Source organism: Lithobates pipiens, unplaced genomic scaffold (genome assembly GCF_037356315.1).
Source record: "Lithobates pipiens isolate NorthernLeopardFrog02 unplaced genomic scaffold, aLitPip1_a1.2 Scaffold_18, whole genome shotgun sequence".
Taxonomy (NCBI): Eukaryota; Metazoa; Chordata; class Amphibia; order Anura; family Ranidae; genus Lithobates; species Lithobates pipiens.
In genome coordinates this window covers 344,705,475-344,993,832 of record NW_027507758.1, presented here as the reverse complement: position 1 = coordinate 344,993,832, position 288,358 = coordinate 344,705,475, and the positions used below count along the sequence as shown (strand labels likewise).

Sequence of the window (288,358 nt, the reverse complement as noted above, 5' to 3'; positions counted from 1 at the left end):
GATGAGGGTCTGGTATGGATTTTTGGGCGTACCCCACGCCATTTTTTTTACATTTTGGCATGGATTTCCCCTTAAAATCCATACCAGACCTGAAGGGTCTGGTATGGATTTTGAGGTGGACTCCCACACCTTTTTTTTTTCATTTTGGAGCAGGCAGGCAGTCCCATCCCCCCACAAATAGAATCACTCCCTAGGTAACACATTTAACCCTTTGATCGCCCCCTAGTGTTAACCCCTTCCCTGCCAGTGACATTTACACAATAATCAGTGCATTTTTATAGCACTGATCGCTATATAAATGCCAATGGTCCCAAAAATGTGTCAGAAGTGCCTCATCTGTCTGCCGCAATGTCACAGTCCTGCTAAAAAATTGCAGATCATCTCCATTAATAGTAAAAAAATAATAATATTAAAAATGCAATAAATCTTTCCCCTATTTTGTAGAGGCTATAACTTTTGAACAAACCAATCAATATATGCTTATTGTGATTTTTATTGCCAAAAATATATAGAAGAATACATATCGACCTAAACTGAGGGAAAAAAATGCTTTTTTAAAAAAAAATGGGGATATTTATTAATTTTTTTCAAAATTGTCGCTTTTGTTTTGTTTATAGCACAAAAAATTAAAAACACAGAGATGATCAAATATCACCAAAAGAAATCTCTATTTGTGGGGAAAAAAAGAACGTAAATTCTGTTTGGGTATAACGTCGCACGACCGCACAATTTTCAGTTAAAGCGACGCAGTGCCGTATCGCAAAAAATGGTCTGGTCATTAAGCAGCCAAATCTTCTGGGGTTGAAGTGGTTAAAGACCAGTGTCCTGTACTGTATGATAAAGAAAACGATTTTTTATTTATCTGTAAAATTATTTCCTTGGAGTACAGTACAGGAAACAAGAGACTTCCTTCTTTGAACTTGGTCCTAACAGTGTTTGCTACAAAACTGAGGCTTGCATGGTGGGGGAGGAGGGGGCTAAATGAGGAAGCATTAAATCTTTGAGTAGCTTTCCTAGAGTCCAATCACCTAAAGGTGCAGCATATAACTATCTGTTATGATTTGAAGACCTGTATCCTGTACTACTTTCCAATAAAGGCATTTTACAGTTATATAAAAAAATCCAATGTTGTAACTAAGAAAAAAATATGGATCACAACTTGTAAAACTACAGTTTGCCACATTGATAGCAAATAACTTTGTCAAAATGAGTTCATATTTTTGTTAACCAAAGTCACTTTTATTGACCCTTCCTCTATTCCTAAAGACAGGCCATATTCCACATAATTTCTAAGCTTACGTAAAAGAGCAAATTGTTTCAGAGATGGGACAAGGATGAAGATGCCAAGCTGTGCCCCCCTCCCTTCCCAATTTTATTCTGCAGCTGGGATCCCACTCCTAGCTGCCACTACTCACAGCGTATCAAAGTGACACTGCACAGCTCAGGATCTACCAGTCAACTTTCACATGGACCTAGAAGTGTGCAATGACATTGTGGGACCTTTCTGCTGTGTGTTCTCTGCCACTGCCAGTCTGCTTGAGCTTATTGTGCATAGTGTTGGGATAGCCAGGCAAAATGAAAGGTAAGCATCAGGGGCATTGTTAGGATTGCAAAAGACCTGGGGCAGTCCTAGGCATTGCAACTAGCAGCAAAATGTGGTAATCATAGCATGTCATGACCAGCAAAGGGTATGACCACACTCTGCTAACAGCGGGAAGGGCTTAAAGGGTTATAGTTGAAGAGGACCTGAGCTTCCATACTATATTCACAGCACACATGTTAGAGGCCTATGTCATTATCAGTGTGCAACTTTGCAGGGAGTCTACCAAGAGCTGTAGGTACCCCAGGAAGAAGTCGTTTTTGACGAAACGACGTAGGGTGAGCGGCGTGCTGACGTCACCGCCATTCCCCGTTGACCATGAAGGGCGTTCAGTGTAAACAGGAGAGAGCCGGCTGGCTCGTGATTATACACACGCTTATACTCAGCTGTTAATTTGTGAGTTTGTTACTTTTTTTTTTACGTTTGGATTAAAATTTTATACGGAATTATGCTATGGGAGCCTTTCTCTTTTTTCTTACCAAACAATTATGGTGAAATGTGAGACGCTCTAAGAAGGAGATATAGGAGTTGGAGACGCCAGCAGAACCTAGTGGAGAGACCAGGAGCGATCGTTTTGTTTTCAAGCTTGTATGATCTCCCTAAAAAGAGATCTTGTCAGCTGGTAAGCCTTACTGAATTTGGTGGTGGATGAACCTCTCTCTCTGGGCGCACCTGCTATACATCTGAAGGGTGTTTTAAAGAGTCACTTCAATGGACTGAATTTATTTCGTTGCGTTTCTCTTCCTCTTGGGACTTTTTATGTGTTTTAATTTTTGAGTATTTTTTTGCACATTTTTATGGTTATATACACTGTTTAGTATTTGATATTAGAATTGAATATGTCACAATATCATTTTGGCACTTTATGAGTTTTAGTGCAGCTTTATTTTTTGATTAGGTGAATAGAGAGCCCCAGGAGCTGAATCATACCTGTTGCGTTGACTGCAGATCCCTAAAAAGCACTGAAAGTGTAGATGTGGAAAGTGGGAGCCACTTGCATGTGGCATGAGCAAGGATCTGATATCTTTCATCTTGCAGAGCCTAAAAATAAAGAAAAATGCACAGGTGAATTGGTTATGTGTGTTTTAATAAAAGCATCTAGATAAAATATCCTGATCTGGTGACAAAGTCTCTTCATTTCTGTTCTAACACCAAGAGCTTTACAAACACACCAAACCTCAGAATATTAATTTTTTCAAAAAGTAGAACTCTTTAATTATCTGAGCAATTCAGTCCAGGAGTATACAATTACAATTGGCATATACAGTAAAGTGCAGGCATTATGGGTATATACTATACAGAGTATAGTCCAATGTACAGAGTTCAATGGCTATACCTATGTAACATACAACAGTAATATGTGTGTATCGTACATCACAGAGTGCAAAGCATGGTGGTCAAGAGAATGTAATGTACACATTATGTTACATAATTCTGACTGTTGTACTTCCAGCATACAAAGGCCAGGAGTCTTGAACACACAGGACAGAGTGTTCTCTCAACACTCAAAAAAACCCCAGAAAACCCTCTCAAATAACCCCCCCCCCCCCCCAGCAAAATTCTCCCTCCAGTAGAAACGTGTCCTAATAACACAATCTACCACTCACTTTTCTCCCCTGCATCTCCCCCACCATTTTCTTATTCATTTCTGCACTACCTTCTCGTGATTCACCATGCACCCCTCTTCCACTTCTGCTTACCTCTGCACCCCCCTCTCCACCGCTTCAAACCCCTCTTTAAATGCTGCTCCCTAGAGAGAGATGAGTTTTCATTTCGTTATGGAATTAGTTTAGTTTGGTATCAAAATTAATTTAGTTTTGTTTTCGTTAAATGTTGGGGTTTTTTTGGTTAAAATTTGTTTTGTTTATAAATTTTCTAACAAATTCCAGCATTTCAGAACAATTAGAATTTGGATCAGTCGAAAAACGATCTACTGATTCCAATTCTGTGTGAAAAAATAGCTGTTTGTTAAGCAGGAGACCGGGAAGCTAGCAGCCCATGTCCTTAACAACCATGAGTCATCATCTGTCAGCTGGCTTCCCCACTGACAGATGAATGTAAAGAAAAGAATGCCGAAATTGCCAGGCAATAGAAAAATGTTTAAAATAAATTAAATAATGGCCTGGGTCCCCCCGAAATTCCATAACAGACCCTTATCCGAGCATGCAGCATGGCAAGTCAGGAAAGGGGGGGGAACGAGTGAGGGTTTTTTAACCCATTGGAATTTTAATCTTCTATTCCGAATGTTGAAACTCTTTAAAAAACAAATAAACTAAATTAAATTTAATGGATTTCAAGGAAATCCATTACTATTTGATTTGAAGATTTGGATACATCCGAATCTCTGAATAACCAAAAATGTGTCCGAATGTTTACTCAAATGTTTACTCACTGTTCAGATGTAAGCAAAGGGGAGGAAAGGGGGTGACATCATTGTTTAAATATACAGTAGGTGCCCGCGATATTGTGTCAATCTTGTCGCTCTTACCGAGATTGACACCCTGCGAGCCCCATCGCGGGAGCCAGCGCCAAGCTGGCTCGCATCAGGAAAGGAAAAATGTTTCTGTTCCTTTCCCAATAAGCGACAAGCATCGCTGACATTGAGGCCGGGTTCACACTGGTGCGGGGATCCAAATTGGATTCCCGCCAATACCAGGCACTGTACTTGGTATGAATCTTAAGGGAGAACTCCACACCAAATTTTAAATAAAAAACCAGCATGGGTTCTCCCTCCAGAGGCATGCCAGGCCCTTAGGTCTGGTAGGGATTAAAAAAAAGGCGTGGGGATCCCCCCAAAATCCATACCAGACCCCTATCCAAGCACGCAGCCCAACCAGTCTGGAAAGGGGGTGGGGACGAGCGAGCGCCCCCATCCTGAGCTGTACAAGGCCGCGTGCCCTCAACATGGGGGGGTGGGTGCTTTGGGGAAGGGGGGCACTCTGCAGCTGCCCCACCCTTGTCCCCATGTTGATGAGGACAAGGGCATCTTTTCGACAACCCTAGCCCTTGGTTGTCGGGGTCGGCGGGTAGAAAAAGAGAAGAGAAGAACAGAAGGCGGCGGTGACAGAAGACTGGGCCACCACTTGTAAAAGAGCTAGAAGAAGGCGCAGTGGCCCGGTAAGAAGAACCGAAGAGGGGGACAAGACCCCCGAAGAGGGGGACAAGACCCCCGAAGTCGGGAAAAGAGGGCCGCGGCAAAGAAGAAAGCCGGGCTCCTCCGCTAGTAAAAGAGCTAGCAGAAGATAGTCCGACGAGAAGACCCCCAAAGACAGAAGACCCCCGGAACTGTGCAATAAACTATTTTAACCCTTGTGTGTTGTGTTTTTTTTTTTTTTTTTTTCACAGGTGAATCGGTAGGGGTACATTGTACGCCATACTCATTCACATAGGGTGGGGTGCCGGGATCCGGGGGCTCCCTTATTAAAGGGGGCTCACGGATTCCGATAAGCCTCCCGCCCGCAGACCCCGACAACCAACGGCCAGGGTTGTCGGGAAGAGGCCCTTGTCCTCATCAACATGGGGACAAGGTGCTTTGGGGTGGGGGGCCGCATGGCCCCCCCTCCCCAAAGCTCCCCCCCATGTTGAGGGCACGCGGCCTGGTACGGCTCAGGAGCTAGTCCGCCACAAAAGTACCGTGTGTGAGCGGGTAGCTCGTTCGGAAAGTCCGGCGGACAGTCCGGCGGTTTGTCCGCCAGACTAAGTCCGCCGGATAGTCTGATACGTGTGTACGCGGCATAAGAGATGCTTCTCTTCTCTTTTATACTCTGTAGTTCCTGCTAGATTTTGCTTCTAATCCCCTTGTGGAGGCTTCCATTTGTGGATGGACATTTTATGGTTACATAACCTATCACATTGCTATAATCTTTTTATATGGACTATAAACTGAAGGACCTATGAAAAAATAGTAATAAATAAATAAAAATTGCTTTGGATTTCTGGAATGGATTATTCTCCCAATCCAAGGTTTTACTGTACATTGATTTCCTATTTTGATAAAGGACCATGGAAATAGCATACAAGTGTGCATCACAAATAGAAAGTCTTTTTGAACAGGCTGCGATTTCTAAGAGACTGAGCAGGCATTTATCATCATAAATAAAGAAAACTGCTTTTTTGGACACTGCTGATGGAAATAGCATACAGGTTTGTATTACAGATATAACGCCTGTTTGAATAGGCTGCAATTTTTGAGAGATTGAGTGAGCATTTAGTGTCTGTCTAAAAAAATATGTGTGTGCATCTTTTTTTGGATACTAACAGTGGAAATACCATAAATAAGACACATTTTACGGTTTTGAGATTTTAAACCTTCCCAGAGTGTCCAGTTTGTGAGAGGGAAATAGCAAGCAGCTACAATTAATTCATGTATTTTTCCCACACAGATGAAGAGGTTAAAGTACTTGCCAGCGCAGCTTTTAGAATTTTTTTTTGAGGCCACTATTATTGAAGGATAGAGAAATCAGACTTTAAATAATTAAACGTGTGGATTTGTGGATATATGATCTAAATATTGTACAAATTTCAGACAGGGAATCTACGGATTTCCACTAAATTCAAAAAAGTGTGATGATGGGCTTTAGTGCCACACACTTCAATATGTCACCAATCCAGCACTACGTGCAATGCTTGCTCACCTCAATTTATAGACATATACATTTTAGAGTTTAATAAACCTTGCGGATCCACCTTCCGGCTGTTTGTACTAGGTCGGTCCCTTTAAGGGACCTTGCTGTCTACAACCACAGATGGAACAGTCTCCAACCTTGTATTTAAAATGATTGCATTCACAATCAGATAAAAGTAATGAGTAGTGTGAATCTTGAAACAAAAATAGAAGTCTCTCACCATACTTCCGGCTTACCATCCAAACTGCAAGTGACTTCATTAACTCTCTCTGATGCATTGCATCACTGGTTATATGACTTCCTCAGGGTAGAGTGCATGGTGACACTTGGTAGAGTAGAGTAGAGTGCATGGAGACACTAGAGTGCATGGTGACGCTGGATTTATGATTGTTTACACAAAGCAGCCCGGTCCTTCTCTTCTAGGCTCCCCAGCCAGCACCCCTGGCTCCTCCAGTCTTCCGAGTATGCAAGTGGCTTGCTAGGGGGGTGCTCATGCAGGCTCAATCCCAAACTGCACTGTGTGCATCTGTTGGTGTACACAGTGCAGCTCAGCTCCCTTCCCATTGCTGGACTTGATTAACAGCAGCAGGAGCCAATAGCGCCTGCTACTCTGAGTCCAGTGAGGAGAGAGAGAGATAGAGCAGCACCATGGCAGGTGATTAATGTCAGGTCTCCTGCTCTGCAGGGAAGTGCTGTGTGGCAAAATTGTGAAAATCCCAGGACTGAATAGATAGAAATACAAATCGTTTGGAAACAGCAACTATATATGCATTACATCTGTGTATTTAGCTGTTTGAGATTCAATGTTAAAATTTGCTGTACAAGTTCTCAAGGTAGGTAATTAAGCATGTATTGATTAAAATAAAATTGTCCCAATATTTATAATAACCTTACTAGTGTAAAAATAAAAAATAAAAGACTCCTTCTCTGGACATTCCCCTTGTAACTGATGCGGCCTATGAATGAATTCCTCTGCCTAACCTCAAAGGGTGCAAAGATGATGCAGTCAGCTAACAGACATGTATTAGGCATTTTTCCTTTGGGACAACTTTTTTTATGTTCCACTTTCTGCAAATGATTTATTATTTATGTTGCAGTTTGAACATTCTGCTTAAAATATCTTGTACAGTGTGATTTATTGTTCTCTTGGGCAGGCTACCAGGCTCCTGGCATACGCATATTATTAGATGTAGCTATAAACATGAGAACTTGCATAAGGAAGAACACAACTGTATCATATTTTGTGATATTCTTATCCCATTATAGTTGGGTTGAGAATATTGAAAATAGTGACAAATACATGTTAAATTAACACTACACTAGTCTTCTAATGAGTCACATAAATACTTCAATTGTAAAACCAGCAGCAGACATCAGATTGACAGTTATCAGTGCTGACATCTATGAGTATATGGATAAAAAGGGTTTTGAAATCATGTTAGGTTGGTTCTGGGTTTAGAGATTATGAAGCTTTGGTTAGGTTTTAAGGTTAGGGTTAGTCTTAGGCATGATTGTTAAAGGATAAGTTCACTTTTTAGGAAAAAATAATAAATGCATACATTTTTTTGCAGGTAAAAAAAGTGCATTTATTTATTTACTTATTTGAAGCCTGTAAAGCATTGCACCAGCAATCATTAGATCGCTTGTGCCATGCAGGTCTCCAGTAGATCTGCCAGTGTATCTGATTCCCTGTACATCCCGTATGGGCAAGCACATACAATCTGACAGGAAGAGAGAATGAACTACCATGGCGCTCCACAGTGCCATGGTAGTTCATTGAAATCTTGAAGCCGTCAGCCATGAAGGCTGTCGGACCTTAACGTTTTTCCATTTACAGAACACTGAGAATAGATGACATTGACACATTTGTTGCAGAGTGTAATGCCGCGTACACACGATCGGAATTTCGGCCAGCAAAAGACCATCGGAGAGCTTTTCATTGGAAAATCGAGACCATGTGTATGCTCCATCGGAATGTTGCTGGCCGAATTCCCACCAGCAAAAATTTGAGAGCACGTTCTCAATTTTTCCGACGGAAAAACTTTCTATCGGAAATTCCGGTCGTGTGTATGCAATTCCGACGCGCAAAAATTCACGCATGCTCAAATTCAACTATGAGATGGAAGCTACTGGGTATTGAACTTCCCTTTCCTAGTCCCATCGTACAGGTTGTAAGTCACCGCGTTCTTGACGGTCGGAATTTGGTGTGACCGTGTGTATGCAAGACAGCTTGAGTGAAATCCCATCAGAATTCCGTCGGGAAAACCATCAGAGCTTTTTCCGACCAAAATTCCAATCGTGTGTACACGACAGCTTGGGGGGGGGGGGGGCCCACTCTAGCTGTCAGAGCGGGAGGGGACTGGTGCAACTGTGACATGTTACAAATTACACCCTGAATATGGGGTTAACAAAAGGTGAACTTCACCTTTAAAATAGAACTAAACCCTCCTATACAATTGAACATGCATTCTTAGTCTCTATTTAGACGTGGTGCTGTGCATAGTCTCTACTCATAGTCTCTCAGTCTCTATTTAGACCTACAGCCTTGGTGCTGTGCATGTTACTAGCTATGAAATCAGTTATTTGAGGGATGGAAAGTTTGGTTGAGAGTGTAGATAAATGCACTGGCAACAGTTTTTACTAGTGAATAAGTGAGAGTCCGGCACCAAAGCATCTTGGATTTAAATAATACAATGATATCCAGATGAAGTCATGTGACAGTGACGAACAGGTGCGGGAACACGAGGCGCCGGAAGTGATGTGACTGAGCTCGCAGCTCATTTCTTATAAGCCTGTTTGATACTTCTTATCGTAAGTACCTTGATTTTACTTTTACTTTTGTCAATAAACATTTGGAAATACTACACTGTTGTGCATCCCTCTTTACATCCCTCCATGCCCCAGGGACAATAAGGGGACTCTGATTCTAGACTAGAGACACACACCAGTGGAGCCGGATACGCCATACTGGGAGGCTGCCAAGAAACACATTGAGATATACCCACATGCTGTTACCTTACAGCGGTAAGGTAAGGGTACATCTATACATTACTCAGCACAGGAACCAGGAAGTCACCTATCATCAGCACTTTATGCCAGATGATTGTCATCAGCACCAGTCATTTTATGTTGACACTGCTAATATACAGCCACTTATCTACCTCGCACCTTATATGGACACTACTTATCTTTTTTGCTTTCAACTATAAGAACATTTGAAGCATATACCTATATGGAGGAAACTTTTTTGTATGCTTTTATATGCCTTTTAGGATTTTACCTATTCCTTCAGGATTTATTGCAATAGTAGTGCACCTTCTTTTTGAGCACCATTTTTTAACTTCATGTGCACACCATATGGATATATTTCCTATCACTGTTCTATGAAGAATTATTTGAGTGTTTGATACACTTTTATTGTTTTATCTGAAGAAATTACAGGGCATGTGACACGTTTTTATACTGCCTAGGACTGGATATATATTGACCTTTGAACATTGCCTCTTTCAACCATATCTTTCATTGAGCACCTTTGCACTTTATTACACACAGTATTTAGGTTCATAGCGCAGCACTACCTTCACTTTATATCTTGGATTTAAAGGAATCATTTTATTTCTCTAACACAACATAAAAAGGAATACATTCCTTGTAAAATATTGACAGGTTTCTGCCTCTTGTGGAGGCCATAGTCATATCATTAGAGCAGGGGTTCCTAATCTTGTGTCCATGGACCCCTAGGTGTCCCATGGATGGGTTTCAGAGAGTATGTGAGAGTCAGATAAAAAATAATATTTACATTCACTATACAGTCCTCCTCATTGTCCCAATCATTTTTGTCCCATTGAAAAACATAGTTATATAGTTAGTCTGGTTAAAAAAAGTTGCAAGTCCATCCAGTTATAAAAAAAAAAATCAAAAAAAAATCACACATACAAATCAAAAACCTCCATGTACACAACACTTTATCCACAGTTGATCCAAAGGAAGGCAAAAAAACAAAAAACAAAAACAAAGCATGATCCAATTTGCTACAGTGGGGAAAAAAAAAACCTTCCTAATCCCCCGAGAGGCAATTGGATATTACTGAGATCAACTTTACCTATAAACATTAGTATCCAGTTATATGTTGTGCATTTAGGAAAGAATCCAGGCCTTTTTAAAGCAATCTATTGCGCTGGGAAGAACCAGCTCTTCTGGGAGTCTATTCAACATTTTCACAGCTTTTTCGGTGAAGAAGCTTTTCTGTATTTGGAGGATAAATCTCTTTTTCTTCAGATGTAAAGAATTCCCCTTGTGCTCTGTGATGACCTTAAAGTGAAAGCTTGATACCAAATTCACTATATGGACCACTTATGTATTTATATATGTTAATCATATCCCCTGTTAATCTCTGTTAATCTCTTCTGAAGAGAGAATAATTTAAGTTCCTCCAATCTTTCCACATAGCTGAGCTCCTCCATGCCTCTTATCGGTTTGGTTGCCCTTCTATGGATTTTCTTCAGTTTCCCAATATCCTTTTTGTGAACTGGTGCCCAAAACTGAACTGCATATTCTAGATCATGTGTACAGGGGCAAATTGATGTAACAAATAGTTACCCCGGCCCATATAGGATTATATCTGTTTATATTATAGAGTGAAATAATAATATTAGTATATACTTTACCTTTACTCTATAATATAAACGGATATAATACTATCTGTACTTATGGAATGCACTGATAGTGCTATTACTACTTGATGCCTAAATTGCAGGTGCTGCTTGCTTGCCCTCCCGCCCCTCATTCTGGCTTTGGGGGACTTTTCCATACATGTGACTACTTGCAAGTTTAACAGTGGTGCTTCTGCCTTCATTCGTGGCATGTCGGCGGGCCGGGGACCCATACTGGGACCGTTGTGGTGGAAGATCTGAGAGGTTTCAGGAGAAACCGCTTAACATATGTGATTGGTAACTATATGTAAAACAGTAAGATGTTATACCTCTACCTTCTAGGTGATATATTCTAACAATTGTAAATATTTCTATATCACTTAATCCTCTGAAGACAACTCATTGGGGTTGAAATGCATCAGTTTCATTCCAACCATTTCATCATAGCGCTTCAAAACCACCAATACTGTGTTTAGTTATATATATGTTGTTGTGCTGTTACCTCCTGGATCATAGCTCATATTTTATTGCTATTGTCATTTTTGAAATGTATATGTCTTATTAAAGTTTTGCCTATTTTTAAATATTGTTATCATTTCCTAATTTGTTGCTGCCAAGAAAACCCCCACCTTGCGGGACAATTCCCTTTTTCCAACTAACAGGTCGGTAGCTACTTGGTAAAGACTTTGATCCCTTTTTAAATATTGTACCACATTGCCTTTACGCCAATCAAGGGGTACTATACCAGTCAACAAAGAGTCACGAAAAATGAGAAATAATGACTTTGAAATGACAGAGCTCAGTTAATTTAGGACATATGGATGTATGCTTTCTGGTCCAGGTTCTTTATTTACCTTTATTCTGTCTAAATATTTCTGGATCATTTTGTAAAACATTGTGAATCATTTGGGGCTGTGTCAATATCATCTCGATTAACGTCTTGAACTTCTCCATGCTCCTTTATATGCACAGATCTGAAGAAGGTGCTTAATTCATTTATGCACAAAAATACAATTGCCCATGGGACTTTAACGTGGCACAGCCAGAAATATAAAGTATACAAGAAATTCTATTGCAAAAAGCAAATATTGAAAACATTTAAAACCATATTGTCATTCATAGTTACCAAATCTAAGTGTACATGCATAACCATCATTGAGTAAATCACGTGCTGAATTAAACTTCCAATGAAGTAAGCAATCTGTACTGAATCTCTCTACGCATTTTCGCAAGATATGGACTCGCTTCCTCAGGAGAGGTACAGATGAATATCTAAAGATAAATATAAAGATAAATGAGATTGGTAGATCTTCTAAGTATAGATCAGTACATCAGCCGAGTGGAATCACCCACTGGTTCACATGGTTCAAACCGGGAGTTGTGAAGGGAAACCACATACTGCAGTGCAAACCCCTATGATGACGCCAGAGGAGAGTCTGCACAGGCACTGGGAACTAAAAAATCCATAATTACTACCATAAAAGAAGCCAACATAAGGAACCATCATATCAATCCACCAGCATCATAGAAATGATTCCGAGACATGGTGGTGAAACAAAGTGCAAAGGAGAAGGGGGGGGGGGGGGTGCATGGGCCAACAATATGTGTCAGTGAACAATGAGTGATATGAGAATAAAAATAAATAAATATAAGAAATATAAAATATATTAGTGTAAGAGGGTGTATACATGAACCCAAGGAATAAGCACAGTGTGAATGCGTGCTACTATAGCTCAGCTTAAAGTCTATTTCAGTTGAGAGATACATTTAAAGTGATGAACAGGAATAAAGGAAATGGCTGTCTCTTAAACCATATGTGATGGAATATACAAGCCACCAATTAGTCAATAAGTGAAAAAAAACAGATACCCAAAGCCTTCAGGACCAGCAGGACCCATCAGATCAAGTAAAGAAAAGTGAAAACGGTTACATGCTAATCCGGAGAAAAGTGCAACAATATTCTGAAAAGTATTCAATCAAAAGTTCATCATGAGTGAATAAAAGACAAAAGATATGGACATAGAAAGTTAACCTGAACATATGTAGACCAATAGCGATCCAGAGCAACACAGCCAGATCAAACCTCAAAAGAACGGTGACTGGGTATGGAGTGCACCTGGCTATATAGCCCAAGTAAGGGTCAAAACCCGCTCCTCCAACATCACATTGGAGGAAACCGCCAAGGTGCTCATGCTGAGGCAATGGTGGTGGACAAAGGGGTGGCGCGCATTAGATGTGTCATCATGCTGTGATGGTTAGCCGGAAGTGGATTCCAGACATGGAGTACATATGCCCAGTTTGCACCACTCAGTGAAGACAGGATGTGACACCATGACCTCCCACCCCCTGGATGCAAAAGTAGGAGGGGGTGTAAAGCTAGAAGATCACTTGGGGACACATTATCAAGGGAGGATGTGGATGGCATAACCGATCCCAACGGTACCAAAGTCAGTGGTCATGTAGAAAAGGGGGCTTGCAACTCCCAGGGATGAAATCACAAATAACTGTAGGGGGGAGAGAAAGGGGAAAAATGAACATTGTCTCTGTATATACAAATGCCACATCTTGTAATCATATCAAACTATAAATAAATATTAACAGACAGTATAGCAAACAACAGTCAAAATAAATAAACACATTATACAGGTAAAAAGAAAAAGGGCTTAAACGAGGTGGTGTCATTCAAACCCGATACACTGACTTTAGACATGATAAAACACAGTGGACCAACACCAGCAGATGACATGGCTCCCCAACTCATCACTCACTGGAAACTTCACCCTGGACCTCATGCAACTTGGATTGTGTGCCTCTCCACTCTTCCTGCAGACTCTGGGACCTTGATTTCCAAGTGAAATTCTAAATTTTCCACAGTCTGTGATGATTTGGGGGGACATGTTATCTGTTGGTGTTGGTCCACTGTGTTTTATCAAATCCAAAGTCAGTCAGCCTCTGCTGTCCGGCTTTATGGAGATGCTGATTTCATTTTCCAGCAGGACTTGGCACCTGCTCACACTGACAAAAGTACCAATACCTGTTTAAATGATCATGGTATGACTGTGCTTGATTGGCCAGCAAACTTGCCTGACCTACTCAGCAATGCCACAGGCTGATCGCCTCCATGCTACGCACCATTAATGCAGAAATTCATGCAAAAGAAACCCTGACCAAATATTGAGTGCATACTATACTGTACACAGACATACTTTTCAGTCACTTCTTAAAAACAGTTACGTATCATCACAGTGTGGTACTGTGGATCTGACATACAAGTAACATTTGCCACGTCCCGATATTTTAGAATGTTTGAGAAAGGGAATTTTTTGGAATGATGAACTTTATAGGCATAAACCAACAACTTTTGTTGAACAAATAAACTAAATGTATTACAAATTTAAAAACAGACACATATAAAAGCTTGCATAATTTAACAGAAAATGGCTATGAGCACAATGATCATACTATCAAATAGTTTTAAATTGGATAATTAAAATCAGATAACCAAATAATATACTTGTAGAATAATTATCCAATATGTAGACAGTATATCATATGATTCAGCTTGACTTGCTCTTGCTCTACATGTTATGCATTGATTAATGCTTCTTCAGGAGCTTTGGTAAATTCTATAAATTAAAAAAATGTATGCATAAAAATTTGGGCACCCCCCATTCCCTTCCCTCCCCATCCTTTTTTTTTTTCTTTTCTCAATAGCATTTCCACCTGTGCCTCTCCTGAGGAAGCGAGTCCATATCTTTTTTTTTTTTCCTTTTTTTTTTTTGTTTCAAACAAATTTTATTTGAAAATGTAATAGTGCAAAATTACAAATATTCGTTTCCATCATACAAACATTCAAAAAGTCATGGAACATTCAGTGCATAATAGCGGAGACATCAGTATAACATAGGTAAGGGATTAGAAAAACGTTGCACGTAAAAACGGAACAGTACTGACAGGGTATCGCGCTTCTCCAACAGGTGGAGAAGGGAGTAAAACTTAACCTTTAAAGTGTCTGTTTATGAGTCCCAAAGTAGAAAAGTATGCACCAGGTCTGGCTCTTGGAGCTACTGTCGGAAGGGGAGTTCCAGGTGGCATAAAGTGTTGTGGTGTGTTCGCATGGGAAGTCCATAATGACAGGGTCAGATGCTACTGACTGCGCCCTTATATGCGAGGGCTCCAGCAATAGCCGGTTTACAGGCGGGTCCTTAACAGGTACTGAGAAAGAGAGGAGGGGGGTGAGGAGGAGTTAGGTTAAGCGGGGGTGGAAGAAGGGGGGGATTGTGGGGGTGAATCGGGGAAGATGTTTATCTCCTCAGTCTCCGCTGAGAGTCAAGAAAGTGTGGCATGGAAATGCGTTATTGTGGATCGGACTAGGTGCGGGTGGAGTTGAATGTCCGGGAGATACGCAGCCAGAGCAATGACATGTGGACTCCCGAGCACTGCCCCTAGTCGGGGCGGGAGACCCATGTCCTTATAGGTGGGGGAGGGGAAAGGAAAGCAGGGGGGGGGGATGTTGGTGCTGAGAATGTGGCGTCGATCTCTTGAGATCGGCGTAAATGTCAAAGTCAGGGAGGGGTCATCAGTGAGTGATACCTATCGGTTGTACGGAAGTGCGTCCAACAAGCCCATGTTTTCGAGAATTTGGCAGGAGAGTCCCGGGAAATGTGGATGAGCTCCTCGGCCAAACCACGAGAATTGTGGTTTGTTCCAGTTTTTAAGGTCCGCAGATATGGTCTTAAGGATGGGGAGGTAGTTTTTGGCAAAGAGATCGGAAAGGTTTGTCGTGAGGTAGATCCCTAGATATTTTATGGCATCGTGCCTCCATAGGAAAGGAAAGTTTTCCTCGCATTGTGTGACCGTTTCCCGTGGGATGGTGACATTGAGGGCATGGGATTTGGTAAAATTGATTTTAAAATTTGAGAGGTGTTGGAAGTGTTTGACTTCAGTTAACAAATTAGGTATGGAGATGTGTGGCTCGCTGAGGGAAAGTAAGATATCATCAGCAAAGGCTGCTAATTTATAAGTGTGACCTCCTATCTGAATGCCTTTAATGCTGTCATTGGATCTCAGGGAGTTTAAAAACGGCTCCAGATTTAGTACAAAGAGAATGGGGGAGAGAGGACAACCTTGCCTCGTTCCATTGGCTATGGAGAAGGCGTCCGGCGAGTCCATATCTTGCAAAATGTGTAGAGAGAATCAGTTCCGATTACTTACTTGATTGGAAGTTTAATTCCACATGTGATTTACTCATTGATAGTTATGCATCTACACTTATATTTGGTAACTATGTATGACAATATGGTTTGAAATGTTTGCAATATTTGCTTTTTGTAATAACATTTCTTGTATATTTTATATTTCTGGCTGTGTCTCATTAAAGTCCCATGGGCAATTTTCTTTTTGTGCATGTTTTATTTGGTACTGAGACACGCCCATGCCCTACACATGCCAACTAACCTTTTTCATGTTTAATTAATTTGCCTTCTCTTTGTCCCCGGTCACCCTGCCACTGCTTACAGCGCAGACTACTGGACATCTCTTGAATTAAAATATGTGAACCCAAAATAAAGTATGTATATTGTATTATCATTGCATATAAAATTGTGTTTATGTGAATATTTTTTTTGGGGGGGAGATGTCATCAGATTCTCAAAGGAGTCTATGTCTCATAAACAAATTACTTCACCAGAAACATGCCTTACATTTAACTGTTTTGAGAAACAGTTATATCAGTTGGTTTTGGTTTTGCTCCACATTAAGTGTTTTGGGCATGGGAGAGTGAAATGTAATGGGCTTGCTATTAAGTTTTTCATTTTTTTAGATTTTGGCTAGATCAGGAAATTGTTGAAGCCCCATCAAAAATGTTTTGTTTTTCTTTGTTTTTTTTCCCCTGTGTTCCATTGGGAAAATTTTCTTTTACTTTACAGAATGTGCATGAAGATCACTGCACAGCACAGGGAAATCCCCTCTTAGACACTTATCAGTAGAAAAATAGACCCTATTTGAAGATGTGCCCTTAATTACCACTGTAGTTTGACGTTTCTTTCATTTCCTTTTTTGAGGACCATTGTAAATAGTAAGGCCAAATCTATCCAGCAAAGACAGAGACAACAATAAAAATCCTGACAGGTATTCTAACCTTCCCTCCAATCTATCTAAAAAGTTTTGGCTGGAGATATACTTCTAGGAACAACACTGAAAAGTTAAGTAAAACTATGTGTTATAATGTATATGTCCAGTTAAATACTCGATATACAACACGTCTCAGTGCAATATGAATAAATGAATTCCACCCTTTATATCTCATGTGAATGACTAGGAAAAGCCCTAAAGAAGTTTAGAAGATGAATTGGTTGCACAACTAATGAAATAAGCTTCTGCTGATTTTAGAATACATAAAACATAAATGCTATTACATGCACATTAAAAATCAATAAAATTCTCTGAAAACAATGAAAGGGAAAACAATGTGAGTTTTGGTATGATGGGGGCTTAGAGTTAATGAATTTTAATAAGTAATTGTAAAAGCATAGCTAGGATTGAGAATACTAAAGCTGAATTATTTGTACTATATGGAATAGAGCATGCAGCAAACCTCATCCCAATTAACTGTGTCACTTTCATTTCTTAAATGGAGTGTGCCCTTTGTTTTTAACCCTGTCATAATAAATTAATATTTCCTGACTGAATGGTACATATTGTTTTCAATTTTCCAGGCATATTTCCTTTACCAAAGTTCCCCACTAAAAAGTCTCATTCAAAGCAAAGAAAAAAAAATGTTTTACTGGGAAAGGCAAGACATTAAAGTCAATCTTTCTTAAAAATGTGGCATTTTAAGACAGGATGTAGAAATAATCCGTTTTGTAAATGTAGTGTCATTTCAGTCTTATTTGCATATGCTTGTGAAGGCTTTCATGTATACATTGTGCCAAGTAGGAAATACATAAATGTTGTTTCTTGGTGTGGGATAACAGTTCCATCATTGTCCACAAACTATAAGCAAGTTTGTAATGTTTAGGGGGTTTACTTACCCTCTCCACACTGTAGTATTGTCTGCACCTCTTGAACTCTTCAGGCAGAACAATGATGGTATCATTCTGTTTGTTTCCTGTGAGCCCTGAAACAAAAGCCCTTTTTTTTTAAAGTAGCTTTACAGAAAAAAAAGCAGTTTCACCTAATAAAAAAGGCATGATCAACGTACAATAAAAATCAATATACTACCAAAAAAAAACACCCCCGAAACAAAAGTTTTATTGTTTTTTAAAGGTAAAGGTAAAGGCTGGTATACACTTGCCAAATATCATCATTCGGCCAGTCAGTACAGCAGTTTTTTGTCAAATGGGCTTCTGTGCGGGAATGCTTGAAAAACAGCAGCCGATTGGCATCCGATCAGTGCTTGAAGCCAACGGCTGCTAGTGCTAAATGGTGTTCTGGCGGGGGGAGGGGTGATACCCCTGTCAGAACACAACAGCTCAAAGGGGAGATCGCTGTACTAAAATCAGATAGTACAGCAAGCTCCTCAGTTTTTTTTTTTCATTTAGCCCACCCTGTGTGTACATAGGCATAAGCCTTGTAGCAAAAAACAAGAAAAGTTACAAAAAAAGTCCCCAATAATAAAAAATAAAATTAGAAATAGAAAAAATGTTGATTCCCCAAAGAGCAAGTAAATACGGTTTCCTAAACGACCATAATCTCTCTGTCACCTTTACCTATCTTTTTCCTTGTAATGAAAATTTAGTTGGGGAAGACTACCTGTCCCACTTAAACCTATACCAAAAACAGTTTTTTTGCTTGCACACAGGTGGATGAAGAAGTCAGCAGAGCTTCAGCACATTCAAAAAACTAAGGGAAAATTCAAAGTGAACGGCCTATTTTCCTTTAGAAAATCAACCCCAAAGGTTGCTCTGTGTGCCCTCCTCTCATAGTGAACAGGCTGGTCTATTCAGAAGCCTGGCTATTGACCTTTCAAAGCCTGCTGGCCATAGTTGAAAGGTCATACAGTTCATAATGTTTTCAAATCATTTTTCTAATGAATTTGCACATAAATTCGCCAGTTTTATGAATCTAGAACTTGCATTATTTACTTCAAACCCATGGAGGAGAACCCAAACCTTATCCCTATTCCCAAACCTCTGGACAAGTTTGCATCATCTGCTGCTCTGTAATAAAGTCTGTTTGGAGTCCCATTCATTTATATGGGACTTCTGATTCTGCAATACTGAATTTTTAAGGTGCAGACTTAAAAATAAAATAAAAAAAAGTTCAACCAAACTACAACTTTCGGGATGTCCTGGAATGGCAGAGCTAATCTGAAGAAGACTCGCTGTATATTTTTAAATATGTAACTTATGCATTATTGCATTAGGTTGCATCCTCTGAACACTGTTGTGGTTGTCTTTGGTACGGGAGCATTATTGTAGACATTTTGGGCACAAGAAGCTTCAAAACCAATAACTGATATGTGTGTAAATGTTTGTGTTTATTTGGCACTGATGTATGATATTTCAGCACAATAATTATCATATGGTCAATAACACTGACCAAACACGTCCATATGGCCATATTTGGTCAATTATGTCACCAATACCCTAAACCTTTCCCTTATATAGGTGATGACAGCTTAGAATGCTGTAATTCAGCTAGTGTTACCATCGATCAGTCACATCTGCTGGGTCCTTGGGTTTTTCTTTTTGGCAAGGTAGCAGGCATCATGATTGATGATGGATTTACAAAAAGGGACATATTTTATGGATTTTTTAATAAAGGACTTGTGAAACGTTGGGGTGTCTTTAAGTTGCAACTTTTTTTGTAGATGAATAGGGGTATCCCATACTTAATTACATGTGGGGAACCAGTGTCTGGGAGTCCCCTCATCAACATGGGGAGAAGGCGCTTTGCCAGGGTCCCCCTGGCTTGGACTAATGGTATGGTATAGTATGTATTTTTTGGGGGACTCACCAATATCTACTTAAAATTCATACCAACTTAAAGGGTCTCGAATATATTTGGGACTGGTGGGTCACTGAGAGTACCTGTATGTCATTTTGCTTACAGTAAGTTTCTTAAAGTAAGATTCAAAAACAACAATCTTGGCATTTTGAATACGTTGAAGTGCAGAGGAGGGGTTTTGGGTCTTTTAGATCCCAGATCCCTTCATAAAGAGTGCCTATGAACTTGTTTCCATCCGCCCACTGTCGAATGACAGTGGGGTGGTACAGCTCTTGTTCTGGGACGCCATCATATGAGGGACACAGCATGGCGAGAGCGGCCACGCCCTCTTGCTAGGACACGGTGCGACCCCAATCACGTCCGTGGCTCTTTAACCCTGTGATCGGCTGTGTCCAATCCCAGACGGTCACATGTTTCTGTTATCATTATGATTTAAAAAGGATCCAAAAACTATGTGATAATAAATGACTTCATGTGATCACTTTCCTTAAATAAAAGAGTTGGCTGCATGATCAGTCATATTTTCAATATTAATGCCAAAATTTCACAATTTCTGCCAGGCTATTCAATTTTTTTTTAGCAGAGCTGTATCTATTTACTAAGCGTAACATCATCTATAACATTATACAAAAAATTTAGCTAACCTTACTGTTTTTTTTAATTCATTGAAATATATTTTTTCCCAAAAAATTGTGTTTGAAAAACCACTGCACAAATACAGTACAGTGTTTGAATATTGCATCATCCGCTATTTTATTCTCTAGGGTCTGTGCTAAAATATATATATAATGTTTGGGGGTTCTAAGTAATTTTTTTAGCAAAAAATATGCCTGGTCTTGATGTGGATAATGAGCACTTCACTGTTGGTAGGTATAAATGTAATGATATTAGTGTGGTGATTGCACTGTGGAGTGATTGCTGCTTTTTCAATGTTTTTTTTTTCTACGGTGGTGTATTGTACAATGAACTCAGATAATTCTGCAGAGTAAAGCCGAGAAGATGATAGAATATGACAAATGGTAGTAAGGCCCAGTTGGTGAGTTATCTGAGTTCATTGTACAAGCGTTAGAGTTTATACTTACACATAACTCTTTCTCATTTGGTTGTTCCCTCTACCTCTAGGTGCATGGTGTTGACATGGGCACTTGTTGTGCCCCGGCATACGCCAATCTGTACCTGGGGGAGTGGAAACACTTACTCTTCCTGGATCCCGAAGCAGCTTGTTTTTGTCGCCATGTGGTGAGTTGGTGTGTGATGTGGTTTTCCTGAAGAGATGAGTTTTCAGAGATCGCCTAAAGGTAGCAAGAGTAGGGGATAGCTGGACCGGTGTAGGTAGCGAGTTCCAGAGGATGGGAGAGGCTCTGGAGAAATCCTGGAGACAAGCATGGGAGGAGGGGACGAGAGAGCTTGAGAGTAGGAGGTCTTGAGAAGAGCGGAGAGGATGCTTTGGGTGATATTTGGAGACAAGCTTAGTGATGTAGCATGGAGCAGAGTTGTGAATGGCTTTGTATGTTGTGGTTAGTATTTTGAATTTAATTCGCTGGGTGATTGGGAGCCAGTGTAGGGATTGGAGGAGAGGGTTGGCAGACGCTGATCGGTTGGTAAGGTGGATAAGTCTGGCAGCAGAATTCATGATAGACTGAAGAGGGGATAGGCTATGGAGAGGAAGGCCAATGAGAAGGGAGTTGCAATAGTCAAGTCAAGAGATAATGAGGGAGGGAATAAGGAGCTTGGTGGTTTCATTTGTTAAAAAGGGGCAAATTTTAAAGATGTTACGGAGGTGAATTCTACAAACTTTTGACAACGATTGGACTTGGGGCTGAAACGAGTCAGAGTCTAGGATTACACCTAGTACCCTGGGGTGAGGAGAGGGACTGATAGTTGCATTGTTGATTTTGATGGAAAAATCAGGGAGGAGGGCACAGGCAGGGGAAATATTATTAGCTCAGTTTTAGAGAGATTTACCCCCTTCCTGTCCAGAGCACTTTTTGAGATTCGGCACTGTGTCGCTTTAACTGACAATTGCATGGTTGCGAGACTTGGCTCCCAAACAAAGTTGATGTCCTTCTTTTCCCACAAATAGAGCTTTCTTTTGGTGGAATTTGATCACCTCTGTGGTTTTTATTTTTTGCGCTATAAACAAAAAAAGAACGACAATTTTGAAAAAAACACATTATTTTTTACATTTTAATAAAAGTGGTCAGCCTTCGCGCCGCTAAGTGGTAATAAGTGACTAAAGTGGAACAAAATCCAAAATCAGATATAATGAAACACAGATGCTGTGAAAAAGAGCCTGAGTGATATAAAGTGCAAATGCTAACTAAAAAATGCAGCAGGACAAAATAGTGAGCACAAACTATCAAATAATGAATATACAGGGGTGGGTCCTGCGCAAATCGTGCCACTCAAATAAAATACACAAATTCAAAATAATATAAATATGTGCATACATACAATGCCGTGAAAAAAAAATAAAAAAAAATAAAAATATAGTCCAAAAAACAGCACGCATAAAAATATATAAAAAATATATAAAAAATGGAAAAAAGGTTTAATGATAGAACAATAATAAAATGTCCGCTACTCAAGGCTCCCAGAACTCTCACCTTTAAACGAAGTGAATAAGCAAATCAAACAAACTCCAGGATTCTCTTATTTAATTCATAAATAATAAATAATAGCCATCAGGAAATCCAAAGGAGGGATGTAATGATACAATTCCGCCACTAGAGGGCCAGTCCCAGCTTACAGAATAGGTGAAATGGATCTTCACTTCTATTTCACAGTGTATGGCTCAAAATAAGAGAGAGGAGGGGGAGAGAGAGAAACAGGAGACTTCCATAGTGTAGTAGTTTAAAAAACGGCAGGTAAATTTATTAAAAAGCAGTAAAGACTTTCACATTTTAACTGCAAAAACAAGCACAATCAGGAAGAGGGTATAATGACAACTTCCTCCCGCCTTACTCTACTTCCGGTTCGTCCTCTGGCCAATCCCTACGCGTTACGTCATGTGACTTCTTCATGGGGATGCTGATAGGACCTTGCTGGCCTCCATAAGTATAATGAGAACAGGAACCGGAAATGCCAGTTCGGCCATTTTGGAAAAGGGTAAGGATAGAGGTAAACAAGCGAAAACAGGAAGTGCTGTCTCCGCCATCTTGCTACTCCAACATTACTAGACGGAAGTGTAGAAAACCACCATCTTGGAGTAGAAGAAAAACACAGAATCGCCAATATAGACAATTTTTGTCTATATTGGCGATTCTGTGTTTTTCTTCTACTCCAAGATGGTGGTTTTCTACACTTCCGTCTAGTAATGTTGGAGTAGCAAGATGGCGGAGACAGCACTTCCTGTTTTCGCTTGTTTACCTCTATCCTTACCCTTTTCCAAAATGGCCGAACTGGCATTTCCGGTTCCTGTTCTCATTATACTTATGGAGGCCAGCAAGGTCCTATCAGCATCCCCATGAAGAAGTCACATGACGTAACGCGTAGGGATTGGCCAGAGGACGAACCGGAAGTAGAGTAAGGCGGGAGGAAGTTGTCATTATACCCTCTTCCTGATTGTGCTTGTTTTTGCAATTAAAATGTGAGAGTCTTTACTGCTTTTTAATAAATTTACCTGCCGTTTTTTAAACTACTACACTATGGAAGTCTCCTGTTTCTCTCTCTCCCCCTCCTCTCTCTTATTTTGAGCCATACACTGTGAAATAGAAGTGAAGATCCATTTCACCTATTCTGTAAGCTGGGACTGGCCCTCTAGTGGCGGAATTGTATCATTACATCCCTCCTTTGGATTCCCTGATGGCTATTATTTATTATTTATGAATGAAATAAGAGAATCCTGGAGTTTGTTTGATTTGCTTATTCACTTCGTTTAAAGGTGAGAGTTCTGGGAGCCTTGAGTAGCGGACATTTTATTATTGTTCTATCATTAAACCTTTTTTCCATTTTTTATATATTTTTTATATATTTTTATGCGTGCTGTTTTTTGGACTATATATTATTTTTTTTTTCACGGCATTGTATGTATGCACATATTTATATTATTTTGAATTTGTGTATTTTATTTGAGTGGCACGATTTGCGCAGGACCCACCCCTGTATATTCATTTTTTACATTTTGCTATAATAAATATCCCCCCCCCCCCAAAAAAAAAAAAAAATATATATATATATATATATATATATATATATATATATATATATATATATAAACATTTTTTGTTCATCAGTTTAGGTTGATATGTATTCTTCTACATATTTTTGGTTAAAAAAATTGCAATAAGCATTTATTGATTGGTTTGTGCAAACGTTATATATACAATAGGGGATAGTTTTATGGCATTTTTAATATTTTTTTTTACTAGTAATTAGGGATGAGCTCATTGTTCGACTCGAACACAGGCCGTTCGCCTGTTCAGCGAATTCAGAACTTTGTGGACCTTTGTCCGCACCATATTCGTGTGGCACGAATGGCCCACAATGCACTACGCCATTGCAGTGTATTGCTGGCTCATGATTGGCCAAGCATGCACTGTGACCAATCACAGTGCCGACAGCGAGCAGAGCCATAATTGGCCACAGGCAGGATGCCTGTGGCCAATTATAGCTCAGTGGGGTTTAGTACATGCCCAACACTGTATAAGGCCGCCAGCGCGGTGACCTTGTGTAGTGTGTTGGCATGCAGGGAAAGAGCAAGATAGGCAGGGACTGTGTCTTTTTGCTTGGGAACCTAGCGCTGTTACAGTGGGTGTTGTGTGCCTCCTGCACAGTATACACCTGAAGCTATCCTTTATTACTGGTGTTCTGTTTCTGTAATACAGACATCTGCAGAAGTTAGAGTTGGTGTTGTGTGCCTCCTGCACAGTATACACCTGAAGCTACCCTTTATTACTGTTGTTGTTCTGTTTCTGTAATACAGGCATTTTCAGCAGTTAAAGTGGGTGTTGTGTGCCTCCTGCACAGTATACACCTTTAATGGGGTTCTAAAGTTCGTACAAATTTCCGGTCCGTTCAAAGGTTCTGGTGCTCATCTCTACTAGTAATGGCGGCGATCAATGCTTTTTATCATAACTGTGACATTATGGCAGACACAACGGACATTTTTTACACATTTGTGGGACCATTGTCATTTATACAGCAAGCAGTGCTATACAAATGCATTGATTCCTATGTAAATGACACTGGCAGTGAAGGAGTTAACCACTAGGGGGCAGTGTAGGGGTTAAGTATGTCCTGGGGAGTGATTCTAACTGTGGGGGGGGGCATGGCTATGTGTGACACTTCACTGATCTCTGCTCCCGATCACGGGGAGCAGAGATCAGTGACACTGTCACTAGGCAGAATGAGGAGATGCTTGTTTACTTTAGTATCTCCCTGTCCTTCCTCTCCGTGAGATGATCGCAGGTATCCCCGCGGACATCAAGTCACGGAGCTTGGCACGTTAGTTTGCCTGTACGAGCCCGTCTACTGACGTATATCAGCGTGAGGCAGTCGGCCAGTGGTTAAAAGATGGTTTTCAGTCCCCAAAAACCTTGGGAGGAGGCAGTTCCAGATAAAGTAATCCTCAGTGACCCTGAGGACTCTGCTTCTCATGCCACCACAAACTTATGGTGCATGGACTCCCTTATTCTTCAAAGCCTGCGAAAGGACCCAAGAATTTGTGCATCAAGGATAAGGGTCATTATTGATTGACAACCCTCCTTGATCCCCGTTAAAAGGGGAAAGTCTCGGAACTCATTCTGCCCTTGCAGAGGGAGCACAGGATGAAATATATTTTGGACACCATAAAGAGGAGTTTATGTAACACCTTTCCAGACTCTGACAGGTTAAAGTCTCATGGAAAAGCTAGTTTTGGGTGACTCTGTTGGTCAAAGCAGGTAGCAGAGAGAACGGAGCTGCCTCAGTGATGCAGTTGAATTTTTTTTTAGTCCTCAGTGCCCATATGATGCAGCATCTGCATCATATGGTGGAAGATTATCTAGGGGCGAAAACAGACATGAATTTCCAGTAGACAATCCACTTGGTTTCAGGGTCATGAAAGACCACTGGCTATAATTTGCCCAGTATACAATTGAGCTTCCCTGTATCCAGCGTGCTTTCCGAATGAGCATTTAGTGCTGCTAGAGTTTTTGTGACAGATAAAAGAGTACGTCTGTACACCAACTTTGTTGACCAGCTGACATATGTCAAAATGAATCAGTCCTGGATTAGCAATGATCAAGCCCCTGATGCCAATGTCACAGATTAAGTGTTACTGAGATCTGGAATCTCTGAAATACTGTCTAGGCTGCCTAGATTTGTGAGTGTTGATTTTATCTTGAAGTATAGGTTTCATGGGCACAATTAACACACAAGAACCAATTTTTCCGCACCTGTTTTTTTTTTACAGCAAGGCCAATTCTTGCTTTTATCAAGAGTACCTCTAAAAAGTTACAGGGTGAAGGCACACCCAAATACCATTTTTTCCACAAATGTTTGACAGGGGCATCATATTTCAAGCTTTTACAGCAAGGCCAATTCTTGCTTTCATCAAGAGTTCCTCTATAGGATTAGTGTGAAGGCGCCACCAACACCCAAAGCCCAATTTTTCAGCACCTGTTACTTTTTTCCAAAATCTGCAAAAGAGACACCAGAGTTTATCTAAAAAAAATGTTAATCTTGGCCTGAGTGTACTATAATTTGGCTTCTTTACATAAGGCTTGCTCACTTTGGTGTAAAAATGTGTTATTTCTATCCAAAGTCTGCCAAAGAGATACCACAGTACATCCAAAAAATGTTTTAATCCTGTTCCAAGTGCACTAAATCGTGGCCTCAACATACAGACTGGCTTCCTAAACCGCTGTTGAAAAAATAAAGAAAGCTAGCAAGGAAAATCAATTATTAATATCATTTTTTTTCTTTATACACAGGTGCATCTCATTAAATTAGAATATCATTAAAAAGTAAATGTATTTCAGTAATTCAATTAAAAAAGCTAAACTTGTATATTTTATATAGATGTGTTATACACAGAGTGATATATTTAAAGCATTTCTTTCTTTTAATTTCAATTATTATGGCTTTACAGCAAGTGAAAACCCAACATTCAGTATCTCATAAAATTTGAATATTACATTAGACCAATGAAAAAAAGGATTTTTAATACAGAATTGTTGGCTAAAGCCCCATACACACTATCAGGTTTTCTGCTGATTTTTGTCTTCAGATTTACCAAAACCATGTAGTGCAAGGGCCTGCCTGATTGCATACACATTGAACCTCCTAAGGTTTGACCTCATATTATATGGTTTTGGTAAATCTGAAGGAAAAAATCAGCAGAAAATCTGATAGTGTGTATGGGGCTTTACTGTAACTGACTTTGGACTAGATAAAACACAGAGGACTAACACCAGCAGATGACATGCCCCCCCCCCCCACATCATCACTGACTGTGACAACTTCAAACTAGACCTTATGTATCATGGATTCTGTGCCTCTCCACTCTTCCTCCAGACTCTGGGACCTTGATTTACAATTGCAATGCAAAATTTTCCACAGTCCATGATGATTTGGGGAGCCATGACATCTGCTTGTGTTGGTCCACTGTGTTTTATCAAGTCCAAAGTCAGCCCAGCCCTCTATCAGGAAATTCTAGAGCACTTCAAGCTTCCCTCTGCGGACCAGCTTTATGGAGATGCTGATTTAATTTTCCAACAGGACTTGGCACCTGCCCAAACTGCCAAAAGTACCTGGTTTAATGCTCATGGTATCACTGTGCTTGATTGGCCAGTAAACTTGCCTGCCTAAATCCCATAGAGAATCTGGAGAGTATTGTCGAGAGGAAAAAGAGAGACACCAGACCCAACAATGCAGATTAGCTGAAAGCCACTATCAAATAAACCTGGGCTTCCATAACACCTCAGCAGTGCCACAGGCTGATCGCCTCCATGCCATGTCGCATTGATGCAGTATATCATGAAAAAGGAGCCCTGACCAAGTATTGAGTGCATATTATACTGTACATGAACATACTTTTCAGTAAGCCAACATTTCTGTATTAAAAATCTTTTTTATCTGGTCCTGCCCTAGGATAAAAAACTTCTGGAAAGAAGTTAGGAAAAGTGTTCAAAAATGGACTGGCTATGACATTCCTGATAACCCAGCCTTTTTGTTGTAGCATGCTTTGACAATTCCCACAAAGATTTATAAAAAATCAGTTACACGTCACTTACTGAATGACACTAAGTCCTGTATCCCTCTCAAATGGAATAACTCACAGCCTCCAACTACCAGCTGCTAGCTTCACAAGGTAGAAGAAATAAATAAGATGAAGGATCTAATATTTACAGCATAGCACAAACATGAAAAGTACTCCAAACTATGGAGGTTGTGGAATATATTTGTCCTCTCTGAAGAGGAAATAGCCCTTTTTGGATCATAATTCTCAGACAGATAAAATATGCTGACTACCTTAGTTGAAGTAAACCATCACCACCCCAAGCTTTCCTTTTCCTTCCCTACATTTTTTCTAGTCTCTTCTCATTTCTTTTCTTCTCTTTACTTCTTTGTTACTATGTAAATGGAAAACGGTCTGGGCAGTTCCTAACCTTTCTTTACATGATTTACCTCTTATGCCCCATACAAATGATCAGACTTTCCGATTGGGTGTCGGCACCAATTGTCTTACATACACACAGTCACACAAATGTTGGCCAACAATTACAAACGTAGTGACGTACAAGATGTACAACGAGCTGATAAAAAGGCTCCTTCTGCTAATCTTGTGTTTATCACATATTAGTAGAAGTTTGGTGATTGACCATTTGTGCTTTTCAGCCTCGTGGTTTTCAGTTTGTTTCTACTTTTCAGGTTGTGCTTGTCGGTTCATATCTGTTCTTCAGTGCGTGCTTGTCAGTTCACTTCTGTCTTTCAGTGTGTTCTATTTATAGTTTGTTTCTGATGTTCAGTGCGTGCTTGTCAAGTAATTTCAGATTTTTAGCCTGTTCTTGTCAGGTCGTTCTGAGCAGCCGTTCGTTTATTTGCCATGTAGTGGTTGCATACTTATCAGAGAGTTTGTGCTGTTGTTGGGCTTGGTATTGGAGTTATTGCTTTGACCCAAGTCCAGTCCATGAACAAGGGGAGGAGGAGTTCTTGGACTAAGTATTGGTTGCTTAATCGTGACCAATTCTGTCATATGCCTTTGTTGTGTGAGCTCCAGCAGAATAATCCTGATTATTCCAGGAATTATCTCTGGATGACGGACCCCGTCTTTCACCATCTGTTGGCTTTATTGTCCCCTTATATTATGAAGCAGGACACTTGCATGTGGCACGCCATCTCTACCGAGCAAAGGCTTGTCGCCACCTTGCGGTACTTGATGACGGAGAGAAGTCTCCAGGATATCACGTTCATGACTGGGATCTCCCCCAGGCTCTGGGAATTATTATTCCAGGGACCTGAAGGACTATATTAGGGTAACTGTCATCCCTTAACATCACATTCTATGTATTTAATGTTTGCTAATATATTTTATTAATTTCATCATTCCATAATTACCATGATTGTAATATGCTGTGAATGTCCACTTTGTCCTCATACATGTTGTAAGCTTTTAATGCTCCTTTTTTGTCCTTCATCTTCTGACTTTGCCAAACCCATACACACTATACTGTACCTCCCTCTTTTGTGTTCATATTAATGGATGAATTTACCAGGGCATGTAGTGCAAGTGCCTGCCTGAATACTTTCAAATTGTACTGTTTAAAGTTTTGTTCTCCTATTATCTTGATAGGCAATTGCAGAATGTAAAAATGTTCTTCAATTTGGACAGTGTGTATTCATATTTTTGTATTATGACACTTCTTACCTGTCCAGTGGGATGCCAATAGTGTAAGTAAGGAGGGGCTGGCCACAGTAACACACATTATTTATGCATTCATCTCTCAATGAAATGAAGAGGGTTACCTGTCCAAAACATCTACCCCCTCCCCCACCATAACATTTTTACAATGCGCCACCAGAGGGGGTGAGGAATGTGATAGGTTGACTACTTCAATTATAAGGGGTTCAGTAGTATTGTGATGTTGGCGGTGGTGACGGCTCATAATGAATTCCTATGCCTGGACGTAGGGAAGAACGGCCATATGTCTGATGGAGGGGTGATCACACAGACGGACTTTTACCAGCATTTCCAAAATGTCACCTTGGGGTTGCCACCTCCAGAGAATAATGTTGCAGGCCTCAAGTTCGTGTTTCTGGCGGATGAGGCCTTTGCTCTAGGGGAACATCTGATGAGGCCGTTCCCCATGAGGACCCTGACCCCAGAGCAGGGTTTTTTTAATTACTGGCTGGTCCATGCCAGAAGAGTGGTTGAGAATCCTTTGGCATAATGGCCAGCCGGTTACGACTTTTCCTTGCGGCCACCAACATGGCCGAATACAAACTGAATCACATTGTCTTGAGTTACTGCATTCTGCACAATTATCTTTGGAAGAATGCAGCCAACTATCTGGCTTCAGTTGCAGCTGAGGCCGACTTTTCACCTGAACAAACAACAATGACGGCACTTGAAAGTGTCCATCTTGGCTTGCTCCCTCAAAGATCCTGCAAAGTAAGACAAAACTATGTTGAGTACTTCGTGGGTAGGGGGGCAATTGATTTACAAGCCAATCTTGAAGCTAACTAATACTTTTTTTTGAAAAACTAAACTCATATTTCATTTGAATTACTGTTTTCGTTTCTTATCTGTCTCCTAGGTTCTCAAATGGCCTTTGGATTTTTGCCAATTTTTTCAATAGTGCAAACATAACTTATTTGATACATGAGGTGACAATCTCTTCTTCAGCTAACTATTATGTTGTGCTATGGGTTTGCTACAAACACACAATGTTATTGTTGGTAATGTATGTAATGCATTAATGATCAAAATAATCATCCTTTCCAACTCCATGAATTCATTGCTTGGAGTCCCTAAAATGACCTGATTTTTGAAAATTTTACAGCACAGTGGTGGTTATTCACTAAAGGCAAGTGCACTTGTAGTGCAAAGTGGATTTGCCTTTAGTAAATAACCACCATTGTCACTCTAACTACACCAACTTCAAAACTAAACTGGTATTGAGCATTAAAATAAGAAGCCACACATTATTGAGTATAAAACATTTTACTCCAAGCACATTCACATGTGCATTATAAATAGACATGTGCAGAGTAAAATATTTCGTTTCGGAATTTCGTTTTCGTCCAAAAAATTTATTAATTTAGTTACTCCTGAAATTCGTTTTTATTTATTTCGTTTTTCGTTCAAAAATTGCATTAGTCCAAAAATCCACATGAATTACGGTCGAATCTGTCTTTCAAGGCTTATGGTGTCTGTCGAATGTATAAAGAAGATTCGACGGAGCTAGTCTATAGCATACTTCATGTGAACTTTAGAACCCTATTAAAGTCTATGGGACTCTAACGTTCAAAATCTAAGGTGCTAATTTTAAAGGCTAATATGCAAGTTACTGTCCTAAAAAGTGTTTGGGGACCTGGGTCCTGCCCCAGGGGACATGTATCAATGCAAAAAAAAGTTTTAAAAATGTCTGTTTTTTCGGAAGCAGTGATTTTAATAATGATTAAAGTGAAACAATAAAAGTGTAATATTCCTTTAAATTTCATAGCTGGGGAGTGTCTATAGTATGCCTGTGAAGGGGCGCATGTTTCTGGTGCTTAGAACTGTCCCTGCACAAAGTGTCATTTATGAAGGAAAAAAAGTCCTTTAAAATCACTCGCAGCTATTATGAATTGTCGGCTCCGTAATACAGCGAACACTCATTGAAAGTCATTGATAAAAAATAAAAAAATAAATAAAAATAAAAGCGTGGGGGTCCCCCAAATTCAATTACCAGGCCCTTTAGGTCTGGTATGGATATTAAGGGGAACCCACGTCAAATTTTAAAAAAAAATTGACGTGGGGTTCCCCCTAAAAATCCATACCAGACCCTTTATCCAAGCACGCAGCCTGGCAGGCCGCAGGAAAAGAGGGGGGATGAGAGAGCAGCGCCCCCTCCCTCCTGAACCGTACCAGGCCACATGTCTGTGACCCCTCAAAGCACCTTGTCCCCATGTTGGCCTCATCTCCACAACCCTGGCCGGTGGTTGTGGGGGTCTGCGGGCGGGGGGCTTATCAGAATCTGGAACCCCTTTAACAAGGGGACCCCCAGATCCCCCCCATTTGAAATGCTAAGGGGGTACAAAAGTACCCCTACCATTTCACAAAGAAAGTGTAAAAAATTGTTAAATAAGACAAACACACTTTTGAAAAATTCCTTTATTAAAATTAAAGAAAAGATTCCAGCGGTGGTAATCCACTCTTGCTATCCAGCGACGGATGATATCTCTCCAGCGATGGTTGATCTGATCCAGCGTCAGGTCGCCGGGATCCCCGCAGTGTCTCCTCCACGGAGACAGAAGATGGATGGATTCGCTGCGCTGGATCAGATCAACCATCGCTGGAGAGATATCATCCGTCGCTGGATAGCAAGAGTGGATTACCACCGCTGGAATCTTTTTGTTATTTATTTTTAATTTTTAAAAAAGGAATTTTTCAAAAGTGTGTTTGTCTTATTTAACAATTTTTTTACACTTTCTTTGTGAAATGGTAAGGGTACTTTTGTACCCCCTTACCATTTCAAACAGGGGGGGGGGGGCGGGATCTGGGGATAAGCCCCCTGCCCGCAGACCCCCACAACCACCGGCCAGGGTTGTGGAGATGAGGCCCTTCTCCACATCAACATGGGGACAAGGTGCTTTGAGGGGTCACAGACCCCCAAAGCATCCTCCCAATGTTGAGGGCATGTGGCATGGTACGGTTCAGGAGGGAGGAGGGGCTGCTCTCTCATCCCCCCTCTTTTCCTGCGGCCTGCCAGGTTGCGTGCTCAGATAAAGGGTCTGGTATGGATTTTTAGGGGGACCCCCACGTCAATTTTTTTTATTATTTGATTTGGGGGACCCCCATGCTTTTTTTTTATGTATTTATTTATTTTATCAATGACTTTCAATGAGAGTTCCCTGTATTACGGAGCCGACAATTCATAATAGCTGCGAGTGATTTTAAAGTACTTTTTTTCCTGCATAAATGACACTTTGCACAGGGACAGTTCTAAGCACCAGAAACATGCGCCCCTTCACAGACACCCCCCAGCTACAAAATTTAAAGGAATATTACACTTTTATTGTTTCACTTTAATCATTATTAAAATCACTGCTCCCAAAAAACGGCCGTCTTTAAAACTTTTTTTTGCATTGATACATGTCCCCTGGGGCAGGACTTAGGTCCCCAAACTCTTTTTAGAATAGTAGCTTGCAGAATCTTTTCTCTCTGTCAAATCTTTTTTCTCTGTTGAATATTTTCTCTATATAATCTTGGACTAATAGAGGTAAGGTCAGGCACATTCGACCACAGGTTCTATAGACACAGATTGTTATTGTCAGAGTCACGTCGAATCTCCTATTCTATATCGAACTGTTGTAACAAGGAAAATGAAAATAAAGCATTTATTTATGTCGGATCTTTCGTTTTTCGGATTCTGTGCTTTCGTTATCGTTTGTCAAAACAAAAACGAAAATAACTGAAATTCGGACGAAAATGCACTCGGACGAAAAAGAATACACATGTCTAATTATAAATGGTTTTGGAACAAACCAACATCTTGCCGTATAACATGTATGTTTGACATACATTCACCTTTTTTGGGGGCTAAGCAGGCATGTTTAAAAACATAACATACGCATCCTCAATTCAGGAACTTACAAAGTTCAACTTTGCCAAAGTGAAGGCCATATGAGACATTAGTATGTCATAACTGTGTTGATTTTGCCTTCATCAGATGGGGTCATCTCACCCCTGTAAAAGCCGCATTTTAAAGATGAACACAAATTGGGACTCAAAATTAGAATTTCCCTCACGATTCAATGACTAAAATGTGTGTATTTTCCCTACATCTATTTTGCTAAAGCCACAAAACACACAGTGGGGGTTATTTACGAAAGGCAAATCCACTTTGCACTGCAAGTGCACTTGAAATTGCACTGAAAGTGCACTTGAAAGTGCAGACACTCTAAATCTAAGGGGTAGATCTGAAATGAGTGGAAGCTCAGCTGATTTTATCATCCAATCATATGCAAGCTAAAATGCTGTTTTTTATTTTCCTTGCATGTCCCCCTCAGATCTACAGTGACTTTACTTCCAAATGCACTTTCAGTGTACTTTTAAGTATACTTGCAGTGAAAAGTGGATTTGCATTTCGTAAATAACCCACCAGTGTGCCAGCATGTGCTATCTGCCATCATGGGATATCAATGTACGCGTTTTGTGGGTGCAACCCCTTCCTTCAAACTAAGGTAGGTGAGAGGAAGGGTTTGCACCCCTGAAACATGTCCTTTAATTCCCCCATGATGGGAGCTGGCACATGTTGACACACTGGGGCTTATTTCAGAAAGGACAATCCACTTTGCCCTAAAAGTGCACTTGCATTGCACTTTTGTAAAGTGGTTTTGATTTTTTTTAAATAAACCCTAGTGTGTCAACAAGCGCTAGCTCCCATCATGGGGGATCAATGGACGTGTTTTGTGGGTGCAACCGCTTCCTCTCACCTACTTTCATTTGGAGGAAGGGGTTGCACCCACAAAATGCATACATTGATATCCCATGATGGCAGATAGCACATGTTGACACACTGTAGCATCTTCAAAATTTGGCTTTGCAATTCATTTAAAACTGTAAAACACGTACAACAATGTTTTAGATTTTGCCTAAAATATCAATGATTTTGCTCAGTCTTTTTTGAACATCATGGATGTTTTGTTTCATCTTTGCCAAATCACGATTGCACACCATGTCTCACTGATGAGTATCTTTTGCACTTTTGCACTTGCACTGCACAAGTGAGTTTCTTTTTCCACAACATCCACATCACCTAAAAATCAAAAAACACACCACGTATTATAAATATGCAGGCATCCATCTATTACCTGAAGCTGTGGTCTCAGACACTGACCTGTTGTTGACACCATTTCGACCACTTCACCCAGTACTTCCTGACCCTCTGTATCCACATCCTCATGCTGTGTGGTGAGTTCCCTCTGTTCATTAGGTGTGGGGTTACTGGTGTCCTCAGATGTCCCTATTGTTTTCTCCCCTATGTGAATACTAGACATGTGCAGAGTAAAATATTTTGTTTCGGAATTTCGTTTTCGTCTGAAAACGTAATTTATTTAGTTACTCCCGAAATTCGTTTTTATTTATTTCGTTTTTCGTTCAAAAATTGCATTCGTCCGAAAATCCACATAAATTACGGTCGAATCTGTCTTGGAAGGCTTATGGTGTCTGTCGAATGTATAAAGAAGATTCGACGGAGCTAACTATATAGCATACTTTAGAACCCTATTAAAGTCTATGGGACTCCAACGTTCAAAATCTAAAGTGCTAATTTTAAAGGCTAATTTGCAAGTTACTGTCCTAAAAAGTGTTTGGGGACCCGGGTCCTGCCCCAGGGGACATGTATCAATGCAAAAATTTTTTTTAAAAACGGCCGTTTTTTCGGGAGCAGTGATTTTAATAATGATTAAAGTGAAACAATAAAAGTGTAATATTCCTTTAAATTTCGTAGGGGGGGGTTGTCTATAGTATGCCTGTGAAGGGGCGCATGTTTCCCGTGCTTAGAATTGTCCCTGCACAAAGTGTCATTTATGCAGGAAAAAAAGTCCTTTAAAATCACTCGCAGCTATAATGAATTGTCGGCTCCCGTAATACAGAGAACACTCATTGAAAGTCATTGATAAAAAAATAAAAAAATAAATAAATTAAAAAAAAAGCGTGGGGGTCCCCCAAATTCAATTACCAGGCCCTTCAGGTCTGGTATGGATATTAAGGAGAACCCTGCCTCAAATTTAAGAAAAAATTTGACGTGGGGTTCCCCCTAAATATCCATAACCAGACCCTTCAGGTCTGGTATGGATATTAAGGGGAACCCCGCGTCAAATTAAAAAAAAAATTGACGTGGGGTTCCCCCTAAAAATCCATACCAGACCCTTTATCCGAGCACGCAACCTGGCAGGCCGCAGGAAAAGAGGGGGGGACGAGAGAGCGGCCCCCCCTCCCTCCTGAACCGTACCAGGCCACATGCCCTCAACATTGGGAGGATGCTTTGGGGGTCTGTGACCCCTCAAAGCACCTTGTCCCCATGTTGATGAGGACAAGGGCCTCATCCCCACAACCCTGGCCGGTGGTTGTGGAGGTCTGCGGGCGGGGGGCTTATCAGAATCTGGAAGCCCCCTTTAACAAGGGGACCCCCAGATCCCGGCCCCCCCCCTGTTTGAAATGGTAAGGGGGTACAAAAGTACCCCTACCATTTCACAAAGAAAGTGTAAAAAATGTTTAAATAAAACAAACACACTTTTTAAAAATTCCTTTATTAAAAATAAAAAAAAGATTCCAGCGGCGGTAATCCACTCTTGCTATCCAGCGACGGACGGTCAGCTCTCCATCGATGTCTAATGTCATCCAGCGCAGCGCAGCATCCTTCTTCTGTCTCCTCCACGGAGACACTGGAGGCATTCCGGCGCTGACGTTTCTTATATACGGAGGGCGGGGCCACCCATCACCTGACCCCGCCCCCCTCTGACGCAAGGGGAAACCCGGGGTTCCCCGTGACGTATGGGTGACCCCGCCCCCCTCTGATGTAACGGAAACCTGCCTGTGTTACATCAGAGGGGTGCGGGTCACCCCTACGTCACAGGGAACCCCGGGTTTCCCCTTGCGTCAGAGGGGGGCGGGGTCAGGTGACGGGTGGCCCTGCCCACCCTATATAAGAAACGTCAAGCCGCCGGAATGTCTGTAGTGTCTCCTCCACGGAGACAGAAGAAGGATGCTGCGCTGCGCTGGATGACATTAGACATCGATGGAGAGCTGACCGTCCGTCGCTGGATAGCAAGAGTGGATTACCGCCGCTGGAATCTTTTTTTTATTTTTAATAAAGGAATTTTTCAAAAGTGTGTTTGTTTTATTTAACCATTTTTTACACTTTCTTTGTGAAATGGTAGGGGTACTTTTGTACCCCCTTACCATTTCAAACAGGGGGGGGGGGGCCGGGATCTGGGGGTCCCCTTGTTAAAGGGGGCTTCCAGATTCTGATAAGCCCCCTGCCCGCAGACCTCCACAACCACCGGCCAGGGTTGTGGGGATGAGGCCCTTGTCCTCATCAACATGGGGACAAGGTGCTTTGAGGGGTCACAGACCCCCAAAGCATCCTCCCAATGTTGAGGGCATGTGGCCTGGTACGGTTCAGGAGGGAGGGGGGGCCGCTCTCTCGTCCCCCCCTCTTTTCCTGCGGCCTGCCAGGTTGCGTGCTCGGATAAAGGGTCTGGTATGGATTTTTAGGGGGAACCCCATGTCAAATTTTTTTAAAATTTGATGCGGGGTTCCCCTTAATATCCATACCAGACCTGAAGGGTCTGGTTATGGATATTTAGGGGGAACCCCACGTCAAATTTTTTCTTAAATTTGAGGCAGGGTTCCCCTTAATATCCATACCAGACCTGAAGGGCCTGGAAATTGAATTTGGGGGACCCCCACGCTTTTTTTTTAATTTATTGATTTATTTTTTTATCAATGACTTTCAATGAGTGTTCTCTGTATTACGGGAGCCGACAATTCATAATAGCTGCGAGTGATTTTAAAGGACTTTTTTTCCTGCATAAATGACACTTTGTGCAGGGACAATTCTAAGCACGGGAAACATGAGCCCCTTCACAGGCATACTATAGACAACCCCCCCCCTACGAAATTTAAAGGAATATTACACTTTTATTGTTTCACTTTAATCATTATTAAAATCACTGCTCCCGAAAAAACGGCCGTTTTTAAAACTTTTTTTTGCATTGATACATGTCCCCTGGGGCAGGACCCGGGTCCCCAAACACTTTTTAGGACAGTAACTTGCAGAATCTTTTCTCTCTGTCAAATCTTTTTTCTCTGTCGAATATTTTCTCTATATAATCTTGGACTAATAGAGGTAAGGTTAAGCACATTCGACCACAGGTTCTATAGACAGATTGTTATCGTCAGAGTCATGTCGAATCTCCTATTCTATATCGAACTGTTGTAACAATGAAAACGAAAATAAAGCATTTATTTATGTCGGATCTTTCGTTTTTCGGATTTTGTGCTTTCGTTATCGTTTGTCAAAACGAAAACGAAAATAGCTGAAATTCGGACGAAAATGCATTCGGACGAAAACGAATGCACATGTCTAGTGAATACCAAAAAGTTATACTTAGTATACAGATATGTCAGGCTAGAAATAGTAATATGAAACATTGCTTGGAAGTGTCGTCCAATTGTCTGTTTTGGCAGAGTTCCAAGCTAATGTCATGATTTTTTCACTTTCAAAAGCTGGAATACTTACCTGTTTTGTGCAATTTTCACACATGCAGAGAACCCTAGTATCCACCAGAGCAGCTGCATGGGACACCATAACAAGATTGTTATGGTGTCCCACTCTAGTGCTCCTGTGTCCAGATGTGTAAACAGCTGCTGAGTGTCCTCTCCTTACACTGAATCAAATTGTCATTTCATTATAGTTTCAAACACATATAGACAACAATGTAATAAACTTATTTTAATCAAAATAGGCATGAACAAATGTAGTTAACCTACATCTGCCAAAAACGTTGTATTAGTGGTTGAACAAACAATGTTTAATGCAAACGATTCCTGTGCCCACGAACCTCAAACTTGGCATTTTAAACTGTACAATAGTCAAGAAAAGCACACGTACCAGCAAGAAAGTAATAATAATAATAGTAACGCATGACAAATACTTTTTTGCAGCACTTTCCTGATCTTTCTATACTGATCTTGCTCCTTCAATTTCAGGTCTGACCAGCATTTCCTCAATTGCTCCTTGGATCGTCGTACCATAAAAAGTCCTGTGCACACTTCTCACAACTTTAGCCATGATCTTGGCCTTTCTCACATTATGGTTTCTGTACGGCTCATGCTTCCCATCATAGTCTGTCCTCTTCAAAATGTCCACTATCTCCACCGTTTCTTCAAAGGATATATTTGAGGCCTCATATCTCCTTGCTACGGGCTTTCATCATCGTTGCTGCTCTCAGAACACACCTGCTGTGTCTCTGCCATGTGCTCTCCCACTGCCCCAAAAGAGAAGAAGTGGGGAATACACTAGAAAGAAGGACAGGGGCGGAGTTTCACGCATGCGCAGTGTATATAAAGCATAACATGTGGGGAGACGTACGTACGATATGTGAGTGGAGGATGGAGGATTGTTAGAGCCGATCATTCAAACAAAGGTACAATTGTAACATGGGGCATCAGTGGTTAGTGGCCTTTAATGCTTATAGATTGAGGCATATATTGGGACGAGATTGGGAGAGTTTAGCCTGACATTAGGGTTTGTCTTGCAGATAAGATGGTTGACAAATTCACAGCCCCTGATTTCCTGCCCAACTTTATTGACAAATACAGGGAGCTGTCATGTCTCTGGCAAGTCCAATGCAGGGACTATTCAAACAAGCTGAAGGGGAAGGCAGAGCTGGAGAAACTGTTGGAATTTGTGAAGTCTGTGTATCCCACGGCAGACATCACCTATTTTAAGGGCAAATTGGTAGCCTGAGGAGCACATATAATAGGGAGTGCACGAAAGACCAGGATTCCCAGCAGCAGATTACGTATTTGTTCCCAGGCTGTGGTACTACCACAGCCTGCATTTTTTGTCCGACCAGACGGAACACAGGCCATCGTTATCAACACTTCCTTCCACATCAGCTGAGGCTCCTGAGGTCCAAACTGTGCCTTCCACCCTGGAAGAAGATGTGGAGGAGCTCAGCTTTACCCAGGTATAGCATTGCTGAAGATATTTCTTGTCAAAAATTGAATGGTGTTAACTAGATGTTATTGATCACAAATTTCTGATTTAACAAAGCGGTTTACATAGCAATAGACAGTGGTGGCCAAAAATGATTGGGACAAGAATGAAAAATGCTGGGGTCAGAATAATAGTCTTTTCTATTTGTTAACATTCAATTTGCAACAGTCATGAGCTAAAAATTGTGTGTGATTGATGAACAAAAACCTAAAACTATGTACCATTTTCATACACAGGAAAGTCTCATCCAGGAGGAGGCTGTGGCAAGCAGCCTGACTAAATCCCTCCACCCGGAAAGGACCGGGAAGACAAGGAACCTGGGGTACAAAGGCTTCACCAATTTCAACTGTTTCTCCATCATTGCCTTCCTGTTTATTTTGTTAGGACCTTGTGCTCCCTAGTAAATTATAAGTTTTGGTTTTGACAAATACTTGGCTATGTTTTTGACTTCAAAAAGGACAGTTTGTGAGTAGGCAAGTACATTTCAAAAATACAATGTCAATTTAAGAAGGAACACCAACATAGTTATATCTTTGAGGTTAAAAAATACAAGATAATGATGGTGTTGTGGTAACTTGACACACAAAACAAAATAAAAAAAATTATTCTGGGGAAAAAAAACACAAAAAATAAAAAAATATTCTGGAGATCACTAGAAAAAAAAGAAAAGCATATTATTCTGGAGATCACTAGAAAAAAAACACAAAAAAATAAAACAAATATTCTGGAGATCACTAAAAAAATAAAATAAAATGTATCACTAGAAATATAAAAAATTGTGTTTTTCAGAACTCTGTGAATATCAGCAGCAAAGCTACTTCATTATTATACCATTGTAAAGAAGAAGAGAATGCGCTGCATTGAGAGATTTCCTAATTTGCCACATCACAAATGTGATATCACTTACGGCTCATAATTGATACCGAGCATGCATAGCGATGGACTTTTGTGTGACGGACTTGTGCACACACAGTCAGAATTTCCGACAACAAACTTTTGTTGGCAAAAGTTTGAGAACCTGCTAGCCAACATTTGTTGGCAGAAAGTCCGATAACAAATGTCCAATGGAGCATACACACGGTCGGACTTACCGCCAACAAGCTCACATCCAACATTTCCCGTCGGAAAATCCGTTCATGTGTATGCAGCATTAGAATCTATAATGGAACGATAATTCCTACCCAAACTGTTATCGGAAGTTGTTTTTTTGAGGAATATGTATATCCTGTATTTGTTTCATGGTTAGACATGTTATATGCTATGTAATTGGATATATTGTTGGTTATACACTATTGATGTAGTGACTTGTATCTGCCTTTCCTGGTATAAATAAAATATTTGAAAAAAAATCCTTTTTATTGGTCTTATGTAATATAAAAAAATTCTGAGATACTGAATTTTGGGTTGTCATTAGGTGTAAGCCATAATCATCAAAAATAAGAGAAAGAAATGCTTGAAATATATCACTCTGTGTGTAACGCATCTATATAAAATATAAGAGTTTCACTTTTTGGATTGAATTACTGAAATAAATTAACTTTTTGATGGTATTCTAATTTTATGAGATGCACCTGTATGTAAGTTTTGCTGCAGGTTCTATACATGGTGCACCACTTTACAAGCAGACTAAGGGGACCCCCCAGGCACTATATTTATATGAATATTTCATTTTTATTGTTTCACTTTAACCACTTAAGGGCAATGCCTCTTTCTGTGATTTGTTGTTTACAAGTTAAAAACTGTTTTTTTTTGCTAGAAAATTACTAAAAAACCCGCAAACATTGTACATTTTTTTCTAACACACTGTCACAACGTATTTGTGCAGCGGTCTTACAAGGGCACTTTTTGGGAAAAAATTCACTTTTTTGAATTAAAAAATAAGACAACAGTAAAGTTAACCCAATTTCTTTTTTATATTGTAAAAGATAATGTTATGCCAAGTAAAGTGATACCCAACATGTCACTCTTCAAAATTGCGCCCGCTCGTGGAATGGCGACAAAATTTTACCCTTAAAATTCTCCATAGGCGATGTTTAAAAAAATTCTACAGGTTGCATGTTTTGAGTTACAGAGGAGGTCTAGGGCTGGAATTATTGTTCTCGCTCTACTAATCATGGCAATACCTCATATATGTGGTTTGAATACAGTTTTTATATGTGGGCGCCAGTCATATATGCATTCCTTTCTGTACGCAAGCTCGTTGGGATGGGGCGCAGTCAAAAAATGTTTTTTCTTATTTATTTTACCTTTTATTTTTTTATTTTTACACTGTTTTAAAAAAAAAATGTTGCCACTTTTATTCCTATTACAAGGAATGTAATCATTCCTTTTAATAGAAAAAAAGCATGGCAGGACATCGCTTTCACCCTGCAATGTCATGGAGATGGGTGGGTATCCTCCCCTCACTTGTCTCCATGCACAGCCACAGAGGGGACCTCTGCTGCTGCTGACGGCTCCGGTAAGCACCGGAGTGATCTTGCAGTGAATCTTCCCCAGAGACCACTTTTATCTTGTAGCTGACCGCCCACCGAATACGAGGATACCAGGCGTATGGCAGCTAACTGCTGCCATAACAATATCCATCCTCAAAGTTAGGACGTATATCGGCATGTGCTGGTCGGTAAGTGGTTAAGCATCATTAAAATCAATGCTCTTTTTATGACAAATAACTTGCATATAAGCCTTCAAAATGGGGAGTTTTGATTTTTCATGTTTTCGTAGACTTTAATGGGGTTTGCCATTCGGGACACAAACTGAACCAGGGGGTGTTCGGCTCATCTCTATTTCTAAATACATTTCTTGTTTCCTGTCTGCAGTTAAGCAGCAGATAAACCCCATGTGGACTGTGCACTGTCTGTTCTGTAAGCCTACAGAATTTCTAACAATAATTCCACAGACAACAATGTGCCTTTGTTCAGTTCAGTGAAAATGTGACAGTTTTTAATCCCATGTGCCTTATACTTAAACTATACAGTGAGAAAAATAATCTTAGCAATTTAGTCATATGCCATTTCAATTAGTTCAATTGAATTATTTAAGGCTACATATGTGAACGAGCCATATAAATAAGTAGATGGCTGTTTCCCCTGATCGTTAAGGCAGAACCAATGCAAAACTAAACTCTAAAGCTGGCTATAGATGAATAAAATGTTGAACAAAAATTCTTAGGAAAATTTGCAAGAAATTTCTCAGAGCATTTTCAGGACTTTCCGTTTGAGTTTTTGTTTCATTTGTTTGCTTTTAATATTTGATTTTGAAATGAGTTGAATTTACTGAAAAAAAACTTTCCATCCTGCTCCTCTGAATTTTTTCATCACTGTGGTTGAAAACAAACTTCCGTTTAACCCACTAAAATTAGAAAAACAAATAAGTTTTCTTAGATCCTTCTTTTCCCAAGAATTTTTGTTAAAGATTTTGCTCATCTATGGCCAGCTTAACTTAAAGTGGCTATTTTTATTTTATTTTCATTATGCTGCTAGCATTAGTAAATAGATAGGAATGTATATTATATATTTTTTTTTGTTACATTTCTTCAGTTTCTTTCTACTTTCTACTTTCCTTGCCTAGGCAAATGATGTCATAAATGCCAGCAGTCTTTAGGAGGGGGAGGGGTTTTCTCAGCTAGGCACACCCTCCTGCCTGCATGCCTAAGGTAAGGGCAGATGGATTCCAGGAAGTAATTGCTACATGAGTCATCTGCCCTTACTTAAGATGACCACAATTAGAAATGCTAGGGGGTGTTTTTTTCAAAGTGATTTCTCAGCAAAATAAAGCATGGAGACATGAATAGACGGGCGAGGTTGCTTTGAATATGAAAAATGAATTAATTAGTGTTTTTGGTTTGTAGATGCAGTGTAGTTCTGCTTTAACTACAGGTCATTTCTCCCACTGCCATAACACTTCAGTTTCTGCAAAATCCAGGAGTAGTGATCTCCCTCCGCGGTGTTATTGTACTCTGAAAGCGGGAACTTTGACAGCCGACTGGATTCTGTCAGGCAGACTGCTGTACACATTGACTGAAAGTTGTCCAGTTCCTGCAGAACCAGACGATTTTCGTACAGTGTGTACCCAGCCTTATTTGTTAGCAGTTTTAGGCTCCCTTCAGCACTTTCCTCCCTCCCACCCCATGTTGGATATCACATGGGCTCAGTCATCTGTATGTGTGGGCAGAGGCACTGATTGGATGGCAACTAAGGGCAGTATTGTCAAGTTGCCGACCAATTGGTAATATTATTTAGGGAAGTCCTGTATAATGGTTGTTTCTGTACATAGGACATTTTTTCCTCTGCACTAAATAAGATGGTGGAGCATGGTCCAGACTTGAGAGACAGTCCTATCTAGACTGTGGCCATACTACATAGCAGCTAGGTGTCCTCTTCCAGGTCTCCCACCTGGCTGGCGCTGTCATTCTCACAGCAGGGCAGGGGGTGGAAGGTGCTGTAAATCTCTTCTGAGAGCGGGAGTCTTTTCTAAATAACTAGCAGGTAATCACCCACTTGTTAACATAATAAGTTGGGTAGCTCCCACCCTCGGCCCAGACCTGCCCCTCCTCCTGCCCTGCTGTGAGCATGCCAGCGATGGCTGGGCACAAGATCCAGGAGAGGACACCCAGGCTGATAAGTGCCTCCGCCCTGCTGTGTTAAAGTAGCACTGTGCAAGGGTGGCTGCAATTGAAAGTGGGGCTGTGATGAAAGGAAGGAAAGAGGGAGCTTTCACTGCAAGGGGGGTTGTGAAGGTGAAAGGCTGTGATTGCACTGTGTTTTAACGGGAGGCTGCAATTGCAAGGGGGATGTAATGTGAAAATTAAGTTAAGACACTGTGGGAATACTGTAAAGGGGGGACTTTGAAGTAAAGGGGTGGGACTGTGATGTGAAGGGGATCTATGATGTGAGGGCTCGTTCACATCAGAACCCACGTTCTGTGTGCATTTTCCACACCGCATTCAAAATTCACTGGGTGTGCATTCTGCTGTGGGTGTCAATGTATTCCTAACAACACCCCAAACACAGATCACAAACTCAGTGAATTTTTCTACACAGGATCACGTGGTACCGAGTACCACATGATTTGGTGCAGTGTGTTTTTGAAAAGTAGCAAATGCACTATATTTTGTGCAATCCAGCCTATGCAAATGAAAGGGCTGAAAATCCCACCATTATGAGTCCACATAAACTGTGCAATTCAGGTGTGACCCAACCCTCAAGATGAACTATGGACACTGATGTAGAGGGGGTACTGTGATGTTAAGGGGGAGCTCTGATGTGAAGGGAGGCTAAGGACACAGATGTAAAGAGGGGGCTATAATGTGAAGAGGGGGCTAGGGACACTGATGTAAAAGGGGGCTATGATGTGGAGCCTGGGGTTGAGGACAATGAAGTAAAGGGGGACTATAATGTGCAAGTGGAGCTGAGAACATTTATGCAAAGGGGAGGACTGTGATGTAAATGGGGCTTATGATAGGAAGGGGAGACTGATGCCGCGTACATACAGTCGGACTATCTGGCGAACTTAATCCGGCAGACAAACCGTCAGACTTTGTAGCGGAGGTCCGCCGGACTTTCTGAATGAGCGGACCTGCCCACACACGCCGGACTCTTCCAGCAAACTAGGTCCGGTAGACAATCCACCGGACTATGGCGGGAGTCTGCCGGACTTTTAAAATGAACAGACTGTCCCACACAAGCAGAAAAGTCTGTTCATTTTGAGCGTGACTCCAGGTAGCCGAGACTAGCGAAGGAAGTCAATGTCACCGCCTTCATCGGCGATATTGACACCTCGCTGGTCCCGTCACCTGGTATGGACTTAAAAGGAAAGCCCTACGCCAAAAAAATGGCGTGGGGGTCCCTCCAAAGTCCATATCAGACCCTAATCTGAGCACGTAGCCTGGCCGGTCAGGAAAGGGGTGGGGACCAGCGACCCCCCCGAGCCATATCAGGCCGCGTGCCCTCAACATGTTAATAAGGACAAGGGTCTCTTCCCAACAACCCTGGTCGTTGGTTGTCGGGGTATGCGGGCGGGGAGCTTATTGGAATCCGGGAGCCCCCTTTAATAATGAGTATTGGGGTACCATATACCCCTACCCATTCACCTTGTGAAAAAAGTGTAAATAAAAAAACACAACACATGTTTTTAAGATAATTTATTGGACAGCTCCGGTGGTCCTCCGTCTTGGGCGGTCTTCTCGCCGGACTCCTCCGCTATCTTCTGCTAGCTCTTTTACTAGTGGAGGAGCCCGGCTTTCTTCTTCGTCACCGCCGCCATCCGGGGGTCTTCTTCCGACGTCTGAGGTCTTGTCCCCCTTTTCGGGGATCTTGTCCCCCTCTTTGGTTCTTCTTGCCGGGCCTCCGCTATCTTCTTATAGCTCTTTTACTAGCGGTGGCCTGGCCTTGTGTCGCTGCCTTATCTTCTTCCAACTTCGGGGGTCTTGTCCCCCTCTTTGGTTCTTCTTGCCGGACCTCCACTTTCTTGTTCCAGCTCTTTTACTAGCGTTGACCCGGTCTTTTGTCGCCACCTTCTCTTCTTCTTCCTTGAGATGTTGACTCAACGCTCTCTCTGGCCGCAATGACAGGGACATGTTGTGCGGCGACTTATATAGGGACAAGGGGAGGGTTCCATTATTTTTATCTCAGAACATGAAGTGATTGGAAATTTCTTTCAAGGGGACGCAGACAAAAACACTTTTACTACAGTGGCAATGAGTAAGAGCTTTTAGTAATATTTTTATGACAGTATGTACGTTCTTGTCCATGAGACAACTTTCTTACTTTTACTGTCCCTGTTTTATACAGTGGAAAGAAGAAGTGAGAGAAAATCTTCCCAATGGTGTGAAGCAGACAGGAATACACAAAAAACAGAAACTCTCACCTACTATGTTTTTTGACTAAACATGTTGGAACCACTGATGGATTAAACCCTTCCCACCATGCGTACGCACATATGTGGCCTCACGGAAGTGGGTCTTTATCCATGATTCTGCTTATATATGTGAGCACAACAGGAGAGCTCCTTGTCCGAGACACACCATGCATGCATGCATGCAGAGGACAGATACGGAATTCTGTGGTTTGTTACTAGGTTTTGACTAGATAACTGTGGTTACTGTATGCCCTGTGTTACTAGGCGGGTCCCAGTAAGGTGTGCACGGGTGCCACAGGCACAAACAGGTTACCACCACCTACATGCACTCCCTGCACAGAACCTAAGCTCTCAGAAAGAAAGAAATAACTAGATCAAGGTTTGAACTAGGTCAGTGTCAGAGTTAAAGTTAGGGTCAAGGTTAGAGTCAAAGGTCATGGTCAGAGTCAACAGTTGGAGTCAAAGGTCATGATAAGTAGAATTAAAAAAAAAAGCATTTTAATGAGGTAAAGCATTTTTAGAGGTTTAATGAGCTAACCTGCACCATTGTTATCAGACCCTACCATTGGTACAACGTGCAAATACTATACACATATGTGGTATTTCTATGATCATCAGTAGCAGGAGAATTTATTTTGAGTTGTTCTTTGGTGGAGGTTATCATAACAGCAAGAAGTATACAGCTACATTTAAAAAATATATATATATTTCTCACTATTTCTGGCTAGTTTTTCTTTTGACAATAAATAATCAGTAGATATCCATTACTATTTACCACCAAATTTGTCCTAAAAAAAAGTATAATTGATCTGGATGCACTAAGTAGTTGCAAAATATGTACAGTTTTACTAAACACATGTCAATGTTGCACAATTGTGTTCAGGTGTTAAAATGTACTTTACCCTTTATCATGAAGAAGTTAAGAGAGACTTGTGAACCAGATAGAATGTTTGTATTTTACAGTCAGCTGACACTGATTAGGTAATATGACCTAACATCACCCACAAATACCCTCAAACAAACTAAACTTTCTGGCTGCCCATATTGCTAGATGGCTAGTCCAAGTTTGCCACTGACAATTGCAATTCAGTACAGTAATCACAATGCAGAAGCAGTTGTCTGGTTGATCCCATCATGCGAAGGACAGTTGAGTATGAAAAAACATGCAAGTGTATCAATAGCTAGAGTGCTGACAACTATCAGTGGTTGTACCAGTCTATTACACATTCCTTACTGTGGCACATTTAAAACACTGCTTGCTGAATTCATGCAGTTAACTCATGCAAAGACGTAAGCTCTTTTGGGGAAAGAAATGAATAACCAGTCTGTCATGGCTCATGATTTCACATTCACAATCTTGTTTTTGGTTGCAAATCCACTTTAAAGATCATAAAAACCCACAGTAAAAAACCCACAAGCATTCAGTAAATATATATTTTTTTTTCTAAGAGAATCCCAAATGAATTCATAGCAAGTAGGTTTTCTAGTAACAAATGGTCCGTGATAATTTTGTGTCCGGGTTCATCTAGCAAATAACACGTTTTCAGTTGTCATATAGTTTTCAGCATGGTGGTGGAAAGAAAAGGAAAACATGTTCTTCTTATTTATTAATGCCTGCAAATCAGCATTTTTTTAGCAGGCAGTTGTTTCAGTTTAATCAGCCCTTCATATTCTATGAGGACAAGAGCAAATGCCTTTGGTTGTATTACAGAATATAAAAGCATTTAGGGATTCTCAGGAGAACATTGCCATCTGGTGGATTTACTAGCTCATTTGGTAACTTGTGAAATGTATGCACTGTTTTGAAATTCAACCTTTTTTGAAGTTTAATTTGTAAAATCGTTTGCAAAGACCAAAGAAAATATTAGAGGACCTTTAAGATAATGACAATTTATTTCATTTTTTTTTTTTTTTTTATAATTCTCCCAATGTGGCAGCGGCATGAAATAAAGGGGTTAATGTACTCACAGGCATTACATGTCTATTGATCATATTCATTTGCAGAGGGTAGGAGTCATGGGCATAGTAAGCCCTTGTACACACGGTCGGAGATTCCATCGGAATGTGTCCGATCGGAGAGTTTTGTCGGATATTCCGACTGTGTGTGGTCTGCATCGGACTGTTTCCGTCGGAATATCCGTCGGACCAACTTTTCCAACTTGCCGGAAATATTTTCCGACAAAATGCTCCGATCGGACATACTCCAATCATGTGTAGAGAATTCCGATCGGACAAAGTGCCACGCATGCTCAGATCAAATTCCTACACCAAAGCTATTGGCTACTAGCGTGAACATAGTCCCGTCGTAACGAAATAATGTCAACACATCGGATTTTCCGACAACTTTGTCCGACCGTGTGTATACCACAGTTTTGGACAAAATCCGTCGGACAAAATCCGTCTGACAAAATCCGACGGATTTGGTTGTCAGAATCTCCGACCGTGTGTACAAGGGCTTACAGTGTGTTCATCCTGTTGGTCAGTAGGAAGTTGGTCATTTATCAAATGCCTAACTAGGACTTTCAGTGTAGACATTCTGTCTGAACTTTTTTCTGTGCTTGCTCTGTGATGTTCTCCTCCGGTGTAGTCCCAGTTTTCTTCTATGTTTCTACTGTTCTTTAGTTACCCGTGCCAGGTCTTCCTGCAGTCCATATTCTACTACTCTGTCCACACACAGTCACCAGTACTCTCTTTACTTCATCATGTTTTCCATGAAGGGCATAAGTAAGTGTGCCCACACCATGGTGAGCAACCTTTCCGTTGGGTTACCTTTGTGAGGCAACTCATCAATGAGATGACTATCATGTGAGTGTGACTTTTTTCAGACTGATTTTTGCTGCAGATCTCGTCTGTCCTGACCTTGGACTATGACCACTATAAATTTGTTGTGGATCTTTACAATGTGGCTGTTGTGAGCTTTGATACTCAGTTCTAGTTACCTGTTCACATCAACTCCTGTTTCATCCTGTGGCACTGCCTATGCCCTGCTGCTTTTGACCCACTGGCTGTGCATTGCTGCTAAGTCTTTGCTAACCTGGTAGCTTTATTTTTGTCTTGTGTGGATTTAGCCACACTTCCCAGACCGTGTGCTGTACAAGTTTATAGGTTCACCATAGTATCAGTAAAGTATATACAGTACAATCTTTGCAAGATGACTACCTAAAAGCAACTGCAGTACCTAAGCTAGTGTCATACACCTTGCAATAGGATGGAATTCCTGTTTGTGGGCACCCTGACTCTATTAGTGCTGTAAAGAAAACAGCCAAACTTGTGCTGAGTGCAGAGACCTGTAGGCTTGTAACATATAAACACACACCATTACTTTTAAAAATTTAAAAGTTTGGAATTACGGTACTCAGACGTTCCAATCAACTATATTGTCCAAGGTCGGCTTCAGATTTTCACATAAATATCAGTGTTTGCTTCTGAATGGTCCACATATATTTTCATAACTGTAATATTAGATTCCATGTGGGATTCCTGGAAAACTGTTAAATAAACAGTTTAAATACATGCTCGTTTACTATTTTACCTATCAAAGGAATTGTAATTCAATCTGTACAGTGATACTGATCCAAGTGTTCTAATTTTGCTGTACTGTACAACTAATGCAGCTGACATGCTTATTTTATGGCTCAGCAATGCAGCTTCCTTTGTCTCTTCTATGTCTCCAGTCTGCTCACTGAGCAAAGATATAGAGTCATCACCTCTATCCATTGGACAGGGAGGTTACCCAAGAAGCAGTAAAGCAGAGCAAAGAAATTGTAAATTGATCTTCTAGCTAAGAAGTATAGCAAAGGTGTCCTTGAATGTCATGGATCTAAAAAAAATGTTTTGATAATAATCAGCTCCATTGAACTTACAAGAATTTTTTTTTCTTTGGTAGAGAAAATTCCTACTGTTTACAGAACAGTCTTTATCCACAAAGTCTGGAAAGCACTGTCTACTGTCTGCTTGTAACTTTAAAGAACTGTTTCAGTTTAGAATTAAATCTTCCTGTTTCCCAGCATGCCTCCTAACCTATTCCAAATGAATCCCCTCCCAACCCAGTTGAGGTGGTATCCTCCTGCTGTGTATGTATTTGGTTTGGGTTTCTTCTTGGCACTGCCCACCACTATGTAGTAACTTCACATAGGTCTAAATAGTCTGTTCCCAACTATTGGAAAAAAAGCCTATACATGTTGATGGAAAATTACTACACAGGTGCAAGAAATTTCTGAACTGAAGATGTAAACATCACAGAGGTGTCTACCATTGGAAAGAGATAACTAGACATCATGATAGGGGTTTAGAATAGGTTAGGTGAGCTGAAGAAAATCCTAGTTTGTTATATGCATCCTTCCAAGATCTCTGGTAAATTGTGTAACTTCATTGTGTACATCCATTTTTACAGAATAAATAATTTTTATTTCAGTAAGTGAACCTGTCTTTTAAACAAATATTCTAGTCGGATTTTGCTGAGTGCTACATTTCATATATAGAATAGTGTATAATTGGGATTAGGGACTTTTTAGGCACTTACACACAACATATTATAAAAGTACAAATTTATTAATACAATCTCAGATAGCAAGCAATTGTGCTGCAAGTTTGAAAATGACTTGCTAAGCTATTGCTAGACTTGCCAGGCTTCACAAGTTTGTTGCACAATTACAGCAATTCCACATTGCATGGCTTCAGGTCAACTTTCTTTGCATCATTCTGCAATTCTGGTTCAGTTATGTTGTGCAATAGTCACCCCACCACAGGGGTCACTGTGGCTGAATTCTCTTGCTGTAGACTTGCAGACCCCTGCAACTTTGCTCTTGCTAGAGACTTGTCATGTAAATTTGCTACAAATTGTAAAAGTGTAAACTAGAATTTGTGCTTCAAGTGCTCTGCAAGTGTACAACTTGCCAGTGAAAATGTGCAGCAAGTTAACAGACTTACAATTCAACACTGCCACACATTTGTGGCAAGTTATCCTTGCTACTTGGGATTTCTTTAAAACCATCATATGAAATCAGCAGCTGATCAACCTTGAGTTTATATACTATATACAGAGACCATCCCCACATCTACAGGTAACAACCACATGTAGGTAGATGAAACCCCAATGCATTTCACACTTTCTTTATCAGTGGACATGATATCTGTCCATTATTGCTCTTTCATGGTTTGTATGAAGATGTTATTATGTCACCGTATTCATACTTTAGATTGGCCATCATACCCCCCCCGTTGAAGATTTTCGGAAAAATGTAAACATGTTGGGGTTTCATCTACATACATATGGTTTTTACCTGTAGATGTGAGGATGGTCTCTGTATATACCTTTGTGGTTGATCAGCTAGTTTTAATAAAACTGTATTAATAAACTTGTACTTTTATAATCTTTTGTATGATATAAACAAAATATATTGGTGTGTGAGATAAACACAGGACAGCAGGGCTAAAAGAACTTGCACTAAACTCCCCCCTCATATGCAAATGTACCTGTAGAAGGTCCCAGTGATTCTTAAAATTTTTGTTTAATAAATACGCTGTATTTATCCCTTTTCCTGTCATAATCTTGTTAAGAAATCTGCTCTATAGTTTATTTAGACATATCTATTTGTTTTTTAAGATAAATGAACACATGTTTTTTTCCATATTACATGAAAATATTTAAAATTTACAATATTTTTTTTACTGCAGTTTTGGTAAATGCTCCATATGTTTTATTTATTATTATGTTTGTAGTTTGTAGCCATTCTTTCTTGGCATATTGTGCTTGACAAGGTGAATGCATAGTTTATTCAATGTTTTCTTTCAAATAAATATGTAAAGGAGATCAGTGAATATTTACATTTTGTTTTAAAAGGCTTGTTTACATGTACAATTTGTAATCATTTTGGAGGGCCCCATGCCGTTTTTTCTGTGTGGGGGTTCCCCTTAAAATCCATACCAGAATGAAGGGCCTGGAGGAGGAACCCATGCCGTTTTTTTTTTTTTTTTTTTGGCATGGAGTTCCCTCTAAAGATTCATACTAAACTCAAACTGCCTGCATTGTCAGGATCAAAGTCGGATCCGCATTCATTGATGTCGGATGGATGTCGGACTTCACGTCACAGAGCAAAGTCAGATCCACAGTCATATAACTTTTATGTCGCACCAGTGTGAACCCAGCCTTACTCCTTCTTACAATGAAAGTTTATAAACCCTGTTTACTAAAGCTTATGCATGTTTTTAGGTGCATCAATCATGTACTGATAACCAAATGATATCCTCATGGTGTTTTCTATGGGTGTGTTTGTTAGGTAAATGTGTGCATGCCTAACATATGCATTTTTTTAATGGTTGCATGTTGAAACAACCAAAAGGCACAAAACCAGCATGGATGTTCAGCATGTACAGCATTTAGGAACCCACCCAATGCATGGAACACCCCTATAAAAATAGCTTTAATTTACATTTAGGAAAGGAAATGCATTCTCTGTATGTACATACATCTGCATAATCAGGCAGCCTACAATGTAAGCGCAGTATAGTGATTTATCCCTTCTCCTGGTAATTTCCTTTAGTAAATCAGGCCCTATATGTTGACTGACTCATTATAAGAGATGTATAAGGAATATCTTATATTAATAGTTGTTAAGTATGCCAGTGTAACTGCACTTGAACCAATGAGTGCTTAAACTACAAATCTCTATTTTTCTAATAAAGAACGAACCTATAAAACTATGAAAGCAATAATTACATGAACTATGCAAGGACTAAACATACTCCATGCTTCAATTTAATTTTTATATCTAAATAGTACACCTATAAGTACACAAACAGTCCATGAACTCAGTAAGTTACATGCTTTTCATTTTTTAAACAGTTATTTAAATAAAAATACTCCAAGTATGATATTTTCTGAAAAGGATACAGATGGTAAGCTGTATGTAATTAACATTAAGATATGCACACATGGATATGTACATTATTTTGCAGTTAATTTGCTATATATAGAATATTGAAATATTTATAAGTTGACATCAGAATATAAAAAAAATGTTCCAAGCAAAAAAAGAAACCATGCAAAATAATAACTATATGAAACATAGATCGTCTGTTCTTTTAAGCATCTGAAACTGCAAACCACTCAAAACATGAAATCCACAGGTGCAGGTAAAATGAAATAAATGCAGGCAGTACAATGTTATTTAGTTATCTGAGACATGATTTAGAACTTGGATTACAATAGAATTCATATAATTTCTTCCAGTTTTTGAAAGAATCCACAAGCGCCTGTGCAAGCAGGGTTTTATTAGCTTTGGGGTTTATTAAGTCTCACTGCCAGGGGGACAATCAGATCAAATATAGTCAACGGTCCAAGACATGAGGTCCTATAAGATGTTGTCCTTAAAGCAGTTTTCTACTCAAAATCAGTAAATACTGGCAGGAACTGTAGTGAGTAAATGTTGTATCAATGTGCATGTTTACCGAAAATTTACATCTTAAAGGGAACTTGGCAGCCAATTTACACTTTTACAGATAAAAATTATACAAATCACCTAGGATTTCTACCGTTACCTTTGCTATGCAGAGAACCCTTTTCTGTTTGTTTTCTTAAACTGATTCCCCTTTTGTTGCAGGGGCCTGGCTTTCATTATTTGGGGGCTTACTGGTCTTAGTGACTCAAGCTGAAATGTGCACACACAACTGTGTAAGCTGAAACAGCGTGTTAGCAGGGTAGGGATTAGCACCTCGCACATTACCCCCTGGGGCACCAGACATCATTACATGAACTTAAAGCGGTTCCCATCTTCACATAGCACACATGTGTGATCTCACTTTACCCTTGACTGACCAGTGGCCAATTAACTCTTTAAGCATTCTCCACTGCACCACCGCTCGTAGCCCTAGTCTTACTCACTACACATGTATTTAGCACAATAATTGATGAAGCTGTAGGTCAGTTGACATTAGCTACCACTTGGTTAGACATAAGGTGCAATTTAGCCAACAAAATGACCAGCGTCACCCAGCAAATGGACTCCAAGTATTTTGAGAAAGTAGCACAGAATGGTTACATTGCTCCACCAGTCCTCATGTCATATCTTCACTATGTGACACATGCACACATCCCACAAGACTGGCTGCTATCCCCTCTGTATTTGAATAGTATATCCCCCAGCCATAAAGGATGCACTATGACTACTCTTGAAACTTTCATAACCTCACAGGTTATTCTGGACACACTTCTTCCTGCGTGAGAATTCTGTCTTTCAACCCAAAGGATTAGTTAACCCCTCACTCCCAGTTCTTTATAATACTTTATGAATACACCCCTATGTATATACTTAGTCCTTTCAGTGACTTCAGACCAGGCATAAAGTTGGTTTTCAATAAATAAAAAGTTAGGGCACATCTTTGCATATTACATGAACTTCAATAATAAGTCCATCATGTACAGAACTCATATAACCCTTCTGCCTGTGCAAATATTAATTCAGCCTTGGTTGTGTTTCCCCTGATGCCCTTCCCCAAATTTCAGTCCATAGCCTAGTAAGTATAGCAATGTCCATTTAGCAATCCACACCCTGGAACCCCCTTCCCCCGCCTAGGTTCCTGCTGGAGGGTATTACAGAGCAAAATAAATTACATGTCTCAGATCTTCTCCTCTGACTTCCCATACATGGACTGACCATCAGGCAAAATGATTGTATGTATTTATATGTCTCCACCAGGGGGCAGGCACATGAACACCGAGGGTGTAGCCCAAATATAGTTAACTCCCTCAGTACCAAAATTTATACATTACATAATACAATTGAATGGCACCTGCACATACAGTCATAATAAAAAACATATCCTTTAACATTCTGTAGGCACCTGTCTACAGGTGTCTCAACCCTTGTATCAACCCTTTCTCACCTTCTTCTTGCATATGGCTCCATAAATGGTTTCAACTTGAGACAGTAGTAGTGTTATAGGAAATAACATCTGTTGTACTCTGTCTTTTAAAAAGCCATGATGCTCTGGGAATCCTCATGTTCCTGTTTGTGTAGAAAGCAAAATGAGTCTATTCATTGCTCTTATTGGTTACAAACACAATCACCTTCTAATTAACAAGTGTCAAGCTGGAAATTATTTACTTAGTACCAAAGGGGTGTTTTGAGCTAACGTATAAAAAAAGTATATGTATTATAATTAGTGTGGAGTACACTTCCATGGTGGTGGCAAAACACATGCATAATCTGGTTTAGGAGCAAGTTCATGTGGTGAACTGATAGGTTCACCACTTGTCCAATACAAGATGACCTCCTAAATAATAAAGCATGATATTTGTGGAACAGTTCATTAAGGCTGCATCCTTCTTTACCTTAAAGTGTTATGAAACCCATTCACCATATCTGATCTCCCACAGTACACAGAACGTGGAAATTATTTTAGTGAATATAAACTGCTAAATACCTCTTCTTATCAGCAGTATTTAGCAGTCTTGTGACTTATATCAGTGTCTAGCTTAGCACTGGTTCAAGATTGTAGGAGGAGTTTTCATTCTCCTCTGTCCTATGAGGCTGCAGGACCCCGACACTCTGTCTGGACAGTGCTGATTGGCCCTGTGCTGATCAAATGCACCTTCCCAAGGAAAAAAAAACTCTCCAGCAATACACACCAAACTGAACATGTGCAGAGTGATTTCAAGGCTCTGTTCTATCAGCACATGGATTGAGTAAAATAAGGGGAGGATCAGAGAAGGCAGGATCAACCATCTTTTATGCACAGTGCACAGGATTAACCCAGTAGATTCCACAGTGAGTATAACAAGCATGCTTTACTGCATATACAGACTGGTGTTACTGTTGTGGATTAAGTACCACTTTAAAATCAGTATTTGGGTGCTTGCACTTTCAATAATTAAAAGATGTATAGTATCAAGAAATATTATTAGATGATCCTGTAACTGCTGCATATCCTTTTGTATCTAAGACTGATTTACCTCTTTGAAACATACATTTGAATAACTCTGCAAGGCTGGCAACAGCCAATATCCTGATAGAAGGGCTATTTAGTTGAAATTCACTATGCTAAGTACAGCTCTACAGATCCACTGCCCCTGTCTTTCTTAAAGTGCTGTTTATTTCCCCATTAGGGATATTCACTTCTCTATTTGTCCCGTTTATCATTAACATTAAAAAATTAAGTAAAAGGAAATCCCAACTTTTAGGTGGATACCAGCACAGTAATAGAGGGGAATTATTCCAATTGGGATATTATCTGGCGAACCTGATGACACCTCTGTCCTTCCTGTATTGACTTTGGGACAGGAAGCAAAGGAAGATCTCTGCAATGGGAAAGAGATGGAAAAAAATACTCCATTTGTAAATCCCCAAAAAATAATATTTTGCCTTTAGTTTTACTTTAGCGTAGCCTCCCTGGTGGTATTCCTAAGGCTGGCTCGGGGTGAGATTTCAGTACCAGAAGCGGTAACCCCGAGCCAGACTCGGGATCGCATCACAGGATCCATGTAGAGGTTACTTACCTTGTCCTATGGATACTGCGATGTCTCCCCGCTGTGATCTGCGAGCCACTGTGTCTCACTCAATCTGTCACAGTGCCAGGCTCCGTTCCCTGCGAGCGTTGCGACGCACAGGGACGGAGTTTGGCGCCAAATTCAAAAAGTAAAAAACACAGTATAGATACAGTATACTGCAACCTTACAGATTACAGTACTGTATCAAATAATTACGCATCCCTTTTGTTCCTAGTGGTTTGTCCAGTGTCCTGCATGCAGTTTTATATTATAAATACTATTCTTTCTGCCAGGAAACTGGAGATTGTCCATAGCAACCAAAAAATGTCCGTTTACGTCAAAAGTTCTTTGAGACCAGCTAGAAAACAGCGATAATAAATTGGAATCACTTGCAGAATTGAGCAATAGTGATTTGTGGGAAAATTCATCATCAAACACTAAAAGTAATGACAGCGACAATTCTGCAACTGAGCAAATTTCAGTGTTTTTGATTTGATTACATTATTGAATCATTTTTATTCAATTTTATTTTATTATTATTTGTTATAATTATTTATAGTTATTTATTATATTATAATTTATTATTTCATGTTTCAAACTTTATCATACCCGGTAGGTCTACTAGACTCTTGTTTGGACAGATTTAAGTGAGTTATTTCTAAGAATTACAGGTCTACAATATAAAACGCCAAATTTCCATGTAAAATAATTGTACCGCTTTTAGCACCTAAAATCTGAAATAATCATACCGCCAGGGAGGTTAAGTTTTGGCTTAGCAGTATAACCAAGTATCTTACTTGCCAAGAAATATACCCTGTTTAAAAATGTTAATTTCTTCTCGCTCTATGGTATTTCATCAGGTCAATATAGATAAAAATAGGCTGTGTATAACTTGTAGAAATAATTAAACACATTCAGAATGGCAACGGTCATGCATCCCAGCCAAGTATAAAGGTACTGTATGCAAATGCTTGTCTTATTATGTTACTGTTTTACACAAATATTCAACTTTGGTTTTAGTATTAACACTTGCAAACATTTCTCTCCTTCAGCTCTCTATTAAACACTGTAATTTGTGGTTTTAACTTGACAAACGTTTTTTTTTTTTTACCATTTTAGATTTACAATAATGACATCTAAATCATCTGTCACTTACAATGTGCATTTAGGACATGGGTTGGCTAACCTTTTTTTGTGCTAAATGGTGGTTAGTGGCTTTTGCAGCCTAATTCATATTGTCCATTTATCATATTTATAGTGACCTACTGAGAGCTAAGCTTCACAACATTTGCAGGCTGTGTCCAATGAATAGAAGATAAGAATTGGCTTGTACTGAAGACTTTACCTTTCTGTGGATAAAAACAGGCCTCTTGACATACAAGAGGAACTAAGAGCTACATGTCAAAAAGATCTCTTCTGATTTGCCTTCATCTCATCTGGTGATCGAAACATTTTATTCCTCCCACACAGTGCAGCACTTCTGACAGCTCCCTCATTAGTTTGTGATGCCATTGTTGGATCGAGTCATTGAGAGCTGAGCCTGTCCATGCAGCCTCTAGGTTTAGATTAGCCAAGTGTGACAAATTCTTAAATTATAACTGTACCTATAGCACAGGATGCGGTGATTACCCTTAGAATTATCAAATAAAGCAGAGATAAATAGATTCCTGTATTTTTGCTCATCATTCTTTTCACAATGGGGACAGTGTATCATTCAGTTATCCATAGATGCTGATTCTACATAATGCAATGGAAAAGAGTTTGACATTTGTTTCATTTATATGCTACCCCTCAAATAAAAGATTTGCAAGTTTACAGAATCCTAACTACAATATATCAAATAAATAGTTTGTGCTTCTTTCTGTAACCTCTCCTAGACAACATTTGAAAGGATAGCTGCTGGAATAGAAGATTAAAAAATGTTTTTTGAATGGCAGTAACATACAGTTTGTTTATGCAGAAAATACACAATTAAAAAAAAAAGTTGTGTTAGTAAATTATACATTTTACAGATGTACTGTACACAGCATATAAGTGCTAGAGAATTAAGTTTGGGGTCTTTTTTTTATTGCCAAGTTGACAAGCATGAGTTGTCACTGAACAGCATGAGATATATAGTCAATACCTTTGGTGGTAATGTTGGAAAGTGCAGAAACTTCACAAAAACATTTAACATTGTCAGAAAGGACAAGCTTGATTTCTAAAAGACTGGCATACCCATGGTTACAAATCCTACACACTGGTAAATTACATACCTAAATTGAAAGCTTAAAAAAAAAATCAAAGAGCCTCTATTTCCAAGGTTAGTTGTTGGCAACCCATGTTTCCCATCATCAATAGAAATATGGTCATATAAGCTTAAGCACCCCATCTCTTATGAGCTTAAGCACCACATTAGAGAAATTAAAATTACAGATTAGTATCAGACCATGAAAGCAAAAAGTTCCTGTGTAGCGTAAACAGCTAAACCCCCTCCGCACTTTACATCTAGACACACACTTTACCAAAAAATGTTCAGCCTCTCTCTTGTGCTGTGACAAAGTATTTACTATATGAGTTCACCTAATTTTTTTTTTCTTTTATTTTTTTGTTGAGATTTCTAAATCAATTGTTCCATATTCTTCAGAAGACAGCCTATACCTTCAAGGCAACTAGTCTACTATACTGTTTTTACATTGTGTAAGTAAGTGGGTCTGCCAAGAGCGACAGTACTTTAAAGCAGCAATTTACTTTCATTCCAAATGTACACCAACATAGAAGCCTCACCATTATCAAGCTATCATTCACCTAGATACAATTATGATGAAGCTGGACAGCCACATTTACCTAATAATGGGGGATATTTAATAAAACTGCTGCACACAGAATCTGCTGCAGCTGTGCATAGTAACCAATCAGCTTCTAACTTCAGCTTGTTCAATTAAGCGTTGACAATAAAACTGAGAAGCTGATTGGTTACTATGCACAGTTGCACTAGATTCTGTGTGCACCACTTTTAGTAAATCCCCCCCCCCCAAATGTGTGCATTACAAAGTAGTTGTGTTGGCAGTCTTGAATTAACTGAAAACAACATGGTACAAATAGTAACCCATCCTAATCAAAGGCAATCGAGTCAAATTAATTATAGATTCCATACCACAGACCAGGCATGCAGATTGCATTCTGTATATATAGTATATGCCACTGAATAATAGCCAGAAATAGTTATATTAGTTATATAGTTATATTTTGGTATACCCTACGTTAGACCAAGGCACACTTTCAGGTCCATTTCATGTGGTAAATTTTATGTTAACCCTGTATGTCATCCATATCCGGTCATAGGGCTCTGAACCATAAATAAGAAGGCCAGTATGGAGACCTAATTTAATGCGAGGAGCCCGGAGGGGTATTTAACCAGCCCGTTCGTCTGTGCTCTTCATCGGTTCCTGTGCGCGATACCCACCCTCCCATCCCCATTTTATGGCATTTCTCAAAGTATTCATACTCCTCACAGAGTACTCATTTCATATTTATTTCATTCATTCCTCATTTCTTATCTAGCGTATGCCCCCTTATTTTGGTATACCGTACGTTAGACCAAGGCACACTTTCAGGTCCATTTCATGTGGTAAGTTTTATGTTAACCCTGTATGTCATCCATATCCATATCAGCCATAGGGCTCTGAACCATAGATAGATAGATAGATAGATAGATAGATAGATAGATAGATAGATAGATAGATAGATAGATAGATAGATAGATAGATACTATACTATAAAATTATTATATAAACTAGTTGTGAAATTTGCCAAACATAAACAACAATTCCAGATTGGAAGAAAAGGAAATGTTGTATTGAGCCAGCTTTCAAATCTCTAAAGACCTATTTCATAACTATATTGAATCACTTACCTCCAAATTGGTTTTGGCTGTTTCACGTAGGTAAAGCGAATGGAGGAAATTGAATAGCCTGACGATAGCCGAGAAGACTTGAAAGGCTGTCAAAACAATTGTCAGTCATTATAAACAAAAGTGATTGAGCAAGAATTAAGGTAAACACCTGGGACTGCTATAATTTCTCACATAGTGAGTTTAAACACATGTTAGTGGAACTAATTATATGTGATGCAGATTAAGCAGATGTTGCAAGAGACTATATAAATTATTTGTGAATCCCATAATGTTTAAACCAAAATGAAGCAACGTTTTAACCAAGCTTGCAATTCTAGACTTTCTTAGTCATTTATCACTATTTAAATTGTGCCAGTTCAGTATAAATCTAAATTGCCATGTGTAGTATCAGAGATTTAATGGTTAGAAACATAGTAAGCTTCATATGAAACACCTGATATAAATATATACTAAAAATTTCAAGTATTTACCTGTTAGAGGCAGAGAAAGAAGAGACAGCAGAGAGTGCAGAGATATAGAGAAGAAAGGCTACAGAGAGAGGCAGCAGAGAGCGAGAGGGGAGAGAGACAGAAGAGACAGCAGCGAGAAAGAGAGACAGAGAGGAGAGATAGTAGAGAATAGAGAGATAGAGATTGTGCATAGGTGAGAAAAGAAGAGTATGATGTTAGGTCTCCACCCCCGTGCTTTGGTGCTATGCCACAACCACAGATCAGCAGGATGAATTCTTAAGAGGTACACACAATGTGATTTAGGTTATGCATTCTCTGAATTAACCACATGCTGACAAGCGCACCATGATAAACGTTGGCACAATGGCACAGCTGGGCAAATGGGCATACAGGTACGTTCCCTTTAAGATGTGGTATTGTAAGCATGTACATGCCGTGTGCTCCATGACCGCGGGTCCCGAGGACTCTATGTCCGCTGGGTGCCTGCGATCATGTCATGGAGCGGAAGAATGGGGAGATGCCTTTGTAAACAAGGCATTTCTTCATTCTGCCTAGTGACATGACAGAGATCTACTGCTCTCTGTCATCGGGAGCAGTGATTGCTGCATGTGAGTGGTAGCCCGCCCCCCACAGTTAGAATCACTCCCTTGGACACACTTAACCCCTTGATTGCCCCCTAGTGTTTAACCCCTTGTCTGCCAGTGTCATTTATACAGTAATCAGTGCATTTTTATAGCACTGATCACTGTATAAATGACAATGGTCCCAAAATAATGTCAAAAGTGTCCGCCATAATGTCACAGTCATGACAAAAATCGCAGATTGCCGCCTTTACTAATAGAAAAAAATTATAATAAAAATGGCATAAAGCTATCCCCTATTTTGTAAACACTATAACTTTTGTGAAAACCAATCAATATACGCTTATTGAGATTTTTTTTTACCAAAAATATGTAGAGGAATACATATCAGCCTAATCTGAGGAATTTTTTTTTAATTATATTTTTGGGGGGATATTTATTATAGCAAAAAGTAAAAAATATTGCTTTTTATTTAAATTGTCGCACTTTTTTGTTTATGGCGCAAAAATAAAAACTGCAGAGGTTATCAAATATCACCAAAATAAAGTTCTATTTGTGGGGGAAAAAAGGACATCAATTTTGTTTGGGTGCAATGTCGCAAGACAACGTAATTGTCAGTTAAAACGACACACTACTGAATCCCAAAAAGTGCTCAGGAAGGGTCAGGAAGGGGGTAAATCCTTCCGGGCTGAAGTGGTTAAGGTAAAAAAGTACAGCTCCTCCAACCACCCCTAAACACTTAACTCAATCTCAATCCAGCACTGATCGCTCTCTCTCTCTCCTCACAGGAACTGAGGCAGCAGCAGGATCTATAGGTTCCTGCTGCTGTCAAAAAATTGTGAGGAGGGAGAGGGGCAAGGTCAAGTAGCAATGTGTGTGTGTGTCAATAGACACACAGAGAGACAAGATATACCTGTGCTCAAATCCCAATAGCTTGTACATGTATTTAAACTATCAGGTGCTAAAGGGGTGTGACCACATGTTATCACTGCAAATTCTGAATGGACCATCTGCACACTGCTATACACCCTTTCCAGCAAACTATGCAATGAAAAACAGGGATCTTTAGTTCGCACATATTGCAACACATGCTTAAGCCAGCCAACTGCATCAAAGTAATCCCTCTTATGGCCAGACATCTACGAGTTGCCTGTATATTAGCTGTTTTCTGAGGAATGATCAAGAATTGAGTAGTGACGTGTTAATTGTTATAATGCATTTACATAAATCATACATATCATGTCACTGTATTGTGTTAAACAAATTCTATAAGTACCTTATTCCTGCAGCCTTGTTTTGTGGTTACATGATCTTTCTCTGTTCTTTGGCATCTGCAGGGAAAGATTTTTGGGAGGGGCTTCTATTACTCTGCTAATGTATGCTCTCTTCAATGTGAGTCTGTGTCTGGTCAGCCCTAATTGGTGCTGTGCCATTCACGTGGGCAAGAGCAATTCAAATTAGATCCCAAAATATCAAATTACCATTTTACAACTCCCAATACATTTTTAATTTACATCAAATGCGTATTTTTTGTGCATTAATATGGTGTAGGTGGGGTCAAATAAAATTGACACTAGGTTAATTTGGTTCAGATGGCATCTGAACCCAAGGCACCTTTTTAACTTTACAGGTATAGGCAATTACATTAGATATATTTAATACAGATTTATATTCATACACCGAGCCGCCCATAGCGGTGGCGGTAAAACACCACTATTTTTAGCTGCATTTTACGGTCACATTTGTGGCGCATTTCGGCCTCTAGCGGGCGCTTTTAACCCCCGCTAGCAGCCCAGAAAGGGTTGAAACTGCCCACAATGCCAGTGGTATAGCTGCGCTGCCCTACTGGTTTCAATGGGGAGCAGCGGTGGAAAAGCGGTAAACACACCGCTCCTTCACCGCTCCAAAGAAGCTGCTGGCAGGACTTTTCCTGACGTCCTGCCAGCGCACTGCTCCAGTGTTAAAAACCTCAGGCTTTCACACTGGAGACAATGGAGCAGTTGTTTGAGGGCGGATTGCAGGTGCTATTTTTAACGCTATGGCGCCTGCAAAATGCCCTCAGTGTGAAAGGGGTCTAAAACTAAGCGTTTTTGTGAGTTTCTTACTGTCAGGAGCATTTAGTGCTCCTGTTGCTCATTTCAGAATCTGGGGTTTTGGCTATGGCACACTCCTTGTCTGTCTGTCCATCTGCAGGCTGATTAATGTGATCAGTTTCTGGGTGGAAACCAAGCCTATTATAAGCCAGCTGAACTCTCATTTGGATGCTTGTGATAGACAGTGATATGTGTGTGGTTCCAGAGCAAGCTCCCTGTCTGTCTACCCTGCTCTGCTAGATTGGATTTCCCTGTGTATGACTTTGGACTGGATTTTGGACTAGTCCATGAACTGCCTTTTACCTGGACTGTAATAGAACCATGCTATCTGTCTGCTAACCGTAAGTATCAGTTTGCTTTGTTCAGTTTGCATCTGCCCTGGCGTGGTGGCCAGGCACTTTAGCATTGTGTATAAGTCCTGGGGGCAACCAAGTACCGGTAGGCCTGCTTGCCTTATGGGAAAGGGGGCTGCTATAGGTGAAGAACACAGTAGCCAGCTATAGTGTCTGACCACCTGTGTTGGGGTGGACATGACACTTAGTGAATGTAATCAATTAACATACTATATCTCACCCCCCCCCCCCCATAGTGTTTTACAATAGGAAGACATAGGAAAGGAGGGGAGGAGGGAAGGAGTGAGGGGAGTGTCATTTTCTACTGTGTATATGCTCACATGTGTGACTTTATAGTCATGTGTCAGATAAGAAAAAGGAGGAAATGAAGAGCTTTGAAGGGACCTTAAATTAAGTATGCTCAGTAGAGGAAATCAGCTGGTCTACAAAATCTCAGCCTTCAGTGATGAGGACAATATATGGGAGGGACAGCTGAAGGCAGAATCTAATGCTCTAATTTCCTTTGATGTGCTCTCTGGAACGTGTATCTCAGCGATTCAAACTGTTAGGTCTTCCTACATTCCAGATTCACCTTCATTATCATCATAAGTGCACCGTCCCATGGGTAAATTAAACCTGTCCAGCGGCCCACACATTGGCGGACATTATTGCCCATCCTGATTTGTTCTGCTCTCAAATTGCACATTATAGTGCTAGCCTGGGTCGGGACCCTTTTCCGCGTTTAGGTTTGACCTTTGATACTGACTAGAGATTACTTTTTCAAACTAATGTGACTATTCCCCCACTATAGCAACCAGCTACCAATAATGTACTTTCTTACTTTTGAACTTTTCTTAGCTGGTTTGAAATGGACAATAAAGGGGGCTTTATTATGAGCCAGTTTTTCACAGAGTATGTTCCTATCATGTACCATAGCCTGAGATGACGAGTGTGGCCTCTTGCATACTTGCCATTTTAGCAACTCTGGAAGTTGAAGCAGAGTCTGCAAGGGCATTAGAAAAGCACAAGCATCAAAGTGCAAACATTGTGGACTAGAACTTGAGATGAAACCCAGGAGCGTTCCTCCGGACCGTACCCCTTCCAATGCACCAGGTACTGTATGCGCCCACGGAACATACGGGAGTCAACAATGGATTATACCTCATACTCCTCATGGTTCTCAACCAGAATAGGGTGAGGACGTGGCACTGAGGTGGTAAATCAGTTACAGACCAACGGTTTCAATAAGGAGACATGAAACACATTAGAGGTGCGCATACTAGGAGGAAGGTCCAACTCATAAGCTACTGGGTTAATCCTGCGAAGGATACGGAACGCCCCAATAAACCGAGGTGCAAACTTCAGTGAGGGAACACGAAGCCGGAGGTTGCAAGATGACAGCCAGACCCTGTCAGCAACCTGGTAGGAAGGCACAGGCAGGCGTCTGTGGTCAGCATGGAGTCTGTACCTATCATTAGCATGACGCAAAGCCTCCTGGACTTGTACCCAAGTGGAATGAAGACCACGGATATGCTCCTCTAACGCAGGAATACTCTGCAGAACAAACAAGTCAAGCAGCATGGAAGGTTGGAAACCATAATTCGCCATAAATGGAGACAATTGGGAGGCAGAATTCAAGGCACTGTTGTGAGCAAACTCTGCCCAAGGTAATAGGTCAGACCAGTTGTTATGATGGTCAGAAATATAGCAACGTAGGAATTGCTCCAAGAACTGATTGGCTCGTTCTACTGCCCCATTAGACTGCGGGTGATACGCAGAAGAAAACGCAAGCTGGATTCCCAACTGTGCACAAAAGGCTCGCCAGAACCGGGAGACAAACTGACTGCCCCTATCCGAGACAATCACCTTGGGTAGCCCATGTAAGCGAAAGATCTCCCAAGCAAAAATGGAAGCCAGTTCCTTAGAGGTGGGCAACTTCTTAAGTGGAATACAATGACACATCTTTGAGAACCGGTCAACCACCATAAGGATCCCAGTGTTGCCTTGGGAGTTGGGCAATTCCACAATGAAATCCATAGACAGGTGAGTCCAGGGTCTCTCTCCATTGGGTATGGGTTGTAGGAGGCCTACTGGAAAGTGCCGGCTGCCTTGGGAGAATGGCAAGTCTGGAGCACTGCAGTACGGAGACTCTCTGGGACAAAGCAGCGGTCACAAGGTTGATCAGGAGGAGCATGGACCTGAGCAGCAAGAATTTTGTCACCCAAAGGAGAAGTAAGACTGGTGTGAACCGTAGCCAAGATACGATCAGGAGGAATCATAGGAACCGGAACCGACTCCGACTTGGAAGTGGAGGAAAATTGTTGTGACAAGGCATCAGCCCTTACATTCTTAGTACCGTGTAAGAATGAGACAATGTAATTAAAGCTCGACAAGAAAAGAGCCCATTGCGCCCTTCTGGGAGAGAGTCGCTTAGCCTCAGACAAGAATGTAATATTCTTATGGTCAGTAAGAATAAGAATGGGCACAGTGGTACCTTCAAGGAGATGTCTTCATTCTTTCAGGGATAAAATGATCGCCAACAGCTCTCTGTCATCAATCTCATAATTGCACTCAGCAGGTGACAATTTCTTGGAAAAGTAGCCACACGGGTGCATAGCGCTCTCAGAGTTAGGACATTGAGACAGAAGGGCGCCAACTCCCGTCTCAGAAGCATCACCATCTAGGATAAAAGGCAACATAGGATCAGGATGTGCAAACACAGGAGCAGAAACAAAGACAGCCTTGAGAGTCTCAAAGGCCTTAATGGACTCTGGAGACCAACTCTGTGGGTTACCGTCCTTTCTGGTGATATCAGTCAGAGGCTTGACCAGAGACGAGAAGTTACGAATAAACTTCTGATAGTAGTTTGCAAAGCCCAGGAAACACTGCAGAGGACGTAAACCCACGGGTCGAGGCCACTGTAGGACTGCCTACAGTTTCTCTGGGTCCATCGAAAAACCAGCAGTGGAAATGACATAACGCAGGAATGTAACCTGTTCACGATGGAACTCGCACTTCTCCAGTTTACAATAGAGATTGTTCTCTCTTAGTTTCTGAAGTACACGACAGACATCTGTGTGGTGGCTCTCCAGGGACTTGGAAAATATGAGGATATCATCGAGATAAACAACCACACACAATTGCAACAAATCTCGGAGGACATCGTTAATAAATTCCTGGAAAACTGCCGGGGCATTACAAAGGCCAAAAGGCATTACCAGGTATTCATAATGGCCTGTTCTGGTATTAAACGCAGTTTTCCACTCGTCACCCTCCTTAATGCGCATGAGATTGTATGCCCCTCTCAGGTTAAGCTTTGTAAAAATCGTTGCTCCCTTGAGGCGGTCAAATAACTTCGTAATCAATGTAATCGGGTAGGCATTCTTAATCGTGACACGATTGAGACCCCTATAATCTATACAAGGTCACAGGTTCCCCGCTCTTCTTTTTCACAAAGAAGAAACCAGCACCAGCAGGAGACGTGGCCTTATCCTCCAAGACCGACAAAGGGTAAACCCAGCCATGAGGAGGTATGGCACCAGGTTGAAGGTCAATTGCGCAATCATAAGGCCAGTGTGGAGGCAAACTACCAGCTTGACCTTTATCAAAGACATCGCCAAAACCACAGTACTACTCTGGCAAGGAGGGGAGTGAAGCGGTGCACAGGACCTTGGATACCTTCAGGAAGCATGTCTCACTGCATTGTAGTGACCAGGAGAAAACCTCAGCATGGAGCCAATCAAAAGAGGGGTTGTGCCTCTGTAACCAAGGATAACCAATAACCAGTGGAAATCTGGGTGAGGAAATAACTTGGAATTGGATTATCTCATGGTGAAGAGCCCCTACGGCCATTGACAATGGAACCGTCTCATGAGTCACATGGGCAGGCCGTAAAGGTCTCCCATCAAGAGCTTTAATGGCAAGTGGTGTGTCACGCAGCTTCAGCGGAATCGAGTGCTGCGAAACAAATGCAGCATCAATGAACATGCCTGCAGCCCCAGAGTCAATTAGAGACTGTATCTCGATGGACGACTCAGCCCAAGAAAGGGTGATCAAAACCAGGGGCTTATCCTTCTGGATAACTGGGGATGAAACAACGCCACCTAAGTTCTGTCCATGACAGGACCTCAAGGTTTGGGCATTCCCTGGACGGGTAGGACAAGACTTCAAAAAGTGACCTGCCTGGCCACAATTAAGGCACAATCTCCTAAAGGCTCTCTCATCCGCAGAGAGACGCGTGAAGCCCAGGTGCATGGGTTCATCTTCACTGACCAACTCAGTACCAGGAGGCATGGGAGGTGAGGGAGGCATTGGTGGGACTACAAAACTTGGAGACAAACGTACAGAAGGCTTCCGCAAGCGCTCCTTAAGAGAAAGTCTTTCTCTGAGTCTGGAGTCAATGAGGATGGCAAACGAGATCAAGCTCTCCAGCCGAGTGGGTATATCTCGGGCTGCTATCTCATTCCTTGATGGAATCCTAGAGACCATGAGAAAAAGCAGCCACGAGGGCCTCATTGTTCCAAGCAACCTCTGCCGCCAAAGTACAGAATTCAATGGCGTAGTCAGCAACAGTTCTCGTACTCTGTTTGATGGGCAGGAGGCACTTGGCAGCAGAAGCGGAGTGTGCGGGAATGTCAAAAACCCTTTTAAAGGAGGCCACAAACTGAAGGGTAACTCAAGACGACAGGTTTTCTCCCATAGAGGGTAAGCCCAAGCCAAGGCTCTCTCAGAAAGCAAAGATATAATGAAACCTACTTTGCTTCTGTCCGTGGGAAACGCCTGGGGCAGAATTTCGAAGTATATCTCAACCTGATTGAGAAACCCTCTGCATTGAACTGGATCGCCCCTAAATCGCTGGGGAAGTGGAGCAGAACCAGACATACCTCTTATAGAGGTAATACTTGAGACGGGTGCCTGCACAGAGACTGGCACAGCAGCAGGGATGGCCTGCAACTCAGGTTGTACCGGAGCAGCCACCATGGGGGATTCCAGGTGAGCCATGCAATTCAGGAGCATTTGTAACCCCAAGGCAAACTGATCAATGCGGTGATCTTGCTCATCTAATTTGGAAAAAATATTACCAACAAATGGATTGACTGTATCTTCTGAATTCATGGCCTTCGCGTACTGTCAGAAACCATGAAACAGACTGAGACAGAAGTACAATCAAATCACACTTGTTTATTAATAAAAAGAAAAAGAAAAAAGCGTATTCAAGCATAGCCAGAGTCCAGTAGCCAGATCGGGTAGTCAGCCAGTCCAAAGTACATTAACCAGATCGGGTAATCAGCCAGGCCGAGAGTCAGGGATCCAAGGAGAGCAACCGCAAGCAGGATAAGAAGCCAGGTGGGATGTCAGCAAGCCAGTCTTGAAACAAACAGTAGGAGATGGTTCCCTGTGATGTGACCAAAGCGAAGGCAAATAAAAAAGTGAGCAGGAAGGCTTTAAATAGGCAGGTCAGACAAGCATCATCGGGAACAGCTGGTAACTGTGGAAAGAGAAGAGATCTGGCAATTAGCCTACAGCTGAGCAGCCAGCCCAGAGGAGGAAGGGCTAAGCCAGCCCTGACAGTTGTCATCCCATAAGAGTGCCCAGACAAATTAGTATCACCAGTTGTTAAAACCTCTATGACAATTTGTTGGTTATAAATCAGTGGGTGGAAACACTGCACACTTGAGTCCAGCCCCTATACAGACACTGTCTATAATTAGGCCCCATGGGTGAGGCAAAACATGTCAGAGCAGTGTAGCCAGGAAGATTAAGTTGTATCTTCACCTGTCTATATAGTGGCTAGGCTCTGGTGTGTGGCGTTTCCACCCACGGTCTTCTGATTTATTTCTGCCTGCCTGGATGAGCTTGTTTTAATACTGCTTTTGAGCTTTGGACTACAGGAGGGGCTGTGTAGTGCTTCGAGCAGCACTCCAATTTGTTTCAGTCCGATGCTGCATCTGTCGCCTCTGCACTGAGAACCAAGTGATCGAACACCACTAATGGCTCGGTTCTCACAGATCCCTGAGCAGAGAGCTGCAGACTGTTAGTCAGCGACTTTTCCCTCCCCCCCCCCGCATGCTAACTGGAGTGCTGTGCTGTGGAGAGTCTAAGACGGCTGAGAGGGCAGATCCAGACTTTATTGTTGTATTGACGCGGTGCCTGGGCTGATTCCTGTGACGTCAACAAAGAGCAGACTTTAGTCCGCCCTCTGCTGACAAAGGAGTGCAAAACAAATTGCACTTCAGTGACTCATAGGAGAAGTCTGGCCAAACGAGCTCAGACTGGACTTCTCCTTTAATGAAAGTAAACTTGAGTCCCTTGAAATGCAGTGCTGGAGTGCATTTTATTATGTGCCCTGTTTATGTGCACAGATCTGTACATCCAAAAATCAGTTTAACCACTTAAGGACCACCGTGTACTGCGGCATTGTGGCCCTCAAGCACATAATCACATAACTATACGTCATCGCTGTTGTCGGCTCTGGGGTGCACGTGGGAGCCAATCAGTGGGTCTGGCAGCCATGATGGCCAATCGTTCAGAGGAGTTACAGAACGGCGGTCTGCTTGTGTAAACAAGGCAGACCGCCGTTCTGTGAGGGAGGAAAATGGAGATCTTGTATTTTGCTAAGGAGAAACACAGATCTCTGTTTTCCTCCAGTGTCAGCATTCCCCCCCACAGTTCGAAATCACTACCTAGGAGCACGCTTAACCCTTCGATCATCCCTGATGTTGACCCCTTCCCTGCCAGTGTAATTTATTTAGTGACAGTGCATTTTTTTTAGCACTGATCACTGTATTGGTGTCACTTGTACCCAAAAAGTGTCATGTAGTGTCAGATTTGTCTACCACAATGTCGTAGTCCTGCTAAAAATCACTGATTGCCACCATTATTTTCTGGGTATCCTTTTTCTAGAAATTTTTGTTTAAGGGGTCTGCTCCGAGAAATGTAGTCACAATCTCTTGTACAATTCTGCCTTAATCTACAGAGCTATCCTTTAGGTATATTTTTAACCCATTGGGGTGGTGGCAGCTGTCAAAGTGAAGATATGAATTTCCCGCAGTGGGTTTTGTATAATTGTATAATTACGAGCAAAGATTTGGTTATGTTCATGATCTAGTTCAAGGTCCAAGAAGGCTAGGCTGTCCTTATTCCAAACAGCTGTAAACGAGAGCCCAAGGTTGTTGGGGTTACAGTGAGTAACAAAATAATCAACCAGGGAGGGGGGGCGTCCCAGATGATGACAATGTCATCGGTGTATCTGCCATAAAATACCAAGTGCTTGGCAAAGGGGTTATTTTTCCATATGAGCTGATCTCCCAAAAACCCATGGTCAGGTTGGCATATGATGGGGCAAAAATGGCACCCATGCTGTGCCATGGGTTTGTAGGTAAAAATCACCATCAAAATGGAAATAATTCTGCATAAGACAAAAAGACATAGCATCCAAAATGAAGGTTGCCTGTTTAGTGTTGACCATGGGATCTGATTATAAAAATTGTTGTACAGCCAATAAACCTATATGATGGGGAATAGAGGTGTACAGGGAGTTTACATCCAGGAACAGCCAGGAATAGCTGTCAAGCCATGTATATGGGGACAGACGTTCCATAAGATGTATAGAGTCTCGTATGTATGATTCTAGATTCTGGGCTAGGGGTTACAGAAAGCAAGGCTGATCCTAGGGTCACAGATGCCTAGGTGCAGAAATATTTCTGGCGCCCCCACATGGGTGTGGTCATCGTGTTAACTCTTCCTCTTTACAAATGTTTCTATGGCAATGACTCAAACACAGAGATGCTCCCCTAAGGAGTCTTTGTTACCCTGGGATCCTCCCACAATCTCTTAACAATAAACAAAATACAGGAAGAGAAGCAGAGTACTTCTAATGGACAGAGAGAGGGCCTCTGTTAGATTTAGAAAGAGCCCCCCGGACATACTGCAGACATACTACAGGAGATGGTCATAGATTGAAGACACGATACAAGAGATGGTCAGAGACTGCAGAAATGTTACAAGAGATCAATGCATCAATGCAGCCTCATCAGTGCCCATCAAATGCAGCCTACTAGTGCCTACTAATTGTAGCCTTACCAGTGCCCATCAATTGCAGCCTTATCAATGCCCACCGATTTCAGCCTTATCAGGGCCCACCAATTGCAACCTACCAATGCCCACCAATTGTAGCCTACCAGTGCCCACCAATTGTAGCCTACCAGTGCCCACCAATTGCAGCCTACCAGTATCCAATTGCAGCCTACCAGTGCCCACCAATTGTAGCCTACCAGTGCCCACCAATTGCAGCCTACCAGTATCTAATTGCAGCCTACCAGTGCCCACCAATTGCAGCCTACCAGTGCCCACCAATTGCAGCCTACCAGTGCCCACCAATTGCAGCCCACCAGTCCCCACCAATTTGATGGGATAAAAAAACGATTTAGGGTGTAATTGTGTGTATACTACAGGAGGTGATGTTTGAAGGTGTTGTGTGAGTAATTCAAGGTTTAGATCAAAGTCTATCTCCCCAGAATCTACTCAAGAATCATAAATGCTGATGAGACTCTCAGGAATATCTTCTGAAATGGGTTCCACAGAAACTAATAAGGGGGTATCCAAATACACCAGTTTATTTTTAGTTGATTGGATATGGAAGAACCTTTTTAGAGTAAGATTCCTTATAAATTTATTAAGGTCCTTAAAGAGGAGAAATTCATTTTGTTGTATGGTAGGGGAAAAGGTAAGATCTCTACCCAATAGGGAAATGTCTTCAGGGGATAGTGTGCAGGAAGATAAATTGAACAGCTTTATAGTTTCTGTAGTTTGGCGCTGATTTTTGGATTTTCTTTGTCCTCCCCTACATCCTCGCCTATGTGTTTTCTTTTTAGACAATGTTTTTTTACTAAAAAAGAAGGAGAAAATGGGCAAGGTGGCATAATATAGTGGTATTTCACCGTTATTGAAGTCACCAAGCAGAAGGTCAAAGGCGATAGTAGGTTGATTATTAGCCCCCTGACTAATGGTGGTGGGTGGGGACCCAAAAACCATAGAGGGGGAAGCTATAGGGGAGGAGGGATCATTATTTGTGGACGTAGGGTGCACTAATTGTATAGTGGAATGTATCTATGAAAAGCGGGTACTAAATGAAGGTGATGCTGAAGAAATAGATGATGCCGTCTCGAGGCTGCACACCTGGAGCCATGGCCAAGCTCAGTGGTAAGTATGGGGGGGCCTACAACCCCTCCTACCCTGTGCTGTTATAACTAATACTGTGCTACATTGCCAAACATATATATTTTTGTTCATCCTAGGTACATTGTTACACACATCCACCCCTGAAGAGCGAGCTGGATCTCACGAAACTAGTCGGGTGGTATGATGCCCGTGTACCATGTACTACTTCTACATTTATGTACCAATACTCCTTGTTTATATATTTTATATTGGCAACCGTTGATGTTATTTATCCATGTAAACAATTGTACTTGAATAAACCATATATTATATTTACTACTGTTATGTTTACTGGCGGAAACAGTACCCACTTCATTTAAAGTCCCAGGGCGAATCCTTTGTTGTTTGTTAAGAAATAGATGATGTGGTGTTATTGGGAGCAGAAGAAAGAACTACACCATCAGAGAAGGTGAGTCTACTTTTATGGGTGGATGCTTTGCTTTAGGTCTATGTGTAGGTAGTGCCCTTTGAGGTGACAGACTAGCTTTATGAGAAATGGTAGATATAGTGGACTTGGTATTATGGGAGAGGGATTGATGTCCACTCCTGGACGTGGATGATGGAAGGCGAGTATTGGGTTGTCCTTTCGGCCTGGATGTAACATTGGAGGGTGCCCTAGAATAGGGTAACATGAACATTAACGCAGGTATTGTGTTATTATTTTTCCAAGAAAAGATTTTCTTGTGGTGGTAATCATCTAAAATCCTATGGAATTTGCCTAATTTTTTTGACTAAGGGAGTTCTCTTTGTTCTTCGTGTTCTTTTTAAGTGTAGCCAAGTGGGTGGGATCTTTTGGTGGTTTACAATAATTTCTAATGAGAGCATCTGTATATGATGAACGAATTCATTATATTTAATGTGTATCTGACTAATGGGAACTCCTATCCATTTATTAGTACACAATTCTGCTATACCTTTACATTTCTTTGTTGTGAGAACTATCCAAGTCTTGAGAATCCTCAGACCTTTAAGAGAGATTTTTTTCATCTAAATATTTCTTTAGGAAAAATTTATCCCACCATTGGGTGTTGGCAGAGTGGATGAGTCTCTCTAATTTTTTGAATTTGCCACAAAGGGTATATCGATCAGAATGTGTGAGCTTAGCTGAGCTACAAAAAATATCATGGGATAAACTGGCGTATAGTGTGCCAAGTACATCATATTTGTGATATTCTATTTCATTGATCAATTCCATCAAAGCATAAAAACAGAATAGGTAAAGGGCAGGTTGTATGATGTGGTCAAGCAAAAGGACAAACCAAATTATCCTGTAGCAGAGCAAATAGCGGGAGCAATGTAAAAGCGAATAATGAAAATGAAAATGATCAAAGGGAATTCAAATGGTGACAGTACAAAAAAAGGTTTAAAACCTATATCGTATCAGAAACATCAATAAAAATAATAATAGTAAAACCAATAATCATAGCTGCTATGCAAGACTTCACATAGGAATCTTAAACAAAAGACAACAGATGTTCACATTCAGGATGCAGGTATTATGGACAGCAACAATAAGGGTAATAAAAGCAGGACCTAAAAATGGATGTAAAATGAGTATAGAAAATCCAAGGCTAAAGATAAAATGTCCAATAATTTGAAGATGGTGTTTCTTGAGAGATCTGATGGAGTCTTGGGTGACATGCACTAAGGGCCAGCTTTTTTCAAGAGTGAAGCCAACTCAGGATATCAACATAGAAATAAATACACAGAAAAGCACCTCTAAGTGCAATGTTTAATATATAGTACAATAAAAATAGCCAACGCTTACATCTAGGTAAGGACTGGCATGCTCGTGGGAGATTGAAATCTCCTTTGATTGTTTTCAGAGTCTAAAGCATGTCCCGAGTAAGCATTGAGCCCATGCTGCGAGAGCCACAAGGAGCCAGACAGGAAGTCGGCTAATCTCTTGGATGGCTGGAGGAGATTGTGATAGTCAGCTCGTAGAGTGATACTTCTGGGCGTGTGACGTCAGCGGAATGTAGAGGAACCAAAACGTGTTTCAGAGCATGCACAAGGCTCATACTGAACATGCACGCTCCTTTCTCAAGTGTACAGAGGAGAGATTTAAATGCTCAAGGAGAACGTCAATTGGCCGATTGCTTGATAGATATACAGCCAATAATATAATCAAACTGTGCAGTGAGGGAGGAAATAACATTTAAGAAAGGTCAATTATCATTAATGTAAACTCAATAATAGTTAAAAGAAATATATATGCACATAGTAGATGCTGGATAAGATTAAAATAAATAAAAATGAATTTAATTATAAAATTAATAGATATGAATTAATAGTTAAAAGCAGCTATTAGGTGGATGGGGCAAGGGTCAATTAATATATAAGAGTATAGCTCATATTCAAGTACATAGAGTGAATTTGATAATGGATATACAGAAGGTGGATCAAATTGATATGTCATATTAGCCCTTGTACACATGGTCGGAGAATCCGTCGGAATGTGTCCTATCAGACCGTGTCGTCGGATAATCTGACTGTGTGTGGTATGCATCGGACTGATTCCGTCGGACCCAATTTTCCAACATGTTGGAAATATTTCCCGAACAAATGGGCCGATCGGACATACTCCGATCATTTGTAGAGAATTTCGATCGGACCTAGTGCCACGCATGCTCAGATCAAATTCCTACATCAAAGCTATTGGCTACTAGCCTGAATGTAGTCCCATCGTAACGAAATTACGTCATCACGTTCTGAAAGATCGGATTTTTCCGCCAACTTTGTCCGACCGTGTGTATGCAACAGTTTCGGACAAGATCCGACGGACAAAATCCGACGGGCAAAATCCGACGGATTTGGTTGTGGAAATCTCCGACCGTATATACACCAGATCACATGCAGTCTTTTCATTTAATCTCTCACTCCTCCACTTCATTCCTATCGCTAATAGGCACCACCGCACTTCCATTTACCGGCTCCATTGTTTTTTTTTACTTTCACCTAGTGTATGTTTACGGTGGTTCACTTATTATTCCACCCCTATATTCACAGCTATGTTTGGTCCCCTCACTTTTTTGCTCGGTGAGCCCTCACTTTTATATTTTCCTTTTCTTCTTAACATTCAGCTCCCCCAATTATCTTTCTTAATCCTTCACTCTCTCCACATCTTGCAAATCTCCTAATGGTTCTAATTTTCCACTCTCTCTATAGAAGTGCCTCATGGTGACTCCATGCCTGCTTGTGCTGTGGCCTTTGTGGCTATCTCCATTGAGTTACCCACCACGGCTCCCGGTTGGGGGTGTATATTGGACGGCTTGCGGCACCCACCTACTAGACCACTAGTGCACTCACCTAAGTGAGTAAGCATGTATTAGGTGTGGGTGACTTGTTTACCCCACCCTTTTTCATGCGTTTTGATTATTATTTTTATTTTTCATTTACCTTATTTTTGAATATCATATTACTCTTTATTATAGATTGAACACGTGCTCTGCTCCTGATGAGTGGTACAAAGGCCACGAAACGTGCGTAGAGCTATCATATGCCGTGTTTCTTTTGAATACATTCAGATTTTGACGTTACTATACATTACCCTAATTGGTGCACAAAGACCTTGGTCATGCAGGCATTATGCTACATATGTTTTTATTCAATCCTGCTTGTGCGGTTAACTTTGGAGTTTTATTATGATACTTTGTGATATTCATGTTATTATCATGTTGTACTATTATTATCACTATTACCATTATCATGTATTGTTTATTACTTTGGTTATCATTGTATTTATCTCTTGTAAATCGAACTGCAATGATTAATAAAATTCCTATTAGTTCACCTTGTACTCTCTTGCTACCACATACTTCATGTAAAGTCCCAATGTCCCCCTTGTTCCCCCCCCTTTTTTTACAATAGGGATGGAAACGCATGACCTTACCAGGCCATGGTTTCATTTAAAGTCCCGTGGGATGGAAACACATGACCTTACCAGGCCATAGCTTCGTTAAAAGTCCCAATTAATGTCCACTATGCATCACATGAATATAAGAAATAATATAATGAAATAAAATATAAAATATAATGAGGGGTAACTTGGATAGTGGTAGAAAATAAGTTTTCGTTATATTATTGTATTATAACAGTTAGTACAACCAGATAAAGGGGGTATAATGGGAGAGTGATAAATAATTGAATGAATAAAACACAGATATCTGTACACTGAGTGGCACTCCGTGTACAGATGGCATTGTTATATACTGGGGTAGCACTCATGTTACTCATGTTACAGATATCAGCACTATGCTATACAGTATATAGGGAATAACACTCACTAATTTCTGTTCCCTATTTATAACACTGATCTCTGTACACCAAGTGGCACTCAGTGTACAGATATCAGTGTGCACTCAGTGTATATAGAAAACAGGGCTATTAGATATAGGATAGGGATAGGGAATAGCACCTGATGGATAGGCACTGGACAGGAACACTCAGCCTGGCTGGTATAGATTAAAACTTAGTGATATACTAAACATAAGAAAAACCATATTGGGGGATATGGGACGTTAAGGGTGCTTGTTAGTATAAACAGATATCACACTAAATTTAATTTAAAAAAATATATTTTTATTACAGAAAAGAATAACATTAAAAGAGTCACTTCCTTCATACAGTTTTCCATGCAATCATTCTACCTGTTTCGCCTTACAGCTTCTTCAGAATCGGTGAGTCAGAGAATGGATCTGCCAGCCCCACCAGCTTCTAAAGTGAAAGTAAAGTTCAGGGGAGTGTGCTGTGCTCTCTGCTTCCCCCTACAGTGCAGTACCTGGCTGAATGAGGAAGCTGGAAAGGTACAGTACTGTGCTAGAAGCTAAATTAGTGATAAAAGGGCTTTATTCATGTGTCTGTGTGTGTGTGCATGTGTGTGCATGTGTGTGCATGTGTGTCTGTATGTGTGTGTGTGTGCATGTGTGTATGTATGTATGTCTGTATGTATGTGTATGTATGTATGTGTGTGCATGTATGTCTGTATGTATGTCTGGATATCTGTATATGCATGTGTCTGTATGTATGTGTATGTATGTGTCTGTATGTGTATGTATGTGTCTGTATGTATGTGTGTGCATGTATGTTTGTATGTATGTGTCTGTGTGTAAGTATGCGTGTGCATGTATGTCTAAGTATGCATTTGTATGTGTGTGCATGCATGTCTGTATGTATGTGTGTGCATGTATGTCTGTATGTATGTGTGTGCATGTATGTCTGTATGTATGTGTATGCATGTGTCTGTATGTATGTGTGTGCATGTATGTCTGTATGTATGTGTGTGTATGTGTGGGCATATATGTCTGTATGTATGTGTGTGTATGTATGTATATACATGTGTCTGTATGTGTGTGCATGTGTTTGTATGTATGCCTGTATGCATGTGTCTGTATGCATGTGTGTGTGCGTATGTATGTGTATGTATGTATGCGTATGCATGTGTCTGTATGTATGTCTGTATGTGTGTGCATGTGTCTGTATGTATGTGTGTGCATGCATCTGTATTTATGTGTATGCATGTGTCTGTATGTGTGTGCATGTGTCTGTATGTATGTCTGTATGTATGTGTATGCATGTGTCTGTATGTGTGTGTGTGTGCATTTGTCTGTATGTGTGTGTGCATGTGTGTATGTGTCTGCATGTGTGTGCATGTGTCTGTGTGTACGTTACTTTTAATCCGGACCCCCCCCCCCATTCTTGTATCATCAGAACTGCTTTTGTAGGGCTTGTGTGTGATAGCAGCCAGGACTGCTGCTCCTCTGAAAAGCAATCCATACACAGATCGCTTTTCAGAGGCATTTGAAAGGCGGCAAAGAGGCATTATGTTGCCTCCTCACCACCTGCTTTAAGCCTGTAAATGCAGCATCACTATACCCCAACTGTGCAATTCACACAGTTGCGGGGTAGTTGCAGTGCAAGCCCATTCGCCATGGGTATACCTCCAGCTGCAGTCATAGCATGTGTACACCCCCAGCTGCTCCCTCTGCAGCTAAAGGGGGAGAAGCTGGGGGTGGTAATAACAGCTCAACTATGTGGTTTTACTGCCCCTCCAACCTGACATGGTTCACATCTGTGTGGCTGCGTGCTGTGTGTAGGGCAGCCCATTCATTTCAATGGGCTTCCCTGCCCACAAAAATGCAGGGAAAGAAGTCCCCAAGATTTTTTTAGTTTTTTATTTGCACTGCACCAAAAGCACCCCATGTTTTCCAATGTGTGGGGTACCATTAAGAAATAACGGTACCCCTAAAGAGCAGAGCATTCACCTGTGTGTCGGGAACGAGCACGAAAAAGGCAAGAGAATTCTTGTTGGGCCGTGTATTAGTGCTTGGATGGACACACTTAGACCGAATTTTAATGGTCCAAAGAATGTCAGGCAAAATGGTCGGCCCTCACGTATGTTCACTTCATCAAATCTGGCCCTCTTTGAAAAAAGGTTGGACACCCCTGCCTTAGACCAATCAGAGTATGAATCTTTAAACACTACTCTCTGAATTCTGTCTTTTAGCCAGTTTGCTATCTAGGGATGAGCTGAACTAACCCCCCCCCCCCCCGGTTCGGTTCACAGCAGAACATGTGAACAGGCAAAACATTTATGTGGCCCTTTGGGTCTGGTATATTTATTAAGGGGAACCCCGTGCCAAAATGTAAAAAAAAAAATGGCGTGGGCCCCACCCCCCAATCCATACCTGGTCCTTCAGGTGTGATATGGTTTTTAAGACGAACCCCACTCTAAAACAAAATAAATGGCGTGGGGGTCCCCCCAAAATCCCTACCAGACCCTTATCCGAGCAGGCAGCCTGGCAGCCTGCAGGAAAAGGGGGAGGGACAAGAGAGTGCTCTCCCCCCATCCTGCACCGTACCAGGCCACAGATGTCCACAAGATGTATGGACTTTGTGCAACACTTTTTTTTATAAAGGAATTGTCCAAAACTGTCTCCTGTCATTTTTACTTTTTTTACACAGTTTTTAGTTGTTTTTTTCCCGTTATTAAAGAGGACTTCCAGATTCTGATAAGCACCCCCACCCACAGACCCCCACAGCCACTGGGCCGGGGTTGTGGGGAAAATACACTTGTCTCCATCAAAGCACCCTCTCCATTTTGAGGGCATGTAGCATGCAGTACAGTTCAGGAGGGGGGCACTCTCTCGTCCCCCCTTTTCTTGTGGCCTGCCAGGTTGAGTACTTGGATAAGGGTCTGGTATGGATTTTGGGGGGGACCCCCACACCATTTTTTTTTCATTTTGCCACAGGGTTTCCCCTAAAATCCCTATCAGACCTGGAGGGCCTGGTAGGGATTTTAGGGGGGATCCCCACGCCCCATTTTTTTTACATCTTGGCACGGGCTTCCCCTTAATATCCATATCAGACCCGAAGGGCCTGGTAATGGACGGGGGGGTCACAATGATTTTTATGTATATTGCCAAGATCCAGCAGTACATTACAGCCACGAGCAGTTGTGCACGCTGTGATTGGCCAAAGCATGCAGGTCAGGTGCATGCTTTGGCCAATCATCAGCCGTCAATACACTGCGATATCACAGTGAATTGTGGGGCGTTCTGCAGGTGCTCAAATTTCCCATGAACGCCCAAAAATGTTCTAAATTTGGCAAACCGGCGAACACCCGATGTTCGAGACGAACTTACGGTTGACTCGAACATCAGGCTCATCCCTATTTCTATCAAACTGATATTTCCAAGCCTTTAGACTTTACCATACATATTAGCCATGCGTGGGGAACTGTGACAAATGCTTTTGCAAAATCCAAGTATACTATGTCCACAGCCAGCAGAAATCAGATTTTTTGACAACTTCTGTCTTTCATGAATCCATGCTGTCTGTTGCTAAAAATATTTCTTTCCAGCAAGAACGCCTCTATTTGGTCTTTTATTAAATTCTCCAGTATCTTCCCTGACTATAGAAATTAAACTGATCTATAGTTACTTGGTAAAGACTTTGATCCCTTTTTAAATAAAGGCACCACGTTGGCCCTACACCAATCAAGTGGTACCATTCCAGCCATTAACGAGTCCCTAAAAATTAGAAACAGTGGGAGTTATTTACGAAAGGCAAATCCACTTTGCACTGCAAGTGCACTTGGAAGTAAAGTCGCTGTAGATCTGAGGGGGACATTGAAGGAAAATAAAAAACAGCATTTTAGCTTGCACATGATTGGATGATAAAATCAGCAGAGCTTCCATTCATTTCAGATCTACCCCTCAGATTTATAGTGACTGCACTTCCAAGTGCACTTTCTAGTGCACTTGTAGTGCAAAGTGGATTTGCCTTTTCGTAAATAACCTCCAATGGCTTTGAAAGGACAAAGCTCAATTCTTTTAGGATCCGTGGGTGGATGCCTTCTGGTCCAGGTGCTTTTATCCACCATTTATTCTGTCCTAAATATTTCTGAACCATATCACTTTTGAGCCATTGTGGATCATTTGGGGCTGTGTCAATACTATCCCCATTATGGACATGAGCTCCCCCATGCTCCTTTGTATACACAGGGTTGAAGAAAGTATTTAATAAATTTGCCTTCTCTTTGTCCCCAGTCACCCACTCCAGATTATATTGTAAAGGGCCTACATGCTCAGACCTGACATTTTAATTATTAATATATATGCATTTATATACAGTAATAATAATAATATAATAATACCTGGCAACTAGCTTTGTAAATAGGAACAATTGAAAAGTGGTATTTTTAAGGTGCCAGAACAATAAATACTACATATATAAAAATCTTTTTATTTTTAAAGATATAAAATCATTTCAATCATATCAAATATAATAAAAGAATGATAAAAGTAACAATACCATACAATCGACATGCAAGTACATTTCCTTTTACCCGTACCATGGATCACTGATGTATCGAGAGGGGAACATACCCAATTAAAGGCCCTAGGCAATAGGCAAAATAGAATTTTATATATATATATATATATATATATATATATATATATATATATATATATATATATATGTATATAATTTATTTAAAAAAAACATTTAAATAACACTTTCATCATTAGTGCATAATATTAATAATATTATAGCATCTTGCAGTTGTAATATCCACCAAGATTTTAACAAACCAATGGAAGGAGAGGAAAACATTTCCTTTTTTATGTATAAAAGATCAATACTGGGATTCAACCTCCAAAATGCCTGCAGATATCTATATATAAAAAGACACAAATATTCCATTATCTTTCAATTTCAAAGCTCAGTTGCAGAGATAGATGTAACACACTCTTCTAAGAAAACAACTTTCTAAATTTGCTTTCACCGTGATCTTAATTGTAGTGGAATAGTGGTCAGAAAAATATAGAATAACCCCTTCAAACCCGACCAGAATGGGTCTAACTATATTCCACCATGCAAAGCTAGCCACTCCTATTTCAATAAGCATGGAACATACCACATTCACAAATGGCATTGCAGGGATCACTAAAAAGGTAAGCAAACGCACCAGTATAAATAACGTGATCTCTGCAAGCAATCAACCTAGTTTTCCCATAAGTTCAAGAAGTATTTACCTGCTACATTTTCTACATTCACCCGAGTGCCTCCAAGCATTGATTGAGGCAGTCCGCAACAATATAAAGAAGATCTTTCCGAGTTGGTAACAAAAGGAGTAAAGAAAATATTTAATGTAAAAAAGAAGCAAAATATCTAAACCCCACTTCATGCCAAACTCCAGTAATATATTTCCTCCAAAAATACATAAGGGTAATCAAAATCCACCTGGGAGGCCTATAATCAATGGGGTAGATTCCCTAACATCTAGACTTGGCCAATACCTGGATATGTTTTTGCAACCTCTAGGAATATCAACCCCTGCGTATTTAACCGCTTGCCGCCCGCCATTGTTTGACGGTGGCAGAATGGCTCCCCTGCATGACTTGGCGTAGTTATGCGGTGGCCATGTTAAGGGTTATAGGGGGCAAGCGCGCACACCTGTCGTGGTACTGATGAGCAGATGCGCATGCTCGCCGGCTGCGATGTCCGCCGGACACACACGATCACTCCTGACAGAGCCAGAACAAGGATCTGTGTGTGTGTGAACATACAAAATCACTTTCTGACAGGGGAGAGGAGACAGATTGTGTGTTCCTAGTATATAGGAATACTGATCAGTCTCCTCCCCTAGGCAGTCCCATCCCCCACATAGGGGGGAACACAGTTAACTCCTTGATCGCCCCCTAGTGTTAACCTCTTTTCTGCCAGTGACATGTATACAGTTATCAGTGGCTATTTGTAGCTCTGTTTAAATGTCACTGATCCCAAAAAAGTGTCAAAAGTGTCCGATTTGTCTGCCGCAATATTGCAGTCCCAATAAAAATCGCAGATCGCCGCCATTACTAGTAAAAACAATAAATAAATAAAATTGTCATAAATCTATCCCCTATTTTGTAGACACTATAACTTTTGTGCAGACCAATCAATATAGGTCATCCAAAAAACGTAGTGTGTTCAGGCAAGAACTGCCAGAAGTGGTACAGCCAGGCTCATTCATCTATGTGCATTTTTAAATCTCTAAATTGAGGCATTTGCCTATGGAGACATCTGCAAAGCAGCAGGCTAGTTGGCGCAGTGCACCTGCCTCAGGCACTACAGGGAAGATCCAGGAGCTTTTACATCAATGAACTTCAACAGAATGATGGTCCAGTTTCCATGTCCATTGTAATAAAGTTTGATTATACATTTTAGCCTTCCTTGTTTAGCTCATTATTTATCATATGTATGCTGCCAAGTTGGCATCAGGAAAATTGAAAATTGTATCAAATACCATAATTTTCCTTTCCTGATGCCAATCCATGGCAGCATACAAACCCTCCCTTTTTTGATCTTGTTGTTTTTATGGAGAATAAATAAGATTGAGTTACTGGTGGTGTATTTAACCACTTAAGCCCCGGACCATTTGGCTGGCCAAAGACCAGAGCACTTTTTGCGTTTCGGCACTGTGTTGTTTTAACTGACAATTGTGCAGGTGTGCAACGTGGCTCCTAAACCAAAATTTACGTTATTTTTTTCCCACAAATAGAGCTTTCTTTTGGTGGTATTTAATCACCTCTGCTGTTTTTATTTTTTGCTCTATAAACAAAAAAATAGCGACAATTCTGAAAAAAACACATTATTTTTCACTTTTTGCTATAATAAATATCAAAATATATATATATATATATATATATAAAATGTTTTTCTTCAGTTTAGGCTGATTCTTCTACATATTTTTTGAAAAAAATATCACAATAAGCGTTTATTGATTGGTTTGCACAAAAGTTGAAAAATAGGGGATAGTTTTATGGCATTTTTATTAATATTTTTTTTTTTTAGTAATGGCAGCGATCAGTGCACACTGAAATATTTTGTTTCAGAATTTAGTTTTCGTCTGAAAAATACATTAGTTACTCCCGAAATTCATTTTTATTTATTTTGTTTTTCGTAAAAAATTTGTCCGAAAATCCAAGTGAATTAAGTTCGAATCTGTCATTGAAGGTTTATGGTGTCTGTCGAATGTTCAAAGAAAATTCGACGGAGCAGCTAAACTGTATGACTCTGTATAGTTTAGCTGCTCCGTCGAATCTTCTTAGAACTTTCAACAGACACCATAAGCCAAAGATTCAACGTTTGTATATTTTTCGCTGCTTTGTCGAATCTTTGTGATTCATGTTGAATGTATATAGTCCAAACAGAAAATGGACCGGTGATAGTGATCACTGATCAGACAGGTAACAAGAAAGGGTATATAGAATCTATATAGAATCTCAATCTATAATATAGAATCTATAATAATAAATTACCCCCCCACCACAACACGGGCAGCCTCTGAGGCTATCACAACACTAAACACTAGCAACACTAGTATCACTATCAAGTTCACAACACTTACACAATAGCAGCAGATTATTATGAAAAGTTGAACTGTAGCTTGCTTCACTATTGTTCTGCTTCTGTGCTTATGCTTAATTGCTAAATAATTTAGGTTCTCTGACAAACGGACCAGATAAGATTGACTGTCTTCTGAAATGATTCAGTGTGTGTATCTCTCTCTGCTAGCAATCGTAAGTAAGTTGGCTGTATGTGTGTACTTAGTTCTAGCTATTTTACTGTTCCTACTCTTTGGTTACAATCAACCAATAACATTCATCATCATCATTATTATTTTATTTTTATTTTATTTTACCTCTTTCTCTCTCTGTCGAATCTTTTCTCTCTCTGTCGAATCTTTTCTCTCTCTGTTGAATCTTTTCTCTCTGTCGAATCGTTTCTCTCTATGTCAAATCTTTTCTCTCTATGTAGAATAATCCTGGACTAATAGAGTTAAGGTTAGGCACATTTGACCACAGGTTAGATAGACACAGATTGTTATTGTCAGCGTCATGTTGAATCTCCTATCTATATCGAACTGTTGTCACAGCGAAAACTAAAATAAAGCATTTATTTATGTCGGATCTTTCGTTGTTCGGACTCTGCACTTTCGTTATCATTTGTTAAAACAATAACGAAAATACCTGAAATTCGGACGAAAATGCATTAGGACAAAAACGAATGCACATGCCTAGCGATGAGCGATAATGTCGTGGCTGAGACATTATGACTGACAGATCGGACACTTTTGGCATGATTTTAGGACCATTCACATTTATACAGCGATCAGTGCAATTAAAAATGCATTGATTACTGTGTAAAAGTGACTGGCAGTGAAGGGGTTAACCACTAGGTGGCACTGTAGGGGTTAAGTGTGTCCTAGGGAGTGATTCTAACTGTGGGGGGAGGGATCAGTGACAGTGTCACTAGGCAGAACGGGGAAATGTTTGTTTACATTAGCATTTCCCTGTTCTTCCTCTCCATGAGACGATCGCGAGTATCCCTGCAGACATCGAGTCTGCGGGACCTGCGACCACGCTCACGAACTCCAGGCGGGTACTCTTGTTTGGCTATGGTTACTCTGGCAAAAACATTGGCTGCTCTTCCTAACCACACTTTTGTCTCATACCATTTTAGCATCTCTACCTAGCTGAATACAGCCACAATTTTTTTTGCCCAATGACTGGTCCTCTGATTTCTCTATCTGCTGTTTTTCAGGACTTGCACTGCACACAAATCCAATGCAACATCACAACTCTGGGGAAGACCAACTACTATCAAAGCCTGTCCTTGGTAAGAGCATTTTTTAATTCTGCCTCTGGCTTTCAGCATCTTCCCCCATTCTAACTTAGTCTGCACAGACCCTTAGCCTGCTAGACATGGGCCGAATATCGGCTAGTATTGGCTGGGTAAACAAAAGGTGCCGACATTCCGTCCACGTGTACAGCAGAATTTTCAGCTTCTGTCGAATGGGCATTCTGGAAAAACAGCAACTGACCATTATCTTATCAGGGCTGGCAGCCAATGGCTCAGCAGGGCCATCACAATACACAATAATTCAGCAGAGTGATCACTGTACTAACATTGCATAGTTAGTACAGCAAGTTCCTTTCAAGTTCTTCAGTTTATACAGTAGGTACCAGGTATTACTCTCATCCTTATACAGGTTACATCTGTGATGCTCACTTGCAAAATATGCAGGGCATTCTAATTACAAAGCCTAGCACTGCCTACTTGCTTAGAGATACCCTGATTTTAAAAAACTGAATGTCTATCAAATACTTACTGTAATTTTCATTTTCTGATGGACTTCATGGCAGCCTATGTGTGGGTAAATCTCGCCCCCTCATACCTCATAGGACCCTTCTCTCAAAAAACTTTGCTTCGGGCCAGAGGCCATGTTCCTTAATTTAGCCTACTCCAACCACTGAGAGGGAACTCCTGCTGCCATGGAGTCCATCAGTAAAGGAAAATTACAGTAAGTATTTGACAGACATTTTCAGTTTTCCTGACAGACTCCATGGCAACCTACTTGTGGGAAATAACTAGTCATACACACCCAGGTAGGCAGAGTGCTGGACAAAAGAAAAAAGGTTTAATTGGCACCATCAACAGACAAGATACGTAAACCAAACTGAACAGAAGATAATCAGGCTGGCTCTAGGCAGTAGTACTCCATAAATGTGATAATTGTAGGCAGCCTTGCAAATAACTTCTGGAGCCATGTGATGTGAAGCCGCTCATGATGTAGACACCTTTCTAGTTGAGTGAGTGGTCACCACTTCTGGAGGCGCCAAGCCCTTGGCTTTGTAGGCCCACTGAATAGCCTGAACAATCAATGCTTCGATAGATCTGGAAGAGGCATGCATTCCCTTATTCTTCCCATAAAAAAGAACGAACAGGTGGTTGGATTGACAGAACGGAGCTGTAGCTTCTAGATACCGACTCAGAGCTTTCCCGACATCTAGGGGATGAACACTGGAATCTCCAGTAGATCTGAACATTGGAAGAACAATCTCCTGATTTTCGTGAAACACAGATGACACTTTGGGGTTTGAACCCACCATAGGATTCAAAACAACCTGATCAGGTAAAAAGGTTAAATATGGGTCTTTGCATCCCAGAGAGCTGATTTCGGAGACCCTCTTGGCCAATGTTATAGCCACCAGGAAGGCAACTTTCAGGGAAAATTCCTTAATAGAGGACTGATTTGCATGTTCCAAATCTCTTCATGAGAAGAAATCAAGGACAAGGGGAAAATCCCATTTAGAGAATCTTGGCTTTTTTCTGAGGTCCGAGCATCACTGCTCCTCTAAAGAACTGTTGAGTACAAGGGTGTCTTGCCCAGGAAATTCCCATTAAGGCAGAAATTGCAGAGACTTGGACCTGCAGTGAGCTGACTGAAAGGAGAGATCCAAGCCAGAGTGTAGAAAGTACAGGATATCATGTATCTTTGGGTTATTGGGAGACCCTGCAGTAGAAGAGGTGTAGCCTGCAATTTTCTTCCAAATCCTCTGGTAGACCATGTTAAATCCTGCTCTTCTGGCATTCAATAGCCTAGGGCCTCCAGCCTTCCCCTCTCAAGAACCAGACCATCAGATGTAGATGGGCTGGGCATGGATGTAGAGTTTCCCCTTGTGCTAAGCGATCTGGTCTGGAGGACAGAGGAACTGGGTCCCGGAAGCTGAGTTGCATCACCAGGGGAAACCATGGCCTGTTTGGCCAAGACGGGACTATTGCCACTATCTCTGCTTCTTCCAGGGAAAGTTATAGGCCCTGTGGAATAGCCAATGGTCTGTTAGAGCATCTACCCCGAAAGCCTGGGGACAACGAGACCTTGTGTAGTATTTCTCTAGTCTGAAGTTGCACGGGGAGGCAAACAAGTCTGCTTCCAGAATGATTCCCAGGGACAGGACCCACTTGAAGACTTTGGGATGGAGAGTCCACTCGTTGTTGTCTAGAGACACTCTCAACAGAAAATCTACCTGAATGTTCTGGACTCCAGGGAGATAGAAAGCCTTCAGGTTGGCCAGGTTCTTCTACTTCCCTCAACAGGGAGAGACTGCGAGTACCCCATTGTCTCTTGATGTACGAGACTGCCATTGTGTTGTCCAGTCTTATGAGAACTGAGGCTCCTGCTGTTAAGTGGTGAAAGGCCTGTAGAGCGCAGAATGCTGCCCAGAGTTCCAGACTTTGGAAACTATCCTTTGAGAAGGAAAGCTCCATATGCCTTGGGCTACCTCTGTCAAGCAGAGCGTGCCCAGCCCCTGTTGCTGGCATCTTTTGTGATTGTGATCCAGGACACAGGTGCAATAGAGTGACAATTGAGGAGGTTCCTCTGCTGTAACCACCAAGAAAGGCTCTCCCGCATGGATTTGCGCACTTGCACTGCATGTATGCACAACGTCCCTAGGGCCGTTTCATCACAGCTAACATCATTAGGGGTGGTGATGATGTTAGCTGTGATAAAACGGCCATAGGGACGTTGCGTATACACGCAGTGCGAGTGCGCAAATTGCTTTTTTGGAGATTAGCAGAGCCTTTTTATCTATTTATCCTTGCAAGGAACGTTTTTATGCATTGTGAACCTGTTGGTACCTTTTTTGAATAAATGATTCAAAGGTATCTCTGCACTATTGGAGTTTTTTTTTCTCCTCATAACTTTTTACAGAAATCCATTGGATGACCACATCCCACTGGTGGAAGGAAACGTCCATTGATGTGCAGTGATCGTCTCCTGACAGAAGCCCCTTTGAAACCACTTTCCACAGACGCTGGCCGGTTACCTGTGAGGACACTCAGTGGTACTTCAACAGCAAGCCATTGCTGTTCTACTAAGCCTTATGTGACCCCCTTGAATAAGGGTGGTCGCTGGCTTTTTTGGTAAGCCTCCATTGCTTATTTCTAGGTGACGGGCTACACTAGTGGTGGAAACTTATTATTTGGATTTCGTTTTTGAACACTTCTTTTGTTGGATTATTTCACCCATGAACTGTTTTTGTGCCCCCACCACCCAACATCTGAAACCACTTAAAGGGCAACGGTGCAAAGATGTTCAATGGCATTGTTTTTCCTTTGTAAGTTACTTGAACTAATTGTGCATTGTGGCCCTTTAAGGATTTTTAAAAGTGCTATCCCCCACCGAATGCTATTATTCTGGCATTGATATATGTTCCCACTAGCCATGCCAAGCTTCCCTTCCCTATCTGCCTTAAAAGGGAAAATTTGAATTTGCTAGAATGACAAAGGGTTCACGGAATGTTTGCAAATTCCAAATTTTTTTTTTATTGTTCAGTGAATGCCCCTCAAACTGTACCTAGGTAAATTTGGTTCATCTCTAGTTGCTTAATGTATGTTCAATCTTTGATATAATATATAAACTAAAATATACTTAGTACCATAAGTATTCTACAATTTAATCAGTAAAACAGCTGAGAACTATACACTTTGCAATAAAGTTATACCAGACAGTTAAACCTCATATTATATTAGAGCACCAATAACAGAAACAACGGTCTGTTACTCTGCTGTGCACCATGCTGTGTTCGTTTTAATGATCCACAAATCAGCCTGAAAGATCTTCAATCACCCAGAATGCTGACATCAGCTTATAACACAACTGTTTTCTCTGCAGCAGCTTATGAATACTAATCTACGATTTTCAAACTAAGTCACCTCTCTAGTCTACAAATATTTCAAGTACATTCTAAAGATCACTTTCTAGCCAGACGTTCATGTTTATGTAACAAACTTAGCAGAGGCAGATTTACTAGAGCCAGTTATATATGTGCATTCTTATTTAATAGGGCAAACAGCAAAGTGAAGTAACAAGTGATGGGAAATTCAACTCGCCGGCTAAGCAATTTGTGATTTAATTCTTCTAAATTTATGCATGTAAATTTTTCCTGTGAGCAGAGAGTCGTATAATTCATTCAATTTATGAATGCTTTGATTCTGAAATTGTGTGATTTTTCCCCAATTACACAGGTCGACCAGCAAATTTTCAGAGGAATCAAAAACAGACAAATCATTGATATTCGTGAATCCATCATCCTTAGCAGTAACTCCTTACAACCAACTAACTGAGCGAGGAAATGTAATTTGTTGCTGTGGAAATTTCCTATACAGCTTGCTGTTTTTTGTTTTTACCATATAAATAATCCTATTGTTCTAAGTACTCTGATGACAGTTATCACTGTACAGATTTGTCCAGTCTCCATTTAGCTCTGAGACTGTAGGAATGAGATCCAGACAGTTGAGATGAGTTCAAAATTCTTATCCCTAAATTGATTCAATAGAGAATAGTGCCTCTTTCAGACACTAGAACCTATATGATCAATCCCTGATGCACTAATTTCTCTAGTGCTTGAAACAATAAGTTTCTTTTTGGAGGATCCGCAGGAATATTGGATCTTAAAAACCTCTGAAGAGGAAACCTCCATAAATCCAACTAGTAACCGTGGCATACTGTTGAGGGCTTGGTGCTGGGTTTAGAAGAGTTCTGGACCCAGGGTTTTTTCTGTCCCTGGTCCTGGCCCTGCGGCTTGCCCCTGGCTCTAGCGCCCTGTTGGAGGTGGAACTGCCATGGCGCTGAAAGACCTGAGGAAGTCCTGAGGAAGTCCCCGAAGGTTTTAAACATGGGACGCCTGGTCCTCCTTACAGGAATGAACTCTTTCCTCCAGAAATAATTTGGATATATTTATCCAGATAATCACCAAACAAACATTCCCCATTGAAGGGGGACCCTGCCAATAACTTCTTACAGGGAAGCTCGGCTGACCAGCTCTTAAGCCACACAAGTCTGCGCAGACAGGAGAGCCAGACAAGAGATTTGATGTATATAATCCTTTAAGGCAGTGGTCATCAACCCTGTCCTTAGGGCCCACTAACAGGCCAAGTTTTATGTATTACATTGGGAGATGCAGACTAGAATACTGAAATCACTGGACAGCAAATTATATCACCTGTGATGTATTTCAGTTATCTTGCAAGCCTGAAATAAAAATGAGTGTAGAGCTAGACACACATCTACACACATCTTCACACATCTAGTCACATTCTGTTTAGTGCAGCACTAATTTTTATTTAAATTCTGTAGACTTTGAGTGCCAGCAGCTTATATTTGTAGTTCACCACTTTTTGGTTTAGTGCAGTTGTTTTCTCTTTTTTGCACACATCTTGCAAACCTGGCCTGTTAGTGGGCCCTGAGGACATGGTTGATGACCAGTGCTTTAAGGCATCTACAGCAAAACACAGCGCTCGAGGAATATCAGCCCTTTTTTCAGCAGAATGCTCCTATTAGGCCTATCAGCCCATCTGACCTGATCCTTTAAGGACTGGCAGGCACCAAGTGCTGTGACAGCTGGCTGAATATCTGAACTGGCCAAAGAAAAGGAAGCCTTTAACCAGTTCCCAATCGGCTCACTAAGATTTACTGTGGCACAATGGCTCTCCTGGGCAATATCTTGTGTATATATATATATATATATATATATATATATATATATATATATAAATATATATACGGGCTTCCCTTTAAGAGCCACCAGAGGGCGTGCGCATGCCACCAGAGGTTGTGCACCTGCTGCATGGTGAGGGACTTGATGCATGTGGCCAATGGTCGCAATGACTGCTGGCCACGCACAATCGTGTGCATGAGAGCCAGCACAGGGATTTGTGTGTGTGAACACACAAATCCCTAATCCCTGTACTGTCAGAGGAGAGAAGACAGATTGTGTGTTCATACTAAGTATTTTGCTGTGGTACTGTTCTAAACATTGGAAAACTGTGGCACTTTACAGGAATACTATAGACACCCCCCCCCAGGCACGGTATTTAAAGGAATATTAAATTTTTATTGTTTCACTTAAAGCTTTATTAAAATCACTGCTCCCGAAAAAACTACAGTTTTTAAAACTTTTTTGCATTGATACATGTCCCCTGGGGCAGGACCTGGGTCCCCAAACACTTTTTCTGACAATAACTTGCAACTTTACCCCCTTCCTGACCAAAGCACTTTTTGCGATTCAGCACTGCATCGCTTTAACTGACAATTGCGCGGTCGTGCGACGGGGCTCGAAAACAAAATTGTTGCTCTTTTTTTCCCACAAATAAAGCTTTCTTTTGGTGGTATTTGGTCACCTCTGCAGTTTTTATTTTTTGCGCTATAAACAAAAAAAGGGCAACAATTTTGAAAAAAACTCATTATTTTTTACATTTTGCTATAATAAACATTCCCCAAAAATATATATAAAAAAATGTTTCCTCAGTTTAGGCTGATACATATTCTTCTACATATTTTTGGTAAAAAAAAAATCACAATAAGCGTTTATAGATTGGTTTGCACAAAAGGTATACAATATAAGCGTCTACAAAATAGGGGATAGTTTTATGGCATTTGCATTAATCATTTTTTTTACCAGTAATGGTGGCGATCAACGATTTTTATCGTGACTGCAATATTATGGCGCACACATTGGACAATTTTGACACATTTTTGGGACCATTGGCATTAATACAGCGATGAATGCTATAAAATGGCATTGATTACTGTAAAAATGTTACTGACAGTGAGGGGGTTAATCACTAGGGGGTGGGGAGGGGTTAAGTGTGTCCTAGGTGAGTGTTTCTAACTGTCTAGGGGATGGGCTGTGTGTGACATGACACTGATTGCTGCTCCCAATGACAGGGAGCAGACGATCAATGTCCTGTAATTTGGCAGAATGGGGAGATGTTGTTTACATCGGCATCTCCCCGTTCTTCAGCTCCATGACACGATCGCAGGTATGCCCACAGTGATCGAGTTCGCAGGTCCCACGGGCACGTTGACGGAGACCTGGCAGGTGTGCGCGCGGCGGGTACGTTAATTTGCCCAGCAGTGCCATTCTGCCGACGAATATTTGCTGACATCGGTCGGCAAGTGGTTAACTTTTGATTTTTCATGTTCATGTCTCATAGACTTTAACGGTGTTCATGTGTTCATCTGAATTTTTTGCCTGGTCACAAGTTCTGGTACTAACACCGCAGGTGTTTGGCTCATCCTTAGTGATGAAGGCTGAAGCAGCAGCGTTGACTGTAGGCACAATACTAGACAGGCCCAGAAGCCTCTGGTCTCTCAGGGGATACAACACTAGGGTTTCGACTAGGTTCCTCAGGAGCTACTGACGACATAGGTGTGCCTTTTCCTGTAATCTTAGCCCCACTCCTCTTTTTTCGAAGACACTGCAAGCCACAAAAAGGGAGCACCTGGGATTATGATTTTACCCCAGAAGGGAGACCCTTTAATAGGGCTCATCAAGCCCCTATGCAACAATCCTGCGAAGCTCTGTAGCTTGTCAACCAACACCTGGCGACTCACATGACCCGGGTAAGGAGGAATGAACTGCTGAAAGTGAAAGGTTTTCAGAGCCCGCTCTGTGTCCCACAGCTATCTCCGGGAAGTGCCACATGTCAGTTACTCTCAGCTTAAATAAGATGGCTGTGCACCTGCACGTGCCCGTTCATGGTCCCATGTTCACGCACACGATTTTTTGCCCGCCAACTAATTTCCGTGGATGCAAATAATTTTCGTATGCGGACCATCCAAAAAATACAAGACAGCAAAAGACCCAAGAAAGCTTACTCTTTCCAACAGTCAGCCCAAAAACTCCCCCCTGCAGTCACCGATACACAGGTGTCCAGCCTTAGCTAGATTAGCAGATTGTTACACACATCGGACACCCCACAATAAGTAAATAAGAGGGGATTTCACTTACCTGTCCAGGCACAGGGCAACCTTAGAAACTAAGAGCCCAATATTCACCCTTCATGGTGGGTTCACTTGAGAACCTTCAAGGACTGGGTACCCTTTTCATGTTTAGGGTTCACTCCTTTAGACCTGTATAGCACGCTGCAGGAATGCCCAAGTGATCAGTCACTGTGAAAGCCACCCCCGTGTTTTGTCTCTCTGCGAATGGAGGACAGAGATACATCATATCTCTCTATCCTTGCAGAGAGAAAAAAAGTGTGTGTAAAAAAAAAAAAGAAGAAGAAAAAAATTAAATAAGAAATATTGGTCAGTGCCAGGGTTAGGAGTTTGGTCAAAGGTCAGGGTCAGTATTGTTTTGGACAGGATTTTTTTTTTAAATTAGTATTAATGTCAGTTAGTGTCAGTGTGTTTTAGGTAGGATAAAAAAAGCAAAACGCACACTACTGTTTTTAGGCTGTACTACAGGTACAAACAACATACATATATGTGGGATCTCTGCGATTGTCAGGACTCGGAGCAGGAGAATTTATTTTGGGTTGCTATTTGGTGGTAGGTTATGATAAGAACAAGAAATATACAGCTAAAATTAAGAAAAAAATGTTTTTTACTATTTTGTGCCAGTTTTCCTTTGATAAAAAAAAAAAATCATGAGAAACCAATTATCATTTACCATCAAATGAACTCTCAATTTGTCCTGAAAAAAACAAGGTATATATAATCCACCTGGATGCACCAAGTAGCTGTGGGTATATGTATGGTTTTGAATAAATAAATAAAGTCGCGCTATGGAAAAAAAACAAATCTCCTAAGTGATAGAAATATGTGAAATAAATTGAAAATAAAAATATACTGGGTTAGAGCTGCCTTTGCCTGAAGCCCTCACTTCCTTATTGGGGAGGAGAGGGAAATGAAAATGTGAAATAAAAAGGTCTTCATGCGATTATTGGTTGAAAATATTGTCTATTCGCACATTTAGCGACTTCATGCGATTTTATGGTTAAATTATTTCTGATCCTTGGTTGTTCTGACCTTTAGTTGCTTTTTTGTACATTTTTTTGCACATGTTTGCACAATCTGTTTTACACTAACATACTGTTGAATATTAACATTATTTCCACTAATTTGCACATTTAATGAAGGTTTACATGTTTTTAGCAGGCTGATACGTATATGATAATTTAATACTCATTTTCTGTTTTTTTATAATGGAACATGAATGCTGACTCCACATTAATCACACACAATTTGTTTTGGATGAAATTGCTTTAGGATATATATATTTTTTTCACGGTATCACCAACAGCTCTTTTCTTTTTCTTTCTCTTTTTATATAAAAAATCAAACACTAGGATTTGATAAGTCAACTCACCTCATCACTAATAGGGTTTAGCGCCATAACCTTTTTATTTCACATATGTATGGTTTTATGAACACAAAGTTGTCGAACATGAATGTCAAAGTTGCAAAATTGTGCTTAGTCATTAATTTTTTTTTTTACCCTTAGGCGAAAAAAGGTTAATATAAGAGCCCCCCAGATATCCTGGAATATTTTACCAAAAATTAAACTCCTATCCCAGGGGATGCCTAATATTTTAATTGTATCCCCAATTTTTGAGAAAATGTCTGAGCCAATCACTGAAGCAGGAAACGCTTTTCTGGGGCATTCCATACACCAGCAGTGTACATAATGCCTCCAGATTGCCATATTGTATTACATTTTTTGAACAATTTTTGAAAATTACAGCAACCACTGATTTAAAGGGGAGTGTCATTTGTAGTAATATTAGGTCACAAATGGCTTGTGTAGCAATATTTTATGATTTTACAAAAGTAAATAAATAATTTTTAAATACATTGATCATACATGTACATGTAATTTAATCATACCCCTATTCCTGATCAAACAACCTTTTTTATCTTGTAAATAAAAGCAACATTTTGAAAAGTTCTATTATTTTTGACATGCACTATTGATCTTTGTAACCACCCGCAAGTCACCCACAGCTAACAGAGAATAAGATAAGCTTACCACAAAGCAGTCTGCCATATGTTTATAATGGGTCTCCTAACATTAATTAAAGTTAATGCCATTACTTTGAAATATAACCCCCTGTAGTTTCTATATAGCATATAATAAATAAAGCATACATCTAAACTTTCAATTTATCTCATTTACAGAATAAACGTTTCAAAACTAAAAGGCAGATGTCTCCTCAGGGGTCTTGTTCAATTTCCTTATTTAACTTTATTCAAGCATACACTGAAGAAATGCACAGGGTTACGAAACAGTATTTATTTCTTACTTTTCTTGTTTTCCATACAACCAGAGATGCCACATGAAAATAAATATTCTCAGTTATAAAACGATTTTATTTCTGGATATTAAAAATCTGTTAAGCAGTTTCATCACACTGCAGAGTGGATGCCACACAGAGAAGGTGTCAGTTAATACAGGTTTTATACCCATAATGCTTAGAGACAAAATAAGCTAAAGGAAAAAAGTCACTTTGTCATTAATTGGGTTGCATCTTTACAACATATCAGCCAACATATAGCACATATACAGAGATTTACAGCTCTTGTTGTACCACGTTTTTACATGAACCATTTCCCTCCATGTTTAGACATGAAAATACAATTTTACAAACACATTATTGGTGAAAGATTGGAGTGCAGTGACACTTTCTATAAACTGGGCCGGGATTCTATAACTATGGTCAATTTATTTTTTATAACTGCAATCTAGGAACATTTTCTCAAGGCTGTGTACTTCCAGTGGGTTTAAATACACTATGCTGGGGATTAAAACATGAGGTAAAGTACAAGGCAGTTCTTCATCCATGGGCTCTTATTTGAGAAAATGGCAACTTACAAATGTTTGTAAAATATTTTTTTTTTATTCTCTGCAGCTGCTTATGGATGTCTTCATGAAGTATTTTAAGCACCACTTTTCTTTTCCAAATTTGGTAGGTATTTATTAAGTCATAAATGTCACAGTGGGTTAATGCCTGCTGTTTGGGAATTAAAAAGGGGCATGTTTATCTTCTCTTCCCTTCATTCCATTCTTTGATGTTGATTTTAGGTGCAGACAGTAACATGGTTTTTAGCAGTTCAAAACCTCTTCACACTGGCCCTTTCAAATCTTTAGCGGACTGTGGAGCAGCAAGGGCCTGAAGGCTGCAAGAAGAAGGATCACAATATCCTGCTTGTCCAGGAGGGCCTGGTGGTCCAGGGATTCCAGGCTGCCCAGCTCGACCAGGTGGGCCTCTCTCTCCATCCCGACCTACACGCCCATAACTTGGTTTGCCTTGTTCACCTATTAAAAAAAAAGAAAAAAGTAATTTAAGTATTTTTTAACCATATTATATGCCACCAGAAAATCTCTCGGTGTTGAAAATGGTACATACAGCATCTCACAAAGTACATCCCTCAAATATTTGTAAATATTTTATTATATCATGTTTAGCACACCTGCTCCCCATCCACTCCTGAGACCTTGTAACACTAATGAGTCAAATGACACAGGGGGGGGGTGGCTAATTGGGCCCAATTTGGACATTTTGACTTAGGGGTGTACTCACTTTTGTTGCCAGTGGTTTAGACATTAATGGCTGTGTGTTGAGTTATTTTGAGGAGACAGCCAATTTATACTGTTATACAAGCTGTACACTCACTACTCTACATTGTCATTTCTTCAGTGTTGTCACATGAAATGATATGATAAAATATTTACAAAAATGTGAGGGGTGTACTCACTTTTGTGAGATATTGTAAATATTTTGTGATAAACGCAGTGACAGTATCATATAATACCACATAGTGATCTTATTCTACCTGTGCATTTGACATATTTACAGTATGTAATTGAAAGTCAATAACCTATTACCCATAACTCCCAACTGTCCCTGATTTCGAGGGACTGTACCTGATTTGGAAATGTCTTTCTGTATCTCTTTTCTTCTCATTGGTCTGATCTATATAGTTGTATATAAAATGCACTTTTTATCTTTCAAAAAGTGTTTCCCAGCGCTAAACCTTTCATACAATATCTAAATTGCTGCATTTATCAATTTCAAAAGCCAGTATAAGGGAACAGTAGTGAAAAATAAAAGCACTTGTGGATTTAACTAATAATTATTTGGTGTTTCCTATGCTTACATACTTTTGCTAATAGGTGTCCCTCGTTCCTATCTCAAAAAAGTGGGAGGTATGATATTACCTATTGTACATACAACTTCAATGAATAATAATATATACTATATAACTAATAAAACTATAATGCATATTAAAAAAAAAAATAATAATTCAGGGACTTGAAAGCACAGGGCCATGCAAAAATAATGCATTTTCAGCTGTTTAACAGACATTTATAATAAAGCATGGACTAATCCTTTTTTTTTAAATGGGTAACTAATCAGCCATTGCAAACTTGAATGTACAGCCTGCTTAAACATAGTACATGGCAATCTATTTCTGAGATACATGTGAATGTGATCAGCTAAACTCAAATCATCATTTCAATCTACTTCAAAAGCCAGTCTGAACAAAATGTTTCCATTATCTCTAAATAAGTCCAATGTTTAACACCTGCACAATGATACATAATAAATCAAGGGAAGCAGTGCTCTCTCAATGTAAGCACATTGACTTGATAGATAAAAATATAATAAAGCAAGCTAACCTCTATACGTACAGAGTGTATATCTAAAACTATATATATTGCTAAAATAAAAATGAATTAATCACCAGAAAAAAAATCGAAATGATCAAACATTAGTGAATAAAGTGTCAGTGCTCAAGATAGTAAGTCCTTAGGATGAGTTTTCATATAGAAGTCTGTGCTTATATAAAAAAAAATTGTTTAAAAAAAGGTGCATAAACTATGAAGAATCTTTTGTAACAAAAAGTGCCAGTGTTCAAAGTGCCTATTCTACTTCAATAATACTCCACTCCATTTGAGTTTGTGCTCATCCACCAATGGATATAAACTCACCATATGTAATTGATCTCCTTTAGTGTATGCCAAAAAGACCAAAGCAGGCTTTTCACAGCTTTGCTGTGCATGGCTCCAATTGTGTTCCCTTAGACCAAATGCAGGCTCACATGCATAGAGGGACCAAAATAAATTCATTGTGCAAAACGTTTATTGAAACCTTTTTTAAATAGCTGTTTAGATACCACTCACATTTTCTGGTGCCTCCCTGGCACCCAGAAGTCATCTACCAGTAATCAGAACAAAAGCTGCCCACCGCTCCAGTCAAGGAGCCGATGATAAGCTGTATACAATCTCAGGGACCAGAGAAGCCTCTTGATGATGTCAGATGAACTGGACGAAACCTGTATTAGTAAAGACAACTAGGCTTCTCTGGTCTCGGAGATTGTATACAGCTTACCATCGGCTCCCGGACTGGAACGGCGGGCAGCTTTTGTTCTGATTACTGACAGATGACTCCTGGGTGCTGGGCAGGCACCAGAAAATTTGTTATCTAAACAGCTATTTAAAAAAAGTTTTAACACAATGTTTTGCACGATAAATTTCCTCTCTGTTTTGGCCACGCCATGCATGTGAGCCTGTATTTCGTCTAAGGAAACACGATTTGAGCCATGCACAGCGGAGCTGCAAAAGGTCTGCTTTGATATTTTGTGGCATAAGCTAAAGGAGATCAATTACATCTGGTGAGTTTGCATCCAGTGGAAGTGTTGGACAAATTCACAAGGAGTGAGTTTTTTTTCTTGATGATTCATTTTTTGACAATTAATTCATTTTTATTTAGCTATTTATATAGTTCTGGATATACAATCTGGGTAGATATAGAGGTTAGCACATTTTATTATATTTTTAGCTATCATTATCTCTAAAGGCTGGAGTTGTTTAGATCACTAAAAAATACCTATGAACAATTTTGTGACATACCAGCACATCAGCAGATGGCTCAAAAATATGTGAATAATCTTCAGTTACCGAATCATTTGATTCTTTACATTAAATCTAAACCCTAACTTGATTCAATTTAGCTTGGTAAGGCATTTGCATCAGTGGCAGCTGCATGCCATTGCTCAGGGCAAGCTTTTTGATGGTGATAAGGACAGGCCATGGCAGCACAGTGAACATTAGCATGACTGGTTATAGTCTCCACCTGAAGCTTGTGGAATATGGTAACCATGAATAAGCATTTGGGGGAACAAAGATACAGTGTTGTCCCCCCATAACAGGAAGTGTCTGAACAAGGACCTGTATGACAGGATCACTAGGTTTTATTTTAATGAAAATTGCACATTTATCATTAATAAAGTGGCAGTTAAAACAGAAGGTTTTTACCCTAATGCATTCTCTGCATTAAGGTAAAAAACCTTCTGTGTTCAGTTCCCCCCCAGCCCCGCTAAATACTTACCTGAACCCAATCTTGATCCAGCTGCTCTCTCCTGACAGGACATGGAGGCAGCAGCGAGGGCCATTGGCTCTTGTTGGTGTCAATCACAGAAGGGAGGGGTAGACAAGGCCTAGCCATGCTGTGTGTGTCTGAGCCCAGCTCAGGTTTAAGCCCACACCAGAGCCCCCATAGCAAGCAGGTTTAAGGGGGAGGGGCCAGGAGCGTCAGCGGAGAACCCAGAAGAGAAGGATTGGGGATGCTCTGTGCAAAAAAAATTGCACAGAGCAGGTAAAAATGACATGTAAGTACCTTTTCAATCATTTTGGGAATTATTTTGAAAATACATTAACATGTAAAAATATTCATTGGACTTACATATGCTTTAACTATGCTTTAACTTTTACATACTTATAACTACTGTATGTTGATCAATTTACTCATCTTCATGATTCATATTTCCAAAAAACATTTAGAAATAATACAACTGAATGTAATTAAATATTCTAGTCAATGTATCTAATTATATATTTGTAGAATTAATCTTCAGAAACAGGGAGATGCTTAGACTGTAATATTACATTGAATATGTCACTTGTTAAACTGGCAGCAGCTAATATTAATTAGCCCAACATGTTCTCTTTTTGTATTCTAAGTAATCTAGAGGGATCCATTGTCAAAGATGAATGCTAGACAACCTGATGAAAGTGTAGACCTTTCAACATAATGTCTACTGAAGTGCAAGTCATATTTCATGTTTCCCAATCTCAGGGCCCCACTATTATTCCTGGAATCCTATAGCTACATGCAATGACAGTATTGGCATTTCCTGATTTGCTAAATCATACAGTATGAGTAACTTATACATTTGATGTCTTCCAACTGGTTTAACATTATATAGATATAAGAGGATACAACAAGTGGGGATGAGTTTCAATAAATATGAAAAATGGCCCTCAAAATCTTTAGCAAGGAACCATTAAATGAAACAGTAATATAGCAGATGTCCAAATAAGAAGTGGATTTTAAAGCAGCATCTGCTGAGATGATCCTATAGATAACATTAGGGTACAAACTCAGCTCACTCAGCTAGCCTTACTGAAAATCGTCGTTCTAGACTCTAGCACTTCCTACATAAAACCATAAAATAATGTCAGAGTGTGGGAGTCGGTTCTTTTTGTGCTGTGTAAGGCTCATTGCAGTTATACATATGTAGAATACATGGTGGAGTGCATACCTGTAAGACCTGGCAATCCTGGTAATCCCTTTGGACCTCTTCCTGGCAATCCTCTTTCTCCTCTTTCTCCAGAATCACCTACAAGAATATTATAATGTATTAATCAGAAGCAGGTGTCTATATACTGTTCTTTATAGCAAAAAGCATTTCCCCTTGCTTTTCTCATGCTATTAAAAGCATTCTGTATTGCACACACACAATAGCTTGCAGTGCACAACTTTTCCCTGGGGATCTGGAATTATGAATCATATGCCATTTATGCAATTATGCAAAGCAGCCTTGAAAGCAGTAGTGGAATATAAATATGAAAAATTAGATTCTCCTTTCACACAATAAATATAGCAAAGGTTAAAGTACAAATTAAGAATCATGTTGAAAAGGAAATATATTCTGATCTTCATCATCATTCAGCTTTGCAAATAGCTTGACAACAAATGCTCTCTCCAAATGCGTAGCCGCCTGATAAATTAAAATATGATACCAAAGCTGTATTGACACTTTTAAGCAAGCTGATGTGTAGAGGTGTCATATAGCTGAGAGATCAGCTGTCCAAAATGTATTCTTTAATGCCTGATATTGCCTGCATGCAAGCACCATAATGACGATACTGGATTACAGAGCGCTACAGCAACAGTAATACTAATAAATTAAGCTACCGCTGATATGTTTCAACGTCAAAAGCTTTTACAGTAAAGTAACATAAAGCAAGTATAAAAAACATTTTAAAGTTCATATAATCTCACTTTGATAATCCATAAGTCTGTTTATCTTTGGGAGCACACATTACATTTTGCTACTGTGACATTTATGGATATGATCACTTTATTGGAAGTCATTTCTATTATATAAATTAAGAATGTTGACATGAGCAACTGCTTAAATATCATCAATGTGGCTTAACATTATAAATCTGGTTAGGTGGCTACTTCAAATGTAGTTTAAGCTCTTAAGGCTAGCTATGGTTATAACAGAACACAGTTTGCAATCATTTCAACTTGAAATAATACTTAGAAGACAAGGAAGATTATTTTGTTCTACTATACAGGAAATATTTTGTAAAATACATCATCCCATGAAATAACCGAGGCCAACAGTACTGAATCTTGACATAGGACATTTTGACAAATAGGTACATTTTATAGGTGTTACAACCTATAAGAAGGTGGAATGCGGGCAGAACCCAATTCTATCTGAAGGAAAGTTGAAATGTAAGGGAAATTAAAATAATGAACTGTATCTAGTACTTTTTGCTTGTTATAGTTTAAATTTCTTGTGTAAAATTTTTTTAACTTTTTGAAGTATAATCATTGCTTTAATGTTCTACTTTTTAACTTTATTGCAGTCTTCTAGAGCTATAACAGAGATATCACACAACTTACAAAGTTACTCAGAAAAAAAATATTACTGATCAAAAAGCCTGTTACATCTCAAAGACATTAAACATCTGCCACCTAATGCTTAAGAATAAAGCTGTTTGAAGAAAAGGGATCTGTTGATGAAATCATTGAATTGCTCTCAATAAAAGTGAGTCAAAATTATTAGCAATTTAACAATTCCAACAAATGCTAGTCTTATAATTAAGAATATGATTGTGAAAATGCAAGCTTTTATGTGTTTTCTTGTTTGTACTATTTACTATTATAGTCATATCCCAGTTGTAGAATGGCCTGTGGAGACTCAGATAATGCTGTAGGGTTACATTAGTCAAAAGGTGTGGGATTACCTTGAAACACTAAAGGTAAAGGAAGTCTGGTCTGAATTGTCTAATACCCTGCTAGGTTATAAAGACCAGAAATGATGATAAAAATTGTTAAAAAAGTATCAGATGTATTGAAAACTTAGTAGGGGAATGACTGCTGGCTATCTATAAATGTCTGCAGCATTTATATCATGTAACAACAACATTAGTATATGATGAACTGCAGTACAAAAGAAAATCTTATTTAAAGTAGTACTATTCCCTGACATTTTAGGGCAAAGTAGAACATGTTTTTCTTTACTTGCACTTATGCTGCTGTTGCTGAACAATCACCATAGGAAAAAGATCAGTTGTGAAGCCTTTCAGTAAGTTCCATGGTTCAGGCACTGTCAATACTGGCTGTGCTCTTTCAAAGCAGGCAGTTATTAAAAATGCAGCCCTGGCTTATCACCACTGGAGAAGGGCATACTTATACATTATGGCAAAAGTTCATTCACACATAGTGGACTTCGGTTACATTTTAATGCAAACTTGTACTTGCATCCTATACAAAAGTATAGGCTTACTTAACATGAATCAGTGCTTTCCTTCTTTGCCATATCTCCATGCCATGGTGCACTTCCAGTCCACACCCTATTCCTGTGTAATTCCTCTTTGGTGCCAATTTAACAGAGCCAAGACTTGACAATAAGCATGTCCCACCAAACCTGGAATCTCTGAGCATGGCATGGGTGGTATGGTAATTGAGTCAGTTGGAGAGAATGAGGAAGGCAAGCACTGCCTGATTTTGGTCCCTCTGCAACATAATATTTTACCCAGTATGGTCAACATAGCTCTGCTAATATAGTGGGGTAGGTCCCTCCTCTGCCAATATATTAAGGCAGAGCACCCTTATAGTCCTATTGCTATAGGTATCTTTATACTGTATATCTAGTATGATGGTATTTTTTTCCTAGGAGAGGTGAGGAATAGGGATGGGCTGAATGACCCCCTGTCTGGTTCACATCAGAACTTTCGAACATCGCAAAAGTTCAGAACCAAATAACAAACCCCATTGAAGTCTACGGGACCCCAACTGGAAAAATCAAAAGTGCCCATTTTGAAGGCTTATATGCACGTAATTGAGCATACTATGGTTATGGGGGTCTGGGTACTGCCCTGGGGACATGTATCAATGAAAAAAGTTAGTAAAAAACGTAATTTTTAAATGAACAGTGATTTATTTATGCTTAAAGTGAAAGCATAAAAATGAAAAATTTCTTTCAATATAGTGCCTGGGGGGCTTTCTTTAGTCTACCTGTAAAGTGGCACATCTGTACTGTGTATAGTACCTGCTGCAGCAATAATTGCATTTGTAAAGCACAAAAAAATTGAAAAATTCCCTGCAAGCCTTCTTTATTTTGGAAGCAACAGTTAGCAGAGACAGTATGTATGATGAGGCCACAATGTAATGCACTGGGAACAAGATTAGAGGTATTTTGGATAAATTCTGATGTTTCTTCCACAGAATTTGGATAGAAGTAACAGGTGCGAAAAAAACCCTATATAGGTACTCTTGATGAAAGCAAGAATTGGCCTTGTCAAAATTTAAACAATATGCACCTGTCAAACAGGTGCATAAAAATTGGTCTTTGGGTGTTAATTAACTTAGAAACTTACACCAAAAAATGATTCCAGATGAAATCAACACCCACAAAGCAAGGCACCCTGGAAGTCTTGCAGAGAGTTCACATCCCAAAAATACTTAATCAGTGACATCAGCATCAGGGGCTGCTGGTAATCCAGGACTGATTCATTTTGATAAATGTCAAAAAATCCATGGAGTCTGTGGACAGATGTGTTCTATTATTCTATTATCAGTAACAAAACCTCCTGCAGCACTGAATGCCTGTTCAGAAAGCACGCTGGCTGTACAGCAGCTCAGCAGCTCAATTGCACTTTGGTGGCACTTCCTTCTTGTTCCCTTGTCTTCCTATTACAGAGCTGGCTTATCCCTAAGGATAGCTGCAGCCCACCACTATTCCTTTTAGGATTTGCTATTGTTCAATTTATCATATGGACTAATGAACTGTGACTGTGTTTTTTACAGACATTGACTGTTGCATGTAAAGAGGTACACATATCTCTGCACTCACAGTTTTAATTTTTCACAGCAGCTCAATTGCATACTGAGCAAGTTCTGACCAGTGGTCTATTCTCATGACCCAGTAAGCCCTTGGACCATCGTCTGGAAAGCTCTCCATCCCTGTTTTCACCCCTAGATAATCGTCCACCATGTGATGCAGATGCTGCCAATGGGATGTGGAAGCTGACAGTCCTGGGCAGCAAGGAGTAAAAAAATTGTGAAATGCATCACTTAGGCGGCCGCCTTCTCCATTGCTTCTCGACCAACAGAAGCCTCAAAACTAAGTTTTACATGACAGTGTAACCTACCAGTGTAAGCTCCTCTTTAAGGTGTCCTCAAGAGATTTCATCTTCTGCACTCTCTGTGAGAGTGGATGGGATGAGTTCTGAGACTTTCCCATTGCAATGGTGGTCAAGGAAGGTTGCCAACCAATAGTGATCCTTCTTCTTTTTGCCACATATTCCTTGGTCCTTTCGCAGGCTTTGAAGCAGAGTCCTCAGGGTCACTGAGGCTTATAGTATCTGGAACTGCCTCCTCCCAGCCACGTACTACTCTCTCAAGGGTTCTGGGGATGGAAAACCATCTCCAACTGTTTGACGTATGTCTTTCTCGACTTCAGTGCCTCCATAACTGCCAGAATGCTCCAACAATGGTGTCTGCATAAAGTGGGCCTTGAGAGGAAAGTAAGTCCTCCTTTTCATCCTGCTGTTCTGCCTCGAGTACCCTGTCCATAATGCCACGCAGAGTCTGCTCCAGCAGGAACACAACAGGGATGTCACTGATGCATGCATTGTCATGGCTCACCATCCTTCCTCAAATGGTGACAGTACAGTGCATGCATCCTTTATGAGCAGCCATTGGCGTGGGTAAAAAATCCAAGCTGGCCTGAGCCTGTCGTTGTGCTATACTCACACAGGTACTTGTTGAAAGCCCGCTGCTGCATGTGCAGCTGCTGCAGCAATGCCAAAGTCGAGTTCCACCTGGTGTGCATGTCACAAATCAGGCGGTTTATGGTAGGTGGAATTCCTGCTGAATTTTAGCCAACAGAGCAATGGCTGTGTATGATAACCTAAAATGGCTACACACTCTTCTGGCCTGCTTTAGCAGATCTTCTAATCCTGGGTACCTATTTAGGAAATGTTGCCCCACCAAATTGAGAATATGTAGCAGGCATGGCATGTGTCAACTTTCCCTGCCTAAGGGTGGACAGGAGGTTTGTGCCATTGTCGCACACCACCATTCCTGGCTCCAGCTGGCATGGCATGGCATGTTGTGAACCACCTCTGGGCCTGCCCTTGCAGAGCTGCAAGAATCTCTACTCCAGTGTGGTTTCTGTCTGCTAGACACACCAGCTGAAGCACTGCCTGACTCATTGAATAGCCCCTTGGATGCTGATGGAATAGGTAGGCTGCTCTCTACTCTTCCATGATGGCTGCCTCATTGATGTTGCCTTACCCTCAATTTCTTCCTCTGCATCCAAGTCACATCAGTGACTAAAATATTTGGCGTTAAACTTGCAGTAAAGCACTGAAATATACGGCGTTAAACTTGCACTAACGCACTGAAACATACAGCGTTAAACTTGCAGTAATGCACTGAACTATACGGCATTAAACTTGCAGTAACGCACTGAAATATACTATGTTAAATGTGCACTAACGCACAGAAAAATACTGCGTTAAATGGCACAAAATATACTGAAATATGTGGCATTAAACTGCATGCAACGCACTGAAATATACAGTGTTAAACTTGCAGTAACGCACTGAACTATACTGCGTTAAACAGCATGTAACGCACTGAAGAATGCGCACTGAAGAATGCACTAACACACATGAATATACTGCCTTAAACGGCACGTAACGCACTGACATATACACTGTTAAACTTGCAGTAACATACAGAAGTATACTGCATTAAACGTGCACTAATGCACAGAAATATACTGCGTTAAATGGCATGTGAAGCACTCAAATATATAAAATATATAAGGCATTAAACTTGCTGTAACGCACTCAAATATACTGCTTTAAACTTGTAGTAGCGCACTGAAATATACTGCCCTAAACGTGCACTAACACTCAGAAATATACTCCCTTAAATGGCATGTAACACACTGAAATATACTGCGTTAAATGGCATGTAACACACTGGAATATACGGCGTTAAACTTGCAGTAAAGCAATGAAATATACTGCATTAAATGGCACTAACGCACAGATATATACTGCGTTAAATGGCATTTAACACACTGAAATACACTGTGTTAAACTTGAAGTAATGCACTGAAATATACTACGTAAACGTGCATTAACGCAAAGAAATATACTGCATTAAACTTGCAGTAACGCACTGAAATATACTGCATTAAACTTGCAGCAGTGAACTGAAATACTGTATACTGTGCTAAACATGCACTAATGCACAGAAATATACTACGTTAAATGGCACATAACGCACTGAAATATACGCCATTAAACTGACTGAAATATCACTAGATTCACACTAAACTGATTGAACAGAGCTCTGTTCTATCTCTCTCCATGCCGATATCACACTACAAATGGCCGCTATTTGAAAAAACGTATACTACTTATAGTGTGGGGCGGAACTAAGAGCAATGAGCCATAATTGGATAGAGTCGTCATGACTGAGCCCAATCATGGCTCTGACAGTGCTCTGTGCCCTGATTGCTTTCATTGCTTCAGCCAATCAGGGCTTTCAATGCATGGGGCCGAACAAGAAGTCAAACACCCTGATAATTTGGGCATTCATCAGTCCGAACTCATGCTTGGCCCTAACCGTTCACCTATCCCTAGTGAGGAAGTTTCATTAATTATTTGAGAAAATTAAAACTAAGAAGAAAAGAGAATAGAAGCAAAATCTGTGGTTCAGCTGATAATTGTATGTATTCACGGTCTGTAAAACTGCCCAAACCAGATCAGCTTTTGATCAGTGTGGATCAAACCACTCATCCCTTAGGCCAGTGGTTCTCAACTCCTGTCCTCAGGACCCACTAGCAGGCCAGATTTTAAGTATTAAAATGGGGATATGTAGACTAGAATACTGCAATCACTGAGCAGCAAATTATATCACCTGTGATGTATTTCAGTTATTTTAAAAACCTGTCCTGTTAGGCCTCGTACACGCGATCGGATTTTCCAATGGGAATTGTGTGATGACAGGCTGTTGGCAAAAAATCAGATCGTTTGTATGCTCCATCGGATTTTCCGTGGACAAATGTTGGATAACAGGTTTTAACATTTTCCGCAGACAAATGTCTATTGTCGGATTCTCCGAGCGTGTGTACACAAGTCTGTCGGACAAAAGTCCAAAGTACAAACACATGCTCGGAAGCAAGGACAAGCTAGAAGTGGTCGATCTTGTAAACTAGCGTTCGTAATGGAGAATTAATATTCGTGACGTGGCAAATTATGAAATCTCGAAATGCAGCGCAAATTCTCTTCTTCTTTAATGGGATAATGAAGCTGCTTTTCTGGTGATACTGATGGAGTTATTGCAAACTAATTTTCAAAGGCTTTTTTTTCTAGTGATATCAAGAATAATATTATTATGCTTTTTTTTTATTTATTTGGACAAGTTACCCCAACACCATTATACCGTCGTTTTTAGGATCAAAGATACAACTATGTTGGTGTCCCTTGTCAATTTTACATTGTATTTTTTTAAATGTAACTGCCTATTCCCAAACTGATATTTGACGTAAAACACATAGCTAAGTATTATTCTATAAAAAAAATTATTATGCATAAAAAAAAATAAAAAATAAATAACAAGCACACAACAAATAAAATTAAACATGCTATATGCCAATAGAACTTAACCAAAAAGTGCATTCTATGCATCCAAAAATATAAAAAATATATCAAATCTATTCATTATTATTCAACCAAAAAAATTAAATAAAAGCCTCATGCATGTGTCCTGCTTCTTAATATAGGGGGTCAACAATGCCAAGCGTTGGTGAAAACAGGGGTCTGCCATCCAGAGATAATGCCAAAAATCATCTGGATTATTCTCCTGGAGCTCTCGCAGCAAAGGCATATGACATAATTGGTCACGATTAATAAAGCATAAAAGTCCAACGGCAGAAAAGACAATAAAGCTCCAGTAAAAAGTTCTTCTAAAACAAAGGTGACAGTGTGCTTCAGTTCTCAGTGGATTCCTGGATTGCAACCGGTGCGATTTTCATGTATAAAGACAATAGTCCGCACTCACCAGCTCCCCCTCCCCTTAAGGGGTTAATGCGCCTCCACAGTGTGAGCCCCTGTGCCGCTGTACAGAGCTGGTCCGGTTATTATCCAGTGATAATCCAAAGATTTCCTTAGGCGTGGCCTAAGGTGTATACACTCTCGTATAGCGGTGGCGGTGGTGAATTCAAATACGCTGTGACTTTCATTGAAACATTGAAACGCATTGTTTATCTTCTACTGTGTGAGTAGCATTCTATCTATTTATTTAATAAAACTTTTAAAATAATGGATTACACTATGTTTGCCTCATCTTGCTTTTAATGAGGAAATCTGTGGATGAAAGGGTTTTTCCACCAAGTACTAAGTCATGTTTTGCTTGGGGATCAAATACTTATTTTACTCACTGAACTGCAACTAAATTTATAACATTTGTATCATGTGTTTTTTCTGGATTTTTGGTTAATATTCTGTCTCTATCATTAAAATAAATGATAAAAATAATAGACCCTTAATTTTTTTGTAAGTGGACAAACATACAAAGTCTGCAGGAGATCAAATAATTATTTTCCCCACTGTAATAGGCTCTAATAACCTCAGTCTAGCAACTAGTTGCAATGCCCTTGACAGACCACCGGTGTTACTAAGCAACAGGTGCACTGCGATAATCACCCGGGATATTTGACACAGCAATCCTTGTGCTTTTGAAGCAGGAAGAGGCTCTTGGGAAGATGCAGCTAGCAGCTAATAACCTTTTAAAATGAGTAATGTTTGTAAAGAAGCATTGCTTTAAACATTATATTTATTCTGGTAAATATCCCTGGAAAACCTTTATTGTATAGTGACATACTGCTGTATTTAGTCATTGTATTGCAATTGTCGTTGACACTGCTGCCATGATTCATGAGATTATGCTGAGATCAAACCTCTACAGCTGCACTGTAATTAATTAAAAAAATCTGACTTCACAGGATTATAATGCTATGGACATTTTATCTTACTACAGGGGTACAATATAGCATCTTGTGAATTCATTGTATCTTCAAGTTTTGGCCAAGAAATATAAGTCAAGTCTCCTTCGGGTATTCCTTAGTACACTTTTTATGGTTCTATTCTGATATTTATTTTAGTTAGGATATTCTTTGAGGTAAGGTTTGCTGAACTTCTACAGGACATTAATAAATTGCTGCACACTTTTTATTCCCTAACAAATGATATTTCTTTTTATTACAGTAAATTTAAACATTATGCTGAGATAGAGATGATTGCTACTATTAAAGGCATATCATCTAATAAAATATAACTGGCAAATGTAATTTAATGTTGGCTTCATTTTTTTGTTCTTAAGATTACTTATCACGTTGCAGAAGATTTCATGCTGAATTGATCCTTTATGAAATGCATTTTATCTTTATTCTCCATCCACTGAGGAACACAGGTTTGTAAAATACTGTCAGCCAGCAGGGATGTGCCATTGGTTGTTAAGGAGCCAGAACATACCTGCATCCTAATAACTAGTATCTCACCCTTGGTGTCAGCAGCAGGAGTCATTGGTGGAGCCAGCACTTGCCGGGTCCTAACAATTAATGACTCATCCCTGCTTTCAGCCGGGGTCAGCTGGATTCCCAACTGACAGCAGAATACAAACAAAGGAGCTGTCCGTGAAAAAAAAACAATGTGGGGGCTTCCCCCAAACCATACCAGGTCCTTTTATAAAAACACAATTCCCATGATAAAACTTGGGCTTACATATTGAAGTGTCTGGAAAAATGGCCTTAAAATGGATTCCAAAACTGTTGAAATCAAATTGGTTATATGCGCAATGTGCAGCATAATAAGCCATTCTTTCAAATATTTTGGCCATGGTGCGGTTTGTAATTTTCCCAAAATGCCTTATACAGATTATGTGTCTAAGGCCGCGTACACACGCGCGGACTGTTCGCCCAACCTTGTTCGTCAAACAGTTTCGGCAAACAGTCCGGTCAAAATTTGCATGAGCGGACTTGCCCACACACGAGCGGACTGTTTCAGCGAACTGTTTGCCAAACAGTTCGCTCAACTTTTGAAATGAACGGACTCGCCCACGTAAGGCGGAGGCAAGTCCGCCCATTTCGAGCGCGTGTGCAGGTAGGCGGGGCCCGCGACGGAGACGTCGCGGGCTCCGCCGCCTGGAATGGACTTAAAGGGGAACCCCAACGCCGAAAAAAATCGGCGTGGGGGTCCCCCCAAAGTCCACAACAGACCCTTGTCCGAGCACGCTACCCGGCCGGCCAGGAAAGGGGGGCGAGCGAGCGCGCCCCCCCTCCTGAGCCGTACCAGGCCACGTGCCCTCAACATGGGGGGTGCCTTGGGGAGGGGGGGGCCGCGCGCCCCCCCCACCCCAAAGCACCTTGTCCCCATGTTGATGAGGACAAGGGCCTCTTCCCGACAACCCTGGCCGTTGGTTGTCGGGGTCTGCGGGCGGGGGGCTTATCGGAATCCGGGAGCCCCCTTTAAGAAGGGGGCCCCCGGATACCGGCCCCACACCCTATGTGAATGAGTATGGGGTACAATGTACCCCTACCCATTCACCTGTAAAATAAAAGTACCCAAAAAAAAACACAACACACGAGAAAAAATATTTTATTGCACAGCTCCGGGGGTCTTCCGTCTTCGGGGGTCTTCTCGCCGGACTCCTCCGCTATCTTCTTGTAGCTCTTTTACTAGCGGAGGAGTCCGGCTTTCTTCCTCCCCGCCGCCGGCCTCTTCTCCCGACTTCGGGGGTCTTGTCCCCCTCTTCGATTCTTCTGCCGGGCCACCGCGCCTTCTTGTAGCTCTTTTACAGGCGGTGGCCCGGTCTTCTGTCGCCGCCGCCTTCCGTTCTTCTGCCGGGCCACCGCGCCTTCTTATAGCTCTTTTGCAGGCGGTGGCCCGGTCTTCTGTCGCCGCTGTCGCCGTCGCCGCCTTCCGTTCTTCTTCTTCTTCTTGTTCTTCTTCTTCTCCAGGAGATGTTGACACGTTGCTCTCTCCGGCCGGAATGCCAGAGCCGCCCTGCGCTGCCACTTATATAGTGACAATGGGGCGGTGTCACATGGTATATGTCACATGGGTTGGTCACATGGGTTGATGTCACATGGTGACCCCGCCCCCTTACGATGTCATAGTCCCCATGTGACATCAACCCATGTGACCAACCCATGTGACATATACCATGTGACACCGCCCCATTGTCACTATATAAGTGGCAGCGCAGGGCGGCTCTGGCATTCCGGCCGGAGAGAGCGACGTGTCAACATCTCCTGGAGAAGAAGAAGAACAAGAAGAAGAAGAAGAACGGAAGGCGGCGACGGCGACAGCGGCGACAGAAGACCGCCTGCAAAAGAGCTATAAGAAGGCGCGGTGGCCCGGCAGAAGAACGGAAGGCGGCGGCGACAGAAGACCGGGCCACCGCCTGTAAAAGAGCTACAAGAAGGCGCGGTGGCCCGGCAGAAGAACCGAAGAGGGGGACAAGACCCCCGAAGTCGGGAGAAGAGGCCGGCGGCGGGGAGGAAGAAAGCCGGACTCCTCCGCTAGTAAAAGAGCTACAAGAAGATAGCGGAGGAGTCCGGCGAGAAGACCCCCGAAGACGGAAGACCCCCGGAGCTGTGCAATAAAATATTTTTTCTCGTGTGTTCTGTTTTTTTTTGGGTACTTTTATTTTACAGGTGAATGGGTAGGGGTACATTGTACCCCATACTCATTCACATAGGGTGGGGGGCCGGTATCCGGGGGCCCCCTTCTTAAAGGGGGCTCCCGGATTCCGATAAGCCCCCCGCCCGCAGACCCCGACAACCAACGGCCAGGGTTGTCGGGAAGAGGCCCTTGTCCTCATCAACATGGGGACAAGGTGCTTTGGGGTGGGGGGGCCGCGCGGCCCCCCCTTCCCCAAGGCACCCCCCATGTTGAGGGCACGCGGCCTGGTACGGCTCGGGAGGGGGGGCGCGCTCGCTCGCCCCCCCTTTCCTGGCCGGCCGGGTAGCGTGCTCGGACAAGGGTCTGTTGTGGACTTTGGGGGGACCCCCACGCCGATTTTTTTCGGCGTTGGGGTTCCCCTTTAAGTCCATTCCAGGCGGCGGAGCCCGCGACGTCTCCGTCGCGGGCCCCGCCTACCTGCACACGCGCTCGTAATGAGCAGACTTCCCTCTGAGCGGGAACAATTTGCTCATTTCGAAAGTAGCCTACACACGGGCGGACTGTTCGCTCAAACCAAGTTTCAGCGGACAGTTTTTCGGAATTTCCAAAAGACTTTGTCCGTCAAACTGTCCGCTGAAACTGTCCGCTGAAAGCCCACACACGAGCGGACTGTCCGCCCAAACACTGTTCAGCGGACAAAGTTGGGCGAACAGTCCGCCTGTGTGTACGCGGCCTAAGTAAAGTTCTGCAGTGATATATTTTACCTGTCTTTCTGTGGACCTATCACATTGGGAAAATTTTGTACAAAGGACTGCAATTCTTCAAATGCCAACTGAAAGAAGAGAATAGCAGTTTTCCTGGGAAATGCAGGTAAACATTTGTACAGAAGGCCTAAGCTAAGTTTAGTTACTAGAAAAACAGCTGCCCTATAACCATGTCACTATATTTTTTACCCCACAATATATATATATATATATATATATATATATATATATATATATATATATATATTGGTGCTTTTGGCACTAATATTTTGAAAGTGTGAAAGCTATTAAATGGCATTTCCATTGTGGTACATGTTTATTGATATAATTAGCACGATAAAATTTACCACTGTGATAGTATTTATCACCAAGAAAATATACTATCTATCACCCTAATAGTATAGGTTTCATCTAGGGTTTAAGGACACTATTAGGGGATGGTTCAGGTTAGGCCTTAAATATAGGTTGAGGATAAGCAATAGGTGTATGGTTAGTTTAAAGTTAAGAGATTATATTCAGGTTAAGAGTCATTAAGTGTATATATTTTTTTTTTATGCGGTTTTATATATATATAATTTGAGGTGTAATAAGTGAGCAACATTTGCTATAAAAGTGAAAGAGAAGGAATGAGTTTGCTTACATTTCTGGCCCTGAAAATTCTACACCAAATGCAAATGTGCTACTTTTCATAACGTAAAATGTAACATACATTATAGGCATACTGACCTTGGTATTGAGAGTTTACCAGTGCAAGTTGGAATAATGTGTATGCATTTGCCTGTCAATCCAATTCAGCTTCTAAACACAGTATACTGAAAAGCATATACACACTTATTGGTTAGTGAAATGCAATCATTTACCTTTTTGACCTCTAAGACCAAGTTCCCCAGAAGGACCTTTAAGCCCTGGAAGTCCTCTTTGTCCAATATGTCCTGGTAAACCATTATCCCCAGGAGTTCCAGGAGGACCAGGTGGACCTGGTTTCCCTGGTAGGCCAGCAGCACCAGATTCTGGTCTTCGTAGACTGGCTGCCAAGTTTGCTAACTGATCTGTACAAATAAAATTCAAACACAAATTTAATACTCATATATAGTCAGGTTAACACATTTTTTTTGTACATGTTATATTATTGTACTATAATGGATACTTTTGCTTACTTGTATTTATTTCTCCTATTTGTAAAATACTGATATATTACACAGCACATTAGAAAGTATTTTCATCAATTCTTGTCTCCAGAAGGAGATCAAACCTTGTCATGAATCTGCAGTAATACTTTCATGCCCTGCCTGTCTGTTTACCTCTGGTTGTCTATCATCAGCCTTAGGGCCTGCACTCCCATACCTGTCTGCTTAAAGGAGTTGTAAACCTTCATGATTTTTTACCTTAATGCATCCTAGGCATTGAGGTGAAAAAACTTCTGACACTGACCAGCCCCCCAGCCTCCCCCTCCTGTTTTACTCACCTGGCCCATTTGTTCCCTCGGTGGAGACACACACTTCCTCTCTGCTTGGGGTTCTTGGCTCTTGATCGGATAAATTGATAGCTGACCTTTTGGCTTATCTCCTGACTATACCTTGCAATTTAAGAGGTTGGTTGCGGGCACGCGCAAGCGCCCGCCGGGAGCTACATGAACGCAATTGCTGGTCCCGCAGACTCAATGTCCGTGGGGATACCGGCGATCTTGTCATGGAGAGGAAGAACTGGGAAATGCTAATGTAAGCAAGCATTTCCCCGTTCTGCCTAGTGACACTGTCACTGATCACAGCTCCCTGTAATTGGAAGCGGTGATCAGTGATGTGTGCCACACAGCCCCTCTCCCCCACAGTTAGAATCACTCCCTAGGACCCACTTAACCCCTACAACATCACCTAGTGGTTAACCCCTTCAATGCCAGTCACATTTACACAGTAATCAATGCATTTTTAATTGCACTGATTGCTGTATAAATGTGAATGGTCCCAAAATCGTGCCAAAAGTGTCCGATCTGTCCGCCATAATGTCACAGTCATGATAAAAATCACTGATCACCGGCATTACTAATAAAAAAAAAATATTAATAAACATGCCATAAAACTATGCCCTATTTTGGAAACGCAATAACTTTTGCGCAAACCAATCAATTAACGCTTATTGCTTATTAATGTGTAGAAGAATACGTATCGGCCTAAACCAAGGAAAATAATGTTTTATATTACATATTTTTTGGGGATAGTTATTATAGCAAAAATTTAAAAATAATGTGTTTTTTTTTTCAAAATTGACGCTATTTTTTGTTTATAGTGCAAAAATTAAAAAAGCAGAGGTGATCAAATACAACGTCAATTTTGTTTGGGAGCCACATCGCACGACCATGCAATTGTCAGTTAAACCGACACAGTGCCGAATCGCAAAAATCGCTCTGTTATTTGGCCAGCCAAATGGTCCGGGGCTTAAGTGGTTAAAGATAAATTACATGAATTGAGAAATGAAAATGCAATTTTTGTTTTGTCCTGCAGTTTAACCTACCTTGCAACACTCTCATACACACTTGTTTGATGTGCTGGTCTGTAGGTTCTCTTCCCTAAATGAAACAAATTATTTTTAGAGAAGCTAAAAAATAAAGCTATCAAACAGCAGTTTACAATACAAAAAATAAAAAGATATGGTATACAAACAAAAAATTGTAAATACATTTAAGCAGAATGAACAGAGAAAGGTAAAATATTTTGTAAAATTGACAGACGTAGTAAACTGACACATAAGATTCCCATCATCCAATATCAGTGAGAAGTAATAAAGTGTAGACCTTTGCATGACACCACCATCAAGGGAATAAATTATCAGCCAGGTAGAAAATGAAAGGATGCTTTTCCTTTATCACTGAAATGTAAAACAACACTAGAAATGTAAGCTGCAGTGCTAGATTTGAGAATTCAAGCCCTCTTGGTTAACAAAAAACGTTTTTATTAGGCCAGTTGTGTCCTACTGTACAACACCATCTCTTGAATATTACCAGATAAGGGGGATATAAATATTGGTAAGAAAACAATTAAAAAAGGGATGCAGATACTGAAATAAAACAATTAAAGTAGAACTAAAGGGAATTTTTTTTTGCCACCTGTGTCCTATTGGGGAGATTTCTCCCCATAACCAAAATCCCTCTAAAGTGAAGTAATCCCTGGTTGTAACCAAGGTTGCCAGAACTGGTGTCCATATTGGAAGATTTCCCCTCTAAGCCCCAGTACACACGGTCAGAGATTTCGACAACCAAATCCGTCGGATTTTGTCCGTCGGATCTTGTCCGAAACTGTTGCATACACACGGTCGGACAAAGTTGTTGAAAAATCAGATCTTTCAGAACGTGATGACGTAATTTCGTTACGATGGGACTACATTCAGGCTAGTAGCCAATAGCTTTGATGTAGGAATTTTGATCTGAGCATGCGTGGCACTTTGTCCGATCAAAATTCTCTACACATGATTGGAGTATGTCCTATCGGACCAGTTTGTCGGAAAATATTTCCAACAAGTTGGAAAATTGGGTCCGACGGATATTCCGACGGAATCAGTCCGATGCATACCACACACAGTCGGATTATCCGACAACACGGTCCGATAGGACACATTCCGACTGATTCTCTGACCGTGTGTACAAGGGCTAATACTGTGCTGGGGACAAACCATACTTTAAGACAGAGATATGCAATTAGCGGACCTCCAGCTGTTGCAGAACTCCAATTCCTATGAGGCATAGCAAGACTCTGACAGCCACAAGCATGACACCCAGAGGTAGAGGCATGATGGGACTTATAGTTTTGCAACAGCTGGAGGTCCGCTAATTGCACATCCTTGCTTTAAGATTTACTTTTACCTTTGGTGATAACAGGACCAATAGAGAGGGAGAAGCTCCCTAATGGCGAACAGGTCGCACTATACCTTGACAGGTGTTCTAATCTCTTCACTCTGTCCAAAACTGAAACAAGTTTTGCCTTTAGTTATACTTTAGTTGCGCAACAGGAAAATTGACATGTATAAACAGAAAAAGGCAACACACATTAATAAAACAAATTAAAATAGCTTATTTTAATTAAGCTAGCATTAGACGTAATACATTTTTGATACCATTATAATAACAAGCAAACAGGTACTGTATCTTCTAGCTGTGTATATTAATGTAAAGGAGGGGGCAATAAGCAATATCCCTAGTGTTGGCCTTATGAAAAGAGCATCTTTTAAATTAGAGAATCATTTCATCCCCATTGATCTGCTGTTCCCCCAAGAACAATTGGTTAAGGGTTGTCTACTTCTATTTTTACTTGTCCATTCTGGCAAGAAGCATCTTATATTTATAGCAACCTTTACAGGTACAAGTGTCTATTATATTCCAGTTACATATATGCAGTGAGTAACATAAACATGGAAAACAAACCATGTCCCCTCTTTCTCCTGTCTGTAAAATCTTTCACCCTGACTGCAGGTGAAAGTGCCAGTGACCGTATGACTCAACTCTTAAACTAATTATCAGTGAGACAAATTCATGAATGTAGGTATCATAGGATGAGGATAAATGAGGCAGGAAGTTAGGTGAGGACCATCACTATGTTCTCTACCACATACCCAAAGCATTATAAAAAGCTACAGAGTTCTCACTCATGCTCATAGACACAATAGAATGATGACAAAATTCTGAAGCTAAATTAATGATGTTGTTTAATGAATCTAGCTAATGCAAATAGAGGTAAAAGTACCCAAAAGGTGACCAATTACTGTACCAGATTAGGAGATTTGTATACAGTAATAGCAAGTGTATGTTTGGTTTACATATTGTTAGGCTTGTAGATGTGGAAGTTATGTTCAGGCAATTAAAAGTTTCATAACGGCCTAACACTCAGATCAAAAAACTGGATCTGTGGGATTTTGCACAATTGTGTTGCTGTTTTTTATTTTTAACAGGAAAAAAATCACTGATTACTTACTGCAGGACCTTGACCTCCAGGTAATCCAGGGGCTCCTTGTTCTCCCTGCATCCCTCGGGGACCAGATGACCCTTGAGGACCTTCTACACCAGGGATGCCCCGAACTCCTTCAGGACCACGATTACCAGATTCACCAGGACTTCCAGTCTGTATGTAAAGATGGGTTTTCATAGTATGCAGATTAATTGGGGGATACCGGAAACATACTTGCAAGTATTGTAATTATAAATTGATATGGCTTGCAAAACCATTTAATGTACTGTATGTATTTTCATTTAGTCTCAGAAAGCACAAAAAATGTTTTGTTAAAGCTGAATACCCGGTATGATCTAGTTGTATACTTACATTAGTCTATCCTGGACCACTGTGCATATCTCACACTTGAGAGGCTGCTATGGAAGCTGACAGTCACTGTAGCAGTTGGGGCTACTACAGTGATTGCCATGGTCAGCCATGTTCAAGTGGCTGTCCCGCTATATACTGACCATTAAGGGTCATTCGCTTGGCACTGTCATTCACAGAAAGTATTTTTTTTCAATTAATATGAGGCTTTCCCAGATTGAATGAGGTAGAAATTGTATATATGTATCTAGTGCCAGAATTGTCTGACAAGGCACCAACATCCCTAGGCCAATAATAGTCAAAACTATTTTTTACAAATATGGGGCTTTTAGGGTGCCAAGTAATGCACAGTGTGAACTATATTGTTAAAATCTAACCATTTATTACAAAATTATTAAAACATGTTCAATTTGAACTTGAGAACATATACATATTGCATAGCATAATACATAAAACAAATTTTCATATGTTTCACTGTAAATCTTTTTTTATTCCTCTCCACTCAACATAACTTGACTCCTACGTGGAAATTAAGGTCCATTTGGGGCACTGGACTAAAACGAAAACAAAGTTATCCAATTTTAATTATAAATGATGTTACCCTTGGGTAACATAATACTTAAAGTGAACCTGTGAGAATAGAAACAGGGAATTTGCCAATGCTAACTATTAATATAAAATAACCATGATCAGAGAGAAAACTTTGACCCAGTACACAAATATTGGGCGGTTCAACAGGAACCGGCCAACTTTTGTACAGCTGTCTATTCTATAGAAGCCAGTCTAACAAATTATTTCTGTTGAATGGCCATGCTGGAAACCCAGCATCCAGCATTCGATCAGCGCTCACAGCCAATGGCTGCAAGTGCTAATCAGTGTATTCTGGTAGGAGGGGAGCCCTCCTGTCAGAACACATTGTCTCAGTAAAAGAGATCATTACATCAACATCGCTGTGTTAAAAGGAAATTTTATTTTATTTTTTTGCACACAGCAGCCCTGATAATTTATTTTTTTAGTTCATCACTGACCTGGAATTTGTATGCTGGATGGGAGTTACCCTTTTCACCCTTCACCAGGCTGTATGCTTGTTCCTGTCGGCAATTCCCATATTTCCATTCTCACAGCTACATTTTAAGCATTAATGGAAACCTAAGAGAAATACCTAGGATGTTGACCCTCTTCTAAAAAAAACAGCTTTAGTACTTTCTAAGCCACTGACCCAGAGCAAGCATGCTACAACTGAACTCAGAACTTCTGATTTGTTCTCAATACTTATTTACTTGTTTAAAGTCAGTGGCTTAAAAAGAAAGAAAGCCATAAGCCCCACCCAGTAGGCAGGGAACCAGCATTTTCATGAGGAGAAGTCAGCAATCACAGCGCTCATATTTCTCTTGGTACCAATAATTGAATAATCTCCTATTATGGGTATAAACTGCATGGAGTTTTTTTCATTGTGTCTGTGTGGGTTTTGCTCCTATTACTACTACTAAATAATATTGGTGACTTACATACATTCAGTCCCTAATTTTATCTGAATGATTTCCCCTTCCTTTATTCCCTCCCCCTTCCTTCCCTTTTTCCCCATCTTACCCCCCCCCCCAACCAAACCACCTGCCTCTCCTTTCCCTCCCTCCCCGTTCTCCCCCTTCCTACCACCCCCCCTTCTTCCATGCCCCTTCCCTCCTTTTTTCCCCCACGGCATTTCCTTTTCTCCCTCTCCCACTTTTCCCACCCCCCTTCTCTTTTCCTCCCCCTCCCTCCCCACCCAGTCTTGTTCTTGTTTTCCCTTCCACCCTTCCTTTCCTACTCCTAACCCCCTTTCCACAGCCCCTTTCCCTTTTCTGTTGTTTCTTCCCCCCTTTCTCCCCCCTGTTCCCCTTCTCTCTTTGGTTTCATAATAGAGTGATAATTTGTATGTACTGGCCATAGTGTAAAACAAACCTTATTCTAAACGAACTGTCCCCTGTGTCCATCGTGGGTGAGTACCTTTGGGTTTCCCTGCTGTTGCTGCTATACCTGGCTGCTCGTCCTCTTTGGGTAAGTAACTTATTAAAAACCTCCCCTCTTTCCCCTACCACCAATTTTTATTACCATGTATTCACTAGCTTATTATCTGCTGTGTTGTTTTTACCACAGATAGTAATAAATTCTCCTGAAGAAATGGTTGTTACCACAAAACATGAAGAGGATCCATTGCACATCAAGAATTAATTACATCCTATGTCCCTAGGACCCACTGGAGGATACTTTATTACCAGCAATACTAACATAACAAATATATCATTGCAAGCATTGTTTATTTTTATGTATATACAGATATGTCCTTTTTTAACCAATTTTTGTATAAATAAAATATAAAAAAACTTTTTATTATATAATTTGCACTACTTCTTGGGTACTGAGTCCATTTTCCCTATGCTGAGAGTTTAGTAAGGGTAACCCCTGGCTATTCCAAAATGAATTTAGCAATGACCAAATTATTATCAATGCATTAAAGATTTGGATCATTAGAACAAATTGTTATTCAAAATGAAAAAAAATCCTAGAATGTAATAAATTCAGATAGGTGATTAATTACAGTATTGTCCGTGTCAGATTCTTTTTTTTTTTAAAGATACAGACAGACGGAGCTCACAGAATACTTTACAGAGGCAGTATTAAATATAGTTTCTGAAATGTAAATGTAAAATATGTTTTTATATCTTAAAGCTTATCCTTGGACATTTCAGATAAACAGAATTACAGTCTTTATTCACACTTTGGGATCTATGTATAAAAAATTTGCTTTGCGAATGTCTCAGCATTCATGCAAAAGTCACAAATAATACCTGTAGTTTATGTGTAATGTCAGTTTCATTTATTGCCTTTTGCAGAGTGAATATGACATTTCCAATCTTTCAATCCTGAGAGATCCTATTCAACCAATCCAGAAAATAGACTACAGCAGTATGCATACAAGTAGAATTTTATTCAAATATTTTCATTTTTAGAGCAATTATTAAATTTTCTAGACAATAGTGGGGTCAAATCAAAATTCATTTTTGACCACAGTGACGAGAAAATTCGAAGCAGGGTGGAATTTTTTTTCTTTAGGGTGGAACATTTCTAATAGTAAATGTAGTTGTTTTTCAGGAAATATATTCATTCCAAGATTGAATTTCTGTACAAAATTTTTTCTTATGAATGTTTATATTACCACCACTGCTAAATGTAACACCATGAGTACTACGACCACTTCTAAATGTGACAGATTCCTGTTCAGGGTGTCCAGGGTACCTGTTCTGATGGTTGTGGAGACCTGTGGGAGGGGTACTTATTGGAATCTAGAATCCCCTTTTAAAAATGAAGGGGACCAAATACTGGCCCTTCCATATACAAAAGAGTAAGGAGCCCTGGTGAGGCAGTTTTATACACTCTACAGTGGTATTAATGGCACTGCTAGATGTCTCACTTCCAACTGCAGCTGGTGATTCATTAGGCTGAAAGGTCATTAAATAGAACCTTTGCTAAACCTCCTAAACAATAGGTGAACCTGCAGCTCTTCCATGGAGAACATAGAAATCTACATACACCATGCATTTTTTACAGTGCAGAGGTCTCCCCAATATTATTTCTTCTTCTGATCAAATGTTCTTAGCCTATAGTGTTGGTGGCTATTTTCTCTGTTGGTTGTATGTGCCTATGGCTATTTTCTTCTAGGATCAAATCTTAGAAAATTTAACATTTGCTCTGTGAAAGGCCACATGAGAAACTGACTTTGCCCACATATTACAATCATCATGTGTACTATTCATGACTTTTTCCTGACTGTTGAGACATTCGCAAAGCATTTTTTTTTTTTTTTTACGGAAAATCCCTTTATATTTTCTAATTAATTATTTTGATTTTATGCTCCAGAATCTATGTTGTTTCTGTACAATCCAATTAACTTCCTTGTTCACTGTGATGACAGGTATTTTGAGAGTGCTAAAAAGTTATTTTATCAGAGAACAGCATTAATAATATTACTATAATAAAATTATCCTAGAAGTTCAGTAGTGAAGCTCAAAAGGGCAGGTAGACACTACTGTATAAAAACACAATAATGCTAGAGGTCATAATTCAACCATGGCAAAAGTGGTCTTAGTTATATGCCTTCAGCATAACCTTCACCTGGTTCTTTCAGTACATGGCTTGTGGACATCATTTAGCCACAGAAAAAAGTGGCCTTTCTATGTCAGCCATTCATCCTAAAGAGGAACTTCACCCTAAGGCCCCTTTCACGCTGGGGCGGGATATTTTTAGCGCCGCTCTACTGTTGTTTTAGCAGTGGTATTCAGTCGCTAGCAGGGCAGTTTTGCACCCCTACTAGCAGCCGAGAAGGGTTAAAACCACCGCAAAGTGCTGCTGCAGCAGTGCTTTATCGGCGGTATAGCCGCGCTGCCCCATTGATTTCAATGGGCAGGAACGGTGAAGATGCTGCTAGCAGGACTTTTTTTACCATCCTGCCAGCACACTGGAGACACAGGAGCGGCTCTTTCAGGGTGCTTTGCAGGCGCTATTTTTAGCACTGTAGCACAAGGGTAAGTTCCACCTTGTACCCTTCTGCCCCCTTCCTTTACAAAATTTGGTGCATAAATATTTTTTTGAGGACTGGATATCTAGTTTTGATAGGGACCCGCTCCCACTTCGGCCACCCGTCTCTGCTGCTGACTTTTATTATTTTTTCTCTCTAGGGTGAAGATCCTCTTCAAGTGCCAAACAACTGGAGTTTTCAGATTAGCTAAAATTGGGCTAACAACCACTGTAACCATGTTTCAAATACATAAGACATTGAGACCAACTTTAAATTGCTTTACTTTCTGAAATCTAATCACTTAAGTCCACTCAAGAATTTTAATCAGAAAAAGTGAATAGGTCTTCATATAATCAATAGGCTTTCTTATTTAAACATCTTAGCAGGAAAGGGGTTTATGAAAAACTTGAAGTTAGAAACGAACACACAAGTGTCAATTTTAGTTTGTCATTAAATAATGAATACTTACAGATCCTTTTGGTCCTGGATTTCCTAAATCACCCTAAATAAAAAATATAGCATTTTACATATTTTTATATGCACTGTCTTTAATATTATACAAATAATAGTAATTTATGTTCCATTTTCATATGCTCCATGAGACAGTACCCTAAAATGACAGCACTACTGATCATCATTCAGTCTTATGCCCTTTCCATCAAGTGAGACACAAGTAAGCCCGTATTACTATTCTTATGCTGTCTTTCATGACCGAATAATTCTATATATTTTTTATAGCTTCTGTGAAGACAGTGTAAATGTATTGCATGTTATGAAGGGACATATAACCAATTTAGAAAAATGTACAGGTCATGCATTCTCAGTATCTTTAGGCACAGAGCTATCAATACAAGTATAAGGATTGAGAAAGATTGCTCCTGGGAAAGGGACAAGTGCGTATATACAAAAATAGGACATTTTAGCATCAGGGCATAATTTAGTGATTAAGTTATGTAAAATGTCTCTTACTTGTTCACCCTTCTCTCCTCCAAAGCCTTCTTCTCCAGGGCCACCCTGCATTTAATATAATACATTTAGAATCACAAACTCACTTTTTTTCTCAATGAAAATATGATTAATCAACATATACTTTATTCTCATGTATCACTCACCTGTTCACCTTTAGGCCCAGTTTCACCAACGCCACCCTAAAAAGAACAGAAACAATTTAACAAATTAAGCATATCAATATATATATAGTATACTGTATTTATTCATATTACTTGGTTACATTTAAACCTTGCAAAAATACCTATATGGTTTTATATATGCATGCATTTATTGCCCCAGTTGACAAGTTTGTAAATCAAATCTGTGCTTTGGCCTTGCAAGGTAAAATGTCCCAATCCCAACCCAACCAGCCGAAGAGAACAATCTTTCCTAATGTTCCCCTGCTGCTTCCTTCAACTTATAAAAGGGAATTCCGGTGTAAGCTTAGTGTTACTCAGTTTGGAGCTTACACAGGGCTAAGCCAATTGGCAAGTACTAGCTATCCACTATCACATAAGATAAGATGGCATGACAGATGAGTCACATGATTCCTATACCCTTAAGTACTACGTACTTATCTTCATTCTCTGTGGCACGTATGGTGTGCCAAAAAAGGTAAATCTTTTATTTTACTTTGCATGGAAAAAGCACAGTCTAAGATCTCAAATAAACAACTGACAGCAAATGTATGTTTTAATATAATAGTTTTATGCAGGTTCTTTATCCATATTCATTTGCAGTGTTTGTTGTGTGCTCTAAATTATTCTTTCTTGTGACTGTTAGCAAATAAAAGCAAACAAAAAGAATGAGAGAGGAGGTTGAGAATATTAGAAGAATCAGCTGAGATAAATTGATTAAATCCCATGAGCAAAACTACTTTTGAAGATATTCCAAGCATCCTACAATTATAAGGAGCTGTTCTCAACACATATTTGCATATGTTTAGTAATCAGTGCAGTCAGGAATTGCCAGGGCTGGATTAAAGCTACAGCAGTTTAAATTCTGTAAATCAAACAAATGTAATTTTTTTTACAAATCCCACATTCCCTTGCAGCTGCATAGTGGATAGATCAAGAAGAGTTGAAAAGGTAATAGAAAATTAAGCAAACTAAAGCAAATAAATAGAAAAAAAAAGACCTGTCAGACTAATTACATACAGAGTATGTGATCTGACATTAAGTAAATAGCTGACTAACTGTAAGATGTGATGGTACAAACAGAATCATTTTTGTCACTAGAGAACTGGGATCATATATCACGTTCAGATTTGATTGGAAATTTAATATAACAAATCTGTAAACTAATAGAGAGCTACAGATCTTTTATCATCTGTGGCAGAGATATGCAGATTAACAGAATTATTGATGGGGACTTATTCAAAAAAATTCCAACAAAGTAATACACAAAAAAAACAAAAAAACAACAGAATCAAGCTAAATGCAGTAAATAAGGAGCCTGTCTTTGCAAATTTCACAAGACTGAAAGAAAATATAATATTGTTATGACTCCCTAGACATAAAGATTTGTAACAAGCCAAACAAAGACTATAACTAGAGTAATGGGACCAATCAATGACTGACAAAAATGTATGCCTGAAGACCTGTAATAAGCGAGCCTGGTAAACAGTGACATAGTTTTATACGTCTGGTTTCTGTTGAAAGATATAAACCATGACCCCGTGCTATATTGCTAAACCCATTTCTGTAAGGCTGGGTTCACATATGTGCCGCTGCATTTTGCAGTCCGAGGTCTGGTATATTTCTGTTCACCGGTACAATTGCGACTCAGGTGCCCGAATTCGCCTCTGAACCTGACCCAAGACCCTTTTTTAAAGCACACCGCAGCCGCTGCCGACATGGGTAAACTGGCTTTATTGAGAGTCACAAGTCATGCGAATTGGATGGGGTTTGAGAAGCATCCAAGTTGCATATATGTGAACCCAGCCTTAATGTTGCATCCTTAACCCCTATAATATGTTTCTCTCCCCTTTTTTTCAAATTGCCACACACTTGTGTGTAATAATAAGTAATGTTGATGGAAACGGTGTCCTGATATGGCTTGGAAAGCCCTATGGGCACCCCAGTGCATAGCTTTGTTGTGCTTAAAGTGTATCTAAAGCCAAAACTATTTTTAGTCTTGTGTATAGTAAGGAGTGGTCAAACTGCCTTTTGGCAGGAAGCTACTTGAGAAAAGTGTCAACACTGGAAGATTTCCCTTCTATACACTCTATGGTAACACCTCTATGGTAATCACAAGGAAAAATACAGCTCCACAGCAGGGATGCAGACAGTAATATAAACCTGAAAGGGCTTTGAACCTTTTTCCATTCTATCCGTGGCTGGGTTCACATATATGTATCGGTTTTCATGCAGAGGTACAGTTTCCATTTGCGGTTCAGGTGCGATTTTGACATTAAAATCGCACCTGAACCGGACTGAAAAACACAAAGGACCCTTTTTTAATTCACACCGCAACCAGCCTGCATCTATATGAACCGGCTCCATTCATATACAGTCTGGTTCTTATGTTATGCGAATCGGATATGGTTCAAAAAATGCATCCGGTTCGCATATATGTGAACCAAGCCTAAATCTAAAAAAAATGCCTTTAGATACACTTTAACATCTAGTCATCAGCTGTTTTCAAAAGGCTAAAGTTTATATTTTATTTGCTTTAAAATAAATAATTGAGAATAAGAAAACAACAACACATGTGCACTTCTTTACACAACGGTAAGTGCATAATAATAACTGCAATAGTTAGCTTTGCACTGCCAATGTTTTTAAGGCTTCACAATAAAAATGCTAGCATGTTCAGAAAACAAAAGTTCTGCCCTCTGCACAAGTTATGTTCAGCATAGTGATGATGTCACTGCTACTTTTATATTGTAATATTTGGGTTTGCAAAGATGTTTGGTGTACACAAAGTGGATTTTTAATTCTCTGTGGATATTGAGGAATATATTTAAATGAGAGTTTTTGTGCCTGGAGCTCAGCTTTAATGGTTACACTGACTTGCATGTTATCTCAACCCATGACGGAGAGACGTTAGCAAATGGAAAGAAATATGGAAAATCCCTATTGCTATATTTTCTCCTGTATGTGATACAGCCACTGAACTCCTGTATAAGATTAAAGGACCACACATAACCCAATGGCAGCAATGTGGACATCAATTATCTAAATGAATGCAAGGGCACACGGAGAAAAAAAGCATGCAGCTACTCCTGTTCTTTACATTTCACATTTTACAAATGTAAAGTTAGTTCCTATACAACATAAATGATTTCAATAAAAAATTGTGCTTTTTGTAAAATACATTGCAGTCAATTTTAGGTGTGCTTTAAGGCATATGGTATCCACAGAGGAATGGTTTTAAAAACATAAGTCTCTCTCTCTGCTTTATAATTTGTAAAAAAATAAAATAAAATAAAAACTTATTTTTTTACACTTCATATAGCAAGCACTAAAGTGTTTTGCATAATATAAAAACTGCTCCTTTACCGTAAATTTGCTATATTTCCTAATTGGGGTTGCATTATTTCATATATAATAGTCAGTGCAATTTCTGGGTACTGTGCTATCCATGTATGTCATTAATGAAATCTTAAAGACATCTCACCTTTCATCACCTCAATCTAGAGCAGGGGCGGATCCAGGGGGGCAATGGAGTAATTGCCCCCCCCCTCCCGAAAATATCACTGACTGACTGCAGTCCCGAGTCTCTCTCTCTCAGTATCATCAGCCAATCAGCGGCACCGAGAGAGAGACTCCGTGTTATTGTTATTACGCTACGCTGATGTCAGTGCTGGACTCAGCCCTTCCTTCTCAAAGCTCCTTTCTCTCAACAGTGACTCACCTGTTGATGCTATCCTGCTCATCAGTCCTGCCTACTCAAGCCATCCAGCCCAGATGATCTCTGCCTTCACCTTGGTCACATCTCTAGAGACGCTCTCCTGTGTTCCTGTTAAAGACTTGCTTGGCTGACATTTCTTCTGGCTCCATATCCTGCTTGCTGTTCTACTATGCTCATCTCTGGCTCTCTGACATTTTGGCTTGTAGCTTTCCGGTTCTGGAAATCTGATTTAACTATGTTTACTCTGTTTACATTTTTATTATTATTATTAAACAAGTGTGATTTAACTGTACTTCTAAGTCTGATTTATGGTTTCTGACAGCTGGACCAGGAGGGGGTGGGTGGAGCCATGCCACTGGCTTGGCCTCTAGTGTTCCCTGCACTGGTTGCTAGTTTACCTGGCATCCGTCACATAGGAGCCGCTGCTGACGAGGAGGAGAGCACCAGCATTCAGAGCAGAGAATTCTTCCTTCTCCGCGAGTGTTGGCTTCACCCACCTCCTCCCTCCATCTTCGCCACACTGCAGCACGGCATGGAAGAAGCAGAACACAGGGCATGAACACATGAATAAACAGTGACTGCGTGTCACTGTCATCTCTTGCTGCCTCCAGACAGTGCAATTACCGGTTCCCGCTCATCTCCATTTCTCCTCCATGGGAGCCCCTCCCCCCACCAGAGCACCAACATATTTTAATAAAAGTGAGTAAAAGAATTCATGAATGTGCAAAATCGCAAAATACATGTGTGCCATTATTTATGAAAAAGAAAATGCGCTTTTAGTCTTGTTCAATCTTAAATTTGTTGAAAACCCTTACAACACACTTTTTTTTTCTACAGGTAAACCTATAATAAGGCTTACCTGTAGCCACCCTGGATATCTCCTAAACCTGAACAGTTTAGGAGACATCCCCTGTATTTGCATGTGTCAATGTCATCGGCACATACTGTACTTGCCGTTGCTTCAGTGAGTGTGCTTTTACCGGTGGCTCCCACACGCAAAGGAAGTAACTCTGTCAGCCACCAGAGCAGTGTACGAGGATGGCTGCAAAGGCTTCGATCTCAGAAAAGTAATTCATAATGAGCTAGTATGCTATGCATACTAGCTCATTATGCCTTTGTCTTGCAGGTTTTTTATTTTTTTTTGGGTTTACAACCACTTTAACCCCTTCAGCTCCAGAAAGTTTTAGCCCCCACCTTCATGAACAGGCCATTTTTTGCGATACTGCGCTGCGTTACTTTAACTGACTGACAATTGCACGGTCATGCAATGCTGTACCCAAATTAAATTGATGTTCTTTTTTTCCCACAAATTGAGCTTTCTTTTGGTGGTATTTGATCAACTCTGCTGTTTTTATTTATTGCAATATAAACAAAAAAAGAGCAACAATTTTGAAAAAAAAAACAATATTTTTTTCTTTTTGCTATAAAAAAAATCTTCATCAATTTAGGCCAATATGTATTCTGCTACATATTTTTGGTAACCCCACCCCCACCACCAATAACCATATATTGATTGGTTTGCACAAAAGTTATACCATCTACAAAATAGGAGATAGATTCATGGCATTTTTATTTATTTATTTTTTACTAGTAATGGTGGTGATCAGCGATTTTTAGCGGGACTGCAACATTGCAACGGACAGATCAGACACCTAACTGACACTTTTGACACTTTTTTGGGGACCAGTGACACTAATACAGTGATTAGTGCTAAAAATATGCACTGTCCCTGTACTAATGACACTGGCTGGGAAGGGATTAACATCAGGGGCGATCAAAGGGTTAACTGTATCCCTAGGGGGTTCTTGCTAACTGTGTGGGGGATGGACTCACAAGATGGACAGAGTGATCTGTTTTCCTGGTTAGCAGGAACACAAGGATCGTGGATCTGCATCCCTGGATGATGTGATTGATGATAGATTTACAATGAGGGACTTTCTTTGGGAAATTTAATATTTTTTTTAACCACGTGACCTCCTGGAGATTTACCCCTCTTCATGACCAGGCCATTTTTTGCGATACGGCACTCCGTTACTTTAACTGAAATTTGCATGGTCATGCGACACTGTACCCAAATAAAATTCATGTAATTTTTTTCCCCACAAATAGAGCTTTTATTTTGTGTTATTTGATCACCACTATAAACAAAAAAGACTGGCAATTTTGGAAAAAATATATTTTTTTTACTTTCTGCTATAAAACGTATACAATAAAAAAAAAATGTATATCAAATTTCAAAATTTAGGCCAATATGTATTCTGCATGTTTTTGGTTGGTGAAAAAAAATCACAATAAGCATATATTGATTGGTTTACACAAACATTATATAGCATCTACAAACTATGGTATATATTTAAGGAACTGTTTTTTATATTAGTAATGGCAGTGATCAGTGACTTATAATGGGGCTACTATTGTGTAGCAGACAATCGGACACTAACTGAAACTTTTGATACTTTACTGGAACCAGTGACACTAAGGCTGGATTCACACATATGCATTTTTAGTGCTTTTTGCATTTTGCAGATTTGCACTACAATCCATTTAACATGGTTTCCTATGGAACACGTTCTGTAGTGCAAATCTGCACAATGCAAGTGATCAGCGCTAGAAATATGCACTGTCACTGTACTAATCACACTGGCTGAGAAGGGGTTAAACATCAAGGGAAATCAAAGGGTTAACTGTGCGCCTAGGCTTTTCATGAATGCAAAAGCCATCCCTTCCCTCTGTCATAACGGAGATTTGCCTTGTTTTTTTTTTTTTTTCACTTGCATGTGATTGTACAGTATATTCTTTGCAAGGTGAAGCTAAAGGAAAATCCCATTGCAAATTAAACATTTCCTTGCAAAGTGAACAGCCATTTTCCTTCAGTAAATTAACATCTTTGAGCTTACATTCAGGTGGGTGCATCTTCCTGATCTATAAATAATTTATTATTAATGAGAAATGCAAGTTATCTAATATTGCTGGGGGGTGGCACAGATATTGATTTGTTTTCTTCTCTTTCATGATCCTCAGACCAAAATCAATCATAGATTTAAAAAACCCATTTAGAAATAATGCATTTAAATAACCGAAATGGTTTGCCACAAGACCTTACTCTTTCAAAGAACTATACAAATAATATGCAGAATCTAATCTTACAAAATAACATACAATATCATATTAACTGGCGTTATTGTTTTCTACTCATGAGCATCATTTTCCTTTACTACTAAGCTAACAATTCTGGTACATGTGCTGTACAGATGTTTTTTGCACCACCAAGGGATGGAAATTACACTATGTTTGGTCTTTGCCTTAGTAAGTATGCATAACTAATGTGCACTCAGTAAGACTAAGCATTCAGCAAATGGAATCAAAACCAAAAAAAAAAAAAGACACATGGAGCACAGAGCACTAAGTTATGCCATTCAGTGAATTGTACAGACAGAAGTGACGCTCAGACTTCTGTTTGTAATAGATGAAAGGATCACACAGATTTTTCAGGAAATGAAAGATGGATGTAAAGTATAACATAAATAATTCACTGTTAAATATAACACAGGTAAACTATTGAAGAGAGAAAGAAGTATGTGATTTGTAAAAGGTTCAGCAATCAGTATTTGTAAAATGAAATAATATATCTCCACTCTGCTCGCTCCCGAAACCCACTGCTGCATCCATTAACACAGACAGCGGGACTCTGCCCTACCCCCTGTTTCCTTGCCACTGGAGTTGGTTGGCAAGAGCTTGGTTGAGAGGTTTACAAGAGCCAATGGCTCCCATTGCTATCAATCTGTAGTACTTGGGTAAATCAAGGGATATGTTTAGCCAATATTACCTATACATTTCTTTTGGATTTTTATGAAAATTGTTATGAAAATCACCAAGGCTGCCAACCATGCAGTGTCTTTAAAAAGCCAGAGTCTACAGTTTTTCCACATCTCTGCTGCATTTTAGCCAATGGGAACAACACTTTACCCACCCCCTTCCTCAGCATGCCTTATTTGACTTTACAACAGGAGGTGCCGGCAGCTGGAGCGGGGGGAGAGGGAGAGTAAACACAGCCTGCAGTGTGAGCTGGACTTCAGCACAATTTAGTCAGTACACACGCATGCATGTGTGCTTGAGCTTTGGGGTACACACCGTAATGCAATAGAGTGCGCACACCTATGCTACTATTGGTAGAGTATTCATATTGTGTGCTTCGCTCCACCCCTTGGACTGTTTATGACAAATCAGTGGGTACAAGCACATTCGTATGTGAATTTGATGGCTTTGCATAACTGTAAAAAAGCTTGCTTGGAACTGTATTGTCATGTCGTGTATTTATGCACTAAGTCGCAGTACAGAGTGGAATGTACCCTGTTGAAATATTTGCTTTTTGTATATTTTTATGCAAAATAAAGTTTTAAAAAAAATAACAAACATGTCATACTTACCTCCACTGTGCAGCTCGTTTTGCACAGTGGCCCCGAACCTGGTCTTCTGGGGTCCTTTGGCGGCTCTCTCGGCCCATCCCCGCTTCAGATAACCCCCTGGGAGAAGAGCTCTCTCGGCAGGTTAGCTTGTGGGCATGCTCCTGAGTCCAGCATTTGGCATCTATAGACGCCGAATGCAGGACTTGGCCCTGCCCCCAGCTGCCACGTTGTTGGATTTGATTAACAGCAGCGGGAGCCAATGGTTGCACTGCTATCAATCTATCCATTCAACAGCCAAGAACCCCAGGCAGAGAGATGGCGCATCCCTGTGGAACAAATTTGAGGGTTCAGGTAAGTAAAATGGGGGGGCTGGTGGCCGGTCACTGACAGGTGTTTTTTCACCTTAATGCATGGGATGCATTAAGGTGAAAAAACACTTACCTTTGCAACCCCTTTAAAAACAAGCTGGCTAGTTGCAAATTATTTGAAAAATAAATCGCCATGGAGAGTAAGCCTAATTTTACATTAAAGAGCTTCTCAATTTGCTGCTTAGCAGGGTATACCCAGAATCCATATCTTGCTAACTGTTACCTAATTTTACCTATGACATCTCTAGAAACAAAAAAAACAACCCGCTGAGTTTTGATTGTTGTAATTGCTGTACCAACTCAACTGCTAATGTGAAAAATGATTTCATGCAGTGTGCTAAAAGTGTCAATTTAGCATATTTTTTAATTATTGTAATAAAATGCGCTTTATACATACCTGAGCACAAAAACAAAAATTTATTGCAGTTTACAAGTATTCAGGTGTGGGGGCTGTATTAAAGAGGATCTCCGGGCTCCTTTAGAAAAAAATAACAGTCAGCAGCTACAAACACTGTAGCTGCTGACTTTTAATAATAGGGCACTTACCTATCCAGGCATCCAGCAGTGTCTACACCCCAACCAATAGCCGCCACCTTGACTAAGGGAAACTGGCAGCGAAGCCTTGCAGCTTCAATGCCGGTTTCCTAGTATGCATGCGCGAAGTGTGCTGCGCTTTATGAATGGGCCCCAGTCTTCTGAGACCTGTGAAATGTCCCACAAGTCTTTGGGGGAATGAGGGTGGGGCAAATTTCCAGCTAAGTTTGCTGCGAAATAAGTCAGAAATGGGAGCGGGTACCTGTCACACAAGGCACTCGCTCCCTCCCCCAACAGGTACCAAATATGGCAACGGAGGCGGGGCGGAGGCAAATAAGTGAAGCTTCCCTGTTTGGGTGGAGCTCTGCTTTAAAATATTTTTAAGCAAAGTACATTTTCAGAAAGTGTGGAAAAATACCTGTTGTTCCTATTGGAAGCCTTGTGTCCTTATAATTTCCTGTAGACTAAACTGAAATCTTGAACAATCATCTTTCACACCTATCTTTGCTAAACTACAAAGTAAAATCCCTCTATGTAATTGAGATGAGTGGGGTGGTATTTGTAATCCAAACCAGGAGAGCAGACTAAGGTGACAACACCACTCTACCATAGATAAAGTGTGGGGAGTAAGAACAGGAGTGTGCTACTGTCAAGATCATCGGGTTCAAATACAAATAAAGAAAGCCTGACAATTGTAACCAAATGCAGCCATCACATCTAAGGACTGGAAATTGTCATATATTGAAATTCTGGGTTTAGATAAACTTTAACTTCTCTACAACAAATTACACAAATAAAAACTGATTTTGATTTATTGTCTCCCAAGTCCTGAAAACTGACTAAGCATTTATAATTATTAATACCGTATTTATCGGCGTATAAAACACATTTTTTCCCCTTAAAATCTGGGGAAAATTGTGGGTGCGTGTTATACGCCAATCCCCACCGATCCCCATGAATCTCCGCTGATTGCGAGATACACATAGCCGAGTGTACTCGGCTCTTCTCAGCTCAGCTCACAGTCATGCCCAGTCCTGTGTTATGTCCACCATAGGGCCAGACTGGGCGTGACTGTGAGCGGAGCCGAGAAGAGCCGAGTACACTCCGCCCAGTCCATGCAATCTCAGCGGCATTCGCACTAATCCAGCAAGTCTCAGCGGCGCCAATTTTAAATTCATCCAAGGCTGCGATGGACACTGGGGGCAAGGCTGCACTGACCCAAGACTGCACTGGGGGCAAGGCTGCACTGGCAAGGCTGCACTGACAAGGCTGCACTGGGGCATGGCTGCACTGACAAGGCTGCAATGGACACTGGGGGCAGGCTGCACTGACAAGGCTGCAATACACACTGGGGGCAAGGCTGCACTGGGACAAGGCTGCACTGTGGGAAGGCTGCACTGGGGGAAGGCTGCACTGACAAGGCTGCACTGACGAGGCTGCACTGACAAGACTGCAATGGACACTGATAAGGCTGCATTGATGGGCATTTAAATGTAAGTTTTTTTCCTTAAAATTCCCTCCTAAACTTGGCGCGTGTTATATGCCGATAAATACGGTATCTAAAGTGGAGTTTGGGGGAATTAAGTTGTTCTGTGGGAAAAAATATCAATATAGCCATGTGGCAGAGGGGTGTCCATGACAAGTTCACCCTTCTGCTTCCCACTAGCATAAATGACCTTGCTAAATTGGTGGTCAGTGTAAATCTTCCCATTACATTGATGGCCAGGGTAAAATCCCACATTAAATTGGTGGGCATCGTAAATACCCTTACTAGTAAATACCTGATGAGAGTAAAACCCCCACTGCATTGGTGGTCATTGCTACTGCCCCTGTAACATTGATAGTCAGTGTAAAAGCCTTCATTACATTTTTCAGATTCAGTTCTCATTTTGAAAAATAAAGTATTTTAAAAGTAATTTTACAGTTCCAAAACTTGTGCACTCCATTTGTGACCATATGTTTTAAATAATCATGGACACTAATGAAAAAATAGGCTTCTGTATTTGTAACAAGGGTGTACCGCTATACTAAAATCTGCTTTCTCCCAATGTAGTTCTCATTGAACCAAAAAAATAACAATGCTCACATTCACGTGACTTAATCTATGTACCACTAGGATGCCATTAAGTTCAAATATCATCTTCATCATACAAAATTATTGATTAAGATTAAGATTCAAAATGGGATCTTGCAAATGTCCTGTGCTGCATTTTCTTTATGTACTTCATAGCTGGAAGAAACAGTATTGTTATGCTCACTGTTATCATTATCTCTGCATAATTTGTTCCAGGTCTATCTCAATTATGCATTTGTAGCCAAAAAAGTGCTGCTTCTCATTTTCTTAATTACAAGTCCTCACTGTTACCTGCTGTCTACTCAGCAGGAATAATCTCCTTTGTTATGAAGTCAAATGTCAGTATTGTACTGCAATGGTGTCATGGTTTTATATAAAAAAAAAAAAAAAGATTAAATTTACAATTAGCATCTACCACACATGATATTGCTTACTGATAAAAGAAATAAAGATGAATCCATTCAAAACATTATTGGTTAGTTACCTGTAGGCTCAGCCTCCCTTTAACGTTTCATGACAGGGACAACGCTGGTGAGCTCTCATGAACTGAATTTCAGTGGTATGTGAAATGAATGAATTAATTAATTTCACACATTTCAAACTTATTTAGATATGTATATAGAATCCTTTTACTGCAGGAGAAGAGAGACTCTTTAAAATAGAGAGGAAGCCAGTGGGAAGTTATCTCCAGATTATTCAATGAGATATATAAGACACCAGAAGATTAATTGTGCTTGGGTTCTTACTCAACACGGGAATATTAGTTTTGGGTAGGCTGACCATTTAAATATACAGTTATTAGTTGACACATTGAGTCAATATATCCTTGTATTTAAATTACCAATAATCACTATTAATAATGTAATGTGCTGACTGAAGCTTGATTTTGCAGTCATGACTTTGGACCATTTAGGCTTTCTTTTAATACCACTTGTTTATCAATGTGTATGTTTTGTGTAAGACTTACCCTGTCACCTTTATGTCCAGGAAGACCAGGGGGTCCTGGCAAGCCTAAGAATCCAGGATCTCCTCTGGAACCCTTAAAAAGAAATCACATACTAGAATTCAGCAAATAGAATATACAATTTGAGTGCATAGATTGCGGTATTATAGATTAGATGTAAATTGAACTGTAAATTGAATTACTTTGAATAAAGAAAGTAAAAAATAAAGGAGACTAAAATATTTATTCTGTGTTTCCTTTGTGAGATAAACCCCAACCCATGATTTACATTCCTCCCAACAGTGCATTCTTTCACAAAGGACTGTGTATATTCCCTTCTGATGCTGCTGTGCTGTGTAAATAGTGGCTAGTCTGCAGTGAATGAGGCTATTCATAGCTGTGTTCATTAGATCCAGCCATAGAACATCTTTTGCTTTTCTGTCCATAGCTACATTTGCTTCCTGAAAAAAGATTCTTAGAGTTTCTCTATAAGATTTGTATATATAGTATTGTCATTGCTATACATACAAGAGTGTGCCTAATATATCATAGTAAGATAATAGATTATATAGTATAGTGTAGATTCTTGATCAGGTAGGTAGGCATTTAAAAAATTTTACTTACTTGTTTTCCAGGTGGTCCAGGTGGGCCAATGGGACCTGGCTCTCCTCTGTCACCCTTAAAAAGAAAAATGTCATGTACTATTGAATGCATGCTATAAATAAGTATGTTTGAAACACTTTAGCATTTACATACAATTCTGTATTTTGACACTGAAATTATCTGAAAAGTGTGTCAACTATATTGCACCAAATATCATATAATCGTTAATGAACATTTGGTGCTGCACTGGATCATTTAAGTTAATTTAAAGGGGTTGTAAACTCTATTTTTTTTTTTTAAATAACAAGCATGTCAAACGTACCTCCACTGTGCAGTTTTGCACAGAGTGGCCCCGATCGACCTGTTATGGGGTCCCCCGGCAGTAACTCCCTGCATTGGTAAACCCCCCAGAAGAAGCGCTCTCTTACCACGCAGGTGTGTTCCCGAGTCCAGCATTTGTGTCCATAGACACAGAATGGCGGACTCGGCCCCGTCCCCCCAGCGCCCGTGTCATTGGATTTGATTGACAGCAGTGGGAGCCAATTGCTGTGCTGCTATCAACATATCCAATCAAGAGCCAAGACAACGGGCAGAGAGGTAGAGGGTGTCTCCAACGAGGGAACGAATGGGCTCAGGTGAATACCTCACCTACTATGTAACTTGGTAACTATGTAATGTTAAAAGTGGAAATCAGAATCAATATTTTACTAATCTCACCGCTGCAAAGCACTTTCTTCATTCCACTCAAAAATGCTGTGTCATCTTTTCAAACTAATATATATATTTATCCTTAAATGTATATCAATGACAGAGATATCCTTAGGATATAAAAGTATATCCTAAGAAAATAACTACATTTGCTTTCTATAACCTTCATAAACTTCCTGTTCACATTCATATTATTTAAAGTGGAGGTCCACCCACCACTGCAAAAATTAAAAACCAGCAGCTATACATACTGCAGCTGCTAGTTTTTAATAATCGGACACTTACCTGTCCTGGAATCCAACGATGTCGGCACTGCAGCTGATGTTTCCATCAGCTGTCGGGTGCTGCCGCTGCCATTGCGGGTGAGGGAACCCAGCAGTGTAGCCTTACGGTTTCACGCTGGGTATCCTACTGCGCATGCACGAGGCTCCACTCTTCTCTCCTACTGGCCTGGCGGCAGGGGAAGGAGGAGGGAGCCGAGCGGTGACGTCAGTGGCCATGGCCTTGGCTCCCAGAAGTGGGGACAGATGGGGATCTTCATCAGCAGATCAATCTCACAGATTACAGGAGTGGCACAGAGAATGTGTGACCTGCCGCATACTTGCTGTGTATTTCTATTAATCCATCTTTCAGTCATGTAATGACTACATGATTGCAAGGTAGATCAACAAACATACTTAGCAGGCACTGGTCATGCAATAAAAGTATGAGAGTGGACTGCCTTAACTCAATGTGCAACATTACATGCATTAATGCACTGCAATGAAGTAAACGGGCACTCTGCTGTTGGAGCATGGAGGGTATTGGAAGATAATTACCAGGCTCTTATCTTACTGAGGCAGAAAACCACTGATACAAATGATTACAATATGAATGGTTCTTATAGGTTACTTTAACTGACCACTGCACTCTTGGGCTTTATATGACATACTCCTTAACTCTGTACACTAAATATATATTATACTCCTGACCACTGCACTTTTTATATTGTACAACAGTTTCTGGTTCCTCTGTAGTCATTGTATTAAAGAGTTAGCTCCTCCTGAAGTAGGCTGAGTGCAGAAAAGCATATGTAATGGACATTTTTTACTAATGGTTGTGCTGAGATGTGTAGGTGTTTGTCATGTTGGTTTCTCCTTCCTCCTCGTTTGGCCAACATCTGGTTCTGCTTTTTTTCTCCTTTTTTTCATTTTTAGTCCCGAATTCCTGTATGTATTTCTGATTATCAGCTGCTGTATGACTAAATGGTGCTAACGTTAACTATACACATTCTATATGCATTCTTTTTGGTTAAAGATTGGAGTTAACAGTGGACCAAATATATTTTCTCTGTTATGTTTGATGTGATATGACATACTTGGATAGTTGTACCTATTAATGTATAATTGTGTTTATACGCTGAATACAACTTTATTGCAAAATCATTCTTGTTATGTGGTGTATATTTAATCTCCTTATATTTAGAATTGACACAACTTTGCCGTAGTATATTCATATTGATAACGAAAATCTAAATATCCATACCTAAAAGTAAAGCCACCTGAGGTTTCTAGTGTTTTTTTTAAACGAATAAGGAATTTTACGGAAATTTGAAGAGTTATTTTAAATATTTTAAATATATTTTGTTAAACTAAAATGATTACTTACTTGTTTGGTTTGAAATCTATAATTAACAAACTACCAAGTTAGGTAGTTTTGTGTGGGCCATTATAGACAGACAAACTGTAGTATATTTTTTTCTAGGTAATGTGAAAAACATAAAGTTTATAACTGTGCTGTTTTAAAAACATCAAATCTGTGTAGGTTTGTAATTATAAATGAGGGAAGCCATATTTTATTGTCATGTAGTGTGTTTTATCTTACAGTATGTTAGTAATAGTCAATAGGTCAACTTTGGTTTAAGTGGATAACTAAACTAAGTACATGTTTTTAAAGTACAATCTGTAATCTTTTTTATCATTATCGTTTTACATGCAGAAAAATGCTGATTTCACTGGCATATTGTAGATATATCTTGATATCTTGCACACAATGTACATCATAGTACATCACTTTTTATGTAAATAATGTAATAATTAAAAGCTGCACCTAATGGAAATAATAGTTTCCCTATAAGCCTCCTGTCTTTCTAATTATCACTATTAATAATTCCCTTCTTGATAGATTTAGTCCTACAAAGAGTTGTCCAGCTGTTCTAGGTCAAGAAGAACCTACACTTCAAACTCATTATGAAAAAGTTTAATTTGCTTAGCAGCAACAAACATGGGGCCATGACTTGGTTTGATATAATGCTGAAATAAATCAGGATGTTTCTAACAGATGGTGGTATAGGAATAGCACTGTAATGAGTAAACACCAGCATATGTGCTTTATGATTAACAGATGACATATGCATTAAAATGGTATATAATATCCCTGGCTTGGGGTGTGTATATTTAATCTTTCCATGCACATATACATAACAAATATGCTGGTAAATGTTTTCATTTTTCTGTTTCTGATTTTCAATACACAGGTCAGTAGCCCGTGATCTGATCTAGTGGTCCACCTTTCTTTGGAGGGGGATGCCTTATATTATTGAAGGAATGTATAGTAGTTTTGAATATATTTGATTTAATTATTATGGTAAGGATTCAAATATTGTAAAATAGTTTTTCTGCTGTATCCTTACCTACTGTTGAGAAAAGCCTGTTTATAGCACACACATTACATACCCAATCAAATGAGTCAGCCTAGTGACCCATTCCCCCTCTCTCACCCTACTTCTCTATAGATATGTACAAGGTCTTTATAGATATGTACAATCAGAGACAAAGGGTTGAGGGGAGTTGAAATAGTGAATATGTGAATGTCTCCTAGTGCATTTGTACTCATTACCTTACTAACTTATTAACTTACTATCTGACATATCAACATGGATGCCAAACCACTTGTTCAAACTAAATCTTTCTAAAACAAAGCTTGTAATATTCCCCCACCTCCTGTACCCTCCTCTCTGAGTTCTTTCAATCAAAATCAATATCACAAGGAATAGTCCCTTCCCCCACGCCACGGTGAACCGTGTAATCCTAGACTCTGACCTGTCCTTTTAGTCTCAAATTTGATGACAGTCAACAGCTTATAGACTTCCCCTCTGTAACACCTCTAAATTTGGCCCTTTTTAACTAATGAAACCACCAAGCTACTCATTTACTTTCTTGTTATCGCTCTCCTTGACTATTGCACCTCTCTGCTTATAGGCTTACCTCTGTGTAGGCTTTACCCCCCTTTAGTCTATCATGAATACTGCTGCCAGACTCATATACCTTACCAACTGTTCAGTTTCTGCCAATCCCTCCACTGGATTACGGTTGCCCAGCGAATTGAAGCCAAAATACTAACAACATACAAAGCAGTTTACAACTCTGCCTCAAGCTAGAGCGCCAATTTTGTCTCCTAATAGAATGCACACTGTCCACTCCGGTCCTCCCAAGACCTCCTACTCTCTAGCTCTCTTGTCTCCTCCTCCCATGCTTATTTCCAGGACTTCTCCAGAGTCGCTACCATCCTCTTGAACTCTCTACCTCAATCTGTCTGGCTATGTCCTACTCTGGCCACCTTTAAGCGATTCCTGAAAACTCATCCCTTCAGAAAAGCATATCCTGCTTCCACCTAACAACTGAACTTTGAATCCTTCACATTACCTTATAGAACTGTTTCCCTTTATACTGAAAAGTGTTGTGCAATATGAATCCCGTACAGTAATATTAATAACTTATTAGCTTAATGAATAAAGTGAAGCTGTGTTCACTTCAAACATGCAAGGAAAATAATGTTATTTTAACGTGCCTGAGTATTCAAAGTGAACTGTATTTGTAATACAAACTGATCATTTTGATAAAAGAACATTTTCTACCTCTTTGGCATTCAGCAAAAAGTTTGTGAAGGGAAAAAGAACTTCTACTGTGCATCCTCTTTAGAAAATAGTATCATTTACACTAATCAAAGGTTTCCTATCTCATGTGTAGTAATACCCTAGGCATATGGCTTGTTTACCCCCCGTGATAAGAGGACTGCAGGCAAACAGAACTCCTGCTACATTAATATAGTAAGTATGCCCTTCAGCATTAGCCAGGAACTTGTGGAGGACATATATACCAAGGAAAGTGTGCCATGTGGTCATCAAGGGATGGGAATCCAGCAGATGGAACCTGTGAGAATCAGATTTTTTTTTCAGGTACAGCACCCTCCAGCCGGAACCTGGAATGGGGTTCTGAAGGATGGAGTTATTCTACTAAGGACTTAACCCGAAAAAAAAATGGATCCTGGTCTCTTAAAGCATGAATAACAACACATTGCTTGTGCTGTGTATGTTTGCCCCCTGTAACACCTAAAATACATGGCTGATCCTGTCAGTTCCTACCCTCCCTTCTGTACACTGACCACACTATATCAGGACTGCTGAGCTCTGATACAGAGATCAGCGTATGTGCCTCCATTATACACTGTTATCTGCATCTCTCCCTGTGTCTTCTCCAATCAACTTTTATGGTTAGGGAGCAACAGTGTGCAACATGTATATGGAAGAGGTAGCTGCCACTTTGGAGAAGTGTGCAACACAATAGTGAAGATGTGACATAGATTAGTGGAGAAAAGTGCATATTCTGTATGACTGATGGGCTTGCACCTTCTGTCAGTAATTCAAAAGGGCCATAATGTCCCTGGATTCTGGCCTAAATAAATGAAGTGCCCGTTTGTGTGTCAAAATGCAATACAGCTTAGTATCTGTGAGCACAAAGGGTTAACAAGCCTCTGACCAATCAAGAGCTAAAGCTCACACTGAATAAATGTCACCTACGTGTAAAAAGCAGCAACTTGCAATGCTATCTGGAGCCCCTAAGGGGCAATAATTGAGGTGTAACTCCTCACCTCCCAACATGCCTCATGTGAACAAGGCCTAAAACAGGACACTAAGAAAGAAAATCTTCATAATTATTTGGCCAGCTCAGTAAGTCTTTCATTGGCTGCATTCCCTTCTGCTTTAAGCTCATGGTCGCATTAGTGACTATGAGCTTTTAGCAGAATATTGCTCCATAGACTGTGCTGCCTATTGAAGCAGCTGTGATCAGCAGCTGACAAGACGCTGATCCTAGCCATTCATAAGAATTGAGAGTGCCATCGACACCCCTACCTGTGCTCTCTTCCACCAGCTCATTTAGGAGGGCTCAGGGTGTGCCTTCCTGCTATGCTGCTTGTTTGCCCTACTCTTGTTTTCCCTACTTCTGCCAAGTGCCCTTTTTCTACTCTTGCATCAGTCGTTACAGGCATACCCCACTTTTTTGTACACAATGGGGTTTATTTACTAAAGCTGGAAAGTGCAAAATCAGGCTCCTTTCTGCATAGAAACCAATGAGCTTCTAACCTCAGCTTGTTCAATTAAGCTTTGGTAATAAAGCCTGGAAGCTCATTGGTTTCTATGCAGAAGTGAGCCTCATTTTGCACTTTCCAGCTTTAGTAAATAATCCCCATTATGTACTTAAAAGTGGGGTATGCCTGTACTGCTGTTAAGACCAGGTTCTTTCTGTTCAGAATGGAGCACCAGGAGATAAACATGCCTCTGATGTTTACTGACCTCCCTCACATAGTACTCAGTACTTTTATGTTCATTAATACTGAAAGACGTCAACAAACACAAGAGGCATGTTTAATATTTCCTGTAGTTTGTTAGTGAACACAGAAGAGCTCTGTGTTCAGTAATAAATGCTGAGCACGGGAAAGGCAATTGAGGACTCTCTTCCCCCACTTGTAAGACTTGCACAAGACTATCACCAAGTCAGTGGCACTTGATGTCCCCTGGTGACATCCTACTGATGTTAAGTTATGATCCTTGTGCTCATTTTTGCGTTTTGTTTTTTTTGACTGCACTTGTGCTTTTATTTAAAAAATAAATAAAATAAAACATATCATAAAAATAAAATAATGACACAATGCCACCATATTGCGATGAAAAATGAAAAGGAGAGTCTGACAGAGAAATTGTACAACTATAACAATAGTAATACACTAAAATACTAATCTCCCTAATATCTACACTTTATTTAAATGTTCTTTTTATGTATTGCATTTACATTGTGGTGAAAAGGTTAAAGGTTCAAGAGATCCATTTATCCAATGGGGCAGAGGGTTATAACCTTACGGTTAAATGATCAGGGCAAGTAAGTAAAATAACCAGTTTTCAAATTCTCACCACAGCTTTTGTTGGACACAAGTGTAGAATAACACAGCACCCGGAAGCAATTGGCTAGTGTTTTTAAAGAGTGTGTATTTTTGGGCTCCCACCTCATTAAACAACCATCCAGTACTAAAGAGCATATTGAACTGCTACTAAAATAACTGAGGTTCTAAAAACGAACAATCCTCTGGTTAAGGGGAAATTCATGGCAGATGGAGGAATAATGTTTATATTTGAGTTCGTTTGCCATTTTGGTTTACTAACAGTAAAAAATCAATGATTTAGGAACCTTCAATGTAAATCTGTGCAGAAAGCTGGATAAAGTAGTGAGCTCTTGACACGACTATGTGCCTGAACACTGCATATAATTATTCAATATTAAACCAGACACTGACAGGTTTGGCAGAAACATGAAACTTTATCTAATTAATGGACTGCTGTATGTCCAAAAGTCATTTTCTTGGTAAAAGATTCTCTTTAAAGTTGTCTAACTGTGCAAGTTAAACTAGAAATATAAAATACAGTTAAAATATAGAATAGTTAAAAACTGTCTGCAACTGTAACTATTTTCATAATGACTAATTATTATGTGTATAAACGCAAAGGCAAACAAATAATTTCAGTTAATCACCAAGGTAGATTATCTGTTGATAAGGACAGACAGAATATATTGTTAATAAATTCTGTCATGGGCAAGCTGTGTCTAAAATAAGATAATGGGTACATATAGGGGTAATGATCAAGCAATACTAATCAGGTGCAACTGTTGTAAGCTTTAGTCCTCCAAACGTAGCTGATTTACTAAAGGAGCAGTGCATGTTCACTTTGCAAAGAGATTTTTCCCTTAGCTTAGTGAATGTAGTGAAAATGTACTTACTTTGCATGGAATACCCAGGCATATGCAATAAAAAAAAAATCTTGATTGTACAAGATTGGACAATAAATGTCAGTACAACTTCACTTCATTCACTAATCTACTGTAAATAAAAGTGTCCTTGTAAAGTTAAAATTTGCTCTGCAAAGTGAACATGCTTTACTCCTTTAGCAAATCATTTACAACATCTAGAAAACCCCTATGGCTGATAAATGATTGTTTATTTTCTTTTATAGGACAGCTAACTCATTCATAGTGTGTATGCTGCAGTCAAAAGCAGATTTCAAAGTCCGTCTATGGGCAGCCTATACTATGGATCACATTTTACTTCATGAGAAATAATTTTGCTTAAAGCAGTAGTAAAATCTGCTTTTTTATTTATACCTACATGTAAGCCTATAATAAGGCTTACCTGTAGGCACAGTAAATACTCACACTGTTAAGGAAGATAGTAGCATGCCGTTCATTTAGAGAGCTCTGTCACAGCCATGACTCCCATGCGCATGTGCGGGAGTGATGTCATCGAAGCTTTGCTATTCAAATGGCCAGAGCCCACAAACCTGAAAGGAAGATGACAGCACGCCACAGGGGGGGGCTTCATTTTAAGGTAAGTCTGTCATAATGTGTTAGCATGCAATGCATACTAGCACTTTATGATATTATCCTGCAGAGGTCCAATTTTTGGGGGTTTCGTTTATTTTTTTGTTTTTTTTGCAGTTTACTACCACTTTAATAGATGATGTAGTATGATAATTCATGAGGGTTGATTTATTAAAAGAGTAAGAAGAAATCAGATACATGTTTTCTTAGGCCGCGTACACACGCGCGGACTGTTGGCCCAACTTTGTCCGTCCAACAGTTTGAGCGAACAGTCCGCTCAAACTTAGCATGGACGGACATGGCCACACACGACGGACGAACAGTTTGCTGAAACCGTGCGCGATGACGTGAACGGCACGTACGACGGGACGAAAAATACGACGTCCTATACACTGCAATGCAACCTTCCGACGTGGAAATCCTTTCTGAGCATGCGCGGAACTTAGTTGGCCGAACAAGCCTACACACGAGCGAACAGTCCGCTGAAACCTTGTTTCAGCGGACAGTTTTTCGGAATTTCCGTAAGACCTTGTTCGGCCAACTGTCCGCTGAAACTGTCCGCTGAAGCCCCACACACGAGCGGACTGTCCGCCCAAACACTGTTCAGCGGACAAGGTTGGGCGAACAGTCCGCGCGTGTGTACGCGGCCTCACTCCAGTAGTACAGAATAGGTTAATGCACAGTACAAGATTAAAGGCAGTACATATCTCTTAATCACTTAATTCTATAGTTTGATGAAAATTATGAAAATTTTTTAAATATAATAATATTAAAAAAAATATTTATCCACTTACTGGAGGTCCAATGGGTCCTCTTGGGCCAACTTCGCCTTGTGGTCCTTGATCACCCTGATTTTAACAAAAGTATAAAAAACACACAAATTCAGGGATTTTCTTTGATATGACATTAGCACACAAGAAAACCTAAGATTACAAAATTCTTCCAAGCAGTCTTTCATTTTAATACGCTAATACAGAAATACAGTCAATATATATTAACCACTTAAGCCCCGGACCATTTTCCAGCTAAAGGATTTTTTGCGATGCGGCACTGTGTTGCTTTAACTGATAATTGCACGCTCGTGCGATGTGGCTCCCAAACAAAATTGCCATCCTTTTTTCCCCACAAATATAGCTTTCTTTTGGTGGTATTTGATCACCTCTGCGGTTTTTATTTTTTGCGCTATAAACAAAAATAGAGCGACATTCAATATTTTTAACTTTTTGCTATAATAAATATCCACAAAAAATATATAAAAAATTATTTTTTCCTCAGTTTAGGCTGATACGTATTCTTCTACATATTTTTGGTAAAAAAAAAATCGCAAAAAGCGTTTATTGATTGATTTGCACAAAAGTTATAGCATCTACAAAATAGGGGATAGTTTTATGGCATTTTTAATAATATTTTTTTTTTTTACTGGTAATAGCGGCGATAAGAGATTTTTATTGTGACTGCAACATTATGGCGGACACGTCGGACAATTTTGACACATTTTTGGGACCATTGGCATTATTATTGGCATAATCGTGATCAGTGCGATTAAAAATGGGGTTAAAAAAAAGGGGCTAACCACTAGGGGGGCAGTGTAGGAGTTAAATGTGAGTGTGTGTGTTTTTTTACTGTTGGGGGCGTGGCTTGGCATGTGACATCACTGATCATCTTTCCCTATAACAGGGAACAGACGATCAGTGACAGCCACACTAGGAAGCACGAGGAGAGGTTTGTTTACACTTACCTCTCCTCGTTCTTCAGCTCTGTGACCCGATCGCAGAACACCGGCAGCGATCGGGTCAGCGGGTCCCATGGCCCACGACTGGGTCGCGAGTACGCCGCTGGCAGCGCACACGCGACCCACAGCTGGGGTCCTAAAGGGCAATGTACCTGTACGTGCCTGTGCCCAGCCGTGCCACTCTGCCGATGTGGTAATGTTTTTTTGTTTTGTTTTTTGGATAAACAAGGGGAGAGAAACTTTGTGGGGTATTCATTGTTGTCCCCACTTTTAATTTCTCCTTGTGACCTTTGTCACCTGATAGGAATTCAATATTTTACCGCTTGAACAAGGGGTGAGGTGAAATATTCCAACATGGACCAGCTGGTGCCAACTGTCTACAAGGGGACTCTAATCTTGGAATTATTTTCTTTCATTTGTTGTGTCTCTGGGTTAGGAAGTAAAGGAACGTTTCCCCAACAGGACACAGAGGGTGAAAAAAAATTAACAGAGAATGTAACCATTTAAAACTAAAGTATTCTTTTTACATTTTGAAAAAAATCAACAGCAAAATTATTACAGGAAAATATAAATTCAATCTTACAGGTTTACCAGAGTTTCCCATTAGGCCAGGTACACCAGGGGCACCAGAATTACCCTAAAGAAAATAAAAAGCAAAAGTTTAGAAATAATAATTCAAAGTTTTACATCTCTACTTAAAACATATGTCAGTCTGAAAACCAAAGTCTGATACTGGTACTATTTAATTCTTACAGTGTTTTCTTTTCAGATATCTTTAAAAATATAGCATTCAAATCATACATTTAACATTCATTTATATGTTTTTAATACACTCTTTAAATGTAGAAAGAAATGTTATCACACAGAATTGCTGAATTTATCACATATAGTGGACAAGATGGGGTTAAGAGATTGTTCTATGGAGGCGGCACTAATAAGCAATGGTAGCAAATCATAACATCCTCCCGATAAATACAATTTCCTTTTTTTTTACTGGTCTGCCTGCTAGAACAGAATTGATAAAGGGTTCCTAAGAAGACCACCTACCACCTACCAGTTCACTTCATATTCACATGCCCTGGTGTCCCACTTTCAATGAGTCAACCAGTCAGAGGCTTATATTTAGTAAAATTGACAAGGAACATAGCCTGTCTTTATTACATGATTGCCTTCATGTACATTTATAAAAAGTATAAATAAGGGCAACAATTTCATCATAACAAATACAGCAGTTTGACTGGTTTCTTCCGGCTTCAGAAGACGTTTTTTTTTTACAGTGGAAGTGAACTGCTAAGAGGAGCACATTATAAGTTCAATATACAGTATTGAATGACTCAATTTGCATGGGGGAATCAGTATGACTGGGGCTGAACCCTGGTGCTTGCAAATTAAGCCTAGAAAGAAAGCCATGTAAATGTTGCATTTAACTGAAATTAACTAATTAACTAAATAACTGTTCTATAAAAAATCTTCTTTGCTTTTAAAGGCATTCATCCATAATTCCTAAGAGTCAATGATTATATATGTTCTCCATGTCTTCTCCATAAAATGGCAGTAAGTATACTCTGACCACTAGAAAACTAGACCAAGAGATAACCAAAGTCTGTCTGTCGGATGAATCTATTCATTCATTTATATCTCACTGATCATAACCACATTCTCACATATACTGCATGTGAACACCCCCAAGTTCTCCTTACTGCAGATGCCAGGTACCAATCGTAGGAGCACATTCACAATCTACCTGCATACAATGAACACAGAGACACCACAATTTGATGATGTTACTGACAGCTCTGCTTATTCAACCATGAGAGGCATGAGGCAGTCTCTAAAATTAAGCCCATCCAGGTGAAAAGCATTAGACATGAGTGGCCGTCAGAAAGGGTGATGTTTGTTGCTGCTCATGGCTGAATAAACTGAGATGGTTGCCTTTACAATGGTTACACTGCTCTATTATCTTACATGGCAAGCAGAAGAGTTTTAAACGCGGGTGTGTTAGTTTGGTTTTCTTAAAAACTGTTTACTGTACAGGAGGAAGATGCACAATGGCCCATAATGTTTTCTAGTCTACGCTTATGACTAATGACTTATGAATTAATGGCTTATGATTTACTCCCAATAGTTCTTGTAAAATATATCTTTGGGCACAACTGAAGCCTAGGTGGGCAGTCAAGCTTGAAAATCTGCCCCTACATCTTTCTGCAAAGCTGCAAAGGGGAGAACGACGTGGAAATAAATATTGAAAGACTACATATTTATAGCCACCTTTATAGTTCCCCAACCTAAAGTTGCATTCACAGTGGCAAACTTTAGATGGATACTTTATGGTTACAGAATTACAACATTCCTCTTCATATCATTCAGGGTAATAGACTATGCCAAGAGCACCCAGAGAACACTGGATGCCCCAATATCACAAGCAATCACTTAAAGGGGAGCTTTAAAATACTATCCCTATATATAGTGGCCCTGCCACTGTGGAAATGTAGGAGAAAATGACTCAGGATTCACATTAAGGCTTATCGTTTCTGAGTCGAAAAAGTTGTATTTTTGGTTTTCTCCAGGTTCTGTAGTCCAGGATCGGGGCCTGGAACTTGAAGGTTCCAAAGTGTCTTCAGTGGGACGGAACCTTCAATCCTGTATTTGTATTTTACTGGGTGCCCGCAGCCTGTGTAAGTACACATGTTATTCCACTGGTAGGAAGGGTTCAAATTGCTGCAGATATGGAGTGCAGGATACTTGCCTGTGCATACCTACAAAGGCCTCCCAAACCTTCCTGTCATGGCTGAATCACAGGCCTTTCTGACAAGCAAACGTTTGATCCTGAAAGTAGAGAAGCTTACCCATGCCCTTCTGCCTCCTAAAAAATCCTATTAGCAAGTAACCTTCCCCTTAAGAGTGTTGAGCTTTGCCTCTTAGTGCAGCCCAACAATAGTTAATGACAAGAGGGTTTGGTAGGCTACTGCAGGTATGCCTGTACTTCATACCTGCAATTTCCAGACCGTGGCAGTAGCTAATAATTTAGTCTTAAAATATTTTCTATTGAAATTCTAACTTTTTTTACCTTAATATTTCTGTATTGTGTGATGGGACAGAGCTCCTCATGTCTAATTTATGGCACCTGGAGGAGTGAGATGCCCCTGTTAAGGTTCACACATGATCTCTTGTCCATACTTTCCCTGTTACCTCTCCTTTTACATTAGTCTCATATATTATGCCCTGTGAGTTCTGACTACATAATAACTACAGGGAGATAATACAATAAGCAGGATATTTGATTCTGGGAGGTGTTTATGCATACCATGTATATAATGCCCCCAGTGTTCCCATAGTTGCAATAAGACAGCAGTTACATTTTTTGGCAGTGTTAGAATGTCAAACTTGGCTGCCAAATAAAGTGGAAAGATGATTTTTTAATAGCAGAACACCTGCTTTGCAGCACTTATACATATTATATAATTTTTTTATGAGTTTTGCTTTGAATGAGAAGCTATATTAGCAGCGTTACCTTCTCTCCAGCAGTTCCTTTTGCGCCTGGATTGCCTGGCAAACCCTAAAAACACATAAAAAAGGTAGTTCAGATTTATATACCTTTAAGGGAAATTACCTAATTTAACAGCCTGTGCTGATTATCACTTACATGCACTTTAGAAAAAGACTGAAAATAAAAAATGTAACATTTCTGACTGTATGAAAACAAAATGCATTATGAATTCTAATGCTATCTGTCACACATTAGAAATGCTGTTCAAATGGAAAGGAGCAAAAAAATTGCATACATTGAGGGGCACATGGAGATCTTGTAACATATTGTTAATGTCATACTTCTAATTATTAGATATCATCTAGGATGAATTAGTGCTTAAAAGGCACCTTTTCTGGCACCTGTACAGATAAAAGGGTCCCACTACAAAAGAGCTAACTGTAAAACTGGAAGATGTGGCTCATATGTAATCAATAAGTTACAGACCACTGCTATACCGGTCCATCACTGCACATAGCCTAATGATGTAAAAATGATGCTAACAATGTACAATGAATTTTCGTTTCTTGCTGAATGTTTTCTAGCAATTCATTATTACTATTTTCAGCTGATAGCGCTACAATCTTTTGACATACTGCAAAAAATGATTAGTGGACCTAACAGATATATTTTTTTCATGTTAACTGCATATATACTAACATGTGGGAATAACACTCACAGGTATCCATAACCTTCATTCATTAGGCAATATTTTCCTGGCAAAGGCTTAACGCATTTCTTGGTTGTATTAACAAATGTTTAACTCAGACCTCTCGCCTTGTAGCCTTCTGCATAGTTTCAGGCCAGGTTCACACATGTGCAGTCACAATTGGGGTCTGGTGCATGTCTGTTTACCGCTTCAGGTATGATTCAGGTCAGAATTTTTGCCTGACTTTGTACCTGAACAGGACCCAAACGCACCGGACCCAAACATGCACCGGATCCTTTTTCAATCTGGACCACAGCCGCCCCAGACATGTGTCAACTTACCTGTCATCAGTGTTCATTTGGTCGACTAAAACATTTTAGTCGACTAAATGAATACTATTTTAGTCTACTAAACTACCACTGAAACTAAAACTACTGAGATGACTAAAATAGAACTAAAACTAAAATGGAATTTTAGTCGAAAGACTAAAATGGGACTAAAATTCAAATGCCATTTTAGTCAAAAGGCTTATGCCCTGTACACACAGTCGGACTTTCTGACGGAAAATGTGCGATCGGATTGCGTTGTCGGAAAATCGTGTGTGGGCTGCATCGGACTTTTTCCATCGGAAATTCTGACACAAAAGTTTGGGAGCTGGATCTAAAATTTTCCGACAACAAAATCGGATCCTTTAAATTCCAATCGTGTGTAGACAAATCCGACACACAAAGTGTCACGCATGCTCAGAATAAATTACAAGACGAAAGCTATTGGCTACTTGCCCGTTTATAGTCCCAACATACGTGTTGTACATCACCTCATTCTGAATGATCAGATTTTCTGCCAACTTTGTGTGATCGTGTGTATGCAAGACAAGTTTGGGCCAAAATCCGTCGGAAAAAATCTGACGGATTTTGTCGTCGGAATGTCCGACCGTGTATAGAGGGCATAAAGACTAAAACTAAATTGAAATCCAATTTCAAAATGAACACTGGTCTGTAGTGCATGTTCATACCTCAATACCATAAATAATAACATATTCGATTTTTCACTCCAGCATTATATGAGTTTGGAAATTGTGCAGAAATCTATTGACTCTCCTTTCTTTTTTGTTTTATGCTTTATGACTTTTTGGAATAATATGTGTTTTTTATATGTAATAAAATATTATTGTATTTTAAACTTACATGTGTTCTGTGGTACTGAGATAGTCCATTCCCCTCCTTTTAATTGTGATTGTAGTCAGACAGCCTCAGCAACTGTCTCTACCTCCCTTTTCATTTGCATAACTATTTTTGGATGATGGTACCCTAGTCATTATTATCTTTTGTAACCTCGAGGCAAACTCAATATATTTTCAAAGTCACTTGTCAGTTTTCTTTTTCCATTTTTGAATATACAGCTATTTTGGAATTTATTCTTGCAGGCTTGTAGAGTTACTGAAAGATCCAGTTCAAAAATGCTACTATAATATTGTAATTATTGCAGGTGGTTCTTCATTTTATGTATTATCTTAAACATATATTGACTTCAAATCTGTTACCTAACAGTTAGGACTTTGAGCAATGCAATACCTGTAGGAGAAAATGTTTGGTGACCAATTGGCTGTAAATTCCATTTTATAGGAAACCAGCAAAATCTTCATATATTGGAACTTTTTTAAAGGACAGGTGTACTTATCAATGTTGTTATTCCTGTATAGGTGTAAAGTCTTTTTGGCAGCTTATTTATATAATGTACTTGGTTACTAAAATGAAGCAAATGAGCAGCCTTTTAAACTGCAGTCTGTGTCACAGGGGACTTTAATGTGAAGCGTAACTGGAAAGAATGGAATAGATTTGTATGGCGGGCTGGCAAGGCAGGTTGTGTCGGCTTAGATGGATGAGCCTAGTAGCGGTGTTTTGTATAGACTCAAGAGGGAACATATGGTTTATTAGGATGCCAAATTGGAACATTTTGCAGCAGGTGAGGTGAGACATGATGAGTGGCATTAATTAGACACTTACAACCGACTGCAAACATGTTTTGCAAGAAAAGATGGCAGAGTACAGTGATGAATGAAAGACTGATGAATGATCCTATATTTTTTTTAGTAACACTTTCTTAATAAAAATCCTGCCCTGGATGGCCATACGATGCTCTATGCTGCTTACCCGGTCATTCATTTCAAATGCAACTAATCCCTTTTGCATTATAATGCAACAGCTACCAAGAGTATAATCAAATAAACAAAAAAAATCTATTCACATGAACACAGAATGCCACAAAATAGTGTTGGATTATCTATTTTACGCTATATAAAAATGAAAACTCAACAGTCAATTAGTACAGTTTGTTTGCAATATAAAAGGCGTTGGAAATTTAATTTCATCCATCTCATGGGATAGTTTTAAAATAAAACAAAACAACATATTGCCACTTCATTCCGCACAGTCTCTCCATACTTTAAAATGTGTATGCAAAGCACATTTAAAAAAAGGACGATACTAATAAACTTTTTATGACAAGAGAGAAGCTAGATGTGCACAAGTGAATATCCAGCTTCTGTCATGCCTTTAAGCAAGTGTTTCACTTTTAAAGCGTATCTATGGTCATTAGGGATGAACAAATCTACCTGGGTTCAGTTCACAAACAGTTTTGCAAATGTTTCTTTGAGTTAGAAGTTTGAAAACTTTGCAGCAAACCTTTGCAAAAATCTAATGAAAGGGGACTGTAGCAAATAGCAAAATGACCATGTGATAAGGTTGAAGGTTGTTAAAAAATAATAAATAAATTTGGTGGGTGGCTAGTAAACACTTGTTCTTCATTTTTAAACAGCAAGTGTAAAAGGTGTTATTTGCATAGCGACAGCCAACTCATTGGACTGCTGTCAGCCATTCAAGAGACAAGATTTCTAACCAATTAACTTTCAGCTTTCTCTGCAGACAGTGTGGATTCCTCTTTAAGTAGGCTAATAGTGGATAGCTGTCAGGCATTGGAGTCAGAGCACCATACAGCTCTTCTCCTTCCTGCCTTAACACTTGTAATAATTTTGGTGTTAATTACTGTTACAATTTTATTAGGGAGACAATGGTTATTCAGCTTAGAGCTGAAATAATTCAACTTATGATATACAGTGGTTAAGGTCAGCCTGACCAGTTAAAGCTAGGTCCATTATGTTTTTTTATAAGTTTCCTCTTTGCATTTGTATTATTATTATATTGGCTAATCCCTTTTATTAATTAACTGCTGCCTTCTCAAAACCAATAACCTTTTTCTTTTTTTCTTTCATGTGTGTTTCTTATTTACTGTGTTTCATCCCATTGGGGTGAATCTTGTTATTTGATTCTGCCCTTTTTTGGAGCTGGCAAGCTGTTGTCAAACTAAAATGTAAAGGTGGAAAGATAGGCACTGCCATGGGGGTAATGTACCAATGCCTAAATCTTTAAATTAATTAAAAACAGTATCTCTCCATACGCAGTATTTTTGGCTCTGCCCAACAGCTCCAAAACATAATAATATAGCTGCTATAAGCCCACGATTTTATAGAAAGGGGTTGGATTACCTATTCATTTACATTATCGGTTCTAGAGAATGCAAAATTTTTCAGCAAAAGGTCCATAATTTGTGAGTTTCGTGGATTCTAAGAATTTGTTACAAACCCATAGCAGAAGTAAAACCCCAAATTATCCCTAGTGGTTACCCTAATGCATAAATTACCACTCTGCAGCCACGCATCTTAGCATGAGCCAAATCAATAAAGTAAAAAATCCACATGGATAATATTGTAAAGGAAAACAAATGCAAGTTCAGGTGCATTAAGCCTCATTCACAACATATGCCAGTGCGAGGACCATGTTTACCCTCACAGGAATGCACAGATTTTCTGTGCATCCCTGTGCAGGCAGTTCCATTGATATCATTGGGATATGATGGCTGCATGAACCAAAATGTTGCTTTCAATTTGACATCCGTGTGGGTGCAGTTGCCTGTAACCAAATCCACACTGTATGTATTTGGGGACCTGCACCCGCCATGGATGTCAAATCTCTGCATTGCAGAGATTTCCTCTTATTTTCTGGCCAGGCAGTCACCAGAACAGAACAGGAAGTGAGAGAAGCCAAAAAAAAGCAAAACCGGACAAAAACTTAAGTTCAAACCCTTCCATGTGCTATCCAAAACTAAACCTTTTACCTGAAGTTCCACTTTAATTCTAGATATAACAATCTAGTAACACTCAAAGTAAATGAAGAAAATAGCATTGTGAAACATGTTGGTGAATTGTTCGAAGCTTGAACAGCTTTTTTTAGCTATCTATATGGTTATTGTGTTAAAAAGTAAATATTTGATCCATGAGATACTGCTAAATGCAAATAGATACATATATAGAGAAAAACTTACTGGCAATCCTTGTAATCCAGCTTCTCCAGGGGCACCAGGCTCTCCAGAATCACCCTAGATTAAATAAATACATTGTAACTATCAGTTTATAAAAAAAAAAACTCAAAACTGATTTTTTGTTTTTTTAGCATGTGCCAGATAACTAAACCACATAACAGTTCCTTACATCACAAGGGCACTCAATTTATGACTTCTTGGTGCTCTAGCTCTGCATACATGTTGTGGCCATTATAAAAGGGTCTCATGCTCCCTGTGAAACTTATAATTTACTTACGATTATAAAGAATGCAAACAGAGAGTCTGAAACTAACAAATGGTCGACAGGAGCATTCAACGTTCTAAGCTAGATGGCGGCAAAGTAAGGGATTTAGGCAGGGAGATCCTGCTGCTAAGTGGTGAAGTATCCAAGGCTTATTATCAAGCCATAGGCTGACCTAGTCTACTATGTTGCACCTACAATTAAAATAACTCTTATGGGCAGATTAGTTAAAGTAAGTATTTTGTAACTTGCATGTATAATCATAGTCTTTTCTGTTTCTCTGCTGTAAAATATAAGTAGTTCTTTATATACTGTAAATATGAGTCACCAGGCCAAGCCCTGAATACAAGTGAGCACTTCAAAATTGCTCTAATACACATTTTTTTTATTATAGTGGGTGATTTTTTTTACATCACATGCATTCCCTTCTATATAAGTAGTTACTATTGATTTAATTTACCTTTACTGATCATTATGAAAACTATCATGGAGCTTATTCAAAAAAGCATGTAACAGAGCAAACTTTACTATTTTCTATATACACAAATGTGACACATATATTCTCCATTCATGAGTATTCTCCATTCATATAATTATATATTGCAAAGAGTATCTGTATAATTATATAATGTTTGTAATAATATCAGCTCTAAGATCGGCTGAGCAATAAAAATAATTAATTTAAATTTTTAAATATATATTTATAATACTCCTAATTGCACAATATCTCTTTTATTTAAGGACCAATTGACTTTTTTTCTCCATTCAAGCTCTGAGAGCCTGTATTAAAGAATTTATAAGTGTGTAAACCACATTTGAAGAATAGGATTTCATTAAAGTGAATAAAAGCAAAACATGTACATTTAATCTTTGTAATGGTTTTAGGTGTCATATTGGTTATGAGGCTGTAACATCATTGTAACAAAGTGCGTTACACCTCTTTTAAACCATTATCGTCAGCACGTAATGCCAGAATAGGTTCTAATGGTATAATAATGGAAAGGATCAATCAAGTTCTATTCATAGACTAGTGACACTTCTAAGCTATCATTAACCTTGTCATTTGTAGAATTCTACATCAAATGTTCCACACTTTATAACACTCATTGCATTTGAAATAAGCATTATAGAATGGGATATTAAAATAAGTCATGTGTTTCGTGACATTAATGTCATGTATTTGATATATGGTAGCAGTAATATCATTGATTATATTGAAGTGCTAAAGAGATAAGTGACACTCCAATGAAATCCTTTTGTATTATTGTAATTGTTTTCGATATATCCATATGATTGTCTTTGTTCCAGTTATGAACAACAAACAAACATACCCATTTACTTTGTGCAACGATTATATATACTGTACATAGTGCATCACAGAGCAGTAATCTTCCCTTACACAGACCTTATCACAGGAATGCAAGTGGTCCAGACTTTGATTTATTAATTGTGACATATCCCCTAGTGTTTGGCGTGCTTTAGGTCTTAATAAGCCAGCTATACATCAAGCTATTATAAATACTGGTACCACACTGTGTGTTTATTGTTTTTCAATTTACCTTTGCTGCTGGCATTCCAGGGATTCCATCTCGACCATCAACGCCTGGCAAGCCCTAAAGAAAAAATATGTTTTAGTGATCTTTGGTCAATCTGTCTGTTTGTTCTATTATGATTACATAGCATTGTAGACACAATTATTAATATATTTTAATATATACAATTATGACTTTCATTATAAATATATTATAATTTTAAAATCGGATTAAAAACATTAGTTAAAGCAAAAATAATGTGTTGACTTTGGATGTGAGCTTGATCCACAATAGCCAACTTTACTATACATTTTTGAAATATAGTAGGAAGCCTTCATAATAACCGATTTGAATGGCACATTAGCATTCATCCATTTAAAGTTTTGAGTTTGAGTTTAGCTGGGCATTAGCCATGTACAAAATAATAGTAATGATTTATTTTTACTTGGCAATCATTTAGTAGGCACTCCATTCTAAGCTGACATTGAAAATGTTGGCAGATGCTGGAGAGTTAAATCGCTGAATTTGTTTTTTAAGTCTTTTGAGAACCCCGCTGCTGAGATCTATGTGTTTGAATTCCCAGATCTTTACATTTGCTGTAGAAATTACACCCTACTTTTTGTGTACACCCTATTTTTCTTGGTGGGTTGATGGACTTATATAAACCTTGCTTTAAATGAATTGTTTCAGACTGACATTAATAACCACAGTCTTAGCTAATAATGTACAATATGACCAAGTATTCATTACATAGGATGGATCAGTGACTGGGCCAGTTATGGTATAATTCCAAAGAAAAACATTTTTATAGTCTTGGATAGAGTGAACAAGAGTTAGAAGCCTTATTACATTCATATTGCTGTGTGTGCCCTCATTAAGAGATTCCAATAACTTTCTATTCTAGTGATGAAGTTATCAGTGGCAGTGAGGGTACAATGGCGTGATAACATGGCAACACCATCTCATGCAACCTAATATCACATGAGAAAATAATAGGAACATGGGTGCTCAAGGCAGCCACCCATGTTATAATCCAACATTGATTCTATATATATATATATACTACTTTACCAATAGTAAAGTTAGGTGACATAGCATGCAATTTTATCTGGGAGTGCAGTAGTATAATATACAGTTCACCAGAAGTACAGTTTTTTTATTTATCTAGAGAGGAAACCAAATTTTACAAAATAATGTATTGAAGAAAAAGATGTGGTCCTCGCAGAAAAGAAGTGACACTTTATTTATTAACCAGCTCATCAGGAGACTTATAGGATCAAAACCATAGACTCATTTTTAATACTGATTCACATATCCTACTATGCTTTACCAATGTAATTGGTAAATGAGTTGTAAGAACTCACTATGGTGTTGTGCATTTGTAACAAGCACCTACAGTCCCTTGAAAAAGTATTCATACCCTGTGAAATTTTCCACATTTTGTCATGTTACAACCAAAAATGTAAATGTATTTTATTTGCATTTTATGTGATAGATCAACACAAAGTGGCACATAATTGTGAAGTGGAAGGAAAATGATAAATGGTTTTCAAAAACTATATATGTGAAAAGAAAAGTGTGGCATGCATTTGTATTCACCCCCCCAAGTCAATACTTTATAGAACCACCTTTCGCTGCAATTAAATCTGCAAGTCTTTTTGGGGATGTCTCAGCTTTGCACATCTAAAGAGTGACATTTTTTTCCCATTCTTCTTTGCAAAATAGCTTAAGCTCTGTAGATTGGATTTGCCACAGATTCTCAACTGGATTTAGGTCTGGACTTTGACTGAGCCATTCTAACACACAAATATGTTTTGATATAAGCCATTCCATTGTAGCTCTGGCTGTATGTTTAGGGTCGTTTTCCTGCCAGAAGGTGAACCTCCGTCCCAGTCTCAAGCCTTTTACAGACTGTAACAGTTTTTTTTTTTAAGATTAACCCGTATTTGGCTCCATCCATCTCCCCGTCAACTCTGACCAGCTTCCCTTTCCCTTCTGAAGAAAAGCATCTCCACCACATGATGCTGCCACCGCCACGTTTTGTGGTGGGGATGGTGTGTTCAGGGTGATGTGTACTGCTAGTATTCCAATCCCCATAACGTTTTGTTTTTAGGCCAAAAAAGTTAATTTTTGGTCTCATCTGACCAGAGTACCGTCTTTCACATGTTTGATGTCATGGCTTCTTGCAAACTGCAAATGGGACTTCTTACTGCTTTCTTTCAACAAGGCTTTCTTTTTGCCACTCTTTTATAAAGGCCAGATTTGTGAAGTGCATGACTAATAGTTTTCCTGTGAACAGATTCACTCGCCTGAGATGTGGATAACTGCAGCTCCTCTAGAGTTACCATGGGCCTCTTGGCTGCTTTTCTGATTAATGCATCCCTTGCCTGGTCTGTCAGTTTAGGCGGACAGCCATGTCTTGGTAGGTTTGCAGTTATGCCATACTCTTTCCATTTTTGGATGGTGAATTGAACAGTGCTCCGTGAGCTGCTTGGGTTATTTTTTTAGAACTTAACCCTGTTTTAAACTTCTCCATAACTTTATCCCTGACCTGTCTGGTGTGTTCCTTGGCCTTTATGATGTTATTTGGTCACTAAGGTTCTCTAGCAAACCTCTGAGGGCTTCACAGAACAGCTGTATTTATACTGAGATTAAATTACACACAGGTGGACTCTATTTACTAATTTGATATCTTCTGAATGCAATTCGTTCCACTAGATTTTAGTTAGAGGTATCAGAGTAAATTAGGCTGAATCCTAATGCACCCCACAGTTTTATTTGTAAAAAAAAATTAAAAAAATTTATAATTCTCCTTCCACTTCACAATTATGTGCCACTTTGTGTTGGTCTACCACATTAAATCCCAATAAAATACATTTAAATTTTTGGTTGTAACATGGCAAAATGTGGAAAATTTCAAGGGCTGTGAATACTTTTGCAAGGTACTGTATGTAGGGTTGCCAACTGTCCAGGATTCACCCGGACAGACCGGGTTTGGAATCATGCATCCAGGTTTCAGACTGCCTGAAACCTGGACACATTATTTAGACTGGATTATGGCTTCCCAGCAGGGTTGCTAGCTGCAGCTCTAAGCTGAGAGTGTCTGTTACACTTTTTCACACTGCCCAAAGTCAGCACTAACAGTTCCTCCAGCCACACACACACACACACAGACGGGAGAGGAGAGAGGGCTTGCTCTGCACCTCTTCCCCCACCCCTACCCCTCTGTGTCTTCCCACACTCCAATCCCCAAGTCCCCTCCCTTACATCAGAGTCTGCAGAGTCCCCCCTTACAGTGATGTTGAGTTCAGATTTAAAAGGGGAACTTTGTGGATTCAGATGTAAAATGAGAACTCTATGGACTCTGTGGAGTTTTTACAATAAATAAAATTGCTGTGTGCCACTAAAGTGTTCGGGTTTGACTTTAAGAAAAGGTGGCAACCCTAACTTTACATCCCACTTAGCCCACGTACACACGGTCGGAGATTTTGCCAACCAAATACGTTGGATTTTGTCCGTCGGATTTAGTCCGACGGATTGTGTCCGAAACTGTTGCATGCACACGGTCGGCCAAGTTGGCGAAAAATCCGATCTTTCAGAACGTGATGACGTAATTTCGTTACGATGGGACTACATTCAGGCTAGTAGCCAATAGCTTTGCTGTAGGAATTTGATCTGAGCATGCGTGGCACTTGGTCTGATCAAAATTCGCTACACATGATCAGATTAGGTCCGTCCGGCCCAGTTGGTCGGGAAATATTTCCAACATGTTGGAAAATTGGGTCGGAACGGAGATTCGGACGGAATCAGTCCGATGCATACCACACACAGTCGGATTATCTGACAACACGGTCCGATAACACTCATTCCGACAGATTCTCCGACCGTGTGTACAAGGGCTTACAGTACTGGATTTATGGATGGTATGCCAACAAATGAGTTATGTAATCTGGAAGTTTACACTGCCTACTAATCAGTTGGTAGAGCAACGTTCATCATACTCAACTCAAGTTATTTTGTGCTTTGGAGGAAAAGCCAACCAAAATCAATTTCACAATAACCTTCTAATACCAAGGGAAGAGAAAGTTTGTGGTTGTGTAGATTTAAACTGCTAATTAGTGAAGTGAAATTAACATACCGCTTCTCCTTTAGATCCTGGCATTCCAGAAATTCCTCTTGGTCCAGAAATTCCCTGGAAAAAGCAAATGTTCATAAAATGTTGTGCATTGCTTAAAAATCTGCTAGCTGTTGGGCTTCACAAATATGTCTTAGGCAGATTAATATTTATTCAAGATCAAGTACAAATTATACTTACTCTTTCACCTTTGGGTCCAGCTTCTCCTATTGAACCTCGCTGGCCTTGGTCACCCTGAAAAAAGAAAAAAAATATATATATAATTTTTTTTTTTTTAACTCAACACATTCCATCTTATTTTACCACTGCCTGTGCATGGACCAATTATGAGGCCGACTAGATTTGCCTTATATGTTTGTAATCAGCCTGTGTGTTAATAAAATTGCCCAAAGGCCATGAATATCCATTCGGAAATCAAACAAGCAAAATGTAAAATTTAATTAGAGGATAATCATGTATGTCAATGAGTGTGTCAATGCAGCTGCTCCCATTATCCTTCTACAACTGGCAGTTGGCTGAGGTGTCAGATCACGTCAGCATAATTCACAGCACCAAGTTAGAGCTAATATTTATAAATATAGTTGGTGATACTTACAGTTGCACCAGCAACTCCCCGGGGACCAGGTTCTCCATCCACTCCACGGTTACCCTTAGAAGTAAAAATTATTAAACTATAAAAACAAAGTATATATAAAGGTAGCAAATATAAATTTATTCCACTGTACTTTTTTTACAATCATTTGGTTTAGCCAGCCATGGTGTACATCTTCTAAATGCAATTTAGTACAGGAAGGGTTATATACCGTCTCACGCAGATATACTGCGGCAGATGGGCACGTACAGCTTTTGTGTTCTCCCAGTAGGGGGGGGGGGGGTGCGGGGAGCTGTCCCTGCCGGGAGAACACAGTAATTGTTGCCAGCGGCTATAGTTGCCTGCAATAATTGCACCCTAACGATCCAACATGCTGATTGTACCCAAGTCGACTTGGATACAATCAGCCTGCCCATACATGGTTAGAATCTTGGCCCGTCCCTGGTGAGATTTAAATGGTCTATGGCTAGCTTAAGAAAAATCATACATGGTAGAGTCATGTTTTAGCATAGCTTGTAATGTTCGTGTGAGGATTGAATTGTACAGGCCTTTCATAGCTTGTAATAAGTATCTCTGACTTTTGCAAAACTCATGTTATTGCACACAGAGATCTTCAAGCACTTTGAAATCTTTGCATAAGTTTGCAACAGCCAAGCTAATCAATGGAGTTAAATAAAAATAATGTTTATCAAATCTAAGCTCCTAATACACATGGGTGTTGATTTTCTAACAGCAAAATGAATGTGGTAAAATTTAATTTTGTAAAGAATACCCAATAGCATGCAAGTAAAATTTTTTTTTTTTAAATGCAGCGTGCACGTGGTTAGATCATGGAAGTCACCAGGGCTTCACATCTTTCACTAAGCTCTGGGGCAAATTTCTTTCTAAAGTGAATAATCAACGTGCCTTTAGTAAATCAATCACACTGAGTGAGTCAGGAGAGAGCTTGCTTGCTACAACAGGTCCTGGCATTACAAAACTAAGTTTAAGGATGGACCCATGTATTTCTGACAATTATGGGCAGCGAAACACATCCCTGTCTACTGCCAACCTATAGCCAATCATATACAGAAAGATAATTACCACACCTCTATAAAATATTAGTGATCTACTTTGCGTTATAACAATCACTGAGTATGTGAATATGCTGGTACTTTTCAACACATACTGGGAAATGCTTAGAAATTACTGCAATCAATAATTAAATTTAAAAAATCACATCACTCCCCTCTCAAAGCCTTCGGGTTTTTTCATTTCTGTTACCCCATGAGGAAGTACAAAGATGCAAGATGCATCTGCAATGATCAAGTGTAATTTTATACACGAGAGCTTAACATAAGAGATGCATTCTAAAAATGCTGTTGAAGTTTTTTAAGTTGTATCCCTTATGTTCAAAGTCCTCACATGGTTAAAATGTGATGACAAAATCTTGTTTGCACTTGGAATCCCTTTGTTATGTTGTATACTGGTACTGATTGACAAATCATGCTTGAATTTAAATGTAAAATTTGAGTTTTGTTTGCAATTGGAATCTGTTATCGTGTGTGTTGATGGGAGAATTGTTTAAATTTAAATGTAACAGGTGAATCTTGTTTGTAATTGGAACCTCTCTATTATATTGTATTCTGATGGGCGAACTGCACTGTGAATCCTTTGTTGGACCCCTTTGATCCTCTCAAAGCACTTCCTTACTCATATGCAATACCTAAGATATGACGTTATAAGATATTTTTTGTATAAAACCAGATTTAGAAAGAATACCAGCAAAGCTGAAATTACTAAGCTTACTTTACTCCCTTTGGGTCCCATGACACCAGTGATTCCTCTTAAGCCTTGTGGCCCCTACAACAAAAAGACATGGAATGTTGTAAATCTGATCAAACATCATCATAATTGTACATATGCGAGTAATATAATTTTTTTTTAGTGGTAAGCGAAAACTATACAATTGCACAGCAGTGTTTGTGATTGTATGCTGCTGGAAAATATTCTTTTTTTGAAAAGGAACATATCAAACATTTATTTCATAAGGAATTTATATACACAGAACTGCAATGGCTTTACTGTCACAACAATTCTTTATTCATACTATTTCCTTGCCATGTAAGAGAGTGTCTGCAGGCAATGTGCCCTGTTAACCTGTGCGCCATGTCAGGTCACACACTTACAAGGTAAAGCTGTAACTGTGGAGACATAGCATTAACAACTTCTCAGTGTTAAATGTGCACTGGAATAAATGCTTCTGTTTAATACAAAATGCTTACCTTTAAGGCATGGTTTATATAGGCTAGTTGTGAAAAATAAATATTCAGAAATACATAGAGACATTCATTCCAAAGCACCAAGAGGCTGAATCTATTTCTGTTTACTTTGCACCTAAGTTTTGCAGATTTGCTCATATATTTTTACATTTTGCACCTTTGTGTATTTGTCCATATTCACCTTCATGGAGAAGCATAGTGAAGTCTAGGGGTGTATTTTGATATGCCTAGAATGGGAGAACATGACCAGGCCACTATAGTATACTGGAGTGAGGCATAAGATGCAACACTATAGCACCCATATTTAAATAAACCTATTTAGATAATTCCTCAACTAAATGCCTTGTTTTAGGTGATGTAACAATTACTTTATCAAGCAAATCAACTCTTGCTATTAGACATAAAATTATCTATATGCACATTATACCAAAATCCAGTTGAACTTGGAGTTTTGGTGCTCACATACAATTCTAAAGACATCTATCTACTGATATACCTATAAATGTGACACATGTACTCATTTCAATTGTAAAATAATCTAGATGTCACTAATCATAATCAAATCAGATTGATGTAAATATATCTGTCAGGATAATTTCCAAAATAAAAGCACTTTACTGGAGGGCCTTGGGTTCCGATGTCTCCAATAACTCCTTGCTCTCCTTCTTCTCCCTGTAATAATAGAAAACAAAATTAGTCTGAAGTAATCCCTTCATTATTCTATATGCTGCATAAAACACTTGGTAATGTACTGAACATCAGAGTATCTCTGTTTCCAAAAGCAGAACTTGAGGTACCTACTACTGCCTTGGTAAGTCTCCATATGATAAACCACACCATGTCAACATCACAGTTATAAAGGAGGATTTTTGCATAATGCTTGAAATGCATTGAATGGCAAATAAAAATGTTATACAGGCTGATCCCTATTACTTGGCAAACTAATTTTCTCAGTCCATGCAATCTAACTTTCCCAAGTACCCTGTTGGACTTCCTTCAGGCATTAGAGAACTGGCACATGTTATCAATCAAATTAATCATTTGGAGCCTTCACCAAGCTTAAAGCCCAGTGTTCCTCCACCCTAACTCTTAAAAATATAAAAACCAGACACTGGTTTTAAATGTTCCCCAATCTGTCCAAAACCACAAATAAAAGTTCCAGATGAAGTTTTATTTTTTACTTTCACCTATCTAATTATTTTTAAATACATCAGTATAAAGTCTGACAATTTTCTCTTAAGCAATTTAATTTTAAGTAAACAAAATCTGGGCCCAATCAAACTCCAAGGGGTACAAGTATGTAGTAAACTAACTATTATAATTATACAGAATTGAAATAGTGCCAACAGTTTACACGGCACTTAACAATAAAAAGGAAGACATTACAGTTACAATACAATAAAATACAAGAGGGTTAGGAAAGCCCTGCTCGCAAAAGCTTACAATCTAATAGGGTGGGGGCAAGTGGTAGAAAAGGTAGTAACTGTGGGGGGATGAGCTGATTGAAGTGATAAAAGATTAGTTGGAGGCGTGATAGGCTTCCCTGAAGAGATGAGTTTTCAGGGATCGCCTAAATACAGCCAGAGTAGGAGATAGTCAGACAGATTGAGATTGAGAGTTCCAGAGGATGGGAGAGGCTCTGGAGTAGTCCTGGAAACAAGCATAGAAGGATGAGACAAGGCAGCTTGAGAAAAGGAGGTCTTGAGAGGAGTGGAGAGGTCGGTTTTGGTGATATTTGGAGACAAGATTGGCGATGTAGCACAGGGCAGAGTTGTGAATGGCTTTGTATGTTGTATGTATTTTGAATTTAATTCACTAGGCGATCGTAAATCAGTGTAGGATTTGTAGAGAGGGGTGGCAGACACGGAGCAGTTGGTAAGGTAGATGAGTCTGGCAGCAGCATGTATGATAGACTGAAGAGGGGATAGCTTATGGAGAGGTAGGCCTATGAGAAGGGAGTTGCAATTGTCAAGGAGAGAGATAACAAGGGAATGAAGGAGTAGCTTGGTGGTTTAATTAGTGAAAAAGGGGCTAATTTTAGAGATGTTATGTAGGTGAAGTCTACAAGCTTTGGACAATGATTGGATTTGGGGCTGAAAGGACAGGTCAGAGTCTAGGATTACACTTAGTACATTGGCGTGAGGGGAAGGATTGATGGTTGCATTATTGACCTTGGTGGAAAAGTCATTGAGGGGGTACAGGCAGGGGGGAATATTATCAGTTTGGTTTAAGAGAGATTTCATTTTAGGAAATGGTGCAACATCCATGCTGATATGTCAGTTAGTGGTTAGTAATGCGAGAGGAGACTGATGGAGTGAGGTCAATTATCAAGTGATCAAGGGAGAAGGTGTAGATAGAGAAGAGAAGGGATCCAAGAGCAGAGCCTTGGGTGACCCCTACAGAAATAGGTACTGGAGAGGAGGAGACAGAGTTGTAGGTAACACTGAAGGAGCGCTGTGATAGGCAGGAAGAAAACATGAATAGAGTATAATCTTGGAGGCAGAGGAAATTGATTGAGTTTACTGGAAAGGAGCGTATGGTCAACAGTATCAAAGGCCACAGAGAGGTCAAGTAGTAGGAGTATGGAGTAGTGGCAATTGGTTTTAGTAGTTAGTAAATCATCAGTGAATTTTAGTAGAGCAGTTTATGTGGAGTACTGCAAACGAAAGGGGTCAAGAAGGCTGTTGTCATTGAGGTAGGAGCTAAGACGGTTGTAGACTAAGCGTTCTAAAAGTTTAAAGGTGAATGGGAGCAATGACATGGGTCTTAAGTTGTTCAGGTTGTTGGGGTCCAATGAGGGATTTTTAAAGTGGTTGTAAAACCAACAGGGTTAAATTTACATTATCATCTTGGTTGATTCATGTAATGTCCCCCTGTGTCTGTGCTTTATAAAAAAAATGCAGCTATATACCTGTTTACAGAATGCAGATAGGCACTCTCCTCTCTCAGCCTGACAGCTGAAGCAGGCAGGGCTGAGGATCCCCCTCTGATGTCAGTCAGGAGGACCCGCCCACTGCAACTGTCATGTGAGCGTTGAGAGAGGCATTGGATCATGTGAGCGCCGATCGGCGCTCTGTACCCAGGTATATAGCTGCCTTTTTATAAAGCACAGTCACAGGGGGATATTACATGAATCAACCAAGAGGATAATGTAAATGTAACCCTAATTTAAGCAGCAGGAGGGGAGGAGACAGGCACAGACATGAAGCTGACAGGCAGGGAAGGGAGGGGGGAGAGGATGGAGGAGAGCACAGAGGAGAGACAGAAGACACAGCAGATGTTGGAGGCACGTAAACTGACCATGGTGCCAGGGCTCAGCAGCCATGATATACCGTGTTCTGTATAACATGCTTTAAAGGAACAGGATCTTTATTTTTTTTTAGGTTAACAAACACTTTAAGTATGGGAGTGATCTGTGCATGCTTTAGAGGGGAGGGGAAGAAGCCAGCAGAGAGGGAGAAAGTAAAGATGTGAGTTAGGGAGCATAGGATAGAATAAGAGGGTGACCATAGTATTTGTGAGGGAACAGGATCCAGGGGACAGTTGGTTAAGTAGGCATCTGAGAAAAGTTTTGTAACCTCTTCAGTAGTAGCCAGTTCAAAAGGGGAGAGTGTTAACTGTGCTGTTAGACAAGGTAGGTTAAGTGGGATAGATATCTGTACAGTGGGGGTGTCCTCATGTATTGCATCAATCTTCTCTTTGAAGTGATTGGCAATCTCTTGGGCAGTGAGTGAGTTAGTGGGTAGAGGGGGTGGAGGACAAGCAGAGAGTTAAAGGTAGAGAAGAGCGGACAGGGACAGGCTGACAAGGTATTAATAAGAGAGACAAAGTAGGTTTTCTAGGTAGCTTGGAGGCACGAATTGTATTTTAGGAGGGCAGATTTATATAGGGTGAAGTCCTGCAGGAATTCAGTTTTCAAGAGCACGTTCAAGAGTAGTGATGGACGAACTTCCGACGGGACGTTTCGCGAAAGCGAAATGCGAACGGACCCAAACGTTCGCGAAACCGAACGTTCGCCGCGGGCCCCATTGACTTCAATGGGAGGCGAACTTTGCAAACCTTCATGTCGAATTTGCGGCCACGTGGTAATTATTAGGGGGTAAAACGTAGTCCCACCATCTGGACAATGACATAATACATGTATGAGGTGAATTTGGGATCGATAACTACAAGCATTTTTATTTTATTTGGGAAATTGTTCTAACAATTCAGGACTATGGAGCTAATGAAGGCAATGGAGGAGAGGGAAGGTCAGGGACCAGGGTAGGCAAAGAAGAGGGTGCAGGAGATGATCACCAGCAGCGTGACATACCGGAATGACACATGCACCGTGATAGAGGCATCTGACAGCAGCACCGTAATACAGAGCACTGACAGCAGCACCGTGACATACAGCGCTGACAGCAGCACCGTGACATACAGCGCTGACAGCAGCACCGTGACATACAGCGCTGACAGCAGCACCGTGACATACAGCGCTGACAGCAGCACCGTGACATACAGCGCTGACAGCAGCACCGTGACATACAGCACTGACAGCAGCACCGTAAGCAGCCCCAGGAGGAAGTCAGCACAGCACAGGGATGGTGTGATCCCCTCATAATAAGAACCCCCAGGAGGAAGTCAGCACAGCACAGGGATAGTGTGATCCCTTCATAATAAGAACCCCCAGGAGGAAGTCAGCACAGCACAGGGATATCATAAGCAGCCCCAGTAGAAATATGACACCGCTCAACCTCTTCAAAGAGGAGGGTAGGGGCATATAGTACGGTGTGCTTTTTTGGGTCAAGGAAGTGAGCAGACTGTACGTCAGTCCCTATACCGCTGAAGGACTGCTGCAGTATAGGGCAGCGGTCAGCAGTGGTGCACGTCAACCCTATCTATTGTGGACCTATAGCGGTCCTTACAGAACAGCAGACTGTACCGCACTCAAGCCTATGTACCGTAGCACCCTATACCAAGTTACCAGTCCTTATAAGAACTTTTGTGGACCAAGCAGGTTGTGTATTAGTGTTTAGCAGACTGTACGTCAGTCCCTATACCGCTGAAGGACTGCTGCAGTATAGGGCAGCGGTCAGCAGTGGTGCACGTCAACCCTATCTATTGTGGACCGATAGCGGTCCTTACAGAACAGCAGACTGTACCGCACTCAAGCCTATGTACCGTAGCACCCTATACCAAGTTACCAGTCCTTATAAGAACTTTTGTGGACCAAGCAGGTTGTGTATTAGTGTTTAGCAGACTGTACGTCAGTCCCTATACCGCTGAAGGACTGCTGCAGTATAGGGCAGCGGTCAGCAGTGGTGCACGTCAACCCTATCTATTGTGGACCGATAGCGGTCCTTACAGAACAGCAGACTGTACCGCACTCAAGCCTATGTACCGTAGCACCCTATACCAAGTTACCAGTCCTTATAAGAACTTTTGTGGAACAAGCAGGTTGTGTGTTAGTGATTAGCAGACTGTACGTCAGTCCCTATACCGCTGAAGGACTGCTGCAGTATAGGGCAGCGGTCAGCAGTGGTGCACGTCAACCCTATCTATTGTGGACCGATAGCGGTCCTTACAGAACAGCAGACTGTACCGCACTCAAGCCTATGTACCGTAGCACCCTATACCAAGTTACCAGTCCTTATAAGAACTTTTGTGGAACAAGTGAGTTGTGAATGTTTAGCAGACTGCAGCAGAAGGGCAGCAGTCAAGTATAATATCCTTTCTATATTTGGAAGAAAGAATATTATACATGTACAAGCCTATTACTGTACCACTGATACCAGTCCTGAAAAGAACCTTTGTGGAACTAATAATAACAGCAAGTCTTTAAAATTACCCTCACTGCCTGACAACACTGCTTCCTTCCTGTCCCTATACAAATTGGCAAAAAAAGAGAACGATTAGTGGTTACTGGAACAGCTCTTTTGTGGACCTTGATAGTAACAGCTAATGATGATGATGATGATGATGATGATGAAAGACTAATCTGGCTGTCCCTGTAGCATACACCGTCCTTTCCCTTTCTCTAAACTAACAAAAGACACTCAGGCTGCTGCAAGAATCAGCAGCACAGCAAACCTATCAACACCTAACACCTATACCAGTCCTGAAAAGAACTTTTGTGTACCAAATAGCTAGTGGTTTATCTCTCCCTACTCCACACAGGAACCTGTCCCTATCGTAACAGAAGAAAGAATGTAAAATGGCCACCGGATCGGGTGTATTTATAGGTTAGGGGGAATGTCCAAGTGTCCATGTGCTGTCATGTCTCAATTGGCTGTCCTGTATCACATGATAAACGTGTCACCAAAGGTTAAAGTTCTTGTATACATTAAACACGTAAGTCCGCCGCGGCGAACGACGGAAAAAGGCGTTCGAACGTGCGGACCGCGAATGTCGGAAATTCGCCGCGAAACGACCGCCGGGCGAAACGTTCGTCCATCACTATTCAAGAGCATGGCAATATCTCATTATATTAATGGTGTTGTTGGTTTGCCAGGGTCAGGGCCTAATTCTGCTTGTAACTAGAGGAGCAAGTGCATCCAGTGAGGATGAGAGTGAATTGTTGTAGACAGGGGTGGCTAGGTCAGGACATTGGATTAGTGGTGAAACCTTTCCAAGAACAAGTCCAGCTGCTTGATTTACTATCCCCTGTCAAAATCATGCAAATACCAATGGCAATCATGCAGCTTCACCTACTGATTATCTTTCTGTAGTTTTAAAATATATTGTGGTTAAAATTATTACCTTATGGCCTTGTTTTCCAGGTTCTCCAGCATCTCCTTTTACACCTTTGTGACCCTGGAATAATAGACAAAAATATGCATATGTTTTAGCATGTGTTATTTATATGATAATGATTAAGTATAACCATGTGACTGTTCACCTCTTGTTTTATAAGACTGCTCATGCAGATCCATACAAAAAAAGGTGTCTTTAAAGTGTTGCTAAACCCAGGACCCTGCATTCACTATTTCTTGTCTCCCACAGTACATGGAAACGCAATTATTTAGTAAATATAAACTGCTAAGTACCTTTTTCACCAGCAATTAGAGCCGTCTTGTGACTTCTATGAGTATCTGGTTAAAGTTTGTAGGAGGAGTTTCCATTCTCCCATGATTGTACTATGAGAATGCAGGACACCTGACCCTCTGTCTCGACAGTGCTTATTGGCCCTGTGGTAATCGCATGCACTGTCCCAAGAAAAAAAAACTCTCTAGCAATACACACCAAACTGAGCATGTGCAGCCTGTGCCCTGGCTCTGTAAATATCAGGATTTATATTGGAGCCAGTGGAAGAAGGAGATGATCATAGAAGACAGGATCGCACAGCCTTTCTACACAATGCAGAAGATTAACCTCTTAGGTTTCACAGTGAGTATAACAAGCATGCTTTACTGCATATACAGACTGATTTTACTGTTGTGGATTTAGTAACACTTTAAGGGCCCTTCCTCTTATGCAACAGCATTGGTATCCTAAGATTGGCCCAGCGGGCTCAGTCTACTCCAACTAAGAAGCTTAAATTTGCTTTAGGTAGAAAATACTGATTCTTTAGGATCATTCTAAATAAAAGTACTGCTTTTTAAATTTTCTCTGAAATAACAATTGGGTTCAATTCATTACAAAAGCATATTCAGCCAAATCAGACAACTCACTTTGTACAGTAAAATCAATTAAACCTTACATATCTGTAAATTATGTTTACCCTAAACTGCAATACAATATTATTACCATGTTTCCCACTGAAATTATGCTATGTTTTTATAATTTAATATTGCAAAAAAAAAAGAAGCCTCCACAGAGACATAGCAGACCTCTAATGTCTCTTAATAGTAAGTGCATTAACTGATAGCAACTAATCATTTTTCAGATTAATAGAGATTTGTTCTGATTAACTGTCTTGTGTTAGTCCTTATTAAGTGACCTTGTATGTACATAATAAAGCAATCTTAGCCATACTTCCATCCATCTATTATTTATTCTATACTTCCTTCTATCCTTCCATATCTTTTCTAATATACTTTTTACTTCTACATTTATCACTCATACTAACAACCTGATATTTTTTAAATAAATGTATAGCTTATGGTCACTCATTTATTCAGTGTTGTCTTGCAAGTTTTCATAATGTATCAATAAAATCAGACTATTTCAAGCTGAAAGAATGTCCTTACTTTCATTCCAGGCAAACCCGGATAACCTGTGCGGCCTGGCGGGCAGGAGTTGGGACACTGAAAATAAAATAAAAGTCGTAATAAATAACAAATTGAAAGAATACAGAACATTGACACACTTGTTAATGCTTTCCACATAGAGCTCACCAGGGGATCTCCTTCTCGCACTGCAACTGTCCCCTGTTGAAAGCAAAAATAGACTATTTTTGCATTTGCTTTAGAAACACAGTGATCATAAAATGCAAGAAAAATCAATTGTAATTGAAAATATGAATGAAGTAAATTGCTGATGTACAGCCAAGAGCTGAGTCATTTTCAAATATGGGATTTTTTGTACCTAAATATATGGTTTTGCTGCCTTATCATGGCTGAAAAGGACTGTCTTAAGAATATATTAAACATTTTTAGACAAAATATCTTTCCTGAAAGGTATGCCAGAGGTAGCATAGCTAAGACCACTCTTACAGAAAGGTCTGATAATAAAGCTTTGATGATCCAGACGAAAAAGTGGTAACCTGGTATGTCAGGTTGGGGACTGGCATGGGGTTAAAAGCCATATCCTGTTGTAAAGTCTAATTAAAAATCCAAGGTCATTTATGGACTGCAGCAATGCAAAATGAGCAAATGAATCCAACCTGACCCATATTTGCATTTAGGATAGTTCACTGTCTTCCTAACCTCTTCACAAGGGCAAGATCTCAACACTTGGGTTCCCAGCTTCACCAAACCTGCACAAGCCATTATGAGGTGTTTTTCCTCTGAGTTGTCCTTTTATTTCAAATTGTACAGAATGCTGCAGGGAGGCTGAAACCATGTTGCTTGACTTTCTAATAAGGGAGGCAAGTGAAAGAACTAGGACGTTTAATGAGGTGAATATTGGTCCTGATATTACTGCAACAAATAAGAAGCTGGTTTCAGATTCATTTCATTGGAATCCATCTACACTGATCTATCATTTTGGGTAGACATAGCCTTTTTTAACATGGTAACATCCAAAAAAAAGTAGATCTATATCCTACTGAAATGGCCCTTAAAGTGGACCTAAACTGTAAAGTTTAATTTACTTCCACTGATTAGCCAGGCATTAGGGAAGAAGGCTAGGAGAAATAAATGCACCAAAACCTACCTCTAAGCCATAAACTTGAGATTAGATGTTACTACAACTTCAGGTCACCTTTCCTTAAGCTAACATTTTAGGTCAACTTCACTGAAGACTCTGGTGATATCAGTGCCCCAGTGCACTTCATATTGTGTGACTTAGAACTGAAGAGCTATAAGACCTGCTTTTTATAGCTCATGTTTTGACAGACACTAGATTACTAACTTGCTTTGTTAATTCCTAGGTAATCTACTATTACTAACTTTACTTTACAATTTATGTCTGCTCTATTGTAGTAGCATAGTGACTTACTTTATCTAATTTGCTCTTTTTTTCATACTACAAAAAGGAACTCCCCTTTACCCCTGTATCTACAGAAGGATAATAAAGGAGGATCCAAATTTCTGAATAGTACATTCAAGTGTATACTTTCACATGCACTGTGCGCTGATCACTCTCTTAGTAGCCGCCATGATCATAGTGGAACTTGAAGTTGAACACATTAACTGCCAGCTAATGACTAATATGATATGGCAGTGAACACCTGACAAAGCAATGATGAATGGACATTACTTTGACTTACAAAAACGTTCTCTCTGCCCCTCTGCTATCAAAGAACAGACAGAGATAAACCATGTGCCCTTATGCTTTATAACCATCTGCCAAAAGTAAATCAGTTAATTCTTCCTGACTGCAATCATTCTAGCCACCAAAAATAAATAAATAAACGATAAGGGGGTTAAGGTTTATTACTTTGGCAAACATAATAATGACATAAAAAGTATTGATTACCAAGCCAAACTTGTACAGCAAGTAAATTATTATTACATCATAAAGCATGTTCCATATTGTAGACGACAGACATGTTATGTGCAGTTTTATGCATTTTTACTTACTCTAGGACCTGGTGGCCCTGGAGGCCCTGGAAGACCTCTGGAACCGGCATCACCCTAAAGAAAAATACAAGTATACAGTTATTTATGCCGCTTAGTAAGATTTAGGGAGTTTAAAAGTATATGAATCTTATGTCACTAATTGTCTGTTTGTACACAAAAATGCATGTAGTGAGAAAATGCAAACCCATCTTTTAAAATCTGAATATCAAATTCGTAATACATTAATGATTCAAGCGATGCAGCCATCTATTACTCTATATTTGTAAGAGTGTTTATGCATTCACAAAACTTTTGCATTTAATAACTTACTTTGCCATTTCCTGCACATTAATATTCCATGGAAGGAGCAGATGAAAATTGCTACCCTCAGGGGGGTTAAAAAAATCCACATATAATGTAACAACCAAATCTCTCAAATTTTGGAATATTAGAAATATATTTGTGAATGTCACAAAATGCATTTTCATTTAGAAGTAGTTTGCATTTTAACGAGAGACAGCTTCTTGCAATGAATTATTCTGTATCCCTGGTATAAATGCTGGTCGCCAACATCAGCTGAATTAATTCTGCAACACTGAAATTACATTCAATGGTGATGATGTCAATTCAGGTGGTCCTATAACTCCATTCTCTTTATATCTTGATTGTGACAGGTAGCTTTGTGGAACATTAGCTTGGCCATCTGGTTGGAAGCATTGATATACGTATTTATTTGGTCTATTTATTGAATTATTAAATCAATAGCCCAATCTTGCATTGAAAAGAACTCTTGTGACCATTCAAAGTGTGCTTGTCTGTCAATACTGTAGATTATATGGTTCAGGAAGGTTTCCTCCTTAATTAGTGCATGAGCTCTCTCTTTCATTCTAACAGTTTCATAATTAGTTACTATTGAGCCACTATACAATTGAAACATATTTATGAGATACACTTGAGGCACTGCAATAGAAATATACACACTGAGTAAGCTGGGACAATGTAAATTATACATATAAAGCACAGCTATTTTAAAAGTTTTCTTTTTTATATTATTTAAGCATATTTTTCTTCTCCTTCAAGGTTACAGGATATATTTTATTTTTCTAACCTACATAATGATAATGTGCAACATCTAATTGCACTTATTTTTGGCACCTTTTCACAAAATGCAGCAGCTAATATTTAACTAACACTAACTAATATTTAACTAACACTAAAACAGCTACCAATATTTTGGTTACGCTAAGGAATTTTCTAGACCCAGTACTTGTGGGTATGCAGGTTCAATATATGTTAAACGTTGGTTCTTCCCCAGCTAATAATGTTTTTATGACCTGGCTGAACATTGCCAAACATGTTGTTTGTGGGAGAATGTCAAACAAGTCTGCAGATACCTACATTGGTAGGTATTCATGCATATAAAGATTAGTTTCCCAGCAAAAATATACACTCAAAAGGCTTCAGCACATGAGTCTATTCTGCAAATGTTTTTCTCATCCTCCCAATTTGTAGGTGAGACTGCAGTGAGCTCAGAGAGAAGTGCATACAATTTACTAATGTAGTTGGGCATATAGCATGAGGCAAACAATTATTTTGGGGCACCCCCTGTAACTTGAAAATTTTAATTAATGGCATGTAAAAACAGTGATTTGTTTTGTGATGTGGATGACTTGAATGCATTGAACTACACAATATATATGAGGTAAAATATCAATTCATTCTGTTGAGTTACATAAAAAATAGTACATCACTAAAGTAATGAACCTTTAAGGACTGAGAAGACACTTACCACTGGACCAGCACGACCAAGCTCACCTGGGAGTCCTGATGGACCAGGTGTTCCCTAAAAACAAAAATAAGTATAGGTTTAGTTATCAGCAAACAGATATACTATATCACGGCAGCTAGCATAAAAACGATATCTTTACCAAAAAAAGTTGAGAATTTTCAATTGTGTGAGTATTCACTCCACTTAACCAATCATGTCAAAGGCATATTTTGACTTCAATACTGGATACTTTTACCCCCTTCCAGTCCAGGCCAATTTTCAGATTTCAGCCCTGTCACACTTTGAATGCCAATTATCCAGCTATGCAACACTGTACCCAAATGAGATTTTTTTTTTTTTTTAGACTGATAGAGCTTTTTTTGGTGATATTTAATCACAACTGGATTTTTTATTTTTTTGCTATATTCATAAAAAGAATACCAAGAAACACTTTGTTCTTTGTTTCTGTTATAGAGTTTTGCAAATAAATAATATTTCTTCATAAATTTAGGACAAAATGTAGTCTGCTACATTTCTTTTGTAAAAATAAGTATAAATATAAAGTGCAGCGCTAAGGAACAACTACATACAAGAAAATGGTATACGTAAAAGATGTGAAAAAGATTTTGTGACAGTGACTAGAAGTCCAAAAAATAAATGTCCGCTAATATCTATTCAAATCCTGGGGGGTCTGATCTTCCAGCATCCACAAACACCGTAAATCTTGCATCAAACTGCTTTAACGTGTATGGCAGCGATCTGCGATTTTTATCAGGACTGCGACATTATGGCGGACACATTGGACATTTTTGACCGATGCTATAAAATTAATTGATTACTGTGTAAATGACACTGGCAGTGAAGAGGTTAACCACTAGGGGGCAGTGACGACGTTAAGTGTGTCCTAGGGAGCGATTCTAAATGTTAGGGGGCTGGGCTTTAACACACAGGACAGTGATCACTGCTCTCGATGACAGAGAGCTATGATCTCTGTCTTGTCACTATGCAGAACGAGGAAATGCTTTGTTTACAAAAGCATCTCCCTGTCCTTCCTCTCCGTGACACAATCATGGGCACCTGGCAGACATTGAGTCTGCGGGACCAGCGGTCACATGCCAGCGACACCGCTTCTTAAAGGGGATGCACCTGTAGGCCCTTTTGCCTACCAGTGCCATTCTGCCGACGTACATCGGCATGCGCTGGTCGGCAAGAGGCTAAAAGATCTCTGCTCCCAGATTTTTTCTTTTTTTTTGACTTGGTACAAGTTTCCCAGGGTAGTGGCAACTGCCCTCCACCCTTTTAACACCACAGCCACTATTTTTTAGACCCCCTTGCCTATTGGCCCAGAAAAGGCAGATTCAGCTTCCATTGATCTCAATGAGGTATAGGTTCAGCATCTGGAAACTTTTTTTAACCCCCTCCAATGAAGTTGCCATTTGTCACAGCCAAATTGGCTATGCTTGTATCTGTAAATGGTGGAAAAACATGGTGAGGCACATTATAAAAGAATCTATCAAACAGTCCAATTCCAGCACAGTAGAGCTAAGGGGTAGCATCCTCAGAGGGCACCAGCTTATGGGACTTATGCTCTGTTAACAGAGTCCTATATCAGGATCACAGGATTCATAGGTCAGAAGATTCACGAGTGGGTCCAAAAAGGGGGTCATGCCCATCTAAAAACATCTGACAGCAAAACAACCACTTGTGCCTGAAAAATATGGTGCCTGGACACTGGACATCTAGGGTGAAATGCAATGGGTGTGTAAAGTAGGTTTTCTTCTCTGCCTTCTACTATATCTTTTCTATCTTCTCTCTTGTTCTTTTTCCCATTTACAACTGCATCTTAGAACCGAGACATTGATGCGTTGTCCCTTTGCCTAGCAGGGGCCCCAGGCCAGTAAACCAGTGCACTCTCAAATGACCCCAAAAATAATCTGTCTCCACCATACCTCATACCATTTTTCCCTACATCAGCTCTATGGAAATAAGCTGACAATTGGAAATACCTTTTATTGGTATCCATTAAAAAAATCTGCTATAAATCAGATCTGGGTGTAAGACTAATATAATTTTTTTTTCTGAAAACAATGAATTGGTCTACGGTTGTTCAAAACTGTAATTTCACTAACATGATGACATATGACATGACTAAGATTAAAGATCAAATTAATTAACTTTGCTTGAAGGAGTAATTAAAGCGGAACTACACTGCATCCGAGCATCACAAACCAAAAACGCAGGTTAAATTTATTTTTAATATTTAAAGCAAACTCATCCATCCATTCATGTCTCCATGATTTATTTTGCTGAGATATACCTTTCACCACCCCCATAGCATTTCTGACTGTGCCATCTTGAGTAAGGGCAGATGATTTGTGGAGAATTTACTTCCTGGAATCTATATGCCCTTAGCTTAGGCATGTAGGCTGGAAGGTGTGCTTAAATGAGAAAACCCCTCCCCCTACTGAAGACTCCTGAAAAGTATAACATAATTTTCCAGGAAGTAACTGAAGAAATAAAAAAGAAAAAAACAAGTAAATATACTGGTAATATACCTTATATTCTATTAATTAATTATATATTAACAAATGCTAAAAATGGTTTATGTTGACTGATAGAGTGAAGTTCCGTTTTAAAGTACTGTGAGGGAAATAGGCAGTTATGAGTGGAAGTGTGTATAAAAGGATGATATAAAAACCCTCAGAAACTGTATTCCGCATTGATTAAAATACGGTTTTGTGCAAGATCATACCTGGATTGATGAGAACCCTTGCTAGAATGCTGATCTTGGACACTAAGCTGAAAACCCTGGGTGCCAGGGTCTAGTAACACCTCTGCCTGGCACATGGATTTGCTGACCCTTATCAGATATGTAAAAATGTAGGTTAATTATTACTACAACCACTTTCACACTGCGCCGCCTAGGGCATCGGCAGTAAAGCCTACCGTCGTTTTAGCGGCGCTATTCCACTGCTAGCGGTTTTAACCCTGCGCTAGCGGCTGAAAAGGGGTTAAATTTGCCCGCAAAATGCCGCCGGAGCCGTGTTTTGGCAGCAGTATCGCAGTGCTGCCCCATTGATTTCATTGAGGAGCAATGGTGGAGGAGCAGTGGAGGTGAGTTCCCCACTCCTTCACCGCTCCAAATAAGCTGCTGGCAGGACTTTTTCTGTCCTTTTTCAGGCAACTGTCCACACTTAGACACTAAAAATAGCACCTGTATATGCTATTTTTAGTGTCTAAGTGTGGACATTTAGTGTAAAATAACTGATATTATGTGCTGTCTTATTAGTATCAACATATGCATTATTGGCAGTTAAAACATTAAATATAGGCAGTGATTTGCTAGGAAATAAATTTACTTTATTGTGTCATGAAGAACTATTGAAATCTCTCTACTTACCCTTGGTCCTGAAACTCCGCCACCCTTTGAAATAGAAAACAGAGAATAAATAAATCTTACATGGTTTAAATATATTTACTTTGCATAAATAGAGTATTATAATGTTTCTTCGGTCGCCAAACCCTCCTACTACACCCTTACTTGTCTGTGTGAAAAATAATTGCAGGAAATGTGAAATTATTATTATAATTATTAATGTACAGAATTTCTATAGCACCTACCGTTTGCGTTGTGCTTTACAACATGAGGGTGGCCGGTACAGTTAAACTACAATTTAATACAAGGGGCCCTGTTCGTTGGAGCTTTCAACCTAAATTAAACTTAAGAACATTTTAGAAAACTGATGTCCCAACCATCATTATTCCATTGGTCAGCACTTACGCTACTAATTCTATCATTTTTTTTATAAAGAACAATATTTTTACAACCTAAAAGGAAATAAAAACTATGTTTCTTATACTTTAAACAGTATTCTTGTTTAGTGTTTTTAATGTTTTTAATTTATTGTTGATGCATCAGGCTATGGAGCCGGAAGAAATGCTCATTGTTTATGGGGGGAAAGGCAATTGGCTTACTAGCTGACAATAACAATGAGAAGTTCAATGAGAAGTTCAGTGAAGATACTTGTGAGCTGTTCTGAAGTAACTAATGATGCAGAATTACTTTGCTGCTATTATGTTTAAATGGATTGACACAGATAGACATTGTTAATATTTGATCCACAGTGAACCAGTAACAGTCATTAAATTACTAAGCTAAGCTATTTCAAAGAAAACAGGCACCCTAAGACGCTACACCATATCGCTCTTCTCAGGATTTCTCATCTTCTGGGCTAAGGGGAGGGTAAGTACACCCTGCACTCAGTGCCTGAGTAACCCATCCCTCTATGACTTAAAGTGATTGTAAACCTTCACCTTGTAAAACAACCCATTCAATTTAAAATAGAAATGAAAAGAAAAACATTTTTGTATAGATATAAAAATACATTATAAATACACCTTCTCCCTTTTTTATAAGTGATCACATTCCCTCTGTTCTCAGCTGCATATGAGCTGGAGGAGGAGAAGCAACAGCCCACTGAGCTTCCCAGTGACTGGCCATGCAGGGGAGGCATGTCAGGACAAGTCTGATCATTGGAGGAGAGCAAACTGAGTTTCCAGTAAAGCTGGAGAACTGATCATGGGGTGTTCTCCTGCTTAGTGTGGTCAGTTTGTAATAAGAAAGCAGAGGGACTGGCAAGAACACCAGTGATTTCACATAAATGAAGCACAAAAAGAGAACAGGATATGTTCTCATACAAGTACATGGTACAGCAGGCACATATCAGGAATGTGAAGTTTTGGGGTAACAAACACTTTAAAGGGGTGAGCCAGCTGAAAAAACATTTTTTAAAAGTCAGCAGCTACAAACACTGTAGCTGCTGACTTTTAATAAGCGCACTTACCTGTCCAGGGTGCCTGCGATGTCGGTCGTCCGAGACCGACCCGTCCCTTGGCTCTCGGGTCCCGGCGCCACCATTCTATCTAAGGGTAACAGGCAGTGGAGCCTTGCTGTGTTCTAGGACACACACAGTTCCCAGAACACACTGCACCCATTCATCAGAAGACAACGCGTGTAGGAGAAGACCGAAGACCACTGAAGATCACCGCGGAGTAGGAAGAGGCAGACTAGGACGATCTGCCTAGCAACAGGCATTTCCGGTAAGTTTAAAAATATATATATATATATATATATTTTTTTTATATATATTTTTTAGAACATTTTAATGTAGTTTTGTTTTTTAGGGTGTCCCTCCACTGTGAAAATACCAAGTTTAAAGAAAATAAAGGTAGGATATGTTTTCTAGCTCCCAGGTTGTTTAGAATTACCATGTAAAGCTTGTACAAGTACACTTTAAAATCTGCTTTAACAAAGGATCACATTACAGTTGGGGTCAATGAAATGCACTATATATTTTTAAAAGAAAGAAAAAATACAAAGAACATAAGGTTGTTCAAAACCACATTCTAAATAGTGAGGTTGATTTCTAACAAAGAAATAAAAGTGTTTATTTAGTCTGCAGAGAACAATCAAACTCCAGCTGTCATAGGCATACTATACACACAGGAGTCAAAAAGGGACACTTAATTCACATTCCAAACACCCACTGAGCGCTTGCTGACATTAGGACCTGAAAGAATGTGTTGATCCGAAAAATCCAAAACTCACAAGCTTTTGCTTCACTGAGCATTACGGCCACATCATTTTAACTTGCCTGCATCAACATCAGGGGTGTCCAAACTTTTTTCAAAGAGGGCCCGATTTGATGAAGTGAACATGCACGAGGGCCGACCATTTTTCCTGACATTCTTTGAACCATTAAAATTCGGTCTAAGTGTGTTCGTTCAAACACTAATACACGGCCCAACAAGAATTCTCTTGCCTTTGTGGCTGTGTGTGTTGAAGAGATGAGCTTGGGCGTGTTATTTGGATATACCGTATTTATTGGCGAATAAGAGGGAAGTTTCAGGAAAAAAACTTAAAATTTTAAATAAAAAACTGTAAAGCAAAATAAGGGTCAGTGCCCATCTGCACGCCCACCATTGCTGGGAATGCAGCCCCCACCATTGCCAGGAATGCAGCCACCATTACCAGGAATGCAGCCACCATTAGCCAGGAATGCAGCCACCATTGCCAGGATTTCACTCACTATTAGCCAGGAATGCAGCCACCATTGCCAGGATTTCACTCACCATTAGCCAGGAATGCAGCCACCATTAGCCAGGATTTCACATACTATTGCCAGGAATGCAGCCACCATTAGCCAGGAATGCAGCCACCATTAGCCAGGAATGCAGCCACCATTGCCAGGATTTCACTCACTATTAGCCAGGAATGCAGCCACCATTAGCCAGGATTTCACTCACCATTAGCCAGGAATGCAGCCACCATTGCCAGGATTTCACTCACTATTAGCCAGGAATGCAGCCACCATTAGCCAGGATTTCACTCACCATTAGCCAGGAATGCAGCCACCATTAGCCAGAATTTCACATACTATTGCCAGGAATGCAGCCACCATTAGCCAGGATTTCACTCACTATTAGCCAGGAATGCAGGCACCATTAGCCAGAATTTCACATACTATTGCCAGGAATGCAGCCACCATTAGCCAGGAATGCAGCCATCATTAGCCAGGATTTCACTCACTATTAGCCAGGAATGCAGCCACCATTGCCAGGATTTCACTCACCATTAGCCAGGAATGCAGCCACCATTAGCCAGGATTTCACATACTATTGCCAGGAATGCAGCCACCATTAGCCAGGAATGCAGCCACCATTAGCCAGGAATGCAGCCACCATTGCCAGGATTTCACTCACTATTAGCCAGGAATGCAGCCACCATTAGCCAGGATTTCACTCACCATTAGCCAGGAATGCAGCCACCATTGCCAGGATTTCACTCACTATTAGCCAGGAATGCAGCCACCATTAGCCAGGATTTCACTCACCATTAGCCAGGAATGCAGCCACCATTAGCCAGAATTTCACATACTATTGCCAGGAATGCAGCCACCATTAGCCAGGATTTCACTCACTATTAGCCAGGAATGCAGGCACCATTAGCCAGAATTTCACATACTATTGCCAGGAATGCAGCCACCATTAGCCAGGAATGCAGCCATCATTAGCCAGGATTTCACTCACTATTAGCCAGGAATGCAGCCACCATTAGCCAGGATTTCACTCACCATTAGCCAGGAATGCAGCCACCATTGCCAGGATTTCACTCACTATTAGCCAGGAATGCAGCCACCATTAGCCAGGATTTCACTCACCATTAGCCAGGAATGCAGCCACCATTAGCCAGAATTTCACATACTATTGCCAGGAATGCAGCCACCATTAGCCAGGATTTCACTCACTATTAGCCAGGAATGCAGGCACCATTAGCCAGAATTTCACATACTATTGCCAGGAATGCAGCCACCATTAGCCAGGAATGCAGCCATCATTAGCCAGGATTTCACTCACTATTAGCCAGGAATGCAGCCACCATTGCCAGGATTTCACTCACCATTAGCCAGGAATGCAGCCACCATTAGCCAGGATTTCACATACTATTGCCAGGAATGCAGCCACCATTAGCCAGGAATGCAGCCACCATTAGCCAGGAATGCAGCCACCATTGCCAGGATTTCACTCACTATTAGCCAGGAATGCAGCCACCATTAGCCAGGATTTCACTCACCATTAGCCAGGAATGCAGCCACCATTGCCAGGATTTCACTCACTATTAGCCAGGAATGCAGCCACCATTAGCCAGGATTTCACTCACCATTAGCCAGGAATGCAGCCACCATTAGCCAGAATTTCACATACTATTGCCAGGAATGCAGCCACCATTAGCCAGGATTTCACTCACTATTAGCCAGGAATGCAGGCACCATTAGCCAGAATTTCACATACTATTGCCAGGAATGCAGCCACCATTAGCCAGGAATGCAGCCATCATTAGCCAGGATTTCACTCACTATTAGCCAGGAATGCAGCCACCATTAGCCAGGATTTCACATACTATTGCCAGGAATGCACCCACCATTGCCAGGAATGCAGCCACCATTAGCCAGGAATGCAGCCACCATTAGCCAGGAATGCAGCCACCATTGCCAGGATTTCACTCACTATTAGCCAGGAATGCAGCCACCATTATCCAGAATTTCACACACTATTGCCAGGAATGCAGCCACCATTAGCCAGGAATGCAGCCACCATTAGCCAGGATTTCACTCACTATTAGCCAGGAATGCAGCCAGGATTTCACATACTATTGCCAGGAATGCAGCCACCATTAGCCAGGAATGCAGCCACCATTGCCAAGATTTCACTCACTATTAGCCAGGAATGCAGCCACTATTAGCCAGGAATGTACTTACCATTGCCATCAGTGCAGCCTTGGAGGGGACATGGAGGGGGCTGAACGAGCGCCAAAGAACAGGAGAATATCCTGTTTACACAGCGGCCTCTTTAAGAGAAAGTCCCGCCTCCTTTGATGGACAGAACAGTCGTCCAATAGCGGAGATGGGACTTCCTATTACAGAGGCTGCCGTGTAAACAGGAAATACTCCTGTGTGCACGGCGCTCGTACAGCCTCCTATCTCCAATGCAACCAGACTATATATCTTTTGTGGCCCCGGCGCTGGGAGATCCACAAAAGATATATATGTTTAGATTACGTTCAAAACTGGGCCGCGGGCCGGACTTTCGACATGCCTAATCTACATACTACGAAGCTGTGACACACATTCACTGCAGTGGTTCCTAAAGTGGACCGAATCAAATGGGAGCGAGTTACAAACATTGTACACCCGAGGCTTACGCTGGGCATATACCAATGGAGTTTGATTAGAAATTTTCAATTTTTGTAATGTTTGTTTGATATTGGCTAATGGGATAAAATTGATGTTTGTTTATCGACCAAAGTGACAGGAAGATCTGAGGGAGCAGGATGGAAAGTTTTTCTTAAACTAACAAAATTCTAACTATGAATGTTAATTTTATTCTAAAATTGTTGATATTGTAATGAAACCTGTTTAATTCATCTAGGATTCCATTCAAGAATTGTAAAGGCTTTCAAATGAAATTCGTGAAACGATTTTTATATGAACATTCAAATGAAAATGCAACCATGTATGACCACCTTTAGGTTTTTATAGTGCTCATCTATAAGGCTGGATTCACACCTATGCATTTTTTGTGCTTTTTGCATTTTGCAGATTTGCACTACAGAACGTGTTCCATAGAAAACAGTCTTAACCGCTTGCTTACTGGGCACTTAAACCCCCCCCTCCTGTCCAGACCAATTTTCAGCTTTCAGCACTGTCGCACCTTGAATAACAACTGCGCGGTCATCCAACACTGTAACCAAATTAAATTTTTATCATTTTTTCCCACAAATAGAGCTTTCTTTTGGTGGTCTTTGATCACCTCTGTGGTTTTTATTTTTTGTAAAAAAAATTTTAAAAAGACAGATTTTTTTAAAATGTATATATTTTTTTTATATTTTGTTATAAAATTATACAAACAGGTAATTTTTCTCCTTCATTGATGTATGCTGATGCTGCTACACTGATGGGCACTGATAGGCTGCACTGATGGGCACTGATGGTTTGCACTAATGGGCACCGATGGACTGCACTGATGGGCACCAATAAGGCATCACTGGTGGGCACTTAGAGGTGACACTGAGAGGTGGCACTGATGGGTGGCACTGAAGGGCATTGATAGGTGGCACTGGTGGGCACTGAGAAGTGGCACTAATAGGTGGCACTGATAGGTGGCACTTATAGCTATCAGTGATGGGCACTTATAGGTGGCAGTGATGAGCACTGATCTGCACTGGTAGAGTACACTGATAGGCAGCACTGCTAGGTGGCACTGATGAGGCACTGATTGGCACCACTGGTGGGCATTGATAGGTGGCACTTGTGGGCATTGATAGGTGGCACTCATGGGCATTGATAGGTGTCACTGGTGGGCACTGGCAGGTGGCAATGGCAGGTGACACTGGCAGGAGTTACTGATTGGCACAGATGAGGCAGATGTGCCTCCTTCTTCTTCGAGACCAATGTCCCTTGCACATAAGCCGGTGATCGGCTTTTTTTTCTCCTCACGCTATCAGCATGAGGAAGAAAAAAAATGATTAGCTTTTGTTTACACGTGATCAGCTCTTAGGCCAGCCCCACACGTGGTCACAGCGCATGATGCGTGCGCACTGCACGGACCGCACGGGGAGTGTGCAAATGTGATGGCCTCCCGGAAATTCAGATCCGCGCTGTAGCCATCATTCGGCTATAGCGCTGATGCCAAGTGGCTAGATGAACTATACAGGCATACCCCACTTTTAAGTACAAAATGGGGTTTATTTACTAAAGCTGGAAAGTGCAAAATCAGGCTCACTTCTGCATAAAAACCAATGATATACTGATAATTACAAAACTATTCATTGAAGGAGAAGTAGGGCCAAAGCTCTTTTGGCCCTACTTCTCCTGTGGGTCACAGAAGTACACTTTGTTCTGCACCCTTGTGACTCGCACTCTGCTGACTGCTGGCTAAAGTCCGCTGTCTGCTGGTGTCACAGTGTCACTCCAGACTCCGTAGGGATTCTGACTTTAATTTTGTGATCTATACAGATGCCTGTGCGGCAGCTGGCTCAGCCCCTCAGTGTGTTTTTGAGAGACTAAGCCAGCCGTTCCCACACCCTCCACAGCACAGTGCTCCAGTGAGCACTGGAGGAGCAGAGCAGAGAGGCGGTGACTAACAGTCACCAGCTCTCTGCTCACTGAAGACTGAAAACCAAGTGATCAGCTTTCTTTGATCGCTCGGTTCTCAGTCTTAGAGCCAGCGGGAACAGATGCAGCGTCGGATCGATGCTGCATCCACCTAGACAAGTATGAATGCTTATTTATTTTAATTCCTATAATTCTGTTTTAAAACAAAGTTTCCAAAATATTTCTGATGAATAATGGCTGGATTTTTTCTCACATAAAAATCATAGCCACAAATAAAATTATTGCCCAACCATCAGTGTAGGGCTAAATTATTAAAAGAAGAGGTTTCCACCAATGGCAAATACATGGAAAAACTTTTTCAGTTAACCACAGTAGCCAAATTGCCACATAACAACAATAGGAGATAATGAAATACTCAATATTGGTACTAGATGTCTATCTATCATGAAAACATGAGTTGTCCTGTTTAAAGTACAATACTACCCTCACTGGAGCTTAGCGACTAAATTAACCTGAAAGGTAATGTATGTATGACACTCATTTGTATCATATCTTTAAGTTCCCTATCTTGTCATAACATATGAGTCTCTAACGACAGTTATAACCTTATTTTAGACAATGCCAAGCTTTAATGGAGCATCTGTATCTTGTATTAAACTTAACTCTGAAGGAGATTTATTCCATGTGTTAAAAAAAAATGAATACTTTTTGTCTAGCAGACATAAATAAGTTGGCCTCAACTGAGCTATGTTTCACATTCATTTAGTTGAGGAGTAGTGGCTGAAAAGCATCAGATTGTAAGATATAGCTGATTATAACAGTCATTTAAAATCAGAGCATAGAAATATCAAACCTAGAACAGTTATGATGAGCCTTGCAAGCTACAGCAGATATTACTGGAACTGTACAATTAGGGCTACAGAAATAGATATTTGAAACTGTTTCCAAACTGAACCTAACATCTGCTATATGGTTCTTTCTTATAGTTTATCTATAAAATCCACTGCCTAATAAAATTCATGTCACTTTCTGGTAGAGGTAACACACTTGCAGAAAACATAATATGATTCTAGTGTGATAAAGCAGTAGGTTTCACAAAAGTTGGAGGAAGTCATATATAAAAAATGCATTGAAGTTGACAGAATGATGAAAAGTATATAAGTATTTGTTTATTGTAATTTACCTGAAATTGTGCCGTTTAATATCCTTTTACTGCTTTCTTTTTTCCTTATATGTGTATATGTCTATAAGGTTGTGTAAAACAGTGTTTTACAACATGTCTACAAGGTTGTGTAAAACAGTGTTTTACAAAAGAATAAAACAGCCACATCTATGTAACAACATAATGTCTTAACGGTCTATCTATCTGTTGAGTGTCTTGGTACAGACCTAAGCATGCTTTGCATTATGTTATATTACACTTACAGATAGTCCACGAGCCCCTGGAAGTCCTGGTTCACCCTAGAAATAGAAACTGGATCATTATCCAAGCATAATAAAGCATATTACTTCAGATATACAATACATTTTTGCAATATCGCCAATAATATTTTTAGTGATGAAAGTGCTAGGGGAAATAGATGCTCAAATTCGAGTTAGTACATTCTGTCTTAAGTGTTTTTCTGAAAGTTTTCTTGCCCTTCTCTTCATTTATGCAATGCTCAGCACCTCTTTACCCTTAAATTAAATGAAACCATATTTAATGGTTTTCATAAATTTTCTGAAATTCTCACAATGATTGGACGCACTATAAAACATTGTAATTGTTACCCATGAGCAACATGATATCATCAATATAGAACAGGGGTCTCCAAACTTTCTAAACAAAGGGCCAGTTTACTGTACTTCAACGTTTTAGGGAGGCCAGACGGTGGCCATTGGGAGTAGAAAAGGTCTCAATGTCAGTGGGAAAAAAATGCCCCATCTTCAGTGTCAGTAGAATGAATAGTTCCCCATCGTTCGTGTCATTGGGAGGAATTGTGCCCCATCACTAGTGTCATTGGGCCCCACTGTTGGTATCAATGATAGAAATCGTGCCCCTTCATTAGTGTCAGTGGGGGGAATAATAGCCCATTGTTGGTGTCGTTGATTGAAATAGTGCCCGAGGGACTGGATAAAAGAAAGCAAAGGGCTGCATCTGGCCTCTGGGCCACAGATTTGAGACCACTGATATAAAACAGGGAATCAAGAGCATGAGAACTTTTCAGAATGCTATTCTTATGTTACTATAATAACTCACAATAATTGCTGTATCCTCCCATATTTGAACCTAGGTGGGGTTATTGAATGACAAGTTGAACCACTATTGGATGAATACAACAGAAGAGTCTCAAATTTATTTTGTATGCCTTCTTTTAGTAAAGGGTTTTTTTTGTTTTGTTTTTTTCATTTAGTGTAGTTTGTACTTTTTGACACAAATAATGCATCATGGTATATGTGAATTAGTCTAAAGGATCTTTTTTTAAAGTTTGCCTGGACAGGCCCCATTTTTTATTACCAGGTCATCTGGAAGTTTTCAACCCCCTTTATTTTGGAATTCTGGAACAGTGGACAGCTTTTAGAAGTCACCGCTGTCCCCTGTAGTCCGGCGCATCTATCTTCTCGTGGGGTCTTGCAGCTCCGCCGATGTCATTCGGCGAAGCCGCCATGACGTCACTCCCGCGCATGCGCACGGGAGCCGACGCGCGTGGCAGCTCCGTCGCTGAAAATGCCGCGCTCAGTGCGCCTGCACCTGCGGTGCCTGTCTTCGGGCAAATATCTCCTAAACCGTATAGGTTTAGGAGATATTTCTTGGACCTACAGGTAAGCCTTAATCTAGGCTAACCTGTAGGTCAAAGTGTGTTGTAAGAGTTTACAACCAATTTAATGAGATAAGAACAAGGGAATCTGTATTTTTTCAAAACTCCCTGCAAACTATATGTGTGTAAACACATTTTTCTTTCACTTTCACCTCTTTTTTTTTGCAGGCTTTTTCAATACTTAGTTTTACTCACTTACTGTACAGCATGCCGAATCTATTATAACCATATAAAAACTGGTTTAAAGCCATATTTAACTAAGAATAGATTGTACAATAATATACTGTAACTATTCATATCTCATATCAATACATGCTTAACTGCAATTTGTTATAAATAAAAAAGTCACATTTCTTTTATTGAAAACGGACTTGTACTTAAAATGTGCATTTTAAATAATAATAGATGGATATGTTGTAAGTATGAATTCATACAGACCTTCTGCCCTCTTGGGCCAAGAGGGCCAGGAGATCCATCAGGTCCTGTCAGTCCCTGTTAGACAAAAGCAAAAATAATAAATAATGGTGACAATATTCTAAACACAACTATGCACAAACAACTAATAAATTTACAGACAGTTTCATTCATAGTCTCCAGTACTGGAAAGAAGACAATCATTTTTCTTCTAAAAAGGAAAGGGAAAGTGGCTGGTCCAGGCTTAGTACCTCATTCCGATACTGTAATGCCATTAGTTTCACTATATAGCATTGCCTGCACATAGCTAAAACTGCTGACAACCACTCAGCTACTTCACAAGACTGTACATTCTTACTTTCAGTCAGAGCTGAAATGCAGCAACTTTTCTAGCAGTCAGCATGCTTATTCCAAGATGGAAATTAGAGAGGTGGATTCTATGTCAGGCTGGATCATAGTAAGCAATGGCCAGCCTGATGCAAACCCTGTAACCATATCAAATGACAGTTGTTGTTATTTGCTAAAGTGCTAATAAGAATTTCTCCACAAATAGCTTTACTGTATGTTTAATAATTTGCATCAGATCAGTTAACTAAATTTGTGGCATATGTTGTAATTATTTTGTGTTCTGTGATTAAGGCTTATCGCCGAAATGCGCTAGCCACTGCTTTTACTGATGTGCAACAATAAAGCATTTATAAGGATTAACGGAGTTGCCGGATTTTCCTTTTGTTTGGCTTTTTTGTCTACTGGTGGATGGAAGGATGCCTGGGCCTGAACACCCAGTATATGGCTTCCAATACTCATTGATATCCTGTGACTCCACTGTTCTGAGCGGTGCACTTGTCTCTTTTGTAATTTAATGTACACCTATACTAAAATAGGCTGATTATGGTTATAATTAATACTGAGGTTCAGATTTGGGGCTAACATGAGCCTCAAGGCAAACTCAAGCTGCTTGCAGTTTGTTAATCCTTCAAACCAATTAATGATTTTCCAGGTATAGCAACTAACTATCCATAATAAACATTCTAGCCTTTGAATGTAGATCAGCTATATTAAAAGGGCCAGTAATGAAGGCATGAAGATCTTGTTATGTGCCAGCTCCCCAACTGCAGTTGCTGTTTAACTGGTAGGCCCTGTGCAGTTTTTTTGTTTCGGGGGGTTAATGTTTTTATTTTATAAATAGATAGATAGATAGATAGATAGATAGATAGATAGATAGATTTTGAAAGTTTAATTTCTTTTTTTATTGCTAGGGCCTTTTTATTATTTTGTCAGCTGCAGCATGCACTTTGCGGCAGGTCACTTTTGCAGTAAAGTGTTGTGCATCAAAGCACAGTCCAACAGAGGACTGAAGTGAGCAGCCATCTTATACCATCTGGTGGCGCTACCTCACAGGTACAGTCCACTGTTCTTCTTGGCTCTTTAGTGTGGGCTTTATCAACATATCTGTTGGCAACAGCACCATTGTGGTAAGCAGCCTCTGCATGCTGCATAGTAGCCATGCTAAAAGTACCTACAATTAGAGTACCACTTGCATGATAAGACACATGGCTCAGCGCCATACTGCTCTGTGGGAACAGCATCTCAATGATATCAGTCGGCAGCGAAAAGCCTGCATTCCTGCTCTTCATCATTCCTGAGTGCTTTCCACATCCCACAACTCCTTTCTACATGATTCTGCTGCTGAATCTGCTGATAGATACATCAACAGTCTCTTGTGGCAGGAGGGGAAGTCTCACAAAGGTTTATGATCTGCCAGGTCAAGCAGGTAAGAAAGTCATCATGGGGTCATGCTGAGAAGGGTCAAGTGAAGGCCACCAGCAAGAGCCTTCACAGGCAGGTGTCTCTTTTGCAGGTGCTGGAGCAAAAGAAAACATGTCCTCAAATCACCCTCATGACCAGCACCTTAATGGCAGCTTGCAAAACTGCAGCTTGTGAAATCAGCTCCCTTCCACGTGTTTATGGTCTGCGCTACAATACAATGGTAGGTACCCAGCTGTCATTATTTTGCCCAGAATCCATCCACACACCCCGCCAGGGGAGGGCTGGGCCAGGGGGCAGGGATGCAATTGCCCCCTGGGCTGCTCTGATATGCGGTGGCAAAGGCTGCTGTGTCGTCAGCTCAAAACCGCAACATGGACAGTTCTTGAGCTGGCCGAGTCCAGTACTGTGAGCCAGAGATGTCTTCATGTCAGGGCTGACAGTCTATGTTACACAGAACAGCACAGCCCCGCCCAGCCCCTCCCTACTCCACACCATTGGCTGGCAGAGGCTGGACCTGCTCTCTGCACAAACTGAGCAGTTGGCTGGAATCCAGTGAGGCTCCTGGGAGGCTGGGACCATCCAAGTAAGTGAGCTCCTCCTCTCTCCTCCTCTCTGCAGCCAAAGAGTTTTTTCTAGCAGCCTGTGCCAGTTCCTTGCCCTCCTAGGGCTAGGTGGTATGATGAGGGTTCTCACTGACATGCTGCAGTTTGGCTGCAGTGCTGGTGTACTGGCAGTCATCCTGCATGTTGCCCCTGGGACATAGAGGATGCACATTTTTACTGCATGTTCTGAAAGTGCACAAAACGTCCTGCATGCTGCATGTTTGGTGCACTTTCAGAACATGCAGCAACAATGAGTAACCTAAAAGAAGTCTGAGGGGGTGTGACATCCGCCAGTACACCCGCACTGCAGCCAAACCGCAGCACACCAGTTTGAGCCTAAATGCTTGTATTCACTTGCAGCAGCCACTGCCACTCCTCTGAAAAGTGATCCATGCTCAGGTCACTTTTCAGAGGCATTTGACAGGCAGTGAATAGTTGATATCACATTTCATCCCTGCCTGCTTTAACCCCCCTAAATGCCAATCCCTGCAGGTAATGACACAGTTCACTTTGAACTCCTCCTTATTTCCATTACTCTCTTTAGGTATTAGATGTGGTCTCACCTTTTTGTTTGCACATCTAATACCAAAGGGTACTTTCACACTGGGGCGATGTGGGCGGTAGTGGTACAGCACTGCTCGTTTTAGTGGCACTTTATCATTGTTTTAGTGGCGCTAGCGGGGCACTTTTAACCCCCACTAGTGGCCAAAGAAAGTGTTAAAAACTGCCATGTTGCATTAATTTCAATGGGCTGGGCACCTCTCCCAAACCGCCCCAATAATGCTGCTTGCTGGACTTTTCAGAATGTCCTTCAAGCGCACCGCCCCAGTGGGAAACCTGGGGTGGCATAAGAAGCGCTTTACAGGTGCTTTTTTTTAGCACTAAAATGCCTGTACAGCGCCTTCAGTGTTAAAGGACCCTAAAGAGAGTTCTGGAAATAAGGTGGAGTTCAAAGTGAATTTCTACACCTAAGTGGAGCCCCCCTTTCAGAAGATTTGAGGATATTATTAAACCCAGAGACTGGTGCACTTAGGCCACAATAGACAGATTGAAATTCTGCCGGTTCAGCAGACATTTCAATCTATCTCTGTGCAGACTGGTTGTACAGAATTTGACTCCATCAACTGACAGTACAACCAGCGTGTCTTTATGTTTTTTAGCGATCAGTGCTGGCTGCTATAGCTGCCAGCGGTGATCACTGTATTCTGATGGCTTGGAAACTTTCACCTCAGAGCACACACCGACACACGGCTCTTACGGAAGCTTGGTAACTCAAGTTCTGGGCTTCCCTAACATTACAGCCCCGTGGGGCTGTGACCAAGTCTGGGCAAGAGCTGGGATATGACATTACTTACCTCATATCCCTGCCACTCCTAAACCTGCTCCACTGCAGCACCAGGCCCACAATGCCCTTAATCTGGCCTGTGCTCTGGCATGCGCCTGCATGTGCATTTCTTACTATCCGCAATTGAGACAGGAGGAACCTGCACCCTGGTGAATCTGGTGTTCATGCTGGGGAGACAGCAGGACTTGTGTGTTTAGCCTGCTGTGCTCACTGTGACTCTCAGCTACTCTGCTTGCTTGGCTTGCCCAGTGGTGTGGTGCTCACTCACCAGAGAAGCTCCGGACTCCACAGGCAGTGCTTAGTGTGGTGGCAGTGACAGCACAGTCTTTAGTCTTCATCTTCCTGCAGTCTCATTGGTCTGTGTACTGGGTGTGGGGAAGGGGCAAGCTCTTTTACTCAGTCTCTCTGGGGGCAATCATGCAGTCTCTTTCTGAGAGACTGCTCCATTCTCTGAGAGACTGCTCCACTTCACACTGCCTGTACAGAGACTGACTGCTTCACAGTGCCTGCACAGAAAGTGACTGCTCTCTCTGTGCAGGCAGTGTGAAGCGCGGTCTGTGCAGGCAGTGTGAAGCGGAGCCTCTCTCTGTGGAGGCAGTGTGAAGCGGGGTCTCTCTCTGTGCAGGCAGTGTGAAGCGGTCTCTCTCTGTGGAGGCAGTGTGAAGCGGGGTCTCTCTCTGTGCAGGCAGTGTGAAGCGGTCTCTCTCTGTGGAGGCAGTGTCAAGCAGTCTCTCTCTCTTTGGGGCAATGTGGAGCAGTCTCCCTCTCTCTCTGTACGGGGAATGTGGTGTAGATGGGTGGTGAGCTGATTCAGTGGTTCAATGGGCCACTTGACTGGACTTGCCCCCCAGGCCTAAGGCTGCCAGCCCTCCCCTGCACCCCGCCTGTGTATTTAATGTTCCTGTGTTGCTGTATCATTCTGTCAATGGAGGGACAGGGTCAACAACGTTCAGCAAGCATAGGCAGGGAAGCTGCATATGCTTCACCACAAACTGTGTCCAGTTGCTGGCAGCTGAGAAAGTGGAATGAGGCCCTCCCCTGGAGCTGGCGGTGCCACTCCATGTCTTCTTGGCATTTGTAAAAGTGAAGTTACCTGTACCTCCTTCCCCTTAATGTCCTCATCCTCCAACCCCTCAGAAACAACAGCCTTCCCCTGCCAGTGCCACAGAGCCTATGAAACATCCCAGGAAAATGCTGTTTGTATGCTTTTGGGACAGTCCTAAATCCTGACAGTTGTATGTAGGTGGGGTGAAATTGTTGAGGACATTGTTGACATTGCTGAGCAAAACAGAGGAATCTGCATGCTGTAGGCAGTTTGTGGTGAATTTGCTTTTTTATGGTAAAATGCCTTTGCTGGGACCCCAGTATTTGGGACCCAAAAGCAAGGGACCGCTATTGTGTGGCCACCATATTGAATTCCCGATACAAGGAGAAAATGGACAATCTACTAACACCATTCTAGAAGTAGAATAATATTTGAGGAGGTGCTACCTAATAACCTATAAGCCATGTTTGTTAATGATGGATCCCCTCTCATGACCAGCATGCCTTTGACTACCTGATACCTGAATGGAGGGGCAGCAGTGGTAACTGCTTCAACAATGCCTTTAGAAGTTTTTTTAAACCCAGCAGACAGGCCACAGTTTGCAGCTTATTCTTATGCTCCGGCAATTAAAAACGATTTTCTCTTGTTTACTGTAATACACCTCAAGATTTATTTTAAGATAAGCACTGCCTCATCCCTCTTATATTGTGGCCTAACCAATCTGCTTACCAGCTGTCCAGCCACTGTACAATATTTGTGATTATGGTCTTCAAGATAAACATGCCTTGTCTTTTTCAATTTGCTGCCTATTCATGTTCTTACATACTGTCCTGATGTCAGCCAGTTTGTAACAAACATACCTAAAGTCTCTATTTTGAATATTTTGGGACTAATTGGAGATACAGAGATGGGAAGGGGTGTGAGGAATGTGGGCTAGTTGCTTTGAACTGTTTTTTACATTCCATTTTGGCATTTTTATTACACATTTAAGACAATGCCGTTGTGCTACTTCTACAAAGTTGAAGGTTTTAACTTTATAATTGTAGTGTAAACGTTCCTGTAACTTTTTGATATGTTGTGGCTGCTACTTCCAATTGTCATTTCAGGCCTATTACCATTTGATAAAAATAAATCAGGTGTTGCAGCCAAAACTACTAAAAAAGCAATTTTTTCAATCAAAAGGAATCAGATGGGGTACTTCTGCTGTATTTACGCTTGGGTAAAGTTAATCAAGTTTTATGCATTTTTAACTAGCTATACTGCTTGGGTGAGTATTTACTACCTACTTTTTTGGTCTGTTCTATATATAACGGAAACCTTTTTCCTCTACAAAATATGTAAATCTAGAATACAGCTTAAATAAGTTCCCCTAGCATATAATTTAAAGGGTTGAAGTCTTTTCTTGTACTGTATAGTATTTCTTCAAATGTATTTTCTTTCCTTTCCTTCCTCCCTGGGCATTGCCCTGCGTCCTTTTTTTTAAAAGAATACTTTGCCTATTAGCCTTGAAAATTACCACAATTTAATTTCAAGCTTCACCCCCTATAGACTTTATTAGGGTTCCATTTTAAATTTTGCAGATTTCATGCAGGATTTGACCCCCCACACCACCAATTATGTTTCAATGGCTCTCCCTTAACTAAACAAACACTAGCCATGACATCAGTAATGAATAGCTTGTGAACATGTCCTGAAAGCTGTCTGATATCTTTATGCCTGTAACTTACTTTTATATTACATAATTTATAATCAGTGACATTAGAAGGAGAAATTCCACTTAAGCACAACACCAGGACTTAAAAACTGTCTTATACCACCCAGTCACTTAGTTAGGTTGAAAAAAGACATATGTCCATCACGTTTAAACAAAAAACAAAAATAAATGAATGACTTAAAAACTTTTCAGCAAAAAGCTGAACAATTAACCTGGAACTGATTTAGTTGTTTAAAAAAATAATATGTACAAATAATTTAGCCCTTGAAGTAGTATATATTAAAGGGATACTATCTTATGTATATGCCAGAAAAAGCATATTTATGTAATGTCTAAATTTGCTTTACATTTATTTTCACACTAAAATAAGGTGTCAAATAATATTTGATAACACTGCTGTCTAAAAAGTTAAATATATAATATTGGTAAACCAGAATAGTATTTTCAGTCTAGTTGCAGTACACTGTATTAGATTGTAGTTTGGAAAACAGTGAGCTAGATGTAAAAAAATAAACAAATTGCTACAGTGCCATCTAGTGGATAATAAAGAAAGCAGTGAAATTTTCACACAAAAAGCAATTTACCCCATCAATGTAATCAGTAACAATATATGGTACTTATTTTACGTTAAAATAGCTCACTACAAAGAACTGCAATATTACAAATGAACATAAATACATTGTATAACATGCTCAATCCTTTACAGCATGAAGTCACTAGAGCATGTAATGCTTTACGTAATAGGTTTGCTGAGTTATCAGCTCTTAACAACGAGACACATACCTGGATAAAATAGCACAAATTTTACTGTGTAAGTACAACATGTGGGCCAGTGCCTAGGGCATCAGATTTAAAGGTGCAGCACCAAGCCTCAATATGTACAAATTTTCATAGATGTTTCCTTATTTTGTTTCTCTATTCTGTCTATCCCTGGTCATGTTTGGCTAAAGTTAGCAAGAGGGTGCAAACAATGTTAAACCTAACTTTATCCACAACCTTGTTTTGTATTGGGCAAGGAAGGGAAGGATTAGAACCACCAATGAGTTTATATTTGCAAACTATGTCTCCAGAGAAATTCCCCACTTTCTTTCAGAAGAGGAAGTGATGGAAAATATATCCAGTAATGTCAAGAAGTGAAACAAACAACTTTTTTTCCAGTAAAACGTGGACATTTTAGAAACTCTTTCAGGTTATTATTACTGTCTGTGTCATTCTGTCCTATTGACAACGGTTCCAATGACGTTGATTTGCTGGGAAAAGAAATGAAGTGAAATTTCCCAAATATAATATCATCATTAAACTGCAGCTTTTAAAAAAATAGATGTAATTATATACAGTATTAATGAATATGGATGACCTGTTGCGCATTTATTATGCATGTGTCCATATTAGGGAGATTTACCCTTTCTATTTTAACTGGCTACCATCTGAAATTGTGCCCAGTTACATGGCGCACATGGGGGGAGGAGCGGATGAGAGGTATGGACATGGAGGACAAAGTTTAGCTATGGCCATGGGGGTGCAGAGGTGAGCTGAAATTATGTAGATAGATAGATATATAGCACTAGATAGGGGGTTGCAGAGGCAAACTGCAGATGGGGGGGAGGGTGCAAAAGTGAGCTGTGGACAAGGGTTGCAGAGGTCAGCTGTGGAAGTGAATGTAGAGGTGATCTGTGGACAAGGGTTGGCAGGAGAGTGCTGTGGACATGGAGGTGCGGAGGTGAGCCGTGGATGACAGATGAAAAGATTGGCTGTGGACCTGGGAGAGCAGAGGGGAGCTGTAGACAAAGGGGGCAGAGAAGAGCTGTGGACATGGGGGTGAAGAGCTGAGCTGGGGACAGGAGGTGCAAAAGTGAAACATGGAAGAGGGTTGCAGAGCTTAGCTTTGCAAGGGGAGTGCAAAAGTTAGCTGTAGAGAGGCACAGAGATGATCTGTTGATGGAGGGGTGCAGAGGTGAGCTTTGCAAGGGGGCTGTAGAAGTGATATGTGGATAGTGAGGTGCAGAGGTGAGTTGAAGATAGAAGGTGCAGAGGTTAACCATAGATGAGGGTTGCAGAGGTGAGCTTTGGATGAGAGACGCAAAGGTAGACGGTGCAGAGGCGAACTGTGGACAGGTGGACTGTAGACAGAGGGTGCATAGGTGAGCTGTGGACAGATGGTGCAGAGGTGGACTGTGGACAGGTGGACTGTAGACAGAGGGTGCATAGGTGAGCTGTGGACAGGTGGTGCAGAGGTGGACTGTGGACAGGTGGACTGTAGACAGAGGGTGCATAGGTGAGCTGTGGACAGGTGGTGCAGGGGTGGACTGTGGACAGGTGGTGCAGAGGTGGACTGTGAATAGGTGGTGCAGAGGTAAGCTTTGGACAGGGAGTGGAGAGCTGAGCTGTGAACAGGGGTGCAGAGGTGAGACATTGACAGGGGTGCAGAGGTGAGACATTGACAGGGGTACAGAGGTGAGACATTGACAGGGGTGCAGAGGTGAATGATTGGGGTTGATTTTTTAAGGTGGTTTGCTGGGGAGAATTTTCTACTGAAGAAGGATTTTTCTTGGTAGGGAATGACACCACAGCATACAGTGTGTTCAATAGTCAAGGGTATTTCATGTAACGGTTAGGATTTTGTGTGTACATTACCTACTCTGGACCCCATGTTCTGCATGATGTGTTATTTATTACATACCCCTTACTGTTGTATGTTACACACAAACAGCGTCAGCTGGTGCTCAAAATCTTAGGGGGTGCGCAAACAAACTGAACATTTCTGAAAAAAAAAAAATCAATTGTAGCCTCACTGTGCCCATCAAATGCAGCCACTGTGCCCATCAATTGCAGCCAATTGTGGTTGAACAGAGGGTGCGGAGCCTGTGAGCCCTTAATGGACGCACCGCCACTGCATACTAATGTCTGCTGGACTGAACTCCTGAGTGTTGCACAACTGTATGATGGATTCTAGGTTAGATATTCCTGAGCCTTCCACTCTGTATTCTAGACTGCACATTACATACTCTGGGCCACTGCACTCCATATACTGGGCTGCATTTTACATACTTCTGAACACTGTATTCTGTACACGGCTATACATTACAGAATCTTGACCACTCTGAGAGCAGAAAACAGGAATGTACAAGGTACACCACAGCACAAAATATTTAGTAGTTAGAAGTATGTAATGTCTGTAAAAACATCAGTATGCAGTGGTCAGGAGCATGTAACATACAGCCAGGTGTAAAGAGACCATGATTATATAATGTACTGTATAGCACAAAATATAGAGGGCAGAGGTCAGGCATATGCAACATATGATAGAGCAGTGTAACATACTATACTCCTGACCATACTCTGTGCCAAATTGTGTAGTAATGCTGTACTGTTATATCCAGGGCCCAGACCAGGGGTGGGTGGGAGGGGCGGCTGCCCAGGGTGCAATGGTTTACTGTAGTGATGGGGGTGCCTTCCTTCTGTTACAAATCTGACAGGTGTAGTGACAATGGCATCACTACTCTTGTCAGCCCAGTACTGGGAGCAACAAGGAGAGGAGGAAAGAGTTGGGAAGCAGTGTGGGTTGAATTGCTTCCCCTCCTCCTTCCTGCCAGTGCAGAGCTCCTGTATTAACAAGCAGGTGGCAGTGTTCACAGACACACAAGAGCTGCACTAGCAGGAAGGATAAGTATGAGAGAAAGCACAGCCCACACCACCAAATGCAGAAGTGTCCAGGAGAGAGCCACGAGTGGAAGAGAGAGCCATCAACACAAGCATGTATTCAATGTGAAAACTGAGCTGCACACTGATTTTGACAAACAATTGACTGCTGTTCATATGATCCCCTAGGCTTGCACATCATGAATGGGGGGGGGGGGGGGGCAGTTTGGCATCTTTGCCCTGGGCACTGGATGACCATGTCCTGGCAATGGTTGTATCTTACATATTTATGTATGTTACATAATAATGGTTGCTGGACTGAAATGAGTGCAGCACTCTGTAGAATGTGGTGTACATTAAGCATTCTTGAACCCTGCACACTGTGCACTGAGCTGCAAATTACCAGAGTCACAACCAATGATATGGATACAATTTATAAAAACTTAAGAGTATTTATACTTGCCTCTTTTAAATGCATCTTTCTGGCAGTTTGTGTCTTCTACCTTCCTTCTGTTCTGGGGTTGCCACCCCCATAAAACTTTTCTGGGAGTATGGGATGCCTATGTCCCCCACCATGCACGTTCATTTTATCCTCTGACTCCTATGCCACTACTGAGATCTGTGGTGCCATAGAGAGTTGGATGAAGGAACCAAAGTACACATCAGGGGGCATGGGTATCTAAAATTCCCTGAAACAGAGAGAAGGTAGAACACACAGGCTCCCAGGAAAGTAAGTATAAGCCCTTGTACACACAGTCGGATATTCCGATGGACAATGTCCGATAGGACCGTGTTGTCGGATAATCCGATCGTGTGTGGGCTCCATCAGACTGTTTCCGTTGGAGTATCCGACGGACCAAGTTTATCAGCTGGGCTATAAAATTTTCCGGCAACATGTTCCGATCGGACTTTGTCCGATTGTGTGTAGAGAATTCCGATCGGACAAAGTGCCACGCATGCTCAGATCAAATTCCTAGACCAAAGCTATTGGCTACTAGCCTGAATGTAGTCCAATCGTAATGAAATTACGTCATCTGCACGATCGGATTTTCCGACAACTTTGTCCGACCGTGTGTATGCAACAGTTTCGGACAAAATCCGTCAGACAAAATCCGTCGGACAAAATCCAACGGATTTGGTTGTCAGAATGTCCGACCGTGTGTACAAGGGCTAACACCAAATCTATCCATAACTGCAAGTAATCTCTCCATGAGCGATTACACAGTACATGAACAGCTGTGGACAACAAAGGACAGTGTCAGTGTGTCATTGATTTGTACATTTGCCCGTGATTAGAAACACCTGGATATACCCTGTGAAGAGGTACACTTATCTGGGTGGTGTATGGCCCTAATCGGCAGTGGGCATGACCTCTTATGTAAAACTGTGACCCACAACAAAATGACAGGTGACGCTCAAGGCTTTACTAGGTCCTCTTGCATGACAAACGGCTAGGAATGCCAACAAGGACAGAGTTCATCCCAGTTTAAAACATCTAGTAAGTTCTAAAAGTTGCATATCACAGCAAAACCCTGTAAGGAGGTGTATGACACCTTAAGCTCAGGCTTAAACCAGGCCACACAGCCCAACGTGTTTAACTTTGCCCCTGGAGCTTAATCATGGGGATCAGGATTTGGTATGATGTGCGTCTTTTAGGACTTCCTTTCCCTCATATATGGAACTATCATATTACAAAGTGCTTTAGAGAGCACATAGAACATTTCACATATACCACTACCTAATGGAGGAATCTACAATCTAGTGCACCTAGTAAAGGAGGAGATAGCCAGGAACAACAGACCGGACAACAAACTTTTAGGAAAAAAAATTTTTATTTCACACTGGCCAGGTGGCAATCAGTCCGACTCATGCCAGAGCCGAAATGCCCCATCTATAGATTTTGACAGTATACATATAACTTCCAATAACGTCACACATTTCATGTAACTTTGTGGTTTCCCTAATTTTTATGCTTTATGCATCGGCTAGCGAGGTGTTGGCTGCTTTGCAGAGCAAAGCATCATGTCTTCAACTTCCTATACTGTGTGGGTGGCTGTTTAGAGAAAGGTATTAGTGTTCTCTATGTGACCTTACATATATACATAACGTGTCTGCAAAAATTCTCCACTTTGTTGCAATGTCCGTCCTGTCCAAGCCCAGCCATCTTGACCCCACTGGACCCTACCACATTAAACACATAATAACTAGTCTATGAGGAAATAATACACCTACTAAAGTGTTTTGGGTGGGAAGCCAGAAATCCTGAAGGAAACCTACACAAACACAGATGAAACATACACTGTTCTATCGGGTTGAGGTCAGGACTCTGTGCAGGCCAGTCAAGTTCCTCTACCCTAAACGCGTTCATCCATGTCTTTATGGACCTTGCTTTGTGCACTGGTCCAAATCGTTTGGTGGAGGAGGAATTATGGTGTGTGGTTGTTTTTCAGGGGTTGGGCTTGGCGCCTTAGTTCCAGTGAAGGGAAGTAAAGGCATCAGCATACCAAGACATTTTGGACAATGTCATGCTCTAAACTCAGTGGTTCTCAACTGGGGGTTCTGCAGAACCCTAGGATTCTTGACTGGCCTGACCTCAACCCAATAGAACCCAATAGAAGCCAGGCCTTATCATCTACATCAGTGCCTGACCTCACAAATGCACTTCTGAAAGAATGGTCAAACATTCCCATAGACACACTCCTAAACCTTGTGGATAGCCTTCCCTGAAGAGTTGAAGCTGTTATAGCTGCAAAGGGTGGGCCAACTCAATATTGAACCATATGGACTAAGCCTGGGATGCCATTATTGTTCATGTGCGTGTAAAGGCAGATGTCCCAATAATTCTGACAATACTTCATGTAGATAGTATCCTGAGCAGCATTAAACTTGGGTTTCTGAACTGCAAGGCAATAGAGGTAACCTATATAGTCACCACAATGTCATGTCAGAAACACAATGGAAACGTTAAAATTTGTAAAGCCACCCAGAAATGGAACTTCCGCTGATCCAGTTCCCCCCCCCACCCCCCGGTGTCACATTTGGCACCTTTCGGGGGGGGGGGGCAGATACCTGTCTAATACGGAATCCGTGGCGAACTATGCCGTCTGGCCCCTCCTCTGCTCCACCCGCTGTCTTCTGGGAAACACACAGGTCTTCACTTCCCGATTCCCTTAGGCTGCTTTCATACTGGGGTGGGTGTTGACAGGAAAACACTGCTAATTTTAGTGGGGCTTTACCGTCACTTTAGTGGCGCTATTTCTTGCCTAGCGGGGCACTTTTAACCCCTGCTAGCGGCGGAATAAAGGGAATAATGTGCCCGTATAGCGTCGCTGCCGAATTGCTTTGCAGGCTCTTTGGTAGCAGTGCCCATTCATTTCAATGGGCAGGAGCGGTGGAGGAACGGTGTATACACCTGGAAGATGCTGTTTGCAGGACTTTTTTTAGACCCCTTTCACACTGGGGCACTTTGCAGGCACTACAGCGCTACAAATAGCGTCTTCAAGGCGCCCTGAAACAGCTGCTCCTGTCTCTCGAATGTGATAGCCCCGAGGGCTTTTACATTGGAGCGGTACGCTGGCAGGACGCTCAAAAATGTCCTGCTAGCAGCATCTAGCACCTCTCCTTCACCGCTCCTGCACATTGAAATCAATGGGGCAGCGCAGCTATACCGTTGGTACCGGTGGTTTTTACCCCTTTCTCAGCCGCTAGTGGGGGGGGTTAAAACTGCCCCGCTATCGGCCGAATAGTGCTTCTAAAATGATGGTAAAGCGGTGCTAAAAATAGCGCCGCTTTACCGCTGACGCCGCCCCCATCCCAGTGTGAAAGGGGCCTTAATGTCCTGCCAGCGCAGTGCCCCAGTGTGAAAGGGGACTTAGCGTCCTGCCAGCACAGCGCCCCAGTGTGAAAGGGGCCTTATTGTCCTGCCAGTGCAGCGCCCCAGTGTGAAAGGGGCCTTAACGTCCTGCCAGTGCAGCACCCCAGTGTGAAAGGGGCCTTAACGTCCTGCCAGCACAGCGCCCCAGTGTGAAAGGGGCCTTAACATCCTGCCAGCGGAGCGCCCCAGTGTGAAAGGGGCCTTAGCGTCCTGCCAGCGCAGCGCCCAACTTTGAAAGCACTCCTGCTTTCACACTGGGGCTACAGAGGAGGTGTTTTTCAGGTGCTTTACAGGCGTTATTTTTAGCCCAAATGCACCAGAAAAATGCCTCAGTGAGAAAGGGGTCTTTACTGAGGATGCTAGCACCTGAACCCTGAGCCGAGGGACGGGTCGGCTTCAGTTGAGGACATCATGGGGCACACTGGACAGGTAAGTGTCCTTATTTTAAAAGTCAGTCCCTGCAGTATTTGTAGCTGCTGACTTTTCTTTTCTTTTTTTTTGCTTTTTTTTCGGCGGAACTCCCCTTTAAGAAAACACAAGGAAATAGTCTTTCCAACCAATAAAACTTTGGTTTCCAATTGTAACCTGTACAAGAAAAATGATAGCTGCAAACTTGCTGACTGTTATGTGCAGTACAGGCACTTCACACACTTGCTTTTCAACTAGTTTTCATTCATCAGCCCCCAAATAAAAAAAGGGCTATATTTTTTCATTGCCCAAATCAATAAAATGTGCCAAGCAGAAAGCCTGATGTGATGTAACCTAGCAACTCTGTAAACCAGTTCAGTGCTTGCCCAAGAAGTATAGTATGATTCCCACTCTATTCTTACCTGAAAAGAAATCTAATGACCTTTCTCTTTCACAGTACCATGCTTATACTACTGCTCTTTTTGTGATAAAATGTATGTATGTTTTCATACAAAACCAACATTATTCCCATTTTATTCGCTAAAGACGCATTTTTAAATTCCAACTATTTGTTTTGATTGTGAAACGTATCTACAAAAATATACCCATGATACAAATAGTATTTGTAGATAAATAAAAAAAAAAGAGCAGTACTCACAGAACAAACAGCTATGTGTATTGGGGGTTATTTATGAAAGGCAAATCCACTTTGCACTGCAAGTGCACTTGGAAGTGCAGTAGCTCTAAATCTAAGGGGTATATCTGAAATGAGGGGAAGCTCTGCTGATTTTATCATCCAATCAAGTGCAAGCTAAAATGCTGTTTTTTTAATTTTCCTTGCATGTCCCCCTCGGATCTACAATGACTTTACTTTAAAGTGCACTTTCAGTGCAAAGTGGATTTTCCTTTAGTAACTAACCCCTATTATGTTGCTAATGTTAATATTTATTTTGTTTACCTCAAACAGAGTGTAGTGGCTACCTTCTGGAATGTTCTTAAATTATATATATTTTGTTGTAACACTGACAAACTGAGTTTGGTGTTGCCTAAATTCCAATTGAAGGTTCACTTCTTTTTCTGTATAGTCCTGTACTCCAGCATGTTATGCTTTAGGACTGTTTTTTTTTTTTTTTTTTTTAAGGCTTCGTTCACATCTTGGCTTCCCGGATTGCATGCAGAATTGCCGCAATTCTCCCCACAATCCTGAATCATGGCAAAATTCGCAGGACACAGGTGAGAGCCCCATCACTTCCAATGGCACCCCGATCGCGGAATGATTTTGCCACGATTGTCGCCGATGAATCGTGGTAAAATCGAGCAAACATAATTGCAGGACGCCTTTCTCTCCAAAAGAAGTACAAGAACTTTTCTGCCTGCGATCCGAGATGCCAAGATGAGTACAGAGCCTAAATGCTTCAGGGCTGGTTAACTTCAGAACACGGTGTGGGAAAGGCACTTTCCATGCATATTTCCCACACCATGTTCAAAGCGCACTTCCTTTGCAATCTGATGTGGGTGCCAATACAATGTTCACAGCGCCTTTAAATGTAGATTGCAAACACACAGTATCATGCATTTTGTCCAGTTTAAGTTCCTGGTCCAACTTCCTGGCACCTGCACCCTTCCGCTGTGCAAGCAGCCCCTGTCTCAACTTCCCGGGGGTTCTTGAATTGAAATTGTGCAAGGGGCCACCCTTGTCATCTCAAGCTCTTCATACAGGTACATGACAGGGCTCCTGGAAGCAGGTTAACGCTATCAGAATCAGTTACATGCCTACAGTGTATAAAATACAGCAAAAATGATGGCTCTTGATGCAGCCGTGTCCTTTTTTTATGCTGCTATACACAGCAGACTGAATCAGCTCTAATAGACTAGTATACAGCTGTGTACAGATGCATACAGAATAATATATTGTATGCAGTTACATTGGAGGGGATTTACTAAAACTGGAGCACTCACAATCGGGTGCAGATGTGCATGGCAGCCAATCAGTTTCTAACTTCAGCTTGTTCAACTAAGCTTTGACAATAAAACCTGGAAGCTGGTTGGTTTCTATACAGAGCTGCACCAGATTTTGCACTCTCCAGTTTTAGTAAATAACCCCCATTATGTCCTTGTGAATGAGCCCTTATACTACAAAATCATAATTACCCTGCACATTTTACCAGGAGAGTGGAGGCAAAATTAGGACAATGAAGGTTGTCAGTACAATGTCTATCTGATTCCATATTTAGTTCTTGGCCTTGACCTGGGCTCTAAATTGAAATCCAGTCATTATAAGACAGGGACCCCCAATTAAACTTTCCAAACTTATCTAAAAGACATGTTTCAAATGGGGCCTTTGTCAACTGGTCTCTGTTCACGTCTGAACTGCTTCTATCATGATTTAAGTCTATAGAAATGCAAAAGCAATTTTAAACAAGTCAACTGTAGGTCAAATGCAGGTCACATGCACTTGACAATGAATTCAGAATGATTAAAGACATTTCTCAATCTGATGTCCAAAACCCCTCAACACTAACCCTAAAACAGGAAAAGAAAGCTACCAAAAAGATAAATCACTAAAATATGCATATTTAAAAAAAAAGTGCCTAAGTGCTTGACACTCTCGTCCTGCAGCATCAGCGCCTTGATTAGTTCTATAACATGAATATCATCTGAATTAAGTTTGTAAGGCCCATTTAAGACAGGTTCTGTCTGGTCTGATTAGCAGAGAATGATAACAGAATGAACATCACTTTCATCACTTCCGTGGCATCCTTGTTTTTTTTTGCTGCAGAAGCTTTCTGGACCCATAGTAGATCTATATTAGATCTATTAGTGACTAATTGCAAAATGACTTGCATCTATTTACATCAGACTAGCTCCATTCTCTCATATTTAGGTCTTTAAAAATGGAGATTCACCCTTTTTGTTCTGTTGACAAATTCTGGGTGGTACCCAGAGCAGAAATACAAGGGGAATTCCTCCAATGGAGATACTAGTTCTAGTGACCCTGGTGACAATCAGGGGTTCACTCACTTTAGACAGATTTACTCTCACTTCCTGTTTTGGATATGGAACAGGAAGTGAAGGGAAATATCCCCAATGTGACACAGATGACCAAAAATCTAAAATGAAAAACATTTTGTTGCCTTTAGTTCTACTTTAAGCTCTATTTGCTATACATTTTTATGACCAGAGAAATTTAGTGCATGTCTATTGGTCTGACTTTTGCTAGAGCTAGAGAAAATGCATTATTTTGCGATTGACTCTTCAAAGCTACCATGAAAATTTCCTTTCATGTAGAAGTTACTATTTCTTAATAAATGGGCCCTACAAATAAGACATTGGTTTACTGATTCAGTGTAACAATTACATGCCTTAGCAATGTATTTATTGCTTCAAGCACAGAACTAATGTGTGATCTTGGATGTTTCTCTTGATGTTGAATAATCAGTGCTTGTTCTTTTTTTTTAATTTAATAAAACCAATAATTGTAGCCAGATTGATGGTAATAAAGGATTTGTAAGACCCAGTTTGCCCCTTATTAATGAACACATCAAAGAATGAATGTGGCATGCCTAGACCACAACTGGCAACAGGAAGTTTTAAACTCCGGAGGGCCAAAGAGCTCTAACAGAGTGAGTTATTGAAAATGACAAGGTTGGGGCCTTTTTCTGAGCCCGCGGTTCCTAGTCCTGCAACGTGCTGTGATTTTTAATTGTTTTCTACATCATTCCACTTAGTAGATTTATTTGCAAGGCATCTCAGCACCGGCAATACAATATTCTATAGAGTAGGTATTTTATTTCAATACACTACTTAAAATGTCAAAGTCAGAAACATAAAAACAGGAAGGAGATGTTAATATGTTATTTATCAATCAGCATATGGTGATGATTAAAAAGGTATCAAGTGTAGTAGTCAAGCCTCTACACCACAGGAAAATATAATTTGGGAAACAGGCAACACATGACTATCATCAGTGTGTACACAATACTTGTAATTGCAGTAATTGCTACATGTTTGCAGACTACTGATATCCTGTTTAAACATATGCTATCAGTGCCATTTGACACATAATAACAAGCAATTATCCAGTCATTTCATCAGTCTGAACAATCCAAAAATAGGCAAACCAGGGAGTTCATGTTAGTCAACAAAAATATTGCTTACATTATGAACTCATTGCAACAATGGTATTAAAATATTACTTTTACCATATCTAAACAACAGAAAGGACAGAACTAGACACATTCTGAAACACAAAAAAATTGTCACAACAAGAAAACATTTGACTTCTTTCCCTGACCTCTGCAAGCAGTAGCACTGAAGATTCCAGCCTACATCACCACCTCCCATTTAGATGGAAACTGAAGCAACAATTTCATGTTTGGCTCACAGTAGGTGGAATATCCAACCAACTCAGAAATGGTTTTACAAAGTAAATGTAAGCAGCGTTGGGATGAAGGGCCCATTGCTGCTTGAAAAGTCATGGTAAGGATGAGAAGGAAATATAGAAGATTAAATTCCAAAGGTCTCATTTTCATTTTTATATATATCAACTTTTGTTTTTGACTTGATATCTTGACCAAAACACATACCAGGTCACCCTTCATTTAAAGGGACAATCTATCCAAACATGCCATTTCAGCTAAAGGTGCTGAGTCACTGACTTCTTGGATCTCTTGGTAACTTCTGTAGCAAGATTTGCCCACCATACTTTCTGGATCTGTCCTCACTTGTTTTGAAGTTTGGGTATTTCCACCCATCTTGGAGTGTTTCCACTCCCTTTGTTGCACTCCTCATATTTAAAACAAATCAAACATCCAATAGGGAGAGTAAGACCCCCCTTTAAATACTACAGTCAATGAGCAGATCTGAAAACTCAAGCAGATCCTACAGATGAAGACCCTGAGAAGTATAAACAAACATTTAAGTGGTTTAACTCTCCAACATCTAAAATGTAAGTCTCCACTGAAATTACTTTTTTAGCTGGCTTGGATGAATGACATCATATTTGTCTTGCTAAAGATGATGCTACTGAAGAAGCAACAAGCAATGTAGGACCTGTCATACTCCTACCACTTCTTCACTTTACTCTACCAAAGAATTTATCAAGAAAAAGGAGGGCCTGACCTTTAGTGCAGCCATCCTTTAAAGCACCCCCTCCCTGTGGGGAACATTTTACTAACAGGATATACTTGTCTAATTAGTAGGAGTCCAGTAACCCCCCTATGTGAGGCCTCTCTTACAGCCTTTTCTTTAAAATCAACCCTGTCATCTACTGTGTCCACATGTCTTCCCATGAACCATGGTTTTAATGCATTCCAGTGGAATTCCATCTGCAGATACACGTTGACTGGATTTCCAATTAAAAAAATAAAAGCTGCGGTGAAGATGTACAAGGAGCACAGTGGTCAGCTAGGTGTGTGGCACCACTGAGACCTCATAGGGAAGATCACTTCCTTAGTTAAGGAAAGCAAACATATTATTTTATGAAAAACCAGAGAGCCTGGACCCTTTCTTATGAAAGGTCAAACAGGCTTGATGTACTAATCCCAGTAAAGACCACAACAAAGGGTAGGATATGAACCGTATCAGGATCAGTTCAAATGTGCCCAAAGGACTCTGCCCCCACATTGACCATAAGCTGGATCCAAAAAAATATATAAACACTAGGCAGTGTAAAACCTAAAATAACATTTAGATTCGGCTTATGGTCAGTGTGTGGGTGGAATCCTTTGGATACATTTGAACAGATCCTGATGTGGTTCCTTTCCAACCCCTTGTCGTGGTCTCTACTGGGATTAGTACATCAAGCCTTTTTGACCCTTCATAATAAAGGGTCCAGGCTCTCTGGTAAGAGTACAACTTTTTGAGGTGGTGGTGTACACTCCTTGTGGAGGGGTTAACAAGGAGTGGGGGTTCATTAATGTGATTAACATGTTTCTGTGAGAGACTGATTTTTTGGACTAGTTCACTTTTTTTTTTCTCTGATTCATTTAGAGCAACAATTGTATTTCTTTTTGTTTATTGTGAAAATATCTCAAATATTTTTGTCATATGCGCAGTATTATTGTTTATGATGGTTCAGGGTACAGCCTGGTGTGTCCAATCAGCCACCAACAGGTAGCCTCTACCAATCAATCACAGGCTGGCGTCCCACAGCTGTTTACATGTAATAGTACATGGAACAATTACCTGTGGTTAGGGATGGATATGCAACTATGGACACAGACAGTTCATGTCCAGGGGTGCATATCAATCACTAGCCATGGGTAGTCACTCCATGTGCAATTACAACAGTGAGCAGCGTCAGCCTGTCATTGATTTGTACAGGCTTTCAGTTCATGACTGATTGGAAATACTGGGCTTTACCCATCACAGAAATAACCTGAGCTAATCGGTTGTGTGCATGAGCCCTAAGTATACTTATTCTTTAAATACAGTTTGTAAAATAGTGTTAATAATATTAAAAACCTTCTACATAAAATATTACAACTTCAAAATGACTTATCTTGTCTTACACAAGGTATTCTGTAACGTTTACTTGAGTGCATTTTATTACCAACTTTGCTCCTTCACTATATATTTAGATACAGAATAGGGAGTGTTTATTACCAATATCATAGTAAAACTCTACATATAGCTAAATTCATTGCCTGGAACAGAAAAGTATACAAACGCAATCAAAATATAATATGTCGCTATGAAGGGGAGCCATGTATATTTAATATAAAATGTGCAGGAAGATATGCGCAAGGCAACAGATTAAATCTGGCCACAAATACATATACTTCTTGAAAAAAAGCTAAATGATTCCCTAAACTATGTTAAACAGTGCAGATGAGTGAATCTTCCCTGCTGGCTATGGTATTCTAACAGCTGGCTCTAGCACCTGTCAGAAAACCCAAATAGTATTTGATTGGATTGTTCAGCCAGAAATTTTCTACCGGGCTTCTTCATCAAAAATTGACTCAATAATCAACTTTTGTTGAGCCGGTATTACCAACAGGGTCACCCACAGCTGTTATTCTGAGCTGTGTATGGTAACCTTACAAAGACAGAAATTCTGTGTACTGAAAGTACTATAAAATCTGCAATTGCTAACCTTAGGAAAATGCTATTTGCCTGGCTGTCTGGCTAAGTCACCGACTCAGAATGAGCATGCAACAAAAGAAATCAAGGCGCCTGAACTGTGTAGTTGTTTCAAGTCAGTTACCCAAAGTATTTACTGTAAACTTGCATCATAATGATAGCAAGGGAATAGACAATTTAAAATAGACAAGTCAGCAATGGCAGTCTACAGTTTTCACTAAATACAGGATTCAGCACCTGAGTGCTTAGTTTAGCACAGATTTCCAGCTGTAGCTCTACCCATCATCAGATCACAGGCAGAAGACGGAGGCGATGAATGGAGCTCACTCATTGCTCACCCATCACACTCAGCACTGGACCAGCACACAACAGGCTCTCTATCCGCACACAGCAGACAGCCAGTGTCCAGGCCCCGCCCATCACCTTATATGGAGCCCCATCTATAAACACACTTTCCCTGGACAGTATAACTGGCACACTCAGCTCAGAGTACTCACATCAGCTCCTGGTTCGCCTGGCAATCCGGGAGATCCGGGTTTACCTGGGTCCCCATCTGGACCCTGAAGAGTAAATGAGAAATAATCAATTAATTTAAACAAAAACACAGATTACGGAAAGCAATAAAATTGGGAATTGTATTGAATTTACCGGTGGTCCTGGAGGGCCATCAGGACCTCTGTCCCCCTGTTAAACACAAGGCAAAATGATCAGATCCCATCACACACATTGCAGCTAAATTCGACACATAGGTGTTAATGAGGCTGTGAGGAACCTAATAAACATGCAGGCAGTGAACTTACTTTCGTAGTCTGCAATCAGATCTGTAAATATACAGAGAAGGAGCATTGGGGGGAATTCAGAGAAACATGCCATACTTGTCACACTTACATCTATGCCATCAATGCCAGGAACTCCGGATGTTCCAGGGGGACCTGCTGGCCCAGGGGGTCCGGGTGGTCCTCTCTGATTGAAACAATAGGTAATAGTATTTAGAACAATTCCCAAGGCAGCATGAGAGTTTATAGATTGCAGTCTTGATCAGGATAGGAATGGCCAGAGATGCAGCAGCTCTTGCAGAACTACAAGTCTCAGAATGCCCTGCAACATCTTTGGGGTTTCGGCTTTTGGTTCAAAGCTAGCTGGAGAGTCTCAGAAAGAAAGAAAGAATGAGAGAGAGAGAGAGAGAGAGAGAGAGAGAGAGAGAGAGAGAGAGAGAGAAAGAAAGAAAGAAAGAAAGAAAGAAAGAAAGAAAGAAAGAAAGAAAGAAAGAAAGAAAGAAAGAAAGAAAGAAAAAGATTTTACATGCAATGTTATCTACCACTGACCCATTATATATTAAACTATAAAGGGGGTATGTGGGACTTTAAATGAAGCACCGAGTAGATGCCCCCATCACTAAATTTGGCAATAAAGAAGAAGGGTATTGGGACTTTAAATGAGGCACATGAAGAATGCTGCATAATAGATAACAGTACCATATTTATTGAACATGTGCATATGTTCAATAAATAAGGTACTGTTATCTATTATTCAGCATTCTTCGTGTGCCTCATTTAAAGTCCCAATGCCCTCCTTTATGACCCATTACATATATATATATCTATATATATATAGATATATATAGATATATATATTTAGATATAGAATATATATATATATATATATATATATATATATATATATATATATATATATATATATATATATATATATATATATATATATAGATAGATAGATAGATATAGATAGATAGATAGATAGATAGATAGATAGATATAGATAGATATGTATTTATTAGCTTGCAAAGTAAAACAGTAAACCACTTGAGGCACTGTAAAACTTCTAGTGTGGACTATTTATGGGAGCAAACAAAAGGTACTGTAAGTACTCATCACTGATTTGGAGGTGAGAGCTCCTAGCATTATAATATATATATATATATATATATATATATATATATATATATATATATATATATATATATATATTACAAACAGTAAAAATGTATTACTTTTTAACTCTTTGACAGGATGGACAGATGACTATGTCATAGAAAAGGGGTGATGAGTGGTACACATTGTCCATGTACTTAATACTAAACATCTATACAGCCTTCATACACTATTTGTAGAGTAAGTCTGCTATCATACAGGATTGCTGCAGGCAGGATGAATGTGCTCTTGTTTTAATTTTTTTTCCCTTTTTAGTCTCTATTTTCACAGTGGCCAGCAAGGGGGCTTTACAAAGCAGGCATTGTGAGTTGGAGGTTCTCCTGCTCCCTCCTCTACATAGGAGGGAGGTGACACCATATCCATCCCCCTGCCACTGAACTGGCCTGAACCCCTCCACATGTGCTGCTCTTAACCCTCTCCACCCCTGCCAGGTAACTGGATCATGGTGAAAATCAATGCATACGTAGTCTGTACGTTTCCTAACCCAAGCCATGCCAAGCAAATCGCTTCCTGAAACTGGCATAAGACTGACATTTCAATTATCCATGAAGATGCTTATTAAATATTAGCAGACATTTATTAATCATTTCCCAGGATGAAGATTTCCGACCAATCAATGTCTAAACAGTCCTCATGACAAGTTATAAGCACTTTCCCAGCTAATAAGACTGGCAGATCGTGCAATGTTAATAAATCCTGATCGCTGGGTGACACCATGTCATTTGTGTCGGATGCAGAATAAAACAGAGTAACTTTACTGGAGTGTTTGAAAAAGTTACACAATTAACTCTTCGGATCCCAGCTGCTGCTGCTGCAAGCAGTGACACTTGTACAGAGTGCACCGATCTGCTGGAAATGACCCTTCTCCCCTCCATATCTTACCTCTAGCAGAGCCTGGCTGACCTGGAAAAGAAAAATGAAGGAAAGTTACTTGTCACTTACTTGAGCTATGGAGATGCTGATGAGCTGGAAGATTAGCACAAGCACAAGGGCCCCTCCATCCCTGACCGACTTAGCCATAGTAAAACCTATGGCTGGGCAAGCAAGCGCAGCCTCCTCTCCCCCTAGAGCAATTTTAGGCAAATCCCCCAAATGAATCAGCTAACACTAAGTAACAAGGTAAGCCCTGGACAAGCCTCAGAGCCTTATGTTTATTAATATCCTGGGAGGAGGAGATGGTGATTGGAGGAGGCCTGGGCTGTGGGATGGGAAGGTAGGATGGTAGAGGACCTTTAACTCTTCATTTGGAGGATGTACCTGGAATGTCATACCACCCCACTCTCTGCAAACTGACAGCAAAGGGTTACTGACCTTCCTGAGCACCCTAACTTCATAATTATTGGACCAAAATCACATTCCCACGCTAAGCAACCTTTTTTTTATTTTAATTTTGTTCACCTAAATCAAAGGTTAGATTTTGAATATACACAATATTCAATTTATGATCGATCTTTAGTGTAGCTCATTCTGATGTAGCCTATTAATAATTCAAACACCCAGAATTTCTCTCATACATATATTTTAAAATATTTGTTCTTCTACACTGAAACACTGTTTACTGCATAACAATAATATTTGTAAAAAAAAAAAAAAAGTTACTGTTTTTTTATACTGTTGTTTCGTGACAATTGCTTATTTACTTTTAATGACTTTTACCAAAAACATGTCTATGCATTCGATCATCCATATGCTCTTCTGTTTAGTAAATGCTTACTTTTTAAACTACTCATATGTTATACAATTTTCTTGTTCAATTTCTTAGAATTACCTTAAACTATGTAGTGCAAGGGCCTGCCTGATTGCATACAAATTGAAAGTATTTAAAAGTGGTTGTATATCCCTTTAGCACATTTTTACCTACACGTAAGCCTATAATAAGGCTTGCCTGTAGGTAAAATGAATATCTCCTAAACCTGTACGGTTCAGGAGATATTCACCTTGCATGCAGTCGCTAACGTCAGCGGCGCATGCACCCTGGAGGTCCGGCGGATGCTGCCGAATCTTGCCAAGGGGGACTCCAGCACACATGCGTGGGAGTGATGTCATCGCGGCTCCAGCCACTCAAATTGCCTGAGCCGCAAACCCGGTAGACACACCGAGGGTAAAATGCCAGCTCCCTCAGCGGTGACCGTGATGCGGTGCCGGCACTTTGATAAAAAGTAAGTATTTCACAATGAGCTAGTATGTGGTGCGTACTGGCTCATTATGCCTTTGCCTTACAGATTTGTTTTTTTTGGGGGGGGGGGGTTTGTTTGTTTTTTTCTGCAGGTATACAACCCCTTTAAGTTTATTATTATTATTATATGATTTTGGTAAATCTAAAGGATAACTGTACAAGAATATTGTACAGTATATGGTATGATCAGCCTTATTCCATTGCCCTCCCATCTCCATTCTGCAGGTGGCAGAATATACTGAGTGTTGGATGCACTGCACCCGGAAACTGACAAACGAGCATTCAGCTTCATTCCTTACCCAGCATTCTCGCAGCTCAGCACTCTGCTACAATGAAACAGAGCAGACAGTGCATGCGTAGGTTGGAAATTAAGCCAAATGCTCAATTGTGAGTTTCCGGAGCAGCTCATCCATAGACAGTCAGTACCGGGACAAGGTCATCTAGCACCCAGGGCAAAGATGCCAGTCGCCCCCCCCCCCCCCCCCCCCAAATGTGAAGTTTTGTTTCAGCAAAAATTCCCTCCCTCCCATCCAAAAAAATGTGAGTGCTAATCTGCTTGATTAGCCACAAGCATAAATTCCCTTTGCAAGCCAAAATTCTCCTCAAACAAAATGTCCCTCGCTTTCAGTACTCTTGCCAGCTTGTAGGTGGGCACTCTCTATGCAGCACTCCGCCCCAGCTCACATGATACCACAGTGTCCAGGGCAGCCATTCCTCCAGCACCACCCCTTGTCCTGGCCCTGTAGGCAGTGCTCTGTTTAATAAAAGAATGCTTATTTTTTAAGCTGCTTATTCCATTGTCCTCCCCTCTCCATTTTGCAGGTGGCAGGATATACTGAGCATTGGATGTGCTTGCTACATCTGGAAACTCACAAATAAGCATTCAGCTTATCCACACATGTGCAGCCTGCTGTTTCTCGCAGCTCAGCGCTCTGCTAGAATGAAACAGAATAGACTGAGCATGGGTAGGGAATGAAGTCATGTTCTTGTTTGTGAGTTTCCAGAGCCGCACATCCATATGCTGTTTTAGGCTGCTTATTCCATTGCCTTCCTCTCTCCATCATGCAGGTAGCATGACAAACAGAGTGTTGAATGCGCGGCCCTGGACACTCACAAACAAGCACTCGGCTTTGTTTCCAACCCATGTATGCGCAGTCTGCTCTTTCCCACAACCAGAATGGTCAACAATGGAATGGGGCGGACTGACCATTCGGCCACTCGGGCACTGCCCGAGGGCCCCAGGCCACTAGGGGACCCCATCAGGGTTGCCAGCCTTAGTAAAACCAGGGATAGTATGTAAGAATCTGTGTTTTTTTTATATCTGTCTCTGAAATGTTCCTTACCGACATCCTTTTGGTCTAAAAATCCTGAGATTATAGCTGCCCCACCTCTCCAGTACCTTCTCAGCCAATAGAAACATGTCTGTGTATACTGTGTGGCCCCATAATTTCTGATTGCCTGGGGGCCCCATAATCTCCTATTACCCGGGGGCCCCATGAGTTGTCAGTCTGCCCCTGCCCACAACTCAGCATTCTGCTAGAGTGAAAGAGAGTGGGCTGCGCATGTGTGGGTATGGAAAAAATGGAGTACATGTTTGTGAGTTCTTTGGACTGTAAATCCAACACTCAGTACATCCTGCCAGCTGAGAGCGGAGGGCAATGAAATAAGTGATGCCTCTTAATAACTTTAAGGCATCAAAACGCTTTAAGCAGGAAGTGGCTTCATCCTGTATTGTACACCTAGAAGTAACGTCGTTGTATACCCTGGGAAGGAGCAGGATGAAACCGCTTGAGACAACAGTATAAGGTGCAGGTACCCCAGCATCCCCGATGAGATTGATAATGCGAATGTAACTTAGTGCAAGGCATAGGCCTGTTTTTGGCAAAAGTCATTAAAGGTAACCCTTTAAGTTTAGAATTCTTGTTTTTTTATAGCCAGCCATACCTGGATCGAAATTCTGCCAGTTCAACAGGTCAAATTATGATCAATGTATGGGCAGGATGTTTGTAGAAAAATTGACCTACTGATCGACTCCTATACAACCGCCCTGCTGGGGAATTTATGTTTGATCAGCGATGCTGGCTATAGCTGGCAGCGCTGATTAGTGTATTCGGACAGAAGGGAGGTCGCTCCCGCTGTCACACTAGTTCAGCAGGGAGGATTTCCCCATCCACCCTAAATGTGTGGATAGGGGAATAAGGTCCTTTTTTTAATTATTTCAACCCACTGATTGAATGAAAAAAAATGACTAATGTATGAGCTACTTAACTTTTGATCTCTGTTTATTGACAGGTATATTAAAAAATAAACACACATGGCACAAGTATGTAACTGCAAACGTTTAATGTTAAAAGGCATAAAAATAATAAAACAATGTAAAACATCATTCATGCTTGTGCCATTCATTACATCATATGTCATTTATATGTGTTAACCCGGGTACTGTGCGCAGTGCTTGCCCCCCCTGTATGCTGGTATAGATGCAAAATATATTGCTTATAGTGTTTGTCAGTCAGAATATGCAGTGACAGTTTGGTTTATAAATAAATCCAGTTTAAGGGGAAAACACTGCGCTACAATTTAGTATATATGGAAAGAGGCCTCAACAGCCAAAAACAGCAGCCAACACCAAAAAACAAACAAAGTTCAACACCCAATGGGCGAGCTGTTGGCACCCTACATTGCTTTTAATCTCTATTTTAGACTGTCTATGTGATCACTAAGTCATTAATTATTTTTTGACTTCAATAAATCAACCTTTTTTATATCATCTGACCTGCACCATGTGGAGCCTTTTTTCTTTTTTCCTTTTTTCTGTTTTCTTGGCTTAAACCTCCACAACGTCTCCCTCTCTATCTGGGTGAGATTGGAGCATCAGTACAACGGGCTACGTCTGAGCTTGACTACATACACCCTTGACGTTCCATTTGAAAGGATCCATCACAGGGCTTACAATCGTTTTGAGCTCATCCATCAGCTCAACAGACCTTCCTCTTCGTACTCCTCGGTCCCAAACTGTGACCTAAAGCCTTCTAGACTCAACTGTCATATGACTGTATGAGTCCAACTAAGTCGGTAAGAAGTATTTTATCCATTCTTCTCTGATGTTACAGTCAAGCAGACTCGCATGAATACATCCGCCCAGTCCAATCTCCCCCCTCTGTGACGGTTCGGCCACCCTTGGGCCGGCTACATAGTGGAATGTGTGGCTAATATTGGACTTTTCTTTAGGCATTTTTATTTATATTATTTTTGCTTTTATCCATATAATTTATGCTGACCACATCTATTAGTGAAGCGCTACACTGTTTTTATTGTTTTATAAATAAATCCGCACAAAACTGATATTTATCATTGTTGAGCAGACACTATTGGGTTGTAGCACCTCCTGCACACACATATTTCATAACTCAGTCAGTACAAATAGCTGGATGCCCCCCATTTCCCACAGAAAATGAAAATGATTCTAATATTTAAGCCAGCCATAGATGGAGCGATTTTGTTTCCTGCAAACAGTGCTGATGGGGGAATCCCTCCAGCGGAGCCATTGTGTTCTCCCAGTGGGGATGCCGACACCGCAAGGAAAACACCGTGATAACACAGCCAGGGCCAGCCCCTCCATTAAGGGCACATGAGCGCCACCCCCCGCCCCACCCATCCATGTGCGTCTGTCCCTTTTCAGGAAGGGTGTTTGTTTGAAGTGCCTGATTAGGCTCTAATAGGCTTCAAAATAGGGCTGGCTTGGGGTGCAGAGAATTTGAACGGAGCCCACCCAGGTGTGTTACAATAGCAAATGAATATTAGCTATTGTAACACTGATCCTCAACCCGGCTAATCAGGAAGCGGGTCTTGAGACCCGTCACCTAATTGCCTGAAAGGACAGGTGATCCTATTGGACGCCTAGGAGGGGGGGGGAGACGCACGGCCACCATGATGGAGTTAAGAACACAGGAGCTCCTGCCCAGTGCCCGATGCTGATGCCCACCGCCCGATTGCTGATGCTGATGCCTGCTGCGCAATGGATCTAGATGGAGTAAGTGCCGGACCAACCAGCAGACAGCAAGCAGGTGGGAGGGGCTTTAGGTGTCGCCGGGGGGGGGGGGGGGGGGTTGGTGGTTGTTTGCCACCTCTCCCTCCCAAAAAAATCACCAGCTGCCACTGCTAGCAGCTTTGCCAGCCGCTAGCAATAACTGCATGAAAATTTAACAGGCTGATTGTACCCAAGTTGTTCAATCCATTAGCTTGGATACATTCAGCCTGCTCATACATGCTTCGAATCTCATGAATCTCAGCTGATCCCTGCTGAACCAGCCAAGAATAGAACAGTCTATGGCCGGCTTTAGGCCAAACCAGGTTGTTACTCTGCTCTGCTGAAAGAAAATGGATTCTAGCAGAAGTAGAGGGACAATCTTGCTAGCCATCGACAAACCAACGTCTCCCCAGGATTGATAGGTGGGGAGAAATTGGTCTGGAGGGTCAGAACGTACCTCTGCTTTTTTTGTGAGTGGTTCATGGATCAATGAGCTGACAAGCTGCCTATACTAAATTAAAATGCCACGCAGTGTTATAAGCCTTGCGGAGGTTTCCATTAATGGACTATAGAACAACTCCCTTTCTTACTATGTCTATAACGTAAGGGGTGTGCTCGGTAGTCCAGCAGGCGTGGCTGATGGCACTGCTTAGGATTTTAGTGCAGCAGGGGTAGAGGAGTCAGCTTGAACAAGAACTTAGATTTGTGGAAGGATAAACAGGTATTTTTCTGTACTTGGAGTGATTAAAAAAAAAACATAGGGAAATGTATGTATATTACAGAGATGTACTGCATATGTTTGTTTTTTTTCGTTTGCCCAGACATACACTTTAATTTGAATACAGCTCAGGACCTCTAAATTTGTTTAATCAGTAAATACAATTTTGTGTCTTTTAAAGAAGCAACAGAGTAAATAATTCCTGTGCTGATGCCTATGCCCTTGCAACCACTTTACAGTCACTTACCGCTCTTCTGGCCTCCAGCTCAGTGCAAGACTCCCTCTCAGGCCGCAGAGGATCGCAGTGAATTAGCATCCACTGGAGGTCAAACTGTTTCAGAAAATAAATTGTGTCAGGCCGACTTGTTATTTTATATTTTTTGCACAGAACAAGCAACGATGGAAGGATGCACATCACACGTCTAAGCTGCTCAGCTCCTGTACATAGGCTATGTCATAAGTCAGAACAGAGCAAAACATTCTTATGATACAAAGCTAACAATCTAAGCAATATGTACAACTTCATCAAATCTTCTTTGTGTGAGATCATGGCTTTCCGTGCATTGCCTGCTGTGTTTCCTATTAGGACATTGTTTTAATCAAAAATCATTGGGTGAGGGGTCTGTTTATTTAGTACACAATGCACAGACAGCCAAGTCTTGCAAGTGTAATATGGAGGCTATTGATTAGCTAAACAAAAACTGAACTTAAAGTGTATGAGAATACAAATTTCAGACATACAAATCTTCACAGTCAATACGTTTAAAAAACTAACAGTAAATAAGCTGAGCAAACAATTGTACATAAATCAAGTGTCAGAAGTACATTTTAACATAGAGTACTGTACATACAGAATATATTTTGTACCTCACAGTATTTACCAGCAAACTAGAAACAAATCTCAGCTTAAAAAGTAGTAGTTCAGAAATGTCCATCAATAGGGAGGTCATATATGTGACCTTCGAATGGGAACATAAGGTTGTTGTGTTTGAAAATATTGGGGATGATTCCCTTCAAAACTGCAACTTCCCTTGCAAAGTGAAGAACATATTTGCTTTTAGTAAATCAACCCCACTGGATATACATATTGAGATACGGTCTGCCTAAACCTCAAATTAACGTTTTCGTTAAGGGGGCTGTCATTACTGAGCTTCTCCTGCTAATGCTACTTTCCTGGCTATTATACTTACCTTTAGGGCTGGATTAACGTGGGTGCTCTTAGAGCTGCAGCTCCAGACCCTTACCTTAATGGAGTCCCAGCAACCCAAAAAGAACAGGCCGTGCATAGAAAGCAATGTGTCGACAGGAAGAGATCATCCCCGACTGGCCCTACATTCTCCACACACAGCCTGTGCCGGGTGGTGGGATCAATAATAAATGCCGGGCAGCAGGGCCGGCACAAGAGATGGGGGTGGGGGCAGAATGCGCATCTCTCTTGGGCGCTAGGTGGAGGGGAGGCATTGCCTTGTTGTCCGCTGGTCCTGGTCCTAACTGACACAAGTGACTGCAGTGTCACTCCTGTCAGAAGGAGCAGCAGCCGATAGCTGCTGGTGGATGGAGGATTCCGTTTTCTTCCCCCTCCAGCCTGCATGGGGCGGAAAAGAGCTGGAGCTGAGAAGGAGAACTGTTCTTAGTCTGAGTGTGGCGCTGCTGTGGAAGGAAGGCAGACTGTGTCCTTCTTCCCCTCTCTCTCTCTCTGTCATTTGCATGGCTGGACAGAGGAAGGAGATGCTGTGAGTAGCGATCTGCCAGCACAAAGGGGAAAGGGGTGGTGGGACAAAAACTCTGCAGCATGGGGACACCAAATGTAAAAAGGGACTCCAACAGGGGTCTCTGTTGGGGACACCTGATGTAAAGGAGAACTCTCTTGGGCAAACCTGATGTAAAGGGGGACTCTATTGGAGAAACCTAATGTAAAAGGGGCTCTACTGGGAACACCTGATGTAAAGCGGGACTCTATTGGGGATACCTGATGCAAAGGAAGACTAATTTAGGGACACCTGATGTAAAGCGGTACTCTACTAAGGACTCCATATGGTGAGGGGGGGCACAATTTGCCGTTTTCGCCCTGGGCGCTGAATGACCATATCCTGGCATTGCCGGGTAGGTAATCCTAATGAAAGCATTGGTATTCAGCTCTTTTTGTTAATTAAACAGAGGGTCATCACTAAAAAAAATGTAATGGCAATAGGATATTTGTTTTAATATTGTATACCTCTCTTTGCCTTGTATCACTACACTCACAGTACATCAATTATAAATGAAAGTTTGCAGTAAGGGGATATATAAATACATTTTTCTACACCTCAAATAAAATGTAAATTGATATTGCCTCATAATAAATTGATGCACTGTGGGTGTAGTGATATAAGGCAAAAGAGAATATACTCTTACAAAATGATATTCATACATCTCATATCGCATACATTTATTTTTAGTGATAACCATTTTTTAATGAACAAAACAAAAAAAAGTTACGTTTTAATAAATATTTTTTTCACTGTTAGGACTATTTACTATCATCATTTTCTAGTTTGTATATTTCAAGTGGGTAACAAAATTCTTAGCATGATGCTTTTAATCCAGCCCTGCTGACCTTCAATACTTTAAGGTTGATTTATTAAAGGCAAATAAGTTGTTCACTTTGCCAATTAATTTTACCCTGAGATGATTGAATGCGGTGACAATTCACTTTGCAAAGAATACCCAATCACGTACAAGAATTTTTTTTTAAAAACAGCATTTTGGCTTTCACATAACTGGATGATGGATTTCAGCAGTTTCACTTCATTCACTAAGCTGTGGAAAAATTCACTTGCAAAGTGCAACTTCCCTTTATTTTAGTAAATCAACCCTTTAAGTCAGGAACAAGTATGTAGATCAGCAAAATTCAAAGTCCTCGTCTGCATAGGACAATAGGACAGTGGGACAGCCAGGAAACTGGATTTGCAGATTCAGAAGTCAGCAATTGCTGTATCCATATTTTTCTTGGTACAGGCTTTAACTGATTTAGCAAACAAGAATGAAGCCAAGTCTTTTAAAATTCATCCAAAGGAAAAGACTGGCTGCACTCCAAAAAAAGTCAAACGCTGGTAACTATTCATCTGCACATCATGAACAGAGAGTCCTCACTTGGGACTCCCACTGACGCGTTTCACCAACAAGACTAGGCTTAATTGCAGAGGCAGCTGGTCTTTTCCCTTTAACGTGTGCAGTCTGTGGAGCAGAGAAAGAGCCCTTGCTGGCATTTAGCATCCACATTTCCATGAGGGTGATCTGTCCTGGGACTTAAGAGCAGTATACCACATATGTTTGCCACCTGAAGTGACTTTTCAAATGGAAAAAGGTCAATAAAAAAAGTAAAAAAGTATTACACTTACATTATGCAAAGTCATATGCATCGTGCTACAACCAGATTCTCTGAAATCATATATATATATATATATATATATATATATATATATATATATATATATATATATATATATATCTGCTAATAGCCTTGAATGGCACAAAACAGAGTTTGAAAGCTCCAGAGCCTGATTTATTTTAGGAAAATTAGGAAACCAGGGACCCCACACATCAGTGTCAGGATGATGTTAATGCATTACAGTATATACTAGACAATTCAGTCATTGGGACTGCTGTACAAAACTGAAGAAAAGAAAATAAGCATAAAAACAAAATTGTTGCCCCATGGTCACTAATAAAAAGTCTTATTTAACTTTTCCATAAAATTAAAAGTCTGGCCTATTTGGTTGCCACAAATAATACCCTCTTTTTGGTGCTGACTTATTTTTTTCCAGATTTGATGCATTTGCCCTATGAGGCTCATTTGTGTTCAATGAATATGCACTCACTCAAAAAAAATGTACAAATTGCTTATTGTGATGCTGAGAAAGTGACATAATGTCACTCCAGGACGTGAACCCATAAGGAAGATGGAAGCCCCCTCAGTGGGGACAACACAGTGCTGGATGGCTTTGTTTTATGGTAAGTCTCTCATAACGTGCTAGTATGCAATGCATACTAGCAAATTATGACATTGCCTTTTTTTTACAATGACATTGCCTTTTTCATCTTCAACTGCGGTTTACTACCGCTTGAATTATTACACATGTATATATTTTATTAGTTTTATTAATTTAATTTTATTAAATTTATTCATTTTATTGCCTTCGAGACTTCTCCAGAGCCTCTCCCATCCTCTGGAACTCCCTGTCCCGGTATATCCGATCAGCCCCTACCCTGTCCACCTTTAGGAGATCCCTGAAAACTCATTTATTCAGGGAAGCCTATCCCACACCCACCTAACAACTGTCCCCAAGCCACCCCCATCAAATCATTCTCTGCAGCTATTACCTTTTGTATCACCACACCCTCCCTTTAGAATGTAAGCTCTACGAGCAGGACCCTCCTGTACATTTTGTATTGCACTATACTGTAATTGTGTTGTTACCCCTATACATTGTAAAACACTGCGTAAACGGCTGGCGCTATATAAATCATGTATAATAATAATAATAATAATAACAATAATAATATTAAATCGTTCATAAAAGTTGGATGGGACAATCCAAAGCTTTCTCTGTGAGGTTCTGCATGATGCTAATATTCCTTTGAACACTTTAGAGAATTAATGGTAGAGTAATTTACTACCACTCTCCTCTGAAAAGCACCACCCAGGGTTTTTGGGGTGAAGCCCTTGTCCTTATAAACATGTTGAGGGCATGTGGCCTGGTATGGTTTAGGAGCTTTTCTGACCTGCCGGGCTACATGCTCAGATAAGGGTCTGGTATGGATTTTGGGGGGACCCTTGGCTGTTTTTTTTTTTATATATTTTTTAAATATATATACTGTACACACACATGTGTGCACGCCCACTCACATGTGTGTTTGAGCTTTGGGGGGTATTCCCTAATGTAATAGCCTGTACACACCTATGACTCTACTGACTGTATATTAAGCATATTTCTTTGGACAACAGCACTGAACTGGTGGAACTTTTTCCACACATTAGTTCTTACTGTTGGTGTAGCTGTGTTGCTAGGTCATGTTTAATGTTTGCCAGGGGATCAGTAAATCCATACGATATGCTTGATATTATTAAAGAAAACAATATAGGTATACTGCAAGAACGTTTAGGGGTTGATTTACTAAAGACAAATAAACTGTGAATTCTGCAAGTGCAGTTGCATTCATTTTCCCCATGAGGCAATGTGGAAAAGTTTCACTTTGTAAAGAGTACCCAATCAGGAGCAAGGAAAATAAAAACAAACAGCATTTTTGCTTGCACATGATTGGATTGATGGAATTCAGTAGAGCTTCACCACATTCACTAAGATCCCTTTCACACTGAGGCGCTTTTCAGGCGTTTTTTGTGCTACAAATAGTACCTAAAAAGTGCCTGAAAACTGCCTACCATTCATTTCAATGGAAGCTTTCACACTTGCGCTGGCAGGGCGATACAGAAAGTTCTGCAAGCAGCATCTTTGGGGCATGTTTGGAGCATTTAAAAAGCCCCTCAAAAATACCCCTGTCCATTGAAATGAATGGGAAGCATTTCCAAAGCACTTCAAAAGCGCCGCATAACATCTTTTTACTTTTTTTTAAGGTCAGGTTGACCTTAAAAAAAGTGCACCGCTAACAATGCAAAAGTGCCACAAAAACGGCTGATGTTTTATGGGCAGTTTTTGGGCACCTCAGTGTGAAAGGTGTCTAAGCTCTAGGGAAAATGAGTGCAACTACACTTGCAAAGTGCACAGTCTATTTGCTTTTAGTAAATTAACACCATAGTGTTAATTCAATTTTATTACAGAAGAGCACACAAAACGTTGGGCACCAACTGTTAATTGTCTTCACTATGCAAATCACTTAAATAACTAAATACATATATATTTGGCTGTGAGAAATAGGAAGGAGGGAGCACCCACAATGCCACATCCGTAATATATCAAGGGAAAACAAACAAGATACCAAATAGATATCAACAGGTCAGACTTTTAAGGCATGGAAGCAAATAGGAAAGTAGAAAAAAAAGTCTATGTATATATGCATTGTTTGAATTTTAACTCTGATATACAGGCATACCCCACTTTTAAGTACACAATGGGGTTTATTTACTAAAGCTGGAAAGTGCAATATCAGGCTCACTTCTGCATAGAAACCAATGAGCTTCCAAGTTTTATTATTATTATTAAGAAGCTCATTGGTTTCTATGCAGAAGTGAGCCTTATTTTGCACTTTCCAGCTTTAGTAAATAAACCCCATTGTGTACTTAAAAGTGGGGTATGCCCCGTATTTAATTTCAGATAGTGAGATTTATTGTTGCTCTCTCTTGCTACGTCTTTGAACCTTTTTTCATGTCCTGAGGAAGCCTTTACGGTGAAACGCGTAGACACGATGCACAAGGGCTCAATGTACAAATGATATCATTTTATATGATTTTTATATTGTTTTGAACACTGTTATGATATTGTATTATTCAATAAATTAAATATTTTTTTCTACTTTCCTATTTGCTCCCATGCCTTAAAAGTCCGACCTGTTGATACATATTTGGCTGTCTTACTATTAGCCATTCCTTAAAAAGCTGCACAATGTTTATATGGTGCTTTGCAACCATTTGGAGAATAGCTAACAGTATCTTTCACTGTATATTGCTTCTGTGTGCATACTGTATAACCAACTTAAAGTGGTATTAAACCCAAAAACAAAAATTTAGTATATAGTAGCTTACCAATCCATAAATGTGACTGTAAACCCTTACATATACTTAGTGAAGTAACTAGCATTAAGTGATACACAGAGATTAAACAAATCCTCCAACATAAGTTGTATCCATCTATCTGCAGTCTCTTCTCTACATCCATTTAAAGTGCTGAATTTATAGCACATGTCTGAGCTGTCAGAAAGCAGAGGGCAGAGAGTTGAAATTACACACCACAGAGCTCAGTGAGGAGAGCTCTGAGAACTGATTGAAGGGAAGGTACACACTCCCTTCCACACAGCACACAGAAACAGAGCAGAGGCTGCTAATCACAGGCTGTGTGCTGGAACTCCTTCCCATGTTCCTTTTTTTCTCTTGGTGTCAAAAAACACATCAGAAGGGATTCATGCAGATAACAGAGGAACAAAGTAGCAAAAAAAAAGTGCTCTTAAAGTGTTACTAAACCCAGGAGCCTGAATTCATTATATCTGGTCTCCCATAGTACACAGAAAATGGAACTGTAATAGTTTTAGTAAATATAAACTGTTAAACACCCTTTCTCATGAGTATTTAGCAATCTTATGACTTCTATCAGTATCTAGTTAAAGCGGTAGTAAAAAAAACCTGTGTAAGTTACAGATTTTTTTGTAAAGGTGAACTTACACTTTAACCACTTCCCGACCAGTGCACGACGATGTACGTCGACAGAATGGCACGGGCAGGCATATTGGCGTACAGGTACGTCCAATATTCAATGCCGCCCTGCCATCGGGAGCGCGCCGCCGACGGCGCGCTCCCACGCTGGTCGGGACCCCCGTGAGTCCGGTCGCGGGACCCGCGGACTCGATCGCCGCGGGCATCCCCGCGATCGTCTCACGGAGCGGCCGAATGGAGGAAATGCTGTGTAAACAACATTTCTCCATTCTGCCTAGCAACTAGTGACGCTGATCTCTGCTCCATGTGATTGGAGCAGAGATCAGTGTTCACTAAATGAAAGCCCAACCCCCCCACAGTTAGTAACACACCCCTAGGAACACTTAACCCCTACACTGCCACCCACTGGTTAACCCTTTCACTGCCAGTGTCATTTACACAGGAATCACTGCATTTATATAGCAGTGATTACTGTATAAATGACAATGGTCCCAAAAATGTGTCAAAAATGTCCGATGGGTCCCCCACAATGTCGCAGTCACAATAAAAATCGCTGATCGCCGCCATTACTAGTAAAAAAAAAAAATAATAAAAAATTATTAATAAAAATGCTATAAAACTATCCCTATTTTGTAAACGCTATAACTTTTGCGCAAACCAATCAATAATTGCTTATTGCGATTTTTTTTTACCAAAAATATGTAGAAGAATACGTATCGGCCTAAACTGAGGGAAAAAAATGTTTTTTTATATATTTTTGGGGGATATTTATTATAACAAAAAGTAAAAATTAATGCGTTTTTTTCAAAATTGTTGCTCTATTTTTGTTTATAGCGCAAAAAATAAAAACCGCAGGGGTGATCAAATACCACCAAAAGAAAGCTCTATTTGTGGGAAAAAAAGGACGTAAATTTTGTTTGGGAGCCACGTCGCATGACCGCGCAATTGTCAGTTAAAGCGACGCAGTGCCGAATCGCAAAAAGTGGTCTGGTCTTTGACCAGCAAAATGGTCCGGTCTGCAAGTGGTTAATAGAGAAAAAACCCACAAGTGCTTTTTTGTTACCATTACTATTACTTTATACTGGCTTTTAAAATGTACAAATGCAGCAATTTAGAAATTGGATGAAAGGATTAGCACTGCAAACACTTTTTAACCTCCCTGGCGGTATGATTATTTCAGATTTTAGGTGCTGAAAGCGGTACAATTATTTTGCATGGAAATTTGGCATTTTATATTGTAGGCCTGTAATTCTTAGAGATAATTCACTTAAATCTGTCCAAACAAGATAAAATTTTAAATATGAAATCATAAATTGTAATATATATATATATATATATATATATATATATATATATATATATATATATATATACATATACATATACATATATATATATATATATACATATATATATATATATATATATATATATATATATATACATATATATATATATATATATATATATATATATATATGTGTATGTATATATATATATTATATATATATATATATATATATATATACACATATATATACATATATATATATATATATATATATATATATATATATATATATATATATATACATATATATATATATATATATATACATATATATATATATATATATATATATATATATATATATATATATATACATATATATATATATACATATATATATATATATATATATATATATATATATATAAAATAAATAACTATAAATAATTATAACAAATAATAATATAATAATAATAATAATAATTATTCAATAATGTAATCAAATCAAAAACACTGAAATATGCTGAGTTGAAGAATTGTCACTGTCATTACTTTTAGTGTTTGATGACGAATTTCCCCACAAATTACTATCTCTCAATTCTGCGAGTGATTCTAATTTATTATCACTGTTTTCTAGCTGGTCTATAACCACTTTTGATGTAAATGGACATTTTTTGGTTGCTATGGACAATCTCCAGTTTCTTTGCATAAAGAACAGTATTTATAATATATAACTGTATGCAGGACACTGGACAAACCACTAGGGACAAAGAAGATGTGTAATTATTTGATACGGTACTGTAATCTGTAAGATTACAGTATACTGTATCTATACTGTGTATTTTACTTTTTGAATTTGGCGCCAAACTCCGTCCCCACGCGTTGCAACACTCACAGGGAACGGAGCCCGACGATGTGATAGATCAAGCGGAGGACGGCTCGCAGATCACAGCGGGGGGACATAACTGGATCCAGGGGACAAGGTAAGTAAACCCCTCCATGGATCCAGCGATACAATCCCGAGTCTGGCTCGGGAATACCCCTTATGGTATTTAAATCTTACCCCGAGCCAGACTCGGAAATACCGCCAGGGAGTCTATAGAAGATAAAGAGTGAATTGTAAATACAACTATATAGATCTGACCAAAATGAGGGACAAATGAGGAGGAAAGAGGGACAGAGGGACTTTGTTCCAAATCAGGGACAGTCCCTGGAAATTAGGGACAGTTGGGAGCTATGCAATCCAGATGGATCCCGATAATATTGTTGGAATCCTCCCAGACCCTGGAGTGGCTTTGCCACGTCAGCTGATAGCAGGAAATAGCTGACTCTGAGTCAGCTCAGAGAGCGCTCCTCTGATACACAACAGAAGTATGGCCAAAAAAGCCAAAACAGAAGTAAAGCCAACAAAGATAATAACATATCTGGTCAAATCTGCAGGTGAAAATAAAGGAAAAACACCAATAAAAAGAAACAAATGCAGCCACTACATCTAAAAATTGTTAAGTTGCAATATAACACATTTCTGTTTTGAGGTTTATTACCACTTTAATAACTCTGAGCTGTGTCATAATACAATCAGTCTAGCCTGATAATAAAATTTTACCCTTGAGAAGGATTACATATATGGCAGTCTATATACAGGCAATCCTCTTCAATGGGGCTGTGTTTACACTGCGTGCAAATGGAATGAGCTACAAAAATGCGAGTACACAAGGGTCTCTCTATGACCGACTACTATGGTCCTGTGAAATGTTTCACTACTGTGAGATATGTAGCTTGGCCTCCATAATGTAACCTATGATGAGGAGCTAAAGCCTCTTGCAACTGCCTGCTGTACGTTAACTGCTATGGGAAATAATGAATTCCTTTCATACATAAATGATCATTGCTATGGAAACTGGAAGACAGAACACACTGCAGCTGGAAATGGCATGCACATTATTTCTGCAGAGAACAGAATGCTGGAGAAAAATACGTTTATGCGACCAGACAGACTCATTTTGCAAAATCATGGTCATTAAACTGAGCCTTTGCTGCCCTCTGTGTGCTTGATGGTTATTCGTATCTCCACATCGAGAATCAGCAAGGCAACATAATGAGCTGCTCTGCCACTGCTCAGCTTGCGATGGGTCCATGCTCCGTTGGTTCTCACTTGGGCTAACCTAATTGACATTTACAAATTCTGCCTCTCATGGTAGTCTGAGGAGAGAAAAGTTATGCTTTCAAATATTATGTAGATTACTTTGTTGAAACAAAGATCAGTCGAAGGATCTTTCACATTTATTTATAATATTAAGCCTCGGTGAGCTAGACATAGCCCTAGGGAAAGAAAACTTAAGAGTACTACGTGTAAAGGCTACAGCCAGCAGGATGGCTATTGCTAATAGTAAAAAATTATGTTTTAGAGTTCCCAGACTCTCCTTGCTGATGTGCCTTAAAGGAGAACCCCAACTCGCAAAAAATACAGCTCATTTTTGTTGTACTTTTACTTTTGGTCTAGATTCTGAAAACCACGATATGAAAGATAGAAACGTTCAGTTGTGTAAATTTACTACTGCAATATCATGGGACAACATTCATGCGTCTAACAGTGTACACAGTCTTGTCAATCGACGCACAGAACATCTTCAAAACTCACTTGAAAATAACTTAGCAAAGGAATTGTGTTATCCTGCATACACACAACCGTTTTTTCCCATAAACTCCGAAGGTTTTTCTGACGGAGTTCCACTGAAACTGTATTGTATACACACGATCACACCAAAGTCCGATCGTTAAGAATCTCGTAATTGCTTCAGAGCATGCGTAGTTTTTGGTCTGTAGGAACAGCATACAGCCGAGCGGTTTTCCCGATTGGAATTGGTTCATTCAAAAATATTTAAAACATGTTCTATTTCTAGGTCCGTCAGAATTTTCGTAAAGAAAAGTCCAATAAGGCATACATACGATCGGAATATACGATGACAAGTTTCCATCTGACTTTTTCTGTCAGACATTCCGCTCGTGTGTACGCGGCATTAGCCTATTTCATGTACAAGACATACCCAAAAACATTCAACAAGACACAGTCCCATGGATTATGACTTAAAGTGGTTGTAAACCCTTACATATACCGAGTGAAGTAACTGGCCTCAGGTGATACACAAAGGTGAAACAAATCTTCCTACATAAGTTGTACCTGTCTATCTGCAGTCTTCTCTTCTCTTCTCCACATATCTTTAACCAATTAAGGACCGCCTCACGCCGATATACGTCGGCAGAATGGCATGGCTGGGCACAATCCTGTACTTGTACTTGGCTCTTTAAATGACCAGCCGTGGGTCGGGAGCATGCCGCCAGTGGAGCGCTCCCGACCCGGTCTTGAGCTCCGTGATGGTGTCCGGGGGACCAGCGGACCCGATGACTGCTGGTGTCCTGCGATCGGGTCACAGAGCTGAAGAACGAGGAGAGGTCTGTGTAAACAAACCTATCACCGTGCTTCCTAGTGTGGCTGTCACCGATCGTCTATTCCCTTTTATAGAGAAGGACGATCAGTGATGTCACGTGCCAGGCCACGCCCCCTATAATCAAAAAAACACATAACGTCATACATAACCCCTACACTGCCCCCTAGTGGTTAACTCCTTCACTGCCAGTGTCATTTACACAGGAATCAGTGCATTTAAATAGCACTGATTGCTGTATAAATGACAATAGTCCCAAAAATGTGTCAAAAATGTCCGATGTGTCCGCCATAATGTCGCAGTCATAATAAAAATCACTGATCGCCGCCATTACTAGTAAAAAAAAAATTCATAAAAATGATATAAAACTATCCCCTATTTTGTAAACGCTAAAACTTTCGCACAAACCAATCAATAATCGCTAATTCTGATTATTTTTACCAAAAATATGTAGAAGAATACGTATCGGCCTAAACTGAGGGAAAAATATTTTTTTATATATTTTTTGGGGATATTTATTATAGCAAAAAGTAAAAAATATTGCATTTTTTTCAAAATTGTCGCTCTATTTTTGTTTATAGCGCAAAAAATAAAAACCGCACAGGTGATCAAATACCACCAAAAGAAAGCTCTATTTGTGGGAAAAAAGGACGCCAATTTTGTTTGGGAGCCATGTCGCACGACCGCGCAATTGTCAGTTAAAGCGACGCAATGCTGAATCGCAAAAAGGGGCCTGGTCCTTTGGCTGCAAATTGGTCCGGGGCTTAAGTGATTAAAGTCCAGAATTTATAAGTGTATCGCCCTCCTAGGTAGGTGCTAGGTATTAAATAGGTTAGCTTTAGTTTGCTTTGATAGGTAAATTTAGTTGCCACACTGTAGGTAGTATGGATAATTTGTGTTAGGCAAAAGCATATTCTGGCTCACTGCAATTAGTGCAGCTACAATCTGCTAGTGAGGTCTGATCATGTGCTCTGCTGCTGCCAGTTTGCATAAGCTTCCTCTGTATCCAGGAGACTGGATAAGTTTCTGTATGATAGGTGTGAAACTATGCAGATGGTGGCTAGAATATGCCCTGGCCTATCCCAGAGAGGCAGGCTCTGATGGCAGACTAGGTGACTGTATTTATTCTTAGAGACCACAGAGCTCTGGGTCTTGTTCCAGAGTGGAGGAGTCCACTTTGAGGAGGGCACGCTGCTCACCCTGGGTACAAGCTGCAAGAGGCCCCAGGTGGGTGACCTGAGGGGAGGAAAGCAGAGACCCAGGTGCTTTTGAAGAAGCTGTCTGCCATAGATCTGTCTGGTTTCACTGGAGGACATTGCTTGTATGATTGGTGGCATCCATCTGTACTTTGTGAGTACAGACATTACTGGGTCATGGAGACTTGGTGCTTTAGCTACTCCTCTGGTGCTTAGTATCGTCAGCTGTGGATCTATTTAAGCACTGACTGGTGAACCTGAAGAGCACTGTCTAGATATTGCCCACTAAGAAAAAGGGACTTTGCTGTACTAAGTTTTACTACCACTTAAAGCAAGAAAGGAAGGTTAGGTCTGTGGTGTACATTGTTCTTTTTTTTTTGGAGTATTCCAACACTACCCTTTTCCCCAAGTTCTCAAAAAATAAAAACATTAAAAACAACATCTCCTAGACTGGTCATTGAAGAAATGAGCGAAAGTGTGCACCTGGCTGCGGAAAATACTGTGTGCCTGGCTGAAGTTTGGAAAGACCTGGGAAAAATTCCTGCGGCTCCTATGGCACTACATGAGCTTCTGTGGGAGTTCATAAAAAGGGGGCGGAGAGCTGTAGTTACACTCTGCATAACTCAGCGATGAGAGCTCTGAGAGCTAATTGACTGAAAGGATCATAACCCCCTGTCACACAGCACACAGGAACAGAGCTGAGGCTGTCAATCAGCTGGAGGTCCCTACACTGTCATCATTTTTCTCTTAGTGTCCAGACAAATTGTTAGAAGTGATGCATGCTGATAGCAGAGGAAGGAAGCAGCACACAGAAATAACACTTTGTGCTCTTGAGACACTTGCATACTACAGAGGGATATGCTTTGCTCATATTTCATGTCTCAGGTTTGCAACCACTTTAACACAGTCTTTGCGCGGCAAGTGATGTCTCCAGTTTGTAACTGATGGTCACACTATGCACAATTAATATTTTGTAAAATCACTATGATCATTTAGTTTTTATGTAATTTTCTCTGTAGAAAGAGAATTACACTTTTTTCACTGAACATCATGGATAAAAAATGTGTGGTGATCCGAATAAGCACATCACATGCAGACCTTTCACTTGGGGGAGACCAGTTTTTATATGGGGTACCTATGTAGCTGGGGTTATATCAACAATGCAGCATAGTTGAGCCAGCTCTCCATTAGCTTATGTATATTTTCTGAGTTGAACACCAATGAAGCTACATGAACGATGGGGCTATATTTCAGTTACAATTCATTTAACAGAAAGGCTGGTGTTTTCTGTTTTAGTAGGTCTGATCGTGGATTTAATCTGTAACATGGTTAAAAGGTACAGGAGGTATCTTGGATAAGTAAGTGATGATGGACACAGTACAAAAATCAGGAAAAATCAGTACACAATCTGGCACTAAAGTTAAAGTCCAGCTCCTGACAAAAACTTTTTTTAGTTCTGAATAGAGCAGAAAAGGGAAAAAACTCAATCAAGTTTTTATGCTGCCCGTGTCCCAGTTAAGCTGATTTGCCAACACTATGGGGTTTATTTACTAAAACTGGAGAATTGAAAATCTGATGCGCCTGTGCATTGTAGCCAACCAATTTCTAACTTCAGCTAGTTCAGTTACGCTTTATGTAAAAAACAAAACTGGGTGCCGATTGGTTTCTATGAAGAGCTGCACCAGATTTTGTAGTAAATCAACCCCTTTATGTCTCTGTGAAAGAGTGTCACTAGTACAGGAAGTGATGGATATCTTGATGATGGGGACAAAACAGCAACAAAAGGACATTTACTTATAGTGGAATGGGTTTAGAATGGATATAACAGATATTGGGTAATTACTAAATATTCTAGTATTTATTGCCTCTGTGTCCTCCTGTCCTAGTGACATGTGCACCTCCTCGTTTCTTTTCCTGGTCTCCTTGGGGCAATAAGCTTGGTATATCAAAGACACGGAGTGAAAAAAAAAATATGACTCTCACCCAATCTGTTAAATGTTTTAAAAAGATTTGGGAAACTTTGGGTATAATTGTGCTTTAAATGGAAACAATGTGGCTGGCCAAACTAATTACCCACATCTTATAACTGAAATATAATGCAGTAGCATGTGTCGGGCATTCCCACATTCCCATCATACTGCCAAAAATGCTTATACTAGCCAGGGGCCTAAACTGCTTTGTCAGTGGAATGGTTTCCGCAACCGGAAAATACCTGGATAAATGTAAATTGGGTTGGCCCACAAAATATATTTTTGGTCAGACATAGATCAGGTACCATTTAAAGCGGTAGTAAACCCAGTTTCAAAAAACACTTACATTCCTGGCATGCTGGAAATGCTAACTTTCACATTGGTTGTGCTCTCAACCAAACTTTCAAACCATCCAATGGCTTTTTTCATAACTGATCACATGTGCGGCATTATGGCAGTTGAAGAATCATTAGAGGCCAAGATGGCAGCTTCCTTGACTGAAAACGATAGAAGGGTTTACTTCCACTTTAAGTGTGGTCTTTAACCTCCCATATGCATTCAGATTATTTGCAGAGTGCATTGAAATATCTGTTATATCCATTCTTGTTACAGTCACTAGGGCTACAAAATGATATCTTGGCTTAAGCAATGCTTTTTTAATTGCTGAATAAATCATTATGTTTGGTAATCTCTGTGACTGACGCTGGGGACTTTTGTGGCAGGAGTGCTGTCATAGTTCAGTTTGTAATCACTATACTACGCATCTATTGCTATGGAAGCTCCTGACAGCCTAATAATGAATTGTCAGTACAAACCTTGTTAAACCTAAAATAACTGATAGCACAGTACATTAAACCACCATTATCTGCAAAGCATGTGTAAATATAATGCTTGAACTGTCAGATCATATATAAATACCACATATATTTAAGTATATCGAAACCCGATCACTAACACTATCCCATGTAAGCTGTACCATTTAAATGTAATTTCAAAAGTACTATAAAATAGTTTTTAATCTGCAGCTTTCATTAGATATATACCTGGTGATTTTGCACTGAAGGTCCTTGTTTAAGCACCTAACTCTCAGTTGTGCTCCTGCATTATCACTCTGTTATGTGCTGCCCAGATAAAAACTACAAGAAGCATACTCACACATTAGGCAGGTAACAACTAAGCACTTATAATCAAGTGAAATGCGTCTACCGGGCACTCTGCTCTTGTGGTGTCACTCTGGGATGTCCCAATAAAGGATTTTTGATCACAATCGTGGTGTGCAGCCTATTCTTCTTTTTATACATTGGGCAGGCATGCTCATCAATGTCAATAACAGCAATAGGGATGAGCTCAGGTGTATTCGGATCCTAGTCCGAATCACCTAAGCAATCTTACCAGGAAGCTATCAACCAAAAGTGGCCCATTCAGTGCCCTGCAGCTGCAGCTGTAGCGCTCACTCCCTAAGGCTGGGTTCACACTGGTATGACGCGACAGTCGTACCACTTTGGATCCGACATTGCCCTGCAACTTGAAGGCTGACATGCGTCCGACTTCAAAGAACAGGGATCCGACTTTGATCCCCGACAATATCAGGCACTGTCTGGTATGATAACAAAAAGGTGCTCCTGCACCTTTAAGAAGGGGTAGGCTCTCCTTCAGCCACCTGTCCACATTTAGCCATCAGAATGCATGTGCCTCCATTGTGAGGGCACTCATATTTTAGTGTTAGGACCACAGATACCAAGGTGCCATGACGAGGCTCTGTGGCTTACGCATGCGTTTGCAAATGTGTGCAAAGTAAACCCTGTTTTTAACACATACTGTTAGACAGGTTAATTTTGTTGTCTGCGAGCTAGTTGGTAAGTAGGTTTGGGGTTTTTTCCTGGGCATTCCCTAGGCTTTGTTGTTAACTGTCTGGTATGAGGCTGGGTTCCCACTGGTACGACAAACGCTCCAACATTAGGAGCTCATGACGTGTGAAAATCAATGTTTCCTTATGAGAGCCGTCTTAATTGGTCGACACAAGTCGGTCTGACTTTGAAAATGCTCCCTGCACTACTTTGGTCCGACTTTGATCCTACTTCAGCCCATCGAATATCATAGAGGTCAGATCAAAGTAGGATCCTTGTCCTAACCATCCGCCGTGATATCTGACATGGTGATTACAGCAGCAGTAAAAGTAGATTATGTCACACTGGGATTGTTTTGATTGGTCGAAGGACAAGTCATACCATCACAAGGTCGGATCAAAATAGTATCCTATTCATTCAAGTCGGATAGATGTAGGACCAATGTAGGACCGATGTAGGGCTGATGTCGCAGAGCAAAGTAGGATGACAGTCGTATGACTGTCGTTTAGTATCAGTGTGTAGTATCAATGTGAGCCCAGCCTGAATCTTTAGGGGCAACTCCACACAAAAAAAGTTAAAAACGGCATGGGTTCCCCCTCCAAAAGCATACCAGGCCCTTCGGTTTGGTATGGATTTTTAGTCGAACCCCCATGCCAAAAAATTGGGTGAGGGTCCCCCCCAAAAGCCATACCAGACCCTTATCCGAGCACATGGCTGGTAGGTCAGGAAAGTGGGTGGGGACGAGCAAGCGGCCCCCTCCCTCCTGAACCATACCAGGCTGCATGCCCTCAACATGGGGGGTAGGTGCTTTGGGGCAGGGGGGCCCTGTGCCCCCCACCCCAAAGCACCTTGTCCCCATGTTGATGGGGACAAGGGCCTTTTCCCGACAACCATGGGCGTTGGTTGTTGGGGTCTGCAGGCGGGGGGACTTATCGGAATCTGGAAGCCCCCTTTAACAAGGGGGCCCCTTCACCGTATGTGAATGAGTATGGGGTACACATTCACCTAAAAAAGTGTACAAAATAAAATCTGGCGTCTCTTCCGACTTTCCCCCCCCCCATGTTGAGGGCATGCGGCCTGATATGGTTCAGGAGGGAGGGGGCAACTCACTCGTCTCCACCCCCTTTCCTGGCCTGCCAGGCTGTGTGCTCGGATAAGGGTCTGGTATGGTCTGGTATGGATTTTGGGGGGAACCCCCATGCCATTTTTTGGCGTGGGAAGTACTCCTTAAAATCCATACCAGACCAAAGGGCCTGGTATGCTTTTGGAGGGGGAATCCGTGATTTTTTATTTTTTATTTGGTGTAGAATTCCCCTTCAAGATCATCAGAGCACAAGTCACATGCCAAAGTAGGATCAGTTAAGATAGCGATCTGACTTTGATCCGACTTCAGTGATATTCAATGGGTTGAAGTCGGATCAAAGTCAGACCAAAGTAGTGCAGGGAGCATTTTCAAAGTCTGACCGACTTGTATCGAACCAGTTAAGATGGCTCCCATAGGGAAACATTGATTTTCACACATGATGTGACATAAGCTCCCCATGTCAGAGCGTTTGTTGTACCAGTGTGAACCCAGCCTAAAAGGCTCTCTGATCTGGTCCCAAGGTTCTTTCTCCAGTGGGTAATCTAGCAGCCAGTCTCTGTCAGCTCAATAATCAGTCTAGGGGTGTTATTTTTCTTGCTTTATTGAAAAACCTTAGTTAGATGGATGCAGGGTAACTGTGGGATGCTCCAGCAACGTTAAAGTGGAAGTAAACTCAAAGCCATAAGTTGTACCTATAGGTAAGCCTATAATAAGGCTTAATTATAGGTACTGTAAATATCTCCTAAACATGCACCGTTTAGTAGATATTAACATTACTTGTAGCCAATAACATCATCGGCGCATGCACTCTGAAGGAACAGCCACCCATGCCATACCTTTAGATACCTGTGCCATTAATGACGGCTCCCCCGCACATGAGCAGGAGTGACTTCATCGCGACTCCAGCCAGTCACAAAGCCGGAGTCTGCAGACCTGGAAGGAAGACGGGTGAATATGAACGATGCCTCCCAAGATTATATCGCATCACTGAAGGGCTTAGTTTTCAGGTAAGTTTCACATAATATGCTAGTATAGTATACTATACTAGCAGATTATGCCTTTACCTTGCAGGTAACAAAAAAACAGCCAGTGGTTTACAACCACTTTAAGTAGTAACTTGAGGACACCTATCTTCCTCTTAGAGATTCTGAGCACAGTCCTTACAGCATAAAATGATGGGCCTAGCTATACAGGGACACCATGAAAAATTACCACTTTAAATACAAGCTGACTCTGGTGCAAAATGGACAGCGGCAGCACACAGTCACTGGGATCTCACACACCGGTCTGTACTCACTATGTCTTAGGATAATTGTATGCCTTCTTCCAATAACCTTCAGACACCTCTGCAGTGACTACACCAGACCAGATCCCCAAAAAAGAAGTCCCTCAGTCAGCTCTGGCAAAGTTCAGTAGAATAGTTCCCCCCTGACCTCTAACTAGCATAGCTGGGACCTTAATGAGCGTAGAAAAGCACAGCTGTACTGCCCAGAAGGGCAGGAGCCCTTCAAGCTGAGATCTCCTCCTCCTGACACACTCAGTTCAAGGCCTCAAGCTATTTATGCTCACTCCCAGCCACCATTTGGGCACCTTTTCCAAGGGATTGACTGGGACTGCGTAAATATTCAGCTGCTGATTTTACTCTCCTAACCCTCTATTTTCTAGAACTCTCCAGAAGGCAGGGGGAAGTAGCCAATCCTACAACCAGGAAGACACAGAACAGAAATAACCACAAGTAGCTGAACTGATTAAAGTAGAGCTAATAACTAAATTTACCTAACCCAGCACCTACCTAGGAGGGTGACATACACCTTTACTAGGGACAGTTTATGCAAACAATGCTTAAAGTGGTATTAAACCCAAGAGCAAACATTTATTATATTGCAGCTTACAAATGCTTAGATGTGATAGCTGCATTAGTTTTCTTTTTAGGCTTTATTTTCTTTATTTTCATCTGGTGATCCAGCCAGTAAGTTTGTTGTTTTGCAACAGAACAAGCTCTGCTAAAAAAAATGGCAGCTCGAGGGTTGGGGCAAACCATTTACCACTGACAGGGAGTCTTACCACAATCAGCTTTTATTTATTCATGTAAAACCTTTATCCCAAAAGAAAAAACATCTGTTACTGCAACTGCTTAAAAAAATGTGAGATGGAGTTTGTCTTCAGTTTGTTAGTGAATCTGCTAGTGCATCTAACACTCCCTTCCCTCCAAACTCACAATGCTGTTGTCCAAAAGTGTCAGCTTTGCTCCTTCATCCAGAGTGGGGGCACTCTAATGCAGGAGGTGTGTTACTGGCCAGATCACCAGGTGAAAACAGAGGGGAGGGCATATTCAAAGAAAAGAAAACTGATGCAGCCATCACATTTAACGACCGCTAAGCTGCAATATATATAGTTACATAGTAGGTAAGGTTGAGAAAAAGACAATAGTCCATCCAGTTCAACCCGTGTAGGTGCATGAGTGTCAGTGTCTACAATTATTTTCTATATCCCTGTATGTTGTGCTCTCTAAGATGCACATCAAAGCATCTTTTAAAAATATCCATACACCATGCTGCCACCACCGATTGTGGAAGAGATTTCCATGGTCTTGCCTATGACAGTGAAAAACCCCCTGCGCAGTTTAAGGTTAAACTGCTTCTCCTCCAATCTCATTGTGAGGCCCTGTGTCCTCTCCGCCACTCCTTGAGACTGAATCGTTTTTTCCTATGCTGGGATCGCCATTGAGCTATTTGTAGATCACTATCATGTCCCTTCTTAAGCGTCGTTTCTCCAGTGAGAATACATTTACTGCTTGTAGTCGTTACTCATACTTGAGGGTGTCCAGTCACTTTATTAGTTTTGTTGCCCTTCTTTGGACTCTCTGCAGCTCCAGCACATCCTTTCTGAGGACTGGTGATCAGAACTGGACAGAATACTCCAAATGTGGCCTAACCAGAGTTTTAAAAAAGTGGCAGGATTATAGTTTTATCCCTGGAGTACATCCCCTTTTTTTAATGCATGCTAATATTCTGCCGGCTTTGGTAGCTGCAGTTTGACATTGCATGCTATTGCTCAATCTGTCATCTAATAGGGCCCCCAGATCTTTCTCCATCCTTAATTCCCCCAGTGGGTCTTGCGCTATTTATGTTTTTGGCCCCAAGTGTATTACTTTACATTTCTCCACATTAAACCTCATTTGCCGTGTGGTTGTCCACTCCATTATTTTGTTTCAGGTCTTTCTGTACAATTTCCATATCCTGATGCAACGTCATTGCCCCGCTTATTTTTATGTTGCCCGCAAAAACTGAGGTTAAGCTATTTATCACATCCTCTATATCCTTTATGAATACATTGAATACAATTGGCCCCAAGACAGAACCTTGGGGTACCCCACTCGCTCCTCTAGACCAGCCTGTGTACACATTATTTACCACCACTCTTTGGACACGCCCCTGTAACCAGTTTTTTTACCCAAGCACAAACCTAAAGGTCCATGCCTGTAGACTTCGGATTGTAAATAAAGTGTTTCTGGGGGACTGTATCAAATACCTTTGAAAAATCCAGATACAGGCATACCCCACTTTTAAGTACACAATGGGGTTTATTTACTAAAGCTGGAAAGTGTGAAATCAGGCTCACTTCTGCATAGAAACCGATGAGCTTCCATGTTTTATTACCAAAGCTTAAAGCGGAGGTCCACCCTAAAATGGACCTCCGCTCATCGGAATCCCCCCCCCCTCCGGCGCCACAATCGGCACCTTTCAGGGGGGAGGGGGGTGCAGTTACCTGGATAATCCAGGTAACTGCACCCACTTCCGGGCTAGCTCTCTGCGGAACGGGGTATACGTTACGCCCCGTTCCGCAAGCGCCCGCCCCCTTCAGCAAGTGCCCCGCTGCCTGCTGGGAAACACACAGCTCCCAGAGGCAGCGGGGACCATTCGGATTGCGCCGCGCGGCTCGCGCATGCGCAGTAGGGAACCGGGAAATGAAGCCGAAAGGCTCCATTTCCTGATTCCCATACCCAAGATGGCGGCGGGACCCGGCAGCCGAGCGAGCGATCGGCTTCGGGTGCCGACATCGCGGGCGCGCTGGACAGGTAAGTGTCACTATTTAAAAGTCAGCAGCTGCAGTATTTGTAGCTGCTGGCTTTTAAAAAAAAAAAAAAAAAACGCGGAGTCCCGGTGGACTCCCGCTTTAATTGATCAAGCTGGGGTTAAAAGCACATTGGTTTCTATGTAGAAGTGAGCCTGACTTTCCAGCTTTAGTAAATAAACCCCATTGTGTACCGCACTTAAAAGCTGGGTATGCCTGTTCACTAAATCCATCGGCCTCCCCTGTCTAGATGGCAGCTCACTTCCTCGTAGAATGTTAGCAGATTGTTTTATGACATTTTTGGTTTTGGGTTTAATACCAGTTTGATCAATGACAGTTCTTGTTTGGCAGAATGCACTATTAGCCACATTGTTCAGGGGCAGGAAAAAATGGCACATATGTTGGGATGCTTACAATGATTTCTCCAGTTACTCCAGGTGTCCTTAACAGAAAGATTTTCAGAGAGTGAGCACAAATAATTCCAGAAGTTAACCAAATCATTACTCAATAGGTGCACTGATTTGTTTAAAATTCTAAGCATACCTAAGCCAATTATATTTCTGTTATGTCATGCTGTTGAGAATAATTGTGCATAACATTTCTATGTTTGCAGAATGTCACCTAGAAAATTTAATTTGCACATGCATACATCAATTAACCCCATGTTGAGTCTCCGCTACATAAAAAGTACCCATGCCCCTGTTTCAAATGTGTCTCACCAGTTAATAATCTGGAATTAATAATAACCTGTCAGTGTCAGCAGAAACTTGGAGCATGGCACTTTTGTCAAACAGAACAACTGCGAGGTTTGCCCTAATTTAATGAACACTATTAGTATGTATAATTTACATGGCATTATTGAATAAGACAGATTAGTGTACAAAGTGTAGTAACCTACAGAAACTAATAATAATTGCTCCTTGTACTTTCGAAATTTTGAGATCAGAATGGTTAATACGGATTGCTGCACATTTAACCTAGTCAGTGATTTTTTTCTTAAGCTTTTAAATAAACCCAGTAATTCTACTAGATGCCGTAAATTGTATTATCATTCATTGTATGATATAGTAAAAAAACCTTACATGAAATGAAACATTAAAAAAACTTGCATTTGCATCATACAAATATTAGAACTGACAGTTACAGTCTCTTCTATTTATATGCCAGCCATTTAAGTACCCATACACTAGATATTATTGATTCCCAACTTGTTTGTAGCTGGATCATACTGTATTATGATCTACATGTATATGGGCGCTCAGATCAGCTGTGGGTGAAATACCAATATAGGCCATATTCATTTCCCAAAAACATTTTAGCACTAGAAGTCTTTGGCTAATTCTTTCCACCACCAGCCTCCAAACCCCCTCCCGCCGCATGCTTTTTGTATGATGAGATCTTTTAACAGGAAAATCTTAGTGGTTGGACATCTTTGAATGTCTATGGCCAGCCTTATCTATCCATCCTCCAGGTCCACACTTACAGGGCCGGTGCTACCACTGGGTGGAGTAGGCAGCTGCCTAGGGCGCACTACCCCCCAGGGCGCAGCTACGGTCTCTGTCCCGAGAACACATCTGCATGCCTCCAATCCCCTAATGTGTCCCGCTGAGCGCCCCGCTGTTCCCTCGCTCTCTTCACAGAGTAAAAGCCCACAGCGCCACTTCAGGACTCCTTTGCTCCAGCCTGTGCCTCTGGAGTGGCGCTGGGTGTCTGTGTGTGTGCAGCGGAGGGGCGGGGCTCAGTGGAGATCAGAGCATCGAGAGGTGCAGCATCTGTTAGCTGACCTCCCGGCCAGCGGGAACACCAGAGCAACACTGCCCGCCTAGTGCTGAGGAGAACCCCGGATGTAATGGTCGATGAAGCTGAGGTAAGGAGGAGTGTGGATCATCCCTATCTACAGCAAGCTGTGTGTGGGGTGGGGGGGGGTGGATTGAGTAGTGCAGGAAACAGGAGTTAGGTAGGTCAGTGTGTGTGTAATGGTCAGGTTGGTAAGTGTGTGTGTGTGTGTGTGTGTGTGTGTGTGTAATGGTCAGTTAGGTCAGTGTGTGTGTGTAATGGTCAGGTAGGTCAGTGTGTGTCAGGTAGGTAGGTCAGTGTGTGTGTGTAATGGTCAGGTAGGTCAGTATGTGTGTGTAATGGTCAGGTAGGTAGGTCAGTGTGTGTAATGGTTAGGTAGGTGAGTGTGTGTCAGGTAGATAGATAAGTGTGTGTGTAATGGTAAGGTAGGTCAGTGTGTGTGTAATGGTCAGGTAGGTCAGGGTATGTATCAGGTAGGTAGGTCAGTGTGTGTCAGGTAGGTAGGTCACTGTGTGTGTGTGTAATGGTCAGGTAGGTCAGTATGTGTGTGTAATGGTCAGGTAGGTAGGTCAGTGTGTGTGTGTAATGGTCAGGTAGGTCAGTGTGTGTCAGGTAGGTAGGTCAGTGTGTGTGTAATGGTAAGGTAGGTCAGTGTGTGTGTAATGGTCAGGTAGGTCAGTGTATGTATCAGGTAGGTAGGTCAGTGTGTGTGTGCAATGGTCAGGTAGGTCAGTGGATGTGTCAGGTAGGTGGATCAGTGTGTGTGTAATGGTCAGGTAGGTCAGTGTGTGTGTGTAATGGTCAGATAGGTCAGTGTATGTGTCAGGTAGGTAGGTCAGTGTGTGTGTAATGGTCAGGTAGGTCAGTGTATGTGTCAGGTAGGTAGGTCAGTGTGTGTGTGTGTGTGTGTGTGTGTGTGTGTAATGGTCAGTGTATGTGTCAGGTAGGTAAGTCAGTGTGTGTAAGGGTCAGATAGGTCAGTGTGTGTGTGTAATGGTCAGGTAGGTCAGTGTGTGTGTGTGTGTGTGCGTGTGTGTGATGGTCAGGTAGGTCAGTGTATGTGTCAGGTAGGTAGGTCAGTGTATGTGTCAGGTAGGTAGGTCTGTGTGTGTGCGTGTAATTGTCAAGTAGGTCAGTGTATGTGTCAGGTAGGTAGGTCAGTGTGTGTGTAATGGTCAGGTAGGTCAGTCTATGTGTCAGGTAGGTAGGTCAGTGTATGTGTCAGGTAGGTAGGTCTGTGTGTGTGCGTGTAATTGTCAAGTAGGTCAGTGTATGTGTCAGGTAGGTAGGTCAGTGTGTGTGTAATGGTCAGGTAGGTCAGTCTATGTGTCAGGTAGGTAGGTCAGTGTATTGTGTCAGGTAGGTGAGTCAGTGTATTGTGTCAGGTAGGTGGGTCAGTGTATGTGTAATGGTCAGGTAGGTCAGTGTATGTGTCAGGTAGGTCAGTGTATTGTGTCAGGTAGGTGGGTCAGTGTATGTGTAATGGTAAGGTAGGTCAGTGTATTGTGTCAGGTAGGTGGGTCAGTGTATGTGTAATGGTCAGGTAGTTCAGTGTATGTGTCAAGTAGGTGGGTCAGTGTGTGTGTAATGGTCAGGTGGGTCAGTGTATGTGTAATGGTCAGGTGGGTCACATATTGCAAAGGGGGTGGGGTCATGGGCAGAGCCAATGGGGGCGGCAAAATGAGGTTTTGCCTAGGGTGTCAAAAATTCTTGCACCAGCCCTACACACTTATACCCTAACTGGACAACCTTTAGTTTGCTTATGCATTGTATATCATAAACAAATAGTATTTTCTTTTCTTTATTATTTTAGAAAATACCGTTTTCACCTCTTCATCCTTTTTTTTGTAACTCAGTGCTGATGATTTTCTCCCGCATCTTTGCAGACGCTGTGGGGTTGATATACTAAAACTGGTGCAGACAGAATCTGGTGCAGCTGTGCATGGTAGCCAACCAGCTTCTAACTTTAGCTTGTTTAATTAAAGCGGAAGTAAACCCATCCAATAACAGTTTAAAAAAAACTGTTACATTTCCAGCACCTGATGGAAATCTAACACTTCCATTGGTTGTACTCTCAACCAAACTTTCAAACCATCCAATGGCTGGTGTCATAACTGATAACATGTGTAGCATCATGGCAGTTGTAGATTAACTAGTTGCGCCCGCCCACTGTCAAATGATGGCGAGGCGGTGCGGCTCTTGTTCTGAGACGACATCATATGACGGTGTCCTAGAACGGCCGCAGTTGCGCGCCCGAGGGGGCACACAGTATGGCGATCGGGGCGCGCCGTGTTGCTAGGACATGGCGTGACCCCGATCTCTGTAAAGAGCCATGTCTGTGGATCTTTAACCATGTGACCAGCTGTGTCCAATCACAGCCGGTCACATGCAAACACGGAGGTGTCAGTAATCGGCCCTCCTCACCTCCCACTGACAGAGTGTGCAGCGAAGAGAGACGATCAGCGGCATCTCCTCACAAGAGACATCTACACATGTAATCAGTGCCAGCGATGGGTGCCCACCACTGCCAGCAATCAGTGCCCACCACTGTCCACAAGTGCCACCAATCAGTGCCCATTAGTGATGCCAGTCTGGGCTGGCTATCAGTCCTGCCTATCAGTGCTGCCCAATTTTTTTTTAAATAAAGCCTTTAATATAATTTTAAGCCACGTACAAAAGAATATTGGATGAATGATCATCCGGTTTTTTTGCATGCTAGTGTTATATGGAAAATGAATGGTTACTAAATTTACGACCATCACTGCTGCACATCAATTTTATTTTTTTTGTAGAAAATAAAAAAAAACAGCAGTGATTAAATACCACCAAAAGAAAGCTCTATTTGTGTGAAGAAAATGATAAAAATGTAATCTGGGTACAGTATAGCATGACTGCGCAATTGTCATTCAAAGTGCATCAGCGCTGAAAGCTGAAAAATGGCCTGGGCAGGAAGGGGGTGGAAGTGCCCTGTAGGCAAGTGGCAGCTTCCTTGGCTGAACACGATAGGAGGGTTTACTTCCACTTTAAACGTTGGCAATAAAACCTGGAAGCTGATTGGTTTCTATACAGAGTTGCACTCTCCAATTTTCGTAAATAACCCCCGTCTGTCTACATGCATATGCTCCAGCAGTGACTACATGTCATTATTACTAATGCCTAGTACTCAGGATAAGAAAATTGGATGAAAAATAGCACTTTGAGAGCAATCATCTGATAATCTGATCATTAGTACACAGCTTTCGACAGATGATCATAACAGTTCATGCAAAAATATCCAAAGGGACAGGCATGAACATTTTTCTCATACGATAACAGAATGAACGATTTTCGTGCAATTAGTATGGTATTTGTTAAAAAAAAAATTGTGTGACCAAGACCATGCACACTTGTAAATTAAAGAATACATTACAGTGCAATATAATACATTACATCTCTTCCAAAGTAGTATTCTGTTGTAAATTTAGTAACCTATTCGCTTTCCATATGACACTAGCATGCAAAAAAAATGGACGATCATTTGTCCAATATTCTTATCATTTGTATGAGGCTTAAAATGATACTAAAGGCTTTTTTTTTAATGAAATAAACATGTTATACTCATCTGCTCTGTGCAGTGATTTTGCACAGAGCAGCCCTGATCCTCCTCTTCTCAGCTCCTTCGCCAGCACTCTTGGCCCCTCCCTCCTGCTGAGTGCCCCCACAGCAAGCAACTTGCAATGGGGCACCCAAGCAGGCTCGCTCCTGAACTGCGGCTCTACATGTCCATTCCATTCTACGGCCCTTTCTCTCCTCATTGGTTCACTGACTGTGATTGACAGCCAATGGCTTTTACCTTCATACATGGAATGTATGAAGGTATGAAAAACTTGAGCCTTTAAAAAACACTTAAGTGTGGGATTCCTGATAGTGACAATGAGAAATAGTATGTCCAGTTATATTCTCTACTGGAATCCTGTGTGACAGAGTGACAATGTAGGACAGCAATTTGGTGCCAGGAACTAAGCTGTGGGTGTCACCCCATAACAGGAAACGTCTGAGCAAGAACCTTCATGGCAGGATTGCCTTTTATTAATTCATTGAGACCTGCAGATTTAAAAATACTGAAAATTATTTTTAAAATTATATTAAAAGTTACAATTTTCTATGAGATTAAAGATTAATGAACATTATAGAGATGGGTAAACTGTATACTGTACTGGTAGGAGCATGCTTTATTGGCCTGCAGATATTGTCCCAACATGCACTACAGACATCAAGTGCAAATTCATTTATGGCATCACTTTCATTTCTTCCCACAACACTTCATTTACAGCATTTTCAATACTAGTAAAAGGGATTAGCTTCCTGTTCCTTATGAAATGTGTGCACAATATGAAATATGCATGCCAATTCAATTCAGCTTTTACACAGGTAACTGTACCGCTTATTGAGTTTTACTACTGCATGACAGGTTTCATTTTACAGCTAAGAATATTTCTACATACCACTGAATTCTAATTGCATATCTATGTCCCTTCACAAAGGAATAATGCATCATATAAAAAGGTGGCAAAGTTGGCAAAGTTAAGCCAGGGCAGGACTGATCAGATACTTGGAAGAACTGTGATCACCCACAAAAATAATTCTTCCCTCCTGGTAGACGAATCAAAAATTCGTATGAATTTCCGTAAATTCGTACATTCGGGAGGATCCGAAACACGAATTGCTATGCTTCCGAATTTTGTATGGAATACAAAATTTCATTTAAGAATTTAGGTCCAAATTCCGTTACAACGGAAACGGGACTGGTGTTTTGTTGACCAATCAGAGGTTTTCTTCTGCTGCTGAGTGAGGGTTGGGAAAATGACCTTTTTAATATGGGAGTGGTAGACTGGTACTGGTAGTCAATGGGAGATTCAAAATCGGACAAAATAAGAATTTCTGTTAATTACGATTATTCGTTATGATGAAACCCAGGAAGTCAGCACAGCACAGAGATGGTGGGAGCCCCTCATAATGAGCACAGCACAGGGATGGCGGGAGCCCCTCATAATGATAAATTCATCATAACAAACATTCGTAATTGTAATGAAAAGTTAACAAACCTAACAAAAATTCGTATTTCGTACGAATCCAAATTGAATTTCGGACACGAATTACGAAATACGAATTAACGGCTAATATGAAACAGAACAGAATGAAACTTAACAAATTTATTGACGGTGCACATGTCTACCTCCTGGTGAGGGTTTGGGTTCACCACTGCCATGAATTTAAGCAAACTTGCAGGTTCAGGATTTGCAGCCCTGCTGATTCACAGAGTAGAACATTTTTAAAAACATAATACACTGAATGACCTTTAAACTATGGCCAACAAGCTTAAAATTACCAATAAGGGAGTTTTGGATAAGCAAGTTTCTTTACTATAAAGTGTGTGTTTACATTTGCAGTTAAACCCCATGTTTAAGCCATTTTTTTACTGCCCTCAACCGCTACCCCCTTTAGCTACAGAGGTATCAGGCGGGGGTGTACACGTTCCATGGCTGCGATGCTTTAGTACACCTTTGAACATAACTAATTTAAGTGAATTGGGCTGTTCTGCAAGTGCCCTACCACTGCATGCAATACTCGCAGTTGCAGCAGGCTAGGGCAGAATTCAAGGGGTAAAGCAGGCAGTGTGGAGGCAATGCAATGGGGTTGATTTACTAAAGGCAAGTAGACTGTGTACTTTGCAAAGTGCAGTTGCCCTCTGCAAGAGCAATTTCTCCAGAACTTAGTAAATGAGCAGAAGCTCTGATGACTTCCATCATCCAATCATGTGCAAGCAAAAATGCTTTTTTTTTTTATATTCCTTGAATCTGATTGGGTATTCTTTACAAAGTGAAGCTTTACCTCGTTTACTAAGCTTTGGAGCAACTGCCCTTGCAAAGTGCAAAGTGTACAGTGTATTTGCTTTCAGTTAATCAACCCCAATGTCTCCTCACTGCTTGTCGTCATTCTTCAGAAACCACTCAAAGTGGGGGCATAGAACAGCCATAGTATTACTTTAATGGAAACTGTTGTGGAGAAACTGCCTAGGGAGAGGTTAGTGTTATTTAGGTAACTCTGGATCAGTTCTAATTGGTAGTGTTTTTTTTTCTTTTTAATATGGGAACTTTTGGTTTTCATTTTATTCTTTTTATTTTTTTATTTTATTGCTTCAAGGCTTCTCTTTAAAATTGGCTTTTGTTTAGGGGCAGTATTTTGGGAATATATTGTTTTTTATTTTATGTTAGCAGGTTCTTTATTTTAGGTGAAACTGTTTTTTCTGCAAGGCTTTTCTTAACAAAGTGGGCAAGTGCAAGAACAGTGTGCACAAAAAACAACTCAAATTATATCACTGATGTTCCCTGCACCTCCTACCCAATAGATAAATTAAAAGTACTAACCAGTTAAGCCTATTATCTCTAATTAAAACAGACCTTCTGCTGGCCAAATTTGACACTGTTATATTTTCTGCAGTATTATTTTTATATTTTATTTCTGGTAGTAAAGCCTCAGCTTGTGTTCTTAAAAGTTAGTAAATTCAGGCCTAGCCTTGTGTCATCTGCAGTGAATTAATTCCTGTAGTAAAACGCTGCGCACATTCTTTTCCTCTAGAAAATTTTGGCAAATTCTCCCTAAAATGCCGGCCTCAGTGAACCACTGGCCAATTTCATTCTGCTCGTCAAAGTGAACCTATTACCATTTCATGAAAAAGTGTAGCTGCCAGAACAACCTAAAAAAGGCCTTTTCTTTGAAAAAGAAAAGGGATCATTGTAAGCCACATTTGCATACAGCGGTAGCAAAAGAAAAAAAAATAAAAAGAAAGAAAAAGAAATACAAAAAAATTCCAGAGCCAAAAATGAGCCTGTATTCTGTCACTAAAACTGTTAATGGGACTGTGGCATAACACCATGTACAGACTCAAGGAATCACATAAGCATGTTATTTAAAGGATACTTGTATTGTCAGTGTTACTGTTGAAGACACATAAAAAGGACGAAACATGTCAAGGAGGAGTAGTCTCCAGGTGGTGCTGAAGTGTGTTTCCTTTATTGCTAAATACAAATATATTGCAATGGCATAGGTGTGTGGCTTTCTTCTTTTTTGGACCTTATTTCTGTGATCATTCAATTTCTTTTAACTTTTAACTACCAATGTGTGTTGACTCAGTTTTTGGGTATGCTGGTTACACCATGCCAACAATCAGGAACATTTTAAACAGCAATATAGGCCTAAATTTACTAGATACAAAGGACAAAGGAAGGAGTTTTACCACATAAATGAAGTGCCCACAGATGACACAACAATGTAAAATCAGGCAGCAGCTGGGAAATGTTAAATAGCAATTTTAGGCCCAAATTTACTAGAGACAAAAAGGCTGGGGTTTTAATACTAGAATTGGGATACTGAAGATAATAGAGCAGTGTAAAATTGGTCAGCAGCAGGACAGTTTTAATAAAAAATAAAAAGGAGGGTATGCCAAATTTGTATTCTTAATATGGGGATGAGGAGTGCAGTGAATATGGGTGATAGTGTGAGGTGATGTTGGTGCACAGTGATTTTGCTTTTACTTTTCTGGGAGGATTTTTCTTTCAAAAGATGTGCCACAAACAAAAGGCAGTGACCAGAACAGTTTGATAACAAAACGTATGCTGCTTTTTGAGCCCCATAAAAATAAAAAAAATGCCCAATCACTATAAAATAAAAATCGATAAACCCGTAAAACAAAACAAAAACTCCAAAATACCACCCCTGAAATAAATGCTTGTTTAACATAAAAAAGTTTGTATAAACAGCAACTCAAAATATACCCCCAAAGTGAATGAATTCCCCAAAATACTGCCCCCTAAAACTAATTACTATTTATTTAGGGAAGCCTGGCAACAAAACCGCTGACTTCAAAATATCTACAAAATAAAAGAAAAAGGCTCCCAATAATAATAGAGACAAAACTCTCAAATGTGAACAGGGGCCATTGAAGTGAATGGCATTTTGCTTGTTGGGTGTTTTTATGAGCTGAAAAATGCTCAGGTATGAACAGGGCCTAATATCTGTAAAATTTATCAGCTTTCCCTATCATTTTCCAATGCACTGCAACTATGGCTGCTCTATACCCACGTTTTTAAGTGAGAGAAACATAAAGCCCTGTACACATGGTGAGATTATTGGACAAATTACCATTTTGTTTGCATTCTAGTCTCCATATCGAAAATTAAGAGGTTATTAAAAGTTACGAAAATTCTCGTACAACACAATAAAAATGTGAAAGTGATGTAATGTATTGTATTGTATTTGTATTTGTGATTGGCTCTCGAAAGCTAAACATCAGATTGCTTCGATAGGGGTATTTTTTTTGCACGATTTTGTGATTGCGTGTACGGACCTTGACAAAACTCCCATTACTGAGCCTTCTAAGCAAGATCACCTAAACGCAAAGGTCCTTGCAGTAAATTGTGGTAACAAAGCAACAAGTCTGGTGAATGCCGCGTACACACGACTGGACTTTTCAACGGACTTAGCCCGGCGGGCTTGAATCCGTCTGACAATTCAATCGTGTGTGGGCTCAAGTGGACTTTTTTTTCCCAAAAATCCGGTGGAACTAGAAATAAAATTTGTTTCAAATCTTTCCGACGGACTCGAGCCTGGTCGGAAAATACGGTCGTCTGTGTGCTAGTCCAACGGACTAAAACCAACGCTAGGGCAGCTATTGGCTACTGGCTATTAACGTCCTTATTCCATATCATCACTTTCGAATCCATCAGAGTGATCATGTGTGGCCAAGTCTGTTTGTTTGAAAGTCCGGTGAACCTCAGCTGCAAAGTCCGTCGGATTGTCCGCCGGACCTTGTCCGTCAAAAAGTCCGGTCATGTGTACTGTAAGTGGCAGAAATCCCTTTTTAGTTTTCCGAGACCACAAATCATCATCATGCAGGATCTGGCTCGACCCCAAGTAAGCCTAAACCCAAGCCTCATTTCTATAAACATTTCAGTAGCATTTTTATATTGATACAGGAGGAATTAAAGCAGCTCCATAAGTGCTAGAGTAAACAGACTTTGGGCAAGTGTCAAGGGACAAGTACATCTTGAATTTAGGTACATTCCACTTGCACTGGAGATAAATTGGAGATGCTTCCGAGAGACCATTCAGAGTTTCTTCACATGTCAATTGACATGCAGTTGACTTCCTAAACTGCATCAGTTTGCTTCAGACTGATTTTGCATTCTGATTGACTTGTATGAAGAAAATCATAGTTCTAATGTGAACCAAAACCTGTCAATAGGGACCCTATGGCCCCTTTCACATGGTCGGACCAATCAGATCTGCCTGTGTATTTGTCAGGCAGATCCAATCAGGCCCCCTATTGGCTTCTATGGGGAGGCGGATCCGATCGTGCCACCCATTGACATCTATGGGGGGATAGATATCAGTGGAGATGTCTCCGCTGAGACCCACCTGGCATCCGTTCCGACAAGACCTGCTGGGTTGGGAACAGATGAAAACCGTTTATATATAAATATAGGTTTGTCTCAGCACAGTGAGTGGAGGGGACCTGTCATCTGCCTGCTCAGCGGGGATCAATAGAGGGATCCCCCGCTGAGCAAGCATAGTCCGTCAAAACGGATCCGCTCTGTGTAAAAGGAGCCTAAAAGAAGCCTGTGAAAAAATCAGCAGGATTGTTTATACAGCCCCATTCTATAGAGGTATAAATAATGCCACATGTTTATTTCTACAGAAGCAATGTCAACATCCCTACAACACAGATAGGAGCCCCCTAGCACAATGAGTCCTGGTCTCTGTTGCAGTAACACTGGCTCCTATATAAGCAAAGCCTGCAGACAAAAACTGTTAGAAAGTTCCGCTTATATACACATTGCAGCAATATTCTGGTTATAACATGTTTGCCTTTTTTAATCATTTCTTTTATGTGCGGCTCAACGGAGTTCATCCGCCATAAAAGTTTTATTCACAAAGCTAACAACGGAGGATCCTTATTTTCATAAAGGAAAGACAGTTATTGCAGGTGAGAGCCAATTTTTTATCCTTATGTTAAAGCCCGCCTTTGTGTAAAATCAAAAATAATGAGTCTCCCAGCTGAGGTTTAAAGGATAAGTTCACCTTTTCGGGCAGAATTTCACTTTTCATAATAAATAGAAGCCTTTTGTAATATCATTTCTGGCCCAGCAATCCCAGTGTTCTTATTTCTCACTTACCTTATCCAAAAAAGGTTTGAAATTTCATGTTTCTGTCCGAGTTTCAAAACTGCGTTTTTGCATCACAGAAAAGGGTGTGATGGGCTGTATATTATCATTCTGGATCACACCTCCCTCATTATTATACCACCACCTACTTCTTCCCTAAGGCCTGGTTCACACTGGTATGACAAACGCTCCGACATTGGGAGCTCATGTCGCATGACGTGTGAAAATCAATGTTTCCCTATGAGAGCCGTCTTAACTGGTCTGACACAAGTCGGTCCGACTTTGAAAATGCTGCCTGTACTACTTTGGTCCGACTTTGATACTACTTCAGCCCATTGACTATCATTGAAGTAGGATCAAAGTCGGATCCTTGTCCTAACCATCTGACTTTGGCATCCGAAATTGTGTTATTTCCTGCCCCCTGCTGTAGCCCCTCCCATTGTGTGTGAGTATGACTTGTCCTTTGACCAATCAAAACTATCTGAAAAGTCTCAAAGTAGTATCCTGTTCATGAAAGTCGGATGGATGTAGGACCAATGTAGGACCAATGTAGGACTGATGTCGCATGCAAAGTAGGATCTACTGTCTACTTGTACTACTGTCGCGTAATATAGTGTAAACCCAGCCTCGGAGTGGTTGTAAAGGCAGAAGTTTTTTTTAAATCTTAATGCATTCTATGCATTAAGATAAAAAGCATTCTGTGTGCAGCCCCCTTCAGCCCCCCTCAGCCCCCCTAATACTTACCCAAGGTCCCATCTCTATCCAGCGATATGCACGGGTGCCATGACCGTTCCGGACTCTCTCTCCTGATTGGCTGAGACACAGCAGCAGCACCAATGGCTCAAACTGCTGCCAATCAAACTCAGTTAATCAGGAGAGAGAGGGGGCGGGGTCCAAAGGCAGCTCTATGTCTGAATGGATACACAGAGATGCAGCTAGGCTTGGGTGCCCCCATAGAAAGCTGCTTGCTGTGGGGGCACTCAACAGGAGGGAGGGGCCAGGAACTCCAGCCAGGGACCTGAGAAGAGGAGGATTCAGGCTGCCCTGTGCAAAACCACTGCACAGAGCAGGTCAATATAACATGTTTGTTATTTTAATAGAAAAGAGAATTTACTATCATTTTAAGGTGACCATACACATTACAATCTGCTTGCACAATCTCCTTTAGATCTCCCATCATCTATGTAGTGCAAGAGCCTATCTGATTTGGTACAAATTGAATGGATTGTTCAGAGGGGTCCAGGTATTCCATAATTCAGGTAAATATAAAGGAAATGGTACAATCAGATTGCATTGTATATAGCCGTGATTATACAAGTACATAGGAGGAAGTGGACAGAGACATTCAGCTGTCAGGCCCCCGTTCACATCTTCACATAGCGGGATCTTACGTTTCTGCAAACTTTGGGGCTTTCTGGAGCGGTTCCACTCATCAGTGTTAATTTTGACATCAAATTTTGATTTAGTTGTAGTAATAGTCTGTTGACTAAAATTACGTTTTAATTTAAGTCGTATTTTAGTCAACTAAAATAATTTTAGGACTGTAAATGCTGCACAGTGCTCTGGATGGTGGTCTGAGGAAACTTGTAATGTACACAGTGCTGTAGACAGTCAGGAGGCCCGTTAATGCTGCACAATGTTCTGGAAGGTGTTCTGAGAGGCCTCTAATGCACACAGTGCTCTGGACAGTCAAGAGGCCTGTCAATGCTGCAAAGTGTTCTGGAGGGTGGTCTGAGGAGGCCTGAAATGCACACAGTGCTCTGCACATTCGGGAGACCTGTAAATGCTGCAAAGTGTTCTGGAGGGTAGTCTGAGGAGGCCTGTAATGCACACAGTGCTCTAGACATTTGAGAGGTCTGTAAATGCTGCACAATGCTCTGGAGGGTGGTCTGAGGAGGCATGTAATGCACTCAGTGCTCTGGGCAATCGGGAGGCCTGTAAATGCTGCACCAGTGTGCGTTACAGTCCCCCTGGCTGCAGTCAGGAGGTGTGTAATACACACTTGTGCAGTATTTATAGGCCTTCCGACTGTCCAGAGCACTGTGTGCATTACAGTGCTCTGGACAGTCGGGACTGTCTAGAGGCCCCCTGAATGGCCCCCTGACTGTCCCCTGACTTCCCAGAGCACTGTAATGCACACAGTGCTCTGGACAGTCGGAAGGCCTATAAATGCTGACAAGTGTGTATTACACACCTCCTGACTGCCAAGAGCACTGTGTGTATTGCAGGCCTCCTCAGACCACCCTCCAGAGCACTGTGCAGCATTAACAGGCCTCCTGACTGTCCAATGCATTGTGTGCATTACAGGTCTCTGCTCCTTAATCCACCCAGTGCATTGTTCAGCATTCACAGGCCTCCTCTTTTTGTCTCTAGATGTCCTCAGTCTTCTCGGTTGAATGACACTCAGCAGGTGATGGGCATCATAGACTGCTTTCTGCTTCACTGAGGCACACTCACCTGTGGAAAAGGTCAGAAAAGGAAGACTTGTTCCTCAAGCATCAGAGGTGTGGCTAAGAGTGTGGCCTATTAATAAGCGGGGCCTAAAGTAGATTATGAGTCTACTATGGACAGCACAGGGGTTAAGTAATTATCACTTCTGCATAGCACCACTAGGGTCATTGGTTCGAATCTCAACTACCTGCATGGAGGTTGCATGTTCTCCCTGTGCCTGCATGTTCTACCAGCATACTGTGTGCTGGGAAATCTTTTGTTTGTTTTTCATGTTCTCCCTGTGCCTGTAACCTACAGGTATTCTGGTTTCCTTCCTCACTCCAAAGACATGGTGGTAGGTTAATTTTCTCCTGTCTAAATTGGCCCTAGTATGTGTATATATGTATAAATGCTAGTTTGGGACCTTAGATTGTAAGCTCCTTGAGGGCAGGGACTGATGTGAATGTACAATATATGTGTAAATGGATGATGTTTTATAAGTAGCTATAATAAATAAATATGAAACACAACTCAAGCGCTCCAACTATCAGTACATTTCATCCTGTATTTTTCTTTGAGCTCTTATGACCACCTAGACCTCACTAGTCCTTCCTTCTGTCTGTGTAGTAGCGGTGGACTGGCAGCATTCCTATGTCAACAGAGGAAGTACTCTTTGGTGTGGGGTTACATATGCTGGCATTGTCAGCACTTGCAGTGGTGGACGCTCTGAAGTGTTGCCTCTACTATTCACTGCTATAGGAAGAAAATGGGCTGATGTCGTTACAAATTTAGCAATAAAATATTGATCTTTTCTTAAAGGAAAATAAGAATTTTAGAGTTACACTTCAAAGCGCCAGATATTTGTGCCAAAATGCTCCCAAAATGTAAATGCAGTCCTAGCCCCGTAAAATAGACTAAATGAAGTTAAGGAGGTTAATTTACTTAGGGAGTATAGAAGAGAATGATTACGTAATGACGTATTCTTAAACATATACAGAGCTATTTACCTTGTGAAACTGTAGGTACATTCGGTCAGTGAGACTGGGGGCAAAACTGAATGTTAGTAGACAATTTTCTCTCTCCAAGCTGAATGGTATGCATTCATGAAAAACAAATCTGCTCAGGAAAATACCACATTTTAGCCACTAGATGGATCTGACAATTATAGTAAATTAGTATTAATTTTCTATGATCATCAGCTACCATGATGTGGTATTTTATTGATTCATAAGAGAAAATGTGATGTCCCCTCCATTTGCACGGTGTGTACATGCAATTTCACAGGACAAATAGCTCTACAATTTTATCATAAATACAGCCCTTCGGAAACATGGTGCGTTCACTTTTGCAAACCTGTTTAACAGAAATTAAAAAAAGTAAATTTGCATGTGTTTGGATGATTGGACAAAACGTTACCTTATTCACTAAAATAGTCCAATAAGAAAGCAGGCAGTGCTGGGCTTTAATCATGCTCTGCAACCAATCTAACATGGAAGCACCACATAATATATATTTGAAAAGAAAGGGTTTTTTTTAATTAATAGAAATAACTAAAAGATCAGTTAACAAACTTATAAATGTTTGCAAAAAAGTTCAAATAGAAATGACCAAAAACTCACGTGGTTTCTTTTAAGTCATAAAACTTTTTTTCTTTAATCATGCCTGTTCTTTGATTATATACATTGTTTATTTTTAATGATTTATTTAAGGCTTTTTTTTTTTAAAGTGAAATGCAGTTATTAATTAATTACCTCTCTAAGCACTCTTGAGTGGCTTAGCTGTGTTACAAGTTGGTAAAGTGTGTAGCTCTGCTCAATATTGCCACCTTGTGGACATTGGTAGGCATTTCTCAATCACAAAGTCACAAAATCACAAATCTGCTTGTCCACAGCAAAGTGCTGTTTGGAACTAGGAGTCTTTTTATCTGTTGTGCAATAGAATTTTGTTTTCAACCTAATTTTATTATATCTAGTTAGGAAATATACATTATTAAATGCTTTTAAAATATAACAAGTAATCCTGGTAACAGATTAATATATTGTTAAAATTTACAGTGCTAAACCAGAAAATATGCATCCACAGTGTAAAGACATAATGGCTTCTCTTGCTCTTAAATGTATATTTCTTAATATCTGCCGCACTGTGATACTAAGAGCCTTCTGTTCTGTATTGGCAGTAACCAGCTTATGACTTGGGATATAAAGAATCTATTCTATTCTAGCTCCTCTAATAGAGTTCAGAGGAATTTAGTATTAAGGCAGAGGACACAAGTCCCCTATTTTCAATTTTCTACAAGTGATTAAAGCCACACTGGCTTCTTAACGTGGAATGTTTGCAGTCTAAAACTGTAAACCTCTAGCATACTTCACACAAGTGTTCAATGATTGCTGGCTGGAACACTTTCTTGTATGCTTAAAACGTAAAGGTGATATGTCAGTATGGAAATATGGGCATTGCCATTGCAGACTTGTTTTTAAAGGTACAGCGTCTGAGATTGTAATGCTTTTCCTTACTTAGCATTAGACTGACCTAGCCCAAGCTTTCGACCAGTGGACCACTGCAACATCTTGCATACTTTTTTCAGGTCACTTATCAGTAGGGATGTGCTCAAGGTTAGGTCTGATCACAGGTTTAGACTTAACTTTACCTATTCAGACATTCATCCAAAAGGACTTTTTTGCTCATTCAATGGGAGCCAAGTGTCATTTCTCTAAGTGGTATTTCTACCACTACTATATAGAACAGCTTCTTATTGATGGTTATTAGGGAATCAGAAGTTTCAAGCACCCACCGCATCACCTAGAAACCAGTGACATCTCCCAGCTTCCTTCATTTCCTGGCCGTTAAAAAAAGGGGCAGGGATATCTCTGATGTTATTCACTAAATATGCCTACATGCAGTGGCGTTACTAGGAGGTGGCTACTGGTGCTATAGCCCTGAATCTGGGGACCATAGCCCCAAGTCTCTTACCTAGGGTTGACTCCAGGCTCCATCTGCTCAGCTAGTGGCCGGGGGAGGAACATGACTAGACAATGTTATCATGCACAAGTTCTTATCTATATTCAGCAGTTCCGACAATTTAATCATTGTCCCAGTATCCACTTCTGTACCAATGTGCCGAGCAATGTAATTGTCAGGATCTGCAGCCCCCGCTGATGTAAGGGGGGGCTCTCTGGGGACCCTGATGTAATAAGGGGGGCTCTGATGTAAGAGGGGATCCACACTCAGATATGTAACAATATTTTATATATATTATATATATATATATATATATATATATATATATATATACACAGATACATACACACACACATGTATATTATATATAAGTGTATGCCGGCACAAGCGTATCACTTTCTTTACTTTGCTGTTATGGGCTCTAGCCCCAAATCTTTTGTAGACCTAGCAATGCCCTGCCTACATGGGAGACCCCGACCCTTATGCCGCGTACACACATTTGGATTCTCCGATGGGAAATGTTGGATGTGAGCTTGTTGTCGGTAAGTCCGACCATGTGTATGCTCCATCGGACAGTTTTTGTCGGACTTTCCACCAGCAAATGTTGGCTAGCAGCTTCTCAAATTTGCCGCCAAAAAAATGTTTGTTGTCGGACTTTCTGATCGTGTGTACACAAGTCCATTGCACAAAAGTCCATGCATGCTCGGAATCAAGTATGAGTCAGAAGCACTCAGTCTTGTAAAACTGGAGTTCTTAATGGAGATATCACGTACATCTTATACGTCACTATGTTCATAATTGTTGACCAACATTTGTATGACCATGTGTATTCAAGACAAGTTGGAGCCAACACTCTTCGAACAAAAATCCACGGTTTTGTTGTTGGGAAGTCTGATCGTATGTATGGGGCATTCATCTATATTTAGTGAGGGAGACCAAGAGATGTCATTCGCAGCCACAGGCTCTGACATATGCGTTGGTTGGAGGTTTTTTCTTTCAGCAGTTGGTGGGCAAAAAATAGGATCTTTGACTTGGGGGGTTAGCTGTAAGGAGTTATTAAAACACCCCTAGCAGTCTGACATATTTATGGATTAGATCTGTTTTATACTGAAAATTATTATTGAACTTGAACTATCCATGAACATCGCATTTGTCTGGTTAATATTATGGCCTTGCAGGAAAAGTAGGAATCACTGAATTTTCAGGCTAAGACTAGTTAACAAAACTTTCTCCTGTATGTTCTGTATATATTATCTGATCTGAATTAATAACAATGCCAAAGAGATGAGTTTCAAAGATTAAAAGATGTAAAGATCAGTGAGACAAGGACATGACCTGGCATATTACCCCTGTTTCGTAGCATTCAGTTTTGCTACATATTGTAATAAATGCATGTTAACCAGTTATTCAAAGGCAAAGTTCAACTTTTTTCAGAAAAAAAACAATAAATGCATGTATTTCCACAGAAAAAATGTGCATTTATTTTTTCCCTCAGGAGCCCGCAGAGCATTGCACCTGTGATCAGTAGATCATGGGTGTAATTTCAGGCTATTGCAGACTCTCACTACAGCTGTCTGCTCATACCTCCTGTAGCATGCTGGAGCATGTTGCATGTTACACCCTAAATTTGAATCTAAGGTGTAAAATGCTCCCAAAGGTGAACTTATCCTTTAAGGAGTTGGTCTGTATGGACTTAAAACATTAAAGAAAAAGTCCTGCCTAAGCTCGTTTGGCTGTAATTTCGCTATGGGTCACAGGAGTGCAATTACTTTTGCAGTCCTGTGACTCATTTCAGCACTGAAGTCCACTCTCTGCTGACGTCACAGAAATCAGTCCTGACACCCGTCCTAGCCTCTCAGCGAGTTGCTGAGAGCCTGAAATGGCCGCATTCTATGCAACTCCAAGTCTAACTTGGTTTAGAACAAAAGCCCACATAGTGAATTTTCCCATATGGAAAACCTAGCTTCCTAGGTTTAGGTTCACCAACCTCTTTACAATATGATTGCATAATCTTCTTTATATCTACCAATAACTAAGTGGGACTTCCTCAATTAATGCAAATTGATTGGATAGTTTAAGCAGGTCCTCATAATAAATCTATTTGAAAAATGTAAAGTTAGATATGTAAAAAAAATTATACAGTTAGATTGTAACATGTAGGGTGAGCTTTACAGCACTGCTCAATGAAAATCCACTGGTATTAACTCAGTTTCAAAATGGTGGAAAATAGCAAAGCCAAAGAATTATGATTCTGTTTGTGTTTTTAAAGCTCATCTTCAGCCACATTTCCAGCCATAACTACTTTTTTCTTATTTTTGAATGGAAAGAGGAAGGGTGAGAAGTGAGGAAAATGTTGTCATTGGGAAAGGAGGACATCAGCAACAACACAAATCAGACAGAGGGTTTACCTTTCCTCACTTTACTTTAGAATAAGATTTTATTCCTGCTAGAACTAACAATAACATTTACAACTGGATTACATTCGTGTAAGATGTCACCTTCTTGAAATTAATCTCATGTACTTTTTTCTAAAGTTGGATATGTCTTTGACTGTTTATCTGCCTGTAGTGCATTGTAACAAAATCTCTCTCTCCCTCCCTCTCCCTCTCTCTCCCTCTCAACCCCCCCCCTCTCTCTCTGTCTCTCTCTCCCCCTCCCTCTCGCTCTCTCCCTCTCTCTCTCTCTCTCTCTCCCTCTCTCCCTCCCTCTCTCTCCCCCTCCCTCTCTCTCTCTCCCTCTTTCTCTCTCCCTCCCTCTCTCTATCTCCCTCGCTCTCTCCCTCCCTCTCTCCCTCTCCCTCTCCCTCTCCCCTCTCTCTCCCCCTCCTTATCTCCCTCTCTCTCCGCTCCCTCTCTCTCTCTCCCCCATCTCTCTCTCTCTCCCCACCCCCCCCCCTCTCTCTCTCTCTCCCTCCCTCTCTCTCTCTCTCTCTCTCCACCCTCTCTCTCTCCCTCTCTCTCCCCCTCCCTCTCTCTCCCTCCCCCTCTCCCCCCTCTCTCTTCCCCCCTCTCTCTCCCCCTCCCTCTCTCCCTCTCCCTCTCTCCCACCCTCTCTCTCTCTTCTCTCCCTCCCTCCCCTCTCTCCTCTGCCTCTCTCTCCCTCCCCCTCTCTCTGTCTCTCTCCCTCTCCCTCCCTCTCTCTCTCTCCCTCTCCCTACCTCTCTCTCTCTCCCTCTCCCTCCCCCTCTCTCTCCCTTCCCCTCTCTCTCCCCCCTCCCTATCTTCCTCCCCCTCTCTCTCCCCCATCCCTCTCTCTCCCTCTCTCTCTCTCTCTCCCTCCACCTCTCTCTCCCCCCTCTCTCTCCCTCCCCCTCTCTCTCCCTCTCTCCCCCACCTCTCTCTCCCTCCCTCTCTCTCTCTCTCCTTCTCCCCCCTCTCTCTCCCCCCTCTCCTTCTCTCCCCCCTCTCTCCCTCTCCCTCTCTCCCACCCTCTCTCTCTCTTCCTCTCTCTCTCCTCTCCCTCCCTCCCCTCTCTCCTCTCCCTCTCTCTCCCTCCCCCTCTCTCTGTCTCTCTCCCTCTCCCTCCCTCTCTCTCTCTCCCTCTCCCTACCTCTCTCTCTCTCCCTCTCCCTCCCCCTCTCTCTCCCTTCCCCTCTCTCTCCCCCCTCCCTATCTTCCTCCCCCTCTCTCTCCCCCATCCCTCTCTCTCCCTCTCTCTCTCTCTCTCCCTCCACCTCTCTCTCCCCCCTCTCTCTCCCTCCCCCTCTCTCTCCCTCTCTCCCCCACCTCTCTCTCCCTCCCTCTCTCTCTCTCTCCTTCTCCCCCTCTCTCTCCCCCCTCTCCTTCTCTCCCCCCCTCTCTCCCTCTCCCTCTCTCCCACCCTCTCTCTCTCTTCCTCTCTCTCTCCTCTCCCTCCCTCCCCTCTCTCCTCTCCCTCTCTCTCCCTCCCCCTCTCTCTGTCTCTCTCCCTCCCTCTCTCTCTCTCCCTCTCCCTACCTCTCTCTCTCTCCCTCTCCCTCCCCCTCTCTCTCCCTTCCCCTCTCTCTCCCCCCTCCCTATCTTCCTCCCCCTCTCTCTCCCCCATCCCACTTTCTCCCTCTCTCTCTCCCTCCGCCTCTCTCTCCCCCTCTCTCTCCCTCCCCCTCTCTCTCCCTCTCTCCCCCACCTCTCTCTCCCTCCCTCTCTCTCCCTCCCTCTCTCTCTCTCTCCTTCTCCCCCCTCTCTCTCCCTCTCTCTCCCCCCTCTCCTTCTCTCCCCCCCCTCTCTCCCTCCCCCTCTCTCTCTCTCTGTTTCTCTCTTTGTGTTACCATAAAAAATATTAAAAAGACAAAAACTGGCAAACTGTTAGGTAAAAATAACATAATATGTTATGTTCATATTTTATACAAGAAATATTTATTTGTAACAGAAAGGAAGGCTTTAAAAATCAGGATCCATTAAAATCACTATATTTTACAAACATCTTTGAAGTTAGGTGGCAGCTAGTATTCAGTCAACAAAATCACACCAAAAATGAGTGTGTCTGTACCAACTTCTTCCACTACACTGTGCGGATTGTGTTGATTCATAGCACAGTTTACATAAGGAAACTATTTTAGACTAGCAAAGTTACAGTATTCCCAGAAATGGGCAGGGATATGTGGAAGAGCAAAGATTTGAATCCCTGCATGTAGGGATGCACCAATACCATTTTTTTACAATGAGTACGAGTACCAATGCTTTTTTTTGTTTGTTTTTTTAGTACTCGCCGATACCAATTACGGATACCTACCTCAACTGTTTTGTTTACACTTCGGCTGTCAACAATGGTACAAAGCATTAAAAAGTAATTTACAAATTAAATAAATTGATTTTGTTTTTTTATTTTGCGCTTTATGTAAATATATGTTAATATATATGTGTGAAAATGTTCACTAACCAAGTAAACATAAAAAATAAGTTTTAATTGTTTATCATTTATAAAATAGACGTGAACAAAAAAAAAAAAAGCAGGAAAATAATAATTAAATGGAGGAGAATAGGGAGTTAATTAAGGCTGATTAGAGTAAATTAAGGGTTAATAAGGGGTTAAACAGGGGAACATTTGTTTAACCCCACTGACAGCTCAAAGAACCAAGCTTGAAAATATCGGTTTCAGGTATCAGTGCATTTGCAAGATTACCGATACTTGTGCAAATACCGGCATGTATGGATGGAAAATTAAGGCATCATGAAAAGACATTTGTTTTCACAGAGAGGCCAGCAATAATTGTATTTTATTTTATTTGGCCGGGGAGGGGGGGGGGGGGTTTATCAGGCCATATTAGATACAAATAGTGGTAAGTGCAGATTTAAATGGAAGCTATACCTTCTCAAATATATTTTAGATATTGATTTTGCTTAATGTTATCAAAGCAGCATTATAGCTTTAAAATACATCTTAGCTGGATCTTAGTTTGCCACGGTCTAACAATGTACTCCATTAATGAATGAGGAAATTAGTTTAGTTCTCCCAGTAGTATGGATATTTAAGATTAGAGAAACTACATTTCTGCAAGAAGATATAAAATAAAATTAGGGAATTAGAGAAATATTAAAATAATGTTGTAAAGTGCTGCGCAAACTGTTGGCACTATATAAATTCTGAATAATAATAATAACAAAAATAAATGTTTGCTGCAACTGTCCAGCAGATCACCGTTCATCGCTAACAAACATTTATTTAATAGGATTTTAAAAAGACATTAGACCCCTCACACTTGTGCCTGTGTACTGTATGACATCAACAAGAGACCAGCTAAAAATTATGTTATGTGCCCAAGTTTCCCTTTTTCATGCTACTCGCTGAACCTATATCTTTCTTTTTATTACCAGTTAGAGATCAGTCGAAATGTGGCCTAAAGGACTAGATTAGGATATTTGTGGCAAACATTTAGGTTTAATTTTACCAGAAACTGAAAGTAAATGAAAAGTAAAAAGATAATTATGTTTTTAACAAGTGAATAAAGCAAACACACATTTTTTTTAACAAAAGGGAGCAGCAAATGTGTATATCTGAGCTCTAAGTATATATCACTGGCACTGGGTGTAATAAAGTAAATTCTTTTTTTTTAAATTGGTTGCCAGAAAGAATTAATCAAATAATCACTTTTAAACCTAAGTATGATTTTTAGTGGATAGTTCCAGCTTGGACCAATGTACACATGTAGGCATACATATTTCATGAATGTAAATATACATATCTCATGCCTGAGCGATCGCCGTGGAAGCTGACACTCACTGTAGCAGTCATCTCTACTACAGAAATAGCAGTGATCTTTAGGATCCTGTGCCAAGGGGCTGTCCTTCTACAGAGTAACCATAGGGGGGCTCTGTTGCCATTCACACAACGCCTTGTATTTTTTCCAGTGAATACGAAGAGTTCTCTAATTGGACAAGGTGGAGAGGCTGTGTCCTGATCTCCACCTAGTCCAACCAGAGAATGCCTATGTTCATCTAAAAAAAATTAAGTTATTCTATGAATAGTGGTGGTGCTGAGCGAGCGCCCCCCATGTACAGTTGTTATAGTGCAGAAGGGCAGCCATTTGTCACAGAGACTGCAGGATCACAGCTATCACTGTAGTAACATTAAGTAATAATGTAATTTGCAGATTCCACAGATATGAAATTTGCACTCAGGTGTGAAATATGCATACTAACATTGGTTCAACTTGGACCAATGTAACTATTCCATAAAAATTATACCTAGGCTTGAGCTTGAGCTATAAAAGCTAAATGAATGACAGTGGTAAACATACATAGCGGGGTGGGATTGGTTTCCTAAAGCAGTTGAGTCTGTTCTCTTAGCAAGGGGAATGTTCACTTTTTTAAAGTGTATTTAATTTAAAAATGTGTCACTCTGAGTACCTTATTATGTACTAGAAAAATCTTTTTTTTTTCTTAATTTCTCTCACACACGATTAGGAAATCAAAGTGAACCCAACTTCACATTATTCGCTAAAATTCACTTTGCTAGGTGCACACTCTCTAATCTTTTAACAAATCAAACTCGCTGTCTTTTAAACAATAGACAATGACAATGAAATGACAATAGAAAATAAACAAAATGTATTTGACACTTACCGGCACAGATACTTCATGGTTACTCTTCAGTTTTCCCAATATAGTATAGCCATCTACACTAATTTTTCCTCTGGGAACCAGCTGGAATGATTCCACTTTGATGCAGTCAATGTAAAGAGTGAGTTTAGACTTCTCCACGCTGAAAAGAACTTTGTGAAACTTGGTGTCAAACAAAAAGGGGAGCTGTTTGAAAGTGACGGTGTTCAATCTTCCATCTGTTCCTTTGTATGAGAACTCAAGAGCCTTTTTAGGGCCATTGAAATTAATAGAAGCTTGCTGCTTCCCTTCTGAATCCACAATTTGCCAGATAGTCCAATATTTGTTCTTTGAGTCTTCTTTCATCCGGAAAGTAAACATAAAAGAATATTCCTCTGGTAGTCCACTACCATAGATGTGCCTATAGAATACAATGTTGGCCACTATGCTAGTTAGTCATTAGACAAAATGTAATACAGAGTATATATAAGACTCCATTAGGGTTTGTGTAAATGGGCATTTATTTTAATCATTTGATATAAATTTCAAACACACATCAAATGCAGGTCAGCAAATTCCTATTTACTAAAGTGGTGCAGTGTGGGTTAACGAGACTGCATTGACCTGCTTTGCATGGCATTTTTCTAGATGCAGGGTATTGAGTTGTGTTTGATTACAACACAAACCAGTTGTTTTTCCAATCCAAATGCATGCAATTGAGCACTGTTGTGCTTTTAATAAAGGTTGGCATTTGACACCAATACACGTGTACACAAGCCCTTAGATGGGCTAAAGGTTTGTTTTTACTGGATGTAATAATTGTGCCACATACACACAAATTAACAAAGCCTGAATCAATTTACTGTGTTTAGTCTATACAACAGATGTGAATATGAACACACTCAACTACAGCCAATCTATTTCTTATGGATATTACGCTAGGATGTGGTGTCAGTGGTTGTGGCTCACTAGTAAACTCTCCATAAAAATATGTATAGAATGTGATCTGGAGAGATGAACAAAGGAAATTCAGCTCAAAGCAATGTGAAAAGGAGAAAAAAATGAGGGATGTCAAGAGGGACCCCATGCAAACAAAAAACAAAAAAAACTGTATGGGGTACCCCTCATATTCCACACCAGATATGGATGGATTTTAAAGGAAACCCCCACATAAAATTTGTAAAATAGGAGTACCCCCAAAATCAATGGCAGACCTTTACCCAAGCACAAAACCTGGCAGACCAGGACAAAGGAGGCAAGTAATTGCCCCCTTCGCTCCTGAACTATCCCAGGTCACATGGACTCAGCATGTAAAGGGTACCTGATGAGGACAAGGGCCTCTTCCCCACAACCTTAGCCAGTAGTTATTGAGGTCTGCATGAAGGGAGCTAATCTGGAAGCCCTCTTAAATTCCTCTGCATTTTTTTTCTAAAATCTATAGCAGATGTGTTTGGCTCATCACCTTTGAACAGAAGTAGTGTACTTCAGCCATGGAAAGAGGTATTGCTGGACAATGTAGCCTGTATCAGGGTATCTTTGTAGTAGTAGATTGGAATTGTGGTAATAGTGAACTACATAAAATTGACTAACGTTTACCGTACTTTCTTGATAGAGATATCCTTTAAATCAGAGAGAAAGAAAACAATGCTAGTTAGCATCTATATCTTTCACCAAATTAAAGTTGTTTGATGTGAAAAAAACCTATATTAGCCCAGGCAGCATCTGTCCATTTACTTTCCATTACAATAAAATTATAAAATGAAATCTTGAAATGTGCACAAGGCATCTTGTTTGAATATTTTAATTGGGTAAACTGCAATACAGTCAGACTGTCTCCAAATGTATCCACTTTTAGGCGATCCCTGAAAACTTTACTCTTCAGAGAAGCCTATCCTGCCTCCATCTAACAACTGCACTATTTTCTCCTTTAGCTCATCCCCCACAGCTATTACCCTTTTCTATAACTTGACCCTCCCTCCTAGATTGTAAGCTCTAACGATCAGGGCCCTCTGATTCCCCCCTGCATTGAATTGTATTGTAATTGTACTGTCTGCCCTAATGTAAAGCACTGCGTAAACTGTCAGCGCTATATAAATCCTGTATAATAATAATAATATGTGTATTATGATTGTAAATGTCTGGTTTAAATAAAGCTGTAACTTCTACAACAGTAACAGCAGCAGAAGCCTAGAAACCCTGTGCAGATGTCGAACATCTAGCAAGATCTTTCAGCACTACCATAGGTGAACAGCAACTGCACATGCCTGTATGTGATCCAACTTGTCACTAGAGAGCGCTCGTTCCCAATAAATGAAATACATTTAACTCATGAATGTGTACATGTGCAGATGTAACACATTGTTGCCTTGTATGTTTTGTTTTGTAAGCCAACCATGTTTTCATTTATCTTTATATGAGCAAAATTAGTTTTAAATAACTAGTCTGATTAGAAAGCAGGATGCTAAAACCACAGCATTAATTATATGTACATAATCCAGCTAGCCACCCAATTAACAAAAATAATCTCTCCAGGGACTTGTGATTTTATACTGGTTTCATACTGTACATCTCACTCTGATGTGTCTTTTACCAGTTCTAAAGGTATTCAACAAGAAATATGCCATTCATGAAAATACACACCTTGTCATGATTCTGAAGTCAACATTGGGCCCCAGCTGATAGGCTACTTGATAGGGAGAAGTACCCATCACTGATTGAATAGCCCCAACAGAGGCAGCTCTGTCAATTTGGAACTTGGAGATGAGATCAAAGCCTAGAACAGGAAATGGTAAACTCATGTTTATGGTGGAAGAGATAAACAACTATTAATGACTTGCATCTGCAGAGCCTTTGATGGCCATTCATTTTTACTTTGAAACAAAATCGTCATGGGGGTTGAAAATTAGACAATCATGAAGCAGCCTTTATTTAACATCTTACAGAATTCAAGGATGGAAACATCACAATTTATAACGTGAATAGGCTATGGAACTGTCTATCCAAAATGCATTCTCCTGGTCTACAAATGTACGAAACTGTTACCAATAAAGTCACTCTTCACTTACCTGGAAGGTCATCCTGTCCACCATTAAGGGGTGGGCATTTGTGCTGTATGTTGTTGAATTTTAGATTGAAAGGGAATCCTGAAACAAGATATTGACTCATGTCAGAAGCAAGTTTTAACTCATATCTAAACCCAAGAACAAAAATCAATAGTTTTTCATCTTACGGTCCTAAAATGTAGTGGCCGCATTCGTTTTCACTCTTATTTTACCTGGTAATCCTGCCATTAACACACTTCTTTTTCTAGGCTGACAACCACACTTGAGCAGCGTAGTCACCCTAGGACTAGAAGTGAGCTAGGTCTACCTAACACTGTTAGGACTACATAACACCTCTCTTTCTTTTTATAACAGGGGAAGTTGTCTTGAAGTACATGGAGATACCAGGGAACAATGCTAACTAATAACAGTCCAGAGGTAGAGAATACAGGAAGTTAAGCCGGCCATATGTGGTTCGAATCTCGGCCGGTTCAGCAGGAAGGGGCAGGCTGAATGTATCAAGTTAATTAATCGAGTTGATCTGTTCCTGCTGAAATGGCTGGGATTCGAACCGTTAATAGGCAGGCTGAATGTACCAAGTTGATCTATGGAATTAATCGGTTCCTGCTTAATTGGCCAAGATTCTAACCGTTAATGGGCAGGCTGAATGTACCATGTTAAGCAACCAATCAACTTGGGTACAACCAGCCTGCCGGATTCTCTTGTGATTATCACTAGGAGCTGCTATAGGCGTCAATGATAATTTCAGTCTTCGCCTGGCAGGGGCTGCTACCCCTGCCCGCCCCTCACCCCCCTGACAGGAGAAGACAATAGCCCAGAAGGAGGGATTCCTGCATCAACACTGTGCTGATGGGGGAAGCAAGACAATTTCTTTCCTGCAACCAGTGGTTGCAGGAAAGAGATTTGCTCCATGTATGGTCAGCCTTATCAACTCACCAGCTCTGGCTGGGAGAACAGCTATTATTGCACTTGTTAAACTAATATAATGAAATGTTTTCAATTGTTTACCATACCAATAGCGGGGAAATAAGAGGAATTTATTGTTAGTGTTTACAAACACTTAGGGTTTACTTGTATATTATATTTTAATTTTGAATATTGTCATAAATGTAAGGTTATGAAAACAAATTAGATGTACCCAAATGTAAATTGAATGAAAAAAATATTACTTTACACAGAAATAAATGTTAGCTGTTCTTATAGGCTGCCAACAAAAGACCATTGTTTTATGTTTGCCGTTACCATTAGTGTGAAATGAGGTGCAATTATTTCCATATGTTGCATACAGTAGGGGCCATGCCAACTAAAAACAAGCCATGCTGTATATCCAGTATTTTTCCCAAGGGGCATCGTAATCACAGCAGTTATATAGTAATCCTATTGCAACCACATCCATTACAGCAGGAGTGTCGGGCATAGGCTGTTATGGGCGAGGGCCATCATCATCCAGTAAGTAGTCTTCCCTTCATTGGGCGGACTGTCTGCGAGGATTTGAGGCTTTCCTGCACACAGGCTGTGGTTTATTGACCTTTACAAGAAGTAGAGTGGGGAGATCAAATGAAGGGACCACCTTAATCTAAACACTCAGTGGTCTGCTTGTCTGAAAGCAGCTGCTCTGAGCAGGAAAAATAAACATTTTCTTTACAAACGGGTTTAATATGACCCAAAAGCAGCTTGGAAAATGTTCCTGAAGTCTGGTTTGTGAGTGAAGGAGTTAGAGTTGTGGCCTCTGGACAGAGCACCCAGTCCTGCACAGAGAGCTCTTTCTAAGCACTGACCCAAGCTGTACAGTTCTTTCCTTTGAATAACATTCCCCCTGCAAAAACACCTTTCAGTTCTAATGCAGCATGTACTGTATGTGCAATTACAGCTATCTGGCTACCTGCCAGCCTTATAGGATCAAAGGGCAATTCATGCCAAGTCTAGAGAGCTCCACCTTGTAGGATGACTGTGGATGAAGTACAGAGTACCCTGTGCATGAGGCTCTACCAGACGGCAGCATACGGAGCAGTGAGTTACATGGCAACGCACATCTACATACATTACTATCCACAGCTTTCTGTAAGTACTGCTAGAACTGCAGCAGGCCAATCGTGGTCTCTGCTCTTTTATAACTGACCATACACTATACAATCTGATGGTACAATCTCCTTTAGATCCACCATCAACTATGTAGTACAAGGGTCTAGCTGCTTTGATATTAATTAAATGGATAGTTCAGGTTTGTTCTCATACAAATGCATAGCTTTGGTAAAGGTACGCACACATTACAATCCCGCCATACAATCATTGCACAATCATCTTTAGATGCACCAAAACTATATAACTTAAGGACCTATGTAAACTATCCTGTATTCAATTAGACAGGTCCATACACAATCTATTTGCTTTATTTGTCACCCTTCCTTATTCTTTAGCCTTGCTATGGTCTAATCATGGGTGCTCAACCTGTGGCCCTCCAGCTGTTCCTGAACTACAAATCCCTAGTTCCGCCACAGCTAATTTGCCACAGGTTGAGCACCCATGCTCTCATTTTTTATTATCCACATTAGTGGATTTTCATTGAACCACTCCATGAAGCTCACCGTAAATGTTACAATCTATACAATCTGTATCATCTTTGTGCATTCGCCTATACATTTACCAAAATGATGTAACATGAGCACCTACCCAAACTATCCAATCAATTGTATTCAGATAGACATGACCCTGCAATAATACCTGATTGCTGGTAGATCTAAAGGAAATCTTACAATAAGAATGTATTGTGTGTGGTGAGCTTTAATTAGATTGTACAATCAGATTGTATAGTGTATAGCGATTTTACTCACAAGTCACTTCATTCACTTACTTGTATAATGTTCTATGGTAGCTGATACCAGGGGTCCCAGGAAGCTGATGACGTACAAGGCAAGTGGAACTTTCCTGTTGAAACAAAGGTAGTTTAGAAATGTACAGCAATGTGTCCTATGTATTAAATGCATGGCAGACAAGTGTAGAAGTGTCCCATCCGCAGTGTTTGTCCTATGTCTCCCTATAGCTCCCAGTGCAGGTGCTGACACCTAAACATGTCCTAGCTGCAATTCACAGACATGTGTCATTAGTTGAATTTCCCTCCTCCATAGTTCAATCTTTGTTCTTACCAGGTGCCCTTCATGATTCCTTTTTCGTTGTCATTAGATCCCTGGTATCCCTGGGTACTAGTCTTTTTCACGGGCAATCTAATTATTTATAGGGGGTATCATTTTCTAGTATTTTGCCTACCAATCAGAGGAGGGCTGCTTAGCGTAGGACTCCACCTCTCCAGTTATTTGCATGTGTACACTGTGCCTGTGTGTGGATGGGCTGCTTCTGGAGGGGGCTCAGTGAGGGGTCTGCAATGAAGGTGGGCACACTGAGGATTTTAGTAGCTGAGAGCTTCGTATGATGTACTGGACATATTTATTCTCCGCTGATTAGGGATTCTGATTACCTATACACTGAGCATGGGATTTTTCACAAAGTGTGTTTCTAAATCAGGATTTAATCCATTGAGGTTTACATTTTTCTTTAAACAGTTTTGCAGGCAGTAATACCGTATTGTGAAATCCCTTTTTAAGGCTATAAAAGTCACTATACATCATACAATCTGATTGTACAATCCCCTTTAGATCTATCATCAACTATGTAGCGCAAGGGCCTGCCAGATTAAATAAGATCACCTGGATAGAATGGATGTGCTATTATTATATTGTTTTGGTAAAGCTAAAGGAGATTGTACAGAGATTTTAAAATCAGATTTTTTAGTGTATGGCCACCTTAAAGCAGTTGTATACCCGCTGATGTTTTTTTTTTTTTTTTACTCACCTGCAAAGGAAAAGGTATAATGAGCTAGTATGCACCGCATACTAGCTCATTATGAAATACTTACCTTAGAATGAGGCTCCGACATCGATATCCTCACTCCCGTGTGCGGGAGATTTCTTCCCAGCAGGGTCCGGCGTCTGCCGGACTTTCATCCCAGAATCCCCTGTGCGCATGCGCCGCTGCAGTCAGCGGCGCATTGCGAGGGGAATATCTCCTAAACCGTACAGATATATTTTTTTTACCTACAGGTAAGGCTTTCCTGCAGGTAAAAGTCCCAAAAATGACTATACAACCACTTTAACCGCTTCAGCTCCAGAAGGTTTTACCCCTTCCTGATCAGAGCACTTTTTGCGATTCAACATTGCGCCACTTTAACTGACAATTGCTCGGTCATTCGACATTGCACCCAAACAAAATTGATGTCCTTTTTTCCCACAAACACTAGGGGGCGATCAAGGGGTTAAGTGTGTCCTAGTGAGTGATTCTAACTGTGGGGTGGTGGGCTACCACTAACATGACAGAGATCACTGCTCCCTATGAGAGGGAGCAGTGATCTCTGTCATGTCACAAGGCAGAACAGGGAAATGCCTTGTGACACGATCGCCAGGACACCAGCGGACATGGAGTCCGCGGGTCCTGCGGGCACGGTCACGTTGTATGTGGTGGGCGTGCATACGCTCGCTAGCTCCGCCAATTAAAGGGGACATACAGGTACGCCCATTTGCCCACCACTGCCATTGTGCCGACGTATATCGTCGTGTGGTCATCGTCAAGTGGTTAAAGTGATAACACTTGGGTTTTTTTTTAAATAACAAACATGTCATACTTACCTGCTCTGTGCAGTGGTTTTGCACAGAGCAGCCCGATCCACCTCTTCTCAAGTCCCCCACTGATGCTGCTGGCTCCTCCTCCTTGCCCAGTGCTCCCTATAGCAAGTTGGTTGCTATGGGGCACTGGTGCTTGCTCGCTTCCGACCCCCGCTCTATGCATAAGACACATAGAGCCATGGCTCCGGCCCACTGTTCTCTCCTCATCGGCTCACTGGCTGTGATTGACAGCAGTGGGAGACAATGGCCAATAAGGAGACAGAAACCTGGGACAGCCAAGGCCCCTGTGCACATTGCTGGATTGAGAGAAGGCTCAGCGGAGTATTACAGGGGAAGCTGCACCCAGAAAGTAACCTTCAGCCTTTACAACCACTTTAAAGCTGCCCAAAGATGGATTGGTATCTCGGACAGTTCAGCAGGGACCATCCGAGATTCAATCCATCTATGGGCAGGCTGGTTGTACTTATGTGGATCCATCGATCGACTTCAGTACAGCTTGCCTGTCAGATTTTTTTCAATGTGATCACTGCCGGAGGCTATAGCAGCCAACAATGATCATTGGGTTCTGCTTGGCTGGGAAGGCTTCTCACCAGCAGAACACAATTGTGCTGTGGGAGGGATTCCCCCATTAACACTGATTGTGTTGATGGGGGAATCAAGCAATTTTCCTTCCTTCCACCACACCAGTTGTCTTTTCCTTACACCCATTGCATAATCTATGAGCTGCTTAAGAAGCAATAAGGATGTACAATAATGTACTAACCAAAAAGAACTAATTAAGTCGGCCACAGACAGATCAAAATTCAGCCGGTTCAGCAGGAACAGGACAAATTTCCATCCATGTATGGGCAGGCTGGTTGTATTGAAGCCAATCGCTTGATTGACTTTAGTACAACCAGCCTGTCTGTTTTTTCTCATTCAAGAAAAGGGAGAACACAATGGTTATTGCTAGTGGGTATAACAGTATAATAGCCTCTTGCGGGGTGCCTGGGGTCATCCCCTCTGTGGCAGCCAGCATCTCTTTAATTTGGGGGGGAGAGGACATGTGCTAGGGGGCTCTTTGGGAGCGGAGAGGACTTGTGCTTGGGTGGAGCAGATTTTATATCCAACCCCCTAAGACGAGTCCTCTTCCCTCCCAAAGTGCCCCCTAGCACACCCCCCCCCCCCCCCAATCACTCCAAGTGATCTTTGTAAACCAGCCCCCTCACCACCTTCACTATGTCCCTCTCCTCTGCAAGTCTTATGTAAAGTGTATTTACTACAGACCTCAAATCAGCATGGCTCAGACAGAATGGTGTGTCTCCTCCCCACCTCCTCCACCTGTCTGTCTACAGGAAAACATCACATTCGAGTAGAAGGAGGGGGTGAGTTCAGTGCACTCCGCTCTGCACTGTGTATGTGTCAGAGGCAATCGGCGGGGAGAGATGCCGGCTGCCATACAGAGATGTGCTTGTGGCATGCAGAACCCCAGATATGGGTAAGTGCAACCTTTTTATGGGGAATCAGAGCCGCCCGGGTGGCAATTGCCCTAGTCTGCCCCTGGGTACCGTAAAAGCATTATAATCCTTACTATCTGCACCTTATGTTTTTCACATGCCTAAGTAGTGCATTGACCATGCAGTTTCATGGTATCGTTTGTTGGCCTGTATGTACAGCCTATAGTAGAATAATTCTTCACATTCTGGAATCAGAAGTTTGTGTTTAACCACTTCTCATCCTGCTCATTGTCATATGACGTCCACAGATAGGATCTCCCATCCTGGGGGGGCGCCCACCGCATCGCCAAGGAGCCGATGTACGTGCCTGGCAGCCGCGATGTCCACCGAGTACCCGCGATCGCTCGTGACAAAGCAAAAGAATGAATCTGTATGTGTAACCTCCACGTCCTGTTAGGGGAGAGGAGACAGATCGTGTGTTCCTAATATATAGGAACACGGATCAGTCTCCCCCCCCCTAGTCAGTCCCACCTCCCACAGTTAGAATCACTACCTAGGTAACACATTTAACCCCTTGATCATCCACTAGTGTTAACTCCTTCCCTGTCAGTGACATTTATACAGTAATCAGAGCCTATTTATAGCTCTGATTGCTGTATAAATGTCAATGGTCCCAAAATATTGTCTAAAATGTTGGATCTGTCCGTCCCAGTGTCACAGTCTTGATAAAAAGATCACCGCCATTACTAGTAAAAAATATAATAATAATAATAAAAATGCCATAAATCAATAACCTCTTTTGTTGGCGCTATAACTTTTGCGCAAACCAATCAATATAAGCCTATTGCGATTTTTTTTTACCAATAATATGTAGATGAATAGATATCGGTCTAAACTGAGGGGAAAAAAATGTTTTTTTTTTTAATTGGGATATTTATTATAGCAAAAAGTAAAAAATATTGTGCTTTTTTCAAATTTGTCGCTCTTTTTTGTTTATAAACAAAACAATAAAAACCGCATTTGGCTACAATGTTGCATGACCACGCAATTGTCATTCAAAATGTTACAGCGCTGAAAGCTGAAAATTGGCCTGGGCATGAAGGGGGGTGAAAATTCCCAGTGTAACTGTCCACTTGTCACTTTAAATCTTTTGTTCAGCACTGACTGACAGGTGGAACCTTTATTGCCTTCCTCTTGTTTTTCTGGGGAATGTTTTAATCACCAGACACTTCCTGCTTACTCTAGTTTTGGAAAAGGGGCTTTCATTTAATTCAGCCTCCACATGCAAGTGAGCAGTACCTTGTGGGAAGGTGACAGTTTATGCAAGTTTTTTAAAGTTTAAAGTTTTCACCCCTTGGCAAGCGGAGCAAGGTATGCAGTAAAGGTGCATTGAATTGTCAGTATATATGTTTATAGGTATAAATTGAGTCCATGCTGTTAGTTAAAAGATATGCTGTAGACAATCCACATGTTTGAACATATAGCCATGCTTCCTTAAATGTTTAATGTTAATTTAGATATATGTGTATAGAATAGATAATGGAACACCACTTTGTAATTCTGTTGTAACCACCTTTTTGATGGTCTCTGTAAACTAATGTATTGTATGTCATTTTACAGTTTTCTAGGTGCAAATGGTGCTTTCGATGCTTATGGTGCTTCAAGTGTTTAAGGAGTCAAAAGATTAGTCTCTGTGGTGTTCAACCTTAATGCACACCTTTGAGACAAAAGAATAAAAGTACTGCACCCGTCAGAAGCTCTCCTCTCGTTATTTACTCAAAGCCTAAAGGAACCGCTAAAGTGAAAACTTGTCGCTGAGGTGGAGACTCAATGCCACATCTCTGTCATCTACGGCTGCGTCTCTGTTTTCATCAAACTGTGAGTAAGGGCTTCCCAATGCCTCGCAAGGACACATGCGAATGCCATCTTAGCAACAGAGAATAGGCTGAAAAGTAAACACATCACATGGACATTTAAATATGCTTAAGTGCCGGTTCACACAGCGGGCGATGCGAGGCGACACGACTCGCCTCGCCTCGCTCTCGCAAGTCGCCCCCGTTCTGTACAATGGAACCGTTCTGAGAGGAGCGACTCGAGTCGCTCCGACTCAGAAAAAAGGTTCCTGTACTACTTTTGGGCGACCTCGGGGCGACTTGCATTGACTTCTATACAGAAGTCATCTGCAAGTTGCCGCTGAGGTCGCGGCAGGTCGTGGCGAGGCAAGTCGGAGTCGCCTCGCCTCGCCTGCAGTGTGAACCGGCCCTTATACGCTGTCTGGAAATCACCTTTAATTAGTATACAAACCAAATCATTTATATTTTACTAAAGCAATGATTGTTATCATATTCATGATATGAGTGCCTAGTGTTTAGAGGCCTACTGTCAAATTGCAAACAACGCTATCTCTTAAGCTCCTAATCCACTAAACTGTCGTTAATTATGTAAAGGGTAAATTGTCTGGTTAAAAATATCATCAGTATATTCGTTTAACAACATTTTCTCATATGGTATGCGTTGTTTGCTAATCTTTGTAAGTTACAAGTGTAAATACCTATTTTCCTTCGTAGCCTATTGGTAGCAAGTTTGAGCCAACTCTTATTCAGATTAAGTTTCAGGCACACACACTTGAAAGGCATAGGCACACTAAAACAAAATGTTGTCACCCACTAAAGAAACATACAAACCCACTGAGTCACAACAAGTGCGGTCCAGCTCCAGAGAGCGAAGATTAACAGAAAAGGGCCAAGAAATGCACAAAGAAAAAGTTAAGAAAAATGAAATAGCATTAAACAAGGCGTACAACTCTTGGAAGGAGCTAGCAAAAGAAATTAGGATGAAATTAAAGCACTTCTGCCTAGCCGAAGACCTTGATACAAGAATGAAGGAGATTAAAGCCAAAGAAGAGTCCATTTGCCGTAATCATTCTACTACCTCATACCTATTTAAAAGAATGGATGCATGCACCACGTTAACATCTGCAACCTCACCAGCAAATGGCTAGAGAATGTGGAGGAAACCTTTAATGATCAACTTGAGAAGGAAAGAGTGATGATGGTACTTAATAAAGAAAAGCACAAGTCAGTCTTTGAAAACACAGAAACAGAAACTGTCCTGTCAGAGTCATTACCAGACTCTAGCTCAAGCTCAAGAGCCACTTCCAGATCTTCTGGCAAACGCGCAGACGCAGAAGCGGACCTTGCAGCCAAGATAGAACAGGCAAAGGTGATGCAACAGATTCATGAGCAACAAGTTAAGCTCAGCTGCGCAAAATGGAGACAGAAATTAAACCTAAATTAGATAAGGAAAAGACAAGACTGCAACAGCTACAAGCATAAAATGAAGTCAAGGTAGCTGCAGCAAGAGTGAAAGCTTACAATGCCTATGATATTTTTGAATATTGTAAACAGGAGACAGACAACAAGGTGCAAAACCTTTACAAAAAAATTAACCACAAACCTCATTGAATCTGAAAGCTGTGTCATTTCAACCTTCAAATACACCAATTGAGGAGTCAAGACCACAAGAAGAAGGTAGTCTAATTCCAGGACTTGCAAGTCTGCTCATCTCCAACTGTCTCTCTATACCTGAACCAACTGTATTTACAGGTGATCCTTTAAAGTTCATAGATTGGAAAATATCCTTTATGGTGCTAATTGATCAAAAATCAATCCCTGTGTGCAAAAAAATGCTGCACTTGAAGAGGTATCTCAGTGGTGAAGCTCATAAGGCAGTGGAAGGTTTCTTCTATAGGAATTCAGAAGACACTTTTCTAGGTGCCTGGGGAATCCTACAGAACAGGTATGGAGGTCCATTCATAGTGCAAAGAGCTTTCAGAGAAAGGCTGACTAAATGGCCAAATATATCAGCAAACAACCCTGTAGCATTAAGAGTGCTTGCTGATTTACTTCAAGGCTGTATGGAGGCCATTCCCCACGTTAAAGGCCTAGCTATTCTAAATTATTGTGAAGAAAACCACAAGCTTCTCAAGAAACTGCCTGAATGGGTCATGCGTAGATGGAGTCGCATCATTGTGGATGAATTAGACAAGTCTCAAGAATACCCAACCTTTGCTCATTTCACAGAGTTCCTGCAGAAGGAAGCCAAAATAGCATGCAACCCCATTGCCTTCCCCTTCCTCTTCAGTGCTAAGACCACAGATGAGAGAATTCCCAAAAGAGCCAAGGTTCTCAACACAAGCACTCAAATGAAGCCCTCCACCTCCAATGTTCCAGAGATCTCAACTTCAAGACCAAAACCACCCTGCCTAGTCTGCAAAAACAAAACGCTCAGCACCATGACAGCCATGATACAGTTATATCAAGCCAAATTGCTCACGGTCTGCAAGTGCATGGTTTCAACTCTAAAGCTATAGTCCAACTCCGTCAAGCCTATATGAGAGACTTCATTCCAGTGGATAAGTCTCACATCCCCACCAAGGAGACCATACCTCAAGAATTTGGCAAACAAGTTACAGCCACTTCAAGACTGCGAAGTCGGACTGCTGATTGGTTATGATTGCCCATCAGCACTGGCTCCCTTGGAGGTCATTACGGGCTCCAAAGATGAACCCTTTGCTCAAAAAACTATGCTCAGCTGGAGCATCATAGGATCAGCAAATCCACATCTTGATAGACAGGGTAGCCAGAGCCTCATACACAGAGTCGCAGTAAAAGAAATGCCAATGCCCCCAGTCACTGATGTGTTAAAGGCTTTAGAAATAGACTTCTCTGAAAGAAATTATGAAGATGAGTACGTGTCTCAAGATGACGTTCGTTTTGTGCAGCTCCTCTCTGAAACCATAATGAAAAGGAAAGATGGACACTATGAGAGGCCATTACCCTTCAAAGACAACAGTCAACCAACATTACCAAACAATAAGAGGCTGGCCATTATTCGACTTCAACATCTAAAGAAAAGGCTAAAGGCAAATAAACAGTACTACGAACACTACACTGCATTAATGGACTAAACAATCAGAAGAGGTGATGCAGAACCAGCCCTTTCATTATCAGAGGAGGAAACAGTTTGGTACATCCCAGATCACAGGGTTTCTCACCCCAAGAAGCCAGACAAGTTAAGAATCATCTTTGATTGTTCAGCAAAGTTTCAAGGCATCTCCCTAAATGACAACTTAATGACAGGTCCCAACCTGATAAATTCTCTAGTGGGAGTCCTCTGTCGTTTCAGGAAGGAAGCAGTTGCTGTGATATGTGACATTGATAGGATGTTCCACCAGTTCTACATCCCCCCAGAAATGCACATTAACTTAAGGTTCCTTTGGTGGGAGAACGGCCAGTTAGAAACAGAACCAAAATAATACAGAATGCCCGTTCATCTCCAGGATGTGCCAACTTTGGCCTCAAGTATCTCGCACAACAACACAAGGCAGAATATCCTTCAGCATCAGCTTTCATTGAGAAGAAATTTTATGTCGACGACGGCCTAACCAGTGTTTCAACAATCAGTGAAGCTTCAAATCTAATCCTCGAATTGCAAGGATTATGTAAAAATACTGGCTTAAGACTATATAAGTTCAACTCTAATAAAAGGGACGTCCTGTCTTGTGTAGCTCCATCGGAAAGAGCAACAACTAGCGAACCTCTCAAACTTAACCCAGACTCAATATCAAAAAGACAAGTGCTTGGCATTCAGTGGTCAACTGAAAACGACACCTTCAGTTTCAGCATTGACATAAAGGATCGACCCTCAACTCGTTGTGGTATCCTGTCAGTTGTAGCCTCTCTTTACGATCCTCTAGGCTTCATAGCTCCCTTCATACTGAGTAGTGATCCCTTTTTGGTGATCTCTATAAACTAATATATTGTATGTCATTTTACAGTTTTCACAGTGCAAATGGTGCTAATGGTGAAAATGGTGCTTACAATGCTTATGATGCTTAAAGTATTTAAGAAGTCAAAAGATTAACCTCTGTGGTGTTCAAACTTAATGCATACCTTTGAGACGAAAGAATAAAAGTGCTGCACCCATCAGAAGCTCTCCTCTCCTTATTTACTCAAAGCCAATGGGCCGCTACACCCTGTATTGAGTGGGTTAAGCGTGCATGAGGCATGCTGCATGGCATTTCATAGGTTAATATCACTTAGTCTGATGTTCTACACGTGAAAACTGCATAACAATTAGATCTCACACAATCACAAGCAGGTAGAGCAATGGAGAGAAGAGGAATGTTTCATCGCATGAGCACTGCCACGTTTGTCATGCAACACAGAGGAAATTGTGAGGCGTGGATTGGATGCTGTGTAACCCAGAATTAGAAGTTGTCTTTCCCTTTAGTGAATAGGGACAGGCCAGGTGAATTAATTAATGGACTTCAAGGAATCAATCAGCCATGACACGATAAACTGGATCCACAATGCCAAACACATATTTTAATGTAAAGTGGACAAGCAGTTTCTGTTGGTAACAACAGATTTTTTGGGTACAGAAAAATCTATATGATCATTCTTGTATAACCTATAGAATATTTTAACTGTGTTTCCACCTTCCTTGCCATGATGGTGCATATACTGGGTACTGCTTATAATTTATGTAGTGTTGATTTATCCAATTATATGTTGCTATATCTATCAAAGAGAATTCCAGCCCTATCCTTACCTGGTTCCCACACTCACTGGGGAGACTGCAATTTTGGTGACACTATCCTGCTGTTGGGGTGGATTGTCACGTAAGTACCCCGTCCCCTTTTTTGCTAGTAATGTGGGCTCTATTCATGATGCACATGATAATATAGTTTGTATGATAATTGACCACCTGTGTACAAACCCACTTTGGCATGGGCATGCGTGTGCTCTATTACACGCATATATATGCACACATGTGTTTATACACATTTGCTATATTTTTTTTCTGTATTATCACTTATGTTTTACTATTCTGTAGGTTAATACTTTAAAAAACTCCCAAGGAAGTGGTCACCCTGTGAAATATGTTGAGAGGAAGTCTGGATTAACATCTACCATAGAGTCCCTACTGTTGTGGGGTATTATGTAAAGACATCCAGTCTTTGAAGGAGTTATTTCCCTATTTTGTTGTGTATGACTTCTGTATTAAAGGTGATTCTCTTTTTAAGAAATGTTTTGTAATAAATACAAGGATTTAAAACTTTATGTAGTGATGTGAGCTTAGTAGTACCATGAAAGTCCTTAGTGCCTTACAAAATTCTATTTAGAGCATTTTATTGTTAGAACAAAGGTACAATTACAACTTGTAATTTTGTAGCGCAATTAATCATTCCTTGTGATGATGTCATTTCTCCATATCGGCCGATAATCTTTGACTCAGCTCACTTGATTTTTTAAACTGAGAAAGGCGGTGCCAACATCTACCACCAATGGCTTGAATTTTGGCCTATTCAGCAGGAATTGGTGAAAATTGAAGCTGTGTATCTTAGGGCACTAGTTTAGATGGCTTTATTTAACAAGGTGCTCACAGTAATGTATTGTTCTTGGTTTCTTGGAGCCAGTTACTACAAGTAAAGGTGATTCAATATTTCAAGAACATTAAGAGTATAAAATGTGCACAGTTTGTAGCTGGGCATTTCAATCGTCAATAGGTGGAAAAGCTCCAACCCTATATGGTCACATATTAATGTAACAAATGTGCTTTATATGCTCAAGTACAGTATAGTCTTCCAGCAAAGGTGTACTTTAGAGTCCCCTAGAGGGACTGATATACTAACTGCAATAAACACGCTTTTACAGACATTCTTCGCCGAGCATCTGGGATCTGAATTTGCACAAAAAATAAACTTTGTTTCAAATAATTTAATATGCAGAAAAACATAAAAACAAACATCCTACTGAGAAGCTAATGCTCTGAATACAAAACAGTGCTCTCAATACAAAATTTCACTTTATTAACATTGTTTCAAGGAAGATAATTGTATATAAAATGCTTTAACAGAACAGCAGAACGAAATTACGTTGTATATTATTTACTTTAATTATATTTTGTAACGTGTTTAAATATTTGATGAAACACAATACATTTTTTTATTTATTTAAAGAATATTTATATAAAAGAATACCTTATAGTCAACTCCAAATGTGGGATTTTTTTTTGTTTTGTTTTGTTTTGTTTTGTTTTTGGATAGAGGGAGAGAAATGTGATAATAATCTCTGTAAAATGTTGAAATGCTTGTCTATATCCCCACTCAGTCCCTGTGGCTGGGACAGAGGAAAAGGAAGTAATGTAAATCCCTGCAGTAGAGAATGAGGTTGATTTACTAAAATAGTAGTCCAGGCTAGGGTGACCACATTTCCAAACTGCCAATTAGGGACACCCCCTCCCCCTTCCCAAAAAAAGATGATTTTTGATTTTTTTGACAATTTTTGGTATTATCAATCACACAACCGTAAAAAAAAAATGTTCCTGCCGTCCATGAAGGCTGGCCGCTTACTGCAGGTTCCACCATTTGACAGTTCTTATATAGGTAAGGGGCAGGGCCACCTGGTGACCCAGCATGCACTGGTCCGTGATGTCACAAGAGGCAACATCACCTGGTGATGTTGCCAGGTGGCCTCGCCCCTTCCCTACATAAGAACTGTCAGATGGCAGAGGAGGCAGTAGGCCACCAGCCTTCATGGACGGTGGGAGTGTTTTTTTTTGGGGGGGGGGGGGTTTGTGTGCAACAGGTGGTGTGATTGACAATGGATTTACATTGGGGACACTGTTTTTTATTTTTCGCACATGTGATCCCCACTGTACACCCTCCCCGCACATCTGTTCCCCACTAGACACCTCCCTCGCACATCTCCTTACACATCTGTTCCCCATTTTACACCCCCCCGGACCTGCACATATGTTCCCCACTGTACGCCTCCCCCCTGCACATATGTTCCCCACTGTACACCCCTGCAGATATGTTCCCCCCGGTATACCCCCCGCACATATGTTCCCCACTGTACACCCCCGCAGATATGTTCCCCACTGTATACCCCCCGCACATATGTTCCCCACTGTACACCTCCCCCCCGCACATATGTTCCCCACACTGTACACCTCCCCCCGCACATATGTTCTCCATTGTATACAAGGCACTGCACAGTAAACATGACAGTGGTGGTGGTCTCACCAGAGAGGAGAGTGGAGCTGCTGTCTGTCCTCCCATAACAGATCCCCACATCAAAGAGGAGGAGAGAGTGGAAATCACTGCATTAGCTCTGGCTCTTTCCCCTCTGTTCTCACTGCCACTGCAAGGGCTGCACTGCAGTTACGGGATGTATCGGAGTCCTGGCAGGAGAGGGCTCTTACCTGAAAATCTAAAAAGGGGCGTTTGGGACTTTAAATGTGGCACCTAGATAGGTGCCTCCACCCCTGATTATTATTTATATAATAAAAAAGAGAAGGTGGTTAATGAAGTGGTTAATGAGTTGTGTTCAGCAGGCAGTACTGCCCAGCGAACATGATGGGGGGGGGGGGGATTTTTTCATGTGTTCACCCCCATTCACTGCCTTTTCAGCTTAAGGGAAAGTAGTTGGGGGTGGTAAAAAAAGCAGCTCAGACACGTGTTCTTACCAGCTCCCAATCGCACATGTAAACCTAGCCTTACTTTGTTTGACCTTATGTTTTCTTTATTACTATACATTTACATAGGTTTATGCGTGGACTCATGAATGGCTTACCCTGTCATAAATATTATTTGCCTATGTACATTTGAAATATACAGTATGTTGTATTCTTTTATGTTTGCTTTCTACAAATATTAATAAAATTACCTTTAAAAAACGTAGCCTTACTGTGAATGTTATTTTCATTCGGGAAAAATCTTACTTGATGTAATGGGAATGTTTTAAGCAAAGAAAAATAATTTTAAGGGACTTTGATCAAAATTAGGGATGGCAATATGGAATTCTCTGATGAAAGATTTTTCTGAATTTCTATATGAATGTTTGAATCTCTGCTGGTGTATAGCCAGCTTAAATCTCCTGAATGAAGTTGCAGACAGCAGTAAAGAACACAGACATTCTAATCCCCTATTCCCCTCCTTTCTATCAAAGACTAATAAAAAAGCATTGACTTTAACATCTTAGACCAATTAACATTGGGATGGATTTACTAAAACTGGAGAGTGCAAAATCTGGTGCAGCTGTGCATGGTAGCCAATCAGCTTCTAACTTCAGCTTGTTCAATAAAGCTTTGACAATACAACCTGGAAGCTGATTGGTTTATATGCAGAACTGCACCAGATTTTGCACTCTCTAGTTTTAGTAAATCAACCCCACCCCTTCTAGCCCTATAATCGGATGCCCTGTGTCTGTAGCCCCAACTACATCAACTTACACAGCTCATAACAGGGAAAACTTGTGTTGCCTACTTTTTGGGGTAAATAAAGGAGAGTAAAGCCCCATACACACAATCGGATTTTCTGCTGAGTTTTTCCTTCAGATTTACCAAAACCATGTAATGCAAGGGCCTGCCTGAT

The 288,358-nt window shown here is 40.6% G+C and overlaps 1 protein-coding gene across 1 annotated transcript; it reads right to left on the bottom strand.

Annotated features, from left to right (window-relative positions):
* Positions 1–97,051: 97,051 nt before the first annotated feature.
* Positions 97,052–275,064, bottom strand: COL9A1 (collagen type IX alpha 1 chain). Its single transcript, XM_077487414.1, has 38 exons — positions 274,949–275,064; positions 274,657–274,730; positions 271,809–271,886; positions 271,384–271,516; positions 268,768–269,164; positions 222,317–222,400; positions 216,028–216,048; positions 214,082–214,156; positions 213,842–213,877; positions 213,691–213,753; positions 191,738–191,791; positions 189,927–189,962; positions 181,229–181,252; positions 177,850–177,903; positions 176,082–176,135; positions 174,234–174,266; positions 174,087–174,143; positions 172,657–172,710; positions 166,534–166,587; positions 165,443–165,496; positions 163,658–163,711; positions 163,243–163,296; positions 163,066–163,119; positions 158,955–159,008; positions 157,137–157,190; positions 152,093–152,137; positions 149,165–149,218; positions 147,644–147,697; positions 138,478–138,531; positions 137,878–137,949; positions 125,796–125,831; positions 125,653–125,697; positions 125,153–125,185; positions 119,787–119,933; positions 117,337–117,391; positions 115,689–115,877; positions 102,379–102,456; positions 97,052–98,089 (listed from the first exon to the last, which is right to left on the bottom strand). Exons 1-38 carry the CDS (start codon positions 274,960–274,962, stop codon positions 97,896–97,898), a joined length of 2,775 nt encoding a protein of 924 aa, XP_077343540.1. The 5' UTR covers positions 274,963–275,064; the 3' UTR covers positions 97,052–97,895.
* Between the last annotated feature and the right edge of the window lie 13,294 nt (positions 275,065–288,358).

Coding starts and splice junctions, on each gene's coding strand:
- COL9A1 (XM_077487414.1), bottom strand. Junction 152,138..157,136: donor CTGGATTACAAGGATTGCCA/GTAAGTTTTTCT, acceptor ATGTGTTTTTAG/GGTTTGCCAGGCAATCCAGG. Junction 138,532..147,643: donor GAGGACCCATTGGACCTCCA/GTAAGTGGATAA, acceptor TTTCTTTTTAAG/GGTGACAGAGGAGAGCCAGG.